This window comes from Trachypithecus francoisi, unplaced genomic scaffold, assembly GCF_009764315.1.
Source record: "Trachypithecus francoisi isolate TF-2019V2 unplaced genomic scaffold, Tfra_2.0 Lachesis_group9, whole genome shotgun sequence".
NCBI classification, from domain to species: domain Eukaryota; kingdom Metazoa; phylum Chordata; class Mammalia; order Primates; family Cercopithecidae; genus Trachypithecus; species Trachypithecus francoisi.
In genome coordinates, this window is record NW_022681474.1 from 17,448,500 (window position 1) to 17,736,857 (window position 288,358).

A 288,358-nucleotide genomic window follows, 5' to 3' on the forward strand; every position below is an offset into this window, starting at 1 on the left:
CAGGAAACTGGCCAGCAGCAAGCTTATCAATCAGATCAGCCACTCTAACCTGCCAGAGGGGTTCTCTAAAAGAGTTTTTAAAACTTAAGGCAAAGGAAACTCAGCAAACATATTTATTTGAATTTTCAAGAAATTTTGACTAAGAACTTCTCTAAAAAAGAATAAGAAAACAAATAATCCTGGAGAAATAAAATGAGGGCATCAAAAACCAACGAAACACTAGAAAACAATGAGAAACAGGGAACATCTGTTCCCCAGAACGGAAAGAAGTTGGTCCAGACGTCGGTACAGTACTGGATTGAAGTATTATTTAATACAAATGTTTTACAGCATTAATCTTTGGAAGGAGGGAAAAGACTACAGATGACCCTGGACCTTCCTAAATCCTACTGTCCTGTATAGAAACACTATGTTTCTAAACATTTTTACTTCTTTCCCTGGCTTAATTCCAGAGTTTGAAGAACTGGAACCAAGTGGCATCTTCCAGCGTCTTATATCTAAAGTTTATTTGGTGGATGGAAGCACTGTAGAATGACTTCCAGTGTATTATTTTTTCAAGTTTCAGTTATTTATTAATCAGTGTAATCTCCAATAGGTTACATCAACATGATTTCATTCATTTAGAGGAGAAATATTTCCTAGTGAAGTGGAAAATTGTGCGGATGGATTCTGGAAGACCTTCGGTCTAAAGCAGCTTTATAGTGAAACATTTCATTTAGAAATCTGGACCTTCTTTCTTCAGTTTGCTGTGATCCACATTCATTGAGTAGAACTTGTATTGATCATCGGGACCCAGTTTGTTCCAGGGATCTGGGTGATTCTTTCTGTCCCAACTAACATCTGGATTGAACAATGCCAGATGCAAGAGATACAGTCCTGCTCCAGTACCTCCAGCTCCAATAAATACTAAGAGGGGGATCAAGCTTGGATGCTTCTTAGCCTGACTGATGATCTGGTGGAGCATGTTAGCGGCAGAGACCTCCAACTGGAAAGGAGAGAACCAGCCTAGCCACCAGGCCCTGGCTAAGTAGTATCTCGCCAGTGTATTTTAAAAGGCCTTTGGGAATTTTCTGTTCTGCTTGGCCCACTCCTACTATAGATGTAAGACTGCAGTTGTATAATTGGTCTTGTTTTATTTAAACTATTTTGACTTCTTTTTTAATTTTGGTAAAATACATACAACATAAAATGTACTATTCTAACCATGTTTTTTGTTTTTTGTTTTTGTTTTTGTTTGAGACAGAGTTTCACTCTTGTTGCCCAGGCTGGAGTGCCATGGCACGATCTTGGCTCACTGCAACCTCTGCTTCCCAGGTTCAAGCGATTCTCCTGCCTCAGCCCCCAGAGTAGCTGGGATTACAGGTGCCCACCACCACACCGGCTAATTTTTGTATTTTTAGTAGAGATGGGGTTTCGCTGTATTGGCCAGCCTGGTCTTGAACTCCTGACCTCAAGTGATCCACCCTCCTCGGCCTCCCAAAGTGCTGGGATTACAGGCATGAGCCACCGCGCCCAGCCTAGAGTGTTTTATTATGCAGTAATAACTAATCAACATACAGAAAAACAAAGACCAAAAGAAATCCTTAGGCCCAGCATAGTGGCTCACGCCTGTAATCCCAGCACTTTGGGAGGCTGAGGCAGGTGGATCACAAGGTCAGGAGATCGAGACCATCCTGGCTAACATGGTGACAACCTGTCTCTACCAAAGATACAAAAAATTAGCCGGGAGTGGTGGTGGCCACCTGTAGTCCCAGCTACTCGGGAGGCTGAGGTAGGAGAATGGCGTGAACCCAGGAGGTGGAGCTTACAGTGAGCCGAGATGGCACTACTGCACTCCAGCCTGGGTGACAGAGAAAGACTGTCTCAAAAAAAAAAAAAAGGAAATAAATCCTTAAAGACCCTCATTTTATTACTATCACGATTACTATCTGTATACCTGGGTATGTCTGAAAAAGACTCATGCCAAACCATTAGTTTGTACTTTCTATTCTGGGTTCACAAAAGCAAAGCTCCTTGCTTTTGGGATACATTGGCTATTCTTGCTAGCTAGTTTGCTTTAGAGTTGTGTTTGGCTGGATTTTATTTTTTAAGTGACTCCATTTCTTTTTAATTTTTGAGGAACCCTATAACTACCCTGCACCTTTTGCAACTGTGCATTGGAGAAGCTTTCCTCGTGGTCACTGTGAGGGTAATTTTCACCTCCTGTTGCTTGGTATTCTGCTAAAAGGTTTTCATACTTGTTCAAACCAGCAGGTTGGTGCCACAGTGAGTATTGCAGATCAGCTGCCTTTCAGAATTTCACAGTTAGTGAGTCTGTGTCTTGTCCCCATAGGACAAGTTGGGGCTTGCGGGTGATGCCAAGGAAAATTCTAGAGGAACCGGAATGATACCACAGCAGATTGGAAGTATGTGTTCATTTAGGAGCTGCAAGGTGCCTCCATTCTATGAATAGGGTCACCTTGGAACTGCACTGCTCGCCACACTCCTTAAATATGTTCAGGCTTTCCCCACAAGTATATCACTGGACAGTTTATTGCCAAAGTTCATTAGTTCTTTGATTGATAAGGATAATATATTCCGGAAGTACACTGTCTCACTGGACATTTTTACTCGAAGTAGAAATACTAAAGGAGGCAAAAGGATCTGTTCTAGTCTGTCCACGATCAGAGCTTCTGTCCCTTTCTGGAAGAAAGGATGGAGGAGAAAGTAACTGGTGAAGAAAGTGAGGGCAGTAGGTAAAGAAGAGGAAGGAGATAGAGGAAAATCAGGAAAGGTAGGAGGAAACAAAGGCGGGGCAGAGGTGAGCGCCAGCCGTATACACGCCAAGGGCTGCAGCAGCCTCCAGATGCTGTGTCTCCCTGCATCCAAGCTCTACCGCTCTTTTCAATAGCGCTGCTTGGAAAATTCTTCCATAGCAATCAGAGCATGTTCATCCCCTGACTTAGAAACGACGTGGCTCCCAATTGCCTTCTACATGAAGTCAAATCCCCCTACGTTGGTGTTCAAGGCCTTCCACACCATAGCCTCACCGTACCTCTGGTCTTAGCTCTGACCTGAGCCTCTCCAGGACCTCCATATGCCCCAGTCTCCCTTCCTTGTCTCTGGAGGCACCAGGCCCTTGAATGCCCTTTCCTTACTCCCTGCCATCACTCACTAAGGACACAGCTCCCGCGTTGTCTCCCCTGCTGAGGTTTTATATGTTTGCCATCATCCCGGCACTAGCCCAGCAGCTCCTGAAGAATCATACGTCATATGCTTCTCTCTGTATCTCCATCACCCAAACAGTGCCTGAAACAAAGAGGACCCTTCATAAGAGCTAAAGAATGAATGAATGAATCTATGACACCCCTTCTTTCCCTGCTTGCCAGCCCAATATCTTTTTAAAGCTGTTTTTAAATTTAATTTTTATTATTTGAGATGGGGTCTCACCCTGTCACCCAAGCTGGAGTGCAGTGACTCAGTCTCAGCTCACTGCAATCTCTGGTCCCAGGTTCAAGCGGTTTTCCCACTTTACCCTCCTGAGTAAGTGGGACTACAGGCATGTGCCACCACACCTGGCTAATTTTTGTAATTGTTGGTAGAGGCAGGGCTTTACCATGTTGGCCAGGCTGGTCTCAAACTCTTGACCTCAAGTGATCTGCCCACCTCAGCCTCCCAAAGTGCTGGTTACAGGCATGAGCCACGGCACCCAGCCTTAGCTGTTTTTTTAAATTAAAAACGTGTTTTTTTGAGACAGGGTCTCTAGCCTATTGCCCAGGCTAGAGTTTAGTGGCAGAATCCCAGCTTACTGCAGCCTCAAACTCCTGGGCTCAAGAGATCTTTCCGCCTCAACCTAAAGTTGTTTTTAATGAGCACCTAATAATATAGCCCATAGAATTTATAGGCTGTGGTGTGATATTTCGATACATACATACAATGTGTAATGATCAAATCAGAGTAATTAGCCAAAAAAATCACTGCAAACATTTATCCTTTCTTTGCGTTGGAAACATTCAAAACCCTCTCTTCTAGCTATTTCAAAATATACAATAAATTGTTAACTATTATGCCCCTATAGTGCTATAGAACACTAGAATTTATTCCTCCTATCCAGCTGTAATTTTGTATCCATTAACCAACCTCTCTAGTCACCCTCCCCACTTTCCTTCCTAGCCACTAGTAACCACTGCTCTACTCTTGACCTTCACGAGATCAATTTTTTTAGCTTCCACACGAGTAAGAACATGAAGAATTTATCCTCCTGTGCCTGCTTTATTTCACTTAACATAATGTCCTCTGGGACATTTTTTTTTTTTTTTTTGAGACAGGACTCGCTCTGTCACCCAGGCTGGCATGCAGTGGCGTGATCATGGCTCAATGTAGTCTCTACCTCCTGTGCTCAAGCGATCCTTCTGCCTCAGCCTCCAGAGCAGCTGGAACTACAGGCACGCACCACCACATCCAGCTAATTTTAAAAATTATTAATACTTTATAGAGACAGGGTCTCTCTATGTTGCTCAGGCTGGTCTTGAACTCCTGGGTTCAAGCAGTCCTCCCACCTTGGCCTCCCAAAGTGCTAGAATGATAGGTGTGAGCCACTGCACATGGCTCAGGACCTTTTATTAGTCTAGTTGCAGAAGTATTCAGACAGCATTTCTCCTTACCATGGATTTTCATAAAAACTCAAAGTACAGTGATAGGAAGGAGAGATACAGTTTTAGTTGTTTCTTCTAAAAACAGAGATTTCTTCCAGGAATTATATGTGAGCACACGGTTATTCACACTCCTTCAAAAACAAAATATGTGACAGTTAGAGAGAAGAAAACCTGACTATAAAGCAAAAAAAAGCCAGGTGCAGTGGTTCACACCTGTCATCCCAGCACACTGGGAGGCTGAGGCAGGAGGATTGCTTGAGCCCAGGCATTTGAGGCCAGCTTGGGCAATGTAGTAAGACCTCACCTGTACAAAAAATAAAAATAAAAAATTTGCTGGGTGTGGTGGTGTATGCCTGTAGTCCCAGCTACTAGGGAGGCTATGGCAGGAGAATCACTTGAACTCAGGAGGTGCAGGTTGCAGTGAGCCGAGATCGCACCACTACACTCCAGCCTGGGCGACAGAGCGAGACGATGTCCCCCCCTCACCCCCCCCAAAAAAAGGCTTTTATCCAAAAGTCAGGCAATAACAAATGCTAGTGAGGATGTGGAAAAAAGGGAACGCTTGTACACTGTTGGTGGAAATGTAAATTAGTATAGCCACTATGGAGAATAGTTTGGAAATTCCTCAAAATACTAAAAATAGACCCACTATATGATCCAGCAATCCCACTGCTGAGTATATACCCCAAAGAAAGGAAATCAGTATATCAAAGAGATAGCTGCACTCCCATGTTTACTGCAACACAATAGCCAAGATTTCAAAGCAACCTCAGTGCCCATCAACCGACGAATGGATAAAGAAAATGTGGTGTATATACACAATGGAGTACTATTCAGCCGTAAAAAAGAATGAGATCCAGTCATTTGCAATAACATGGATGGAACTATGGTCATTATGTTAAGTGAAACATGCCAGGCACAGAGAGACAAACTTCGCGTGTTCTCATCTATTTGTGGGATCTAAAAATCAAAACAATTAAACTCATGGAGACAGAGAGTAGAAGGATGGTTACCAGAGACTGGGAAGGGTGGGGGGAGTTGAGGGAAAGAAGGGATGGTTAATGGATATAAAATATAGTCAGAAGGAATTAATAAGGTCTAGTATTTACTAGCACAACAGGGTGACTACAGTCAATAATTGTACATTTAAAAAAACCTAAAAGAGTATAATTTGATTGTAGCATAAAGGATAAATGCTTGAGGAGACGGACGCCCCTTTTAGGCTGACGTGATTATTACACGTTGTGTGTCTGCATCAAAATATCTCATGTAACCCATAAATATATGTACCTACTATATGCTCACAGAAATTAAAAATTAAAGGAAATAAAGAAAATTTTCCTCATGAAATACTAAGGGAAAAAATCCAAAAAAATGTAAAAAATCAACCACGCAAACCCTAAACTCACTAAGGAAAAAAATAAACTACTCCTTTATCTGAACTTGACCAATTCAGGTTAACAAATGTTCAGGAGTGCTGAGCTGCAAATCCACACTTCACCAGGTTCAGCTTCCTAAAGGGCCAAGTTCCAGGAGGAAGCTCTCCCTAGAAGCCAGGAGAAGGGAAACTGTATTTTGGGAAGGGTAGTTCCATCTGATCTACAGCCAAACCGACCACTTGCAAAATCTGGAACAAGCGGCAGTTCTCTGGTCTCAGGTCACAGCAAAAAATCCTTGCAAAATCGGAATTATTTGCTAAACTTGGCATTGCTCTCATTGAAAGATAAGTGAAACAAACAAACAAAAAGTGATATTTATACCCAGTTTTTCCATTTTTAACAATAACTACTGTTTAATAAAGTCCCCTGGTGTATTAGACATCTGTTTTACACATATTATTTAAAAATTTTACCCTCTTAATATATAGTATTTAATTATTATTATTATTATTGTTGTTGTTATTATTATTATTATTATTATTATTTTTGAGACAGAATCTTACTCTGTAGCTCAGGCTGCAGTGCAGTGGCAGGATCTCGACTCATTGCAACCTCTGCCTCCCAGCTTCAAGCGATTCTGCTGCCTCAGCCTCCCAAGTAGCTGAATCACAGGCGCATACCACTAAGCCCAGCTAATTTTTGTGTTTTTAGTGGAGACGGGGTTTTGCCATGTTGGTCTTGAATTCCTAACCTCAAATGATCTGCCCACTTCAGCCTCCCAAAATATTGGGATTACACATGTGAGCCACTGTGCCTGGCCTTATTTATTATTTTAAATAATTAATTTTATTTATTTATTTGAGACAGAGTCTAGCTCTGTGGCCCAGGCTGGAGTGCAGTGGCACAATCTTGGCTCACTGCAACCTCCACCTTCTGGGTTCACACCATTCTCCTGCCTCAGCCTCCCGAGTAGCTGGGACTATAGGTGCTCGCCGCTACGCCTGGCTAATTTTTTGTATTCTTTAGTAGAGACGGGGGTTTCACTGTGTTAGCCAGGATGGTCTCGATCTCCTGACCTCGTAATCTGCCCGCCTCGGCCTCCTAAAGTGCTGGGATTACAGGTGTGAGCCACTGCGCCGGGCAATTAATTTATTTTTTAAGACAGTGTCTCACTTGCTGCCCAGTCTGGAGCACAGTGGTGTGATTATGGCCCACTGGAGCCTTGACCTCCCAGGCTCAAGTGATCCTCCCACCTCAACCTCCCCAGTAGCTGGGACTACAGGCACACACCAGCATGCCTGGCTAATTTTTTTATTTTTAAATTTTTGTAAATGGGGGTCTCACTATGTTGCCCAGGCTGGTCTCAAACTCCTGGGCTCAAGCAATCCTCCCATCTCGGTCTCCCAGAGTGTTGGGATTACAGGCGTAAGCCACCACACCTGGCTTCTTACTAGATTTTAAAGTGCATACACATTACAGTATTATTAACTATAAGCACAATCTTGTACAGCAGATCTTTAGCACTTATTCATCTTGCATAACAGAAACCTTAAACCTGTTGATTTTTAATCCCTACAACGGTCTGAAAAGATTACTCTACTCTTCTCATTTTTCAAGGCAAAAACAGCCCGAGAGAAGTTAAATAATTTATCCAAACTCACTAAACAAATACCTTAAACAAAATACAAGCCCAGGTCTGTGTATCCCTAAAGCCTACAGGCTTCTCTTATTTTGCTAAGCCATCCTCCCACCTCAGCCTTCCCAGTAGCTAGGACTACAGGTAAGCAGCTAATTAAACAAAAACATTTCTTTGTAGGCATGGGGTCTTGCTATATTGCCCAGGCTGGTCACAGACTCCTGGCCTCAAGCAATCCTCCAGCCTTGGTCTCCCAAAGTGCTGGGGTTATAGGCATGTGCCACTGTATTCAGCCTTGCTCAGTACTGTCTAAAGTGTCCTAAGAAAATGTTCTTTTTGAGGCCGGGTGCAGTGGCTCACACCTATAATCCCAGCACTTTGGGAGGCTGAGGCCGGTGGATCACAAGGTGAGGAGTTCAAGACCAGCCTGGCCAAGATGGTAAAACCCCATCTCTACCAAAAATACAAAAATTAGCCAGGTGTGGTGGTGCACGCCTATAATCCCAGCTACTCGGAGGCTAAGGGAGAAGAATTGCTTGAACCCAGGAGGCGGAGGTTGCAGTGAGCCGAGATGGCACCACTGGACTCCAGACTGGGCGACAGAGCGAGACTCTGTCTCAAAAAAAAAAAAGGAAAGGAAGTGTTCTTTTTGATGTTATTAAGAACTCCTTGCCAATAAGATTATTATTTTGTACACTATATATAATTATTATATTATGGCCAGGTGCAGTAGCTCACACCTGTAATCCCAGCCCTTTGGGAGGCTGAGGCAGGTAGATCACCTGAGCTTAGGAGTTTACGACTAGCCTGGCCAACATGGTAAAATCCCATCTCTACTAAAAATATAAAAAGTAGCTGGGCATGGTGGTACACATCCATAATCCCAGCTACTTTGGAGGCTGAGGCAGGAGAATTGCTTGAAACCGGGAGACAGAGGTTACAGTGAGCTAAGATCATGCCATTGCACTCCAGCCTGGGTGACAAGAGCAAAACTCCATCCCCCCCAAAAAATTATATTATAAATTATATATTACATTATTGTATATTATATATATTCTGTAACAATACAATAAATACTTTCATATTACTTTAGTAATTAAATTGCATATACTTACGCTGTTCAGCTTGTGGGGAGTTATGCCCCTTTTCTAAGATAAAAACAGACACATCTTTGGGGAGTCAGATCCAGACCCTGGGATCCTGACTGCCAGCACCTCGCTGTCTCCACCAGCCCCATGTCCTATCTGCAGCCCCTACGTTTGTTATCTGGGGAGTTGTTATCTACGGGAGCGACCTTCCCTGACCTTGTCAACTCTCGTTCCAGCGATTGCTAACAAAGGCAGTGACCAAAACATGTGTCCCCCAAGTCTAATGGCTCTTAATTTTGAATACACAGTGAATTTCATGGCGTTTAGTCTGACTTTCTAGAGAAGTCCAAATACATTGAGTTGTAACAGTCCCTTTAAGGGACTTGAGTTTTACAAGGGGGAAAAGAAAGAGAGAAAGAAAAATCATAGACACAAATTTCCCTTACAGATACTGCTGCTGCTGGTTTGGAGAGGAAGGACTTCTGGAGAACTGGAACCTGGTCAGTGGATGAGGACATACAACACTGTGAATGAGCAATTATGGAGTGAGGGTGGTGCCCGGGGGCTTGGAGGATGTCAGAGATCCCATGTTGACTAATTTGAGGCACCTATTATGTTCAAAGAGGGCCTTTCAGCTGGGCACGGTGGCTCACGCCTGTAATCCCAGCACTTTGGGAGGTCAAGGCGGGCAGATCACCTGAGGTCAGGAGTTCGAGACCGGCCTGGCCAACATGGTGAAACCCCGTCTCTACTAAAAATACAAAAATTAGCCAGGTGTGGTGGTAGGTGCCTGCAATCTCAGCTACTTGGGAGGCTGAGGCAGGAGAATCTCTTGAACCCAGGAGGCAGAGGTTGCAGTGAGCCACTGTCATGCCACTGTACTCCAGCCTGGGTGACAGAGACTCTGTCGAAAGAAAGGAAGGAAGGAAGGAAGGAAGGAAGGAAGGAAGGAAGGAAGGAAGGAAGGAAAGAGAGGGCCTTTCTCCAGGTGGACGAGAGTGTTGGCTAGAGAAAACGTTCTGCTGCTTGCTGGTGTGTCAGCAATACTTCTGCAGCTAAGTAGCATCACTGGAGGTAAGATTAAGAGGCTCAGTTTCACCACAGTCAGCAGCACGGCACAAGCTGACTTCTAGGAGCCCAATTGCACAAACCTTCACCTCCTGCCTCCCTCATCCTGGCCGTGAGGCAATTCAAAGCAATTTTCTTTTTTCTTTTTTTTTCTTTGAGATGGAGTCTCGCTCTGTCCCCCAGGCTAGAGGGCAGTGGCGTGATCTTGGATCACTACAGCCTCTGCCTTCCAGGTTCAAGTGATTCTTCTGCCTCAGCCTCCCCAGCAGCTGGGACTACAGGAGCCCGCCACCATGTCCAGTTGACTTTTGTATTTTTAATAGAGATGGGGCTTCACCATATTGGCCAGGCCGTTCTCAAACTCCTGACCTCAAGTGATCCGCCTACCTCAGCCTCCCAAAGTGCTGGGATTACAGGTGTGAGCCACTGGGCCTGGCCCCCATGAGGCAATTGAGATAAAGCACAATAGCTGGCAATAGATCCTGAAAATAATTATTCTCTTCCCTTTGCCTTTCCTTCTCTTTTCTCTTCCATTCCCCCTCCTTCCTCCACCCTGTCTCCATTTGACACTTTTAAATGTCTAGAATGGTGCATTCATCTGGCCTTTTGACTGAGTGAGTTGGTCTTTCCAACCAGAGCTCTGTCCCATGTTTCAGGTTGAGGAATGTCTAGCTGGGCTTGGGGAGAATGTCAGGAAATGGATGTACTCCTGCAGTGTTTTGGAAGAGCAAACTGGTGCAACCTTTCTGGAAAACAATTTAGCAACATCTATGAGTAATTCACCCTTTGGCCATACTCTCAAAGGCTCACAAAGATAGACGTGCAAGGACACGCATTACAACATTGTTTAACTGAATGTCAGTGGGACATTTCATGTTGTCTCTAAAATGAGGCTACAGCCCTAAAGCTGAGAATAAGAGGTGCTAAATCCCCATATTTGAAGGACCACCTATGAGCTGGCAGGACCAGTTCATTGACCAATAACCCCCTTTCGTTCTCCCCATCTTATAATAATAGAAGTCCAGGCATTAGAAAATCACTCAAGTTCAAGGTGAGAGCTACTCCTTTCCTTTCCCTGAAACCACATGTGTGGAGCTTCAAGAGAACCTTAGAGACTGAGGATGCTGGTGAGAAGGGAAAGGACTGACATCTTAGTCCTGATCTAGACACTTGCTAAGATGTAGAAACTCATGGGTCCACACGGGCTCTCATGTTGTTGCAGAACTCAGTGAAAGAGTTCTTGAGAAAGCCAGATCTATTACTTCAGAAGCCTGGGAATAGATGAGCAAATAGAGACTGGTCCTTGCTTCTTGCCTGGGTAATTTTGGAATGAAAGGCTTGCTGGAGCAATCAGAGTTGTGTGAGTGTCCCAAGGGGCAAGCAGAGACCAGGAAAGGTGGCTGGGTTTGAGTTGTCTTGCTGGTATCCTGCCCAAGAAGGCAGGAGGAAGTCCAGTAAGAAGAAGTATAGAGTCTATGACCAGGTGCAGGGACTTGCAGAAAAGATTAGAAATCAGAGCACAACATTCAGCCAGGTAACTTTCGGGCCATCCAAAGACTTGTGCGAAAGCTCCATGAGAGAACCAATATTTGGATGCCTGCCATACAGCAAGGCATGGATAACAGAGAAGATTACATCTGCACTGACTCAGTAAAACAAGTTATACTGGTCAGGTGCAGTGGCTCATGCCTATAATCCTAGCACTCTGGGAGGCCAGGAGTTCAAATAGCCAGGGCAACATAGTGAGACATTGTCTCTATAAAAAAAAAATAAAAATAAAAAAAATAATAAAAATTAGTGGGCATGGTGGCACGTGCCTGTAGTTCCAGCTACTTGGGAGACTAAGGCAGGAGGATCTCTTGAGGCCAGGAGTTGAAGGCTGCAGTGAATCATCATTCCACTGCACTCCAGCCTGGGGGATGGGGGTGACAGAGCAAGGCTCTGTCTCTAAATTTTAAAGAAGTGGCTGGGTATGGAGGCTCATGCCTGTAATTCCAGCACTTTGGGAGGCTGAGGTAGGTGGATCGTTTCCACCCAGGAGTTCAAGACCAGTCTGGGCAACATGGTGAAACCCTGGCTCTACAAAAAAAAATTAAAATATTAGTTGGGCATGGTGGCATCCAGCAATAGTTCCAGCTACTCAGGAGGCTGAGGCAGGAGGATTGCTTGAGCCCAGGAGGCTAAGGCTGCCGTGAGCCATGCATCACTACACTCCAGCCTAGATGAAAGAGACCTTTTCTCAAAAAAAAAGAGGAAAAAACAAGTATACCATTTCCATGAATCCCTCTTGCCCAACCATCTTGACTCTGGAGGAACCAGAAGTCCTCGAGTATGGGGAGGCCCCATAAGCCATTGGAAACTCCAGAACTGAAGGTGGGTGTGGGCTTGGCACTGGGTGGCAGATTGAAGATTTATGACTGGAGTGAATTTTTAGTACCCGCTGTGGTGGATGTGTAAAATTACTACACTCAGGCATCACACCAAGCATGGAAGAGTTTACATTCCAGAGAAAAAGGTTTATCGCTGTCTCTTGGTTTTTCAGACTGTTGAAGGCCAAGAATTCAGATGGTCTTGTTTTGTGGGACAGACAGGACTTCACACCGTGGCTGGTGCGAGTTTTCTGGAGGAAGTGGGCTCTGAGATGAATTCTGAATTAAAGGAAGAATTATTGGATCTTGGATAGAGTCGCAGGCGCCTCTGATGACAAGTTGTAGGAGAAAGAAGGAAACCAAATGTCTTTTTGCATAATTGGCAGGGAAAGGATCCCTAAATGGAACGGGGAGGTGATATAATCAGGGCTAATTTGATAAAGAGTCTCGAAATCAAATGTGACTACATTGACTCTACCGCAGAAGCATCTGCTGACTGTGTTGTCAAAGATGCAGGTGAGAGCGATGGATTTTAATGACAGTGTTTTGAACCATTCGTAAGGAAGGGAGTATGAAGGGGATACTGCCAGTTAATGTGTTTTATTTCAGATGAGAAATAAATCCAGATTATCCTGGGGACTTTCCAGTGGAGGAAAAAAACCAAATCAAAACCAAGCCGAAAATCAAGAGTGTAGCTGAGCCAGTTGCAGGAAGAAATGGCAAATTATTCCAAGGTTTCTACCCGAGGGAGGGAAACAATGGGTAATCAGTTGATGGGGGGAAAATGTGTTGGAGGCTTCAATATAGTTACTTAGCTTTCTTTGAAATACAATGAAGTATGATTGCATTTTAAATTAATTCCTAGCCTGCCAGCCTTTGAATTTTTCATGTTTACTTTTACTTTGCATGTAGACTTGATTTTCTTTCTTTTTACAAATGGCCAACAAAATTCAAGAGGATAATGTTCCAGATAAGCAATGTTTATTTGGTTAGCAAGTATTTATTGTGCATTCACCCGGTAGGTGATGGGGAGGAAGGAGCCAAGGTGTGTTCATTATCTAGTAAGTACTGAAATGGAGACTTTCTTATACTTTGTTTCATATTAATCTGTACAACACCTCTGTGATGTAAGTACTATCATTTTCATTTTTCATTTTAGGAATCTGAGCCCCGAAGAGGTTATGTGACTTATCCCAAGGAGTGTCTGTATCAGCCTGTTCTCACGCTGCTAATAAAGACATACCCGAGACTGCATAATTTACAAAGGAAAAAGGTTTAATGGACTCACATCCACATGGCCGGGGAGGCCTCATGATCATAGCTGAAGGCAAATGAGGAGCAAAGTCATGTCTTATGTGACGGCAGGCAAGAGAGGGTGTGCAGGGGAACTCCCCTTTATAAAAGCATCAGATCTCGTGAGACTTATTCATTACCACGAGAACAGTATGGGGAAACCACCCCCCCATGATTCAATTATCTCCACGTGGCTCCACCCTTGACATGTGGGGATTATTACACTTCAAGGTGAGATTTGGATAGGGAATAGCAAACCATATCAGTGTCTTAGCAAATTATTATAGTGCTTGCAGTACTACGCTACAGTTAACTGTTTACTTCGTAAGGGCAGACATTTGCCTACACAATGTTCCATCATCTCCCTTGTCATTAGAATCCTCTTCCCCCTGTCGACATTGTATATACCAGCTTCTCACTCCACCAGCTTCTCTTGCAGCTAGAGGTGGGACCATGGTTCTCTTTTGTCAAAGAGACATCAATACATCTCCTGAGGGTGGGGGTAGGGGAGCGTCAAGGAAATCTTTGGATTTGATGTATTCATTGAACTGCTGCAACTACCGTTCAGCCACTTGGCAGATGGAAAAATGTCCTCTGTGGGGTCACAGAGCCACTGAGTTCTAGGACCAACCACCTGCAGGCTTCTTGCTATGGAAAATGAGCTCGCAGCTTCTATGGAAAATAGAGACGCGTTGTATGTGGCTATTCTGTTGCAAGCAGCTGAGTACATTCTGCCCAACACAGGCAGGGCAGGCTTGACTCAGTGTCCCTTGGGACCCCTTGCAGGAAAAGGGTCCTGCCCACAGGTCACTATCAGGGAGCCAGGGCAGACAGCTCACAGGCTGGCAGGACCATCCAATGGCCCTGTATGAAAGCAGCCCTTCAAAGAGGGTCTGAAGACCAAATCAGATTCTCACTTTGGGGAATTTGAACTGGAGATACAGGGAGATGGTTCTCATGTAGCAGAGGAGGAAGAAATAGTAAACAAACAAAAAATATAAAACCACAGAGGCTTAGAGGAAAGCTGAGTTATCGCTTGGCAGAGCAGGTGCTCCAGTGAATATCCATCCATAAATTCCCAATGCCCAGGGAGGATGGGACAACCAGAGGTGGCCACAGTGTGTGCCAGTTGTCCTTGTTCAAAGCCTCAGCTCCTCCCTCAGCTAGATTTTGCTGTTTAATGCTCCTCTGTTGTCAATTTTATTTTTAGTTTCTGGGGCAAACTGGCTGAGGAGGGAGCAGGCTAAGCGGGTCCATGCTGAGAGCACTGCTGGATGGGTCAGGTCTGCCGTTGGCTCCTTGAGCTTTGAAGCACTTAGGAAAGCGAGCCTTGCTTTCAGGGGCTCCCTGAGGGCCTTGAATCCTAGAAACACCCTGAGATCTGATTGATGGTGGGGCTGGTGAACCCTCAGGCCAAGGTCTCAGGGACCACAGAGCAGCCCAGGCTGGCTTCTCCACGGCTGGGACTACATCGTCTCCCTGTCAGATCCCTTCAGTAGACCCACACAGGCTTCAGCAGTTTCAGACTTCCCGGTCACTTGTCACCCCAGTCTCCCATCGACTTGTTCACTAGTTGCTACCCATGTTCTGGACACAGAGCGGCCATCCTGTCCCTCAACTCCCCCTGTGAGGCCTGGCAGTGAGGCCAGACTCCTGAGGGCCTGCTTGCTTCATGGTCACAACAGCTGCAAAGGAAGACCTACCAACCCGATGTGAGCTGAGACATGTCCTGCAAACAAAACAGCCTGCCCCACCCAACTCGCCTGTTCCTACTTCTAAGCTCTGATCTTCATGTGTCTTAGTCAGCTTGGACTGCCATGAGAAGGTACCACAGATAGGAAGCATCAACAATAGACATTTGTGTCTCACATTCTGGAGGCAGGGATTCAGTTTCTGGTGAGGGCTCCCTTCCTGACTTGCAGACTGCCACCTTCTCGCTATGACCTCACAAGACCTTTCCTTTGTATGTGTTCTTGGAGAGAAATAATTAGCTTTGGTGTCTTTTGTTTTCTTTCTTTCTCTCTCTCTCTTTCTTGCTTTCTTTTTTTTTTTTTTTTGACAGAGTCTCACTCTGTCACCTAGGCTGGAGTGCAGTGGCACCATCTCAGCTCACTGCAAGTTCCGCCTCCCAAGTTTACACTGTTCTCTCACCTCAGCCTCCTGAGTAGCTGGGACTACAGGCACGCATCACACACCCAGCTAATTTTGTTTTTGTATTTTTAGTAGAGAGGGGGTTTCACCGTTTTAGCCAGGATGGTCTCGATCTCCTGACCTCGTGATCTGCCCACCTTAGCCTCCCAAAGTGCTGGGATTACAGGCATGAGCCACTTGCACCCGGCTGTTTTCTTTCTTAAAAAGTTTTTGTAGAGATGGGGTCTTACTATATTGTCCAGGCTGGTCCCAAACTCCTGGGTTTGAGCAATCCTCCTGCCTCAGTTTCTCAAAGTGCTGGGATTATAGATGAGAGCCACTGCACCTGGACTGTCTTTTCTTTTTCTTTTTGTTTTCTTTCTGGTATCTCTTCTTATAAGAACACTAATCCTATTGGTTCAGGACCCCACCCTGATGACACATGTAACCTCCACTACCCCTTTAGAGGCCCTATCTGCCAATGCAGCCACACTGGAGGTTATAGCTTAAACATATGAACTTGGGGGAACACAACAAAGTCTGCAGCATCTTGAAAGCAGTAGCCACACCTGATTCAGCTTTTCATTCCCTCATCAGAGCACAGTTTCGACATATCATAGTGTCCAATAAATGTGAATTCAGGGGAATCTTGAATAAAATGGCAGAGCTGGTATTTTAACCCAGGTCTTCAAATCACCAAATGAAGTGCTGGACGTCATAGCTGGGCACCTATGGGCAATTAAAGAAAGAATACACCATGGTTTGCCCACTGGGAGGATAACCTTGTTCTGGTGGCAGGACGTACAGTTGATACAAATTATATCACACCATGCGGAGTGGGCTAGTGAGGAGGTGAGGAAGAGGGGACCAGAAAGGATGGGAAGTGAGCTGACCCTAAGAGACTGGTTTGCTTTGGGGTTTCGGGAGTAGCAAGAGAGGCAGGAAGGGCAACTCCAGCCAGAAAACCTGGGATCTAAGATTGAGGTCTGAGTTTCAGCATGGTGGTCCAGGATGGGATGAAAGTTCAAGAAAAATTGGGGCTTTGGAAGAACTTTGGAAGGTCTGAACCAAAAGATGGCATTGAAAATAACCTTGCCAACCTATAACATATAACATCAATCAAACAAAAGTTCTGATCTTTTAACCAACCATTTAAAAGTTAATAGAGGCTGGGCATGGTGGTTCATGCCTATCATTCCAGTGCTTTGGGAGGCTGAAGTGGGAGGGTCGCTTGAGCCCAGGGTTTGAGACCAGCCTGGGCAGCATAGTAAGACCTTGTCTCTACAAAAATAAAATTTAAAAAAATTAGTCAGGACCTGGAGCTTTGGCTCACACCTGTAACCCCAACACTTTGGGAATCCCAGGCAAGTGGATCAGTTGAGGTCAGGAGTTCCAAACCAGACTGGCCAACATGATGAAACCCCATCTCTACTAAAAATACAAAAAAATTAGCCTGGCATGGTGGCTCATGCCTCTAATTTTAGCTACTCAGGAGTTTGAGGCAGGAGACTCGCTTGAACTTGGGAGGTTAAGGTTGCAGTGAGCCAAGATCACGCCACTGCACTCCAGCCTGGGCAACAAAGCGAGACTCTCTCTCTCAAAAAAAAAAAAAAAAAAAAAAAAAAAATTAGCCGGGCTTGGTGGCACTTGCCTGTAGTCTCAGCTACTGGGAAGGCTGAGGCAGGAGGATTACTTGAGCCCAGGAGTTAGAGGTTCCAGTGAGCTATGATCATATCACTATACTCCAGCCTGGGTGACAGAGTGAGACTCTGTCTCTAAAAAAGAAAGAAAAAGCATTAATAAAAAATGTAATCCTTCCTCAGTAAAAAGAATTGCTTTATGGCTATGATAATTAATGAACAGCTTAGAAAAGATTTTTGTTTTTTTAACCATACGGATTATGGATGCGGTTGTGCAGAAACACTGCCATTTTAAAATTAAAATTGCATCCAATATTCATGATGAAATTGTAAGTGAGTTCTTTACACAACTAAGTATATCTTTTCCTATTTTCTCAATGAGTATATTGGATTGTTTAACATCTACAATTATGCTTCATGTTTCAACTTGCACTTAGTTTTTCCAGAATTATTTATTGTTTGGAACAAGCAAACTCGGGGAAGTTTAAAGTTTGTCTTTTAAAGATGAAGCGCGACTCCAGGATTTTCACATATATTTCAGGAGAAAACTCTTAGACCACTGTATTTTTCAAAAACAAGTAAAATGAAAGATAGCGTGTTTGGCTATGTGCAACTCCTTAGCAAAACTATGGGAAACCACTCCCGCTCTTGAGAAAGTATTCATAGAGTGTGCAGAAATGAACTGCTCTTTAAATGTTAAGAAATGCAAAACTTAAAGGCCACTATCCTCCCGTCCTCCACTGTCTACAATGTGTCACCATATCCGCCCCTCCAGCATCCCGGCCATGGGTCTGCCCATGAAGATGGTGGTGTTGGAAAACTACCCCTGAGACATTTAGGGTTTGTAATGGAAGTTTCCGTAAGCCAGTAGCTCAGGGAGCATGGGCATTTTAGACAGCCATTCTCCAGCTGCTCCTCCTCAGTGTGTGGGTAGTCTCTGACTTCCTGAAATGATATGACAGGAGACCACTTTTTAGCTTGTACCTTAAGATAATCCTTTTGATGATGTTACACAACTTTCCAAATTTTGTTAATTGGTTGGTACCTCCATTCTTTTATTTATTCTTTCAATGTTGGAGTGCATATCATCACCCCAACTTTGGCTTTTTAAATTTTAATTTGTATTGTTTTTAATTCATTTTGAGGCAATGTCTCACTATGTTGCCCAGGCTGGAGTACAGGGACGCGATCATAGCTCACTGCAGCCTCAGCCTCCCGGGCTGAAGCAATCCTCCCACGTCAGCCTCCCAAGTAACTGGGACCACAGGTGCACACCACCACACCTGGCTAATTTTTGTTTTTAGTTTTTTGGAGACGGGGTCTCACTATGTTGCCCAGGCTTGTCTTGAACTCCTGGGCTCAAGCAATCCTCCCGCTCCGGGGCTCACTTCAACCCCTCCCGAAGTACTGGGCGAGGGAGCCACTGGGCTCAGTCATCACCCCAACTTTTGACATATTTAGGGGATAGGACAGCAGCTACTAGGACTCTAAGAGTCAAACTAAAACTCCCCTCAGACTTGAGTTTAGCAGGTGTTTTGGATGAGGGGGCTGGAAAATATTTCAGTATCTCCCAGGAGTTGGTTACTTCAGAACAGGCCTCTCTGCTCCCAGGGCAGGGACCTAGCATTGCAGCTGCCATGGGGACTTCTGTTCTTCACCACTGTTGTTGACTGGCAGTGGCTGCACTTAGGATTCTCGCAGGCAGACAGCTCCTGCCCCAGGACGAGGTTCGCTCCTGCCCCAGGACGAGGTTCTGCCACTACATGGACAGGACGACTCCTGCCTATGTCTCCCCTTCTGACTCACAGCAGTGGCCTCCTCACCCGTCTCATTTCTCTCAATGCTATGGTCACTTTGCTTTATGGATTTGTAGCCCTTTATTGCTATGTAGTTGCTTTGTTTTGTGGGTTTTTTTTTTTTTCATAGCTAACAAGCCCCATCCATAGGTTTCACTCACTTTATTTTTATTTATTTATTTTGAGACAAGGTCTTGCTCTGTTACTCAGGCTGGAGTGCAGTGGTGCCATCAAAGTTCACTGCAGCCTTGAACTCCTGAGCTTAAGTGATCCTCCTGCTTCAGCCTCCTGAGTAGCTAGGACTACAGGTGCATGCCACCATGCCCAGCTAAATTAAAAAAAAGATATACCATTTCCCCTAGGCTGGTCTCAAACTCCTGAACTGAAGCCATCCTTCTGTCTAAGCCCCCTAGTGTGCTGGGATTACATGCATGAGCCACTGCACCCAGCCTGTTTCCCTAACTTTAAATACTGCAGAGAAAGACTGGCATGTAGGTCTCTATTCTTTCAATGGGCCGGAACCTTAAGTAGATTACACTATTCCCTGGGAAGACAATTTTGCCAAACCAAAGATAATAGGTCATAGTAGACCTTTCTCTTAGGACAGTAGATGCTAAATACCTTACATTTTTGCAACTTAAATGATTCTTCCAAGAATTAAAAAGGTCTAGGTCTAAATTAGATCTCTACCTGTAGTCATTACAGTAAGTAGGAAATTTACATAAGTTTTGGTTCTGCTCCATCAATCACATCTATACACCCATGGAATGCTTTTCCCTCTACTGATTACTAGAGAGAGAGAGAGATCTGAGTCTCATCTCCAGCATTTGTGAGCTCTGTATTCCTAAGCCTTATTTTCAAATCCTCAGTCTCTCTCTTTTATCTTTTTTGAGATAGCCTCTCACTCTGTTGCCCAGGCTGGAATACAGTGGTGCAATCATGGCTCACTGCAGCCCTAACCTCCTGGGCTCAAGCCATCCTCCCACCTCAGCGTCCCAGTAACTCAGACCACAGAGGCACGCCACCATGTCCAGTTAATTAAAAAAATTTTTTTGTAGATATGGGGGTCTCACTATGTTGCCCAGAGCTGGTCTTGAACTCCTGGGCTCAAGTGATTCTGTGATTCTCCTGCTTTGGTCTCTCATAGTGCTGGGATTACAGGTGTGAGCCACTGTGCCCAGGCCCTCTCTCTTTTACAAGGAAGAGAGTGCTCTTTGTGTCTGGCTGTGAAAAGAATAATTCCTTTGAGCTGTGGGTAATTAGAGATGAGGAGAGAAGGCTTATTTCATCAACACTTTCTCAATTACCTGTTGTACTGATAACTCAAATCACACCTCACTTTCTTTTTAAATAACCAGGGCAGGGTGAGCTGTCTCGGAGCACTTTCTGTACACCTCCATTATGGCATTCCTGAGTTGCCACACATTCGGGTGGCTCCTGGGGGCTCACGTGAATAATTTCCACTCAGTTTCAGTTCTCCCTCATACAGCCGAGTGGCTGAATCAAACGAAGCATTCTTTAATCCCAGGCTTAAAGAAAAAAAAAAAAAAGAAAAAAAGAAAAAAAGAAAACATCTATTGATGGAGTACATGAACAAAAAGAAAAGAGAAAAACTGCAGATTAGAACGTTCGTCAATACTCACTTCATACCCCTGGTCCCACCGTAGAAGATTCTCAAAGGCCAGGCATTTCTCCATAGGAAAGATTTGGAGGGAGAAGGATGCAATAGTGCTGATAACTTTCTTAAGCCGGGACTTGGCTGGCCTGGTGGCTGCACTCTCAGTAACTCTTTTGTTCTTATGAAAAGGCCCAGAAGGGTCAAGGTCAATTTCAAGGTATCTGAATAAGGTGTGAGCTGCAGCAGCTGAGTTGGTGCTCAGCTCTCTCATAGACCTCCTTTCCCTGCCCAAGTCCTTCAGAGGATCTGAAATGGCTTGGCTGTGTCCCCACCTAAATTTCATCTTGAATTGTAGCTCCCATAATTCCTCAGGTGGAAGATAATGAAATCATGGGGGCAGTTTCCTCCATACTATTCTCATGGTGAATAAGTCTCAAGAAATGTGAAGAATTTTTTTTTTTTTTTTTTTTTTGAGACAGACAGAGTCTCGCTCTGTCATGCAGGCTGGACTGCAGTGGCATGATCTTGGCTCACTGCAACCTCTGCCTCCCAGGTTTAAGCAATTCTCCTGCCTCAGTCACTCAATAGCTGGGATTACAGGTGCCTCCCAGCACGCCCCGCTAATTTTTTGTATTTTTGGTAGAGATGGGTTTCGCCATGTTGCCCAGGCTGGTTTTGAACTCCTGACCTCAGGTGATCCACCTGCCTCGACATCTGAAAGTGCTGGGATTACAGGCGTGAGCCACCCCATGCTGGGCCAGATCTGATGATTTTGTAAGGGGTTTCCCCTTTCGCTTGATTCTGATTCTCTCTTATCTGCCGCCATGTAAGATGTGGCTTTTGCCTTCCGCCATGATTGTGAGGCCTCCCTGGCCACGTGGAACTGTGAGTCCGTTAAACCCCTTTTTCTGTATAAATTACCCAGTCTTGGGGATGTCTTTATCAGCAGTGTGAAAATGGACCAGTACAGGATCCCACTGGGCTTTTTTCCCTAGGGCTGTTACAGCAGATGGGGAAAGATGGCTTATCTTTTATGGCCCCATACATTTTTCCATAGGCATACAATCTTTATTTATCCATGCCAGGCCTCAGTGCATCTCTGTGTATCTTACGCTGACCAGCACATCCTTGGAATGGCTTGAACTTTTCTATCTGCACCCTGACCATCGGCATGACCATAACAACTTAAAATCTGAAATTGTTTCACCTTTTATGGTTCGAACAAGGTGAGATAATCCCAAACCAAACTTGAAAATTATCCACCACATTTATTGCTGGGACTCCTTGCACGAGTGAGCTGTGAGGACAGAACCCTGTTGCACTTCTCTCTCTATCTCCAGGACTTTGTTTTGTGCTTGTGTTCAGCCGTTCTCGTGTTGCTATAAGGACATACCTAAGACTGAGTGATTTATACAGAAAAGAGGCTTAATTGGCTCATGGTTCTGCAGGCTGTATAGACATGGCACTGGCATCCGCTTGGCTTCTGAGGAAGCCTCAGGGAGCTTTTATTCTCAGTGGAAGGTGACGTGGGAGCAGTCACATCACATAGCGAGAGTGGAAGCAAGAGGGGCATGTGCCACACTTATTGATTGATTGAGACAGAGTCTTGCTCTGTCACCTGGGCTGGAGTGCAGTGGTGCAATCATGGGCTCACTGCAGTCTTGATCTTCCAGGTTGAAGCAATCCTCCTGCCTCAGCCTCCTCAGTAACTGGGACTATGGGGACATGCCACTATGCCCAGCTAATTATTTTTACTTTTTTTTTTTGAGATGGAGTCTAGCTCTGTTGCCCAGGCTGGAGTGCAGCGGTGTGATCTCAACTCACTGCAACCTCCGCCTCCCAGGTTCAAGCAATTTTCCTGCCTCAGCCTCCCAAGTACCTGGGATTACAGGTGCCCACCTCCACGCCTAGCTAATTTTTGTATTTTTAGTGGAGATGAGGGTTCACTGTGATGGCCAGGCTGGTCTCGAACTCCTGACCTCGTGATCCTCCCACCTTAGCCTCCCAAAGTGCTGGGATTACAAGCATGAGCCACCGCGTCCGGCCGATTTTTTCAAATTTTTAGTAGAGATGAGGTCTTGCTATGTTGCCCAGGCTGGTCTCAAACTCCTGAGCTCAAGTGAACCACCTGCCTTGGTCTCCCAAAGTGTTGGGATTACAGGCATGAGCCGCTGTGCCTGGTTCGTGTATTTTCAAACAAGCAGATTTCACATGAAAGAACTCAGTATTGCGAGGATGGCACCAAGCCACAAGGAATCTGCCGCCATGACCCAAACACCTCCCACCAGGCTCCACCTCCAACACTGGGATGACATTGCAACATGAGAACTGAGTGGGACAAACATCCAGACTAGATCAGTGCTTATTACGTAGTACTTGAGACATAACTGCTAAATAGGGCATGCATGACATTGAATAAACTAAAACAGCACACAATATGGTTAGAGACTTGATCCTCTCTGACAGCAGCCTTTAAAGACCTGAATATGAGCAACAGGAGTCAATGGAAACACCGGCGAGAGAACAATGGACTAAACCTAACTCTTAATCAACAGGAAATTATTGCTTAACAGAATTTGCCCATGTTCTCCAATAAAGAAGGGAAGGGGAAATCGTTAAGGCAGATTCAGACTAAAAATAGCAACATGTAATTCATGCATAGATATTTTTCAGCCATCACACCCCCACATATCTTTGGTGTGGAATGCTTTGGATAGATGGTGCCAGGAAATCCATATGTAGGGCAAAAAGCATGGGAAAAGATTCCCCAGTTAGATACTGCTCCTGATGTATTATCTCTGAAGGTCCTCAAAATAATTCTTTTTTTAGAGTAGAAAATCCATTTTGAAAGGGCTCCACTTGGGCTGGGCTGGACGCTACTGCATATCACCAATGTAGGTCACCTCTGTGTGGACAATGAAACCAACCTCAGTTTTAACCTTGCATTAAATCTGCAAAGGAGGAGATTGGACCAGGTGACCTCTGAGGGTCTTCTGGCTCCACCTTCTGTGAGGACATCAAACCGTCAGACGTAGATCTGGAAGTGGTGACCCTCTCTCTTTGCATGAGTTTCTCTTTTTCCTCTGAGTTGCAGTGTTGAAGGCAGCTGTTCATTTTTTTAATCCCTCAGATAACTCAATTTTAGGAACATTCGCTCTCCCTAAGCCTTACCTTGAAAGCCAGCGTAGGATTTTGCTGCCACCCCAGAAGATGCTGAGTGGATCCAGGTTCCTATCCGTTTTCTCCCTCTGGTGTGAGCCCACACTCCTGATGCTGGGAAATGGCTCTGTTCCAGGAGTGCGGCTATCATCCTCTTCCTCTGCCCAGTGCTCTCTGTTACATCTTTTTTTTTTCTAAAGCACAATCACACAACTAGCTGTGAATAAACCCCTATTGCCACTGCCTAGGAAAATGGTTTCCAAACATTATGGTTTTCTTTTTTAAAAAAACTCTTTTCTTTTTCCTTCTTTCTTCTTTTTCTTTCTTTTCCTCCTTCCTTCTTTCCTCTCTTCCTTTTCCCTTCCCTCATCTCCCTCCCTCCTTCCCTGCCCCCTCCCTCGCTCCCCCCTCCCTCCCTCGCTCCTCCCTCCCTCCCTCCTTCCCCCCTCCCTCCCTCCCTCCTTCCTTCCTTCCTTCCTCCCTCCCTCCCTCCCTCCATCTCAGTATGTCACCCAGGCTGGAGTGCACTGGTGTGATCATGGTTTCACCTCCCAGGCTCAAGTGATGCTCCTGCCTCAGTCTCCTGAGTAGCTGGGACTACAGGCGCACACTACCACATGTGACTGTTTTTTTTTTTTAGTGGCGCGGTCTCACTATGTTGCCCAAGCTGGTCTCCAGCTCCTGGGCTCAGGTGATTCTCTTGCCTCCACTTCCCAAAGTGCTGGGGTTACAGCTGTGAGCCACCATGCCCAGCCAACATGATTTTTTTCTAAAAAAAGGTGGAATCATTTTTGAAACAGTAATTGCCTAAGACCTGAACACATGACTCAATAAAGATCGGAAGATGTCACCTGCCTGGGTTATCTTCCCACCCCCAGAACCCTGATGCACTTCAGAATAATTTTAAAATCAATTGCTCTGGATACTGAAGAAATGAAGAGTATGAGAAAAAGAAGCATCAGTAGAAACCATCTGCCTGCACCCTTAGATATCACAAATGTGTGGTGAAAAAAAATAAGACCAACTTGGGCCTGCTTTGAAGAGAGCTCTCTTTGGTTCTTCCATTTTCCCTTTTATATTTATGGATATGTTGTGACCTGGGTCAACCAAAAAAGAGAAAAATAAAGTGGAGCAGGAAGCCAAAGATTGAGTCATACAGAATTATATCTTTACCAGAACTAGACCCACCTAAAAGAATGATGAACAGGATGTGTCAAACACCACAGTATGAGGCTGAAGTTAAAGAAACAAGCTCTACTTAAGGGTACCAAGAATAGCGTCATCTTCATCTGGGCTGTAACCAAAGCCAGATAGCATGCTTAGCACAGTCTTTTAATCTGGAACTATCTTTTTGCTAGCTGGACTTTATCCATCCCAGCCCTTCATTTAATGGCCAGGCTTCCATCTCAGCTTCTGCCTCAGGGAGATTAAAAATGGTAATTTAGGGGGCTGGGCGCTCACACCTGTAATCCCAGCACTTTGGGAGGTCAAGGCGGGTGGATCACGAGGTCAGGAGATCGAGACCATCCTGGCCAACATGGTGAAAACCCGTCTCTACTAAAAGTACAAAAAATTAGTTGGGCATGGTGGCATGTGCCTGTAATCCCAGCTACTAGGGAGGCTGAGGCAGGAGAATCGCTTGAACCCAGGAGTCGGAGGTTGCAGTGAGCTGAGATCGTGCCACTGCACTCCAGCCTGGACACACAGCGAGACTCCATTTAAAAAAAAAAAAAAAAGTGACTTAGGATGGGGAGGCACAGGCACGCTGTCCTGGGCTGCAGCCCAGCATCTGTGCAGCTGGAGCCACTGTCTCTATGTTTAGCAGGCAGGATCATGCCTCGCTCGAACTCTTTTCACTCTGCAGGATGGAAAAGGAAAGAGTGAAGGAAAGAGTATGGCCTTTTCAACCACATCAGACTCCAGGTTTTTTTTTGTTTTGTTTTTGAGACAGAGTCTTGCTGTGTGCCCCAGGCTGGAGTGCAGTGGTGTGATCTCAGCTCACTGCAACCTCTGCCTCCCGGGCTCAAGCCATCCTCTTACCTCAGCCTCCTGAGTAGTTAGGACGACAGGCGTGCACCACCACACCTGACTAATTTTAGTACTTTTGGTAGAGACGGGGTTTCGCCATAATGCCCAGGCTGGTCTCACACTCCTGGGCTGGAGTCATCCGCCCACCTCAGCCTTCCAAAGTGCTAGGGTTAGAGGCATGAGCCTCCGCTCCTGGCTTTCATGTGTACCTGAGTCAGGATCTTGCAGAATGTCTGCTGTGACTTGGAAGGTGCCTTGGGAAGCCGTGCTCCTGAGCTGCAGTTGTGGTGCTGAGGACTGCACATTTGAATTCATGTATTGAATTAACTTGCTTTGGCATTCAGTCTTTTCTTTGCTTGGGTGGGAGGGGATGGCTATAATGGAGAACGTGTGGTCAGAGGGGAGGGCTGTGGTCAGCACTTCTCTCTCCCTCCTGTAGCTTCAGCCTGTTTGCTCGCAGAAGTGTCTGTCCCCTTCCCTAACCCTGGGCTTGGGAGTAAAGCAGTGATAGGGTCAGAGGGTGGGAGGGTGGCTGGAGTTCTCAGCACTGCTTTGTCCAAAGAAATCCTCCAAAATGCTCTCACTGTCTCTCATGACCCTTTTTAAAGTGGACTAAATATTGTGGGGCCGGTTCCCCGGCATTTTCTTTGTGAATTCCACACACTGGCACCCTGTTACACCAGTATCCAATTTTGGAGAAGGCCTCTCCCTTTCTGATCCATTCAAAGGATTCTTAAGACTGACATTCTGAGACAGGGTCTCACTGTCATCCAGGCTGGAGTGCAGTGGTGCAATCTTGGCTCACTGCAGCCTCCATCTCCCAGGCTGAAGTGATCCTCCCACCTTAGCCTTCTGAGTTGCTGGGACTACAGGTGCGGGTCACCACACCGGAATCATTTTTGCATTTTTTTTGGAGATAGGGTTTCCTTGTATTGCCCGGGCTGGTCTCAAACTCGTGAACTCAAGTGATCTGCCCACCTTGGCCTCCCAAAGTGCTGGGATTATAGGCATGAGCCACCATGCAAGTGGTTTTGTTTTTGAGACAGAGTCTTAGTCTGTCACTTTAGGCAGGAGTGTAGTGGCATGGACTCAACTCACTATAGGCTAGACCAGGCTCAAGTGATCCTCCCACCTCAGCCTCCTGAGTAACTGGGACTACAGGTGTGTGCCACCGTGCCCAGCTATTTCTTTTTTTGGTAGAGATAGAGTCTCCCCATATTGCTCAGGCTGGTTTCAAACCCCTGGGCTCAAGCAATCCACCCGTCTAGGCCTCCCAAAGTGCTGGGATTACAGGCGAGAGTCACCACACCCGTCCAAGGCTAACTTTTTTTTTTTTTTTTTTTTTGAGACGGAGTCTCATTCCATGGCACATGCTGGAGTGCAGTGGTGGGATGTTGGCTCATTGCAAACTCCATCTCCCAGGTTCAAGTGATTCTCCTGCCTCAGCCTCCCAAGTAGCTGGGATTACAGGAATGCGCCACCATGCCCGGCTAATTTTTGTATTTTTAGTAGAGACAGGGTTTCACCATGTTGGCCAGGCTGGTCTCGAACTCCTGACCTCAGGTGATTCATTCACCTTGGCCTCCCTAAATGCTGGGATTACAGGAGTGAGCCACTGTGCCCGGCCCAGGCTAACTTATTCTTAAGAGAGTGAAGGCTGAAGTTTATAGTTCAGTCTGCACTTGACCTCCCTCAGGTCTCTCAACTCTTTGCCACATGTGGCTGCAACATTATTTAGCAAGAGGCATCCCCCTTCGGTGTTGTGTGGCCTCTTCAGCAAAGAGGTGCCTGACAGTACCCTCTGAATAATGACATATTTTCTCTAACAACCAAAATTTGTTGTTCAAAGATGCTTATGCTAATCTCAGCTGTAAGATCTCAGACAGTCCTAAGAGAAAGGCACGTTGAATCCACCCATTACCTATCCCCACAATCTTCTAGGGTTCCAGGGCTTTCACCCTGAGTGAAACCTACACTGCTTGTTCCCTTTTTTCATTATTTAGTGTGAGTGAAGCCAAAACTCAGTCATTCTCCGAGGTGGAGAAGTTTCATACAGATTTTGATGTCTGATATTCTATCTGCTTGCACTGTTAAATTTCTCAAATATGTATATTTGTTTTCTCAGCAAAATAGTAAGTTTTTTGGGGAAACGAGGAATCACAGTTCATCTTTCCATGGGAAGGAACCAGCGCCCTGGGATCTCAGCAGCTTCACTGGTGAAGAGGATGGGAACACTTTCCCCCTAAGCAGAGGCTGTGGCTGCAGGGCTTGTTGGTGACAAGGACAAAGATAAGTCAAGACTTCCATAACTTGAACCAAGGAGGTGAATAGGAAGCTCCCGGTGTTAGAATTTCCTATTCACATCTTCAAAACTTTTATTGGCCAAGCGCAGTGGCTCACAGCTGTAATCCCAGCACTTTGGGAGGCTGAGGCAGGAGGATCATTTGAGGCCAGAAGTTCTACAGCAGCCTAGGCAACCATGTGAAGCTCCATCTCTACAAAAAGTAAAAATAAAATAAAAATTAGCCGACTGAGGTGGCATGCACCTGTGGTCTCAGATACTTGAGGGGCTGAGGCAGGAAAATTACCCAAGCCCGGGTGCTTGAGGGTGCAGTGAGCTGTGATCACTCCCCTGCCCTCCAGCCTGGGTGATAGAGCCAGACCCTGTCTCAGAAAAGAAAAACCAAACTTTTTATTGGGGCTTGATATTACTTGGAATAAAGAAGCCACAACAATATAATCACTCTGTTACTATCTAGACTATCAGCATACTAGCGATATGAGTCATAACAAAAGTATAATATGATTGTATCTATAGAGTCACACATTGAAACAATTGGGAGTAAACTTATCAAAGGAAACAGATAACCGATTATCACACTTATGAATAATTTCACAAAGAATGCGGTGACTTCATTCACCAAGGATTTCTGGAATCCTGAATTCCAGGTCAATGGTAACGCCTCAGAGGACAGAGGGAGGAAAAGGATTGAATCATACCAAGGCATTTTTTAATGATTCCAAAGGTTATTCTCAAGTGAAAAAAACAGACATCATTGTTATTATGATGGTATTTCTGAAAATCAAGAGATTCTAATTCACACAAGAGATTCCATCCTTTGACAGCTGTCACGAAGGATACAATATTTTTTAAAAATTATTCAGTTGAAATAATTAAAGTTTGGTTGAAAAAGTCAAGATGTTACATGGGGGTCAGTTCAGCTCTATATTTTGTAGGTACATCAATCTGGAGTCTTAGGCACAAAGAATAGACATCCAAAGAAATCCAACTTGCAGCCAGCTGTGGTGACTCACGCCTATCATTCCAGCAATTCGGGAGGCTGAGGTGGGAGGGTTGCCTGAGGCCAGGAGTTTGAGACCAGCCTGGGCAACATATCCACTGATGTTGTCTCATCCCAGTGATGATCTGAGGAGAGCTAGCTGCAGTATTATAGGAAAATGACATCTTTAAAAGATGAGTCTTTCATATGAGACCCTGAAAATGCTCTATGGCCAAGAATTCTCTCTGTTCTCTATTGCTACTTGTCTGAAGATGTGCCTCTTCAGCTTTTACCCTTTAATCCAAAGAAAAGGCAAACCTCGTCCCTGAGAAAGGCCTTATATTCCTCTTCTCTTACTCAAGAAAAAGATGAAATTTTTTGTCCTCTGTCCAGGAAAAATGTAACTGATCTTCAACGCAATTTGAGCTTTTCTCTGTTTCCAAGTAGATATTTTGTATTTGCTGTCATTATGCCCCATTTACGGGTCTCATGATCTCAAATGTGAAATTTCCCACTACTGGGCATTTGATATCATTTTAACCTTCTCTCTTACCTTCTCTGGCCTTTGAAGAGTGACTAATGTCATAAGACTCCAAAATAACCGACCTCGGAGAGTAGCTATCCAGTTATTTTTCTGAGGCTCGCAGGATCATTTAACATCACTATTACTGTGTTTCTGGAAGACATTTATAATTATGTTATACTATTTATAAAATGGTTAGCATTCTGGGAAACAAAACTTTTAGCTTTCCGTAATGAAAGCAGCTCTATTGAATAAGCGTTGCAAAGTGGCAGAAAGCACAGTTCATAAATGAAGTTACTCTGTTTCTTTATTTGTCTGTGAAATGACAGAAGAAATAACCTCACCAGTTGACTGTAAGGACCACAGGACACGCTTATAGCCCCCTTCTGGAAATGCAGGAGGTGCTAAGTGTTAGCCGTGGTTCCCAGCCCTGGAATTCGTCTCTCTGAGGCAGCTGTGTGGGGTAGAGAGAATACTACACTTCTGAACACAGCACGTGAGTTTCTGTGCAAATTCTGCATCTTTGCCACTGTTTTGGTAAGAGTTCATTTCAGTGCCTTTGAATGCAAGAGTGGCTTAACATCACCTGCCTTAGCTATAAAGCAGGGTAGCTATGAGAATCATAACACAATAATGTAATATGAGGCTGGCACGGTGGCTCACGCCTACAATCCCAGTACTTTGGGAGCCTGAGGCTGGCAGATCACCTGAGGCCAGGAGATGGAGACCAGCCTGGCCAACTTGATGAAACCTTGTCTCTACTAAAAATACAAAAATTAGCCAGGCCTGGTGGCGCACACCTGTAGTCCCAGCTACTTGGGAGGCTGAGGCAGGAGAATCACTTGAACATGGGAGGCTGCAGTGAGTCGAGATTGTCCCACTGCCCACCAGCCTGGGTGACAGAGCGAGACTCTGTCTCAACAAAAAAGGAATGTATTATATGAAAGTAGTGTGTAAATATGAAACTCTTTAGGGAGTGATTATTATACTTTGTCTTGTACAGTTGGTTCCCTGGTTTTGAAACGGCCTTTGCAAAAACTGTAACAGAAAATGATGACAGTGAAAGAGATCTAATCCAACCAATCCCCATTTTGCCTTTAACTTCCAAGCTGCCCATAGTTATTCTTGAGCTTGGGCCAAGCTAACTTTGGGAGAAACTTAGTTTATAGTTTCGATGATAATAGCCCTTTCTCCAAACTAAAGCACCTTTGTAAAGCTAATGAAAGACAATTGGGTTAGGAGGATGACAGGAAGCTGAGTTCTGCTAGGGTGTAGACAGAAACAGTTAGCAGCCATTGTTCCGGAGGCCACAAGATGTGCAACTTCCCCAATCACTCCTGTAAATAGCATCATAGCATAGAATTTAAGATTGCCCTTTTAAGATGTCTTTTTCAGGTTTTTGCATTTCTGACAACTGACCAATGGCTTCACCTAAACCCACCAACCAGTCCTGGAGCCACACCCAGAAGCAGACTCAGTGCTCACAATGACCATTCCCCACACCCCTATGATTGCACCCCCAACCAATCAGCGGCACCCATTCCCTTGATTACCAAACTATCCTTGAAAAACCCTAGCCTCCGAATTTTCAGGGAGGCTGATCTGAATAATGATAAAACCCTGGTTTCCCATTCAGCCGGCTCTATGTGGGTAAAGCTGTTTCTCCATTGCAATTCCCCTGTCTTGATAAATCAGCTGCATCTGGGCAGCGGGCAAGAAGAACCTGCTGAGAGGTTACAGTTTCATTCCTCAGGTCTATTAACCAGGTTTTCCAGAGAAACAGAACCAGTCGGTGTGTATATTAAAGAAGATCAGGAGGAATGGGCTTACGAGATGATGGTGTTTGAGAAGTCCCACATTCTGCCATCTGCAAACTGAGACCCAAGAAAGCTGGTGGTGTAACTCAGGCTGAAGACCTGAGAACCAGGGGGCCGGGGGGTAAGTCCCAGTCTAAGGGCAAAAAAATATGAGATGAGATCACCCAGCTCAACAGTGAGGCAGAAAAACAAAAGGAGGCGAACTCCTTGTGTCTGTTTTTTGTTCCATTTGGGCCCTCAATGGATTGGATTTACAAGACAGAAACCCCCAAATTATGAATTTCAGAGATTATATAGGAACTACATCATAGCTGCCACCATCCCTTCTAGAGACTTCAACAGAAATCCTAAACACTGTTTTTTTTTTTTTTGTTGTTGTTGTTTTTTTTTTTTTGAGATGGAGTCTTGCTCTGTCACCCAGGCTGGAGTGCAATGGCGTGATCTCGGCTCACTGAAACCTCTGCCTCCCGGGTCCAAGTGATTCTCCTGCCTCAGCCTCCCAAGTAGATGGGATTACAGGCACGTGTCACAACGTCGGCTAATCTTTTTGTATTTTTAGTAGAGATGGGGTTTCACCATGTTGGCCAGGCTGGTCTCGAACTCCTGACCTCAGGTGATCCACCCGCCCTGGCCTCTGAAAGTGCTGGGATTACAGGCGTGAGCCACTGCGCCCAGCCAGAAATGCTACCTTTCTAATGGAAACAACCATTGGGAAGAGAATGGGAAGGCCCTATGTGTTACAGTGAATGCCAGTGCAGATCAATGAATGCAAAGGCGCAGCTCCAGGGGAGATAAACCTGCAAATCTCTCCAGAGTAATTCACGATCTCTGTTTTCCAAAATGATTACTATTCCTTCATCCTTTAATCCAGTGTTAAATTAAGTGTAGCCTAAAGTGGCCTCCTTGTAAATTTGGCCTAAAGGTTTCTCCCACAGAGGGAACTATATGACAGGATGTACAAACAGACCAGAAACTACTCTTACCAATCACCGAGTTCCGGCCAAAGGGGCCAACTGTTTAAACTGTGTTCAAATGAGAGAAATGGCAAGTGGTAGCCAATCTGGCTGTCTTTGGACCTCACGTCACTTTCCTTTGCCTCTGACACGGTGGCAGTGCTGCAGCCTCTCTCAACCTATTCTGGTTCAGGGCGTAGGGTAGGCGCACCTGGCACTGATAACTTGAGTGTACCCTGAGAATGACCCTGTAGGGCAGGCACACCTGAATGTATGTTCAGAGTTCCATGCTAGGGAATCTGGGAGTAGCCCACCCAGAGATCCATTCGTTTTCTATGAAAAACATTTGATCCCCGACCCTGGCCCATGGAACACAGGTTGTACCGGGGATTGAGACTGTTTGTTTTGGGTTAAAGGAAGGTTGCCAGGTGGAATTTGTTAGAGGGAGGGTGTAAAGTGAAAATGCTATCGAAATTGCATGCATTTTGCAAGCGTTTGCAGTTTTCCTGCTTGGCCCACCACCACTGGACTCTCTCCCTTGTATGTAAGACCCCAGTAAAACCCACGTCTCCTTCACTGGTGTGGGATCCCGTCTTTGGCCTCTTGTACCTGATGCCCTCCCTACAGACCTACTGAGGGGTCTGGCATGACAATGGCGCTGCCCGATTTGAGAACTGTTCTTTGCTTAATTAAACTGTTAAATTTGTCTAGAGTTTTTAGTACTAGGTTGCCAGTAACTTTTGCCCAGGAAACTCTGGCTATGCAGAAACATGAAAACATTTATGTTGTTTCCTGACAGCAAGTGGAGTCGTAGAACTTGCTTGGATTTGGGGGTGAGGTTGACAGATGTTTGTAGGGTGACCCTGAGGTTTCTGGCCAAGGAAAATGTATGGTGAGGCCATTTACTGGGATAGTACACAGGCAAAAACTAGAACTGTTTTTTCTGATTTGTGGGGGAGTAGGGAATTCACAGGACAACATGAAGACAATAAATAGAGTTTTAGGTGCTTGAGGATGCTCAGTCTGCAGTTTGAACTCAGTGGCAGTCCTGGGATGCAGATACGGACGTGGGAGTCCCAAACAGGCAGTGATGTGAAATTGCTCAGGCGAGATGGCAGGAATAACCCGGACCTTGGGAAGAGGATGGAGGGTAGAGCCAAGACATGGCGACACAGTGTGTCCACCTTCAGTTTTTCAACAGACCATTGTGAACAGGACAAAAGAGAGAAATCTGTTAGGTACTGCTGCCCAACTTGACATGCTATTTCACATAAATGTCTCCCCAGCTGCAAATCTGCGGCATAGCTGTTAATCGACCCCAGAAACAAAGAGAAAAATGAATCATTCCCTGAGGTACCCAATGGAAGGTGCTACCAGGCTGTAAAGTAGCTTCAACATTTCTAAAGCAGTGGTCTACAAGCCCATGTATGAGAATCAGCTAGGCAGTGTTTTGGTTTGTTTTGTTTTTAAACTAGTTTCGCCTACAGAGACCCTAATTCAATCAGTCTGGGGTGGGGCCCAAATGCTTTAGTTTTTTTTTTCCAGCTCAGAGGGGATGCTAACATGTATCCATGGTTTGGATCCGTGTCCCCATGTCCCCGCCAAATCTCATGTTGAAATGTGATCCCTAGTGTTGGAGGTGGGCCTGGTGGGAGGGGCTTGGATCACAGGGGTGCCTCTCATGAATGACTTGGTGCTGTTCCCTTGCTGATGAGTGAGTCCATGTGAGACATGGTTTAAAACTGAATGTCGCCTCGCACTCTCTCTCTCGCTCCCACTCTGGCCATGTGTGATGCCTGCTCCTGCTCTGCCTTCTGCCATGATTGTAAACTCCTTGAGGCCTCACCAAGTAGATGCTGGTGCCATGCTTCCTGTACAGCCTGCAGAACCATAGCCAGTTAAACCTGTTTTCTTTATAAATCACCCAGCCTCAGGTCTTCCTTTACGGCAACACAAGAATGGCCTAACACTCCAGGTTTGAGCAATACTCTTCTATAGTTACGTGTACATTATCTTTTTTACCACAGAGCAACTCAATTCAAGAATTCAAGAACAGCTGCCATGTTTTACAAAGGTATTTCTTTGAGTAGCAAATTATGGTGATTGGGGACTTACCCTAACATTATTGCTTCATAGACAGTGTCCTAATACATGTTTCTAGACAAATCTTTAAGAAAGTTGCACCTTCACAGAGGTCACTGGTTATCTTCAAACACCTGGAAAAACATCCCCTTTGAGCAAAGGAGAGATTACCCAGCTGAAGCTTGCAGAAAGCAGTACAATGGGGCTGGGCACCACGGCTCACGCCTGTAATCCCAGCACTTTGGGAGGCTGAGGCGGGTGGATCACTTGAGGCCAGGAGTTCGAGACTAGCCTGGCCAACATGGTTGTATTAGGGTTCTATAGAGGGATATAATGGAATATATACATACACACACACACACATATATAGATATATATATATATAAAGGGGAGTTTGTTAAGTATTAACTCATATGATCATAAGGTCCCACAATAGGCCGTCTGCAGGCTGAGGAGCAAGGAGAGCCAGTCCGAGTTCCAAAACTGAAGAACTTGGAGCCTGATGTTCGAGGGCAGGAAGCATCCAGCACGGGGGAAAGATGAAGACTGGAAGACTCAGCCAGTCTAGACCTTCTACATTCCTCTGCCTGCTTGTATCCTAGCTGCGCTGGCAGCTGATTAGATGGTGCCCATCCGGATTGAGGGTGGGTCTACCTTCCCCAGCCCACTGACTCAAATGTTAACCTCCTTTGGTAACACCCTCACAGACACACCCAGGATCAATACTTTGCATCCTTCAGTCCAATCAAGTTGACACTCAGTAGTAACTATCACAATGGTGAAACCCCATCTCTACTAAACACACAAAACTTAGCGATGGTAGTACATGCCTGTAGTCTCAGCTACGAGGGAGGCAGAGGCAGGAGAATTACTTGAACCCAGGAGGCAGAGGTTTCAGTGAGCCAAGGTAGCGCCACTGTACTCCAGCCTGGGCGACAGAGTTAAGAGTCTGTCTCAAAACAAACAAACAAAAAGTAATAGAATGGGGAAAAAGAGATGCCACTGTTTTGTCTACCATTTTCCCTAAAAAGTAGCTGAGAAGCAGCTTGTATAACCCCAAAATGACCATTGTCACACTAGAGCAACAGGATTAGGGAACTGTAAGATACTAGTAATAGTTCAGAGAAATAAGTTGTATTTGTAATTTACAACTTACAAAAACTTTGATGTGCCTTGTCTCACTTGAATTCAACTCACCCAGAGGTGAGGAGAGAAAATATCCCCCCTCTTCCTAAAGCATCAGAAGTGAGTCCCCTGTCTGTTGGTCAGAGCCAGGCCTGACACCCAGAGCTTCTTCTCCAAGTCCTAGATTTTAATAATTAGCATGATGGCTGGCCGCGGTGGCTCAAGCCTGTAATCCCAGCACTTTGGGAGGCCGAGACGGGCGGATCACGAGGTCAGGAGATTGAGACCATCCTGGCTAACACGGTGAAACCCCATCTCTACTAAAAAATACAAAAAACTAGCCAGGCGAGGTGGCGGATGCCTGTAGTCCCAGCTACTCGGGAGGCTGAGGCAGGAGAATGGCGTAAACCCGGGAGGTGGAGCTTGCAGTGAGCTGAGATCCGGCCACTGCACTCCAGCCTGGGTGACAGAGCGAGACTGTGTCTCAAAAAAAAAAAAAAAAAAAAGAAAATAATTAGCATGGCTTACCATGCCTTAGACCCTCATTATGGAGTGCTGAATGCATACTGTAGACAGATGGCAGAGGATGCCAATGAGGTGACGGGGCAGCAGCCTATAGAGGTGGCTGCACACTGGGCCGGGGGTCAGGAGATAGGGCCCCACCTCCGTCTGATCACCCACTGCATGTGTGGAAAGGCCATCACAACACCTGTGGCTTCAGCCTTCAATTTCCTCTGCTGTGAGACCACCAAGGCTCTTTCAGGTTCTTCTATTCCTGTTCATCCTGTTAAGCTGCAAAAGCCTAACAATGCGAGAATTATTAGCCACTTAGAAGGTACCAGAATACCAACAGGAAACAAGTCACAGTGGCTGCGAAGAGTGGAAAAAACATTTGCCAGGTATTTTAGAGTGTATTTACATTTACAGCTTTGAAAATAATGTTTTTTTTTGGTGGGGAGAAGACTTGCAATTTCTATTTCGCCTGGAGTTTAGCTGGCTTTCTCCCTGATCTATGAGAGCAACTGCCTTTCTCCTTGTCACTGCCTTCTCCTGTTTTAAGGACCATGACAACCATCATGCCCTCTTCAAGTTCTCTGTGATGTCATAAAAGTCCCCAAGACATAATTGTAACTTGCTTTAACTATGGTGTCAATGCAGCAAACAAGAAATCGTGCAGTTTCAATATGGTTGAAAAATCACCCCCCATTTCTAACTTTACTCATTTTTATGAGGTCCTCTAGGTCTAGACACCTGCATAAGTGACGTCTACGAGAGGGTGAACATAAGAAATTACACTGAGTTTCTCATGCTTGTGGCCTACGTACCATTCTGTGGCTTTCTGGTTTCCTTCCGTTATGGTTCTGGTTTGATTTTCTTGGGTGTGATGCCTCTTTGTTTTTGCATTTGTCGGTGCTAGTTTATCCTAAATAAAGTTCCAAATACACAGGGTCAGTATCACTTAAATGATGTTGTGTATACCCTGGCAGAGCTTAAGGCACACACTTTCTTTTTTTTTTTTTGAGATAGAGCTTCGCTGTTACTTCAATGGAGTGGGAGGAGGGGGTTAAAGTCTACAAAAATTGGAAAAATAACTGACAATTAGATACTGGCTTACTTGTTCAGAGAAATAAATTTTTTTTTTTGAGATGGAATCTTTGCTCTTTTTTTTTTGAGATGGAGTCATTTGCTCAGGCTAGAGTGCAGTGGTGCGAACTCAGCTCACTGCAACCTCTGCCTCCTGGGTTCAAGTGATTCTCCTGCCTCAGCCTCCCAAGTAGCTAGGATTACAGGCATGTACCACCATCCCAGCTAATTTTGTATTTTTAATGGAGATGGGGTTTCTCCATGTTGGTCAGGCTGGTCTTGAACTCCCGATCTCAGGTTATCCACCCGCCTCGGCCTCCTAAAGTGCTGGGATTACAGGTGTGAGCCACCATGCCCGGCTAAACACTTTCATAAATTCCTCCCAAGTCCTGCAGCCAAACCTGCACCAAGAGAAGCTCTCTGATTTTTCTCCCCAACGAAGATTGCCCATCTCGCACCCTGAGTCACCACCACAGCCTGGTGAGCAATTTCACCTGGACTTTTCTGTCCTAATTAGGGGTTTCCATCTGAAGCCTCCAAAAGTTAAAAAAACTTAATGAAATAAAAGTTATGATTTGGAATTATCATTGCTAACATGGAAGGCCATTTAGAATACAGTATCTAGTGAGAGAAGGAGACTGAGTGTGGAGTGGGCATCCTTGTGTAGAAGTATTTATATGGGTAAAGCACAAAATGTCAGCTATAGTTGTGTCTAGATGGTAGTTTTTTGTGACTGTGATTTTTAAATTCTTTTCATATTTCTACTTTCTAATTTTTCAAAGAATGATGAATGTATTGTATAAAATATGCACTTTTTTGGACATTAGTGGAAAAATTGGTGAAGTGGAATATAGTTTGTTATTTAGTTCATAGTATTGTGCCAATGTTGATTTCTTACTTTTGACAAATGTCTCATGGTTCTGTAAGATGGTAACCCCAGGGAAGCTGGATGAAGGATAAAGGAACTCTCTGTACTATTTTTGCAACTTAAAATAATTTCAGAATAAAAAGGCTTAAAAAGGTCAGGCGCGGTGGCTCATGACTATAATCTCAGCACTTTGGGAGGCCGAGGCGGGTGGATCATCTGAGGTCAGGAGTTCGAGTTCGAGACCAGGCTGGCCAACATGGCTAATATAAAAAATTAGCTAAGCGTGCTGGCGTGTGCCTGTAGCCCCAGCTACTCAGGAGGCTGAGGCAGGATAATCGCTTGAACCCAGGAGGTGGAAGTTCCAGTGAGCCGAGATCGCACCATTGCACTACAACCTGGGCAACAGAGCGAGACTCTGTCTCAAAAGGCTTAAATAAATAAGAATAAAAAATAAAAAATAAAAAGCAAGAGACTAGGTTTTGGAGTCAGGTAGACCTTGGTTCATGCATGGTTTGTTCCCTTCTAGTGGGTGGCATGCTGGAGTGGACTTAGGAGTGATGTTCTACAATTTCGGGGATTTTGCAGGTCAGTTACTAGACATAGTCATTTTTAACAATTAAATATTACAAGTTTACAATATACCAAAACAAAGGTAATTACTTAAAACTCATTTCTTATTTATTGAGCCTATTAATGATTATCCGCAGTAGTTATGTTCTATAAAGTTGCTGGGAACACTGAACTAGTGAGTGCAATACTAGAACCCTTGCTTCTGCAGGAACTACAGAAGAAGGCATTTCCTGTGAAGGTTTAGTCCAGGCCTGCAGTTCTCCAGGGCTACGCGGGAAAGGTGGGGGCCTCCTGAAATCCTCTGGACACAATATTTCCATCAACTGCTCAACATATAACCTTGTTTCATACCCTTCCATTTAAAGATATCTCATTTGATATCTATAGTCGGTTGATGAACATTGCACTCACGGCCAACAGCACTACAACTCACGCTCAATAACACACGATTTCTCCATAAGGCACATCCTGGCTTTCCCACGTTTAGGAACGCTAGCCAGCACTTAAGTACTGTACTTGGAGGCCATTTTAAACAGTGAGATCACCAAGCAAAAGCATAAAAATGTAGAAAATGAAGCACAACATAGACTGTGCAAGGGACACCTGTGTACAGCACGACAGGTGAACAAGAAGGCGAAGTGTTGCTACGTTTGACCGCAGCTGAAAACGTGCATGTTGGGCAATGCATCTTTCATCCCTCTACACATCCCCACAAATGACCATGAAAACACAGTGAATATTGATTTTGGTGCTGCAAAATACACAGTTGATCCTCGCTATGCATGGATTCCGTCTTTGCGAATTTCCCTACTTGCTAGTTTTAGTTTAGTTTTTACTTGCTAAAACTAGCAAGTAGAAATTCGCAAAGACGGAATCCATGCATACCGAGGATCAGCTGTGTATTTTATTATCTGAGGTTATTTCCCTGCCTTGTATCTGTTTAGTGGAAATAGAACTGTGCTACCATGGATCTCTTCCCAACTCTTGTGTGCAGTGACTCAGGTCACCCTCGTTACTTGTAACTGACCACAGTAGGAAGATTTACACTACGGAAACTGGCAAATGCTACACATCGGGGCTTGATTTGTTGATTTTCTCCATCACTTTCTTAAACCTAGACAATGTTAATAATGCAGATTCATCTTAAAACTGTATCATACCTGGAACCATTATATTGCAAATAATACAAAAAGTTGAGGAAATGTTCCAGTATTCAAAAACTACTGAATACTGATTCAGCAAAGTTGTCACTCTATGATTGATGAACAAATGACATTCTGAGGGCTTCAATTTCACCTTAATCATTAATACAATAAAATGACAAAATGAGGCCAGGTGTGGTGGCTCATGCCTGTAATCCCAGCACTTTGGGAGGCCAAGGCGGGTGGATCACTTGATGTCAGGAGTTCGAGACCAGCCTGGCCAACATGGCGAAGCCCCATCTCTACTAAAAGAATACAAAAATTATCTGGACGTGGTGGTGTGCACATGTAGTACCAGCTACTCAGGAGGCTGAGGCAGGAGAACCGCTTGAACCTGGGAGGTGGAGGTTGCAGTGAGCGGAGATCGTGCCACTGCACTCCAACCTGGCTGACAGAGTGAGATTCTGTCTCAAAAAGAAAAAAAAAAAAAAAAAAAAAAGACAAAATCATGTTTGAGCTATACTCTTGTCAATTGTAACAAGACAGGCTACGATAAAAATCTATGAAAGCATTGTGAGAACCAATCATCAAAGGGAATTTACCAAGGAATATTATTATTATTATTATTATTTTTTGAGATAGAGTCTCACTCTGTCGCCCACGCTGGAGTGCAGTGGTGTGATCTCGGCTCACTGCAACCTCTGCCTCCCAGGTTCAAGAGATTCTCCTGCCTCAGCCTCACGAGTAGCTGGGATTACAGGCACCTGCCACCACACCCAGCTGAATTTTGTAGTTTTAGTGGAGAAGGGGTTTCATTGTGTTGCCCAGGCTGATCTTGAACTCCTGACCTTAAGATATCCACTCACCTCAGCCTCCCAGAAGTGCTGGGATTACAGGCCTAAGCTACCATGCCCAGCTTTATATATTTCATTATACAGATTATTATGTATTCCATTTGTAAGTTGTGTCCTATACATCCTTTATCAGGGACAATATAATTTAAGTGCATTCATTTCCAGAGAGCTGGCTGTTTAAGCCACGCACCACTGTTTCTAGCTGAGTGACCTCAATTACTTAACCGCTAAGCCTCAACTTAAGTGTAAAACAAAGAAGAATAAACAGTCCTTCCTTGAAAGATTTTGAGGATTGAATGCAATGATTTTTTCCAATACATTGTTTCCAGGTAGAGACTCCAGGAACCTCAGTCCCCTTTTCCCCACCCACCTCACCTGGAGGACAGACCCAGTGACAGATTCACCCCTGTGCATGCCCACCCCTACTTTCCCAGAGCGGCCCTGTGTCTGGACTAAACCGTCACAGGTGGGGAAAACTCACCACTAGGGGGCGGGAGCAAGATGCCTTTGATGGTTGTGGTCCTTCAGATCATGTAACTGATTTGAAATACTGGGACATACTCGCTCTCCCACCCTCCGTGGGGAGAGAGGATAAATGTGTAAAGTCTGGTGGGGAGAGAGGATAAATGTGTAAAGTCTGCAGCCATGGTGCTGCATTCAGAGAATCCCACTCTAGTGACCAGCATTGGCACTCGGAGAAAATGAGAACCCTTGAGCCCCAGTTTGGACAACTGTTAAAATGTGATTAAAATCTTCGGCCGACCCAGTTGCCCTTCCGCAAACTCACCTGCTTGTCGTCCTAGGCACACAGCATGCTGTGACTGCTGCTGGCTGTTTAATACATCGGGGCCCATCCAGGTGAGTCTCACCTAATGAGGAAGAGTCCGCAAAGCAGCCTTCTCCACCCCCATCTTCCTGCCAGATCTCTCAGGATCAGCGTTTCCAGTTAATGTGCTACCTGACTTTCCCAGGTAACATGCATTCAATGAGGCTCTTCTAGAAACTGATGTTTTAAGGAGGTGATTCCATTGGCAGCAACCTTAGAGCTGCAAAGGACTGGGGTCAATGACAGCAGAGAGGTCTTCTGGCACTTCCTTCCTCGCCCCTCCTCATCTAGGTCTGGCCCTGGATTTTCCTGGAGGAGCAACTTCCTTATTCTTTTCAGGGGAGTTGACTGATGCCTTCTCCCTGGAGTCTTACCCAGGTCTGCAAGGATGACCCTGCCACCTACTGGTAAGATGTTCACTCCCGCGCAAAGGGCGTCTCACTCCTTAGCTCCCCGGGCTCCCATCTGGCTAGCTGTCCCACTGTCAAGGACTTGCTCAACTATTTTCCCCCTTAAAAGCCAAATAGGCAACATCACCACTTGAGAATGAAAATCATTAAAACCACCATGGTAGTTCTCTGCCTGCATGGAATTTACGAATACTGATTTTGTTGACTGTAAACATAGCTGGCTTAATTTATTTCTGCCAGTTATGTCCCGACACCTCCATTAATTATTTTATTTTGATGAATAGTTTTACACATCTGGGAGGATTCTGGTCATTCTAATGATATCTTTTTGAAGCTCTTCCAAGATGGATCAATACTGACCATGAAACAGCAGATTCTTCTAAAGTGCAGACATCCCTCTTTACCTGAAACACAGCAAAATATTATCTGGTGTTCTTGAACAAAACTAAAGACAAAGGCAGACTTTTTATAGATTTTAACCCTGGAGGAAATTCCTAGGTGTCTAGGTGGTGGCTCTCCAAATACAAGTCTGACAACTGCATTGCAGACTGCCGCCAAGGAAACAATGACGAAGACCTTTTTTTTTTTGAGACAGGATCTGCTCTCTTCCCCAGGTTGGAGTGCAGTAGTACCATCATGGCTCACTGAAGCCTGGTGACTTAAGTGACTGCAACCAGGTAATTAAAACATTTTTTTTTTGTAGAGATGGGCTCAAGTGATCCTGAGCTCAAGTGATCCTCTCGCTTCGGCCTCCCAGAGTGCTAGGATTACAGGTGTGAGTCACCATGCTTGGCCTGACAAAGTCTTAATAACAACTTTGAAACAGACAACGGCTCAGAATGAATGCAAATGACCACAAAGACAGTTTTCCTTTTCTTCAGAGTTTATTTTGAATTTTCATTTTTGGATAACCAAGCAGCTCTTTAAGAAGAATGCACAGAAGAGTCATTCTGGCACTTTTGGATAGTACATAAGATTTTTTTTTTTAAACTTTTTTAATAGTCACATTCAGCCCACTTGCTCAATCCAGACTCCCACGTTGGGTGAGCAAGATGAGTCCATAGGATTCCAGAGTTAATACGTAACCGTATATACAAACAGCCAAAAAACCATAACGGTGCCACAGGGATGGAACAGGGAAGGGCATCTCTAACGTGTCCTCTAGTCTATCTTCGCTAAACAGAACCCACGTTACACATGATAACTAGAGAGCACACTGTGTTGAAATGAGGATGCTGACCCCAAATGGCACTTGGCAGCATGCAGTTTAAAGCAAAAGGGACATCCTTTAATAACTGTATAAAATCCAGGCAGTTTCATTAAACGGATTAAAAAAACCAACAACAACAAAAAGCGAGGGACTGTCTGTTGTCACTGTAAAAAAGGCACTTGGAGTTAATGGGACCAGGATTGGCGGACTCTTAGCTGATACAGATTTCAGTACGATTTCATTAAAAGGCTTGGATGTTACAAGAGGACACTCGGCGGTTCCTGAAGGGAGACACTGAGATGGACTGCTGAGAAGCAGAACAGATGAACACAAAGGAATCAACTCTTTACAACCAAATTGCATTGAAGCGACAACAAAAAAAGGCAAACCCCAAAACGCAACCTAACCAAAGCAAAATCTAAGCAAAATCAGACAACGAAGCAGCGATGCATAGCTTTCCTTCGAGAGAACGCATACCTTGAGACGCTACGTGCCAACCTAAGTTCTCAATGACAGCTTCACAGTAGGATTATTGTGATAAAAATGACTCAAGCGATGCAAAAAGAGTTTCATCTGTTCCCAGAATCAGAGGGAGAACTGAGGTGATCGTTAGAGCGTAGCGACATCACGTGCGGTTTCTTAATGTCCCTGGTGGCGGATACATCAAGTCCCCGGAAGGACATCTGGACACCACTTTCAGCCATCTCCTTGCAGGGGCGACATCCGCCAAAGTCATCCTTTATTCTGAGTAATAACTTTAATTCCCTTCTAACATTTACACGGCAAACAGGAATGCAGTAAACGTCCACGTCCGTCCCACGGCCGGGCTGCCGTTCTGTTTCCTCCACGAACGGGTACGTGCTTCCATGAGAAAGGATATTTGGCAATTTTATATTCCACAGTCAGGTGGCCCTGCGATAGCTCATTTAATGTTAAACGCCATCAGGGGCCTCTCCTCCCGTTTCTGCCAGGGGCTTTTCTTGTCTTCTCCTTGGTCATCATCATCGTCGTCTTCCTCTTCCTCGTGGGCAGATCTTCTCTGGTGGGCGCTGACTGCTGGCTCCGGGGGGGCGTCCGCAGTCCGTCTGCTCGTCTCCTCCTGCAGGCTGGGCAGCTGGCCACCACTTCTCCGACTCGACCCCTCCAACAAGCATCGCAGGGCACTGTCCTCGGGGGTGCAGACCGTGGTCCCACACTCGCTGCCACTCTGTTCCACGTCATCCAGGTACACCAGCTGCGTGTAGGCCGTGCTGTCTGGGGCTCGAGGCTCTTTCTGCTGGTGCTCTTGGACGGGCGGGTAGTTCTGCTGCAGAGACAAAGCGTCTCCCCTTCCCTTCCGGGCAGATTTTGGTTCATTCATATCCACACCAGAGTCCAAACTGGCATCATTACTTCCGTTCCTTCCAGCTCTTTGGAGATCAATGTATGAATGTCTAACGTGAGCGTTGGACCTGCCATCCAAGGAGACGAACCACGCCCGGGGGTGTGGAAGTGGCTTCCCACCCCCAAGCTCCATCAGCGCCTTTTCAGTCAGGAGCTGCACCTCACTATTCATCTGAGCCAAAGCCGCGTCGTTCAGGGAAGCTGGGATGGAGAGAGACTCCGACATGGATGCATTCTGAGGGCTCCACTCCCGGGTGCCTGCGTCCTGCAGGTGCTGCTGAGAGATGGCCTGGGAAGCCAGGGGCTGGGGCTGGATCTGCGAGGACGGGTGTGGGAAGATCCCGGCATGGGGACTGGACAGCTCAGCCTGTAGTCTTTCTAGTTCAAGCTGTTGATCAGCCGGGACGACCAGAGGCTGGCTGACATAGGAGTGGTCCCCGGGGAGTTTCATATAATGAGCCGGGATGACCAAGGCGGGCAGCACCTTCCTGTAAACGCTGTCATTGACCTGGTCGACAGAACTGCAGCAGATCAACTGGCCGGGCCGCGGGAAGGACGTAGGTCTCTCGAGGTGATCGACCGATCGCGACATCATACATTCAGCTGGTCTGCGGTCCAGCAGCTGTTCTTTCTCAGGCGATGAAGGTGCGGGGTACAGATGTTCCTGAATGGTGAGTTTGCTTCCTGCGGAGGCTGGACCTTCTCTGTCCTGCTTTTCAAATAAAGGCTGTGAGAGCACGGTGTTATAACTACCCCTGTAGTCGTCATTACCGGAGGACTCGTAGCCTTCTCTTTCCATAGATTTTCTTGCCTTTAAGGGAAAAACTTCCACTGACTTATGGTAGTCTTTCCCCAGCGTCCCGCTTGGCGTGAGGTTATCAAAGGAGATCTGGCTTTTATCCTCTTCCTTGCAAGAGAGGAGCTCCTCCCGGGAGCTAAATTCCTGGGAGGTGCTGTAGGAGAGCTTGAGCATGGGAGTGTGCAGGTCCCCTTCGCCACCAGGAGACATCATTTCCAAATGGACTCCACTCATCAGCTCCTTCGTGCCTGGGGCCTCGGGGCGGCCATGGCTGGTGACGGACAGCGGGCCAGGGAATTCTGATGTTCGGCGTGAAAACAGCAAGTTGATGTGTGACATGGACGTGGACTGGTCTCTTTTGGAACTCTCCAGTCCTGCAGGGAGCTGCAGTTTTCTGTGGTGCTGACGAGGTTTCAAGCACTTCCTCCTGTGACCAAAGACACAATCCAAACCCAAAGATTAGTGATTCTCTCAATGGAAAAGTTTCAAGTTTCAGGTAAAATCCTAATTCTCAATTTCCACAGGGAGAAACAAGACAAAAGTCATCAGCAGCCAGAAGCCTTCTCACCCCGCATCCTGTTCTTTTTTTTTTTTTTTTTTGAGACAGCATCTTGCTCTGTCGCCCAGGTTGGAGTGCAGTGGTACAATCATAGCTCACTGCAGCCTCGACCTCGTGGGCTCAAGTGATCTTCCCATCTCATTCTCCCAAGCAGCTGGGACCACAGGCACACGCCACCATGCCCAGCTAATTTTTGATTTTTAGTTTTTTGTAGAGATGGGGTCTCCCTGTGTTGCCCAGGCTGGTCTTAAACTCCTGGCCTCAAGCAGTCCTCCCCCTTCAGCCTTCCAAAGTGCTAGGCCACCATGCCTGGCCCTTATCCTTATTTTAACCCAGAGTAGGATAATCCAGAGATTTCATCTTTTACAATCTGGAGAATCCTTTGCCTAAATGAATTAAATGTATGACATACATTTTTCTATGACTTAAAAAAGTTAACAACTTTATTAAAGAGTGTCAAATATGACTAAAAATGCTTTGCATTTTTAAAAATAAAAATTTCCTCTATAATGCCTTTTTAAAATAGCTAAACTTAAAGGCTTTTATAAGCCAAATTACTTATTTCAAAGGGGTTAGTCAAGAGTTGACAATAAATATTCTTGCAAACTGATCAGACATAGCATCCAAATAAGAATTTTTTTATTTTTTATTTTTGACTGAGTCTTGCTCTGTCACCCAGGCTGGAGTACAGTGGTGCGATCTTGGCTCACTACAACCTCTGCCTTCCGGGTCCACGCGATTCTCCTGCCTCAGCCTCTCGAGTAGCTGGGATTATAGGTGTGTGCCACCATGCCCCGCTAATTTTTATATTTTTGGTAGAAATGGAGTTTTGCCATGTTGGCCAGGCTGGTCTCGAGCTTCTGACCTCAAGTGATCCGCCCACCTTGGCCTCCTAAAGTGCTGGGATTACAGTTGTGAGCCACTGTGCCCGGCCCAAATAAGAAGAGTTCTGCTTTGCCCTTGAGAGTATCATCTCTTAACCAGCGTTTAGGGATACTCTGAATAAATCATACGACCATTGTTAAACTCTTTTTCATAATTCCCCTTCTAGGCAACGTTATCCACGCAGCATGCTTTACACATACTATTTGTTAAGTTGCAACTTAGATCACAAATGTGAGTTCTTACTTTTTCATGGGAAGAAAAAGTACTTCAATTGAGAAAAATTAAAAAAAAACCCACCTCCATATCAATGCTTCTAAGTATCAATTGCCCAAGAAATTGTGAATTAAAAAAGATATTGCCAAAATGGTAAAACTTTACCTGCAATAATACAAAAGGAGACACAGCAAAACCAAAAGTATGAAAGCCATTCCTCCTAAAATGGCCAAAAGAAACACCGTGTGATACGTGGTAATGTCCTGTGTTACAACGGGACCTAGAAGGTCAGAAAATGGCATTTAGAGTTTTGAACACCTTTAACTCGAAAGAGGGATCATTCATTGAGAACACAGTGTCTTGTGCTTACTCTTCTTGGCTGGGGCATAGAGCAGTGGCCAGAGGAAAACACCCTTGGATCACGCACTTGGGGTACCACCAGCATTGCATTAGTGATTAGCACGACTATTATGGAAGCTCCCATGGCCAGGAGAACTTTGAATACTCAAAGACAAGATGTGGTTACGTCAAGGGCCCCCTCCTAAGCGGAGAAGTGTGCCTCACTTGGTAGCATGTGCCTTATTTGAAATACATGACCTTTTTATTTTAATTTTTTTTTTTTGAGACAGGGTCTCATTCTGTCACCCAGGCTGGAGCACAGTGATGTAATCACGGCTCACTGTAGCCTTTACCTCCTGGGTTCCATCAATCCTCCTGCCTCAGCCTCCAGAATAGCTGGGACTCCAGGCGTGCACCACCACATCTGGCTAGTTTTTGCATATTTTTTAGAGACAGTGCTCTCACTATGTCGCCCAGGTGGGTCTTGAACTCCTGAGTTCAAGCAATCCACCTACCTCGGCCTACCAAAGTGCTGGGATTATAGGCATGAGCCACTGTGCCCAGTCATGTGATCTTTTAATGCAAGAAAAGGAACGCATGATGATATAATGATTGGGACTCTCACCTTCAGAAAGATGGCCTGACTATCTGGGAATTTTATATTGCAGGGGAGAAAAAAAAAAAACCCACAAAGTTTTATTCTCGCTTTTCCCGGGCAGTCAATCATTACTGTCTGGAGAGCCCTTAGTCTAAATGAATCAGTTTAAATGTATGACATAAATTTCCTGTGACTTAAAAAAGTCAACAACTTTTAAAACTTAATACAGGTATCAAATATGACTAAAATGATATCCATCTTTAAAAACAAGATCTTTTTTATGCCTTTTCAAAATAGCTAACCTTACATGGCCACAGATCTCTTTAGAACTTATACATAAGGTTACCAAAGATAAAAATATTTTAAGTTTACGTTGTAAAAAATCCCAAGAGGTAGCTTAACTTACATTTTATGTTCTGTAGTAGTACAAATCTATCTTAATGTTACTAACAACAGATCAACGACAACAAAAACCTCCCCACATTCCAATATTTAGGTATTTATTAGTGTCTGAGTTTCCTGGCAGTGTATGAATACATGGGTCAAAATGAACTGGTTTCATATTATTTCAGAGTAGCATGGTTTTGATTACTAAACACCACAGACATCCATTTGCTTATTTTTGATTTTTGATATTCTAAGACATAGATTTCCTTAAAAATCTTCTTAAGGGGACAAATCTCCTAATTTAAGACCTAGATAAACCCAAGATTTACCAGTTTTTGAAAATAGTGATGTTACTTAAACTCACGAGAAACGTCATTCTCTTCCAGATATAATTACTTCAGTGGAGTGGGAGGAGGGGGTTAAAGTTTACAAAAATTGGAAAAATAACTGACAATTAGATACTGGCTTACTTGTTCAGAGAAATATATATATATATTTTTTGAGATGGAGTCTTTGCTCTGTCACCCAGGCTAGAGTGCAGTGGTGTGAACTCAGCTCACTGCAACCTCCGCCTCCTGGGTTCAAGTGATTCTCCTGCCTCAGCCTCCTGAGTAGCTGGGATTATAGGCGCCCACCACCATGCCCGGCTAATTTTTGTATTTTTAGTAGAGATGGGGTTTCACCATCTTGGCCAGGCTGGTCTTGAACTCCTGCCCTCGTGATCCACCTGCTTTAGCCTCCCAACATGCTGGGATTACAGGCGTGAGCCACTGCGCCCGCCTGAGAGAAACAATTTTTTTTATGCAAAGACAATTTCCATGGATGTACCAAAGCTTTGTCAGGAGTCACCAAGACACTTAGGGTACACGTAAAAATATTTCCAAATACTGATGCTTTGTCCTTTAAGTACTTGAAGCATTATTTTTTTGTTTTGTTTTGTTTTGAGACGGAGTCTCACTCTGTCACCCAGGCTGGAGTGCAGTGGCATGATCTCGACGAGTAGCTGGGACTACAGGTGTGCACCACCACGTCTGGCTAATTTTTTGTATTTTTAGCAAAGATGAGGTTTCAACGTGTTAGCCAGGATGGTCTTGATCTCCTGATCTCGTGATTCGCGCACCTTGGCCTCCCAAAGTGCTGGGATTACAGGCATGAGCCACAGCGCCCGGCCAGCATTATTGTTTTAACCTCTGCCAGTGCAATTCTTTGTAAAATTCACAGCTATATTTCACTTCCTTCTTAAACAAGGAGTTAAGGAACACAATCCACATTATTTTGTTGTTGCTTTTGAGTTCATAAAAGTCCAATATTAGTGTAATTTGTTGTAATAAAGGTGGGTTGTGAGATGACTGATGTATGTATCCCCACATTAAATACCATCAGAGGCTGTAGTGGGTACGCTTTGTGTTATTTTTGAGATGGGGTCTCACTCTGTCATCCAGGCTGGAGTACAGTGACATGATCATAGCTCACTGCAGCCTTGAACTCCTGAGCTCATGGGATCCTCCTGCCTCAGCCTCTCAAGTAGCTGGGACTACTGGTGAATGCTACCATCCCTGGCTAATTAAAAAAAAAAAAAAAATTTAGAGATGGGGTCTTGCTGTATTGCCCAGGCTGGTCTTGAACTCCTGGGCTCAAGAGATCCTCCTGCCTTGACTCCCAAAGTGCTGGGATTACAGGTGTGAGTTACCATGCCCTGGCCTGTGTATGCTTTTTATAGCCTTGAGTCTCTTCCTTCACTGCTAGGAAGCTCTCAAGGGGACCTACGTCTGGCAGTTCCTTCATCCTGCCTTACAAAAGCATATAATGACAGGGCGCGGAGGGTCACGCCTGTAATTTCAGCATTTGGGAGGCTAAGGCGGGTGGATCACCTGAGGTCAGAAGTTCAAGACCAGCCTGACTAACATGGTAAAACTCCATCTCTACTAAAATACAAAAATTAGCCAGTTGTGGTGGTGGACACCTGTAATCTCAGCTACTCCGGAGGCTGAGGCAGGAGAATCGCTTGAACCCAGGAGGCGGAGGTGGCAATGAGCTGAGATCATGCCATTGCACTCCAGCCTGGGCAACAGGAGCGAAACTCCATCTGAAAAAGCAAACAAACAAAAACAACAACAAAACCAAAACATACACAAAAGCATATACTAATCTGCATGATGGGAAAACTGACAGCTGAGACTGAAATACATCTAAAATTAAAGTTCACTTTAATGCATGGGCTTTATGGCATTTATTTTGGTACTTAAGACGTTTCTTTTCCTTCCTTTGTTCCTCTTCAGTCATAATCTAGGTATTTCAGATTCAGAGCGTGGGGCATTTCTGTGTGTGGTTCATGCTTATATCACGACAAAAACAATACCATCAAGGGAAACACATTACTCTTTTTTTTTTTTTTTTTTTTTTAGATGGAGTCTCACTCTGTCACCCAGGCTGCAGTGCAAGTGGTACAATCTTGGCTCACTGCAACCTCTGCCTCCTGGGTTCAAGCGATTCTCCTGCCTTAGCCTCCCAAGTACCTGGGACTACAGGTGTGCACCACCATACCCAGTTAATTTGTGTATTTTGAGTAGAGACGGGGTTTCACCATGTTGGCTAGGATGGTCTCGAAATCCTGACCTCGTGGTCCACACTCCTCAGCCTCCCAAAGTGCTGGGATTACAGGCATGAGCCACTGTGCCCAGCTAAGGGAAACATATTACTCTTAAAACAGATGTGAAGTGTAAATTTTCTTAGCATGGTGATATAAAGTCATTGCGACACATTTTTCAACATCTGTTCAGGAAAGACCTCCGTCAAATCAGTTACTTTGTGAGTCTAAGTGCTAATTCCAGTGATAATTCCATTGCTAAAATATTTGAACTTTCATTTCAGAACTGCCTTCATGGTTCATTTACAAGAGACACCTTTTAATCACAGCACATTTCGACCTAGCTCAGTCACCTGCTTTATTCACCAGTCTTGAATGTGCATGACTTTTAGATGTGTTTAAAAAGAAAAATCATAAAGATTTGCCATTTGAGCATAAAGATTTGCCACCAAGAAAGAGATTCACTAATGAAAGCTAAAGGCAGTGCAAGTAATATGGATTCTAAAGGCAGCTTGAGCAACAGAAGCCATTGCTGGAAATAATTCTCCTGAGATGACCATTTTGAAAAAAAAAAAAAAAAAATTCTAGAATATTTATGGGTGTAACATAGGTTAAAAAAATAAACTGTTAGTCACATTCTGAAAGATATGCATTAATGGACATATCCTAAATGGAGGGGAAGATTCTCTTAGACACAAAGCAACTGGTTTGAGTTTAAGCCTTTTTGGAAATGCCCTACCAGGCTTTCTGCCCTCAATGGTGACTTCCCACTAGCATCTCTGTGGAGTGCTTTTCCCTACATGTGTGCCTACACCAGGCCACAGCTGTTTCAGGAATTAGGGAGGAGATCTTGCTGGTCTCTGTGGGCTTTTGATGAAGAATTCTCTATGGCAGCTGTCTGAACAAAACAGGCACTCAAGACTATTTTCTATGCATTATTCTTACCCTAGATGGAATATTTCCAACCAGAAGTCCCCCACCCCCACGAAATACCTTCTTTACATCATTTCATTTTCAGACTTTTAACCATTTTTGAATAAGATGTGATCTCCCTGTTGAAGTTATTTCCAAAAGCATACTTAGCCTGAACCCTTAAAGACCAAAGCAACTGAGCCGCATCATCGCAAGTGTTGGCTCCGTGTTACCTGGGATGGGAGGGGACATGGCGGCCACCCAGTACCCCAACTGGGGGGCAATGTACGTCCACGTCAGCTGGCTGCCTTCCTGGTGCACAAGACCCAGACCACTCTTCAGCCACGTTCCTGTGGAATTGAGAAAGAGATGTTAGTTACAAGCACACCAAGCTCCTTTGTAAGGCTTAAGCATATTGTAAAAGTCATCTTAAATATCTTAAATGTCACGTTTATGACCGATAAGATAACTGAGATGGCCAAAGTGTCATCTAGGGACCCCAGGCAGCTTTCTGGAGAAATTCTTTTCAATTTCCTTTCAGGGAAAGATGAGCAACTTTAGTGTTCCTTTGCCTTCTCAATTAAATTACTTTCAGCCACTTTATCAAACACCCCTCCTTCCAAACACAGATGATTTTAGCAGAAGCCTTTGGACCTCAGGAGCAGAATAAAGGCAGCATGATGGGGGCTGGTGGGAGTGAAAAGAGAGGGGGAAATCAGGCTCCATTCAAGCTCTTTGTCCTTGAGCAAATCTTCTATTCAGAACTGCAGACTGGCTATATCAGAATTACCTAGGGGTGTTTTGAAAAAATAGATCCCTTCATCCCATCTTTGCAAATTCTCACCCAGTAACCCTGGCTTCGGTGAGCAGTTTTAAAAGCTTCCAGTTTGTTCCAATGCTGGGAAACGCCAAATACGTCAAGGTCTCTGCTGTATCTCCCAGTTATTACATTAGCTAGCATCTGAGAGTAATGCGCACCTGCTATGCACTAGCTATTTGCAGCATACGTGTCTTATAATACACCATCTATAATTCTCACCACAACACTGAAGACTGGTGAGTTACAGAACTTTTCCAAGGCCTCTCAGTGGCCAAGAGCGGAAAAGAACCTGGGGCTGCCTGACCTCGAGGCTGTGCTATTTCTTCTGCTCTACCAGGCTGCATTTCCTAGAAACCTTCCCAGCATCTGATTGCATTTTTACTTTGTGAAGTTTCTAGGAGCAGACTCATTGAAGCGGATGAACTTGTCCAAGGTTGTTGGGCTATTTCCCAGCCAAAAATGGATGCCTTTTCCTGGGCTCACCTGCAGAGAGCCTTGCTCTGAGGCCTGCGATGGCAGCTGTGGGGCAGAAGGCCAGGGAGAGGCTGGGCGAACCTCTAGACGGCCCGCGCACCCACCCTGATCTATCAGCATGGAGATGTCGCGGCATACACAGGGCTCCTGCGCAGCTCACCTCCCTCCTATAGTCATCCCCACCTGAAATGGCCACGTGGGTGACCCTGTGGCTGTAAGGCCTAAATAGACCAGCTGTGCACCAAAGGCAGGCATGTGTCATTTAACAGGGACACATTCTGAAAATGCATCGTTCATCGCTGTGTGAACATCACAGAGCATCCTTATGCAAACCTAGATGGTACTGCCTCCTATACACCTGGGCTACACGGTCTAACCCATTGCTCCTAGGTTACAAACCCGTACACCATGTGACTGCGCTGAATACCATAGGCCACTGTCACACACGGGGAAGTATCTGTGTATCCAAACATAGAAAAGGTACAGTAAAAATACAGAATTACAGTCTTAGGGGATCACCATCGTATATGTAGTTCATTGTTGACCCAATCATCATCCCTGTGACTCATGCCTGTATTCTACCCAAATGCTTGCCTTGCTTAGCTACATGCCTCATGCAGAGGTGGCGGTAGTGGACTTTTTTCCCCCTGAAGAAAGAAACAATACTTGGGCTGCTTCGAGGCCTTATCAGTTACCATAGCAACATTCAAATGCAGTGGGTGGAAGATGCCCTTGGTGATGCCTCCTCTGCAGCCGCTCCTCTGCTCACACGGCAGCTGCACCCAGTGGGCAGGTGGGAGAGGTCGGGTATCAGCAAGGGCTTGGCATCACCCCCTTCCCATGCCACAGGCTGGATCACTGTGGCAGCGGGTTCGGGCTCCAGAAAGGGCAGAATGTAAGCAAGGTTTTGCAAATGGGTATGAGGGAAGGGATGCCCGGTTCTGGTCCATTTCCCGAAGCGCACCCTCCTAGAGATCACCCTGTTCTACAGGGCTACTGTACTAGGGGAGCGACAACGTGAGATGTTTGACACATTGAGGAAAAGGGGCCAGGCATGGTGGCTCACGCCTATAATCCCAACACTTTGGGAGGCCAAGGCAGGAGGATCACTTGAAGCCAGGAGTTCGAGACCAGCCTGGGCAACGGTATACACACACCTCTTCAGTTCCTGCTAGGCAGTCTTCACAATGCACACCTCTATCCATTCTGTGACTCTGCCTGCAAATGCAGCTCCAACCTCATGTAGTTTTTCTCTCTTCCAAAAATCTACCCAGTCTTTCAAGATTCAAATCAAGCCCAGTGTTTTTCCAGAGGCTCTTCTAGGACACATGGGTCTTCCATGTCTCAGCACATCCTGGGCAAGTATTACTGCATCATCCATTTGCCAAAAACACATGTTGCCTTCGGTGGCCAGCCTGCAGCCCTCAGTCTTTTCTCCTTTCTTAGACTGTAAACTCCATGGGTGTGGCCTGTATCTTGTGTTACTTTTGTCTTCTTCTCAGTGCCTAGAGATACGCATAGAGTAGCAACTCCAGAGAACTTCAGAATGAGTGGAAGCTACAGGTGCCATCAAAAAATAATATCTGGTAACCTGTGAAAGGCTGGGTGTGGTAGGCAGGGAAGGATATCCCCATGGCAGTGTGACCACGCCTGGGATGCTGCCCTTTCAAACTAAAGGGAACAGAACCAGCTGGGAAAGAGCCTACCACGGCTGAAGTGCGACACTGTTTGGGGTTTCAACAATCGTGCTGTTACTGGCAAAAGTATTTCATGCTTTCCGTGTTTTGTGGGAGGAAATAAGCCCCAGGGAGTACGGGAATTAACACATTGTGTACTAGAAACACATGCTTCTCATGGCAGAATCCTGATGCCACTGTGGGATGCAGACAGTTTGACCACCGGAGCAGTACACACCAGGGCCAGGATTCTTTTTTTTTTTTTTTTGAGACGGAGTCTCACTCTGCTGCCCAGGGTGGAGTGCAGTGGCCGGATCTCGGCTCACTGCAAGCTCTGCCTCCCGGGTTTACACCACTCTCCTGCCTCAGCCTCCTGAGTAGCTGGGACTACAGGCGCCCACCACCTCGCCCGGCTAGTTTTTTGTATTTTTTAGTAAAGACGGGGTTTCACCGTGTTAGCCAGGATGGTCTCGATCTCCTGACCTCGTGATCCGCCCACCTTGGCCTCCCAAAGTGCTGGGATTATAGGTGTGAGCCACCGTGCCCGGCCATATATATATATATATTTTTAAGACAGAGTCTTACTCTGTTGCCTAGGCTGGAGTGCAGTGGTGCAATCTCACCTCACTGCAACCTCTGCCTCCTGGGTTCAAGTGATTCTCCTGCCTCAGCCTCCTGAGTATCTGGGATTACAGGCACCTGCCACCACAACTGGCTACTTTTTTGTACTTTTTTTTGTTTTTATTTTTGTCTTTTGAGACGGAGTCTCACTCTGTCACCCAGGCTGGAGTGCAGTGGCGAGATCTCGGCTCACTGCAAGCTCCGCCTCCCGGGTTCATGCCATTTTCCTGCCTCAGCCTCCCGAGTAGCTGGGACTGCAGGCGCCCACCATCACACCTGGCTAAGTTTTTTTTTGTATTTTTTAGTAGAGATGGGGTTTCACCATGTTAGTCAGGATGGCCTCAATCTCCAGACCTCATGATCCGCCCACCTCAGCCTCCCAAAGTGCCTGGGATTACAGGTGTGAGCCACCGGGCCCGGCCCTAATTTTTTGTATTTTTAGTAGAAATGGGGTTTCACCATGTTCGCCAGGCTGGTCTCGAACTCCTTACCTCAAGTGATCCACCCCCGTTGGCCTCCCAAAGTGTAGGGATTACAGTCATGGGCCACTGCACCTGGCCGGAACAGTGATATTTGAAATCCAAGTTCAGTACTGTTTTCTTCCACACCACACTCTCAGATCAGTTTTTGTCTGAATTGTCATTTTTGTTGTTGTTCTTTTGAGACAGGGTCTTGTTCTGTCACGCAGCTGGAGTGCAGTGCTGCAATAATGGCTCACTGCAGCCTCAATCCCCTGTGCTCAAGGGATCCTTCCATCTCAGCCTCCCAAGTAGCTGGGACTACAGGCACATGCTACCATGCCCAACTAATTTTGGTATTTTTTGTAGAGACAGAGTCTCAATATGTTGCCCAGGATGGTCTTGAACTTCTGTACCCAAGTGATCCTCCTTCCTCTGCCTCCCAAAGCGCTGGGATTATAGACATCAGTCACCATGCCCAGAGTTACACCTTACACAATGGAAAGACTCAAGAGATATTTTCAAGAATAAATAATTTGTTGAAATATCTTCCTAATTTTTTGAAAATGAGTAATGCATCTAGCTGGAAAGGTTCATTGGGTATAACGAATCATGCATTCTTAATTTGGAAGCTACATTTCACTACAATGATTATTACACATAACAACTGACAGGCAAGGAAAGATATGTCCTGCAAGATCTGATGGTATCTCCCAGCAATCACCAAGTGTGCTGCTTTCCTGCTTGGTTACCAACCAGTAATGAAATCAACTTTTATTTGCAAAGTATAAAGAAAAGTGAGTTCAAAAATTTAACAAATGGCCATCAAAAGAGAAAAGAACTCTAAAATATGAAAAAGAGCTCAAAACAATGTCTAATTTGAATATAGTCTAAGGAGTTCAGAGTTACCTGGCTTTTCCTGTCCAGCACATTTATTCTGCCTGGAAACTCCCCCATAGCAGCTAATTACCTTCTCACCATTGGGTAAGAAGCAAACAGACCTGATATTATAAGCACTATTGATTTTGAAAAGAAAATCATACCTGAAACTCACATGTTAAGAGATGCTTAAAATCTCTTTTTAAGAAAGAGATTAGCCAAACTACAAGAACAAAGTAGGAGTATTTATTTTTTTATTTTTTAAAGAGTCTTGATCGGTCATTCAGGCTGGAGTGCAGTGTTGCTATCTTGGCTCACTGCAACCTCTGGTTCCTGCGCTTAAGCGATCCTCCCACTTCAGCCTCCTGAGTAGCTGGGACCACAGGTATGCACCACCACATCTGGCTAATTTTTGTATTTTTAGTAGAGATGGGGTTTCACCATGCTGCTCAGGCTGGTAGCAAACTCCTGGGCTCAAGTGATCCTCTTGCCTCTTCCTCCCAAGGTGCTGGGGTTGCAGGCATGTGCCCCACGCCAGCCCAAGTGACTGTTCTTATGCTGAGATCTGTTAGCATGTCAGACCTCAGAACGCTGGGCAGATAAACACCCAGCCGTATAAAGGGTCAATGGACCATACAGATGACTTCCTTGGATTGACATGATTCTAAATGTGATTTCCAAGTCTGCCACTTCCTAGTCATGTGCGCTGAGGACATGCTGAGGATGACACAGAAGAGGAGCTGAATGTCCCTGTGACATCGCTGAACCACTGCTGCAATCCTAGAGCCACCTGCCTCATGTTTCTTTGTCATGTAAACACTAAATGGCCTCGTCATTTAAACGCTTGTAGCTGGGTACTCTACTTCTTGCAGCTAATGTATTCTAATGGATATATTTTTCCAGAAAGAGGCTGGAGTGAATTCTACTAGGTCTACATGCTGGGACTCAGAAAGAAATTCCACAGCCACTCAGAAATCCTATTGCCAAAAGTTCTATCAATGAAGATGTGACCGTTCGCACTATGAAATATAGCCATTTCTACTCCTACAGCTACATTCATTCGGTGAAAGATTTGGGAACATTTAGGATGGGGGGCAAGGTCACTTGTGCTGGTGCAGGCATGGGCTCGGATGGGGAAACCTGCTGTTGTTTCATTTTTCAGCTGTGGGTTCTGCCTAATCACTAGCTTTCGTGGGCTGTCATGGCTCTGGCTGAATAATTAGCATGGAGTGAGCACTAGCTCCTTTGAGGAATAATCTTCTTAAGAGGTATGCACCTCTCAGATCCATGGCAAACACTCATCATCATCATCATCATCATCACCACCACCACCATCATCACCATCGTCATGACCATCATCACCATCATTGTCACCCCATCACCATCATCACCATCACCTTATCACCATCACCATCACCATCATCACCATTGTCACCCTCATCACCATCATCACCATCACCATCATCACCACTGTCACCCCCATCACTATCATTATCACCACCATCATCACCATCACCATTATCACCACTGTCACTCCCATCACTATTATCAACATCACCATCATCACCACTATCACCCTCATCACCACCATCACCATCATCATCATCACCACTGTCACCCCCATCACCATTATCATCACCACCATCATCACCATCACCATTATCACCACTGTCACTCCCATCACCATTATCAACATCACCATCATCACCATCACCATTATCACCACTGTCACCCCATCACCATCATCATCACCACCATCACCATTATCATCACTGTCACCCTCATCACCATCACCATCATCACCACTGTCACCCCCATCACCATCATCATCACCATCATCACCATCACCATTATCACCACTGTCACCCTCATCACCATCATCACCATCACCATCATCATCACCACCATCATCACCATCACCATTATCCCACTGTCACTCCCATCACCATCATCACCATCAGGCCTTTCTAGATCCCTGAACATGCTAGATTTCTCTAGAAAACAGATGACTTGCTTCCTAGGGCTTTCATCTGCATTAAGCAATAATCTCCATAAGTTTCTACCAACTGTATATATAGAATTATCAATACCTAAGTCTATGTTATTGTGTGCTTTAACAAAATCAGCACAGAATCACATTAAAATCAAATAAAAAGCCATCAGCCCTTAACCCACATTCTTCACTATGGCAGAAACAGTGACAATTTCTACATTTATGACACTGTGGGGTAGTCCTCTTTTTTTTTCCAAATTAAAGTCTATGGCTTTGAGTAGCTAGGTTTACTTCTTTGGAATTATTTTTCCATGAAATATGTCAGGAGTAAACATTCCTTGTTAATTATATAGCAAAGTATTTGCCCAGTGGTCAATTATCTAATCATTCTTGTTGAAAGCAATCAAACTGAAGAGCAAAAGTTATGTGCAGATGGTTGGATTCTCATAGCTGTGGGCAAATACATTTCAGGGCTGGTTTAAACAAGAATAAAATTAAGGGCAACTCATTGTAACCAATGACCTTCTGTTTGAAGCATGAAATCATGAATGTGTTGAATATTAGAAATTAACACGATGACTGTATTCAGCTGCAACACATTCCCTGGGTATTTTTAGGTAGTTTTTGAGAAAGATTCTTAAATTTAAGCAACTGATTTTTTTTCCTTTAAGCTTTAGCTGAGCTGTCATAAGACTTACTGAAACAAGTTTTAGGAAAGAAGCATTTATGGGAAACCATAAAATACTGGCAGACTTATAGAAAGCTTATTCCTTAAATAGACAGCTAGAGGCATTAGGATACATAAGAGCATTAATAAAATTTAACGAGAGACTTCTGAATTTACAATAGATATAGATACATTTCCTGAAAGTAGGTCAGAATACAAGCTAATTAGCCCCATCTGGAGAGAAATTTTGTTAATTACCCACCAAGGCCAATACCCATCTTGCAATTACATGTCAGAAGGGACTGGGTGGGGAGCACACAAGGATTGCGGGTGGCACAGGCATTAGTCCCCTGCATTGGAAAAATCCTCAAAATAAAAGACAGCATAACAGATAATTTACAGAGAATAACTGGGTGTTCTCATAACAGAGAAATTACAAATCTGGAGACATGTGGTAGGACGCTTGCTAAAGAGCTTGTTGACATAGAGATCTTGCTAAGTGCAGGTTCTGATCCAGAGGTCTGGAGGAAAGCCTGAGAAGGCAGTTTTTTATCTTATCTTATTTTATTTTATTTTATTTTATTTGAGGCAGGTTCTCTCTCTGTCACCCAGGCTGGAGTGTAGTGGTGCAATCACAGCTCACTGCAGCTTCGAACTCCTGGCTCAAGTGATCTTCCCACCTCAGCCTCCTGAGTAGCTAGGACCACAGACACATGCCACCATGCCTGGCTAAATTTTTGTTTTTTATAGAGATGGGGTCTTCCTATGTTACCTGAGCAGGTCTCAAACTCCTGAGTTCTAGCGATCTTCTCACCTTGGCTTCTCAGAACGCTGGGACTACAGGTGTGAGCCACTGTGCACAGCCCTGAGAACGCAGTTCTAACGAGCTCTGGTGATGCAGGTGGCGTTCATCAGCAGATCTCACTCCGAGTTGCAACGCCTCCCTAAATTATTTGCCCTTTTGTGGGTGTGGCAACTCTGTCAGACAGAATTGTCACACCCACAAAATGCCCTAATGCCATTTCCCACCACGTGGCTGTAGTGCGTTCACTAGGTGGCTAGTGCTTGAAGCAACTTCAGAAATATTTCTGATATACTCAAGAAGGAATCTGGTCACTTGTCAGACTATAGGCCAGGGGTCAGTGCACTCAAATGCCTACAGATGGCTGGACGTGGTGGCTCATGCCGGCAATCTCAGCACTTTGGGAAGCCTAGGTGGAAGAGTCTCTTGTGCCTAGGAGTTTAAGACGAGTCCTGGCAACACAGCAAGACCACATCTCTACAAAAAATAAAAAATTAAAAAATTAGCTGGGCCGTGGTCGCAGGTGCCTGTAGTCCCAGCTACTTAGGAGGTTGAGGCAGGAGGATCGCTTGAGCCCGGGGACTCCAGGCTGCAGTGAGCCATGGTCATGCCACTACACTCTAGCCTGGGTGACAAAATGAGACCATATCAAAACAACAACAACAACAACAACAACAACAATTTCAAATGACTACAGACGCCATTGTGTCCTTGCCTAGAGGGACGTGTTGCTTAGTGACCTAGTTGATGCCAAGCTTGAGACCTCTGCACTGACCATTGTTCCTGCCAGGGATGTCCTGTCCCCAAGATAAGCCCACGTTAGGATTCTGGGTGTTGTTAGGATCTCAGCTCAAATGTCACTTCTCCAAAGGTTCTGACCAGCTAATGACTCTCTCCGCCATCACTCTGCTTAATTGTTTCTCTGCCATCTGAAATAAACTAGCTAATTGTCGGTCTCCTTCTTCTAGAATAACAGCTTTGTAATTATAGGGCCCTTCCCCGGCTTGTTTTGCCATTGTTTTATCCCAAGAGCCTAAAACAGAGTAATGTCTGGCACAGAGAAGATGTTCAATAAATATTTGCTGACCGAAGGAACTGTTTGATTTTTTTTTTTCCTAAGTGAAGCCAGGAATAGAATTTCATGGGAAATCTTCCCATTTTTTAATGTTGGCAGTAAATTCAAACACAACAAACAAATATCCTCAAACCAACCGTATGGACCAAACAAAACACATCTGGGAACGGGTGGTTGTTCTGCATTCTCAGATCAGCCCATTATTCTGTTCAACCACATTAAGTCTTGGCATTGAAGCGGGAATCCACAAAAATCTGATAAACTGGGAAAGCAAGGGGATTTGGAGTCTGAAGAAATCGTGTTTTGTGTCTCCCCCTTCCCTAGGACGTCCCATGAGTGTGGGAAACAGACAATTCTACTGAGCTAAAGTTCCTTTCTGATAAAGACGGGAGCCCCCCACCTCCAGGGCTGCTTTGGGAATAATGGTGTGAAATGTTGGTTTGTAGGAATACCTGTTTTTCTAATGGGTAAGCTCAGCTAAGAACGAATAGATAAAAACCTTTTTTTTGGGGGGGGGGCCGGGAGCGGGGGCTCACGCCTGTAATCCCAGCACTTTGGGAAGCTGAGGCAGGCGGATCATGAAGTCAGGAGATCGAGACCATCCTGGCTAACACAGTGAAACCCTGTCTCTACTAAAAATACAAAAAATTATATTGTACATAATATACAATAAGAAATATACAAAAAATTGTACATGATATACAATAAGAAAATAAGCCAATTAAAAATTGGACAAGGCCAGGCACAGTGGCTCATGCCTGTGATCCCAGCACTTTGGGAGGCCGAGGTGGGCAGATCATGAGGTCAGGAGTTTGAGTCCAGCCTGGCCAATATGGTGAAACTCCCATCTCTACTAAAAATACAAAAAGTAGCTAGGCATGGTGGTGCGTGCCTGTAGTCCCAGCTACTCAGGAGGCTGAGGCAGGAGAATGGTGTGAACCCAGGAGGTAGAGCTTGCAGTGAGCCGAGATCGCGCCACTGCACTCCAGCCTGGGCGATGGAGACTCCGTCTCAAAAAGAAAAAAACAAAACAAAAAATTTTTTTTTTTCATAAAGGATCTAAGTTGTGATCCTATGTGTCTTCCCCTTCAATTTAGGAAAACTTCAAACTGCATACTGGAAATGATTGGGCTGCAAGATACAACTGCATGTACACGGCATACTGCAGGGGCAAGCCAGACGCTTCTGTGGAAGCTTCTAGTAAAGTACATTCTGCATATGCTGGGTGTATTCAGGGTGGGTATGTATGTGTGTGTGTAAAAATAATTTTAAAGGGGTGATTCAAAGGTAGTGGCAAAAAGAACCACGATGGCCTGGCGTGTGGCTCATGCCTGTAATCCCAGCAATTTGGGAGGCCGAGGTGGGTGGATTACGAGGTCAGGAGATCGAGACCATCATGGTCAACATGGTGAAAAACCATCTCTACTAAAAATACAAAAAGCAGCTGGGCATGGTGGCATGTGCCTATAATCCCAGCTATTCGGGAGGCTGAGGCAGGAGAATGGCTTGAACCAGGGAGTCAGAGGTTGCAGCGAGCTGAGTTCATGCCACTGCACTCCAGCCTGGTGACAGAGCAAGACTGTGTCTCAAAAAAAAAAAAGAAAAAAAAAGGAACCATGACACTAAAAATGTGATACATGGCTGGCAGTGTACTAGGTGTTTTATGTAAATGATCACACTTAGGTCTTATACAACCTTGGAAGGGAGATTTTACAGATCTCATATTTGAGGCCAGAAGCATTAGGTCCACCGACATGAGTAATTTCCCAAGGACAGGCCCTCTCCTAACATTTACAGAACTTAAGAAGTTTCAGGCATGATGAATGCACAAAACTACATTAGAAAGGAAAAAAAAAACAAAGTGTTGATCTTCTTTTAAAAAATCATGTGTTAAGTGAGTGCTAATATAAAAGAGATTATAGCTCATACAAAAGTATAAAACCAAAACAAACTTACAAAAGAAACAAGAAACAAAGCTACAGTTTCAAAATAAATTTCAAATTAAAAACATCAACTGAACGGTGTACCTGATGACAAATGGTTACCCGTTGAGGGTAGCTGCCCAGGTTCTTGGCGTTTAGAACAAAGAATTGGACAAAACACACAAGCAAGGCAGCCAAAGCAGAGACTTATTTTAAATGACAGTACACGCCACAGAGTGGGAGCAGGCTACAGCAAGAGGCTCAGAAGCGTTGGTTACAGAACATTCTGAGGTGTAAATATCCTACAGCAGTTTCATATTGGTTCACTCTAGTAGCCCATAAGCAGTCTATTTGGTTACGGGAGGGGAAAAGTAGGCTAGCAACCAGTCTGATTGACTGCGGGAGGTTTTTTTTTTTTTTTTTTGAGACGGAGTCTTGCTCTGTCACCTAGGCTGGAGTGCAGTGGTGAGATCGCGGCTCACTGCAAGCTCCACCTCCTGGGTTCATGCCATTCTCCTGCCTCAGCCTCCTGAGTAGCTGGGACTACAGGTGCCTGCCACCACACCCAGCTAATTTTCTTTCTTTCTTTCTTTTTTCGTATTTTTAGTAGAGACGGGTTTTCACCATGTTAGGATGGTCTGGATCTCCTGACCTTGTGATCTGCCTGCCTTGGCCTCCCAAAAGTGCTGGGATCACAGGCGTGAGCCACTGTGCCCGGCTGATCAGAGGGACTTTTCGTTTTCGAACTGCCAGGCAGCAAATGCCATGCACAAAAAGGAGGGGTTAAAAAGTAGCCCCTGAGCCGGGCATGGTGGCCTGTAATCTCAGCACTTTGGGAGGCCGAGGTGGACCAGTTACCTGAGGACAGGAGTTTGAGATCAGCCTGGCCAACATGGCCAAATCCCGTCTCTACTAAAAATACAAAAATTAGTTGGGTAGGTGCCTATAATACCAGCTACTTGAGAGGCTGAGACAGGAGAATGGCTTGAACCTGGGAGGCAGAGGTTGCAGTGAGCCAAGATCGCAACACTGCACTCCACTGCACTCCAGCCTGGGCGACAGAGTGAGACTCCATCTCAAAAAAAAAAAAAAAAAATTCACACACTGCATATGGGCTCAATAATAGCAGCGATGATGATGATAAGAGTGGCAAACACATATGGAGCCTTTTCCAAGGGCCAGGCTCTGTGGTAGGCACTCTCCATTTACAACAATTCTATGAGGGAGGGGCTGGGGCTATTATGATCCCCATTTTATAGAGGAGGAAACTGAAGCCCAGAGAGGAAAAAGGACTTGCTCAAGACCACACACCGAGTCACCGGAGGAGGAACCAGCATTCAAGACCAAGCTGTCTCAGTGGCTGGGCTGCACGTGGCCTCTATTCTGTTCACGAATGCTATGAGCTGTGTCTCATTCAGTGCAATATTCACATCTATCAAAAATATTCTACCTTTTAGTTACCCACTCAAGTGGAGGCAACTGAAACCAGGTGAGACTTAAAAGTACTGAATTCTGAAATAAAAGTGGCTTTACTTTCCTAGTCCTTTTTCATCCAGGTTAATATTAGAATGAGTGTGTTAGATGCTGTCCTTAAAATCCAGGCCAGGCTGGGTGTGATGGCTCACTACCTGTAATCCCAGCACTTCGGGAGGCTGAGGCAGGAGGATCACTTGAGGCCAGAAGTTCGAGACCACGCTGGCCAACATGGTGATACCCCCATCTCCACAAAAAATACAAAAATATGCTGGGTGTGGTGGCACATGCCTGTAGTCCCAGCTACTTGGGAGGCTGAGGCAGGAGAACTCCTTGAACCTGCGAGGCGGAGTGAGACTCTGACTTAAAAAAAAAAAATCCAGGCCAAATAGCGGCAAACTAAGAGGGCCTTGAGGCTCCTGGGTGATAGGGAAAGCCCGCAGGAAGACACGAATTTGACACGGATAATCCACAAAGTGAATACTCCGTAAGTGGTGACTAAGAATGAAGTGTAAAATAAAACCTCTACAACTCCAAGACCACAAAAGAGGCTATACTAAGCATGGGAAACTGTACTTCTACATAAAATGATACGTTAAGAGACCTGAGTCCCTAAGAATAGGGTTTTTAAACAAAAGTGCTCCCTGAACCCCATTATACTAGAACTAATGTGATGCTATTATTTTCTGAAAGTTATCATTTTTGGGGGAGACAAACACAAAAGGCTTCATGATTCCTAAGAATGGATTGATAATACAAGATTATTTTTTGAGTTGCTAGGCAACGCTGAAAAACAAATGTCGATGTTCTGAGATCACGGCTTGGTTCTTCTCCCAGGGGCAGGACCAGCGCTACCCGGCCTTCCTGCTCTCTGTCGGAGAACAGGAGCGGTACGGAGACACTGCCATGCTGAGTCCACAGTGGCACCAGATACCAACTGGCATCTCCAAGGACACACTACCACTGACGGCCTGGCTGCCAAGATCTTTGGCGAGACAAAGTTTTCACTGAACTGCCATCGCACCCAAACAAGTCCCAGGCTCTCCGTGTTCTTTGCTATCTGTGATCACTTCAATCGCTTTTTTTTTTTTTGCAAGTACATTGCCCCCTTTTCCCCCTACCAGTCTCATTAAAGTCCCATTCACCCCTAAGTGATTTAGACATGTGGGAAAGTACAGACACTTTTCCTGAGAGTTATTTCTTTATTTCTAAGCAATAGCCTTAACTCTGAATATTTCCACTGTAAAGAGGCCTATTTCCAATAACAGCTTTCTTAGGGATATGTTGATATTACCTTAGGTAAGTTGAATTCCTCCTTTGCTGAATGCCCTGAACTACTGCATCTATTCTTTTTCAAAAAATAAAAGATGATGCCTAAAGCTCTAAAATCACGTCAAACATCTACTCACAGACTTGGTAGAGAAATGAACTCCCTTCTTTCATTCTAACGTTTGGGAGCACAGTGCAGTAATGTTTATTCCTATAATCCAATCACCCATCTCAGTATTCCAATCTGGGTTACTTCACCTAGACATGTGGCTTGTGATATATAGAGACAAAGATAAGCTAATATAATAATGATTTCATTGAAGACTATTTTTTAAAGAGCAGATTTAGGTTCACGGCAAAACTGAACGGAAGGTGCAGATATCCCACATACAGCCCAGACTCAATATCCCCTACCAGAGAGGTGCCTTCGCTACAATTGATGAGCATTCACACGGCATTATCACCCAAAGCCCATCATTTACATGTTCAATAATATTTTCATTTTCTTCACGTTGCAAACATAATCTTGTGCTGTAAGAACTCCCACTCTTTGCTGCCCTTCCCCCTCAACTCAGTTAAAAACCCAATGAAATGGAAAAACAATCTTAGATCTGTATTTACATCACGCTCCACCTTCAAAGGTAAGTTGTCCGTGACTTAGGTAAAAGGACTAGTTAAATGAGCTCATCATAGCCGTAACATTCACTGTCTGAAGTGGAGACAAATCTACTACAGGCCAATTATGAGTGGGTATTCCTGAGAGCCTGACACAAATGCATCGTACATGGTAAGAGGCTGGTTCCCTAACCACCATTTCTATAGCAACCCACACACACTCTCATGCTGTGTTTTGGAGAGGCAGTTAAAACTGGATTCTACGATGTAGCTTCCGTCTTAGAATATGCTTTTATTTCTATCATCTCATCAGAACGAGAGTATCCAAATCCTATAATCAGGTTGCCATTAAACAGCAGAAACTTATCAAATACAGGATCCATAAATCTTTATTTATTTATTTATTTTGCCACTTGATGTCCATCACTTTAAATTCAAACCACTGACCTGGTTTGCTTGTGACCATTCCCCAGGGCAACAAGTCAGATGTCAGTCTGACAACCTGTACATCAGACAGCCATCTGCTGCCCCAGTTACAGGATAAAGAAAGGGGAGATGTCTGTAAAATAGAGCTAACATGATCATCTCTTACTGTCCAGAAAGGCTCAGCTAAGAGGTATTTACCATGTCTAACAAAACTTCCTTTGCCAGACATGGGAAGGAAAATTGCTTCTTTCAAAGGTCAAATCGGTCACTGCACAATACATATTCACTTTATTTAATTATTTATTTATTTTTTCTTTGAGACAGAGTCTCACTCTGTCGCCCAAGCTGGAGTGTAATGGTGCAATGCTGGCTCACTGCAACCTCCACCTCTCAGGTTCAAGGGATCTCAGCCTCCAGAGAAGCTGGGATTACAGGCACCCACCACCACACCCGGCTCCAGCTAATTTTTGTATTTTTAGTAGAGATGGGGTTTCACTGTGTTGGCCAGGCTGGTCTCAAACTCTTGACCTCAAGTGATCTGCCCACCTTGGCCTCCCAAAGTGCTGGGATTACAGGTGTGAGCCACTGTGCCTGGCTACAAATTCATTTTATTTCCTTCCTCTCACATACATCTTGACACTAGGGACACAGAGAGCACAATTAGATCATTACATATTCTGCTGATTCTTTAAGGAAAAGAGATCCACTAAATAGACTGCTTCTTTGCTCTACAAATCACAGTATTTTAACAAAATAGCTTTAACAAAACATGCCAATGTGACAAGTCTCGATTCCAGTATGAGTGGAATATCCTTTATCCAAGATGCTTGGGACCAGAAGTGTTTTGGATTTTGGAATATTTGCATGATACTTACCCACTGAACATACTTAATCTGAAAATCCAAAATCTGAAATCCAAAATGCTCCAGTGAGCATTTCCTTTGGGCATGACCTTTGAGTATCATGATGGTCCTTAAAAAGTTTTGGATTTTGGGACATTTCAAACCTTGGATTTTCGGATTTGAGATGCTCAACTTATATATGCAAGTCGTGCTTCTTAAAAAATTTATTTTAGGCTGGGTGTGGCAGCTCATGCCTGTAATCCCAGCACTTTGGGAGGCCGAGGCAGGCAGATCACTTGAGGCCAGGAGTTCAAGGCCAGCCTGGTCAACATGGTGAAACCCCATCTCTACTAAAAATACAAAAATTAGCCTGGTGTGGTGGCACGCGCCTGTAGTCCCAGCTAGTTGGGAGGCTGAGGCAAGAGAATCACTTGAACCCAGGAGGCAGAGATTGCGGTGATCTGAGATCATGCTATTGTACTCCAGCCTGGGTGACAGAGCGAGACTCCATCACACACACACACATATACACAAAATCATTTTTATTGAGGGTCCATATAGCAATTAGACAACTCATGCTGTTGTAACATACTAAACAAATTCAATGTTATTTGTATTCTAAGATGGTGTTAATCTAGTTGATCACCTTCTAATGAATATATAGGTTGAAATATGAAGATGCCAGTTTCAAGAATGGGAAATTATTTGTCTGTTCCAAAAGAAAAAAATTAAAAGACAACTGTGATAAATGGCAGCATCGAAAATTGATCCCACTCTCATGGGGTTTGAAAGGGAGCATCTCTAGGTCTCTCTCCTAACAGTAAACTTTCAATTTCCTGGCGGTCAAGGATTAAAGAGTGTGAGTTAGAGTTAAAACATGGATATACTGATTTAGTGTTAAAACATGATTTTGAGGCAGGGTGGTGGCTCATAGTCATTGTAATCCCAGTGACTTGGGAGGCTGAGTTGGGAGGATCACTTGAGGGCAGGAGTCTGAGACCAGTCTGGGCAACACTGCAAGACCCTGTCTCCACAAAAAAAGAAATTTACGAATTAGCTAGGCATGGTGGTGCACACCTGTCATCCCAGCTATTCAGGAAGCTGAGGTAGGAGGATCTCCTGAACCCAGGAGTTCCAGCTCCGATTGTACCACTGCACTGCAGCCTGGGTGACAGAGCAGGACCCCTTCTTTAAACAAACAAACACACACACACACACACACACAAACAAAAGCCACCATGTGATTGTACCATTTGAACAGAAGTCCCACTGAACCATAAAATAATTTCATTTCTTTACAGAGTTTGAGGTCTGGCCCTACAATGAAGGTGCTGTCACTCTGAGCATCAATTGTCAACCCTGGCAAAATACAGGGGGGCTGTCACCTAACAGGAAATATGGAAGTTATGGCAGTCTGGGCACCCAGTTTGCTCCTGTAGAGTGTGGAATACACTGGCGCTGTAATATCAGAATGGAAAGAACTTTCTTTTGGAAGGCATTTAGACAAGAGGTCACAATTTTTTTTTTTTTTTTCTGTAAGAGGCCAGATAGTAAATATTTTTGGTTTGTGGGGATATAAGTTTCTGTTGCAATGATTCAACCCTGTGTTGTAGTGCAAAAGCACGCACAGACAATATGCCAGCAGACGGGCCTGGCAGGGTTCCAGTGAAACTTTATTTAGGGATGCTTACATATGAATTTCATATAATTTTCATGTGGCATGAGATATTCCTCTTCTTTTGATTCTTTATTTCCCCCATATTTATTGACGTACAGTTGAAACACAAAAATTTTATATACTTAAGCTGTCTGACCTGATGTTTTGATACATACATCAAGCTAATTAATATATCCATCACTTTACAGTTACCATTGTTTTTTCATCTTCTTTCCCTCAGTGGTGAGAACACTTTGAATCTACCCTCTTAGTAAATTTTAAGTATACAATACAGTCCTATTAACAACAGTTAGCAGGCTTTGCCTTAAGTCTCTGGAGCTTAATCATCCTGCAGAACTAAAACTTTGCACCCCTTGATCAACATTCCCCCATTTGATTTTTTTCTTCAATCATTTAAAAATGTAAAAATGATTCTTTGCTTTCAGGCCACAGTTGGCCAAACCCAACTTAGATGAAATATTATTAATAGATTCACAAGTTGCTATCTGTGCTATTTCTGGCTGTTAAACAGTTTGGAATTGGCAATTATTTTGATTTACCTCAACAATAGACAATTTGAAGTATTAAACAATTTGAGGTGATTGATTATCGTAATAATAAATAACAACTAATTATTAAATTGTTTTATGTGCTTAAGATGTGTTGGTACATTCCCCATTTTTTTCCTGATCTAATATCGTCTTTAGAATTTTTTATTTAACTAAAATATTTTAATTTCTACTTAATATTATAATTAAATGTAATAGCAACAAAAGTCTTAGGAAATATGCAGGCTTCTATTGAGTTTAATAAGTGAAAAAACATATGGTTTCTTTGAAATGTCCATCTTATCTTAAAGTTTTCAGAAAACATATTTTAATTCATTTGGTTATTTTTGAATGACTATCCACAAATGTTGGCTTTTTTCTGCATACATGCAATCTGTTACAACCAAGAATTTGGCAGTTACATTTTTCACATAAATGCTAAGTTAAAAAGACCATTTAGGCCGGGCACGTTGGCTCACGCCTACAATCCCAGCCCTTTGGGAGGCTGAAATGGATCACTTGAGGCCAGGAATTTGAGACCAGCCTGGGCAACATGGTGAGAACTTGTCTTTACAGAAAATAAATAATAAAAAAATTAGCCAGGTGTGGTGGTGTGTGCCTGCAGTCCCAGGTACTCAGGGGGCTGGGGTCGGAGGATTGCTTTAGCCTGAGAGGTCGAGGCTGCAGTGATCTGTGACTGCACCACTGCACTCCAGTCTGGCTGACAGTGTAAGACTCCGTCTCAAAAAAAAAAAGGGGGGGGGGAATAGTCGACTACACAATGAAGATTCCCAATGTACCATCATGGGTAGTTTTTCGAGAGAGGAAACAGAGAATGGGCTAACTTCTACTTCAGAGGCTTCCTAACAATGCAATACCTCTGTCTTCACCAATTTCTGTATTGTATTCATTTCCTATTGCTGCTATAAAAAATTACCACAAGTATAGCGTCTTAAAACAGCACAGAATGACTTTCTTATATTCCTGGAGGTCAGAGGTCCAAAACCAGTTTCTCTGGTCTCAAGTCAAGGAGTCCGCAGAGCCGGTTCCTCCTGGAGGCTCAGAAGGGAGAATCCCTTCCTTGCTGATTTTGGCTTCCAGTGGCTGCCTGTATTCCTTGGCTTGGGTCCCCTTCCCGCATTTCCAAAGTTCATGGCTCCGGCCTGCGCTCCCATCATCACTCTGCTGTCTCCTTCTCTGATTCTGGCTCCCCTTGCATCCTACTCATAAGAGCCCTTGTGATGGCCGTGGGCCCAACCAGAAAGTCAATGAGAATCCCCCCATCTCCAGATTCTTCGTCACTTCCACCAAGTCCCTTGACCATATAAGGTAATATCCACAGGGCCCAGAGATGAGGATGCAGAGATCTGTCCATCTGCCATGGACATCAAAAACTTCTTTAAGTAAGTTTGTTATTTGTGAACTGTATATAAAGTCCACCAAGGAAAGCAAGGATGCTGCTTTTATACACCTGTGCCATATCGTTACAGTGCACATGACCCACACAGGAATCCCTAGGGACGGCTTCCTTATATTAGGAGCCCTAACCTCCACATTCAAATACACTCATTAAAAAAGAGAAGGCAAAAATGAGGAGAAAATAAACAGCAGGGATGGAGGCTCCAAGATTAAAAAAAAAATCCAATAGAATGGTCCTCCCTCTAAACAAGAGCTTAAAGCATCATCCTTCTATAACGTGTACGTATACTTATATACATAAAGGTAACTTCTATGTATACAGTCAACTTAAGTACAGATGCTATATCAGAGTATCTTAAATTGCCTTTTAAAGATATCTAAATTGGTTAGACATGGCAGCTCATGCCTGTCATCCCAGGACTGAGGGAAGCAGAGGCGAGTGGATCACTTGAGCCCAGGAGTTCGAGACCAGCCTAGGCAACATAGTGAAACCCCATCTCTACTAAAAAAATACAAAAATTAGCCCAGTGTGGTGGTGGGAGCCTGTAATCCCAACTACTTGGGAGGCTGAAGCACTAGAATCGCTTGAACCTGGGAGGTGGAGGTTGTAGTGAGCTGAGATCTTGCCCACTCATGCCAGCTTGGACGACACAGTGAGACTCCATCTCAAAAAACCCCCCAAAATTAGCTGGGCATGGTGACCACCCTTGTAGTCCCAGCTATTCAGTGGGCTGAGGTGGGAGTATTGCTTCAGCTCTTGAGATCGAGACTGTAGTGAGCTATGATCACACCACTGCACTCTAGCCTGGGTGACAGAGGGAGACCTTGTCTCTGAAAAACAAAAGAAAGCAAAAAAACCCTAAAATTATCCTCATGTGATTCAACCATTCAACAGACATTTTAGTTGGGTATCTACCATTATGCCAGAAACTGTTCTTGATCACAAGCATTCAAAGATAAATAGACTTGGCGAGGGCACAAGGAGTAACTGGTACCCATGTAGACTTGGTGAGGGCACAAGGAGTAACTGGTACCGTGTAGACTTGGTGAGGGCGCAGGGAGTAACTGGTACCCGTGTAGACTTGGTGAGGGCACAGGGAGTAACTGATACCCATGTAGACTTGGCGAGGGCACAAGGAGTAACTGGTACCGTGTAGACTTGGCGAGGGCGCAGGGAGTAACTGGTACCGGCACAGACTCGGTGAGGGTGCAGGGAGTAACTGCCACCCACATACCATGCCGTTCAAGCTGCTAGGACCACTGCAACCTGCACAACGTGCTCAGGATGAGGCCGGGGAGGGGACTGGAAAGGATCGGCTGTGCTTGTGAAAGTGACAAGCTGTCATTTACTTTTGTGATGACTAATTTTGTCTGACAACATGGCTAGGCCACAGTCCCCAGAAATGTGGCCAAATATGTCCGGATGTTACTAGGGAGATACTTGGTTTAGAAGAGATAAACTTTTCAACCAGTTGACTTTTCTTTTTTTTTTCTTTTCTTTTCTTTTTTTGAGATGGTATCTCACTCTGTTGTCCAAGCTGGAGTGCGGGGACGCGATCTCGGCCCACCTCAACCTCCGCATCCCGGCTTTAAGTGATTCTTCTGCCTCAGCCTCTGGAGTAGCTGGGATTATAGGCATGCACCAGCACACCCAGCTAATTTTTTGTATTTTTAGTAGAGATGGGGTTTTACCATATTGGCTAGGCTGGTCTCAAACTCTTGACCTCACGTGATCTGCCTGCCTTGGCCTCCCAAAGTGCTGGTATTACAGGCATGAGCCACAGTGCCCAGCCCAATCAGTTGACTTTGAGTGAAGCAGATGATGCTCCACAGTGAGGGAGGGCCTCATCTCAGCGTACCTGCCAGCCTACCTTGCAATTTTGGACTTGCCAGCCTTCCCAATTGTGAGCCAATTCCTTAAAATCAATCTCTCTCTCCAAATATATATATATATATCTCCTATTGGCTCTGTTTCTTTAGAGAATCCTAATACACTCATTGTAACAACAGTGGGTACTATTATAATTGCCATTTCACAGTGGAAGAAACTAGACCAGAAAGGTTAAGGAACTTGGCCAGGGCCACAGAGCCAGTGGGTGGCAGAGCTGGCATTCCACACCACTGTGCCCCCCAGATTCCCTGCTCTCACCCACACTCTCCACTGCTTCTCAGTGCATTGACCTGGGTGTGCTTGAGCGCCCCCTGGGAGGGCTAATGGGGACAGGCAGAATATACAAGGGGGTGTATATTCCTATCTCTTACAAATGCAAATAGAGGTAAGTAATTTGCCCAACGTGGGACTCAGTTTTATAAGCAGCAGAACCCAGGTTTTCAGGAAACAAAACACAAGCTCTTTCCATTCTCTTGCCCACTTTCTCTGTGTTTTTCTTTATCCATTTTCTTCCTCCCTTTAGAATTCTGACATTCTTCAGAGACTCTTGGTCACACATTCCTCAGGCTACTCCCTCCTGGGGGCCCAGTGTACCTCAGGTCCCCACCATGACCTTGATGCCCCCCAAATTATCAGGCTCGCAGAGAATACACACCATCAATAAAGGGCCCATCTCATTTGGTGCAGGATGTGTGAACAGACAGCATCACAATCCACTTAACAATGTCAAGCTTACTATGGCTGATAAAATCAATGCATTCCACATAAATAATTACAGAGTCTCTATTAATTATTTGGAAAGTAAAAATAAGACCAAACAAAAATTCCCTCCAAAAGCCCAAAAGACGTTTCTTTTCAAATATAATTCCTAGAACTCTGTTTTAACTGATTGAAGGAATTAGGTATCTTTGAAAATATACTGACATCAAAAATCTCCCAATTATCTTCATGCATGGTCTAACAGTTTTAAATTCTGAACTGGGTTATTTGAAAACTGATATTTTCTTTTTTTGAGATAGAGTCTTGCTCTGTCACCCAGGCTGGAGTGCAGTGATGCGATCTCGGCTCATTGCAACCTCTGCCTCCCAGGTTCAAGGGATCCTCTACCTCAGCCTCCCAAGTAGCTGGGACTATGGGCACGCACCACCACACCTGGCTAATTTTTTTGTATTTTTAGTAGAGATGGGGTCTCACCATGTTGGCCAGGATGGTCTCAAACTCCTGACCTCAAGTGATCTGTCTGCCTTGCCTCCCAAAGTGCTGGGATTACAGGTGTGAGCCACCATGCCCGGCAGAAAATTGATATTTTCAAGCTTGACTTTCAGGGCACTAGGAAGCAAAGGAGGATAAGAGCCCCCATGCTGCCAAGACCCTCGGCCCAAGCACATGCTCCTGGGCTGGTATCATGAGTGGAAACCAATACAACTGTCTGGAGGGAAATTTGGAAATACGTTATAAAAGTTTTAGAATTTTGTACATTTTGTAACTCAGCAATTCTTCTAAAAAGTCATCCTAAGGAAATAATGAAAGCTGTGCATGAAGATTTAGCTACAAAGATATTTTCTACAACACTGGTTAGAATAATAACTTTTTTTTTCTTTTTTTCTTTTAGATGGAGTTTTGGTCTTGTTGCCCACGCTGGAGCGCAATGGCACAATCTTCGCACACCGCAACCTCCGCCTCCTGGGTTCAAGTGATTTTCCTGCCTCAGCCTCCCAAGTAGCTGGGACTACAGGCGTGAGCCACCACGCCCAGCCAATTTTTGTATTTTCAGTAGAGATGGGGTTTCACCATCTTGGTCAGGCTGGTCTCGAACTCCTGACCTCATGATCCACCCACATCAGCCTCCCAAAGTGCTGGGATTACAGGTGTGAGTCACCGTGCCCGGCCAATAACATTTTTTCTAATTGCAGGGGATTGATGAACCAAAGTGAAGTATGATATATCCATAGGATGGAATACTATGGACTTACGAAAATTGATATGGCAGAATAATGATGCTATGGAAAGATGTTCATGCTGTACAATTGTATTTTTATATATGTATTATTGAGCGAGTGAGTGAGTGAGTGGTCTCGCTCTGTTGCCGAGGAGGTGCAGCGGCCTGATCATAGCATCACGACTCACTGTGACTTTGAATTCCTGGGCTCAGGCAATCCTCCTGCCTCAGCCTCCCAAAGTGTTGGAATTTCAGGTGGGAGCCACTGCATCCAAACAGTACCCAGCACATGATCTCATTTCTGCTAAATATGCTTTGTAGAAGGCAACCTCTCAGACAGCCAGCCCCAAGTGACCCCTACTTCCTAGTATTCATCCCCCTGTATAGTCTACTCTCAGTGCTGGTCTATACCACTGTGGGTCTGTGTGACCAACAGCCTATGGAAAGAAATGATGGTATGCTGCTTTTGAGATTAGGTTACAAAAGACTATGACCTCATTCTGGGCACTTGGCCTTTTAAATGACTATATCTGTATGTATGTATGTATGTATGTATGTATGTATTTTTGAGACAGAGTCTTGCTCTGTAACCCAGGCTGGAGTGAAGTGGTGTGATCTTGGCTCACTGCAGCCTCTGCCTCCTGGGTTCAATTGATTCTTCTGCCTCAGCCTCCCTCCTGAGAAGCTGGGATTACAGGTACCCGCTGCCATACCTGGCTCTGCAGCATTTTGTATTTTTAGTAGAGATGGGGTTTTGCCATGTTGGCCAGGCTGGTCTTAGACTCCTGGCCTCAAGTGATCCACCCGCCTCAGTCTCCCAAAGTGCTGGGATTACAGGTGTGATCCACTACACCCGGCCTACTATGTCATTTTTATTTACTCTTGGATCATTTGCTCAGGGGAAAGCAACTGCCGTGTAGTCAGCAGCTCTATGGAGGGGCTCGCGTGGTAAGGAGGTAAGGCCTCTGGTCAACAGCCGGCAAGGAAGTGAGGCCTGCCTTCAGCCGTGTGAGTCACACTCACTAGTCCCAGCTGAACCTCGCTGGAGATGACCACAGCCTTGAGTCACAGCTTGACAGCGGCCTTGTAAGAGACTCTGAGCCCTACCACCCAGCTCAGCAGTACCTGGATTCCTGACCCCCAGGAACTCTGAGGTACTGGAGCTCACTGTTGTTTTAAGTGGCGAACTTTTAGGGTGGTATGTGACACAGCAGTTGATAACTAATACCTACGTGCACTGTGAAAGCCCTAGAAGGACAGAATTCAAGGTATATTAGTGGTTTTCTCTAGGTGGTAAGACTTATGGGTACTTTTTATTTTCTTTGTTTTGTACAGTTTTGGCAAATGTTTGTCCTTTTTCAGAAACCAGGAAAAAAAAATACCATATATGACCAAGAGCAACCATATGACCTTCTGATGAATAAAAGGATGAAGATTAGGAGAGCCAGTTTTAGCTCTAATAACGTTTACAGATTCTTTATGAGTAAATTAGGTTAAATGTACAAAACAAAAACAAATAAGAAAACAAACAAAAAATTAGTTCCCGAGAGAGGGCCTGAATGGCAAGGGAAGGGTGCCATCCCCATGAGAACACACAATGCAATGTGAGCAGCAGCATTCACTGACTTCAAGGAAAGGAGACTTCCATGAGCTTCTTAGAAGGAAAACCAAACAGTAACGAAGCCATCTGGTAGCCGATCGTCGGCACAGAACTCTTGCTTACCCAGCTTCTGGTCAAACCGCCACGCCGCGACATAGGCATTGTGCCTCAGGTTGCTCTGAGTGGCCAGGGGCACAGTGACATAGATGGGACCATCCACCAGCACCGGCGTTCCATTACTGCTCAGCAAGTGGACACTGACGGCTGTGACTGGGGTCAGGTCATGCCTGGTGCTGTTTCCTAGAAGGAAGAAACATTTTCCATCATTTGCATGCAAAGTACCCACGTGGGCTGTGGAAACCTTTGCAAAAAAATAGTCGCAGCTACCACTGACCGAGTACAGCACCACCTATGTGCCAGGGACCGCATTAAGCACTTTACATACATAATCCTCACCACAACCCAGTTAGGCAGGTAAAATCATCACTTTACACATAAAGAAACAGGCTCAGAGAGAGTAGTAATGGTAGGTGACCTAAGGGCATACACTCAGTAGGGGCTGAGCTGGAAACTAGGCTCAGGTTTGTTTGTTTGTTTGTTTGTTTTTGAGATGAAGTCTCGTTCTGTCGCCCAGGCTGGAGTGTAATGGCACAATCTCAACTCACTGTAACCTCCACCTCCTGGGTTCAAGCAATCCTCCTGCCTCAGCCTCCCAAGTAGCTGGGATTACAGGCGTCTGCCACCCTGATGGATAATTTTTGTATTTTTAGTAAAGATGGGGTTTTGCCATATTGACCAGGCTGGTCTTGAACTCCTGACCTCAGGTGATCCGCCCGCCTTGGCAATCACAGGCCTGTGCTGGGATTACAGACGTGACCCACTGTGCCTGGCCAGGTTTGCTATTTTTCATTACTGTGTTTTGCTTTCAAAAATGATCTCAAAAGACAAGGTTTTTTCTATAACGTGAGACAAAGGTGTAGGTGGAAATCGCCGGAAGTAACTTTTACACAAAGCGAGCCCCAGGCACATGTTAATTACTTGGCAGATAACTTCAATAAAACCAAATGTTTTAGAGTAGAGGCTGCTTTTTTTTAATATAGCAAATTTCTTCAAAGATTCCTTCAAAAATACTAACTTCTGCTAAAAAGTATGCTACTGAGGACTGGACTTGAAATATTTATGAGTTATTTTAGTTGCCATTGTTATTTTGGTCTGTTTAAAAAGACCTCAATACACCAATTATTCTCCATTAAAGGCCTTTGGTCCAGGCCAAAGCATTAATGACTGCCTACAGATAAATGAGAGAATGCTTATGAGACTGATATATTTATGCACTCAAGCAATCCATTTTACATTTTCCTCTAGTGAAATACAATATCCCACAAAATATGTTCTGTCATAATTTTACATCTTTCTTTGAGCAGAATAACAAAAGACACAGTGATAAAAAATTTAAGCTGCATTAGAATATAATCTATAGGACTTTTTATTCAGTTACTTATATACTTACCTATCTACCAACCTGAGCTAATGTAAACCTCCAATCTGGTCTACATTTAAACATTTAAAGCAAACCTAGTGAATTTTAGAGTCTCAGCAACAAATTACAGCTAAATCCTTCATACAGCAATTTCTTTTTTTTTTTTTTTTTTTTTTTTTTTTTTTGTTGAGACGGAGTCTCGCTCTGTCACCCAGGCTGTAGTGCAGTGGCCCGATCTCAGCTCACTGCAAGCTCCGCCTCCCGGGTTTACGCCATTCTCCTGCCTCAGCCTCCCAAGTAGCTGGGACTACAGGCGCCCGCCACCTCGCCCGGCTAGTTTTTTTTTTTTTTTAGTAGAGACGGGGTTTCACCGTGTTAGCCAGGATGGTCTCGATCTCCTGACCTCGTGATCCGCCCGTCTCGGCCTCCCAAAGTGCTGGGATTACAGGCTTGAGCCACCGCGCCCGGCCCATACAGCAATTTCTACACAGCTAATGCCACTCTACCTTTTATCATTCATACCCATCTCTGTTTTTTAATGAAGGCAAAGGTGTGGGAATGGAGATTTCATGGAAAGATCCAAGTTGGAATCAGAGATCCAAGTTTTGAAATCTTTTAGTCTGGTTATGTCATTTTACGGTAAAAAAACCACCAACAAAACTCAGAATTTACCATGTTTGTGGTCCAAAGATTTTGTGTCTTGAAACATAAATGTGCCAGAGGATCAAAGTTGATACAGAAGCAAAGCCAGGTCTACAGTTCATCACTCTAGGTTCTGTTAGGCCCTCTTGAGAAGATGGAACTTACAACTACAGAAACGCTGGCCAGGCGCGGTGGCGCATGACTGTAATCCTGGCACTTTGGGAGGCCGAGGCGGGTTGCTTGAGCCCAGGATTTCAAGAACAGCTTGGGCAACATAGTGAAACCCCGTTTCTACAAAAAATACAAAAAATTAGCTGGGCATGGTGGTGCATGCCTACAGTTCCAGCTACTGAGGGAGCTGAGGCTGAAGTGGGAAGATCACTTAAGCCTGGGAAGTGAAGGCTGCAGTGAGCTATGATCACACCACTGCAATCCAGCCTCGGTGACAGAGTGAGACCCTGTCTCAAAACAAAACAAAACCACACACAAAAAAAGAGAAACTACAGAGACATTAAATAACTTACTAGACAGTATAAACAACTGAGAGAAAATGTTTTCCATCAGGGAGTGCTGTTTTCTTTCATTAAACTCTAGGCAGGATGTCCAAGTAGGCAGGTAGCAGGTAGCAGGTAGCAGGTAGCAGGTAGCAGGTAGGTGGAGGAGAAAAGCCCTAGAAATGGTGTCACCATTCTCCTCCCTCGTCACCTTTCAACTATCCCTTCCTGCACATTCCCAGTTCAGGAAGAAGGAGTCCCAGTACCAGATCTGCCACTCACTGCCTATGTCACCTCCAAAAGTGACTTTGTTCCTCTGGGGTCTGTTTTTCTTACCTTCAAAACTAAGGAGGGTAGACTAGATGCCTTCCTGCATCTATGGAAGTAAGTATACTCAGCCTGAAACATTCAGAAGTAATATAGCACTGCAGAAATGAGCATATTAATGGACAGCAATGTGCATTAGGTTCATGGAATTTCATGTCCCTTTAATGTCCTCTAGCTGTCTTAAGATATTGTGGGGAATTAGATCTGCTTTCTTGAGGCCTCCTTCCTTCCTCAGGGCTCCATTAAATGCCTGCTTCTCTGTGCCTTCCGAATGACTCTCCCTCTATGCACCCATGTTGTTTATTCTGCAACTTTTTTTTTTTTTTTTTTGAGACAAAGTCTCGCTCTGTCACCCAGGGTGGAGTGCGGTGGTGCAATCTTGGCTCATTGCAGCCTCCGCCTTTTCAGTTCAAGCAATTTTCCTGCTTCAGCCTCCTGAGTAGCTGGGACTATAGGCACACGCCACCATGCCTGGCTAATTTTTTTTTTTTCTTTTTTTGTATTTTTAGTAGAGATGAGGTTGGTTAGGCTGGTCTTGAACCCCTGACCTCAAGTGATCCACCCACCTCGGCCTCCCAAAATGCTGGGATTACAGGCGTGAGCCATCGCGCCCAGCTGATTCTGCAACAATTCACATTTGGAAGGGCTGAACTATTTTCCTTCTCTTTGTTACGAACCTCCAATTTTACACAGAATACTGAGTTCTATATAGAAAGTGGCTTTCCTTCCTGTTCCATCTGGATGTTGCCTGGCTCCCTTTAAGTCTGCATAAAGACAAGCAGGTGTCAGGCAAATGCAGCAGAATCGTGTTGCGGGGCGGAATACCACTGGCCCAAGCGAGCAGAGGAGCTGTATCACCTTGGGTCATCCACCTGGTCACTTGTCACGTGACAGGTTCTGTTCAGCTGACAGTTAAGGTTCTGTTGGGCTCTGTATGCTACCAACGTTGTGGAATTGCAGGAAAAGTCTGCACTTGTCATTTTATTGACTCCTCTCTGTCTTCCTGGAGTTATTAGTGAAAGCAATTTTTGTAAAACCCCTTGGGAACACCACGGAACATTCTGTGCTTTCTCAGCAGCCGGGGGAAGAGTGCGATGCTCTCTGGTGAGAGGAGGGGGCCCCCAGGAGCTACAAAGAGAAGATGCTTTTCCACTTACAACTCTCGATCCACCCTCTAAACTAAACACCACACCCTTCATGGTACCCCCAGAAAACAGCCTTTCGGAGCCTTTTCCAGTCTCTTCCGCAGCCTCTCTGTTTCTATCCACCTTCACTGAACTCTGGTTATGACTCTAGTCATTTCCTGGATCTTCAGGAGATGAACTCGTGTCATCTCCCAAAGACACATCTGGTCCAGGCGCGCTCTCTTTAGGCTGTGAGCTCTTAGATGCCTTTAGTAAAACAGGAGGTAAATGACTGTGGGCAAAAGACAAGCTGTGGGCAAACTGACCCCGGGGGCCGGCATGGAGCTGGTGAGTTACTGAGGTGCCTGTGCTCAAGGGAGCCCACGTTCCAAGTCCTCGAGGGTGCGCGTGAATTCACTATGGGTGGATGCCTTCACTGCTAGGTCTCCGAGAAAGCCTAGTCATTTCTGGGTCAAGTCATTCATTCCTTCCATGGAAGAGAAGTTTCTTTTTTTTTTTTTTTTTTGAGACGGAGTCTCGCTCTGTCACCCAGGCTGGAGTGCAGTGGCCGGATCTCAGCTCACTGCAAGCTCCGCCTGCCGGGTTTACGCCATTCTCCTGCCTCAGCCTCCCGAGTAGCTGGGACTACAGGTGACCGCCACCTCGCCCGGCTAATTTTTTTTATTTTTTTAGTAGAGACGGGGTTTCACCGGGTTAGCCAGGATGGTCTCGATCTCCTGACCTCGTGATCCGCCCGTCTCGGCCTCCCAAAGTGCTGGGATTACAGGCTTGAGCCACCGCGCCTGGCCATGAAGTTTCATGTCACCTTGCAAAGCCCTCTCTCTTCCCTCTGAAATCACGGAATGATTTTAAAGTAAAACAAACTCCTCTAAAATCAATAGTTCTGTCTTTGTGTTCTTTTTCCTCCATTTTCTCAGATTCAAGAGCTACTGGAAGTGGGACACAGAAAAAAATTAATGAGTCCCGAGCACAGAGGCTGTCCCTCCAAGTTAGTGTTTTGTGGATCGTGCACCATTTTGTCCAGGAGGCTGGTAGCTGGTTATGATATTTTAAACCTTTGTTTTTGTTTTTTTTTTTTGAGACAGAGTCTAGATCTGTTGCCCAGGCTGGAGTGCAGTGGCACGATCTCAGCTCACTGCAACCTCTACCTCCCAGGTTCAAGCAATTCTCCTGCCTCAGCTTTCCGAGTAGCTGGGACTACAGGCACCTGCCACCACGCCCAGCTAATTTTTGTATTTTTAGCAGACGCAGCATTTCATCATGTTGGCCAGGCTGGTCTCAAACTCCTGATCTCAAATGACCCATCCACCTTGGCCTCCCAAAATGCTGGGATTACAGGCATGAGCCACCGCACCCAGCCTTAAACCACTTCTTCATACTCCCCAAAACAAGACTTTTCTCCCAGACTGGCACATTTCAAGTCATAGTCAACATTTTTTTCCTAATAATGTTTACTTAAGATGACAGCTATGCCATCTTTCTGATGACAAAGTACTGACATATTTGCTGACATGTTAATCACATCCTCATCAGCACACAAAAATTAAAGGAGAAACATTCTGGAAAACAGAGGGAAGAAAAATGAGTAACAAATCACCAGGTTGCCTTTACGTCTAACCAGAAACTTATTAACATGCTACAAAATGGATCAAATATTTCAGGTTTAAAAGCTTTTTCAGAATAATCAGTTTATGTAAAGTACTGGAAAATTAAGTGAAATTCAATCCAAGTATCCCTGGGAAATGCAGTAAGTTACTTACCTGGCAGAATGGAACTCAGAACAGCCTTTGATTTAAAATTTTAATGCTGTGATTAGTCTCAAGTGTCATGGAAAGGAAAGCAGGGTAGACAAGAAAATAATTCAGGACTCCAGAATCCTGACACCTCTTCCATCAGGAGGACTGGGGACCATTCCAGTGCGAAGGGGTCCAGAGAATGGTGCAGTTGGACATAATCAGAGGTGGAAGGTACCTGTCAAGGGTCTTTCTTCGATAAGGAATTATCACCTATTTTCTGGTGGACAGCTTTTAGTTTCTCTGATCTTTTAGCTGTGGCACACCAGAAGAGTGATACTGACCCAGCTGACTTACAGACCTGCCAGGAGAGGGTGGATTCCAAAGCAAATTCAAAGCCTGGCCACTCTATGCCCAGTTGAGGGCAGAGAGAGCAAGTGCAGAGAAAGAAGCGACGTGGGAAAGAGCTGGGTGGGCATAGACGGCAGAGGGCGGAGGCTCCCATCCTAAGTGGTCCCCATGCTGGTGGGGCACGGAGCCAAGGTATGCCTGTCTCTGAGTTGGACCAAGCGCCCCCTCTTCCCCTCCTGGCTGCAGCTTGGGTGGGTGGGGTGGTGTGTCTCTACCAGCCCCACCCACCCACAGGCTACCCTCTCAAATGGGGGCTTGTGGGATGAGGCAGAGGGCAGCTAGGCCAAAACCCTTAACTCTGATCTTATACTTAAAAAAAAAAATTGCAATTTCAATGACAAGAATTTCTCTGAATTGAATATACTTAGTCCACCAAAGGAGAGCTCAGAAAAGGTGCTTAAGGCAATTGGTAACAGCAGAAAAGCTCAAGGAGACCAACGCGCTAACATGTAATTCTGCAGGGCTTGCACCGATGGAACACAGTTTCAATGCACTTGAACTTGTACCAAGAATTCCCCTTCCGCAACTTTAGTGCCTTACTCCCACGTAGTGCTGAAACTTCCAATCATACCTAAAATCCACATGTAAAGACGGAAACACAGAAACTCCCACTGAAAAGAGAAAAGACTCCAATTACCTGTTCCATTTCCGTCTAATCCTCGCAAATAAGGAAAACTGTCCACCTCCGAGGCGGAGCTGGCGGCTGTGAGAAACGCGGTCAGGTCACTGTAGCTGGTGTTCTCAGGCAACCTCAGAGCCCTTCTCTGGAAATGAACGCGAGGCTGTGGCCGGGCACCTGCAGAGATTAACCTCTGAGTTACCTCCCCCAGGAGCAGTTTCTGTTTTTAGAAAATGCAAAACCAGGAAGTGCCTCTCTAAGGTTTCAGCACGCCTCCCCCACCCTGCTCCCTCTCACAAGGCCTCCCTTCCCCCATTCATGCAGGACGCAGAGATGTGACAACATGCTATTATGGGGAGAGAAATAATAGCCCATTGTCACATTTGTTTTGACACAGGATGTTATTTAGGTTTTTAACAAAAAGCTTTTTCCAAGTTCTATGTGCAAGCAGTCTTGTCACTGCTCAGCATTTGCCTGTGGATCTGGGTAGCATTTGGGGAAAGTCCATGTAAATGAAACAAGTGGATGACAATTAATCTCTTTACGCAAACACTGTAAGAGATACTCTTTGATACTGCTGCAAACCCATCTTTAATCTCCCTGGAAAAATCTGGTTTAACGCCATGAACCAAATTGAAGGAGGGCAAGGGAATGCACTGTGCAACCTTGAAAAGAACTGCACACAATACCCCAGCAGCGATTAATCTTCTCTTTCTGTGGGAGCTACCATTCGTCATCACTCGGTCTATTCTGGAGGCGTGCTTCCTACTTGTGATGGATTATGTCACAGAATTTATGATGAGACTTTTGAAATGATGCAAAATGATGCTTCTTCACCAAACTCAACTCTTTCGTGTAGGAGGACGGGTTGGGCCGACAGGCCCTAGACTGTTGTGTTGTGCCATCATCTGCAGCTTAACTTTGCTCCAAATTTTCTTTCTGAGACGGAGTTTTGCTCTTGTCGCCCAGGCTGGAGTGCAGTGGTGTGATTTCAACTCACTGCAACGTCTGCCTCCCGTTCAAGCGACTCCCCTGCCTTAGCCTCCCAAGTAGCTGGGATACAGGCACCCGCCACCACACCCAGCTAATTTTTATATTTTTAGTAGAGGCGGGGTTTCACCATGTTGGCCAGGCTGGTCTCGAACTCCTGACCTCATGTGATCCACCCACCTCAGCCTCCCAAAGTGTTGGGATTACAGGCGTGAGCCACCGCGGCCAGCCCAGATGTTGTTTTGATCATAAAACCTGAACTTGTTTTTACCTAATGCTGCGGTAATATTCGCAAGACGTAAAGGTGCTAGGTAATTTTGTGCAAACCTGCCAAAGCATTGTTAAGAGAAAAACTGTAGATCCAACCCCAGGCTTGAGGCAGACCACATTCCACCTGTGCTCTGCTGGGGGTTCCTCTTCCTGGCCCCCTGCTATCCTGCTTCAACAGCCCTATCCAGAGCCGGTGGGCTTTATCCCCACTCCAGGGTTCCTTTTAACTCTGGATCAAAGAACTTGTAAGGAGTAAATAAGCCTATCTAGACGTGTTCTAGAATAAGGGAGTTTTAGAGCTCCAAGAATCCACTAGTCCAAGTCTCTCTTAAAGGTGAGGCCACTGAGACCCAAAGGAATTCCACAGACTTACGTCTGGGGCAGCCTGTCTTGGCTACATACTGCCTAACTGGAAGGGAGTCACAATGCTCCCTCTTCCTTCTAAAAACTACCAGCTAGACTTCTCCAGGGGCTGGTTCTCCACTCTGTGAAGTCCAGGCCCAGGTTTAGAGCCCAGCGAGCAGGTGCCCAAAATCATGGGCGTCCTATCTAACTCCTGTCATCTCTGCTGAAACTAAACAGACACAGACATTGGTTTAGCTCCAGACCATCAATTCCCTTTCTTTATCCCTAAAACAAACCCACAGCGACACACCAGCCTCTGGGGATCTGTGTATTTTAACATTATTCTATTCTTCTTAGTCTGGTCTTACTTTCCCTCGATGTTATAGAATACTCATGTCTTACTCCTGCCACCTCCTTGGTCTGCGGAGAGTTCAAACTCCTCAGGCACCCCACAAGTGCTGTGTGTCCTGACAGGGGCAGTCTGTTTCTGGTCCATTCTCCCCCTTGCCCACACACGGCACACAGCTTGCTTTTCTTCTCCCTTTCCACGCTGCCCTCCGGGATGGAAGGTCAAAGCCAGCATTCTTTCTCAACTCCTCATTCCGGATGATATAACAACATTCATTGCTTTGGCATTTTTTTCAGTGATCAGGAAATATACATTCTCTACTGGTTTTGAGGCTAAACAATGCTGCTGACAGCATTCAGTGAACAAGCCCCTGTTAGAGGCCTGGGTCTCCCACCGTGGAAAAGTAAAGCACTCTGCTAATAGGAAGAGAAGAAGAACGGTGAGTCTACATGCAATGGAGCAAAGAGAGGGTCCTGGCAGAGGCAGAAGCTGGGCTGGTGCCCCCAGAACAGGGAGGGAGAAGTGCACCCCTCCAGGCCTTAGGAGGAGCCCCTGTGAGATGGGCTGGCAGAGACCCGTGTGAGGGTAATGGGGCACAGAAACCTCCTCCGACTGGACTGAGGGTTGCTGAAAGACAAGGGGAGCCTGGGAATGGGCCCAGGATACACATCCTAGCCAGGACTTACGCAGACTGACCCGGGACCCAGAGAACCAGAAACCCAGGCTGCTCTCCCCAGCTCTCAGGGCCCTGGTGTCTCACCCCGATCCTCTCCTTTTCGTGTCTTCTTGAGCAGATCAAGTGTTACATGCATTTGGGTGGGAAACACATCTCTCTCCCTTCCTGGCCTCTGCTCCGCCTCTCTCCCGACTTGTGCAGGAGAATTTGGTCCCTGGCCAGACATCCAGGGTCTATCTGCTGGGGCTGGGGGCTGGGGTATGTAGCAGGCTATGCTGGGGCAGATCCTCACGGAAAGGATACGGCCGGCACAGCCTGGGACTGGCACAACATGGGTGCCATCCACGAGGGGCCAAATATCCCACCACAAAGCACAGGCGACACCTATGGTGACGAAAATGACAGAAGCAGCAGGTGAGGAATTTAAGGGTGCAAGCTATGCTAAGCCACGGCACAAATAAAATCGAAGAGGGTATGCATGGGGTTGGGGGAGCAGTTACATGCTTAAGCCTGCCTTCGTGTACTAAAGCTGCTAAATAGTTCTATACTTCAGAAAGGAATATGATTGGGTGGGCGTGGCAGGGCAGGCAGTGGATAAGCCTGTAGGGCTCCATCCCCATCCCCAATATACTCAGACTCTGGTTTCCCGAAAATACAGGGGTCCCTGCTTCCTCCCGCTGCATTTCTTTCTTTTTTCTTTTCTTTTTTTTTTTGAGATGTTGTCTCGCTCTGTTGCCCAGGCTGTAGTGCAGTGGCACAATCTCAACTCACTGCAACCTCTGCCTCCTGGGTTCAAACAATTCTCCTGCCTCAGCCTCCTGAGTAGCTGGGATTACAGGTGCCCACCACCATACCTGGCTAATTTTTGTATTTTTAGTAGAGACGGGGTTTCACCATGTTGACCAGGCTGGTCTTGAACTCCTGACCTCAGGTGATCTGCCCGCCTCAGCCTTCCAACTCTCTGGATTTCAAAATCTGTTCTTTCCTCTTCTCTTCTGCCCCTAACCACCTCCAAGGTCAATCCAAGCCTCTAATTTAACTTTTGCTTATTCATTGCAAGACTTGGCTCAACCAACTGTTTTTGCCTTTGTCAGCAATCTCTTTCTCTATAGGCTTTTCCTCCTCAACCAACAAAAATACTCCAGTCTAGAACAATAACAAGCAAACATCACTTTAACTCTGTTATCCCCATAAGCGAATGCCTTCTGTCCTTCCATCAAGCTCCATTGATGTGGCTTCTACCCACAATGCATGCTGCCCTTGGAGACATCGACTGTATGATCTGCAAACCCCATGACCACAGCTCAGCCTCCATCCTCGTCGACCTCTTCACAATGGTTGACACTGTTTGACACTCCTGCCCACAATCCCCTTCCTCCTTGGGATTCATGGTGCTGCACTCTGGTTCTCTCCAGTGTCTGCCTGCTGTTTCCTTTACAAGTCCTTCCTTTCTCATCCTACCTCTGGATGAAACAGCTCCCAGAGGGATACCACCCATTGCCTCTGCCATTTCTGTGCTTTGCTCACTCCCTGTGGGTTCCCTTTCACTGCTACTGCCTTGGCTGGTACCACTCCCTCTAGTCTTGAATTCTTTTCTAAGCTCCATGCCTGGATTTTCCTCTGCCTTCTAGACACTTCTACCCAGATGCCCATCTGACACTCTAAAATTATCATCTACCTTCTCTCTCACCTAATAATATTCCAGTCTCCCCATCACCCAGTTTTGAGTCTAGGTCACTAACATCATTCTCCCTATCTATCATCCTGCACATTCACTCAAGTGCCAAGACTGGTCAGTCTTCCGTTATCAACATTCCCTGCATCAGATTTCTCTCTCTTTTTGCATTTAACAGCATATGTTACCTTATACTGCCTCTCACCTCAACTATTGCAAAAGCCTCCTATCCAGGCCATCTGCTTCAGCCTAACTGCCTTTTCATCTACTGACACTGTGACTGTTCAAAGATACTACTCTAATCATGTCCTTTCCCTGCCCAGAAACCACCAACAGATCTCTCCCACTTACCAAATTAACAATGATGACAAAAACAACAACAAACACGAATAGACCAATATAGACCCAGACTACAATTACACCTCTTCTCTAAGTGAGAGGCATAGATCAGTGCTTTAGAATTTACAAAGTGCATAAATAAAAATATGTTATTTAATATTTACAATAACCCTGTGAAGAAGGAACCCTCTGCTCTCTTTATGGATAACGAACTACAGCTCAAAGAAGTAAATGACTTGCCCAAACATTCTGCTTATAAGAGGTAGAAAGGAATTATTTTAATTCTAACTCTGTATCCCTTCCTAGCACACCATGCCTACCTCAAAATAGATGCTCTACTGACTGCCAACCAGTTCTCATCCTCTGGTCAAACAGGACTGCATGACTAAGTCTGATTCTTTCTTTCCTTTTTTTTTTTTTTTTTTGAGACAAGGTCTTGCTCTGTCACCCAGACTGGAGTACAACGATGCCATCACAGTTCACTACAGACTTGACCTCCTGGGCTCAAATGATCTTCCTACCTCAGCCTACCGGGTAGCTGGGACTATAGGCACACGCCACCACACCTGGCTAATTTTTATATTTTTTTGTAGAGATGAGGTTTTGTCATGTTGCCCAGTCTGGTCTCAAACTCCTGGGCTCAAGTCATCTGCCTGCCACAGCCTTCCAAAGTGCTGGGATTACAGGTGTGAACTACCACACCTGGGCTCTCTGTATATATACATTCATGCATCTTCATGTCTGAAACTTCTTCCCCTCATCCTACAGCTCATCCAAAATGCATGTCAAAAACCACCTCTTCTATGCAGCCTTTGTTAATCCCACCCTAAGCTCTACTTGAATCTCTCTTGTAGCACTGCTCTTACTATGTCTTGTATTATAATTATTTGTATATTTGTTCACCTGCCTAATGAAGAGCATCATGAGAACATGGGTGGTGGAATCACTTAGCTCCAGGTTTAAATCTTTCCTCTACCACCTTCTAGTTGTGTGATTTGGGCTTCAGGTTCTTTATCTTTAAAATGGGTATGAATCATGCCTGTCTCATAATATGGCTGTTGTGATGTTGGTTCAGAATACATATGGCTGGTGTCTAACAGTGTCTCCTGGATAAGCACCACTTTCCCATCTCCTCTTCCCATTATAGACTGAAGCTCCTTAAACCAGGTGTTCTGTGAAATGCATGGCACTATGTTCTGCATACAGTTGGTGCTCAATGATACTTATGTGAAGATGAGTTACACCTGGCAACTCACTGTGTTCCAGTAATGCTCTGTCTCCATTCCAACTAGATCAGGGGTCCTCCATCTCAGCACCATTCATATTTTGGGTGAGGTGGTTCTTTGTTTGGGGGGTATCCCATGCATTGCAGCATGTTTAATTGCATCCCTGACCTCTACCCACTAGATGTCTGTAGCAGCCCCCAAAATATCTCCAGACCTCACAAAATGTCTCTGCGGTGGGGGTGGGGGGGGGAATCACTCCCAATTCTGAACCACTGCACTATATATCCTGAGCACCTTCACAAAATCCAAACAACTGGCTGCTGAGAATCTCCCTGCAACGGGTCTACAACTGCAAAGAGGAGCGGGGAAAGTCTTTGTATTCATGGAACTCAACAGAGGAGAAGGCATTTCTCTCTTTGTCTCTTTCTGTGTCTTACACTGTTTCTCTATCTGAATCTCTGTTCCTCTCCCAACCTATCATAAGAACAAAGAAGTTTAAAAACAATGCTAATACTAAGTTTTTGGAGGGCGGGGATGAAGATTTCTGAGTCAATCTCAGAAGATGAAGTTTAAGGAAAACCAAGGGTTGCCACCTGAGAGGAAGGAAAACTGAAGCCTGAGGGTTGCAGAGGTTTTCTGTTTTCTGCCCTGGAGCTCTTTTCTAAGATGCCATTTAGCCTCCTTCAATGGATCCGTGAAGACTTGAGCCAGTGATCTTGGGGATAATGGTACTTTCTCTTCTTCCCTGAATCAGAGTCAAAGAAATCTCTTCTGAGAGCTTTCATCACCTCTTGATGAGTTTATCACATCATCCTTCTCTTCTAACATGTTTAACTCCCTAAAACATCAATAACATTCATTGCCCTAAAAAAGAAAAGGGTCGAGAAGGCAGTCATGGAAATGGCTTGATTATCATAGTGTTTTAAGTGCTAGAATAAGAGGGTAATGATGAAACTACAAGATAAATTTCAAGAGAGAGAGTGGCCAGCTGCCCAGGAGAAAAGAAGTTCCCAGGCTGGTATTTGTGAACTGTGTCTTGAAGGTTGAGAGGCAGAGAAGAAGTGACAGCATCTACAAAGGGGCACAGATAGAGAAAGTCTAGCACGTCTGGGGAAGTGAAGGAACTCTCTGTGAGCTACGTGGGTTCCAGGGGCAGATGGAGAGACTTAGGAAGGACTTGGTAAGTCCCGATCAAGAGTTTGAGGCCAGGTGTGGTAGCTCATCCTTGTAACCCCAGTGCTTTAGGAGGCTGAGGCAGGAGGAATGCTGGAGGCCAGGAGTTTCAGAATAGCCTGGGCAACATAGTCAGACCCCATCTCTACAAAAAATTTCAAAAATTAGCTGGGTGTGGTGGCACATGCCTGAAGTCCAAGCTACTCTGGAGGCACAGGCAAGAGAATCATTTGAGCCTGGGAGTTGAGGATACAGTGAGTTATGATTACACTACTGCACTCCAGCCCGTGCAACAGAGTAAGATCCTGTCAATGAATCAATCAATCAATGAGTTTGGACTTGTGTGGGCCCGCAGGGGAGAATGAATGGGAGTTACTGGTATGGAAGTGAAAGATTCCGATTTGTTTTTGCCCAATTCTGACAGCAGGTGGAGTATGGAAGTGGGTGCAGAGAGTCTGATGTCAGAGTGATTAGGCAGGAGGTTGCTATGAAATTATTTAAGTGAGAAATGCTCCAGATAAAGACAGCAGCTCTGGGGGTCCTCACAGAAAAGGCAGCTGGAGTGGAAAGCTATTTTTGAAATAAGAGATAGGGAGGGCAGGAAGAACCCATGAAGGAGATTGAGAAGCAATGAATGGAGAGACGGCCAGAGAAAGGATGAAGACATCCAGGAAGGTGGGACTGGATAGGGTGGTGAAGCCGCAGGGAAGTCAGGAAGGAGAAGTGGCCACTAGGTCATGTAACTCTAGCTCTGCTGAGCTCAGCAAGAGGGATTTCTAAAGATCATGTGAGGCAGTGTAAAAGGGAGTTTAAAGACATGTGCATGGTGAGGGGAGGTATCTCCAAGGTTCGGGAGAAGATTGTGACTTGAAGGAGAAATAGGGCTTAAGAAGCGTTTTGATTTGAATAGCAAAGCCTTCAATGATTTTGAGAGCTGAGAAAGAACTAGAAGAGATGAAAGACTCAGCATAAATGCGGGGAGGTTTGAGAGGAGGCAATAAGGAATGGGCTCCAATGAGAATGTGAAGGGGTTCACGGTGGGGCAGAGAAACTGCAGGAGGACACCATCATGTCCTCTTAAGAAAGGGGGCAGGAGGCATCAGAGAAATGCAGATCAAAACCACAATGAGATACCATCTCACACCAGTTAGAATGGCGATCATTAAAAAGTCAGGAAACAACAGGTGCTGGAGACGATGTGGAGAAATAGGAACACTTTTACACTGTTGGTGGGACTGTCAACTAGTTCAACCATGGTGGAAGACAGTGTGGCAATTCCTCAAGGATCTAGAACTAGACATACCATTTGACCCAGCCATCCCATTACTGGGTATATACCCAAAGGATTATAAATCATGCTGCTATAAGACACATGCACACGTATGTTTATTGTGGCACTATTCACAATAGCAAATACTTGGAACCAACCCAAATGTCCATCAGTGACAGACTGGATTAAGAAAATGTGGCACATATACAGCATGGAATACTACGCAGCCATAAAAAGGATGAGTTCATGTCCTTTGTAGGGACATGGATGTAGCTGGAAACCATCATTCTCAGCAAACTATCGCAAGAACAGAAAACCAAACACCGCATGTTCTCACTCATAGGTGGAAACTGCATAATGAGAATACTTAGACACAGGAAGGGGAACATCACACACCGGGGCCTGTTGTGGGGTCGGGGAAGTGGGGAGGGATTGCATTAGGAGATATACCTAATGTAAATGACAAGTTAATGGGTGCAGCACACCAACATGGCACATGTATACAGATGTAACAAACCTGCATGTTGCGTACATGTACCCTAGAACTTAAAGTATAATTAAAAATAAATAAATAAATAAATAAGTGGATTCCATATAAGAATTTTTTTTTTTTTTTTTTTTTTGAGATGAAGTCTCACTCTGTCACCCAGGCTGGAGTGCAGTGGCGCGATCTTGGATTACTGCAACCTCCACCTCCAAGGTTTAAGCGATTCTCCTGCCTCAGCCTCCAAAGTAGCTGGGAATACAGGCATGTGCCAGCATGCCTGGCTAAGTTTGTTTTTGTTTTTGTTTTTTTTGTATTTTTAGTAGAGATGGTGTTCCATCATGTTGGCCAGGTTGGTCTCCAATGCCTGACCTCAAATGATCCACCCACCTCGGCTTCCCAAAGTGCTGGGATGACAGGCATGAGCTGTAAGATTTTAGTAGGTGGCCCAAAACTGACTGTTGTTTCTCTTTTTAATTATTAAACATACCAAAAATAATGAAAAGAGTAAATTTCAAACGTCTCACTATAAAAAATGTTAGGTAAGTGAGGTGATAGATGGGTTAATGTGCTTGATTTAATCAATCCACCTTGTATACAGACATCACATCACACTGTACACCATAAACATATACAATAATGCATCCGTCAAAAATAACAATAAAAACTGAAAAAATATTAAACATACCTTGGAATCCTGATACTATTTGGACGACATCTTCATATACCATTAGAGTGGCAGAGCGTTCTGGAAGCAGGCCAAGGCTCAGAGAAGAAAATACTGCAGGAAAAAGAAATGGATAGAAAGGGATTTTATATTTACTTTTAAGTGCCCGCTCTAATTTTTGGGATACTCTGCAGTTTTTGTATTTTCTGATTTCAAATCAATTAATAAGATTAATTTTTAGTTAATTAGCAAAAGATCTTCAAAATGCTACAAGTGTATTGCAATATCTCATATAACAATTACTTGCCCTACAATGGTCAACTTTTTTCATTTGTTAGAAGTTTTCTTTTTTTTTTTTTCCTTTTTTCCAAGACAGAGTCTTGCTCTGTCGCCCAGTCTGGAATGCAGTGGTACGATCTCAGCTCACTTTAACCTCTGCCTCCCAGGTTCAAGCGATTCTCCTGCCTCAGCCTTCCGAGTAGCTGAGATTATAGGCACCTGCCACCATGCCCTGCTAATTTTTGTATTTTTGGTAGAGAAAGGGTTTCACTGTGTTGCGAGGCTGGTCTCGAACTCCTGACCTCGTGATCCACCGGCCTCGGCCTCCCAAAGTGTTGGGATTATAGACGTGAGCCACTGCACCCAGTCAGAAGTTTTCAGTAAAGTAACTGAGCCTCTTCACATTAGGAGTATATGAATGTTATCATGTATACACTACATGAATTTAGAATATATAATGTTAGATGTTAACATTAAGTATGGCTTTAAAAATATGTGTCTAGGTTAATGTGTACCGCATGGTAAAAGAATATTCCCCCAACCCTGGGAACTAATAACATGATAGAAACTGTGCTTTTCATTTTTATTTTTTTGAGACAGGGTCTCACTCTGTCACTTAGGCTGGAGTGCAGTAGCACGGTTAGAGCTCACTGCAGCCTCGACCTCCCAGGCTCAAGTATCCCTGTTGCCTTAGTCTCTCAAATAGCTGGGACCATGGGCGTGCACCACGGCACCCAGCTAATTTTTAAAATTTTTTGTAGAGATGGGGTCTCTCTATGTTGCCCAGGTTACTCTCAAACTCCTGGGCTCAAGCAATCCTTCCACCTTTGCCCTCCAAAGTCCGGGGATTATAGGCGTGAGCCACTGCACCTAGCCAAGTTATGCTATTTTAAAACTCTTGCTTAAGTAACTGGATTTCTAAAAAATTTTAGAAACCCCACAAATTTCTGGGTAAAACATATGAATTTAAGAGAAAAACAAATAAATGCATTATAGAATAATAATCATCACTCACATTAGTGAACCTTTACTAATAGGCCAAACATTATCCTAAGTGCTTTAATTTCAGTAATTTATTTAAGCCTCAAAACAGCTCTATGAAGTAGGCATTATTATTATTATTTTTGAGACAGAGTTTCATTCTTGTTGCCCAGGCTGGAGAGCAATGGCGTGATCTCGGCTCATTGCAACCTCCGCCTCCCAGGTTCAAGTGATTCTCTGGCCTCAGCCTCCTGAGTAGCTGGGATTAGAGGCACCTGCCACCATGCCCAGCTAATTTTTTAAAAAAATATTTTTAGTAGAGACAAGGCTTCACCATGTTGGCCAGGCTGGTTTCAAACTCCTGACCTCAAGTGATCCATCTGCCTTGGCTTCCCCAAGTGCTAGGATTACAGGCATCAGCCAACGTGCCCGGCACCTGAAGTAGGTATTATTAACACACCCATTTCACAGGTAAGGAAACAGGTTTATAGATGAGGAAGTAACTCGTCCAATATCCCACAGCTAATAAATGCCAGGGCTAGGATTTAAACTCTGGAGTTCTCAACCACTCTGAGACATGGAAAAGTTGGCCTAGTGAGGTAAATGACGTTCTAGGAAAACATCAGGATCTAGAAGGTAAGTGCTAAGAAGATCAGTCACTTCACAGCGCTGGCTCTTTTTTTTTTTTTGAGATGGAGTTTCGCTCTTGTTACCCAGGCTGGAGTGCAGTGGTGCAATCTTGGCTCACTGCAGCCTCTGCCTCCCACGTTCAAGCGATTCTCCTGTCTCAGCCTCCTGAGTAGCTGCAATTACAGGCGTGCATCACCATGCCTGGCTAATTGTGTATTTTTAGTAGTGATGGAGTTTCGCCATGTTGGCCAGGCTGGTCTTGAACTCCTGGCCTCAAGTGATCTGCCCACCTTGGCCTCCCAAAGTGCTGGGATTACAGGCATGGGCCACCGTGGCCGGTCAAGCAGTGCTGGCTCTTAATAGTGCCATAGGGCACCAGTGAGTTGGCTGTGGATGTGACCTCTTTTCACTCATCCTCCACACAGTCAATTTATTTAGCTGTCATCATATACAAGGCTCAGATCTACATCCTGGGTGGAACAGAGCAGTGTTAGAAGCAGCCTGTGCCTTTAAGAGTTATGCATTGCAAGGGGACTAGACTTGAAACAAATAGCTGTATGACAAGCAGAATGGGATAGGTACCAGGAAAAAGACAAGAATAGCACCTAGGTGATGCAGAAACAGCCTGGGAGTTCCTCAAATATTAAACACAGAGTGACCCCATGACCCAGCAATTCCACTCCTAGGTATAAACCCAAGAGAACTGAAAACCTACGTTTATACAGCAACTCACACATCAATGTTTGCAGCAGCATTATCCATAACAGCCGAGAAGTGGAGACAACACACATAAATGTCTATTGGCTGATGAATGGATAAAGTGTGGTGTTGTCTGTTTTGACGAACGGAGGCAAGATGGTGCATTTCCGGGTTTTTCATTACCAACTTTTCCCCGTGTGCGCGAGGATGCAGCTGGCGCCCGGGAAGGTGCAGACCAACCAGGCATGCGCCAGGTGATGTCAATCCGAAGAGATCAAGATTTACCTGGTGGCACCTGCGGCGCCTTCCCCCCCCCCCTCCCCCGACGCGTCCGTGCCCCGCCTATTGCCCTTCCACTCCTAGAAAAGCCACTCCCGGCAGACGCACGGGGCGGGCTTCCTCAGCCCCTACCTTTGTCGGGACTGCATTAGGAACTCTGCCCGAGAGCTCTACCGGGTGACTCTCTCGGCCTAAAGGAGGCCAACAGACTTCACCCCCATACCTTTTTCTCTGGAGCTAGATGATCAAAGAATAAATTTGCAGTTTTGCTTTTAGCCTTGCCTACTCGCTGGTTCTTTTGTGCTCGCTCTGGTGGTCTTAGAAAAACAAATCAGTCTATATAAGGGAATATTATTCACCCATGAAAGGGAAGGTGGTACTGCCACGTGCTACAACGTGGATGAATCTTGAAAACATCAGGCTAAGTGAAAGACGCCAGACACAAAAGGCCACGTATTCCAAGATTACAGTTATATGGATGTGCAGAATAAGCAAATCTAGAGAGAGAGAGGGGAGATTAGCGGTTGCCAGGGGCTGGGATGTGTGAGAAACAGTGAGTCGGTGCTAATGGGTACGGGGTTTTAGGGATGAGGAAATATTCCGCAATTAGTCATTGCTGCATGAGCACGTCGTAGGTAAACTATTACCAGCGATCCTTTCATCTAAGGGCACAGGGTACCTCCTGGTGAAGAGGAAAGGGCAGGATTGTCCTAGCAGATGCTGCTGGTAGGAAGTAGCACACCTCAAAAGCCAGGCTAGGGTTACACTCCACGCCCACCTAAGTCAGGATGCCTGGGCCTTCCTGCTCCATTCCAGAGCTCCCGTGGCGACTGCAGACATTTACAAGGCCCTGACCACCTCTGAGCTGACCGGTGTGGGGGGCTCGGAGCTCCAAAATCACCTGTGATCATCCCCTGAGAGGTGCGTGACCATTGCAGTGTGTTTTGAAAATATTTCTCACCTAAAATATTTGGTACTTTCATATATAAGGCAGCTGCTCTGGCAAATTGTTTCTCAGACCTTATTTCCTAAAGGAGAAAAAGATGATTTCTCATTTTACTTTTTTAGACTGTTTCTTTGAATTCTAAAACACATGATTTCTTGTAACAAGCCTGGTACCAGCAGGGACTTCCTGGGGCAGAGGACAGGGACTAGGGATGCAATCAACGCAGTGCCCAGGTGGGTGGAGGCAGCAGAGAGATGGAGATCCATGGGTAATGCTGCTTCTTTCCCATCATAGAGAGGAGGCTGATTGATGTCTGGAGGTGCTCTTCATACCAAGTAGATTTTTTTTTTTTTTTTGATACCTAGAGGGAAAGGAACATCTCATTCTACTCAGGACTGGCAGGAAGATTTCTTGAGGCAGAAAATAGTCTGGCTGGGCTTTATGAGATAAAAGAAAAGTTTGCCGGCCGAATGTGGTGGCTTACGCCTGTAATCTCAGCACTTTAGGAGGCCGAGGCGGGCGGATCACGAGGTCAAGAGATTGAGACCATCCTGGCCAACATGGTGAAACCCGGTCTCTGCTAAAAATACAAAAATTAGCTGAGCGTGGTGGCGGGCGCCTGTAGTCCTAGCTACTCGGCAGGCTGAGGCAGGAGAATCGCTTGAACCCGGGAGGCGGAAGTTGCAGTGAGCCGAGATTGCGCCACTGTATTCCAGCCTGGCGGCAGAGTGAGACTCTGTCTCAAAACAAAAACAAAACTTAGCCGGGTGTAGTGGCCTGCACCTGTAATCCCAGCTACTTGGGATGGTGAGGCAGGAGAATCACTTGAACCCAGGAAGCAGAGGTTGTAGTGAGCTGAGATTGCGCCACTGCACTCCAGCCTGGGTGGCAGAATGAGACTTCATCTCAAAAAAAAAAAAAAAAAGGAAGACAAATTTGCCAAGAGAACAATGCAGACAAACACAGAGAGGGTAGAGATGCCAGACTCCTTCCCAGAATGACACATTGCCCAGGGTGGCTGACCATGACATACGGAAGGGGGAGGTGGCCAGGGGAGGAGGTTCTGTGTCATGTTTACTTCACCCTGAGGCCATCGAAGGATTTTAGGCAGGTACATATTTTAATACACTAACTGGACATATATATTTTAATACATGAATGCTCAGTCATACTGTGGGTGGTCTGAGGGGTAGAACAACCTGGCTGGAGGCCATTGCCATAGTCCTATACCATCGCTAAGGACCTGGGCCAGGGCGATGGCTGCAGAGACAACAATAATTAAGATGTAGAATGACAGCCTTTAGTGGATGGATTGCATCTCCTATGGCTTATTCTTACCTGCCTGCCACAGATGGAGGGTGTTTTCCTTACGCTGGGTTCCTCCCTCTCCTCCCTTCCTTGAAAGCGGAAAAAAACCTCAAAACATCCTCCAGGAACTATTGTTAAGGATGAAAAAGGAAATGCATTTCCGGGTTTCATAAGAATGCTCATGTACACACAAGCGGTGTGCTGCATACATGTGGGAAAGAAGGCATTTTTTAGTTTCAAATTTTCAACATATTTTAGAAGAGGCTCTCAGCTCTTCTTGCTTCCTTGTCCAGCTATCTGAAATACCAGAAGTGTCAGTCTTCACCTCCAAAAATACGCACAAAAGCAAATTGACTCTGCTTTTCACAATAGGCTAAATATTATTGTCTAAATTTTGGAGATGTTTCCTGTTAAGTTCTAATTAAGAGTATAACATGGTTTGGATCTGTGTCCCTGCCCAAATCTCATGTCGAATTGTAACTCCCAGTGTTGGAGGTGGGGCCTGATGGGAGGTGATTGGATCATGGGGGCAGTTTCTCACGAATGGTTTAGCACCATCTTCTGGTGCTATTCTTGTGATTGTGAGTGAGTTCTCACGAGATCTGGTTGTTTAAAGGTGTGTAGCACCTTTACCCTCTCTCTCTTCCTCCTGCTCTGGCCATGTGAAACGTCTCACTCCCCCTTTGCCTTCTGCAATGATTGGAAGCTTCCTGAGGCATCCCCAGAAGCAGAAGATGCCATTCCTCCTGCATGTCCTACAGAACCGTGGGCCAGTTACACCTCTTTTCCTTATAAATTACCCAGTCTCAGGTATTTCTTTATAGTGGACTAATACAGAGTATCTTTATTATATTGAAAAGGCAAGCACAGAAAAATAATCAAAGACACGGGAAGATTCTTAGAAATTATTTAGAGTAATTAACTTGATTTCAGAAACAAACACAAACTCAGAAAGTGCTGATGGGCCGATGTGTGTGGGGCCAGCCAGGGGTGGGCAGGCCTGGGACCCAGGTGTCTTCATGTCTTGTCCAAAATTCAATGAAACTTCATTATTCCTGTGACTTGACTCATTTGTAATAGTACAGATATCAGCCGGGCACAGTGGCTCACGCCTGTAATCCCAGCACTTTGGGAGGCTGAGGTAGGTGGATCACCTGAGGTCAGGAGTTCAAGACCAGCCTCGCCAATATGGCAAAACTCCATCTCCACTAAAAATACAAAATTAGCAGGACGTGGTGGTGCATTCCTATAATCCCAGCTACTCGGGAGGCTGAGGCAGGAGAATTGCTTGAACCTGGGAGGTGGAGATTGCAGTGAGCCAAGATCACACCACTGCACTCCAGCCTGGGCGACAGAATGAGACTCTGTCTCAAAAAATAAAAAAATAAAAAAACAGGTATGATGGGAATGGTTTTTCTCAAATGACCATGTTAACAGAGTAAAAACGAATTTGGTCAAAATGGAGTAGCTGCTCATTATTCACCAGTTCTGTATTTGTAAACCTCCCTATTTGCTAAAGCATATTTGTAACTCCCAGATGTATTCAGGGTCCAGCTTTTCGCATTTTTAAGCATTCTGTTGGTGATTTTGCTATTTACTTATTTATTTTTAGGGACAGTCTCGCTGTGTCACCCTGGTTGGAGTGCAGTGGCTCCATCCCAGCTCACTGCAGCCTCCACATCCTGGGTTCCAGCTCCGAGATCTCGCCTCAGCCTCCAGAGTCGCTGGGATTATAGGCATGATTCCACCGTTTCAAATGACCCCCAGCGTAGTGCTCTCTAATATTCCTAAGCAGGAGGAGGTTGTGATTGTGCCTTATGGAGAAAACGTGTGTTCGATCAGCTTTGTTGGGGCATGAGTTATGGTGCTATGGGCTATGAGTTCAATGCTAATGAATCAACAATCTATGTATCAAATAAGATTTCTTTAAACAAAGACAACATAAAACAAAGGCATGTACTATTGATCGGCTCATGAAAATGTTGTGACCAGAGGCTCGCAGGAACCCAGCCCTGCATTTCCCTTGTAGCAGTGGTTCACAAGTATTTGCTCACTCCATGTTTGAGGTGGCTATGGACCATAACTACTGCAAACAATGAGAATTGACTGATGGCCTTTGTGCAGCTGTTCTCCTGAAACAGGCAGAGACGGCCTAAATGTCCCTCAGTGATTTCCAGTGACTTCTCAGCATGGATGATGGGAGTGTCAAATGCTTCCTTTATTTTAATTTATTTTATTATTTTTTGAGACAGGGTCTTGTTCTGTCACCCAGGCTGGAGTGCAGTGGCACCATCTCAGTTCACTGCAGCCTCGACTCCAATGTTCCCTTGGATGTAACCTAGTAAAGGCCACCCGTCCTGTTGTGCAGGCCCTCCCGGGGTCCTGTCTCAGGCCCACTGTCCTCCACTCTCTGCTGGAGCTCATAGTTAACACTGATGATGAGCCAAACTAAACCTCTAGCCCAGATCTCTCTCTTGAACCCCAAGTTCATTTCAAACTAAAGGCTGAAAATGCTCACTTGGTGTCTCAGCGGCAATTTCAACTAAATATACCCTAAACTTAGCTTACAATCAATGACCCTGACACCCATTCCTCTCCTCCCATTTCCCCAGGCTCCATGCATCTTTGCCTAAGCCTGAAGCTTGGGAAGAGGGAGTCACAGAGGGAGGGAGGAAGGGAGGAGACTTCTTTAATCCACGACATCAGCGCAGCCAACTTTGGGAAAATGTGGTGTAGCCAGTTCCCCAACTCCACAGCTTGCCCCTGCCAGGACCATCTGCTCTACCACCAGCCAAAACCTGAGGTCTAACTCACATTCCTTCTGTTTCATCCTTTTCCTTCCCTCTCTCCTGTCCATTCTCCACGACCTGCTTAATATCTCTCAGGTTTGTCCCCGTTCCTTAAGAACTTTCCTAGATGATCTCCATTGTATCTATATCAAATCCACTTTCCATAGCTCACAAAGCAGTGGCCTCGCACTTTGCTAAATATTTTTATTCACAGTATCTGGTGGAGGGGGAGAGGGCTTTGCTCGTTAAAATGCAAATTCCCCTCCCCTCCTCCATTGAATGGTGGAGTTCTGGGATCCGTATGTTTTTATTTTATTTCATTTTATTCTTGAAGCAGGGTCTTGTTCTGTTGCCCAGGCTGGAGTGCAGTGGTGTGATCATGGCTCACTACAGTCTCGAACTCCCAGACTCAAGCAATCCTCCCACCTCAGCCTCTTGAGTAGCTGGGACTAAAGGTGCATACCACGATGCCTGGCTAATTATAAAATTTTTTGTAGAGATGCAGCCTCACCATGTTGCCCAGGCTGGTTTCAGACTCCTGGCCTTATGCAATCCTCCCACCAGCCAATGCCCTCTGTGTTAGAGAAAGATGAGGAACGCCTTACCAGGTAACCGGATTGGCTTCCACGGGGCAGAGTTTGGCACATAGGCATGCTTCGAGGCGGTGACGATCAACTGACTGCCCAGCTTATATTGGAACTTGATAAAGGCGACGCCATCGGTCCCCGAGGTGCCAGAAGCGATGGAGGCCTGGTTGGTGAAGATCTCGATGAGCGCGTCCGCTACGGGCTGGTGGGTGCTGGCGTCGCTGACGTGCACCTTTAGCGTCACCTCTGGAGGTAGAGAAAGCACAAAGAACAGCTGCTGTCAATGGGAAACATCCACAGCAACTCTGGTATGACTGTGATGGGAGGTGGAAGGAGGGCTCTGTAAGGACATCTAGGTCGACACTCAAAATATGCAGTTTTTACCAGGGACATTTCTTCCTTAGAGGTCTGCTTTTTACTTCACACGATTTCCCATTTTCTTCAAAACCACAGCCTGTCCCAAACTGCTGTCTTCTTTACTCCTTCCTGCTCACATGATCAAGAGAAAAATTCTATACCTTAAGACATTGGGCAACCAACGCAACACTTCGTGTGTGTGTGTGTGTGTGCACGCGTGTGTGCATGTGTGTGTGTGTTTTGAAACAGTTTCACTCTGTTGCACAGGCTGGAGTATAGGGGGGTGATCATGGCTCACTGCAGCCTCAACCTCCTGGGCTCAACTGATCCTCCCACCTCAGCCTCTTGAGTAGCTGGGACTACAAGTGTGTGCCACCACACTGGGCTAATTTTTGCAGAGATGGGGTTTTGCCATGTTGCACAGGCTGGTTTCAAACTCCTCAGGCTCAAGCGATCTGCCTACCTCAGCCTCCCAGAGTGTTGAGGTTACGGGTGTGCCCCACTGTGCTTGGACAACAATATTCTTTCAATGTGGTTTGGGCTACCATAATAAGGGCACAGTGGGCTGTGGTATTTATAGGCGTATCCTTCTCTAGTCCTGGGAAATGTGGCAGAAGTAACCCAGGATTGTGCACTGGTAATCACAAAGACTAGACTGAAAGGAAGTGAAAACTACTGTTAAAAGGGAGGACCCAAAGAGTAGAACAAGAGAAGGTTAGAAAAGAATTAAAAAAAAAAAAAAAAAAAAAAAGCAAACATTTGAAAAGACAGATGAAGTCAAGTTAGGAATATTGGCAAAAACAGATCATGAATGTGGGAAACAAACAGAATGCTACAAATTGCTAAAAAATTAAAATAGAATGGCTAACTTACATTTACTCAGGCAAGGGATAGTTATTGAACGTTTACTCTGTGCCTAGAATTGTAACTACACAGCTACAGTGAAGGAGAGGACACCTGAGTAAACAGGGAAGTACCACGGCTGAGGGGGAACAGCATGCGTGGAGGCTCAGAGGCAGGAAGATGCCATGTTTCCTGGAGAAACAATGGCGGGTTCTGAAATCTGGATGGAGAGCGTGAGAGGCGTACGAGGCTGCAGAGGCAATTAAGGCCAGATCACGCATGGCTTTACCAGCTTCCTAAAAGGATTATTATTTATTCTAAAGGCAATGCAAAGTCACAAAAGTTTTAAGGGGGGAGTGGAGATCAAATTTATGTTATAGAAACATGTGGCTCTGGGTGAGGAAGAGGCAAGGCTGGAGAACAAGCATTCAATTAAGAGGACTCTGTGATAACCCAGGACTGAGATGGTGGTAGACCAGACTCCGTCCGGTAGAATGATCACATCAAGGGTGCTGATTCCAGAACTATGTGGGGGAGCAACTCCGAAGTTCATCCTGCTCTCATAAACCCTATTTGCTTATGTAGGAAGAGAACAGCTGGTGCCCGGTGATGTATGTCCACCTGGCCACTTGCAGGCACCACGTGCCATGCTTTTTGAGCTGCCTCTGATCTGAAAGACTTGGGATAGGAAGGTGGGGCAAGGACTAGCAAAGAGGAGGTGGCCAAGGAGGCTCGTGTTCATAGCACTTTCCAGAGTGAGGCTCAGTGGAGTGCTCATCAATGAGCTGGCTGCAGGCTGGCTGGGTACAGAGCAGCCTGAGAGCGAGGATGAGGAAGGATGGCTGGGTCAGCCTTGCAGGTATTGCCCAGCGGCACACACTCTGGAGTTCTGCAATTCTCACTGGAGGTTTGAATCTCAGCTCCACCGTGTGTCAGCCATGTAGCCTTAGGTAGTTTATTTATTGTCTCTAGGCCTCAGTTTCCCCATTTGCAAACTGGGAATGATAAACACACATAGCTCAACATATAGGTAGAAACATCTAGTGTAATGCCTGGCCAAGTAAGCACCGACACAAGCTACTGCAATTGCGTCATTCCAATCATGATGATTGTAAACTTTCCAACATGGTGTTTGTGGATACCAGATTTGGGGTTCAGAGAGGAGAGTTAGAAAGAAGAAATATAAAAAACAAAAGGGACAGGTGAAACAACCCTCTCAGAGAGTATTCATACCTTTTTTTGTTTGTTTGTTTAGATGGCATTTTACTCGTCACCAAGGCTGGAGTGCAATGGTGTGATCTCAGTTCACTGTAACCTCCGCCTCCTGGGTTCAAGCAATTCTCCTGCCTCAGCCTCCCAAGTAGCTGGGATTACAGGCACCCACCACCATGCCCCACTAATTTTTTGTACTTTTAGTAGAGACAGGGTTTCACCATATTGGCGAGGCTGCTCTTGAACTCCTGACATCAGGTGATCCACCCGCCTCGGGCTCCCAAAGTGCTGGGATTACAGGCGTGAGCCACCACACCTGGCCTGAGTATTGATACCTTTACATCCAGAGTTCTGTCCTACACTGGGGCAACCACATTAAGAAGAACTTCTTTTGGTTTTAGAATCTCCACCTTGGTAACTTGCCAACTAGCTGTCTTATGATACTAAAGCAAATTCGTACTTCAATACTGCAAATTTCAGTCAGTCATTTTTCACCCATTTTTTCCACATACTGATTTAATACATTTCTTGTGTAGATAACCATAGACAAGAGCTAAAGAATCCCAGACCTAGCTAAAGCATTCTCCTGCCTTTGAGGAGCTTTGAGCTATGGGTGTGTACTAAATAAATCTCTTAAAATGTTTTAGAAAGAACAAATAAATGCTACAGATACCAACCTTGGCTACTTCATACTATAGGAGAAAACTAGTACCCAAAAAGGCACAAGTCAGCATCATGAAAATCAAGGATATGATATTACAGAATACATTTAGTCAATTCTCCCCAATCCAATTGGGATGTGCACGACACACACACACATTTTCTTCTTTCTTTTCTTTTTTTTTGAGACATAGTTTCGCCCTGTCCCTAGGCTGGAGTGCAGTGGCGCAATCTTGGCTCACTGCAACCTTTGCCTCCCAGGTTCAAGCTATTCTCCTGCCTCAGCCACCTGAGTAGCTGGGACCACAAGTGTCCGCCACCACACCCACCTAATTTTTGTATTTTTAGTAGAGATGGAGTTTCACCATGTTGGCCAGGATGGTCTCAATCTCTTGATCTTGTGATCCGCCCACCTTGGCCTCCCAAAGTGCTAGGATTACAGGTGTGAGCCAGTGCGCCCTGTTCCCCCCCCGCCACATTTTCTTATTTAACTTGGTCCTCTGTGTCCCCAAGTAGTATACTATTCCTTTTTTAAATTTTAAATTTTTATTTATTTCCATAGGTTTTAGGGGAACAGGTGGTGTTTGGTTACATGAGTAGTAAGTTCTTTAGTGGTGATTTCTGAGATTTTGGTGCACTCATCACCCAAGTAGTGTACACTGTACCCAGTGTGTAGTCTTTTATCCTTCACCCCACTCCCACCCTTTTCCCTGAGTCCTCAAAGTCCACTGTATCATTCTTATGCCTTTGCATCCTTATAACTTAGCTCCCACTCATGAGTGAGAACATACAATGTTTGGTTTTCCATTCCTGAGTTACTTCACTTAGAATAATGGTCTCTGATTCCATCCAGGTTGCTGCAAATGTAATTATTTCACTCCTTTTATGGCTGATTAGTATTCTGCAGTATATATATATACCACATTTTCTTTATCCACTCATTGACTGATGGGCATTTGGGCTGGTTCCATATTTTTTGCAATTGCAAACTGTGCTGCTATAAACATGCATGTGCAAGCATCTTTTTCACATAATAACTTTTTTTGTTCTGGGTAGATACCACTAGTGGGACTGCTGGATAAAATGGTAGTCCCTTTTTTTTTCATAGGTGTTTGGGGAGCAGGTGGTCTTTGGTTACATGAGCAAGTTCTTTAGTGGTGATTTGTGAGATTTTGGTGCACCTATCACCCGAGCAGTATACACTGAACCCAGTGTGTAGTCTGTACCTAAGTAGTATACTAAATTATAACATAAATTAACTCATGGTGCATTAATAACCACATAGCAGAAATCCTGCATTGATAATTTATGCAATTTTATGGAAATGCAACATTTACTAACAATTGGGATTACAAGGTCTTCACTGTTTGCTGAGAAGGCAAAAACTGCTGAGATTTGAGGGAAAAAAATATGAATAAACAGAGAAGGGGGAGTTCCACTCTAATCAACGCTCTAGATTCTACCACTTGAATTTTTTCTAATATGGGAAGCATAGTTTAAGTTCTACAATTATATACTTTAAAAGAGATTGTTTAGTTCTTTGCTTGGTATGATCAGAGAGGACCAAATGTCAGTATGATTCAGTAATTCTTACAGCCCACAGGGGCATCATTGTTATAGAATAACACTGAAAATGGGACTCTCCGTTCAACAGCAAACAAAACTACCCCTAACTAAATGACAACCAGGGCAGCTGTCATCTGACTGGGCGGGGCATTAGTTGCTACAGGACTCTCATTTATAGGAAGACCCCATAAATGGTCCCAGACCTAAATATGCCCTAGGATGCACTCTTTGCTGCTCAGTGAGTGCTGAGGACCCTGCTGCGTTGGTCACCTGAAGACTGCACTAAACCCAGACTGGGACATCCTTTTCTCACTCTATACCCTGCACATCCATCACCAAAGTCTGCTCATTTTGACTGCAAACTCTGCATCTCAAAGCAGGCCTTTCTTTTGTACCCTTGTGAACACTGCCCTATTTCCAGACCTTCACCATCCATCACCCACACTGCTGCTCAGCCACTTTACAAAAACGGTCACCCTCTTCAGACCTGAGCCCTGAGATCCCTCTGAGGCCAGAGGGAGCTATCCAATACACTCAGCTGACCTCTCCTTGTCTCCCTCAAACCCTTTGATGCGACCCCACTGTCACCTGTACCAGGGGTAGCAAATTCAGCCCGGCCCTCAGGCCAAATGTGGCCTGCTGCCTGCTTTTGCATATAGTCCATGAAAATTTTTTTTTTTTTTTTTTTTTTTTTTTTTGAGACGGAGTCTCGCTCTGTCACCCAAGCTGGAGTGCAGTGGCTGGATCTCAGCTCACTGCAAGCTCCGCCTCCCGGGTTCACGCCATTCTCCTGCCTCAGCCTCCCGAGTAGCTGGGACTACAGGCGCCCGCCACCTCGCCCGGCTAGTTTTTTGTATTTTTTAGTAGAGACGGGGTTTCACCGTGTTAGCCAGGATGGTCTCGATCTCCTGACCTTGTGATCTGCCCGCCTCGGCCTCCCAAAGTGCTGGGATTACAGGCTTGAGCCACCGCGCCCGGCCCGGTTAGTCCATGAAAATTATATGGAATTTAAATTTCAGTGTTCATAAAGTTTTATTGGAACACAGCCACGCCCCATCATTTGCATCTAGTCTATGGGCTGGTTTTGCATTACAACAGCCGACTTTAGAGGTTGCCGCGGAGACCATAAGGGCCACAAAGCCTGAACTTGGTACTTTTGGCCCTTTAGAGAAAAAGGAAGGCCACGTGGCTCATGCCTGTAATCCCAGCACTTTGGGAGGCAGAGGCGGGCGGGTCACAAGGTCAGGAGTTTCGGACCAGTGTGGCCAACATAGTGAAACCCCGTCTCCACTAAAAATACAAAAATTAGCTGGGTGTGGTAGCACATGCCTGTAGTCCCAGCTACTCGGGAGGCTGAGGTGGGAGAATTGCTTGAACCCAGGAGGCAGAAGTTGCAGTGAGCCGAGACCGCGCCATTGCACTCCAGCCTGGGTGACAGAGTGAAAAAACAAACAAACAAACAAAAAAAGTCATCATACTCAAGGGACAGGATCTATCCCAGAAGCCTCCTGTCCTGCACCAGCCGCCCCACCTGAACCCACGCCCTGCCCTCGGCTCCTCCTTCCTGTGCCTTCCTGCCACAGCTCCTCACCTTTGAAGGCAATGTCTTTCTACACTTCCCTTCCATGTTGCTGATTCCTCCTTTTCCTTTAAAAGGTTGTAGTAAGGTGGATTCAAGAAAGTGCTCTGGCGGGACTCAGCAACCCTGTATTCCCCTGAAGCTCTCCAGACACATGGTCTCTGTTTCTTGCCCATTTCCGTTTCCATTTCTGTCTGTTTCACCTTGGGCCAACTGTGGGGGTGTACAACGGAGACCAGACCCCTGACCTTCACGAGCTTTAGCTTTAGAGATTAAATACACACCGAAGTGTCATTCTGAACTTGAAGAAGTGCCTCAGGGAAAGCTGGGTGACACAAGGCAGAACAGGGTACCTATTTTCAACTCGGCGGTCAGGGGAGGCCTTCTTGAGGACGCATCATTTTAGCTTAGGCCTGGAAGAGGTACAGGGACCAGCCAGGCAAAGGGGCGTCCTGAGATGAGAACCAGGTTGTTTACCACTGAATTAAAACCCCCATGGAGAGAGCTTAGTGCAGGAGCCCTCATGCCTGAAGATGAGGGGTCTGGGCCACCCATGTACTGCTGTTTTGTTTGTTTAGAGTCATAGGTCACTACAGGCTTGACCTCCCAGGCTCAAGTGATCCTCCCACCTCAGCATCCCAAGTAGCTGGGACCACAGGCACGCACCACCACATCCAGCTAATTTTTGTATTTTTGTAGAGACGGGGTTTTGCCCTGTTGCCCAGGCTGGTCTCAGACTCCTGGGCTCAAGCAATCCTCCTGCCTCAACCTCCCAAAGTGATGGGATTATAGGCATGAGCCACCACGTCCAGCCATACCACTATTTTACAGTGTCTGGGGTGGCCCATGAACCCCTCAAGAACAGGGGCTTATTTTTTAAAAATTCAATTTATAACCGTAAGTCCTAGCTCGTACCTAGAGCCAGCAGGTGGTCAATAAAGGTTTGCAAAATGAATGCTGGGGTGAAACTAACCATCTCTTAACACAACACTACCTGAGATAGGGGTCATTAGCCACATGTGAGCATATACACTTGTTTAAATTAATTAAAATGAAATTAATTTAAAAATTGAGCTCCTACATAACACTAGGCTCATTGTAAGCGCTCAACAGCCACAACTGGCTAGCGGTTCCTGCATCGGAGAGTGCAGACTGGATATTTCTATCATTGCAGAAAGTTCCTTTGGACAATTCTGATTTCCGAATCTGAGTCAAGAAATCCGTGGTATCCAAATGGTTCAAGGAACTCCCAAGGAAAATCTATCTGAGCGTGACTCTGAAGTGGTGTCTTCGCAGCCCTTGTGGATCAGACCTTCACTCAAGTCCTTCAGTGGCTTAAAAGGCCCTGTGTGACCTCTTCCCATCCCTCCTCTCCAGCTATATCACCTCCCGCCCTCACTTGCTACACTTTCCCCTTTCAGGGACTTGCAGGGAGGCCAGGTACGGTGAACATGCTCTGCTCCGATTGTGCCCTGGCCTGGTGCAGTCTCCCCCAGACACCCATCCATGCAGCTGAGACCCACGCCTCCCTGTCTTTGCTTCAGTACCACCTCCTCGATGAGGCCATCCTATCACTGATTACTCTTTTGTAAACATTTTCAACATGGAAATTCTAGAATGCATATATTTTAGTCTGTTAAGCCTGCTGTAACAAAATCCCATAAACTGGGAAGCTGATCAACAACCGGAATGTATTTCTCAAGTTCAGGTAGCTGGTTAGTCCAACGTTAGGGCAGATGAGGTATCTGGTGACGGCTCACCTTTTCACTGCATTCTCACGTGGTGGAAGGGATGAGGGGCTCTCTGGGGTCTCTTAAGCACACTAATCCCATGCACAAGGGCTCCCCCCTCATGACCTGATCTCCTCCCAAAAGACCCCCACTTCCTAATACCTTCACCTTGGGGGTTAAGATTTCCATATATGAACTTGAGGGGAAAACAAACATCCAGAACACAGAAACATACAAGTAGAAAGAACAGTACAAGGACCCTCCTCCCAAACCTGTCCTGATAAGAAGTTTCAAATAGTGTCATCTTTCTACCATTCTTTCCTTCATGCATTGCTCCCTCCATCCCCACTTTTTTGCTGGAACATTCTGAAGCAAATTCCAGATGTTATATTAGGTTGTATTATTTCCCTGTACATTTTTGTTGTTGTTTCTTGAGACAGGATCTGGCTCTGTGCCACTGGAGTGCAGTGGCACGATCTTGGCTCACTGTAACTTCCCCAACCCGGGCTCAAGTGATCCTCCCACCTCAGCCTCCCAAGTAGGTGGGATTATAGGGACACGCCACCACCAAGCCAGGCTAAGTTTTTGTATTTTTAGTAGAGACGCGGGTTTTGCCACATTGCCCAGGCTGGTCTTGAACTTCTGGACTCAAGTAATCCGCCTGTCTCGTTCTCCCAACATGCTGGGATTACAGGGGTGAGCCACTGCATCCAACCACCATAAATATTCCCACTTAAAACAGAAAAGGATTTTTTTAAAAACTACCACCAAAGCACAATTATCATGCCTAATTAAATAATAATCTCCTTATATCATCTAATACCCAGCATATATTCAATTTTTTTGATTGCCTAAAAACATTTTTTAAATAATTCTTACTATTCTGTCTAAAATGTCAACCCCAACCCCACCGCAAACTTCTGATATTCTCCTGCTCTGCTTTTGCTTTTTATGCATGACATTGATCGATTATAACATGCTCATAACTTACATGTTTATTAAACATTAAACACTACCAGATGGAAACTCTGAGACAGTTATGTTGTGTTTCTGTTTTCTTCTTCATTCATGCATCCTAAGCATATAGAATAGTGTCTGGCACACAGTAGGCACCTAATGTAGATGCTGAATTAATCTCTAAAACGAGTAGGCATTTCTGGGTATCTTCTGATCCATGGCCTAAGTATTCCTGGTGTTTTGTTGTTGTTCCATTTATTTCTTATAACTACTTTAAAAATAGATACTATAGAGATCCATTTGAAAAGTATTAATCAATCCAGATAACTAACTGTAAATAATCAGAAAATATTTATTGACCAGCTACTATATGCTTAGCATGATACCAGGTACTGCAGGGAGATTAAAAAAGAAGATGAAAAAAAGACATGGCTCCTGTTTTTAAGTAGTTTACGGTTTTGTTGGGGAGGAAAGACCAACACATGTGCCAGAAAGCAACAAGAATGAAACTGGCTAGGAATCTGTTAAAAAAAAAAAAATTATATATATATATATAGCAAAGATGAGGTTAATCTGATCTGGAGTTTCCATGCAAAAACAGAATCAAAGACACAAACAAAATCTGAACACATTTACAGAGGTGGGGGGATCATCAAAAGATTTAAGGAAGGGTATGGTGTGAACACTGATACTATGAAAGGGTTGTGGCTATCTGGGTACGCACCGCATGCAAACTGGCCCTGATTGTGGTTTACGGAGGTCAGGGAGGAATGCTTCTTGGAAGAGATGAAATTGAAGCTGGTGCTGGAAGGGTGGGTACCACAGGCAGATGAGTTTTTGTGGCATCTTCTGAAATAGTCTTCCTCCCTTTGAGGAATTCCAGATGCTCATTTTCCCAGCCTCCCCTGTAGCTAAGAAGGAGGAAAAATGGGCTGTGGTTCTGCTAAGCTGTGGCTCTGCTCATTCTGGTTGGCAGAATTTGATGTGGAAGTCAGCAGCATGAAGAAGCAGGGCTTTTTTCTGGCTAAAGGGACCACAGAGGAGGCATCTGGTTGGGGGCAGCAGGGGTGCTCCCGGAAGAGTCACACCACACAGCTCAGACACCGTTCTGGCTGTGAGCCTCCTCCTCCCACAAGTTCTGTGCACTACCCAAAAGCTGTAATAAATGTCTTTTCTCATTAAACCAGCTAGATGGGCAGTGCTGCTTGCCCTGCTCGGGTTCTGTGCTATCCCGGCATGATTCTATCTAGCTGGGGACCATCTCTTTGAAACCGCACCTCACGGCTCTCCTTCCACCCTGCACCTTCCTTCTCCGTACCCACCATGGGCTCCAGTTCTGCCTGCCTGCCCAAGGTGGTGGACCCTGGGAGTTTGTGCTCAGGCCTCTTCTCGATATACACTCTCATCTACGAATTTATTTCGCCATCAGGAATTCAGCCGTCGCCTCTAGCATATTCTTCAATTTTTATCAGCCAAGTGCAGAGCCAAGAAGGAAGAAATGAGCGCTCAGGAATTCTTCCCCTACCACGATTCAGAGCTCCTCTGCTCTTGGCAAACATGAAGACTGTGGTTCTGTGGGCACAAACTGGTCCATTTTAAGTAGTACAAAGAGCATCTGCTTTGTGGGTAGAAAACTAAACATCATCTTTTAGTCCAGCATTATCTTTTAGTCATTTCCTTTCTAACTGCCACAGATTTAGAACTAAATGCAACAAGGCTGTTTCCAATTGTTGGCTTGGGAGGAGGCGCCTCTAAGTAGCGAGTTAAGAGCGAACAAGAGGAAGGAATTAGGGTGCATAATTTACTGGCACATGGAAGAATCGCCCTGTCAGTATTTGACAAAACTGCCAGCAAACACTGAGAGACCATGGGAAGGCATGCCTTGTTTTTTTTGTTTTGTTTTGTTTTTTGAGATGGAGTTCTGCTCTTGTTGCCCAGGCTGGAGTGCAGTGGTGCAATCTCGGCTCACTGCAACCTCCACCTCCTGGGTTCAAGCGATTCTCTTGCCTCAGCCTCCTAAGTAACTGGATTATAGGCACCTGCCACCATGCCCAGCTGATTTTTTTTTTTGTAAGGTAGAGACAGGGTTTCACTATGTTGGCCAGTCTGGTCTTGAACTCCCGACCTCAGGTGATCCACCTATCTCGGCCTCCCAAAGTGCTAGGATTATAGGCGTGAGCCACCACGCCCGGCCAGCATGCCTTGCTTTTAATCCCCACTTCATCAAATAATAATGCATACTTTTCGTTATTTTTCTATAAATGATAGGATGCATTTATTTTACAACTTTGCCTCCAAACTCCACAACATGTACTATTCCAAAACATAAAATCCTTTGTGGTTTTTCTGGGACCAGAGCTGGGAGTACAACTTCCACCTGCTTTCTGCACAGTCTGCCCCCTTCTCATTTCTCATATCTATTCTAACTCTGGCTCTGTCTTAAAAGGGAAAGTAAAGTTTGTGGGCTCCATTTTTAAAATGCGTTTGTTTCGCTTGTTTGTTTCTGTGAAGTTTTTGGCTTCCTCTAACCGCTTTTCATTCCCTTTTCTATTTCCTCAAATTGGCCTTTGTTCTGGGATTTTCATTTTTTCTTTCCTTTTGGTGTTTAGAGCTGTCGGTTTCCACAGCAACCCATCCTAGTAGTGGGGAACCAGCATTTTATGGGTTGGCCACTGGGTCTGGGTAGAAGAAAGGTCCATTCCCACGGAGCAGGCCACGCAAATGCTCTCACCCCAAGTGGCCCAGCACTCCTGTGGCTGCCTGGGCCAGGGAGGCCAGCTGAAAAGGAGTCACTCTCCTTAGCACCATGATTAGCTATATTTAACCCCAATTTAGGGAGTTACAATGGCTCTTCATCTCAATAAAACACCAGAAAACTGCTTGATCACTTAAAAACGTTTTCCAAATAAGAGGCTATTGTAAAAATGTTACCTGACCTTTACTCTAGTAGGTTTTGCCCCATGTTACTTGGTGCTAGAATTTTACAATATTAGCATGTGCATTGAATTTCCATGTCTTTATAAAGCATGTTCCAGGATATCTAATGCGTGAAGGGGTGGCTTTCTATTTCTATTTCTTTTATAAACGTAAGAGGTTTTACTCTGTAATCTGATGAAATTAGGATGCACTCTGTTACACTAGAGTTTTCGTGTAATTTTTTTTCAGACTTACATAGGGCACATGCGGCTTGTATTGTTCTATTTTATTTTCTACCCCAAATTTAGCCAATCATGTCCTCCAAGCAAATTATATTTATATATTTTAAAGACTAGTATAATCTATATGTTATGTAACACGTAACAGATTATTTAATATGTATCTCATAATATATACTTTATTAATCTATAATACATCTCAATAAGAATCTGTTACAACTTGTACATCCCAGGACTCCCTTATAAGCAATTTCTAGCTGCACTAAAGCATTTGGCAATCCTTGTGTTTAATTCTGAAAACAACATTCAGTTTGATGTCCTGCAAAGATCAAAACTTCTGTCACCCAGAAGAGAAAGGCCCATGCTGGCATACTTCAGAGGGACGAATACGCTGGGCACTAGAAACCCCCAGCTCCCCAGGTCTCCTCTCCACATGGGTACCTTTCACTCTTGATTGTACCAAGAGATCCCCTGAACCTTTCTATGGATCTGTGGCCCCAGTGTCTGATACAGAATTCCCACCTATGTGGGGTTCTTTTTTTGAAACATGTTCCTTAAACTTCAGTGGAGGATTACAGTCTCTAGACATCCATTTGAATGACCTCATTGGAGATGCATGGAAGAGATAAATGTGCTGGAACTTTGAGTACCACTGTGTGCCTTTCTGTGTTCTATCATCTTGGGCAACTGATGCTTAGGCTAAACCTCATGAAAAGGCAGCCATGTGGTAGACTCGACAGCTACAGCCTCAGTTTGAAATAGGAAGAGAAGAGACCACAGTAGAGTGCTATTTACACTGGTGGCTCCTACCGGCTGCCCATCCTCTGAAGGGCGTCTATTTAGACCGACCTCCCTCCCTCCCTCCCTCCTTTCTTTCTCTCTCTCTCTCTCTCTCTCTTTTCTTTCTTTCTTTCTTTCTTTCTTTCTTTCTTTCTCTTTCTTTCTTTCTTTCTTTCTTTCTCTCTCTCTTTCTTTCTCTTCTTTCTTTCTCTTTCTTTTCTTTCTTCTTTCTTTCTCTCTCTGTCCCTCCCTCCCCCCTCCCTCCCTCCCTCCCTCCCTCAATATCATCTAAAAAAGTTATCTCATGAGATATACATCTGACAGCAAACTCTTCACCAGTCTTCTTCTTTCTTTTTCTTTTTCGAGACAGAGTTTCACTCTTGTCACCCAGGGTGGAGTTCAATGGCACAATCTTGTCTCTCTGCAACCTGCAACCTTCACCTCCTAGGTTCAAGCAATTCTCCTGTCTCAGCCTCCCCAGTAGCTGGGATTCCAGGTGCCTGCCACCACACCTGGCTAATTTTGTATTTTTGTAGAGATGGGGTTTCCCCATGTTGGCCAGTCTGGTCTCAAACTCCTGACCTCAGGTGATCTGCCTGCCTCGGCCTCCCAAAGTGCTGGGATTACAGACATGAGCCGCCATGCCCGGCCATGAATTAACCAATCTTCTTGATGTAGTGTCAGAAATACTTAGATGTAGCTTTAAAGGAGTATATGAAAATAGCATTATTGTACTTATCTCGGGAAACTTCTCCAAAATACTCAAACCAATTTAAAATAAAAGAATGTAACTGTTCAAAAGAAATAAGAATCAAAGCACCAAAACGATGCTACATATGGCTCCAAAAAACAAAAGCAAAAGTCATAGTTCCAACTTTTAAGAACTTTTCCATAAAAAGCAATGCATATCCATAAGGCTAATATCCTTACTTTTTTCAGATACAGTGAAGTATCTAGTGACTATATCATGGAAATGTAAATATGGTAAATGTGTTTACTGAGCTTCAAACAATACCCTGCTCTACTGAACAGGAAAATGATGGTGATGCAACACTGTGGAGATCAGAGGACCCACAAGGATTTCTAAAGAAATCACCACAATAAGCCACCCCAACATGCTTCTGTTTTGTTGGTATTTTATTTACTTATTTGTTTTGGGACACAGTCTCACTGTGTCACCCAGGTTGGAGTGCAGTGGCATGATCTCGGCTCACTGCAACCTCCACCTCCCAGGTTCAAGCGATGCTCCTGCCTCAGCCTCCTGGGTAGCTGGGACTACAGGCACGCACCACCACGCCTGGTGAATTTTTGTGTTTTTAGTGGAGACGGGGTTTCGCCATGTTGGTCAGGCTGGTCTCAAACTCCTAACCTAAGGTGATCCACTTGCTTCAGCCTTCCAAAGTGCTGGGATTACAGGTGTGAGCCACTGCACCAGGCCAGTTTTGTTGATGTTTTAAATTTTTCATGAAGGCACAAAGTCCCCTTGTGAGACTCTGGAAGAATCTGGGAACTGCTAAGGTAATGAGCAGTATTAAGCATGTCTATGAAATTAATGTACACACCTTAGCCAAGCTTCAAAGATCTGTTGGAAGGCACCAGTGGAACGGTTGCCAAGGCAACCTAACCTGGTTGGGGAAAGATTCTCTGTTGTGCCTTGGGTGTTTCCAGATCTGTCTTTATCCACAGATATGCATTTACAGTTTTATTTTTAATTTTTAATTTTTATTTATTTATTTTTTTGTTTAGGGCTGTCACAAGAGTAAAATTACATACTTGTTTTGAAAAAGCAGCTTTAAGATGATGATGATGATGATGATGATGATTTTTAGCAAGTCATTTCTCTCTCTGGGAAGAGACCAGTTAGAAAGTGCTATGTGGGAGCCAGTAGTGAAGAAATTGACTCACTAATTATTTCAGAATTAAAAAAGAAATGGGCCAGGCGCGGTGGCTCACGCCTGTAATCCCAGCACTTTGGGAGGCCGAGGTGGGCGGATCACGAGGTCAGGAAATAGAGACCGTCCTGGCTAACACGATGAAACCCTGTCTCTACTAAAAACAAAAAAATTAGCCGGGCATGGTGGCAGACGCTTGTAGTCCCAGCTGCTCGGGAGGCTGAGGCGGGAGAATGGCGTGAACCTGGGAGGCGGAGCTTGTAGTGAGCCGAGATGCCGCCACTGGACTCCAGCCTGGGCGACAGAGCGAGACTCCGTCTCAAAAAACAAAAAGGGCAAAAAAGGCAAGCTGAAGGGCCTTGCTGAAAAACTATGAATGGCCTAAGTGTTGATGCTCTCTAACACTTGAAGTATTACAAAACAAGATAAAGGTCCCTGGAGCAGCTGAAGTCAGCGCAGTGCTTAAATCATACACATATGGGCTTATCTTTTCCAAGAAAGATATTAAACAGGCTACAGTGAAGCTATTATTGAAGTTTTCTTTTCTGTTTCAGATGAAGCTGAAATATTTCAAGGCACTTTAGCATTTACATTACAAATATTCCTCCTGGGGACTGTGCACAGAATGCACATTTCACCACTGCATGGTCTGGGGCTGGTTTCTAAGCTCCTCACTTAACCAGTCATGTGGTCTTGGCCAAGTTCACAGCCTCCTTGGCCTGTCATTTCTGTGTCCAGAAAATATGGATACCAACTGTCTTGAAAACACCGTAAGATTGCTGGGTGGACTGCCTGGTGGTGACTTTGTAAGGTGTCTGCTGGCAACAAAAGTATTCCTGATCTTTCCCCACTTGCAAGCATTCCACTAACTTTATTTGGTGAAACAAAATCTCCAAAGCACCCTTTCCCCCTAAAAGCTTCTCAATTAAGAAAGCCCCCTCCGCAAAAAACAAAAAACAAAAAACAAACAAACAAAAAAACCAGAAAAATATAGTGTGCTATTCAGAGTTCAGGGCGTTGGACTGACAACCTAGAGTTGATGGTCATCTCTGCCCCTTCTGGCTTACTGCTCTTAAGCAGAGTTTTCTCATCTGTAAGAAATGGGGTAATGGCCCTGCCATAATAATCTCAGAGCTGTAGTGAGATCACAAGGGTACAGCGCTTCCCACACACTGCAGCTGTGCACAGTGAGAGCTTAATCACTGCTAGCCATTTTTATAATTAGCTGATTGTTTCCCAACATTTGACTCTTAAATGAGGATCACCAACGGTCTACAGAAAGTTTACAAAAGACCTCCTGAGAAAGTTCATGGAAGGAGCTGACCATGCCTGGCTATGGTTCTTGGAAGATTCTTTTTTCTCTCTCTCATACCTGCTGTGGACAATTCCCAAGGACATGGAGAGCTGGAGGAACAGCAGAAGCCATTGGCAAGACAATTCTCCATGGGTCTCTTAAGTAGTTCTTTACATATTGTGGGCAAGATACTGACTGTGCTCTCTGTTCTGAGCTGTCTCTTCAAGGATGTTTCTGTTTTTGAGACGGAGTCTGGCTCTGTCGCCCAGGCTGGAGGGCAGTGATGCGATCTCGGCTCACTACAACCTCTGTCTTCTTGGTTCAAGCAATTTTCCTGCCTTAGCCTCTCGAGTAGCTGGGATTACAGGCAGCCCCCACGCCCAGCTATTTTTTTTTTTTTTTTGTATTTTTAGTAGAGACAGGATTTTGCCATGTTGGCCAGGCTGGTCTTGAGCTCCTGACCTCAGGTAATCCACCCGGCCTCCCAAAGTGCTGGGATTACAGGAATGAACCACCGTACCTAGCCCTCTTCAAGGATGTTTCTTTAGTGAACAGCTATGCAAGATCGAGAGGTGTCTCCCTCTAGAGCAAACAGTAGGTATGCTTGGTGCCTCTCGGAAAAGATATGGGCCCCTGAAGCTCAGGATTTCTCTCCTATAAAGTAAGCCATTGCATGTGCAGGTATCCTCTGGCCCTCTTTGCATTGCTCCTGTGGGAAATGGGGTTCAGGGAACTGGAGCCAGAATGCTGACACTCTGGCTACTACTGCTGCTGTGAGTAATAAACATCCCTTATCTCTGACCAGGAAGTATCATGTCTCCACCAACTTCTATCAAACCGTGCTAGGCTGGCTCATTAGCTTCCAAGCTTGGCAGAATCTCAGACTTTTCCTAATTCTTGGGTCACTAAGGAACCCATGGAACAGTATGAAGACATTTAGGCAGGAGAGGAGTGGACTAGGGTCCTAGAGAAGAAATAAGGGAGTCAGAGAAAAGAAAAGAGATAAGACAGTCCCAATTTTTGGGTAATGTCTTTTTGTTTAAAGAAGTGGGTTTTCGAATTCTTAAATCATCCTCTGCTGGGGATGGCCAAGATTGCCCATTTCCCTTAGTAAATTCTACCTATTCCTGCTCTTTACACCACACTTAGACCCCCGCCTGCCAGCCACTTAGCTCCATTAGTTTAACATGTTGTTCTTGGCCAGGTGTGGTGGCTTACACCTGTAATCCCTGCATTTTGGGAGGCCAAGGTGGGTGGATCACCTGAGGTCAGGGGTTCAAGACCAGCCTGGTCAACATGGTGAAACCCCGTCTCTACTAAAAATACAAAAAATTAGCTGGGCGTGGTGGCAGGCACCTGCAATTCCACCTACTAGGGAGGCTGAAACAGCAGAATTGCTTGAACACAGGAGGGGAAGGTTGCCGTGAGCCGAAAGTGTGCCACTGTACTGCAGCCTGGGCAAGAAGAGTAAAACTCCATCTCAAAAAAAAAAAAAAAAAACCCAAAAAACGAAAAACCCATGTCATTCTAAAATGTGCCACATGAGTCCATCCTTACAAGAAGCAGAATCTGAAGGTTTTCCACTCCAAGCATTAGTGGGTATTTTATTTGTTTTTATAGCACTGATCATTTTAGTTCCCTTTTAAACGTGAAGGGTTGCACAGCCACATTTAGGTCATCACAAGCAGTAACTCCAGGAGCAGAATTAAAGTGATATGCTAATTAGGTTTCCAGTTGCCACTCATTTAACATTCAAAAATGTGCATGTGTTTAGTGAAATACAATTTCTGCTTTCTACATCTGATTGAACAAATTCTGTATTAATGGTAAAGCATGGTAAACTCTGCTGACGCCTACAAGACATGAAACCTTACAATGTCCTGATTAAGGTCAGGCATGGTGGCTCACACCTATAATCCCAGCACTTTGGGAGGCCAAGGCAGGTGGATCACCTGAGGTCAGGAGTTTGAGACCAGCCTGGCCAATATGGTGAAACCCCGTCTCTACTAAAAAACAAAAATTAGCCAGGCATGGTGGCAGGTACCTGTAATCCCAGCTACTTTGGAGGCTGAGGCAAGAGAATCGCTTGAACCCAGGAGGCGGAGGTTGCAGTGAGCCAAGATCGTGCCACTGCACTCCAGCCTGGGTGACAAGAGCAAAGCTCCATCTCAAAATAAATAAATAAATAAATAAATAAATAAAGTCCTGATTTACCTCAATATTTATGAACTTTATGAAATATTTTTATAATTTATAGGAGTTTTTATAATTATTTTTATAATTTATAGGAGTTTTCTAAGAACTTTAAAACCACACACAATTGAAATTTCCTGCTTTATCTATGGGGGATAAAATTTAACTATTCTGAACAGCACAGCACTGTTCTTGGTGATTTTTTTCCATAGCGAATATCAGCATACAGTATTTTCCACACAGTTTAAGTTTCTAGAATGGCTCTTAGTTCGTGTCAAATGGAGCAACCTTTTGTCTTTTAACCTTTATAGATCATGTCCAGGCAGCAACATCAATACAAGGGACTGGATTTCCCTCTCTTGCCTGGAGAAATAAGAGTTCCAGCCACCCCTTCACTGCCATCTCAATTCATAATGCTGTAACAGACAATGGAAAGTTGTTTTTCCAAGTGGCAGCCCAGAGGCTCTACCATATTTTGTCTTACACTTGCAAGTTGATGCTATTTTCAATTATCCTTCACACTGGTGTTCTTAAATGTCACCTGCCAAATGGGTCACAGACGTATATATTGTACCAAATAATCACTTGGCTCAGACCAAGAACTGAAGTTAGGAGAGGTGCAGGGTCAATGATGACATGCCCAAGAGCGCCCATCAGTCAAAGGAGTTAGGAGTACAAGCGGCGGCAGAAAAGTCTACGTATGAAAGAGATTAAGTCAAGTCCTAGGATGGTCCGTTGCCGACCTGCCCTCCTTGTGCGGGAGCCACATCGAGAAAGTGTCGTTCATGCCACAGGCATGCAGGGACAGGACGATTCCCCCGGGGTGATGGTGCATCTTCCCAAGGGAACAAACCCAAAGAGACTGGCAATGGAGAAAAAGTTACAGAAAGTGTCAGAGGCTTTCTCCCCAAAGGATGAAACAACGGGCTTTCGGATGAGCTATAATCCTCAACCCTTCATTCTGCAAGATGAGGAACTTGAGGTTTTCCTTCAAGGTTATGTAGCTACTCATAACTGAGATGGGACTGTCAGGGGGAGTAGGTGTATTCACTGTGTCTTTGTGTTCTCTAATTTTGATGCTTTGACATCTCAGAGCTTTGCTGGGCATACAGGGACTAACCCTCCCATCACTAATTCCTGGAGATCATAAATTACTGCTCCGTGAGCATGACTTTCAGCTGCAGCCTGTCAATCCAGAGCCCACACCCCAGCCACATCCCCTAGGGGCTGTTATATTCCAGTCCACCCTTCCCTGCCCTGATCACCCCAGGGCCAGGTACCAGGCAACTGGAGTGAGCTCCTGTGCCCCAGAAGCCATCACAATTAGTCAAATTAGCCAACCCTGAACCTGCCGCGGCCGCATACCCTGCCTTGTCCATTCCTTCCTGAGAAAACCTCAACAAAGGGCCCTGCCCACATTTCTCCTGCTCCCTTGGCCACCTGGTTGGCCCTGGTGGTTCTCTGTGTGGCCCTGCCTGGTATGGTGTAGCCCTCCTCTTGGGAACTGTGGGTAACTTTTCTTTTCTTTTAACTTCTCTCTCTCTCTCTTTCTTTTTCTCTCTTCAGCATCTCGCTCTGTTGCCCAGGCTGGACTGCAGTGGTGCAATCTCGGCTCACTGTAACCTCTGCCTTCCAGGTTCCAGTGGTTCTCCTGCCTCAGCCTCCCAAGTAGCTGGGACTACAGGCGTGAGTCACCACACCTGGCTAAGTTTTGTATTTAGCAGAGATGGGGTTTCCCATGTTGGCCAGGCTGGTCTCAAACTCCTGACCTCTAGTGATCCACCTGCCTCAGCCTCCCAAAGTGCTGGGATTACAGGTGTGAGCAATAGTGTCCGGCCAAGTAACTATCTTCTCCATAGCTGCCCATCCTCTACTGGTCTGTTGGCCTCACCACACCTGAATAATAATAAAACTTGTAATTTAAAATAGTAGATGACTGGAGGTTTTCTTGGTGAAGATACGCCATGAACAAAGTACTGGTGCAAAACTAGTTTTATTTATACTTGCTGCAAGGAAGAGCTTTGTAAAAGTTTAGGTTGCATGAATAAACAGTATATTCTAGATCACAGAAAATATTTGTCCAGAGAGAGAAAATGTCTGGTTAGGTAAGCACAATAAAAGACTCAGTATCAGACGTGATGAACCTCTCAAGTCACCTTCCCGACTCTATAATGTCTATAAAAGAAACGAATGGAGGGCTGGGTGCTGTGGCTCACGCCTATAATCCCAGTAACTCAGGAGACTGAGCGGGAGGATCGATCGCTTGATGCCAGGAGTTCAAGACTAACCTGGGTGAGACCTTGTCTTTACATAAAATTAAAAGTTTAGCCTGGTATGGTATGCATGCCTATAGTCCCAGTTACTCAGGAGGCTGAGGTGGGAAAATGGCTTGAGGCCAGAAGTTTGAGGCTGCAGTGAGAAGTGATCGCATCACTGTACTCCAGCCTGGGTGACAGAGCGAGATCTGTCTAATAAAAAGGATAGGAAGAGTGAATGAAAAATTTCAGATTTTGGACAGCAAAAATTCACTGAAGATTTTTGAGCAGGGAAGTGATCAATTGTACATCCAATACGCAAATTGGACTGCCACAGAAGGACACTATGGGGTGAACTATGGTGGAAGTCCAGCCCTAAAATCAGAGAAAGGCTTGCTGGTGCCTATGCGCCTGTGCGTGGACACGGGGACAGACATAGGAGGAAGACTAACTTCAAACTTCAGATCCTCTCTCAACACAGGCGAGGAGAGTGTCCTGGGCAGAGATCTTAGTGTAACTGTTCCCAAAATATCATCAGAACGGGGTCTGACGGCATGGACATGACCATGCAAAGTAATTGTACAAATAGAGCACGATCCATGGATACCGTGATAAATGTATCACGGGCATGGGGCTCGTGTGCAACTTGACTGTATGTTTCTTGCTGGGGCAGGCCTCCATCTTCACATTCAGATGTGCATTTATCTGACTAACGTGATTGAGAAGATTTTAAATTTCAGATTTCAATTCAGGTGTTTCACTGAGGCTATGACAGGTAAAGTATTTGGGGTTCTTCTTTGAAAAAGTCAAATTAAAATATTTAAATTGTGCAGAGGAAAAATTCTTATATCATTGTCATCAGTATCAATGTAATTTATTTAACCCTTTTAGGATTAGCCATTCTTTTTTTTTTTTTTTTTGAGAGTCTTGCTCTGTCACCCAGGCCGTAGCACAGTGGCACAATCTCGGCTCACTGTCACCTCTGCCTCCTGGGTACAAGCGATTCTCCTGCCTCAGTCTCCAAAGTAGCTGGGACTACAGGCATGCCCCACCACACCTGGCTAATTTTTTGTATTTTTAGTAGAGACGAGGTTTCACCATATTGGCCAGGCTGGTCTCAAACTCCTGACCTCAGGTGATCCACCCGCCTCAGCCTCTTTGGGAGTGCTGGGATTACAGGTGTGAGCCACTGTGCCTGGCATAGCCATTCTTTTTCAATGGACAGTCACTACCATCAGATTTAAGGTGAAGAATCTCAAGGATCATGACCATCAGATTTAAGGTGAAGAGTCTCAAGGATGACCCCCCAAAAATATAAATGAGGGCAGTGGCTGAAAGCCACATCTTAAGCACAACTATATGCACCCGGAGAAGCAGCAGTTCCATCCAGGTTCTTTTTCTTCTGCTCGATTAGGTCCTATCCACCTTCTCACCAGAACTAAGTCCAGCTGACACCTATCATGACTAACGCTCCCGCCAGACCAAGCTTCCTAGAGCATGGCTTTCCATCATGCCACATGCCTTTCAAAAACACTCAGTGATTCTGGAGACAAGGAACCCTCTCCAGGGCTTTCGGTCACTGCAGTTCACAGGTGCGGATATCCACTTAGATCCAGGGTACTGTCGAAAGGCTCTCTGTTGGGTGACCTTATTTCCTGCTTCCATGTGCTGACCCAGGAACATGAGGATGACACCATCGGCCCACCAGCAAGAGGGCAAATACCTTGACTTGTTTTTCAGAAAGTTGGAATCCACACAAACGCTGCAAATTCCCATTTGCTTGCAGGGTGCAACTGCATGTCATATACAAAGGCCATATGGAGGCTGAACCTGCAACCCTGACATGACACAGATGAGATTCTAACAGGCTGCGCTAACAGGCCATTTACAGGATTAAATAGTGAAGATTTCATCTTAAAGTAGAAAGTGACTTGAGGCCGGGCACGGTGGCTCACGCCTGTAATCCCTGCACTTTAGGAGGTTGAGGCGGGTGGATCACCTGAGGGCAGGAGTTCGAGACCAGCCTGGCCAACATGGTGAAACACCATCTCTACTAAAAATAGAAAAAATTAGCCAGGCGTGGTGAAAGGCTTCTGTAATCCCAGCTACTTGGGAGGTTGAGGCAGTAGAATCGAGCGAGCCAAGATTACACCACTGCACTCCAGCCTGGGCAACAAGAGCGAAACTCCGTCTCCCAACAAACAAATAAACAAAGCGACTTGAAGAAGACCTCAAAACAATTCTACCATCACAAAACCGTGAGTATATTCTTCCAATACTGTGATGTTTCCTTTCTAATCAACCAACCAATAAGTCTTATTTAGGAGCACAGAGGCAATGTGGGGAATTAAAACCTTTTTTATTTTTTTGAGACAGGGTTTTGTTCTGTTTTCCAGGCTGCAGTACAGTGGCTATAGCTCACTGCAGCCTCGAATTCTTGGGCTCAAGCGATCCTCCTACCTCAGCCTCCCAAGTAACTGAGACCAAAGGCACATGCCACCATACTGGGCTCATTTTTTAGTTTTTAATTTTTTTGTAGAGATGAGGTCCAGCCATGTTGCCCATGCTGGTCTTAACCTCCTGGCCTCAAGTAATCCACCTCGGCTCTCAAAGTGTTGGGATTACAGGCATCAGCCACCGGGCTCAGAAAAATTTTACTTTCATTAGGAAATGTTAAACAACATTGTCACTCTCATGCTGTCCAGATTAACATCTGTCTTTCAAAATCAGTGGTTGTCAGGCACACAATCCAACTACAATACATTATACCCCACTTGCAAGTATACAATCAGAGTACATAGGATTTACTTAGGAAGGGCATATACTCTAATGCCAGAAAGCAAAAGCAAAATTGCTACCTCATTGTGAAAATTAATAAATGCTAGGGGGAGGTTACAAAAAGAAATCTTGTAAATAGACAAACATCTGCTAACATTGAGTTTTCAAAAGCAGAAAGTTTTTAAAGATACTGAACAGCTCGGATATCTTATCTTGACAAACTCTATTTTATTTTATTTCTATTATTTTTTGAATGGAGTCTTGCTCCATTGCCTAGGCTGGAGTACAGTGGCATTGATTTTGGCTCACTGAAACCTCAACCTCCCGGGTTCAAGCAATTCTCCTGTCTCAGCCTCCCAAGTGCACATTGCGCCACTGCACTCCAGTCTGGGCAACAAGAGTGACACTCTGTCTCAAAAAAAAAAAAACAAACCCCCAAAACCAAAAAAAATCCATGTCATTCTAGCGTATGCCACATGGGTCCAGCCTTCCAAGAAGCAGAATCTGAGGGTTTTCCACTCCAAGCATTAGTGGGTATTAGGGTTTGTTTTTACAGCACTGATCATTTTACTTCCTTTTTAAACCTGAAGGGTTGCAAAGCTACATTTAGGTCATCACAAGCAGTAATCGAGGAGCAGACACCACACCCAACAAATTTTTGCATTTTCAGTAAAGATGGGGCTTTCACCATGTTGGCCAGGCTGGTCTCGAACTCCTGACCTCATGTGATCCACCTGCCTCAGCCTGTCAATGTGCTGGGATTATAGATGTGAGACACTGCACCCAGTTGACTAAGCCTATTTTAATCAGTATTTCCATAAATTGTTATTTCTACAACTTAAAAAACCTAATATAATCTTAGCACAAACAACTATTCCTTATTGCAAACCTAGTCCTACTTTGTGTTTTCAATATTCAGCTTTCTTGCTCATTTATTATGTAATCTGTAAGCAATAAATTAATGGATGTATATAATATAAATACGAACTTAAACATAATACAAATTAGGAACAAGCAGAAACCAAATTTAACTCATTATTATTTCTGAGAGAGGGCATTATTCTGTTGCCCAGGCTGGAGTGCAGGGGCATGACCATGGCTCACTGAGGCCTCGGCCTCCCAGGCTCAAGCGATTCTCCCACCTCAGCCTCCTGAGTTGCTGGGACTATACGCACACACTACCATGTCTGGTTGTTATTTTTATTTTTTATAGAGATGGGGTCTCTCTATGTTGCCCAGGCTGGTCTTGAACGCCTGGTCTCATGCAATCCTCCTGCCTTGGCGTCCCAGTGTTAGGATTCAGGCGTAAACCACTGTGCCTGGGCAAGTTTATATTATTTTTTTAATGCACATATTTACTGAAATAACCAATGAGCTGAACATTGGCTCACAACTCATGATTTAAAAGCTATGTAAAGCAAACCACAGCATTCAAAGTCTTGGCTGACAACTGCCCACATTTAAAATGAAATGCTCAATAGCATGTGAACTTGAATCTACAAAGAAAACAAAGTATTTGGAGGGGAAGAATCTAATCCCACCTAACTTCTAAAGACTTTCCTGAGGACTTGCAGGAAATCTGCATTTTTTATGCCTTCTTTTCTCCAATGTGAAAAACAAATGAATTAAAATCACAGGTAATATTTATCTGTGCTGCTAATATTTAAACACAGCAAACTTTCAGTGATCGTTAAATTATTTTTGCTTAGTGATTGGGTAAATGTTCAATTAGGAGGAAAGAACACAAAAGGTATGTTTAATTTCTAACCTCTAATCTCTTAACGTTTGTAGGTCTCTGGTATTTGTTGTTGAGTAACAAATACAAGTCGTCTTTGGGTGTAGGATGCACTAGCCTAAAAGTAAAAGAGTTGGCTTAACTAGCCAGTGATACTTGACGATTAAATTTTCTTTCTGGCCTTGAGAAACCCAATATATAAAAGAATGGCCAGTTTCCAGTTTCTGTTGCGATGCATGTGTGGGGGCGGGTGCAGACTGGGGGAAAGTGTTTGGTGAAGGAGGAATTTGGTGGGTAAGAGGAACGAAAAAAAATTTTTAAATCCCCAAACCACATCTTATATATGTACGAGATAATCTAGTTTCCAATAAATCATCACATGGTTTCTCTCATTTGATCTTAATGTCGTGACACAGGTTACAGCAGGTAATACCTGTGGGTTGTTGTAAAGGAAAGGGTGACCTAACAAGGTTAAACATGCCCTACAAATGGCAGAGCTGAGATGCAAACCGGTCTGGTCTTGTGACCCACTGCCTTGAATGCAGAGTACTGTGACCAGCCTGGCCCCTTTCCCACAGCCTAACCTGTTCTGCAACCCAACACCAAATGTTCTCTCCAACTGACCTGTCTTTAAAAAGAAAACTCCTTCTAGTATAAAGACCCACTGGGGCTGGGCGCAGTGGCTCACGCCTGTAATCTCAGCACTCTGCAAGGCCGAGGCAGGAGGAACACTTGAGGTCAGGAGTTTGAGACCAGACTGGCCAACATAGTGAAACCCCATCTCTACTACAAATACTAAAAAATGAGCCAGGCGTGGTGGCGCGTGCCTGTAGTCCCAGCTACTCGGGGGGCTGAGGCAGGAGAACTGTTTGAACCTGGGAAGCGGAGGATGCAGTGAGCGACAGAGTGAGACTATGTCTGAAAAAAAAAAAAAAAAGACCCATTGGGTTTAAGCCTGAAGCCTCCAGAGGGTCTCCTCCTTCCCTTTCCATCTCTCTGTAGCTGGAAAGCAGCTCTGTGGCAGGATGGACCCCAAGCAGGTGGTTCTTGGAGCAATACTGGGAAGACAAAGCCCTCCAGGAGGGGCTGAGTCCAGGCCAGTAAGAGATACGGGGAACCTAGGACTGCTGGAACGATGGGCTGCTGGGGCGTACCTCTGTTCCGAGCCTTATCCCTGCTCTTAATGCAGTTACAGCCTGACAGGCCCACCCACAGGCTGCTGCTCCCATGCCTCAAACAATACACATTTACAGTTGTTGCCTTTAAAAAGAAAAAACAGGCCACTTATTTTACACTCAGGGTCTAAGCATTTCTGTTTGCAGAGACTGGGCAGGATTCTGTATCTTTACAAGCACATGCTTTCTGCAGCATGGGTATATTCTCGAAGTATTTGTTGCAAGATTGTCTACTTTTGCATTTGACATTTCAATGAATTAGAGGGGAGGAAGAAGATAGGAGAAAAAAATTAAGCCTATATTCCCTTGTAGTTATTTTTGACCCACTTGCTGCAAAGGTAGGGAATGGCATTGGAAGGCTCTACTCTGCAGGAAGTAACCTTCGCCTTCCCTGGGTAAATGCTTTTGTTTCCTTCAAACAGATCGGATTGCTCTCCCGGCATTAAAAATGAGAAATAAATTTAGCTTCATCTCCATATATCCTGGGATTTCCCCCTAAACAAGCTCTACAGCATTCTTCTGAGTGGCTTAGTAAGAAATGCAGTCCCTGGTTTCTTCCTGCCCCACAGTCCCCTAGTAAGCCGCCCCACCCCACCTGGGAGGCATAGAGTGGGAGGTGGTTGCTCTCAAGATAAAGAAGGCGGCGTCATGTTTTCCCCCTGGAAGAACAGAAGCCCCCGAGGCCCGGGAGAGAAAGGAGAATTCTCCTCTGCCTAGCCTTTTCTGTGCATGTGACAGGGTATTTTCTCTCATTCACAGTCAGTATGGCTTTGCCAACAGCTCTAAGGAAAATGATGCTTAGACGGTGCTAGTCCAAGGTGCCCGTGAATCTGAAGGCCTCATCCTACATGTGAATGTTGCTCACGTATATTATGTGATTATTTACTGTTACAGTGAGGTATGTGAGATTAGCCCCATTTTTAAAGACAAGGAAACCGGCTCGGAGAAGGTGAGTGACCTGCCCATGGCACCCAGCTGGCACCCAGCAGAGCTGAGATTCAAGCGTGCATCTTCTAAAGCTTATGCACTTCCTGTTATACCATGGCTGCCTCCCATTCACGTTCCAGGCACTGCCTTTTGAATCTGACCAGATCGGCTCATCGAAAGAGAGGATCAAAAGCCCCCTGCCTATAAAAGTTAGTTTGAAAGAAGAATAGGAAAGAAAACATGCTTCAAGTTCTAAACAAAGCGGCAAGGTTGGAAATGGAGGGGATGCTGCTCCCTCCGACTGTCATTCTGAGTCTAAAGCCCTGTTGCTCGCTCGCCGCTGAACTCCAAAACGAGTCTGCTGCTCTGGTGGGGAGCTTTCCAATATTTTTTAAGCCTCTGAACCCTTTAAAGATAAAATGTTATGCTGACACTAAGTAAAAGTAGAGCTTGCTCTGGTTAGAGCCAGTGGGGCAACATTGGGGGTATGCACGAGCCTCGGAGGGCTCCACATTCTCAGGGACCTCTCCCGTCCCTCCATACTCCCAGGGCTGTGCAGCTCGGGCTGTGGTTCACAGAGATGCCTGGCTGCAAACTGAACTGTTCATTACTCTTTTTAAAACTTTAGCACCGGAATGTAAATCAACTACTGAGTTCAGCAATTTTTTTTTTTTGAGACGATATTTTGCTCTTGTTGCCCAGGCTGGAGTGCAGTGGTGCAATCTTGGCTCACTGCAAACTCCACCTCCCAGGTTTCAGCGATTCTCCTGCCTCAGCCTCCCGAGTAGCTGGGATTACAGGTGCCCACCACCACACCTGGTTAATTTTTTATTTTTAGTAGAGATGGGGTTTCACCATGTTGGCCAGGCTGGTCTCGAACTCCTGACCTCAGGTGATCCACCCACCTCGGCCTCTTCAAGTTCCAAACAAAGCAGCAAGGGTATGCTCACTCGGACTGCCACTCTGAGTCTAAAGCCCTGTTGCTCACTCGCTGCTGAACTCCAAACGAGCCTGCTGCTCTGGTGGGGAGCTTTCCAATATTTTTTAAGCCTCTGAACCCTTTAAAGATAAAATGCTACGCTGACACTAAGTAAAAGTAGAGCTTGCTCTACTTCCAAAGTGCTGGGATTACAGGGTTGAGCCACTGCGCCTGGTCTTGCACTTTTTTTTTTTTTTTTTTTGAGACGGAGTCTCGCTCTGTCGCCCAGGCTGGAGTGCAGTGGCCGGATCTCAGCTCACTGCAAGCTCCGCTTCCCGGGTTTACGCCATTCTCCTGCCTCAGCCTCCCGAGTAGCTGGGACCATAGGCGCCCGCCACCTCGCCCGGCTAGTTTTTTTTGTATTTTTTTAGTAGAGACGGGGTTTCACCATGTTAGCCAGGATGGTCTGGATCTCCTGACCTCGTGATCCGCCCGTCTCGGCCTCCCAAAGTGCTGGGATTACAGGCTTGAGCCACCGCGCCCGGCTGCACTTTTTTATACTCTACTTTTGAGCGAGATGTTCTTGATGAAGCAAGCAGACCCCTGATTTCCATTCTGGCCTTGGCTCTGCATCTCCCTGTGTGCCAGGAACAAAGCACTGGCCCAGAAACCAGCTCCAGAGACATGTAGAGTCCCATGGCACCGGATGGGAGCACGATTCCACCTCCGTGGAAACACACCGGGAATTCCCACTCCAACCCGCAGGAATACCCCTCCATGCTGCTTTGCAGCAGTAAACCTCCTGTCCCAGGGCCCAGCAGCCTCAGGAGGAAAAACTCCAGCACTGGTGGCTGAAATGCTTTCAGAGTTTGCCACTCACTTCCCAGCCCTGGGCAGCCAGCCCATTCCATGCGTGTATGGCTCTGGATATTAGAAAATCCTTTCTTTCCTTGACCTAAAATTTTCCCTCTTGGAACCTCTCTGTCCTTGTTGTCTTAACTCTGGTACCAAGGGTCCAAGATTAACACTTAATCTTCCTCCTAAAGAACCAGCCTAGAAAGAACCTGAAGATGAAAACATATAAACCATGGACTGCCTTTAAATCAGTTAGAGATACTGTAACAAGCCAACTTTCTTACAATAAAGCAACTGACCACTTTTTAAAATGCAGGAGAGATCAGAGCACTGGTAGGTTTCTAACTCGTGAGTTTTTGCAGATTTCCAAGTCTTTCATAAGAAATCACATCCAAACGCCGAAGAAAATGGAGGGGCATACATAAACATCCCGAGGGTGAAGGAAAACAGCTCCCCACGGTGAATAATGCCATTCACCGTTCACATTGTCATCCTTAATTTGGAAGAAATAAAATATGTTTATGGAAACTGCTTTAAGATTTGCAAGAGAGTGTGATCAGAGAAAAGCAAGCCTCCACCTTCCCTAGGCGAAGGTTGATCTGTTTCCTGCCAGGACAGAAGAGAACTTCGTGGGAATCCACATGCACTCCCCACTTCCTCGGTCTGCACAGTGCAAGGCAACGACGGGATCTGGCCTCTCCTCCTGTTATCTTTCCTGAAGCCTTTTCTGTGTTGCTGGCAGATATTTCCTGTTGACACTGTGCCTCCCCAGTCAGTTTCCACTGCCAGAACCTCATAATGTGAAGTGTGGCACGCCAAGCGTCTGGTCATGCAGTATCTGGTAGGATAAGCCGTCACCCTACAACTGGGAAAGGATTTCAAAACAGGAGGCCACGTCGTGTGTTATTATAACAAAGGGCTGAATGCACGTCACCATCGCCACTGAGATCTTAACATTCCTAGCAAAAAAAGAAATCTCCATGTGGCATGTTTTAGAGCTCTTATTAAATAATCGGACTGACCAAATATCCAATTCTCAAACACAGTAGACCCTAGGCACTTGCAGATCTTAACTTTGGCGGTTTTATCTATTTCTATGTCTTTTTGAGGCTGGCCATACAGGGAAGACTGTCATTTGCCTAGGGTGTGAATTAAGCCCTTTGTATAAGGAACACGGATTACTGAGTCCATCTGGCCAACTGTCCAATACCCCTGGCCTGACCTAAAATTGGGACCGAGGTGTTCTCGATGAAGCAAGCTGACTCCTAGTTTCCATTTTGGCCTGGGCTCTGCATTTCCTTGCATGACAGGAACAAATAATGGGATGCTGCAGTTTTCTGCATCCCATTGTTTCGGGGGAAAGAGTTCCAGGACTCCAGCACTCTTCTTCTTTGCTGGGGCAGATCAAGGCATTTCATCCCAACTCCAAAGATGCCAACCCCGAAATGGCACACATTCCTGGCATGCCCAGGTGGGGGGGGTCAGGGAGTATCTGCTGCCACATTCCTGTCACTTCTCATGAGCCCAGGAGCAACTCCCAAGCCAGCACCCCTGCCACCCCAGCCTGGCCTGTGGCTGCAGAGAGGGGGCTGGTCGGTGCTGTCTGGGCGCCCTGTCTCTCCGGTTCCTCCAGGATGGGTGACTGAGTTTTAGCTGGGCCTTGCCTTTCCTCACATCAGAATGGTACAATCTCAGACTCCAGTTCGGAATTTGGGAAAAGGTCACCCTCAGGCCTTTTTATTATTTTTTAAAACCAACCTCATTGAGGTATGATTTAGACATACTAAAGTCCATCCATTTTAATGAAGTATACAGTTTAATGAAGTTGGACACACATATACACCTGTGTAATCCCTACCACAATGAAGACAGACATTTCCGCCTGTCCTTGGATCCATCTAACATGGAAAGGCAGAGTGGTTCCACTCTGGAGCCAAGCTGTTCTGTCATGTCCTGGCTGTGATGGGCGCAAGTTATCTCCTCTTCCTTTGTCTTGGTTTCTCCCATCTGCAAAACGGGTCGAGTATTAATATCGAGAACACTGTACTTTGAGTGTTAGTCGTGCGGTTTGATATGTGTGGAACATTCACATCTGTGCAGGCCCGTGGCTAGCCTTTCACGGTGTGGGCTGTTGTTGTCATCATCGTTATGATGAGAAATGGCTGAGCTTCCTTCTCAATGACAATTTCTCTGCTGTAGAGGGTGCTTGTGACAGCAGCCTGGAGAATCACCTTTTAATACCACATTAACCCCTTCTTCTAACAGACTTAGCACTTGCATCTGGGTAAATACTTACTCAAAAAGGTCTCAGCAAATTTCTTCAACCCAAAGAATTTACTATATTCTCACTAATCAAGATCACAGAAACCTTGATCATGCTAGCAAGCCATCGTCTTACCTCCCTGGGACTCACCTGGTGTCCCCCCAACTCCCTAGTCCCAAGCTCAGACCTTAAGAAGCTCTAATGTCCTCTTTGTTGGAGACAAGGAGGGGCTGGAGAGGTGTGTGATTTTTACCTCTTTCCCCTTGCCCTTGTCCCCTGACTATCAATATAAGGTAGAAAATACAGAAAAAATATAAAGAAACAGAAAGAAAAATGTAATCCCAAATACACAACCCTAGCTCCCAGAAGCCACTAAACCTAACATCTTAGTATATTTCCCCCAGGTATGTTTTTGTGCAAATTTTTCTTTACCTAGCAGGGAGGTTATGTTACATATATATTTTTACAGTTTTAACTTCACTTTAGCATGTAATTATTTTCCCTGGTCACTAAACCTCACGTTACAGATAACTTACCCTTTCATCTTACAGATAGGTCATATAATTATTCCCTATTTTGAACTCACAAGTTGTTTCCAGGTTTTCATTACTCTTAAGTTTACAACAAGGACCCTTGTGCACGATGGTTTATCTTATTTGAACGACTGGGATTTCTGAGTTTGCTGAGCCGTTATATTTTCTGTTTAGAGTGTCAGACTGCCTCTGGAATGCTTGAGATGCACCAGGGGTGGTGCCCTAGGAGGGCAGCGGGTGGCCTTCATCTCTCACCGGGCCATTCACGCTGCGTGTTTGTTCTGTGGCATCCCGCATAGTAAAGTCAACAACTGTCAGGTGACAGGCTTTGTGGGACCCTGCTCGTAGAAGAGCAATCCTGGGGTGAGTCCATGTGTCTGGCTACCCTGGTTCTAAGAAACCATTCCAGTCTGCAGGCTCCAGACCTTCCAAGATGCTGACATAGTGAGGATAGAATGCACAGGCCACCTCCATCCAATAATGGATTATTTTTGTGCTTGCCTTTCAATAAGCAGGAAATTTTGTGCTTGCCTTTCAATAAGCAGGAAAGCCCAGGTGGAATCCCAGAAATCCCAGTTTCTGATCTCTAAGGTGAGATGCCAGGTTCTTACCTGACTGGCAGAAATCCAAACGTTGGATAATATACCGTGTTGGCATAACTGTGGCAAAACAGGCATTCGACGTTCACTCCCGGTAGGAATACAAATGTGAATGGCCCCTCTGCGGGGAAATCTGGCAACAGCCATCACCAAAGTCACCAACGCACATGTGCTTTGATAAGCGGTTTTACTTTAAAAGATGTATTCCACAGACAGACTTATGCACCCTCCAGCACAATGTAAAAAGAGAAGACAGTTCTCCCCATCTGCAGCCCCACAGTGGGTCCGGGTGATGCAAGGATTGAAGAGTTGACCAGCGCTGGAGCTGCCCCGCTCTGTCTAGTAGGAGAGCTTCCCAGATAGAGCTCCTCTGGGAGAAGAAAAAAAAAAATGACAAGGTGGCAACAGTTGTGCAGGAAAAAAATATAGGCCTTTCCCAGTCACGGAAACAGGATGCAGGGAGGGGCCGTCAGACAAAGAAAAGAGATGCAGAAAGGCGTATGTTGGAAGCAAGATGTGCAGACACTGAGGAAAGGCAGGGCCAGGATGTCATGACCGGAGAGAGGCAGGGGTCGCATTCAGCTTTAGAGACTTGAATGCCACAGATAAGGGCTGGTTTTATCCTACAGGCCTGGGGTCACTAACATGAAGCATAAAACTACTTATAAACATTGCTATCTAAAAATGAGGTCTGGTTGTGCTGTTTTTATTTTATTTTATTTTATTTTATTTTATTTTATTTTATTTATTTTATTTTATTCAAGATGGAGACTTGCTCTGTCACCCAGACTGGAGTGCAGTGGCATGATCTTGGCTCCTGTGACCTCCACCTACCAGGTTCAAGTGATTTTCCTGCCTCATCCTCCCTACTAGCTGGGATTACAGGCATGCACCACCACACCCAGCTAATTTTTGTATTTTTAGTAGAGACGGGGTTTCACCATATTGTCCAGGCTGGTTTCAAACTTCTGACCTTGTGATCCATCCACCTCAGCCTCCCAAAATGCTGGGATTACAGGCGTGAGCCACTGTACCCAGCCTGCACTGATATTTTATACAGACACATCTGGCATCATGTAATTCATAAATATATACCCACTAGGGTCCATGCTCAATTTTATTTATTATTTATTCATGCATTCATTTATTTTTTGAGACAGGGTCCTGCTCTGTTGCCCAGGCTGGAGTGCAGTGGCACAATCATGGCTTACTGCAGCCTCCATCTCCTGGGCTCAACCAATTCTCCTGCCTCAGCCTCCTGAGTAGCTGGGACTACAAGCATGTGCTATCACACCTGGCTAATTTTTAAAACATTCTTTTGCAGAGATGGGGGGGTCTCACTATGTTGCCCAGGTTGGTCTTGAACTCTTGGGCTCAAGATCCTCCCGCCTGCCTTCCCAAAATGCTAGCATTATAGGGGTGAGCCCCCGCACCTGGCCTCACACTCAATATTATCACTAGAGGTATGCAATCACAAAATTCTGGAGCCACATGGCCTTTGCAATAAAGAGAGCTGAAATGTGACCAGCAGGAGAGGGGCGTGATGAGCTGTGGTGTTAGGAAGAAGAGCAGGAGCCAGAGATTCTTCAGGAGCCAGAGATTCAGGAATCCTCCTGGGTGGAGCTGAAGTTCTGCTTGGTCCTTCCCGGAAGGGAACAGCTACTGAGCTCAGTGATCAGTCCCACTGCTGCACTGGGAATGGGTCACCAAGCTGGTTACTTATCTGCGTGCGGTAAGTCTAAAGCGAAAAAGGCAATCAACTTCGGCCTCTTGCAGAGAAATGCATTTGCCTTCCTCCAAGTAGGCTGTGTCCTCTAAGATGCTCCCTTTTGGACCCCGGGTGACAGGAATCTTGGGCCAAATGCCCTACCAAATGCTGGAGCTGGTTCCCATCAGTACGTAGGTCAGTTATTTTTAAGAGCTGGAGGTGGGCCGGGTGCGGTGGCTCAAGCCTGTAATCCTAGCACTTTGGGAGGCTGAGATGGGCGGATCACGAGGTCAGGAGATCGAGACCATCCTGGCTAACACGGTGAAACCTCATCTCTACTAAAAATACAAAAAAAAACAACTAGCCGGGCGAGGTGGCGGGCGCCTGTAGTCCCAGCTACTCCGGAGGCTGAGGCAGGAGAATGGCCTAAACCCGGGAGGCGGAGCTTGCAGTGAGCTGAGATCGGGCCACTGCACTCCAGCCCGGGCGACAGAGCAAGACTCCGTCTCAAAAAAAAAAAAAAAAAAAAGAGCTGGAGGTGTGTGCAGTCTCATGCTTCCTCTGTTAGAGTGTGTTTAATTCTATTTCCTCCCTTTCAAGTGCGTTTAATATTTTAATTCTCATCCCCTCCCTTTAAGACCTTATAGGTCTCTAGACACGGGGCTGTCAACGGAGCACAGCACCCTAGCCTAGATACTAGAGATGTGGAGACCCTCACTATTTTGGGATCATACCTGTGCCTCTCTCACTACAGCAGAAGATGAGGCAGTTCCATGCTGTTACTGGCAAAGTTGTGACATCCTGATCCTTAGAGTCACAAGAGGGAAACTCAGGCCTGCTCATAGTTCCAAGAGGGTTTATAAACACTTTATAAACCAAAGGACCAAAGGAGTAGAAGAACGTCAAGAAGACCACAAAGTCACCAGTGTGACATCCACTGCCTTCCATACTTCGCTCTACAGGAGGCCATCAGTGTGCTCAGAGAATAACCAGGAATGTTGAGTTGCAGGTGACATGTCTGGAGGGATACAGGCTGACTCCACAGGGTAGAAAGGAGACACGGCATATATGTCCGTTTCTACAGCATGCCTGTGGAGGTGACGATCTTTCAACTGAGTCATGGGATGTCCACCTCTTTTTCCATCGGTTGTTCATTCTGGCAGAAAAGTCCACACTCACCAGAGAAGAAAAATGATACGTCTCCTCCTTCCCCAAGCAGGAAGTATCCAGGTGGGAGCCAAGCTATGAGGACACAAAGGCATAAGAAAGATACAATGGACTTTGGGGACTCAGAGGGAAGGATGGGATGGGGGTGAGGGATAAAAGAAAGAAAAAGTGTCCAGGGATTTTTTTTAATTTTTATTTTTTAACATGGAGTCTCACCCTATTGTCCAGGCTGGAGTGTAGTGGCATGATCTTGGCTCACTGCAACCTCCACGTCCAGGTTCAAGAGATTCTCATGTCTCAGCCTGCTGAGTAGCTAGAATTACAGCCATGTGCAAACACAGCCAGCTAATTTTTGTCTATTTTGTAGAGATGGGGTTTCACCATGTTGGCTGGGCTGGTCTCGAACTCCTGACCTCAGGTGGTCTGCCCACCTTGGCCTCCCAAAGTGCTGGGATTACAGGCATGAGCCATCGTGCCTGGTCTGTCCAGGGATTTTGAACCCAGATCTTCTCAAAAATCAGGTGGAGGTGGAGGAACCAACAAAAACAGACACAATCCCTTCATCCAAGAACTCAAGGAAGGGACAGAACACGTATAAAAGATTTTGTAAAACTCTTCTCCATCTGTAACTCTTTTAATAAGAACATCAGGTAAAAACACTTATCTATAATATAAAATATTCAAAAATTAGATTGACTTTTTAAATTTTTATTTCTTTCCAATTGTTATTTTAGCTTCAGGGGTTTGTGACTGAGTAAATTGCATGTTACATGAGTAAATTGCATGTCCTGGGCATTTAGTGTACAGTTATTTCGTCACCCAGGTAATGAGCATCGTCCCTAAGGGGTAGTATTTCTATCCTCACCCTCCTCCCACCCTGTACTCTCAAGTCGGTCCTGGAGTCTGTTCCCTTCTTTGTGTTCATGTGTACTCTGTTTAGCTCCCACTTATAAGTGAGAACATGTGGTATTTGGCTTCCTGGTCCTGCATTAATGCACTTAGGATAATGGCTTCCAGTTGATCCATGTTGCTGCAAAGCACATGATTTCATTCTTTTTTATGGCTGCATAGTATTCCATGGCATACATGTACCACATTGTCTTCTTCCGGTCCACTGTTTGATGGGCATCTAAGATGATTTCACATTTTTGCTATTGTGAATAGTGCTGCGATGAACATAGGCATACATGTGTCTTTATGGCAGAATGATTTATATTCCTTTAGGTATAAATGGAATGGGATTGCCAGGTCGAATGGCAGTTCTAAGTTCTTTGAGAAATCTCCAAACTGAAATTTCCAAATTGCTTTCCAATAGTGGCTGAATTCATTTACATTTCCACCAGCAGTGTATAAGTGTTCCTTTTTCTCCACAACCTCGCCAGCATGTTATTTTTTGACTTCTTAATAATAGCTGTTCTGACTGGTATGAGATGGTATCTTATTGTGGTTTTGATCTGCATTTCTCTAATGATAAGCATTTTTTTCATGTTTGTTGGCCAGGTGTATGTCTTCTTTTGAGAAGTGAGATTGGCCATTTTAGACCACACAATAAGTTTGCTCATAATAACTTTCATCCAATTTTCACTTAACAATTGTACTAACATTATGCAGCAGAAAGACTTTCACTCTGTCTAACACAAATTCTGCCTGGGTACTGTAACTGAAAAGAGTTTTTTTTTTTTTTTTTTTTTTTTTTTTTGAGGCAGAGTCTCGCTCTGTCGCCCGGACTGGAGTGCAGTGGCCAGATCTCAGCTCACTGCAAGCTCCGCCTCCCGGGTTTACGCCATTCTCCTGCCTCAGCCTCCCGAGTAGCTGGGACTACAGGCGCCGGCCACCTCGCCCGGCTAGTTTTTGTATTTTTAGTAGAGACGGGGTTTCACCGTGTTAGCCGGGATCGTCTACGATCTCCTGACCTCGTGATCCGCCCGTCTCGGCCTCCCAAAGTGCTGGGATTACAGGCTTGAGCCACCGCGCCCGGCCTTGAAAAGAGTTTAATGGGGATGTAACATGGGTAAATTCTGTGTTGACCTTGGCATTCAAAGCCAGGATCACTGTCACATTTACATTGGCTTATTGGACATCTGGTCATTTGGGGCCTGATTGAAGAGAGCCACTTAGCAGAATATCCTTATATGTTTAAGTTTGCTACTTGGGAAAGACAGTCGAGATAATACAGCACATGTTTTTTGCAATATTCAAAGCACAAATACTAGATGCTTTAAATAAGAGAGAAGACGGTGCATATGAATTCCCTGCAGGAGAATTTCTGCTTAGGGAAGTGCAGGTTAACTGGAAACTCCAGTAGACCTTGGGCCTTGATTTCTTGAAAGTGAACGCACATTTGTGTTCAAGGGTCTTGAGAAACAAGCTGTGTTCTCGCATGGGCTGTCTGCCCTCTCCCATTCCTAGGACACCTCTCTGAAATACTTACAAACACTTAACAATGAGAAGCCCACAGTATCAAAACACTTCATGTCTCAGAAGCCACCAAACAGATTTTTTGAAAGCTTTTTTTTTTACAACTGAAACTATGCCCTGGTTTCACAGTCACATAGTGGGTTTCCAATTTTCTAACACTTTCGCTAAAATAAAAACTTTTTTGGCAAACATCAACCACAAAGAAAAACCAAAAGACAAACATTTTGAGTTTTTCTAAGCCTAAAATTGTGATATATGCAAATACTGGCGTTCCTGGTCAGAAGCCTAAACCCTTTAATGAAAACAGAAAAGAAAGCTGAGGTTTCCAAACTAAAATGGTCTGAGCATTAAGTCAAAAAGAAAGACTGTGTTGCCTGTATTTCACATCATTACAAGCTCATAAAACTACCCAGTCTCAGCTGCTCTGTAAGATAAAATGCTTAAGATAGAAATTCACCTGATAGTGGTTTTCAACTCTTTAGTTATGCAAGGAACACACACAGCACTGGTTTTTATCTTATATTATTTGTCATGTAGTTGAGAAACAAATAGTAGATACTGTTGCTGACTTTGAGCCAAGACAGCCACATATGATTATGTGCCATGGTGCTAAATTCTGCAGGAAATAAAATTCTAATGGTTCTAATTCCTTTCACATGAACTTGTTCACTGTGTCTCCATGCTCTGGTGGTAACCTCAGGCCTGATACAAGCATGGGTTATTATATCTTTTAAACCCTTTGCAGAGATTAGAAGACTGCAGAAAAACACCACTGGGGTTAAAAACAGCTTTCTGAAATTGTTCTAAACGGACAAATAATGCGTTGCTTTCTTTGACAGCTGTTCAATAACTGAATACAGCTGGAGGGGCCGTCGGCTGCCAAGGGATTTCTACTTGGTTCATGACCAAGTTTTCTTTTCCAGAATGCTTTCCAACACTCGAACTAGTCTTATTTATGTTAAGTGTATTTTTAAAAGAGGAATTTATTTTAATTATTTTCCATCCTGCTCCATCCATGTCACATAAAATAGTCTGCAGAGTTAAAGAAATTGTCTTAAGGGTTTGCATTCCCCTCACCTGAACTGTAGCTGGAGCTAGGTGGAGTTAGGGCCAATTATCTCTAAGGTACCCCCAAAAGGACACTGTATTCATTCAGCTGCACTGATCTCCAGCTGGTACTATCAGTCACTGTTCCCAAACCCAGGAGCTTGCAGTGAGCTGAGATCCAGCCACTGCAGTCCAGCCTGGGCCACAGAGCAAGACTCCATCTCAAAAAAAAAAAAAAAAAAAAAATAGTAACTATTCATGTTTCAAGCCGACAGCCTGAAGGACGACAGGGTTCTTCCAGACGTAGTAAGGAAGCTGTTCACCAAGTAGCCCTCCAGAGTAGGGTCATTTTGGTAAATTCACCTCAGTGTCTGGGGTCCGGTCCTTAGTCCTGAGAGAGATCTAGCCCCCAGAATGGACTTATCTTCATCAGCCATCAGAGACCGATTGATGCAAACAAATAACCAAAGTTTTCATTTGCAATAAAAAGTACACCTGTTTTTTTTGGCTGGGGGCAGTGACTCACGCCTGTAATCCCAGCACTTTGGGAGACCGAGGTGGGTAGATCACTTGAGGCCAGGAGTTCGAGATCAGCCTGGCCAACATGGTGAAACCCTGTCTCTACTAAATATACAAAAATTAGGTGGGTGTGGTGGTGCACGCCTGTAATCCCAGCTACTAGGGAGGCTGAGGCATGAGAATCGCTTGAACTTGGGAAGGGGAGATTGTAGTGTGCCGAAATCATGCCACTGCACTCCAGCCTGGGCAACTCGGCAAGACTCTGTCTCCAAAAATAAAATAAAATAAAATTAAATTAAATTAAATTAAAACTTAAATTACAAGGCTGGTGCAGAGGCTCATGCCTATAATCCCAGCACTTTGGGAGGCTGAGGCAGGCAGATCACTAGGTCAGGAATTCAAGACCAGCCTGGTCAACATGGTGAAACCCCCCTGCCTCTACTAAAAATACAAAAATTAGCTTGGCGTGGTGGCGCACGTCTGTAATCCCAGCTACTAGGGAGGCTGAGGCAGGGGAATTGCTTGAACCTGGGAGGCGGAGGTTGCAGTGAGCCGAGATCATGCCATTGCACTCCAGCCTGGGTGACAAGAGCAAGATTCTGTCTCAAAAAGATAATAATGATAAAATAAAATAAAATAAAATTACACAATAATGTACACCTCTTTTTAAGATGGCAATGGTATCATCATACGATCCGTACATTCTCTCCCCTGCAGGCAGATCTATTCAAGAAGCCATTTTATAATCAGAAATGGACTTGGTGGGCATATAGAATTAGAAAAAGGAGAGCTAATTATAGGATTCAAAACATTTTAATGGCATCAGGCTAAAATAGCCCAATGCATACACTTCCACAATCAGAACAGTTTTGTGAAAAGGAACTGGTATTTTACACCCTCTGTGTTAGGATTTTCCTTAAAGTAAGTGAGAAGCAATGAGAGTTGGAAGGAAGGAACACAGTATTAGGATTGCGATGCCATACAGTGCCTAGTCTACTTTCAACAATTAAAAAAACAATCCGTAAACATAGTGCAGTCTAAAAGCCATAGCATCTACTTGCCAGGAAAGACTTCTACTTTCAGTGCTACTAAAAATATAACAGTGAAAAAGTCCACATAGAGCATAAACCATTTCAAAATGGAGCATCAAAAATGGAAAGGATGCTGGTTAGCCCATTTGCCAGCCCTGCAATCACAACTTTTAGCTCTAATTCCTGAAATTCATAAATAGATGGCAAGCAAAGTGGCTCTTAGCAAGATAAATCTGAGCCTTAACCTCCACCCCAGCATGAGTAAAATTTAGGATGGAAATTAACATTCATAATGCCTGGTTCTGATTAACGGAGAATTTAACACCGAGGCATCTACGTGCCACGTACACCACTGAGACCCAACTTCCTTCCCTTCTCCATCTTTTCCTAAAGGAAGATGAGGTGATTCAAGCAGAGAAGTCCACACTCAGCAGGGCTTGCTTGGGGTAGACCCTCCAGGCAATGCAGGTCCTTTCCCCATCCTCAAATGACACATTCTTGAGGGGCAGCTCCCTCCCACTCTCTCTGTGGAGGAAACATTCTTTATGTTTTGTAACCAAATATATTCTATCCCCGTAAAAACGTATTGTGAATATCCCAAATGTTTATCTTCTGCCAGCAATCAGCTACCTCCAGACTACACTGAAGTATTTTTTGTGGCATCAGCTCCAGCCAACCTGCAGCCTCGTGCACTAGCCGGCCATCCTGCACAGTCGGCTGAGATTTACTATGGGTTTTCAGTGGTGGCTTTACTCACACTGCACACGTCTAACCAAGGAATGTTTAGAGGTTTCCTACTGACAATCTTAAAATCTTCTTAACCACCAGCGTGGATTAAAAAGCCTTAGATTCAAGAGTGAGGGGGAAAAAAGAGTCCACAAGAAAAGGACAAAAAACCAAACCAGCCCCACCATCTATATCTTTGTTGTCATGATAGGAACCACAACTTAGTCATGGATTTAGTAGCAAATCGCAGACAGACCAACTTGTACTAAATAAGGGCTTTTACACTTCCAATCACTGAGTAGAAATATCTGCAGTGACTCATTACAGCCAGCACTTGCCCTCCGCATCCGATTCCCAACAAAATGGAAAAAGCAAGGTGAGCGATAAGACTTGCGAAAAGCTAGAGGCACATCACGTGTGTCTAATGATAAATATCTAATGGGAACAAACTGGCTAATAATGAGATGAGCTCCCCACTCCTTTCCTCCTTCCCTGGCAGCCGGGAGAGTTCTATGTCCTCTTTGGTGCAAAATGTATGCACAGAAAACACTCTACCATTTCCAGCTGTTCTTTCTGAAGCAGACAGAACTTTTAAGGACACTTGAAGGCCAGGGCCGGGGCTCACAACTGTAATTCCAGCACTTTGGGAGGCCGAGGTGGGCAGACCAATTGAGCCCAGGAGTTCGAGATTAGCCTGGGCTACAAGGCAAAACCTTGTCTCCACAAAAAATACTAAAATTAAAATTAGGCAGGTGCGCTAGCCCTAGTCTGCAGTCCCAGCTACTTGGGAGGCTGAGGTGGGAGGATCACTTGAGCCCCGGCAGCTGAGTCTATAGTGAGCTATGATGGAGCCACCGTACTCCAGCTTGAGTGACAGAGCGATACTCCATCTCTAAAAAACAAAACAAAAAAAACTCCATCTTTTCTTTGCTTCTTTTCCAGGCCATTCTGTGGACCCCAAATACTTCTAGCTTATGTCAGGGGCTTCCCATTATGCTGAAACTCACTTCCTGAGAGCTTACTGCGTTCCATGGGCCCCATGGAGTAGAATGAAGCTTTGATATTGGCTAAATCCTGGCATGCACCTCCCATTTGTCTTATCTCCATGTTACACGCTTATCTTAGCCCACAGGCGTGCTTGGTTTTCACATCCAGTCAGGCCAGGAAGTGAATGACGGGCCACACTGGGTGTGAATGCGGTAGGGACGTGCTGTTTCACTCCGACCCGGGTGAAGATGAGTCATACGAAGTAAAAAGAAAGGGCTCTGCCAAGTCCATCATTCTATCCTCTCGCATTGATTTGGAACAATTCAGACTCTTACGCGTAAACCACATTTCTGACTCTGACTTCAACCCAGTACAGATTAAACATCACTACATCAAATTGCATTATAAATACCCCAAGGAGGTTCAAGACTAGGAAATCCGTCATGAACTCTTCAGCAAAAGAAATATAAGCATTTTCCTCTGCAGCTAATTACTCCCTAATTTATCTGTTGGGAAAGTTTAGATTCTTCTATTTTGTGTTCCATTAATAACTCAAGAGTCACCAGAGGGCTTAGGTTCTCTGCCTCCCCTGTAACCCATCATTTCACTCAGTCATTTCACTCATAGATCGTTTGGTGAAGTAGGCTCAGGAAGTAATTAAAAATTAGTCTCAAACGGCTGCCTTTGGTGAGAGGAAGAGTTTCCTACAAATCTTTTTTTTGTTTATTTTGAGATGGCGTCTCACTCTGTCATCCAGGCTGGAGTGCAGAGACATGCTCCTGACTCACTTCAACCTCCAACTCCTGGGTTCAAGCGATTCTCCTGTCTCAGCCTCCCAGGTAGCTGGGATTACAGGTGCCTGCCATCATACCCAGCTAATTTTTGTATTTTTAGTAGAGACGGGGTTTTGGCATGTTAGCCAGGCTGGTTTTGAACTCCTGACCTCACGTGATCGACCCACCTTGGCCTCCCAAAGTGCTGGGATTACAGGCATGGGCCACCATGCCCAGGCTAGTTCTTGTTTTTGTTGGTCAGGAGGACACACCACATGTTGTGGTTTGTCACCACCAAAATGTGGCAACAAATATACACAAATGGCCAACCATCTCTCTCCTCCCTCAAGTACTGATTAAAAATTAATGTGAGCTGTAAGTTTCAGATCAAGCATTCCCTTAAAAAAATTAACCAAGATCAAATCCCTAGCAAGTAGGATAGTGTGGTGGCCAACGGCTCTGGAGTCAAATTACCTGGGTTTAAATCCAATCCCAGCTCTACCCATTATTAGCTGTGTAAGCTTGAGCAAGAGCCAGTTACCTACCCCTCTAGGCCACACACCTCATCGATTATTAGGGGAACAAACAAGTCAATGCTGAAAACTGTGCCTGGCATGTGCTAAGTGCTCACTAGATGCTAGTGACTATTATTATTTCTATAAGAATGTCACAAATATGACTCGGCATGGTGGCTCACCTCTGTTATCTCAGCACTTTGGAAGGCCAAGGCAGGCAGATTGCTTGAGCCCAGTAGTTCAAGACCAGTGTGGGCAACAGGGTGAAACCCCATCTCTACAAAAAAACCACAGAAATTAGCTGGGCATACTAGCACATGCCTATAATCCCAGCTACTCAGGAGGCTGAGGCAGGAGGATCACCTGAGCCTAGGAGGTTAAGGCTGCAGTGAGCCATGACTGCGCCACTGCAGTCTAGCCTGGGAGACAAAACAAGACCCTGTCTCTAAATAAATAAATAAGGAATATGACAAATGCCACATGTTCTCACTCATAAATGTAAGCTAAACATTGAGAACACATGGACGTAAGGAAGGAAACAGCAGACACAGGGGCCTACTTGAGGGTGCAGATTGACAGGAAGGAGAGAACGGAAAAACTATTTATTGGGAACTATGCCTATTACCTGGGTGACAAAATCATCTGCACACTAAACCCTCCCACCCCTGTGACACACAATTTACCCATGTCACAAACCTGTACCTGTATCCCCTGCACCTAAAATAAAAGCTAAAAAAAAAAAAAAAAAAAAAATCAGAGATTGCCTAATTGGTAATCTCAGTCTGAAACTCTCAGTCCAAAAACTTGCCTCAGAACACTGTAGACAGAAATAATGTTACCAGTGCTTAAATCCACCAGGTACTTTTGCAGCTTTCAAAAAACCCAAAAAACAAACCAAAAAAAACCTTTCTAAAAATAAATATTAAATGACTGTTTATTTATTTTTTTTCCCTGAGATGGAGTTTTGCTCTTGTCGCCCAGGCTGGAGTGCAATGGTGCGATCTTGGCTCACCGCCTTCTGGGTTCAAGAGATTCTCCTGCCTCAGCCTCCCGAGTAGCTGGGATCAGAGGCGCCCGCCACCAAGCCCAGCTAATTTTTTGTATTTTTAGTAGAGATGGGGTTCCACCATGTTGGACAGGCTGGTCTCAAACTCCTGACATCAGGTGATCCACCCGCCTCGGCCTCCCAAAGTGCTGGGATTACAGGCGTGAGCCATGACGCCTGGCTTGTTGTTGTTTTAAATCAGGAACTGAGCTATTCTGAACAAGATGCCTTGTAGTTTAACCCTTGATATAGAGCGACACAGATGCCTGGATAACTATGGGGGCAACATGCTGTTTCTGTAACTTGCTCTGTTCATGCAACAGCATTAGCCCAAGCTCGGGTTTTCCTGAGCTGCAGTAGGGCAGGCATCTGGCTGCTTCTACCTGGTTGACGTCACTACTCTTCTTTTATCAGCCTCCTTGATTTCCTCACCTATGTTTGGCTCCAATTGTCTAGCCTCGGGGATCTGGCAACCTCATGTTCACACAGCGCAGGCCCTGGCAACCATCCTCACCTCAAGTTTTAGGCCCTAGCAAACACAGGTATCCCCAGGGCACCACCAGACTGGGCCAGCCTTCATCCTGCCTCTGACTATCAGGATGGACACCAGAAATCTCAGATCCATCATTGGGCTTCTTTTGACAGATATGTCATCCTGGCAAACATGCAAAACAACTCTGTGACGAGGGTAAGTTACACCAAGAACCTGTGGCTCAGCGGTTAAGTAATCCACTCTCAGTCACGCCACACATAAACAGCACTGCTGAAGCCACCGGGCAGCGGGTCACTGCTGCTGACACGGTGACAGGTGGGAGGACACCCTCAGATGTGGTGATGTCGGGAAGAAGGTTGAGAATCAAAATGTTAAAGAACTCTGTGAACAGCCAAGTACTGCATATTTTTAGTAGATATTCATGTGTATGTTTAAAGGAGGTAAACTAACCCGAACTACAAACTGAAAACTTATAAATAAAGTGCTGACCAACCAGCCGGACTCAACAGATGTAGACTGCAGGGAAACCTCTGTTGACCTAGTCACCAATTTCCACTTGCGGTTCTGTTTGGCTCCAGAGGTGAAATTCAATTCAGAATTAGCTGGGCCACGCCAGGCTTGGTGGCGCACACTTGTAATCCCAGCACTTTGTGAGGCCAAGGAGGGAGGACTGCTTGAGTGCCTAGGAGTTCGAGACCAGCCTGGGCAACATGGTGAAAATTAGCCAGGCACACCTGTGCACATCTGGAGTCTCAGCTACTCAGGAGAATGAGGTGGGAGGATGCCACGAGCCCAGGAAGTTGAAGCTGCAGTGAAACGTGATCATGCCACTGCTCTGCAGCAAGGGCAGCAGGGCGATACTGTCTCATTAAAAAATAATAATAATAATAAAAAAGAATGAGCTGATCCAATAAGAATAACACAGCTTTTTCAGGGAATGCTGGGGACAGGGATACATACGACCCTAGGAACCTATGGGAAGCCATTTTCAGATCACAAGGGGAGTCCGCCTTAGAATAAAATTGATACCATTTGAGAACTAAGTAGACAGAAAGAAACCAGAACCCTCAGTCACACTGCTAAGCCCTGCCAAGCTTCGTCTCAGGCCTGCACACTACCTTTGGCTTTTTAGTCTCATAAATCAATGCTCCCTTTATTGTTTAAGCCACTCCTAAGTTGCTTCTGACAAACTTAAAGAGGAGTTTTGTGGAATACATTTAAGATAAGCACTTTCTTGCATAGTATGGCACTGCAAATCACTGAACACTGTGAGTTTAATTCTCCTGGTAAACACTTTCCCTGTCAGGGCTGGACGTGGTGGCTCACACCTGTAATCCCAGCACTTTGGGAGGCTGAGGCAGGTGGATCACTTGAAATCAGGAGTTTGAGATCAGCCTGACCAACATAGTGAAACCCCATCTCTACTAAAAATACAAAAATTAGACTGGCATGGTGGTGCACGCCTATAATCCCAGCTACTAGGGATGAAGCAGGAGAATCGCCTGAACCTGGGAGGTGGAGGTTGCAGTGAGCCAAGATCGCACCACTGCACTCCAGCCTGGGCAACAGACCAAGACTTTGTCTCAAAAAAAAAAAAAAAAAAAAAATTCCTGTCAGAAATGGTGGGTATAAATGGTAAGTTTCAGACTATTCCAGATTGAATTATTTACCCCAGTGTCAAAATCACGATCCTCTCATATTTTTAAAGGTAAACACATGCATTTCTTCGGGAGTGATGGAATAGGTAAATGCAAGTAAAAGAGAAAAAGCAGACGTGACGGTCAAGGGCAGAGAGATGACAGATACTCAGATTTCATCGATTAGCACAGAACTTCTTTCGGTCCTTATTAATAACATTGCCCTAAAAATAAGTGGTGTGCAACCAATTGAAAGCGTTCAGTTTATTTCTGACACAAACGTAAATGTTACCCACAGGCAGCCTCTTATTCACCCTTTCCACTATGGCCTAAAAAGCACTCCTGAACACCCGGGAAGTTTTGAAGCCTCTGAAGCATATTTTCTTCTTCTTCTTCTTCTTTTTTTTTTTGAGATGGAGCCTCACTCTGTCATCCAGGCTGGAGTGCAGTGGCGCAATCTTGGCTCACTGCAACCTCCGCCTCCCGGGTTTGAGTGATTCTCCTGCCTCAGCCTCCTGAGTAGCTGGGGATTAAAGGCGTGTGCCACCACACCACAGCTGGCTAATTTTTATTTTCTATTTTTTATTTTTGAGATGGAGTCCTCACTGCATTGCCCAGGCTGGAATGTAGTGGCGCAATCTCGGCTCACTGCAACCTCTGTCTCCTGGGTTCAAGAAATTCTCCTGCCTCAGTCTCCCGAGTAGCTGGGATTACAGGCGCACGCTACCATGCCCGGCTAATTTTTGTATTTTTAGTAGAAACAGGGTTTCACTATGTTGGCCAGGCTGGTCTCAAACTCCTGACCTCAAGTGATCCGCCCTCCTTGGCCTCCCAATGTGCTGGGATTACAGGAGTGAGCCCCCGCCCCCGGCTGAAGCATGTTTTCACACACACGCATGCATACATGATTTCCCTGAAACCCAACAACATCCCTGTGGAGGGGAGGCGTCACCAGGCAACTGCAAATGAAGAAACTGAGGCCTAGAAAAGTTGAATACTTTCCTCAAAGTCACAGGACTCAAAAGTTAGAGGAGCCAGAAGTTGGAAGACCCCGGTCTTCTAACTGAAGTTCAAAGGACCTTGTACCATACCACCTGGCCTCTCCTGGACAGTTCTGGAAGTATCTGCCACCTATGAACACAGATGTGCACAGCAGGCCTGTGCTGGACACCAAAGGCATGTTTCTGAGACCTTATACAAGGGCAGAAGATTAAGAAACAGGCAATCTGGACAATCTAAAAAATGCAACCACCAATATCAGAACATTAAAACTTAGCTCTAGAAATAATACTCTTTTATCATACTCCTGGTTCCAGCAGCCACTCCTTATCCCCGAGGGCCCAAAGTTTTAGGAAGTGCCTGGAATACTCCACACCCAAAAGACAAACACAGGCTGATTACAGGACCAATGTTAGATAGATAGATAGATAGATGACATAGATAGATAGATAGATAGATAGATAGATAGATAGATAGATAGATAGATAACAATTAAGATTCAAGACCTCCGGTATTATCTAGAGCACCTAAAATTTAGGCCTTACATTTTGTTTTTTGTTTTTGAGACAGCGTCTTGCTCTGTTACTCAGGTTGGAGTGCAATGGTGCAATCTTGGCTCACTGCAACCTCTGACTCCCAGGTTCAGCCAATTCTTGTGCCTCAGCCTCCCAGGTAGTAGCTGGGATTACAGGTGTGCACCACCATGCCCAGATAATTTTTTGTATTTTTAGTAGAGACGGGGTTTCACAACATGTTGCCCGGGTTGGTCTTGAACTCCTGAACTCAGGCAATCTGACTGCCTCTGCCTCCCAGAGTGCTAGGGTTACAGGAGTGAGCCACCACGCCAGGCCAGGACTTGCATTTTGAAGCACTTGTATTTTATGTTCACCTTTTAAGAAACATTAACCAAGCAGCAATCCAGTATTTTCCTTTCTAGGACATGAGACGGAACATTTGGCTTACTTGGAATTTGTTTGAGAAATGCCCAATGGTTCTCTTTTATTTTTTTAAGCCAGTGAGTTTCTATACTTCTCAATGCTGCATGGGCACCAACAGTAAGGGGGCTACATTCTTCCATAAAGGGACAGGTTCTGGGGGGCTGCCTGGCAACACTTTCTCTTGTCAAATCCATCAATGGTTTTCCAATCAACACATGGAAGCAATGATAGAAATATAAGGTCTTCATACGGTAGAGTTTGCCAACCTGTAATGATGAGTGTCATGAATTAACACCTACATGTAGCATTTCTCGTAGAAAGCAGGTTGCAGAGAGTCATTGCACTGACTACAGTGGGTCTCAGGCAATGCAACTGCTCTGTTCCGTTATCTGCAGTGATCTCCCTTTTTTCTCTCCTCCAGACCCTCTTCCAGAATTGAACTGAGAAATGGGTATATTGTGAGCAAAGTATTTCAGTGAATCTGTCTGGGAATGGGGAGGAAGAGCTTGGAACCCCTGGGCAATCTAATGGTATTTATGATAATGAAGAGTGAACATAATCTATTAAAGCGTGTTCCAAGCAAAGCGATGTCATTCCCTCTGACATCCTCAACACAGAGCCCACTACAGAGCCTGCACACCAAATACCCCCTGTGGCGCAACTCTTCCCTTTACCATCACCAACCCCATCCACTCCATGAGACAGGAAGAATGGCTTGCCCTTTAAACCTACTCCTGGAAGTCCACAGCTACTCTCCTTACAGTCCTGAGGCCCCATTCTCAGCTCCTTTCAGAGTCCACTCAACATTTTCCTTCCTGGGTTTCTAGCACTTGGGTCCTGGGAACTGGGGCTGCTCATGCTTTAAAAACTCTTTCTGGGCCAGGAGCAGTGGCTCACGCCTATAATCCCAGCACTTTGGGAGGCCGAGGCGGGTGGATCACCTGAGGTCAGGAGTTCGAGACCAGCCTGACCAATATGCTGATGGTGAAACCCTATCTCTACTAAAAATACAAAAATTAGCTGGGCGTGGTGGCATGCACCTGTAGTCCCAGCTACCTGAGAGGCTCGGACAGGAGAACTGCCTGAACCCAGGAGGCGGAGGTTGCAGTGAGCTGAGGTCATGCCACTGCACTCCAGCCTGGGCGACAGAATGAGTCTCCATCTTAAAAAACAACCAACCAACCAAAACAACTCTTTTTGGCTGGAAATGGTAGCTCACACCTGTAATCCCAGCACTTTGGGAGGCTGAGTCGGGAGGATTGTCTGAGGCCAGGAGTTCAAGACCAGCCTGGCCAACATAATGAGACCCCCACTTTTACAAAAAAAATCTAAAAAATATAGCTGGGTGTGGTGGCATAGGCCTGTCATCAGTCCCAGCTACTCAGGGGACTGAGCTGGGAAGATGGCTTGAGCCTTGGAGGCAGAGGTTGCAGTGGAGTGATTGTGCCACTCCACTCTAGCCTGGGTGACAGAGTGAGACCTTGTCTCAAAAAAGAAAAAAATAAAACAAACAAACAAAAAAACCCAACTATTTGCATTCGCTCCTCCATCTATATTGGCCATCTTTTCCCTGCTCCTTGTGGGGTCATCTCAGAGCTCAAGGTCTCGACCTCAGCCTTCCTTCCAGAATCACTAGCCCAGGCTTTCACTGTTGCCTCCTGAATCTCCAAAGCCCCTTCCCTTGGGGAGTGCCTCCTCCCAGATCCACAGCGCCTGACCCTCCAGTATATTCCCAGCCCTAAACATGGACATGCAAATGAACTCACCCAGATGTCACGCCTCCATTATTCTGGCCTAAGACTAGGACTTCTCTTTACATATCCCCTTGAGGAGTGATTTAACTGCCATAACCCTTTTCTCTACCCGCTATTCCCCTTTTTAATGAGAAATAGGAAAATAGAAAACATCCTCTAACCTTGGGCTTTTGACCTTGGCTCTGAGATGAAAGAGGAGATACCATCATCTCCCTGCATGCCATTTACTGGCTTGGAAATACTCCAGCATCACCGCTGCTCTGGCAATCAGGAGATCTGAGGGTAACTGATTTACAAAAACTCCAATGAATGAAACATTTGGTGGTTAACCGCTAAAGTTATTAACCTTACTCTGGTTTATAATCTTCAGGAATGGTTAACTAAAATTAACCCACCTCAACAGTGTGCTTGCAGAACATTCACACTATATTGAAAGAAGCCAAACAAAAGAAAGATTTCCAATCCTCAACATGGGTTTCCCAAACTGCCTTCATAGGACATCAGCAGCTCCTAGAGCAGGGGGAAAGGGTGTACAAACACATCTGCGGGACCCTGGATTAAACACAGATACTTTTCTTGGAGGCAGCACATCTCAGAGATTTCAACACACTGATGGGAGCCGTGAAACCCCAGATCTTCTAAGGCAGGTTCAAAGCTGTTACTATACCATCTTGAGTCTCCAAAATGGTTTGGAATGTACTGCCTGCCACTGGAGAGTGGCTGAATACACTTCATACTACAGAACTGTTTCTTGAAGGTTGTATGAGTTCAGAACTTGCAGTTCATGAGCATGGCTTCCCAAAGTGCTTTCCAAGTTGCAGCAGAAATTCTACAAAATCCCGATGCAAGATACACATAAAGGCCCAGTGCAGTGGCTCACACCTGCAATCCTAGCACTTTGGGAGGCCGAAGTGGGCAGATTACTTGGGTCCAGGAGTTTGAGAGCAGCCTGGGCAACAGGGTAAAACCCCATCTCTACAAAATATACAAAAATCAGCCACGTGTGATGGCGCTTACCTATGCAGTCTCAGCTATTTGGAAGGCTGAGGCAGGAGGATTGCCTGAGCCCAGGAGGTGGAATTTGCAGTGAGCAGAGATCATGCCACTGCATTCCAGCCTGGGCGACAGAGTGAGACCCTGTTTCAAACAAAACAAAACAAACAAACAAAAAAATGCACAAAAACAGATTTAAACACTGTGATAAGAAATCAACACACACACTCAAACACGTTACCTCATTTTAACAGTATTTTCATTACTTTGTAAGAAGAAATATAATTGAATACACATACATGAACAAATGCTGCTTTCAAAAATCTGTTTAATAAGTGTGCACAAAAGAAAAGGTTTTCTGGTATTAAATAACCGCAATCCGAAACTGCCTTATCAGGATTTTCAAATAGAAGGAAAACAAAACATGGCCAAGGGAGATTATTAAATTTTAAAGAGGAATGAAACATTTTACAAATAGCAGGCCTCTATTTAGCAATAAGGTCAGGATTTGACAAATAAAAATGCTGAACTTGTTTGATTCACAGCCTGAAAGTGACAGAGGACTTTCAGCCCTCTTCAATTTCAGGCTAGACTCCAGAACACATTCTTTATGCGTTAGGTTCACTTTTCAGCAGAGGCAAACAGTGTGTACAACCACACTTTATCTTTGTTTCCAGGAAAATGGAGTAAAAGTGTGTGTGTGTACTGATACTCTGCTTTTTTATTAAATACAGATTAAAAAGGGAAGGAGGAGTAGGAATACATCGTTAAGACTGATAATAAAGATGAAGCTCATTTTTATCTTCTACCTAGAGTCAAGTTTCTGACTTGTCTAAGCTTTCATTATTTACCTTGCGAAGAAATCTTTTAATCCCTGCAACTGCCCTCAGATTTTTTTCTACCCAATAATCAGGAACTTAATACAGCTTCTGGTGTCAGAGGTCCTTATGAGTGACAACTGTGAAATGTTTGATTTATACACAAGACAACAATGTCGTATTCTGAGAGGGAAGAGAATAATAATGAAAAAGATGTTCCTCAGAGCATGGTACCCTCAGAAAAAGAGTTAAGGGACAGAGAAACCTAGAGCTATGCCAGGATGAAAAGCCACCATCTGTGTGGCATCTGCCACCCCCAGGTTGATGGGGCTTGTGGTATTATGCACACGTTCCTCCTGAGGCATAGCTGGGCTGAAAAAGACCCAGACTTTTTTTTTTTTTAAAAAAGGACCAAATAGGGCAGTTTTATCATACAATATATTTGCCCTCTACATGTGAAATGGAAAAGGCTCTGATCTTATACTCTAAAATCAGTGGTTGTCAACATACGGGGTTGTGGTGTTTGTAAGAGCACAAAACCACACACAAACATTTTCTGGGGGCTGCAAAAATCTGTGTTCCACGTACTTCTTGAATTTTAAAATGTAGCTTTTCTATTTCATATTAATATTTCTGAAAAGGGGATATGTTTTATAATCCACACGGACATATGATGTGGTTGTGTCTGGCCGGCAATGCTTCCTTAGAACCAAGGAAATACTGTACATGCCACTTATTATTTTCAGCTCCATGGAAATATGATTATAGTTAATAAAATGTCAATGAAATGTAAAGTATTAGTACGCTGACAGAACTAACATGTTTTCTCACAGAACTAACATAAGAGACTTCCCTCCCCAAGGATACGATGATTGCAATGACTAAATGACTATGGGGCCACCTACAAACTGTTTTGATAATAGGTTCTTAAACTCAAGGACTCAGGATCACTGTCCACCATGAATTTTCTTTTTCTTTTTTCTTTTTTTTGAGACAGGCTCTTGCTCTGCTGCCCGGCTGAGTACAGTGGTGTGATCACAACTTACTGCAGCCTTGATCTCTTGGGCTCAAGTGTTCCTCCCACCTCAGCTTCCCAAGTAGCTGGGACTACAGTTGGCTAATTTTTTTTTTTTTTTTTAGAGGTGGGGTCTCATTATGTTGCCCAGACTGGCCTTGAACTCCTGGACACAAGCAATCCTCCTGCCATAGCCTCCCAAAGTGTCAGGATTATATGTGTGAGCCACTGAACCTGGTTGTTATCACCTATATACAAAATAATTCAGGTCTGTGTTTCAAGGAGCCAAAATTGGAACAATTAGAGGATAAATTCCTAAGAAAGAAATATAAGCAAGCGGTATTTGATCTATAGTTTAATATTAGAACCTTAAATTGTCCTGGTATTCCTAAATTATAGTTCATTTCATCTTTTTGGTGGCTTAAACTGAAAAGATAGTAAGAGTATCTTTAGTTTCAATATATCAGAGGCCATTGGAAATAGGGGGCAAAACCAGCACTTTAATAAGTAGTAGGGGCCAGGCGCGGTGGCTCACACCTGTAATCCCAGCACTTTGGGAGGCCGAGAAGAGCAGATCACTTGAGGTCAGGAATTTGAGAACAGCCTGGCCAATGTGGTGAAACCCCGACTCTACTAAAAAAAATAACAAAAGTTAGCTGGGCATGGTGGTGGGTGCCTGTAGTCCCAGATACTAGGGAGGTTGAGGCAGAAGAATCACTTGAACCTGGGAGGCAGAGGCTGCAGTGAGCCAAGATCGTGCCACTGTACTCCAGCCTGGGTGACAGAGCAAGACTCCATTTTAAAACAAAAACAAAAACAAAAAATTCTTTATCAAGACTGTTATGGCTCACTAATCACAGTGCCAAATAAATTCCTACTTAAAAAACAAAGCATTCAGCCGGGCGCGGTGGCTCAAGCCTGTAATCCCAGCACTTTGGGAGGCTGAGACGGGCGGATCACGAGGTCAGGAGATCGAGACCATCCTGGCTAACACGGTAAAACTCCGTCTCTACTAAAAATACAAAAAAAACTAGCCGGGCAGGTGAGGTGGCGGGCGCCTGTAGTCCCAGCTACTCGGGAGGCTGAGGCAGGAGAATGGCGTAAACCCGGGAGGCGGAGCTTGCAGTGAGCTGAGATCCGGCCACTGCACTCCAGTCCGGGCGACAGAGCGAGACTCCGCCTCAAAAAAAAAAAAAAAAAACAAAAAACAAAGCATTCTTCTTAGCAAGTATACTACAAATGGCCCAATTAAACACCTTTCACTTCGGAAACCTGAGGTATGATCCAGACAAGGATGATCTGATCAAAGTTTTAGAGCTACAGAAACAAAGTCTTCACCAGGATTTTACATATTCAAACATAAATTTAGTACAGGAGAAATTTAATAGTTCTATAATCTTAACACTGGTGTCTCTCAAAACACTAGCAGAATTTAATCTTGTTCTAATTCAAACCTGGAAGAGTTGAGAAAAGTCACTTATTTGCACGTTCTTTCCAACAGTATAAAAATAAACAATATACATTATGTGCCTATCAAACTAAAAAATGAATACCAATTAATAATGGAAATGGCAATTAGCAAAGTCATTAGTTTACATTCCTTCTTTTGCGTCTGCAGTTGGGGCTAATGATCTATTTTGACAACTTTTACCTGTATTATACTTAATGCTGATAGATAAATTCACGATACAGACCTAGTATTTTCTATCAATTTTTACCTGAAATAAAAGGAGACCCAGGACATTTGTGAGGAATGTAGTCTCATAGTATTAAGAGACCCAAAATTCAAATACAGCATGTATTTTCTCCTATTTAACTTGTACTTTTAGCTAACAAGCAACACATCTAAAACCTCTTCATTTCCACCCTGTACCAACAGTTAGCTTTCTTCTCAGGACTTTTCTGTTTGTAGTGATGTCTCTGCAATGGGATATTTTATTTTTTTGAGACAGTCTGTCACTCAGGCTGGAATGCAGTAGAGTGATCTTGGTGCCGTGCAACCTCTACCTCCCAGGTTCAAGTGATTCTCCTGCCTCAGCCTCCCAAGTAGCTGGGATCATAGGTGTGCGCCACCACGCCTAGCTAATTTTTTATGTTTTTAGTAGAAATGGGGTTTTGCCGTGTTGGCCAGGCTGGTCTTGAACTCCTGACCTCAAGTGATCCACCCGCCTTGGCCTCCCAAAGTATTGGGATTACAGGCGTAGAGCCATCACGCCCAGCCCTGGATTACAGTTTTGAGGGCAGCTGTTAAGGTTAAGTATTTTAAGCCCGTAAATGACTCAATTGTAAAATATCCACATCTGGTGGATATTTTATTGTTTAATAAACTTTCAAATTTAGAATAGCTTTTGATTAACAAAAAAACCTGCAGAGACAATACTGAGAATTCCTATGTACCTCTCACCCAGTTTCTGGTTATTAATACTTTACATTAGCATATGTTGCAATTACTGAACCAATATGAATGTATTATTATTAACTAGAGCTATACTTCATTCAGATTTCCTTAGCCTTTTCCTCCCAATTTTCCTTTTCTGTTCCAGGGTCCTTTCTGAGTACTGCATCACATTTAGTCATCACAGCACCTTAGCTCCTCTTGGCTATGACAGTTTCTCGGACTGTCCTTGTTTTTGATGACCATGACAGTCCTGAAGAGCGCTGCTCAGGTAATTTGTAGGATGTCCCTCAATGTGGGCATTTTTCTGACGTTTTGTTTATGATTTGATATCATGACGGAATGGAAGACCATGGCAGTGAAGTACCATTCTCATGACATTGTATCTAGGGTCCTGCTATCCACAGTAACACAGCAGAGTATGCTGTTCTGTTGACCTTGATCATCTGGCTGGGGTAGTGTTTATCAGACTTAGTTACTCCTCCTACGCCCCACCCCTTTCCCTTCCCCTTCCCACCTTTGTCAGGAAGGCCACACTTAGTGGGGGAAGACTTATGCTCCCTGTATTAGTCCGCCTTCATGCTGCTGATAAAGACATACCCGAGACTGGGTGATTTATAAAGAAAAAGAGGCTTAATGGACTCACAGTTCCACGTGGCTGGGGAGGCCTCATAATCATAGCAGAAGGTGAAAAGCACGTCTTACATGGTGGCAGATGAGAGAGAATGAGAGCTGAGCAAAAGGGGTTTCCCCTTATAAAACCATCAGATCTCGTGAGACTTATGTACTATCACGAGAACAGCATGGGGGAAAAGACCCCATGATTCAATTACCACCCACCAGGTCCCTCCCACAACATGTGGGAATTATGGGAGCTGCAATTCAAGATGAGAATTGGGTAGGTGGGGACACAGCCAAACCATAACACTCCCTTTCCTGAGGGCAGAGTACAGACATGCATTACTTGGAATTCTTCTGTGTAGGAGACTGTCTCTGCTCCCCATCAGTAAATGGGAGGTGAGTAATTTATTTTTATGTGTATAGACTCCTGGATACCCACAGTTAATTTTTAGGAAGAGGGATGAAGGGATTTTGTTGTTGCTTGGACATGTGTGTGGCAGATACTCCAAGGCTGGGGATGACAGGGGCCTGTTGATGGGATGCAGGAGAGTCACAGGCCTCCCTCTGCCTACAAGGCTTTGCTCATACACTGGTCTCATGTCCCACTACGTTGAAATTTCTGCCTCAATAAACTTATAAAGTACTGTGCATTGTGGAACTTTGGGTTCAAACTGCAAACACTGAAACCACTATGTCAAAGGCCCAACTGTCTGTATTAGTGCCCCTCGCTCATCCTAAATCCCCACCTCCATGCAGCCATGGATCCCATGCGTGACATCTTCACGCACCGTGAGCTGGCATCCGGTTAGGAGAATGGTGGCGATTCGCAGCCCACTCCACAACCTCTCTCCTGGAGTTGTGCATACTTGGATGCATGTGATAAATGGGCTTTCAGTCTGAGGAGTGGTTTGGAGTAAACAATTCTGCAGGTCTTGATAGTGAGTTTATTTGGATACTGACAGCACAGCGACAAAGAGCACCTCCCTATAACATGAGCGAAGTGACATGCAGAAGCTATCCGGGGTGCTCCATGAGCCCAGAGGAAAGAATGTCACTCAGGAGTTGACCACTGAGATGATGGGCTACACCAACAAGGGTGTGAGATGGAGGGTGGGGAGGGCATGGGCTTTCATGCAAGATGACATCAACATTTCATGGTCAATAAGGCCCTCCCAGAATAAAGTCTAATGATTTCAAATTTGCAATCTTGTCTATGCCAGTAGGTCTCAAGCTTTTTAAGTGGCAGAACACCTACAAGTGATAGTGAGACATGCACTGACATCAAACATAAAGACGTTTACAGTTTGGGGTTGGATAGAATTTATTTGGACAGTCTAGTAGTGACGTGCACCATGGACTAGAAACCTGTATAGGAGACAAAAGCTTTAAACTGTAATGTTTCCCAGGAAAAATTGGGACAGCTCCCCCTAAATTCCATTTTTAGTATGAAAACACCTCTGCTTAGCTTACAAAAAGTCCTATTTGAGAAGTACTGGTTTATACTAATTTGTATAACATATTTTGTTTTCAATGGACTGAAGGGTACGCTTTAGAAGCCACTCTCTGTCTAAATGACTACAAAATCCAAATGAGCAAAGTATAAAATAGAGGTTTCATAACATAGACCTTTAAAACTTTATTCGAGAGTTTTTTCCTCCCCGCAATTGCTGGCAATAGCCACTGTTGTATGTTTAGCTCTACTATTTTGCATTAATGAAGATTTCTGATCAGATCCATGGAATTATTTAAGAGTTTAATGTGGAAGACTTTGCTCATGGTAAAAACAAATTAATTAATTCAATCTGTCTTAAAAGTAACAGGAAGAAAGTATCAGAGAGGAAAAAGTGATACCATCCCAGCACAGGAACAAGACCAGCTGTGCCAAAGTTAACAGCGAGTAAGCAGAGCTGGAGATAAGCCTGCAGGGAAACCTGGGACTTCTGAGGATGCTCTTAATATACCCTGGCACACCACGAGGGGAAAGAGAGCCTTCTGAAAAGACAAAGAGGTGGGACACCACTGCCCAGATGGAGGGAGGCTCACAGGTTGCATGTTCATTTGCTCATGAAAGTCGGCTTCCTTCCCTATCTGACCCCGGGCAAACACAGGGCCACCACGGCAGTCTGCCATGGCCAGAATGCGGCTCAGATAACCCTTGATCCCAGCATCAGAATCCCAGGGGTTATTACTGGATTCCAGAGCTCCTGATCCACTAGCTCTGCAGCAGGACCCAGGAATCCACATCTTTAACTAGCAACCCAGGACCTGGATGCAGAAGGTCTTTATGCTACTTTGATTCACATCATGAAATTGGGGCTACATAACCCTAAGCAATCTATGGGCCAAGCCAAGCCATTCTGAGAGTCGTTTCTCAACTTTTATCAACAGGACAGATTTGTTAACCTAACTGGGTGGCACACCCTGACTGGCAGAGGGTCTCATTGGGAGCCTAGTGCTACCAGTTGTTGTGTAACTGTTAACAGGTGTTGCTGGCTGGGTGTGGTGGCTCACACCCGTAATCCCAGCACTTTGGGAAGCCAAGGCAGGCAGATCGCCTGCAGTCAGGAGTTCGAGACCAGCCTGGCCAATATGGCGAAACCTTGTCCCTACTAAAAATACAAAAATTAGCTGGTTGTGGTAGCGCACCTGTAGTCTCAGCTTCTTGGGAGGTTGAGGAGGGAGGACTGCTTGAACCTGGGAAGCAGAGGTTGCAATGAGCCAAGATTGCACCACTGCACTCCAGCCTGGGCGACAGAGCGAGCCTCTGTCTCAAACAAACAAACAAACAAACAAAACACAAAACAGGTGTTGCTGCAACAGGCTTCTGTCAGCTAGTACTTACACCTAATTTGATTCAGTTTCACATGCATCATTTTCACCAGCCCAGGTTACCACCACCAAAGTTACATCGACAAACTGCACAGCACAAAAGATTAGTGACAAACAGAAAATAGACATGAATTTTAATTCAGATTCCAGGCACTCTAGATGACAAGTCAGACCCTCTCCAGGCACATTTATCAATGATTTTTAAATGCAGTCAGTGCCTACATGGATTTTTGATCATTTGGGACGCTACCGAATGTACCTGAAAGACCGACCTCGGAGTCACAGCCCAGAGTGAAACCTGCCATGTGTTTAACCTGTGAGCAAAGGTTCTGTCCTCACCATGCACACCCCACATTGGCACTGGGAGAACATTTCAAGACAGCACAAGGGGCTGCAGCTGAGTGGGTCCCCAGCCAGACTGAATTCTACAATCACTGGCGGAGACCTGTGGACAGGCCCCACCAGGCCAAGTGCTCAGAATCTTGGGTGAGTCCTGGGCATCATTTTGCTTTAAAATGCTCCCCAGAGTCTGGGCAACATAGCAAAACCCCATCATTTAAAAAAAATAAAAATTTTCTTCTAGGGTTTTTATGGTATTAGGTCTAACATTTAAGTCTCTAATCCATCTTGAATTAATTTTCGTATAAGGGGTAAGGAAAGGATCCAGTTTCAGCTTTCTACTTATGGCTAGCCAATTTTCCCAGCACCATTTATTAAATAGGGAATCCTTTCCTCATTTCTTGTTTCTGTCAGGTTTGTCAAAGATCAGATGGCTGTAGATGTGTGGTATTATTTCTGAGGACTCTGTTCTGTTCCATTGGTCTATTTCTCTCATCATTCTTAGCAAACTATCACAAGAAGAGAAAACCAAACACCGCATGTTCTCACTCATAGGTGGGAACTGAACAATGAGATCACTTGGACTCGGGAAGGGGAACATCACACACTGGGGCCTATCAGGGGGAGGGGGGAGGAGTGAGGGATTGCATTGGGGAGTTATACATGATATAAACGTTATGCACATGTACCCTAGAACTTAAAGTATAATAAAAAAATAAATAAAAAATAAAAAAATAAAAAAATAAAAAATAATAAAAAATAAAAAAAAATAAAAATTTAAAAACTAGCTGAGTGACGTAGCATTTGCCTGTAGTCTCAGTTACACAGGAGGCTGAGATGGGAGGATCGCTTGAGACCACGAGTTCGAGGCTATAGTGAGCTATGATTGCACCACTGCACTCCAGCCTGGACGACAGAGCAAGATCCATCTCTAAAAATAAAACAAAATGCTCCCCAGGTAATGATAATGTCCCAGACTTGGGCCCCAAAAGGAATGTTTTGTTCCTAAGACAGTCTCAGAAGTGAGCACTGTTTCCCCTGCTCTGCCTAACAAATGGAATGTTTAAGAAATTCTTGCTGAACTACACTGAACACATTTAAAGATCAGACAAGCCGGGTGCCGTGGCTCACGCCTGTCATCCCAGCACTTTGGGAGGCTGAGGTGGGCGGATCACGAGGTCAGGAGATCGAGACCATCCTGGCCAACACGGTGAAACCCCGTCTCTACTAAAAAATGCAAAAAATTAGCTGGACGAGGTGGCGGGCACCTGTAGTCCCAGCTACTCGGAGGCTGAGGCAGGAGAATAGTGGGAACCCGGGAGGCAGAGCTTGCAGTGAGCCGAGATCGCGCCACTGCACTCCAGCCTGGGCGACAGAGCGAGACTCCGTCTCAAAAAAAAAAAAAAAAAAAAAAAAATCAGACAACTTCCATTTCTGTAACAGGCAAAAAACCTCAGAGATGGAACACTGAGTTGTCATTTGCAATCTCATCTCTGCAACTGTATGACTTTGTAACAATTAGTGTCAGACCTTCATCTTTAAAGAGGTGCCATGAAAAAGCACGGCCTTCTCACTGATCCTACTAAAAAGTTTAGGGTTGAGAAGTTTGCTAAAAGTGCAGCTGAGATTTAAATTGGCAAAAACAGGAGCTTCCACCAAAGAGTAGGCTCTCTGAAACATCACCAGGACTGAAAATTGAGATCGAAAAACTGTTAATCCCAGCAAGTGTCTTCTGCCAGTTAAAAGGGTGGCTATATTTGAGCCCAGGAGTTTGAGACCAGGCTGGGCAACATAGCAAGACCTAGTCTCAAAAAAAATAAACAAAATGATCCAGGCATAGTGGCGTACTCCTGTAGTCCCAATCCCAGCTACTTGGGAGGATGAGGTGGGAGGATCGCTTGAGCCCAGGTCAAGGCTGCAGTGACCAAAATTGCACCATTGCACTCCAGCCTAGGTGACAGAGCAACACTGTTTCCAACAACAAAAAAAAGGATGCCCAGGTACATTCAAATTTCAGATGATGAACAAATAATTTTGTGTAAATATGTCTCATGCAAAATTTGGAATATCTTTACATTAAAATTTTATTTGTTGCTTATCTGAAATGCAAATACAATTGGTGTCCTGTATTATAACTGGCAACTCTAGGGATAACAGCCCCAAAATAAATTGTCTAGCTATGTTGTCCTGTGTTTCAGACTTTGTTACTTTGTCTCAGTGGAAAAAGATGACAGTATTACAGGATAAAAACATTTGCAAATCTCATGTTTGTTTCCCAACAAAATGCTTTAATATTCATAGGCAGAGGGGCCACCTAAGAATAAGCAGAATATTCGTCTCACAATTACTTTTCAAAGAGCGGAGTTCTTCAGCCCTGAACAAAGGACACAGCAGAAAGGAAACACAGCTGGGCAAATTGATGGAACAAAGGAAGCATTCAACTCACACCTTGCGTCACATACGCACAAAACTTCAGCTATCTGTAGAAGCGAGAAATGATGATGAAATTTGATCTGTTTAATCTTGTAACTATGAAGTTCCACTTCCTATTTTTTGCTCCTGTGGGAGGTGAGGGGAAGACACACAGTAGAACTTAGGGAGAGAAGAGAAGGAAGGAAATTGGTACGATCACATTGACTTTTTCAGAAAACACTGCACAGGACCAGATGAGTGAGTGGCAGTTCTGGCCCTAAGGAGAGACAGACATGAAGACGTGCACCGGCAATTGCAGTCCGGGCGGGAAGTGTCTGGACCCTCAGCACCTAGAACAGTGCTTGGATCACTGTGCTGTTCCATAAATATTTTCTGATTAAATAGCAAAGCTAAGCACAAAGACCTGGGATGGGAGAACCAGAAGGGACAACACCCAAAGGGGACAACACCTGATGCTTTAGGAAGAGTGAAAATGACTCCATCCAGCAAAAGCACCCTACAGGAGGGAATTGTATAAAGGCAGGGTGGCAGGGGAGTGAGGATAGATGTCATCAGTGAGGACATCCAGACAACAGCCACTGCACAGGCCGGTGGTCAGAAGAGAGGTCTGCACGGGGGACTGCCTTGGGCATCCATCCAGGAGTAGGCTGGGAATTGAAGCCCTGGTGCAGAGAGGATGCTCTAGAGAGGTCAGGCCTGGGATCCTAGGCCACGTCTTCCTCAAACAAAGGACAGGGTGCCCATCAGAAAATATACTGGTTCCTGGGCTCTAGAAAGCCGAGGCGAGCAAGGGTACAAAGGAGACTACGAAAGGACAGACCAGCTGCATGAGGAAAGCCTAGAGAGGCCCCTGCCTCGGACTGCAGGAGACTCCTGGGATGACGGAGGCTCCGGTGTATGAGGGGAGCAGACCCAGAAACGTCCACTGGATTTGGGGAAACAGGTTACTGTGATGTGACACGGAAGGGAAAGACAGCAGAGGGCTAAGGCATGAGTTCCCCTTAAGCAAGGGAAACACTGTATAGACAGCAGCTTTTCTGGCAATGGAATGAAGGAAATTAACGGGTGGAGGGGCTCTCACATCAAGGAGGGGCTGTTTCACAGGTATTTTTTATGTTTGTTTAGAGACAGGGTTGTCTTGTCACCCAGGCTAGAGGGCAGTGATCTCAGCTCACTGCAGCCTCCAACTCCTAGGCTCAAGTGATTCTCCTGCCTCAGCTTCCCAAGGAGCTGGGACTACTGGTGTGTATCGCCATGCCTGGTTAATTTATTTTTAATTTTTGTAGACACTGAGTCTTCCTCCTGTGTTGCCCAGGCTGGTCTTGAACTCCTGGCTTTAAGCAATCCTCCCACCTGGCCTCCTGAAGCATTGGGATTACAAGTGTGAGCCACTACGCTCAGCCCACAGGCATGTTCTTAGGGTGGGAGAGGCCTCAAGATCTGTATAAAATGAAGAAGAGATGGAGCCACAGGCAGGAAAATGATTACACAGCTCCCAAATGAAAGCTCAAACGCTCTGAGCAAGAACTCACAGATCCTTTTTCTCAACTTCCTTTCCCTGGTATTCCATCCAGGAGATCCAGACGCCCTGTAGCACAAACAAGCCGTGGTCCATCTGGACTACAGTCCACTCCTGATGTCCAGGCTCTTATCTGGCTGAATGACTCTTCTAATACAGAAGGAGTGGAAATGAGCCTTTCAAGAGGTACGGGTCCAGGACATCCAACTCCACTTAATTCATTTAAAGACACAGAATAAAAATCAAAGCCCTGTGAACTAGGAAGACAGGTGCTCACAAGGATGGCCATTTAAGTGATCCTCCAGAGTCTTCTGACATTCTGCAAGCAGCCGAGAATCTCCAGGGAGATCCATTACTAAAAAGTCACTGGAGAATTCCATCACTTCAGCAGTGCCTGAGACACCTTCTACAGAGGGACAAAAGACACAGAGAGAGGGGTAGCTGGCAGAGCCGGCCGCTGTGCTATCTGGGCGTGGTGCAAAAAACACGGCTTTTTGCTACGTCAGCTGTAGTAAAAGGGATCTCAGGAAGACCTAGCCATTCGTTAAAATTAAACAATTTTTTTGAAAGAATGGGGAAATCAGGCATTCTGCATCTCTGAGCAACAAGAGTCAACTATTATTTCTTTCAATGAGCCCCAAAGAGCACTCATAAAAGACTTATTCAAGATGGCATTTGCACAATACTAAAAGATCACACGAACAGAAACTCATAAAAATGTGCAAGCTTTATAGTTGATAACAGTCGAACTCCATTTAAAAAGAAAAAGCATAAAAGAGTGGTTTAACATGAAGCACCAACTGGACCTCAGACAACAGCAGTATTTCTGTTGCTCCCTGAAGCAGTTTTCATGGGGTTGGAAATCGATGCAGCCTGACTGGAGGTGACCTAGAAACAGATGAGAGATAGCCAGGCCCAAAGTCCATAGACAGCATCATTAAGACCTACTGAGAGTTTCTTAGGCATATAATAAGTATGCAATAAAATATTTTCATTGTTATGAATGGAGTCACCAAGTATTTACCTAGAAAAAGCTGCAGAATTTGGCTGGGCACAGTGGCTCACGCCTGTAATGCCAGCACTTTGGGAGGCCGAGGGGGGCAGATGACAAGGTCAAGAGATGGAGACCATCCTGGCCAACATGGTGAATCCCTGTCTCTACTAAAAATACAAAAATTAGCTGGGCGCGGTGGTGCGTACCTGTAGCCCCAGCTACCTGGAGGCTAAGGCAGGAAAATCACTTGAACCTGGGAGGCAGATGTTGCAGTGAGCCGAGATTGCACCACTGCACTCCAGCCTGGGCAACAGAGAGAGACTCCATCTCAAAAAAAAAAAAAAGAGAAGAAAAGAAAAGAAAAAGCTGCAGAATTCCTTCCACATGATTTGCATTCTACCCCAATGCTTGACATACTAAATCCACCACCTCTCTTGAATCTAGCTTTTGAATAAAATGAGAATGACATTTTCTTTCTTTTCTTTTTTTTTGAGACAGAGTCTCACTCTGTCACTCAGGCTGGAGTGCAATGGCACAAACTTGGCTCACTGCAATATCCACTTGCCAGGTTCAAGTGATTCTCCTGGTTTAGCCTCCCAAGTAGCCAGGATTACAAGAGCCTGCCACCATGCCCGGCTAATTTTTTGTATTTTTAGTAGAGATGGGGTTTCACCATGTTGGCCAGGCTGGTCTTGAACTCGTGACCTGAGGTGATCCACCTGCCTCAGTTTCCCAAAGTGCTGGGATTACAGGCGTGAGCCACTGTGCCCAGCAGAGAATGACATTTTCTAGGTAGTCTTTTTTTTTGGTTTAATGTAGAGACAGGGTGTCACCATGCTGCTCATGCTGGTCTTGAACTCCTGGGTTCAAGTGATCCTCCCGCCTCAGCCTCCCAAAGTGCTGGGATTACAGGCGTGAGCCCCCATGCTCGGCCTCTAGGTAGCTTTCTTAAATTGAGATGTTAAAAGTCTAAGGAAAGAGGAGTGGCTTGTTTACCTGTGGGCAGGACTGACTGCAGTGTTAACGAGGGCCCCTTGCAGTCACCAGGGTCTATGATGGCATCCTGGCTCTGCCCCTCTCTGTTGCTAACCATCAAGCCCTGATGTGCAGCCCTGCTCCTTCGAGTGTGGTCCACTAACCAGCAGCAATCAGCCTTATGGGGGAGCTTGTTAAGAGTACAGCCTCTCAGGGGCCACATCGGGCTCTGAATTTGAATCTGCATTTAACAAGATCCCCAGCTGATTCCCATCCATGCTTCGTGAAGCAGTAGTTACAGCAGCGAGAGAAGCTGGCTGAGTGAATTGCTGCCGCATCGGGAGGACGGGTTGCAGCTGCAGGAAGTGACTTTCACTGTACTCCATTTCATTTGATCACACTTTCATTTTATTGACCTTTTCTCTAAAGCAACAGAGCTGTTTTCCTTGGTTTTATTCATAACTCTTAATTTTTAAAAGTAGTCTGGCTTCATGCTACCATCTCAAATTGTATCAACTTTAAATTATTTACATGAATCGGGTGGGAGGAAATGGAAAACATTTTTCACATTTGATTTATATCCGATTATAGAGGTTTTTGTTTTTTTCCACAACAGTTGTTAACTTGTTAGCAAATCTGTGTTTTCACAGCAAGCTAGGAAGTCCCTTAGATCATTATCCAGAAAAATGACACGTAATTAGAACTTCACAGAAAGGTGCCCTAGAAAATACAGAACAGGGCTAAAGGTACACACCTGCAGACAGGTGTTCTACAACAAGGCTAAGTGCACATCTGTTCACCTGGAACAGCAATCTTCCTTACTAATTAACTGCATGCAATAAACTGTGAACTCAGGAACGGTGAGGGCCATGCACGTAACTAATACTACCTGACAAAGAGTAGGAGGGGTTCAATAAATACCCATGAATGAGCGAATCGATGAATATCACTTAAAACAGGCTCTTCTCACAACACTCTGCTCCTTCCCTTTCAATTCCTGTAAAGGCCAGAATATTAAAGGAACCTCCAAGACATTCTTGATTGCTAAGAGGCCACTCGCCACACCAAAGATGGCTCCTCCAGGGTAGCCCTCATGAGGACCACTAAAGGGCTTTTCCCACCAGGAAGTAAATCACTCCTACGCCATCATAAAGATGTTCAGCATCAGCTTCCCTATTCTGAACACGTTTAGCACTTGGAAAGGGCAATGTGGCACCGATCTGGGTATAAATGGCTTCACTCAACAATGTTCATAATCTCTTTCTGCCCCTGCTGAAATTCTGTTGAAAGAGGTGGAACTTTCTGTACCCTTTTGGTTGCTGTGATGTGGACACTCTTTCGTTAACTGAAAAGGCAACAACAAGAACGAGCAAAGAAAGTAAAAGAGATCAGCCACAAACACAACTAAGGGTGTTCTAAACAAATCACACGAGATTAGCAGAGGAGGCGGGCTGGAGGGAAATTCATGCTGGAAAAGCCAGGCGCTTTGATGTTTGAATATCTGGTTGAAGATGAACCAGTCAAGCAGAATAAATGGGTGAAGAAGAATGATAATAATCTGTGAGAGGGAGATAGATCAGCCATGGTACCCGGTTCGCAGAATTAGAATAACACCCCTACGCATGATGCCCCTGTGGTATGATGCCTGAGTTTACTAGCAAAAGCTCAGCAACCCACTGATAATTTTGAAAACAAACAAACAAACAAACAAAAAAAGAAGATGCTCTTTTTCAAATACTTCATAAACTTTGAATTCGTGGTTGTGGCTGATGTCTTTACTCCCTTGTCCCATCCAAAAGCTACAACCCACATGGATGGCCATGTGGTCTTGAAAGCACTTCATCTCCTTCTCTACGTGATTAATTTTTTTTTTTGAGACGGAATCTCACTCTTGCCCAGGCTGGAGTGCAGTGGTGTGATCTCAGCTCCCTGCAACCTCCGCCTGCCTCCTGGGTTCATGTGATTCTCCTTCCTCAGCCTCACCAGTAGCTGGGACTACAGGCAGGTGCTATCACACCCAGCTAATTTTTTGTGTTTTTAGCAGAGGGGGGGGTTTCACTGTGTTAGCCAGGATGGTCTCGATCTCCTGATCTCGTGATCCACCTGCCTCAGCCTCCCAAAGCGCTGGGATTACAGGTGTGAGCCACTGCACCCGGCCAATTCTCTCTCTTTTTTTTTTGAGACAGAGTCTCTGTCACCCAGGTTGGAGTGCAGTGGTGCCATCTCAGCTCACTGCAACCTCTGCCTCCCAGGTTTGAGCGATACTCCCGCCTCAGCCTCCCCAGTAGCTGGAATTACAGGTGTGCACCACCATGTCTGGCTGATTTTTGTATTTTTAATAGGGACAAGGTTTCACCATGTTATGCAGGCTGGTCTCAAACTCCTGACCTCAAGCGATCTGCCTGCTTCACCCTCCTACAGTGCTCAGATTACAGGTGTGAGCCACCACGCCTGTCCTTCCTTCTCTACATGATTAATTCTTAGCCCTCAGACTCCAGGTCAAAAGTCACTTCCCTGGGAAGCCCCCCTTGACTGCCCCTTTCTCATTGCCTCCTCTGTCCCCTGACATGCTTTTCTCACACCTAGACTGCTTCACACGTTCTCTTTTTCTTTACCTTTGCTTCCTCCATAGAAACTCGAGCCTCTGAAAAGCAAGGACTGGGTCTTAATTCTTTATATCTTTGCTCAGATCAGAAAAATGACTCTGTGCTCACTTCATTATGAGTATGTGAACTATGCTTTGTGAGACCAGGAACTGGGTGGCCCCGGATTGAAGAGTCCTTGCACAGGAATCATGACTGAACCCGAGTGTGGGTGCATAAACCCCCAAGAGAGATGAGCTGAGAGGAGAGAGGAAGAGGTCGTGTGTGGGATGAACACCTCCACGCTGCACCAGCCAAATGACTTTGAACACCTTTTCTTGGTCTAAAAAAGGAGTCATATCTCTCCTGAATACCTCTCAGGATGATGAGGAGCAAAACAGAGAATGGATCTGAAAGCACTTGAAAATCTATAAAGGACCATGCAAATCTATAATAATGACAGCATTTTGGTGGTGAAAGGTAAGGAAAGTAGGGACGATGGACGGATGGATGGATGGATGGATGGACAGATGGGAGGGATGCATGGATGGATGGATGGATGGATGGATGGATGGGTGGATGGATAGATGGAGAGTGGCTCATCAGCCACAAAACAGCTATGTTCCCACAAAAACTAAAACTAAATTTAAGGCCAGGTGCGGTGGCTCATGCTTGTAATCTCAACACTTTGGGAGGCCAAGGCAAGAGGATCCCTTGAGCCTGGGAGTTCAAGACCAGCCTGAATAACATGGCAAAACTTCATCTCCACAAAAAACACAAAAATTGGCCAGGTGTGGTGGCTCACGTCTGTAATCCCAGCACTTTGGGGAGGCCAAGGTGAGTGGATCACCTGAGCTTAGGAGTTCGAAACCATATCGGGCAACATGGTGAAACCCTATCTCTACTAAAAATACAAAAAAAAAATTAGCTGGGCATGGTGGCACACACCTGTAGTCCCATCTACTCGGAAGGCTGAGGCAGGAGAATTGTTTGAACCCGGGAGGTGGAAGTTGCAATGAGCCGAAATCATGCCACTGCACTCCAGCCTAGGCAATAGAACAGGGCTCCGTATCAAAATAAATAAATAAATTAAATTAAATTAAAATTTAAAAAAACAGAAGGAAAGGGTTGACAAGTATCTAACTTCGAGTGTTGCTAGTCCATTCTCTCATGGACTTTCAGAAGTCTGAGTTCAGAAATAAGAACATGAAACAGGAATGGGCCTCATCCAATTAATAAAATGTCTTATGAGTGCACATAAATAATACCTAGGGTCCAAAAGCTAGTAGCTCCTCCCTCATGTTTACTTGGCATTTATGAAGCACTTTAACATGTATTGATTTAGAATGCCCAAGTTTAATATTTAATGTGGCATCTAATAGATTTCCATCAAGACACAGAAAGAAACATTCTAACAGTACAGGCAGTGATTTGAAGTTTTAAACAAAGGCAAATGAGGTTCAAGTAGGTGAAGAAAATTGTTTCAAAAAGTCGTGGGGAAAGTACACAATGAAAGTCTTTTGTCGATTTCAAATCCAACTAAAAACACAAGTTACAGCACAAGAATCAATTCTAAAGAGAATACAAAGTGTGTGTTAAAAGCCATTTGAATGGTTTGCTCTGCCAGGAGGTGAATGGGCTAAAAGGCTCACTCTCAGAGTTTAATTTCACCAAGTAATCTTTAGGTTTAGAGTAAAGGGAAGCAAATGTATCCCTAAAACTATGCACTGAGCATATGTGCTGTGTGCAAATGAAGTCACTGAGGAAGGATAGACTTAATTTTGCTACCAGCAACATTTGGACAATCCGTGGATGCAGGGCCTGGAGAGCAAAGCCACATTTTAAAAGGGTGCTCTGTGCTCCGGCAGATGGGCTATAAACTTGACCAGACTGCAGCCACTGTATCTTCCACTTACACCAGTTGCATGCATTAACTTTTCTATTCCTTAACCATATGCCTTATCACACATTCAGAAACACGTCCAGCAGATGGTAGATAACAAAGAGAAGAGGGCGAGAAGTGAAAAACCTTGTTCCAAAGGAGGCATCTAAAAACCAATCACCTCCAACCTCTGATGAGAAGGGAATATTGTGAATCATCAAATGCCATTAAACACCAATAGTTTGACGCCGTCCTTAAGAAGCAGATATTGACTTTTTGTATCACAATACTTGGAATAACACGCATACATTTTTCTAATACTGGTGTGTTTTCCTAACTCAGAATAATCACATATTTTCATAATACCATAAATATTGACATAATACATAGGCAATTCCCAGAATATTACTTCCTGTCACATGAAACCCTAAATAGACGTATGGCTGTACACTGAGGAATCAGACTGAATGAACATTATCTCATGAGCACTGAAGCAGGAAAAATGTCCTGAGTTCAGAAAACATCATCTCTTTTTATAAAATCTCTATTTGAAGATAAACAACAGAAGGGCTATTTACACCATTAATTCTGTCTCCATGCAGAGTCCAAAGAAGCTGGACAAAGGGCATGGAAAAATACCTCCAGGAAAAAGGCAGCAGTGTAGACAGCAGGGGAAGAGTACCAGGTGCCACTGTTCTCTGCACAGTACAACTCCTACAATGCAGGCAGCTCAGAAACACAATAAAAGTTAGGAAAGGCCACAGGAGAGAGGAAACAAGAGGGAAGAAAGGGAGGAACCTGAAGTAAAGGGAGGGACCTGACTCCAACACTCCGTTCTGCCCTGATCCCAAACATGGACCCTGAAAACAGCTCAGCTCCATTGCATCAGCCCATGGGCATGCACACCCATCTGAAATGCCAAATGAAAAATGAGCTTTAACACCATCACATGGCAACTCAGAATGAATGTCATCAACACCAGGCATTGTCCTTCCAAAGTCCCGTCTGGGACATGGACAGCCCAGGTGTGTGCCTGCTGAGCCAGTGAATAAAGTGCAACCAAGTCACACCTGGTGGCCCAAAACTCTTGCCATGCTTGCACTCCAGGTCCCTCCCTACCTCTGAAGTGGCTCCTGGAGCTCTGCATAAAAAGTGGTGGGCAGGCCGGGCATGGTGGCTCACACCTGTAATCCCAGCACTTTGGGAGGCTGAGGTGGGCGGATCACCTGAGGTCGGGAGTTTGAGACCAGCCTGGCCAACATGATGAAACCCCATCTCCACTAAAAATATAAAAATTAGCCAAGCGTGGTGGCGCGTGCCTGAGGTCTCAGCTACTCGGGAGGCTGAGCCAAGAGAATTGCTTGAACCCAGGAAGCAGATGTTGCAGTGCACTGAGATCACACCACTACATTCCAGCCTGGGTGACAGAGAAAGACCCTGTCTCAAAAAAAAGTGGTGGACAGTAGAACTTTCAAGGCAATGAACTTGGCAACTGTCTCCCTTCAAGTCTCAGGAAGAGGCCTGGGAAGCCAGGCCCAGGGAAGCACCGAGTCTGATCTGTAAGTCCCTTCTCCAGAGGCACTTCACATAAAGAGAAGAAACAGGCTGGGCTGCAGCTCCCGCTGACCCAGCACTGTGGGCCTCAGAATTGCTTTGACATCTTGAACTTCCGTTCTACCACAGGTACTGCTCCTGGAATAACGATACTTTCACTAAGACTTGTCAACAGACAATAGGTGAATGGCACGAGCAGAGGAAATAAGGAAATAATCCTATCCTGTCTAACTTTATAAATGAGAGACCTGTAGGAGCGGTTTGTTCAATCCGGAGGCATTTCAGTTTTTCCAGTAGACCAGCTCCTGATATGCTCAATGCTGATTCAAATTTTCTGACTTTTGGAATAGATATGCTTAGAACTTAACTTTTTAAAGTTATGAGAATACTTTGAAGAAATGACTCAATATATTAATGACTCAAAAGAGTTAATGAAGTATCCTAAGTAACATCTAGATACTGCTTAGGGATTAACAGGTGCTAGTTTTGTTTGTCTGTTTGAGACAGGGTCTTGCTCTGACACCCAGGCTGGAGCGCAGTGGCACAATCATGGCCCACTGCAGCCTAGACCTTCCAGGCTCAAGCAATTCTCCTGCCTCAGCCTCCTGAGTACAGGTGCATGCCGCCACGCCCAGCTGATTTTTGTATTTTTTGTACAGATGGGGTCTCACTATGTTTCCCAGGTTGGTCTTGAACTCCTGGGCTCAAGTGATTCACCCACTTCAGCCTCCCAAGGTGTTGGGACTACAGGTATTAGCCACCAAGGCCAGCCCTGGCTTTTGTTTGTGTATCAACAGTTGCACCTTCCAAATGGCAAATGTACCTGGGTTTCCTTTAAAGAGGGGAACAGAGCCAGGCGTGGTGGTTCATGCCTGTAATCCCAGCACTTTGGGAGTCTGAGGCATGTGGATCACCTGAGGTCAAGAGTTTGAAACCAGCCTGGCCAACTTGGTGAAACCCTCTCTCTACTAAAACTACAAAATTAGCCAAGCGTGGTGCTGCACACCTGTAGTCCCAGCTACTCGAGAGGCTGAGGTAGGAGAATTGCTTGAACTCAGGAGGTGCAGGTTGCAGTGAGCCGAGATCACACCACTGTACTTCAGCCTGGGCCATAGAGCGAGACTCCATCTCAAAAAATAAATTAATTAATTAAATAAATAAATAAAGAGGGAATAGGCATTAAAACAGTCCCATATCACCTCCAGCTCTATATATGTGGCATGCAAATATTAAACTCTAGAAGGGTTTCTACTTCCTCTCTCTCCCATTCCTTCTTTACCCTGACACACACACACACATACACACACACACACATGCACGCATGAATATACATGAATTCATACATAAATACACATGCACACACACCTACCCACACCATAGCTTATCTGGTAGGTGTGTGATAAAGTGGTTCTACATAATCAAATAGGATATTCATTGAGATAATTTGATCATTTTGTGGGCTAATAGAATAAAGAAAAATACAAGTTTGGATTAAGACATTATTAAAAATAAACATAAACATCATAGTGAAACCTCAACTTTGGTTTCTTTTTTATTTATTTATTTATTTATTTTATTTTTATTATACTTTAAGTTCTAGGGTACATGTGCATAACGTGCAGGTTTGTTACATATGTATACTTGTGCCATGTTGGTGTGCTGCACCGATCAACTCGTCAGCACCCATCAATTCGTCATTTATATCAGGTATAACTCCCAATGTAATCCCTCCCCCCTCCCCCCTCCCCATGATAGGCCCCGATGTGTGATGTTCCCCTTCCCGAGTCCAAGTGATCTCATTGTTCAGTTCCCACCTATGAGTGAGAACATGCGGTGTTTGGTTTTCTCTTCTTGTGATAGTTTGCTAAGAATGATGGTTTCCAGCTGCATCCATGTCCCTACAAAGGACGCAAATTCATCCTTTTTCATGGCTGCATAATATTCCATGGAGTGTATGTGCCACATTTTCTTAATCCAGTCTGTCACAGATGGACATTTGGGTTGATTCCAAGTCTTTGCTATTGTGAATAGTGCCGCAATAAACATACGCGTGCATGTGTCTTTATAGCAGCATGATTTATAATCCTTTGGGTATATACCCAGTAGTAGGATGGCTGGGTCATATGGTACATCTAGTTCTAGATCCTTGAGGAATCGCCAAACTGTTTTCCATAATGGTTGAACTAGTTTACAATCCCACCAACAGTGTAAAAGTGTTCCTATTTCTCCACATCCTCTCCAGCACCTGTTGTTTCCTGACTTTTTAATGATTGCCATTCTAACTGGTGTGAGATGGTATCTCATTGTGGTTTTGATTTGCATTTCTCTGATGGCCAGTGATGATGCACATTTTTTCATGTGTCTGTTGGCTGTATGCATGTCTTCTTTTGAGAAATGTCTGTTCATATCCTTTGTCCACTTTTTGATGGGGTTGTTTGTTTTTTTCTTGTAAATTTGTTTGAGTTCTTTGTAGGTTCTGGATAAACTTTGGTTTCTAACAATGCTTCCACATTCAAAAACTCAAGCCATTTATAGCTGGAAAGTAAAATGAATGTGCTGTATTTTAAAAATCAGTTCATATATATAAATACATATATACATACATGCCCTCAAAATGGCTAAAATTTAAAGAACTAACAATACCTTATGTTTATGAGAAAGAGAAGAAAGAGAAAATTTCTCATATATTTTCAAGGGGAGTATAGAAAGATACAACCAATTTGGGAAAAAGTCTAGAATTTTCTTTCTTTTTTTTTTTTTTTTTTTGAGACGGAGTCTCGCTCTGTCGCCCGGGCTGGAGTGCAGTGGCCGGATCTCAGCTCACTGCAAGCTCCGCCTCCCGGGTTTACGCCATTCTCCTGCCTCAGCCTCCCGAGTAGCTGGGACTACAGGCGCCGCCACCTCGCCCGGCTAGTTTTTTTTGTATTTTTTTAGTAGAGACGGGGTTTCACTGTGTTACCCAGGATGGTCTCGATCTCCTGACCTCGCGATCCGCCCGTCTCGGCCTCCCAACGTGCTGGGATGACAGGCGTGAGCCGCCGCGCCCGGCCTGAGAACTTTCTTATGAACGGAAATAGGCACCTACCCTGTGATCTAGCAAGGGCGCTCCTAGGTGTGTTCTGGAGAGAAATGAAAAACATGTCAACGGAAGAACTGTCTACACTGTTCACACAATTACAGATAGAACAGCCAAACACTAGAAATAACTTGAGTGCCCAGCAATGGAAGAATGGGTAAACTGGAATATTCCTACAGAAGAATGTTATTCAGCAACAAAAAGAAACAAACTACTACTGATACAGTACTATCAGTACCGGAGGATATGGGATAAATGGATGGATCTGGGCCTGGCGCGGTGGCTCACATCTGTAATCCCAGCACTTTGGGAGGCCGAGGCAGGTGGATCACCTGAGGTCAAGAGTTCGAGACCAGCCTGGCCAACATGGTGAAATCCCATCTCTACTGAAAATACAAAAATTGGCCAGGTGTGGTGGTGGGTACTTGTAATCCCAACTACTCAGGAGGCTGAGGCAGGAGAATTGCTTGAACCTGGGAGGCAGAGGTTGCAGTGAGCAGAGATCACGCCACTACCCTCCAGCCTGGGCAATAAGTGAGACTCTGTCTCAAAAAAAAAAAAAAAAAAAAAAGGCCAGGCACAGTGGCTCACGCCTGTAATCCCAGCACTTTGGGAAATCGAGGCAGGTAGATCACCTGAGGTCAGGAGTTCGCGACCAGCCTGGCCAACATGGCAAAACCCCATCTCTACTAAAAAATACAAAAAATATTAGCCGAGCATTGTGGCGGACACCTGTAATCCCAGCTACTCGGGAGGCTAAGGCAGGAGAATGGTGTGAATCCGGGAGGCGTAGCTTGCAGTGAGCCGAGATCGCGCCATTGCACTCCAGCCTGAGCAACAGAGTGAGACTCCATCTCAAAATAAATAAATAAATAAACCAAAAACAAATGGATGGATCTCAAAAAACCCATGGTGAATAAAAGAAACCAGAGTACATGGTGTCAATGTATATGAAGTTCTAAAACAGACAGAAAACTAATCTGCGGTAGAAAATAATCAGAACTGTGATTGCCCTGAAGAGTAGAGGCAGGGATTTACTAGGAAGGGAATGAAGGACTGTTTTGGAATGATGGAAATATTTAGTACCTTGATACGGTTTTGAGCTGCACATGTGTATACCTAGGTTAGCACTTAATATTTGTCAATTTCCTGGTATGTAAATTTCCCTAAGAGGAAAAAAAAAGCATAAGTAACTATGGAACACTAATTAATGAGATACATGCTGAAGTATTTGTTTAGGGGAAAGAGTACTGATACCTAGACATACTTTAAAATGCATAGAATATGATTAATGGATGGACAGAAGGATGAATAAATGAGTAGGTAACAAGGCAAGTATAATAAAATGTTAATTATAGAGCCTAAGTGATGTGTATGGGTATTCACTGCAAAATGTTTCCATTTCTTTGTATGACTGATATTTTCATGAGATAAACTGGAAAAAAAAAAAACTGATTACAGTCCCATAATACTATCACTTTAAAATTAGTTTTCTGAGTCTTTGTATAAGCAAAGAAGAAGTAGAAGGATTTTTACTTTTTGAGACAAGGTCTCGCTCTGTCACCCAGGCTGGAGTACACTGACATGATCCTGGCTCACTACAATCTCCAACGCCTGGGCTTCAGCGATATTCTCGCCTCAGCCTCTCAAGAAGCTGGGACCACAGGTGTCTGCCACCATGCCCAGCTAATTTTTAAATTTTGTGTAGAGACAAGGTCTCCCTATGTTTTCCAGGCTGGTCTTGAACTCCTGGGCTCAAGCGATCCTCCTGCCTTAGCCTCCCAAACTGTTGGGATTATAGCCATGAGCCACTGTGCCTGTCTAGAAGATTTTTTTAAAAGAAAGAAAAATATTAAACTCTTACAAGTTCAAATACCAAATAAATACTGGTATTTCACACTTATTTCAGAGCAAAGAAAGTCCTCACTCTATGCCAAAAGGAGAAAAAAGGCATCTCATTATGCTTTATGAATTCAATCATACCTGAATGTTTTACATGTAACCTCATCCTTCCCTTCCCCAACCCACCAATCGCTGGGTTCAAACACGTTTCTCTTCTTATATAAACAGTTTGCCAAATATTAATGGGCTCTAAATACACAAGCCAGAAGATTCCCCCACTCCCAGCTGGGTTTAAACCCAAATCCCACTCTGTTCTATCGGACCTCCCTAAGAGTTCATGAGAGTTATTTGTGGGAGCTTTTTATCTCTTCTGCACCTCTTCTTATCTTATCTGCATGGATCACATGCAATATCAAGTACCAAGCTTTGCTCATAAAAGATGCTCAAGGTTGCCTTTTCATGGTTCAAGGGCAAACAGGAACCACACATAGGGTGTTTTCATCCTTGTTCATGAAAATTACGAGGCCCATGAAAAAAGCCCCTTATTTACATAGGTAAAATGCTATGAGGACCAACATTGTGTGAAATTATAATGTAATCCTCTAAGTCAGAGAGCAGCACAGCTGGGGTGGAAGTCCAGGCTGTGTCCTACATAACAGTAGACTCTTCCAATCAATGTGCAACTTTGGGCAAGTCGTTTAACTTCTTTGCACCTCACAGTCCTCTTCTATAAAGGGAGACTGATATTTACGCTGCATGCGATTGATGTGAAGATTAAATAAGATGATCTGTCAAGCTCCTTTGCATACTGTCTGGCATGTAAGAAGCACCCAGCACATGTTTGTTGTTCGTCATTGTTAGTTTTACGTGTCCGGGTGAATGAAGCTGACAGTGCCTATCTCTATTGTATCAATTTAACATTAAGTACAGCAGACAAATCAATATTGACAATTCCAAGAATTTAATAAATCACAGTTATCTAAACAAACTCCACTTCCAGGGCCTCAAAGTCAACATACAAAAACTCAGCACCACTTTAAATACAGATTTCAGGATTGCAGAAGCTGCCTGTTTTCCTTGCAATGTGTGTCCGTGGTGGGTTCTAAAGTCTCAGGGAGGCAAGGGACAGGGAAGTCACTTGTCCAGAATCCGAGAGGACACCCTCAGCGGTCTTTTTCCTCCTTCTCAACATCCTCAAAGGTAGAGAAATGGGCCTCCCGGTACCCTCTGGCCATCTGACAGAGGGTCATGATCCATCCTCGACATTTTAGCTGGGCAGGCAGAATGAGTCCTCCAAAGACATCCACACCCTCATCCCTGGAACCTGTCAATATGTTGTGTTAAAAAGTGACTGCAGAGATCATTAGGGCTATGGATATCAAGATAAAGAGATTATCCTGAATGAACCCCTAAAAGCAGGGAACTTTCTCCAGCTGTAGCCAGAGAGATATGGCAGAAGGGTAAGTCAGAGTGACTGGACATGCAGGAGGCCTGGGTGCACGCTTGCTGGTTTGGCAATGGAAGAGGCAAGGTGACAAGGAATGCGGGTGGCCTTATGGAATTCAGGAAGGCTTCTGGCCAAGACAACAAAACAACAGGGACTCAGTCCTGAATTGGCAAGGAACTGAATTCTAACAACAACTTGGTTGAGTTTAGAAATGAATTCTTCTCTAGACCTCCAAAAAGGAACATGGCCCAGCTGATGTTTTGTTGTTGTTGTTGTTTGTTTGTTTGTTTTGAGATAGGGTCTTGTTCTGTTGCTCAGGTTGGAGGGCAGTTATGTGATCATGGCTCACTGCAGCTTCAACCTCCCAGGCTCAAGCAATCCTCTCACCTCAGCCTCTTGAGTAGCTGGGACCACAGGTGTGTACCACCATGCCTGGTTAATTTTTTTTATTATTTGTAGCGATGAAGTCCTGCTATGTTGCACAGGGTGGTCTTAAATGACTGAGTTCAAGCAATCTTTCCACCTTGGCTTCCCAAAGTCTTGAAACTGCAGGTGTGAGCCACCACACCCGGCCCCGATGCTTTGATTTTGACCTTGTGAGACCCCAACCAGAGACTTGGTTGAACCCTACTGTCTATACCCAAGTTTCTGACCCATGTAAATGGCGAGACGATAATGGGTGGCTAAATTGCTCCATTTGTGGCAGTTTGTTAAGTCAGCAATGGAAAACTAATGCAATGAAAATATCGGAAGTTCCCTAACATGTTTCCCTTTTTTCCCTCTAGATCAAATACTCTCTGGAATTGAACCATCTTTTACAAACAAGACTTCGAAGCTACCCCTTTAGCAGCTACCCTTAAAAAAAAAATCCTGGATTTCCTCCTTCTGATTAGCTCAGTTTAGCTATTCCAGGGCTGAGCCTGTCGTGACCAGAGACAATCTGCTTTCTGTCACAGGGGTGGGTGGGTACAGAGGAGTGCCAGTCCAGCCCAACGCCAGCAAACATCATGAATGGGTTAAAAGTATCACATGGACAAGCAGACCATACGACACCAGGAAACCTGATTTCAAGCTCTCCTTTGAATGTGTCTGGCATCTAGGGCCAACCACAAACACCTAAGTATGGTCAGATCAGCTCATGATACAGTAAGATTATGCCCCAATCTGCTTTCTAGAAACCACGCCTTCATCAAGGCAGCCCAACATCAGCCTGGCGGTTCTGGTAGCCACGCCACACTTTCTACTTTTTACCTGATTAGTGTTACAGTCACCTGAAAGATCTAAGTCTTTTTCCCATGGAGTAAAATAAAATTAACCCATTCTATGCTGCAACTTTGTTACTGCCATAGTTACTGCCCACAAGAGGGTTATTATTTTTTTAATCTAAATTTGGATCTAACTTTTGCAAGCCCTCTTCTTACCTTCATGTTATAAGAAATTATAATCAATGCCCTCATCCAAATCATTAATAAAATATGATTAATTATAAAGGATAAATTGTTAATAATTAAACAACTAAGATAATAGCAAATGTTACCTATAATAAAATGTTAAGATACAAGGTACACGTGCTTTAATTCTCTCTGTTAATATACATTTCCCTTAGAAATCACTTCTTATTGACTCCTCTGTGAGAAGAGATTTAAGCCATAATTGTGGTGCAAGGAAACCACACCACAACCACACTCAAACAATGTCAGAATAAAGAGGAATAGAGTGAACATCATTCACTGAGACTGGGCTACTAATGGCTGTTCTTGAAATCAGAAGTCTTGCCAGGCGTAGCAGCTCATGTTTGTAATCCCAGCACTTTGGGAGGCCGAGGTGGGTGGATCACCTGAGGTCAGAAGTTCGAGACCAGCCTGGCCAACATGGTGAAACCCTGTCTCTACAAAAAATAAAAAAACTAGCCAGGTGAGGTGGTGTGCACCTGTAGTCCCAGCTACTTGGGAGGGTGAGGCAAGAAAATCGCTTGAACTCAGGAGGCAGAGGTTGCAGTGAGCCAAGATCATGCCACTGCACTCCAGCCTGGGTTACAGAGCAAGACTCTGTCTCAAAAAAAAAAAAAAAAAAATCATAAATCTTACTGATAGGACTCACTTTACAGATTGGGGACAACTTTAATAAAAGTGTTCAGTGCTCTTCATTCAGCTCTGCCAAAATGACATTAAAACTCTTTCCCCCAATACAAATTCAATCATTTTCCTATTCAAATTCTGAGCTCAAGATAGTACATCTAAGAAAATAAAAATGTTCATCTGATGTGGAACTCGCTGAGCCTTTTCTCATTAAATGTATGCCTCTCTATCCTTGCAGGAGTATAGATTAAAACATGACAAACAAAATGATAAAACAATCTCTGGTAAACTCAATTCTCACTTCCAAGGTATCTTTTCCTAAGCTAATTGCTACTTCCCAAAATTCCAAAAGATCTTACTAGTTCTCACATTTGAATGTCCTTATATATTTCATATAAGAGCTCAAAATGTGGATGAACATATGAAATCCACATTTGATCATCTTATCTTCCCATCCAGTTTAAGGAATATAAGCCAGGTTGACCTAATTCGTCCATCATTACTATTCAGAGATTCCCAATGATGATGAAAATCACTAAAGCACCAGTATTGTCCAGTCTGTGCTGTAGCTACTTTAAATATTTGATCAACGAGGGCCTCTTCTACTTAATTTGCAGCTCTTAGGAACACTGAGTGATGGACTACACGCTTATGCTCCTTGAAATAAGACTTCTGCGTCCTACTGTGTGTAACTCCTTGAAATATCTAGAAATCAACGTTACTGGCCACCGTGGTGGCTCACACCTATAATCCCAGCACTTTGGGAGGCTGAGGTGGGTGGATCACCTGAGGTCAGGAGTTTGAGACCAGGCTGGCCCGTCTCTACTAAACCCAAGATAGGGTGAAACCCCGTTTCTACTAAAAATACAAAAATTAGTCAGGCGTGGTGGCAGGCGCCTGTAATCCCAGCTACTGGTGAGACTGAGGCAGGAGAATCTCTTGAACCCAGAAGGCAGAGGTTGTAGTGAGCTGAGAGGGTGCCACTGTACTCCAGCCTGGGCGACAGAGTGAGACTCCATCTCAAAAACAAAAAGAAAAACATTACCGACAACCAGTAACTGAACATTTTTTGAGTCATACAAGAGTTAGTGGGTTTCATCTAAATCAAGAGACTCATGCCTAATTACATAAAAACTACCATCTTGCTGTCCTTCTCACTTTAGGCATTCATTTTTCCACTCATTTTCCAATAGGACTGTAAACGTTCCGAGGTGAGAATTGCGAAATAATCAAGCTTATGCAAAAAATACAATGCCCCCTCCCTGACAGACCACCTTGTTTTGTCTAATAAGTATTTTGTACACTGTCTTCATACAGCGGATGCTAAGATTTAGGAACTTGATTTCAAGAGCAGAAAAGAGGACAGCTACAAATGAAGGAAGCGAGATTGTAGAGCAACCATGGAAAGGAGAATAAAGGAAATGTTCTAGAGGAGATGATTTGAACTGGGAAGAGAAGGAGACAATGGGAAAGGCACTGGAGGACAGGCACGGAGGTCCTAAAGGTCAGGTTTAGTCATCCAGGCTTCACACTTCAGGCAAAAGGGACGTTCTTCGCATTATTCTGCAGGACAGGAATGTGAATTAAATGGTGCTTGAAGACAGACAACATGGAAGAGAGTTTTGAGTTGAAAGAACAAATTAAAACTGAGAGAGATGAAGAACATGCTGTCTTTAGCAAGGACCTGAGGAGGGCTACGGCAGACATGGAGTGGAAAGGAGGAGAAATGAATGGATACTATGTCTAAGCTATGAGAGAGAGACAAGGATGCTACCCTAACCTCTGGCAAAGTCATCGGCCTTAAAATAACTGAGTGATTCACTCCCTTCCTCCATTATTTATCTACCTTTTGGCCAAAGCCCAGAAATCGAGAAGGTTCAAGCTTCTCTGCAGCTTTAAGTTCAGTTCCCTGGCAGGAGGCTGATGGCAGGACACTTCATCATCCTTCTCCTTCCCCTAGACATGAAGTTGGATGGAGTCCCACACGACTCCACCAAGCCATCAGTGACCCCTTCAGCTTCTGTTCCAGACCCTGCCTGAATGTCACCTGTCTCTCCTCTCTGGGACCCACTGAAATGGATTCTTTTGCTCCCAAACGAGATGGAAATTGCAGGAGAGCAAGCAACTCCTCCCTTCCTCTATTCCCCAACAGATGCAGTGCCAAGGCCTGCCCAGGTGGTTCCACAGTGCTCCTCCCTCATCAGCATGGGGGCTTCTCGGATTGTTCAAATGGCCTTGGGCCCTGGAGCTGGTAGGGTGCATTTGCTTGAGAGAGGTGGAGAAATCTTGGAGGGGCCATGCTGAGTCTTGGGAAGGAAAACTGGGAGGCCATTCAAGTCGGGTGGGTGGAGGGTGGGGGGGCAGTCCCTAACATTTCATTACATAAAGGCAGAAGGGACTATGGCAACATCCCATCCCAGTTTTCTTTTACTTCATTTGGTTACTAATCCATATGTTTCAACGAAAATTAGAGCACAGCCAAAAAGCCAGCAAGACTTCTGAAAGTGGCTTTTGGCAGGGGTTTCAGAGGCTACATGTTCTCCCTGCAGGTGTGAATCCCAGCTCTGGAACACAGCACATTCAATTTACCCAAACATAAGAAAAGTCATAGCCCACTTTTCCTTCCTCATCTGGAAGGAAAACAGTTATTCTGGTGATGGTGGGTGTCCTTGAGGTGGTTCACAATGATCCTTGTCATGGCTCCAGTTTGGTGGAATTCTGTTAAACCGATGCGAGAACTCCATGCATTTTTCTAAATGTAACTTCTGTAGCGTGGTTCCAAAAAGCAGTTCATGCTGCATCACCGTCCTGTGTGGGCGAATCTCAATTCACAGTTCTTAGGGGTTAGGGTCTGTGTTAGTTTCCTGTTGCTGCCATAACAAATGATCAAACAACTCAGTGGCTAGAAGCAACACACTTATCATCTTACAGTTCTGGAGGTCGGAAGTCCAAACTCAGTTTCACTGGGCTAAAGCCAAGATGTCAGATTGGTTTCCTTGACTTTTCTGGTTTCTAGAAGCTGCCTGCATTACTTGGCTCCTGGCCTCCTCCTCCATTTGCAAAGCTATCCATGTAGCATCTTCAGTCTCTCTCTGACTTGGACCCCTTGCTTCTATTAATACATCTCCTCTGACTTTGACCTTCCTGCTTCCCTCTTGTGATTGATTACAATGGGCCCAGCTGGATGATAATTGGGACTAATCTTCCCATCTCAAGATCCTTAATGGAATCACCTGGCCAAAGTCTCTTTAGCCACGTAAAGTCACATACGTGTTCCAGGGATTAGGACATGGACATTCTGGGGGCCATTATTCTACTACCACGACATCTGTGTGGCCAGAGAGCACACTTACCTTAGGTCACCTGGCCTGGGTTTCCTTATCTCCAGAACAAAGAAAATCAACTCGATCCTCAAGATCCTTCTGACACTAACATTTGCTACATAAATTTATCTATGAGATTCCTACTGTACGGATTTTAAGGAAGAGAAGGGACGTAAGCAGACACTCAGATTTTGAGTTTGGTTAACAGAGAAGCAGGAATGCTGGGCTGCAGAAGGAAGGACAAGGAGTTTGAGGTAATCCTGGAATACTGAAGTGGAGGTGTCTACCAGCTTGCTGGACATAAAGAGATGGAGCTATGACATCAACTAAAGATGTGAAAGCCAGTCATCCATCCAGAGGGGGCTTAATTCCCAAAATTTCCAAAGATTAATAGATTCTGAAAAGGGTAAATGAAAGAAAGAAAAGGACTGGGCGTAGTGGCTCACATCTGTAATCCCAGCACTTTGGGAGGCCTAGGTGGGTGGACTGTCTGAGGTCAGGAGTTCAAGACCAGCTTGGCCAACATGGTGAAATCCCATCTGTACTAAAAATACAAAAATTAGTCAGGTGCGGTAGCATGCACCTGTAATCCCAGCTACTAGGGAGGCCTAGGCAGGAGGATCATTTCAACCTGGGAGGCGGAGGGTGCAGTGATGCAGTGAGCTGAGATTGCACCACTGCACTCAGCCTGGGGGACAGAGTGAGACTCTGTCATAAAAAAAAAAAAAAAAAAGAGAGAGAGAGAGACAGAGAGAGAAAGGCAGAAAGAAAGATGAGCAAATGTTTGCAGACAAACTTGAATCTAGGAGTAAGAGGAGCTGGCAAATGAAACAGAGGCTTGATCAGAGAAGGTGGAGTCATCTGACATATGCTGACTCAGCTGTTTAGGGGAACTAATCCTGAAGCTCTTTCTAAAGTGGTTAGCTGCCTCAAATTTTGCCTGTTTACAAGTTAGATTTATTTTTTTAATAATGGTTTTCTTAATTCAGGGTATGCTATTGGGTTACACCGTAGAATTTCTTTTTAAAAAACAGTTATTTCATACAATTCATTGGTTGGGTATTGAAATGTAATTTCATTTATTTATTTATTTATTTTTGAGACGGAGTCTCGCTCTGTCGCCCAGGCTGGAGTGCAGTGGCCGGATCTCAGCTCACTGCAAGCTCCACCTCCCGGGTTTACGCCATTCTCCTGCCTCAGCCTCCCGAGTGGCTGGGACTACAGGCGCCCGCCACCTCGCCCGGCTAGTTTTTTGTATTTTTTTAGTAGAGACGGGGTTTCACCGTGTTCGCCAGGATGGTCTCGATCTCCTGACCTTGTGATCCGCCCGTCTCGGCCTCCCAAAGTGCTGGGATTACAGGCTTGAGCCACCGCGCCCGGCCATTTATTTATTTGAGATGGAGTTTCACTCTGTTGCCCAGGCTAGAGTGCAGTGGCACGATCTCTATTCACTACAACCTCTGCCTCCCAAGTTCAAGCAATTCTCCTGCCTCAGCCTCCTGAGTAGCTGGGATTACAGGCGCTCGCCATCACGCTCTGCTACGTTTTGTATTTTTAGTAGAGATGAGGTTTTACCATGTTGGCCAGGCTGGTCTTGAACTCCTGACCTCAAGCGATCCACCCACCTCAACTTCCCAAAGTGCTGGGATTACATGCAGAAGCCACTGTGCCCAGCCTGAAACTTAATTTCTAAAATACATTTAAAATATATTCAGTTCTGTGTTTCCTGGAGTTGAATAATTTAGCTAGAACTGTTGTCTTTATGAGTCCTAAAGTCAAACTTGGTGATGTTAAGTGAAAATGACTTGTGAAAAAAACTTCTCTATAATTTGATCAAACTATAACAGCATTACTGATGTGTATAATTTCCACTAAACATGTTTCACAAAAAGTACACAAGGTATTTATCGTCACAGGACAAACTCCTCTAAATCTCTGCAATATGCTTTATTCAACTTTTTCTTCATGATACAGCTTTATACATACCTGCTGTCTATCCAGTTTATTTCCGTATGTTTTCTTGGTAAGCAGTGTTTACTAAAAGTAGGAAATTAATATTTACTAAAAATTCCAAATTAGTATTTGCCAGCAATAATAAAGATGCACAGTTAGATTTACTGAGATGTCAGTAATTTGGTTAAAATAAAGAATTGATTAAAACTGAGAAAGTATTAATACTTGAAAGCTATTTGTTTAGAAATGCATGCACTATTTTCCTTCTTTTGGTTTGGATGTTAAGGTAACAACCTATAAGTTACAAAGTATTATAGACAAGTACAAATAAGATACAAAAATAATTCATGAAGTCATTTCAAAGACTTTTCCAGAAATTCCCTAGAGTTACTGTTGCTCCTGCATAAAGCCCTCACACCTGGCTTGTGAGGAAGCCCAGCGGTCTCTGTGAGTCCAGCTCCTGTGGTTTCCCAGGATGTGAGCCCGAGTTTTATTTAGAAGTCATGCTCTTAATACAATGTCCCCATACGTTAGGCTTGTTGGACGAACCTCCTGATACCTTACACGGCTTCGTGGTCTTTCAATAGATCCCAGTGTTCTAATAACTGAAGTTTGAGTTTGGCAAAGAATAAACCTCTTAGAGAAGAGAGAGAGCCAATCATTCACCTCAAATGTTATAACTGATTGCAGCTTTTCTGAGATGAGCAAAAAGCTAGCACGTCATTGCAAAACACCTTGCACATTCAGCACCGGGTTTGCCTCAAACACCTGCTAGATATCTAGCAACAAAACAAACATCATCCAATACGATGTCTGAGCATGAAGTTCTCAGCCTAGCTCTGACCTTCCTTTTGGCACATAAATTAAGAGCGCTGGGCTTCAAAAACACATCCCTAAAGAGTACATCTGCACAGCTTACTGCTCTTCTAGGACAGCCCTCTCTATCGAACCCAGCCTCATCACAGTTTCTTAAAAGAGGTGAAGAAAATCAAAATGGGTCAATATTTTTGAACCACAGCTTTTGAAAAATTCCCAGAGAATAGATTCAATACTATAAATGCTCCAGAGCAACTGAGAGGAAACACTTAATAAAAACAGTCATAGTCTAGAGCTAGTTCAAATTCATGATGAACAAAGCCAGCCCTCACTGTGACAACTGATGGTGGCACTGGAAATCACTTTGCCGATTTGAAGCAGCTACGGGAAGAGGGTCTGAAGTCAAACCTCCAATTTTATCTTGAATATATAAAAAGCAAAGTAATGCCAAGAAATTTTGCAGATGCTAGTTTCCTCAGATGACATAAAGACTCATTTAGCAAAAAAGGTATCATTTAGTTCCAGCAATCTAGTTGCAATACTACAGTATATGATTTCTGTCTGTTTGAGGTCTCTAAGCAGTTTTACCAAAGTAATTTCCAAATCCTGTTGGTGCACAATATGTATGTGCAATGCTTGTTCAAAGAACGATTCAAACAAGAGATTCTACATAAAAGCAAAATTCTTACAAATTAGTTTTTGGGAAAGGTAAACACTGAACTTTTCTCTTAAAATGCAAGCCAATGATGATGACCAAAGGTTGCGTTATGGTGTAGGTATTAGCTATGGTTGATGCTTACCTACTCAGCACCATCTGAGCACCAACTGTATGCATAACAACCTAAAATTTACTGTGGAAAATGCAAAGTGAAATCAGATGCAGCATTTGTCTTCCTCGTGTACATGATCCAGGAGAGCAGAGAACACATGAATTTTAAAACTACGTCATACTATAGCAAGTGAACGTTAAGATGCTTCGAAGAACTCAGTGAGTTGGGACTGAGGTTCTAAGGTTAAAGGAGAAATTGTCCATTCCCTTAAAAATGCTGCTAGCTCAAAATCTGGATGCCAGGTAGTGAGACCTGATGTCTAATAGAGCTCCTGGGCTCAAGGCTTTAAAAAGCCATCCTTACAGTAGATAACAACAAAGAAGTAATGCAAGTGGAAAACTATGCCAAGATACTTGATCTCCCACTCCAACCATAACCTAAACTAAGCCACTGCTAGCCATGGCAGAAACCGCTTCTCATGTTGACCATTTCTCTCCCATTACACATAATATTCCATTCCTGAGAGGCAGATTTTTAGAAGCAAGAGCTGGGTAAAACGTGGTCTTAGACCTAAACCTGTTACATATACATTGAATATACATGTATACATTGAAGACATGCCTTCCTTTCTCTATTTCAGAAGTGCATGAATTTAATATTTCCATATATTGGTATTTCAAGTGCAAAACGAAAAATTCAACTTGCTCTTTAAAATTAATGGTCTTGTTAAAGTGCAAATATCATTCTCTAAAATAGCTGATTCAAAACGCAGTAGGGTATTAATAAAATAAGCTACAATGCAACACTGATGATCTAATGTCCTAAACATTTGTTTCCTACACGAAGAGACATATAGGTCTTTTTGTATTTTGCGGCTGTCCGCTCTTCCATGATATGCATTACTAAAATTATACACAGTTCATAACGGTCATATTCTACCATGGCCATAGAAGCAGCAATGCATTTAAGATATACCAGGAAATGATACTGCAAGTGCCAGATATGAAAACCTTCAACTCAACATGTAGGCAACAAACTCAACCCAACAGACTGTTGGCAGAGCCTTTCCTCCCCGTGACAACATCGTGGTGGAAGCCCGGGCGTCTCTGCTCTCAGGCACCCTGAGCAGGTTAGCCGAGGAAAGGGGGTCCCAGCAAGGAGACCCTCGGAGGCAGCACTCCTCGTTTCTTCGGCCTGCAGGGCCAACTTTGCAGGACACACACCCTTCTGCGGGGACAGGCCTCAGGCTTGGAAACCGGGGGTTCTACAGGGCTGCAGGGAGCTCCCTCGCGGAGACCTGAGCCCCGGGCAAGAGCCCAGGCAGCGGTGCGCTGGGTGAATGCAGAGGCTCATCTGCGGGCCTCAGTGGCCCTTTTGAAAATGCCAGCAACAGAGGAGCCCTCGACGCTGTCCCTACAAAAATGTGCCAAGGAAGCTTTAGGGTGGGGCGGGGGGACCCCTCAAAAAACGCTGATTTTAAAAACAAAAGACAGGCTCGTGGCCATTCTCAGAGGCGACCACGTTACCCCCGGGGCTGGAAAGCAGATTTGTGGAGGCCAAAGACGAGACAAAAGGCACGAGCTGGCGACAAACAGACCTGGAAAGGATTTTTTGTTTTTTGTTTTTTTTTTTGGTGAGCGATGAGGGCCTCCCAGTTCAATTCTTTCTCCCCTTCCAGAGAAGATTCCTGGGCCGCTGAGCAAATCCCTTATGGTCTGGAAGAGACGTCAGATAGCCAGGGGGAGAGAACCCCCTAAACTTTCCCAAACTGCGGCAGGCTGGTGGCTGATGGCGGGCAGCGGCCGCGGACCTCGGGGTCCCGGGACACAGGGGGCACCCCGGGGCGGCGGCCGTCCCCTCCCTCCACAACAAAAGGGCCCAGCGCAGCCCAGGAGCTGCGGCTTCCCAGACCCAAGCCCGGCGCGGGGAGCCGGGAGCGCGATCCGGCGGCGCGCCCTGGGCGGCCCCTCTGTCCGCGGCGGCATCGGAGACAGAGTCGCGTGTCCCAGGCGCGGCATAAAGGGGACCCCCGAGCGCATCCAGAAGAGCCCCTGCCGCAGCGGCGACAGCAGCTGGAGCTGCGCGTGCCCCCGCCCGACCCAGCCCCGACCCCTGGCCCCAGAAGCCTCTGCCCGGGTCACCCCGCGTCCCCGGCCCGCGCCGCCCCCTCGGGAGCGGGTTGCAGGGGGGCTGCAGGCCCGGAGGCTCCCGCTGCGGCTCGGGCTGCGCCGCCACCACGCGGCCCGGGACCCTCCCGCCGCCGCCGCCGCCGCCTCCGCGCCAGGCCCGGCGCGACACAAAGCCCCCGGCCCCGCCGCCGCCCACAGACCTTGCGCTCCGGCGCCGGGCTCCCGCAGCGTCTTGGTCACCGCCTTCCAGACGTGGCAGCCCAGCAGGCACAGCAGCAGCGCCGCGGACCTGCTCATCTCCGCCGCGGGGCCGGCGGCGGCTCGGGCTCGCCGAGAGCGGGCCGGGCGGCGGCGCGTCACGGGCGGCCGAGCGCCGCGCCCCCCTCCATGTCGCTGGCTCCGCGCGCCGGGCCCGCCGCCCGATTGGCCCGGCCCCGCCGCCCCGGCCGCTCCCTCCCGCGCACCGCGCCGGGTTTCCCCGAAGAGCCGCGGCGGCGGCGGCTGCTGCTCCGCCAGTTCCTTAACCCCTTCCTGCCCCGCCCGCCGCCGCTGCCGCCGCTGCCCCTGGCTGCGTCCAGGCCCCGGGCCCGTGGTGCCACCTGGCGGCCGCCGCGCCGAGGGAGCCCCCGCCCGGCGCCGCTGCCTCGCACCCCTCGCCCGACCCCCGGCGACATGGCGCGCCCCGTCCCCGCAGCCCCGCAGAAGAGCCAGACCTGCCTTTCAAGGCGGAGCCCTTTTCATCACACCAGGCCACCCGAGGGGCCGCAGGAGACATGGTATCTGGCTGTAACCCCCCCGCCCCCATGCCATCCTAATATAGTTGTGTCCCCCAACGTAGATTTCACACCCAGTGTTAAAGATCCGCAAGAACACTCCCTAAGCTAGTATAGACTGCAGTAGGCCTGCAGTACCTACGTGTTGGCGGGTGGACAGCTTCAGGTGGAATGGTACTTGGATAGTTCTAGGGGTTAGGGTGGGGAGGAAATCCACATCTTTTGAGGCCCTAGGTGCTTTAAAAATTTCTGTCCTATTAAAGAAAAAAGATTATTCCATGACACGTGTGAAAGCACAGCAAAGAAGACCCTCTTTGGAACCAAGGCAATAGGTATAGGCGCTACCATGGGATTCTGCAGTGGGGGAGAAAGGTTGGGTTCAACTCTGAATACAGCAGGAACAAGTGGGGATTTATAACCGAGGACCAGGGTGGGAGGCAGGGAATGGAAAATTACTAAGAGGAAACATCGGGGGAAGGGGGATTCTAACAGGATTCTTGAAGATCAGACAGACCCTGGCAGGGCTGGGGCGGGACGGGGCGGACGGGGAAGCTGGTCAGATATCCAGGGTGGGGGATTCTTGGTAAACTGAATCCAGCAGGGTTCTTCCTGAAAGTAGATTTTACGAAGAAGGGCACAACTGGGCCTAGAAGGAGGTTCTGGAGCCTGACTGTAATTCGGTCAAGCAGACTCTTTGTCCATCTTCACAATACATGATCTAAGAGGTAGTTAGCATTATCCCCATTCACAAATGAGAAAAGAGGCTAAGGAGGGTTAAGGAATTTGTTCAGCAGTGCACACCTGGTCAGTGGCAGAGCCGAGATTCTAATAAAAACGTCAGTCTGACCCTAAAATTGAAACTCTTCACAAAAACCTCCAGACTTGGCTGGGTGTGATGGTTCATGTCTGTAGTCCCAACACTTTGGGAGGCTGAGGCAGGTGGATGGCCTGAGTTCAGGAGTTAAGAGACCAGCTGGGACAACATGGTGAAACCTGTCTCTACCAAAAATACAAAAAATTAGCCAGGCACGGTGGCGCACACCTGTGGTCCCAGCTACTCAGGAGGCTGAGGTGGGAGGATCGCTTGAACCTGGGAGGGGGGAGGTTGCAGTGAGTCAAGATGGTGCCACTGCACTCCAGCCTGGATGACAGAATGAGACCCTGTCTCAAAAACAAACAAAAAAACAAAACAACAAAACAAAACAAGAACACCAAAAAAACTACACACAAAACAAAAAAAACCTCTAGAGTTTCCTTGAGCCTAGGGACCCCCTCCATCCCAACCTCAACTTTTCTTTCTCTCAACCCACTCCTGTCTGTATGCCTTCCACACAACCTTCATGTCCCTCTCCACCTTCTCTTCCAACTAGTGCTGTGGTGACCTTCTGATTTCCACTGGGGACCTAGGAAGATCCACTCCAGACCCATCATCCACCCCACACTGCTTCCAGAACACCAGGCCAGAAGGAGGGTTATTACTGTAATTTCATTAATTGAGCATTAAGACATGGCAGGCACTGTACCAAAAAAAGAATGAAGGATGGCACTTGCCCAGTTGGCTTATAAAAGACAAATGACTGTAAGACATGAGAAAAACTAGGATGTACAGAAGCCTATATGGGTTTTATAGTCACCCTTAGGACCAGTGCTGCAATTTGCACAAATCGCATACCTGCACAGGGTGACAGCACTCAGGAAGGCAGAAAGAAATAAGGACTACTGGATTCCCTCCTTCTTCTGACTCCTGCATCAAAGCCTTGACGTGGTTCCAGGGGCCACCTGAGAGTCAGAGAAAAGAAATGAACGGTATGACAGTCTAGCTCAACTCTCAACTCCAGCTTGAATGCCAGCCTGCAGGGACACAGAGAGTCCAGGGCAGAAAGATGGCTTCATGGAGTGTGGTGGTCTTGAGGTTTTTAAGTCATTTTTTGAGAGTAGGGGGCTGCTTCTAAGAGAAGCGGTACGAAGGTCAAACAGAGTCGACACTTCTGACTTCACGTCCATGAGGAAGCGCCTTTGACAGGGATGTAGGTTATAAGAGACAGGACCAGTCTGAGCAAAATAATAATTGTAATATGTAGTAGTCATAATCAAGAACCAGATTGAGGTCAGGTATGGCCACTTCATGCTTTTGGGGGACAGCAAATTCATTTTAATCCTAGCACTTTGGGAGGCTGAGGCAGGAGGATCACTTGAGCCCAGGAGTTTGAGACCAGCCTGAGCAACAAAGTAAAGCTCTTGCTCTGCAAAAAAAAAAAATATATATATATATAAAATATATAATATATATAAAATAATATATATATAATAATAATAATTAGCTGGGTGCAATGGCATGCACTTGTAGTCCCAGCTTCTCAGGAGGCTGAGGCAGGAGGATTGCTTGAGCCCAGGAAGTCGAGGTTGCTGTGAGCTATGATTTTGCCTGTGAATAGCCATTGCACTTTTGCCTAGGTGTGAGACTTTGTCTCAAAAAAAAAAAAAAAGAAAGAAAAGAAACAGGTTGATTATTAGGAAAGCACCTAGGTCTCCTGTAAAACTCTGAGATATAAAGTGTGGTCTTCTGTGAACCCCTGCTTCAAGATCTCTCTCCTTTTTGGACCAAATCATTGTATACTTTCCATGCATTATTGATTTATATATTTGCCTGTAACTCTTGCTTTCCTAAAATGTATAAAACCAAACTGTAGTTTTTAACTACCTCGGGTGCACTTTCTCAGGACCCATTGAGACTGTTTTTCCTGGGGCTATGGTCAATCATACTGGCTATTTTGAATAAACCTTTATAAAATACAAAATAATAATAAAGTGTGATCTTAACAAGGGATGAAGAAAACTAGTATTTAGGGGTTCCTAATATATGGCACTCACTGAACTGGAGCTATTTCCTCATAACAACTTATTTAGTAGGTATCATTATTTCCATTTCACAGATGAACAAACCGAGGCTGGGTGCCATTAAACAACTTGCCCAAAATACAAAGATCTGATAAGTGCAAATTCCCTATACTATGTTACTTCTGAGAATAAATTTTATGCAAATGATTCAAATTACCTCTAGGAGTGTCCAAATTGTTTGAACAACCTGCTCTAATCCCAGTGAGGTTCGAATCTAGTGAATACTATGGTGCCAGTGTTCATTTCCTGGCTTTGACAGTGTACTACAGTTTTATAAGATGTTACAATTGGGGGAAGCTGGGGGAAGGGTATATGTGACCTCTCTGTACTATTTTTGTAATTTTTTATAAGTCTATAATTATTTCTGATAGAAATATTTAAAATAAAAAAAATCCCATTCTATGCCATTTTTCTAAGTCTTATTGTTTACTCAAAACACTGGTGTTTGTGATCTTAATAGAGAGTTCCAGAACGTTTCAGGGTGGAAGAAATCTTAATAAACTGAATCAAGTGGGGTTCACAATCTTAACTGTATCAAGCTTGTCCAACCTGCCTTATTTTGTTGTTGTTGTTGCTGTTTCTGTTGTTCTGTTTTGTTTTAGACTTTTAGCAGCCTAAAGCCATCGTTTTTAATTCCATCTCTAGTGATAAGTGGAAAAGACGGATGAGGAAGGGGCTTTACTGGCTCAACCAAAAATAGAAACGAAGAACCCATGACTGTATTCTCTCCCTTGGACACCCCTGCGAGATGCTCAGGTCTGATGGGCGTGGTTGTTATTATCATGTATAACAATACTTCCCAGGACGAATTGGAACTTTAGAAGTTTATGTACCCTCATAGCAACACTGAGTCTTATCTAAATAGTTTCAGAAACACCGCTCCCATCCCATTTTGCAGATGCCCTTATGAAACAGAAAGAGATTAAACAATTTGCACAGTACATTCTGCAGGCCAGTCTCAAAGCCAAAAACAGGGCTGGGGCCCCAGGGAGCATTATCTCATCACCCGGGTATTTTCCAGTTACCTGGGTGGGAGGCTGTAAGGAACACAGATTCTGCTATATCACTCAAACAAACATACTTGCATATCATGTAGCCAGAATTATGTAAGAATTAAATAATCACACTTATCCTTTACAGGAATAAAAAAATATGGTTTACCTTTTCTCATGTTCCGATCATGATCATCAGACACCCACTCAGTAACTAAGGGAAAAAAAATGACTTGCGGAGGAGTATTTGCAGAACAATGGAAGTTAGCAGTGTTCTTTCCCTCTATAACTTTTCCTGTTGCTCTTACTAAAATCTCACATTGTTTGACTAGAGATGAATTATGACTGTACTCTGGCTTTGAAATTTGAAATTGCTTAGAAGTTGCTTAACTGTGCAGCATTTGATTTCAATTTTCTAGGCCTGTGCCAAAAAAAAGAAAAAAGAAAAAGAAGGAAAAAAAGTCATGCCATATACAGAAATTTTCCTGTCTGAATTTTCCAGAGACCTTGATTTCAGGGGCCCTGTGTCAAGGTTTCTTAGCCCAAGATTATTTATTCTATTGAAATCTTTCCTGATGTTGGTCCCATGTGGTAGTTTTTTTTTTTTTTTGAGACGGAGTTTCACTCTTGTTGCCCAGGCTGGAGCGTAATGGCGCAATCTCAGCTCACTGCAACCTCCGGCCTCCTGGGTTCAAGAGATTCTCCTGCATCAGCCTCCTGAGTAGCTGGGATTACAGGCATGCGCCAGCACGCCCACTATTTTTAGTAGAGACAAGGTTTCTTCATGTTGGTCAGGCTGGTCTTGAACTCCTGACCTCAGGCGATCCACCCGCCTCGCCTCCCAAAGTGCTGGGATTACAGACATGAGCCACTGCGTCGACCCCGTGGTGGAATTTTAATTGTCTGGGTTTGCTTGGAGAGGTATTGTTCTTCCTTCTTCCCTTTCTGCCCCCAGCCTCTGCCCCCCAGTCTGCCCCTGAGTGAGAAGCTTCCAGTAAACAACAGAATTTTGTGAGGATTGTACAGATAAGGAATTATGTCATGGTCATTGCTACTTCTGTTTGCTGGCACTTTTTTTTTTTTTTTTTTTTGAGACGGAGTCTCGCTCTGTCGCCCGGGCTGGAGTGCAGTGGCCGGATCTCAGCTCACTGCAAGCTCCGCCTCCCGGGTTTACGCCATTCTCCTGCCTCAGCCTCCCGAGTAGCTGGGACTACAGGCGCCCACCACCTCGCCCTGCTAGTTTTTTTTGTATTTTTTTAGTAGAGACGGGGTTTCACCATGTTAGCCAGGATGGTCTCGATCTCCTGACCTCGTGATCCGCCCGTCTCGGCCTCCCAAAGTGCTGGGATTACAGACTTGAGCCACCGCGCCCGGCCTGCTGGCACTTTTATTTAAGTTAGAATGTACCCACAGATAGAAATTGTTACAGTCCGGCTTTTTTTTTTTTTTTTTTTTTTTTTTGAGGCGGAGTCTCGCTCTGTCGCCCGGACTGGAGTGCAGTGGCCGGATCTCAGCTCACTGCAAGCTCCGCCTCCGGGTTCACACATTCTCCTGCCTCAGCCTCCCGAGTAGCTGGGACTACAGGCGCCTGCCACCTCGCCCGGCTAGATTTTGTATTTTTAGTAGAGACGGGGTTTCACCGTGTTAGCCAGGATGGTCTCGATCTCCTGACCTCGTGATCCGCCCGTCTCGGCCTCCCAAAGTGCTGGGATTACAGGCTTGAGCCACCGCGCCCTTGGAAGGTATTTGCATCTATATAAAAAAGAAAAAAACAAACCAAAAAATAAGGTAACAAAATTATTGTCAAGGGACTGATGTGTTTAAGTGATCCCTAACCCTCCCCTTTTTCCTCTGTGTGATTCAGCCCTCATATTTTAATCTCTGTGGCTTTCCAACAAGCTCTTTCTTTCAAAAGCATCTTTCGTTTTTTCCTACAACCTCCCTTCTTTCGTACAAGTTTTCAGCCAGGAGAGGCTTTTCTTTTCTTTTCTTTTCTTTTCTTTTTTCTTTTCTTTTTTCTTTTCTTTTCTTTTCTTTTCTTTTCTTTTCTTTTCTTTTCAGATGGAGTCTCACTCTGTCACCCAGGCTGAAGTGCAGTGCCGTGATCTCAGCTCACTGCAACCTCCACCTTCCAGGTTCAAGAGATTCTCCTGCCTCAGCCTCCCTAGTAGCTGGCATTACAGGCGTGCGCCACCACACCCAGCTATTTTTTTTGTATTTTTAGTAGAGATGGGGTTTCCGCATGTTGGCCAGGCGGGTCTCCAGCTCCTGACTTCAAGTGATCCACCCACCTCAGCCTCCCAAAGTTCTGGGATTACAGGTGTGAGCCACTGCGCCTGTCCCAGGAGAGGCATCTTATTCAGGAAATAATTCTGAATTATTTGGGAGATGCTGAGAGTGTACATCAGCCTGCAGGATTGAATTTCAGATTATGCCATTTGGTCCTGTGATTTCAGATCCCCTGTCTTAGAGTTCTACTTTGTGCATCCTCTAATAACTCAAAGAATCTGGGACACATCCCAGGCGCTTGATCAATAGGTTTGGCTTTTGGAAAGAGTATTCAGAGGCTAGTGGCTAATGGAGAATTAAGTTGCTCAGCAATTCATTTTAAGTCAATATGGTCTTTTGGCAAGCCCGTTCCATTAGAGCAAGTAGAAGTTTCCAGCTCTATTCTTTGCTGACCCATTGCATTTTTAAAATTTATTTTTTATTTTATTTTTTGAGACGGTGTCTTGTTCTGTCACCCAGGCTGGAGTGCAGTGGCACAATCTCAGCTCATTGCAACCTCCATTTCCCGGGCTCAAACTATTCTCCTGCCTCTGTCTCCTGAGTAATTGGGATTACAGGCACGTTCCACCACGCCCGGCTAATTTTTTGTATTTTTTGTAGAGATAGGGTTTCACCACGTTGGTCAGGCTGGTCTCGAACTCCTAACCTCAAATGATCCACCCGCTGTGGCCTCCCAAAGTGGTGGGATTACAGATGTGAGCCACCATGCCCAGCCAGTTAACCCATTGAATTTACTGTCCTATAGACAAAAAGTGCAAGGCAAGACAGTAAGCTTCCATGTTCTTGCTGGAAAATGTCTATCTGTGACTACTGCGTCTACCTTCAGAAATGCAGAAAGGGACATGAAGCAAGGCAGAGAATAGAAATGTGGTTTTTTGTTTGTTTGTTTGTTTGTTTGTTTTTTAATAGAAAACTTAAAAGAGTTAAGGAAAAGAGAGGAAGACAATGGAGAAAATGGAAAAGGTAATTAGCATCAGTTGAACTTTTGTGTGGCTGACTGTACCTGTACCGGGGGGAAGTTGCAGAAATTCCGCTAATCTCCCATTAATTTTCAAGTTCAATCTTTGAATGGTACTTTCTTATTCTTTTATTTTGCTTTCTCTTCATTTCTTCTCAATTATAATGCTTTTGAATCAAAGCTGCCTACTGTCAGAACGTTTCTCTTAATATCCTAGTCCTGTTTAATCACTAAACAAAGAGAATCCTTCATTAGTGTTCCCATAAAAATGGAAATGAGGGTGAAGAGATGACTTTTCTGGGCAAATTATACAATACGTTTAGATGCATTTGCTTTGAATACATATGGCCCTAGGAGAGCCATTTGTGTATAAAATGAGTCTTAACCAGGAGTGCTTTGGCTGCTGGTGTCACTTTCTACTAGCTTCTCCCCCACCCCTTTTTTGAGACAGGTCTCACTCTGTCACCCAGGCTGGAGTGCAGTGGTATAATCATAACTCACTATAACCTCAAACTCTTGGGCTCAAGTGATCCTCCTACTTCAACCTCCTAAGTAACTGGGAGTATAGGTGTGTGCCACCACACCCAGCTAATTAAAAAAAAAATTGTGGAGATGAGAGTGCTCCTATTTTGCCCAGGCTGGACTTGAACTTGTGGCCTCAAGCAATCCTCCTTCCTTGGCCTCCCAAAACTCTGGGATTAGAGGTGTGAACCGCCAGACCTGGCCTACTATCTTTTCTTTAGCCTGAGACTTCAGTGGATAAGAGGAACTTCATCAGTATATTTTAAAGTTTCATAAAAATGTCAGTTAATATTTTATGGTTGTATTCTTCTATTAATAAAATCTTCAGAAAGTAAGCCAAAAAGGAGACAAAACAACAACAACAAAATAATAAAAATCGGCCCAGACTTCCTACTTTCCTGTTGGGAAGCACGAGGTGAAAACCAATGGTTTTCCTCAAAAAAGAAAGAGGAGAGAAAAATAATCAGTCCCTCATAATCCTTGAAAGGTCTGGTTTTATGTACAAATGTGAGTCCTTGGTTTTACAAATGGATTTTCTGTCACGAATGTTTATTTGTAAGTCAATGGCATTTCTCATTTAATGTGATAAATGCTGGTTGTTAACCCCTCTGCCCAGTAATGTGTTTGAATGTAGGGCAAATAGTACCAATCTAAATATACCTGAAGCCCATTTATACTTTTGCTGAAGGACAATTGTATTCCTGAGAGTCTTGGGGTAAGCAGAGGTCCTTCATGTAAGGAGCTCCAGTTCCTGGGAACTGTGAGTCTTCTACTGATTTGGAAATAAAGTTGTAAGTAGTAACTTTTTTTTTTTTTTTTTTTTTGAGATGGGGTCTTGCTTTGTTGCCCAGGTTGGGGTACAGTGGTGCAATCATAGCTGACTGCAGCCTTGAACTTCTGGGCTCAAGCAATCCTCCCACCTTAGCCTCTGCAGTTGCTGGGACTACTCCACCATGCCTGGCTAAATTTTTAAAATTTTTTTGTAGGGCGGTGTCTTACTATGTTGCTTGTGCTGGTCTCAAACTTCTGGGCTCAAGTGATCCTCCTGCATCAGCCTTCCAAAGTTCTCGGATTACAGATGTGAGCCACTACACCTGGCTAGTACATTTAAAACTTAAATCACCACAGTCTGAAAGAGATTTTGCTTTTTCTGAACATAGGGTAGCACCTCCATCAGTAAGGGCTCACGTGATGGAAAGAGAAACCTCTCTAGCTTCTTACACATTCTACAGGGAATTAGGTGCTTACAAAAATCTGCGAAGGGGACAGAGGAGGAGCTCTAGGAAAATCTTCCAGAACAGCTCCCTCTCCTGGGATCCTGGGGTGCTGCTCCTGTGCCCCAGTCAGGAAGGCTGGGAAGCTGGGTTGAGCTTCAGAAGGTTCGCCTCTCCTCTCCTCCCCTCTCCTCTCCTCCCCTCCCCTCCCCTCCCCTCCCCTCCCCTCTCCTCTTTTTCTTGATGGAGTCTCACTCTGTTACCCAGGCTAGAGTTCAGTGGTGTGATCTTGGCTCACTGCAGCCTCTGCCTCCTGGATTCAAGTGGTTCTCCTGCTTCAGCTTCCTGAGTAGCTGTGACTACAGGCGCACGCCACCATTGCTGGCTAATTTTTTGGCATTTTTAGTAGAGATGGGGTTTCACCGTGTTTCTCAAGCTGGTCTTGAACTCCTGGCCTCAAGGGATCCACCCACCTTGGCCTCCCAAAGTGCTGGGATTACAGGTGTGAGCCAAGGCGCCGGGCCTGCAGAGGTTTCATTTAGGAGCCTGCACTCTTGCTGTGGCCAGGGATCAGGAAGCCAGGCTCCTGCAACCCTCCCTGCCAGTAACTAGACACAGGGAAGCTAACCCTGCGGAAAAACCCAGCACATCCTGCAGCAGGGAGACAATCTTGTCTCTCTTTGCTTTCCAAATCTCTACCAAGAGCATCCACTTGGCAGAACCCAACTCCTACCCAGAAGCCTAGCTGTGAGGAAGTCTGGAAATGTCATTAAAAAGGGGGAAAAAATCCAGTGTCTGGAGCACAAGATGGCACAGGGAAGAAGCAGGCACTGATTCTGAATGCCAGCTCCTATCTTCCCAGAGCCTCCGAGTCTAGTGGTTGCATATTGCATCTTGTCTATGCAACCACTAGAACCCCAGTTCTAGGTACCAAGACAACTACATATACCCCGTGGGCCCTTTATGATGACTCTAGTATCTTTCTTGCCTGCCTGCCTTTCTTTCTCTTTCTTTCTCTCTTTCTTTCTTTCTTTCTTTCTTTCTTTCTTTCTTTCTTTCTTTCTTTCTTTCTTTCTTTCTTCTTTCCCTCTTTCTCTCTCTCTTTCTCCTCTCTTTCTCTTTTTCTTCTTTCTTTCTTTCTTTCTCTTCCCTCCCTCCCTCCCTCCTTTCTTTCTCTTTCTTTCTCTCTCTCTTTCTTTCTTTCTTTCTCTCTTTCTTTCTTTCTTTTCTTCCTTTCTTCCTTTCTTTTGAAACAGTCTTACGCTTGTCACCCAGACTGGAGTGCAATGGCACGATCACGGCTCACTGAAACCTCCGCCTCCTGGGTTCAAGCAATTTTCCTGCCTCAGCCTCCTGAGCAGCTGGAATTACAGACATGCGCCACCATGCCCAGCTACTTTTTGTATTTTTAGTAGAGACAGGGTTTCACCATGTTGGCCAGGCTTGTCCCAAACTTCTGACCTCAGGTGATCTGCCCACCTCAGCCTCTCAAAGTACTGGGATTACAGGTGTGAGCCACTGAGCCCAGCCTTTCCTGCATTCCTGAAAACGAAAAGCAATGATAGGAATCATGGAATCCCAGAATGCTAGAACTCAAAAGAATTTGAAGGAACTGGCCCATTCCCACCATTTCTCAAGTAAGAAAGTAGAAAATTAGAGCAGGATGATGGAGCAGCCAAAGATCGCCCAGCTAGTCTGGGTGATACTGGCTACCTATGCAGAAGGGAGGAACAGGCTCTTTTAGCATCTGCCCTAGAGGAGGTACCTCCAGACCCGACAATAAAGGTGTGCTCTGGCACTAAAGGACCTCTTGAGCCCTTGTGTGTAGTAGTAGGGGTACTTATGAGTCCAATATTCCTTCAGACCTTTAGTTTGATTATGTCACTTTTGTAAAATTTGGGAGGCCTGGGGAAGGAGGATCACTTGAGCCCACGAGTTTGAGAACAGCCTGGGAAACAAAGCAAGATCTCCTCTCTACAAAAAAAAAAAAAAGAAAAGAAAAGAAAAATAGGGTTTTAATTAGCCAGACACAGTAGCTTGCACCTGTGGTCCCAGTTACTTGGGAGGCTAAGGTGGGAGGATCCCTTGAGCCCAGGAGTTTGAGGCTGCAGTAAGTTATGATCGCACCACTGCACTCCAGCATGGGTGACAGAGTGTGACTCTGTCTCAAAAAAAAAAAAAAAAGAAAAAGAAAATCCTCCTGGCCACCCTATCTAAAGTAACCCTCCTCCTCCTGATTATATGATATCATTCTATGGTCTTCCTAACAATCTCACTGTCTAAGATGCTCTTCATTTATTCAGCTTCTTGCAGTCTGCTTCCCCGACTTGTACTAAAATATCAGCTCCATGAGGGCAGGGCTTTTGTCTCACTCTCTGCCATATTCCCAGCACCTAGAAAAAATGTTTGGCACAGAGTAGATGCTCAATAGCTTCAGCCGAAGGGGAAGATCATGTCTGACCTTGAAGGAATACTTCGTTTCAGTTTATCTACACCTACTTCTGAGCTCAAGACCACCCTGGGCAACACAGATGGACCCCATCTTTACGAAAATTACCTGGGCATAGTAGTGCATGTCTGTGGTCCCAGCCACTCAGGAGGCCGAGGCAGGAGGATCACTTGAGCCTGGGAGATTGAGGTTTCACTGAGTGGAGATTGTGCCACTGCACTCCAGCCTGGATGAAAGAGCAAGACTTCTAAAAAAAAAAATACCACTGCTACATTGGATTAACAACCGAGCAAGTATTTCTTGAGTCCTCATTATGGGCCCAAAGTTTAAAAAGGTAATCCAAGACCCTCTTTAGTCTGAGCTTATCCCAGAGAGGCCACTTCAGATAAGCAGGCAACACATCTTGAGCCCTGAATTGACCTTGAGATTTTCCACTTAGGATCTTCGCCAATGTCCCCCTTCTTCCTGGTCTGCCTTCCCCATTCCTTCTCGTCCTTCAAGTCACACCTGTGCTGTGACCTCCATAGCTCTCCGTGATTTCTGGCAGATAAGATTCATTCCATGCATTAACTGCTTTGTACAGTTAGTATCATTACAGGTTGCCACTTGCTGGAAATAACTGCTTTATACATGCAGGTTAGACCACATATAGAAAAGATATCTAGCCAGATTCTAAACCGAGGTGGGGTCTACATTGGCATTCTGTCTCTGATGCTCAAAAACCATAACATCCAGCACTGCTATCTGGGAATGTTTGCATAAACTTTTGACCTCTGAAAGTACACTATTCTTGGGTTCTGACATCAGTATTTAGCATAAAGTTTTGTGTATGCAATAGCTCTCTAGACTCTTCGCCTTAAAAGCGGGCATCCCTCAGTCATTTAAAATAAACTCAAAAGAACCAGATGCTCATTCCTGTAATCCCAGCACTTTGGGAGGCCAAGGCAGGAGGATTCCTTGAGGTCAGGAGTTTGAGACCAGCCTAGGCAACATAACGAGACGTGTCTCTATGAAAAAGTTTAAAAATTAGCCAGATGTGGTGGCACGTGCCTGTATTCCCAGCAACCCAGGAGGCTGGGGCAGGAGGATCACTGGAGCCCAGGAGTTCAAGGCTGTAGTAAGCTATGATCGTACCACTGCACTCCAGCCTGGGTGAGAGAGTGAAACCCCAATTTTAAATAATAATAATAAACTCAAAACAGTATATCTGAAAATATGACTTTGGTATCTTTTACACATCAAGGTCTTTTCTTCCCTACTGCCAACCTCATAAAGGGATCATCTTTTTCTCCATCTCTATGGCTTCCTCAAGATCTCAACAATGCCCTGCCCAAAGTTTATTGTCTTTTTCATTTTCTTTCTTTTTTTTTTTTTGAGACGGAGTCTTGCTCTGTCTCCCAGACTGGAGTGCACTAGTGCAATCTTGGCTCACTGCAACCTCCGCCTCCCGGGTTCCAGCGATTCTCCCACCTTGGCCTCCTAAGTAGCTGGGATTATAGGCATGGGCCACCAGGGGCCTGGCTAATTTTTTGTATTTTTAGTAGAGACAGGGTTTCACCCTGTTGGCCAGGCTGATCTCAAACTCCGGAACTCAAGTCACCCGCCCAGCTCGGCCTCCCGAAATACTGGGATTACAGGCATAAGCCACTGTGCCCGGCCCACAGTTGACCTTCAGTAATGCCACTGACATACCTATTGGCTGTTATAAATAGACTTCATTGATAAGAAACAATTCAGACCAAACATAAATTGTCACGTGGAAAACTAACTGTTGGTGCATGTATCACCTTATTCAGGAATAATTCTTTCTACTCTATTTTTTAAAAAGTGTTATATAACAGCAACATTTTGTCCAACTAAAAGTATTTTCTTTCAAATAAATATTTTTGATTCACCACTCTTTAAGACATAGGCAATGCCTCCTTCAACCCATCTGCCCAGACCCTCCTCCCGAGAGTCTGACCTTCCCTTGGGTGAGGGTGTTGGCAGATCTATGGGAAGTGGTCTAGGGTATATTTCCCTGAAGACAATCGTTTGTCCTGGCAAGAAGGATGATGGGAGAGAGGGACCTAGGGGAATGTAGTCTGAAGGCAGAGGTCCCTGAAAAAGAAGGGAATGGGGTATAAGTCAGATGGAAGAGCCTGGGTTCCCACTTTGTACCAACCAACAGCTGACTCCCAGGACCTCGATGGGAGAGCATCAAACAGGAGCATAAAAATGTATGGTTCCTGGCTGGGCATGGTGGCTCATGCCTGTAATCCCAGCACTTTGGGAGGCTGAGGTGGGCAGATTGAGGTCAGGAGTTTGAGACCAGCCTGATCAAAATGATGAAACCCATCTCTACTAAAAATACAAAAAATTTAGCCAGACGTGGTGGCTCTCACCTGTAGTCGCAGCTACTCTGGAGGCTGAGGCAGGAGAATTGCTTGAACCCAGGAGGTGGAGGTTGCAGTGAGCTGAGATCACGCCATTGCACTCCAGCCTGGGTGACACACGAGATTCTGTCTCAAAAAAAAAAAAAAAGGATTCTTTCTTTCTTTTTTTTTTTTTGAGACAGAGTCTCGCTCTGTCCCCCAGGCTGGAGTGCAGTGGCCGGATCTCAGCTCACCGCAAGCTCCACCTCCCGAGTTTACGCCATTCTCCTGCCTCGGCCTCCCGAGTAGCTGGGACTACAGGCACCTGCCACCTCGCCCGGCTAGTTTTTTATATTTTTTAGTAGAGACGGGGTTTCACTGGGTTAGCCAGGATGGTCTCGATCTCCTGACCTCGTGATCTGCCCGTCTCAGCCTCCCAAAGTGCTGGGATTACAGGCTTGAGCCACCGTGCCCGGCCAAAAAGGATTCTTTCTAAGCTATTATTCCTGAAACTCCTGGGTGCCAGGAATGAAGGAAATTGATGCCTCCTTGATTGCAGGAGGGTGGAAATCAGTAGTCTCGGAGCTCCTCTCCTAGGTCTGTGAAGGGGGAGCCCCAGGTAAGACCAGGGCTGAGAGAATAGCCAGGCTTTACTTTTCTTTTCTTTTTTTTTTTTTTTAACTTGTATTTTTTATTTTTTTTGAAACAGAGTCTCGCTCTGTTGCCCAGGCTGAAGTGCAGTGGTGCAATCTCAGCTCACTTCAACCTCCACCTCCTGGGTTCAAGTAGTTCTCCTGCCTCAGCCTCCCAAGTAGCTGGAAGGAATTACAAGCTCCCGCCACCACGCCCAGCTAATTTTTGTATTTTTAGTAGTGATGAGGTTTCACCAAGTTGGCCAGGCTGGTCTCGAACTCCTGATCTCAGACTTTCGGCCCACCTCAGCCTCCCAAAGTGCTGGGATTACAGGTGTGAACTACCGTGCCCAGCCTATTTTTTATTTGTTAGTAAAGTGCAGGCTGAGGGCTGGCACGAAAGTCAAGAGGGACAAAGACATTAGCACCACAATCTAGAGTCTTCAATGTTAACATATGTACAAATCCACGTTTTCCAAAACAGCTAAGTTGTCAAAACATGAGAATGATTGCCCCCTTAGCAAGGCCACAAAGAGTGAAATGTAATCTGGAATTGGTTCTTTTATAAATATCATTATCCAAAATGTGTTACAAATTGAAGCGGGAATATAGGGGGAAAAAATAAAGCTTTTAATTTTCTTACTGTCCTTGAAACTTTATGTAAAGCCTTGGCTAAGACCTGAAGTCTAGAGCAGGTACTTGGGAAGGACAGAATCTTCAATGTGATTGCTAGAGTGTCTTTTTTTTTTTTTTTTTTTTGAGATGGAGTCTCACTCTGTCACCCAGGCTGGAGTGCAGTGGCGTCATCTCGGCTCACTGCAAACTCTGCCTCCTGGGTTCATGCCATTCTCTTGCCTCAGCCTCCCGAGTAGCTGGGACTACAGGCACCCACCACCACACCCGGCTAATTTTTTGTATTTTTAGTAGAGACGGGGTTTCACCGTGTTAGCCAAGATGGTCTTGATCTCCTGACCTCGTGTTCCACCCGCGTTGGCCTCCCAAAATGCTAGGAATACAGGCGTGAGCCATCACACCTGGCCCAACTACAGTGTGTCTTAACTATGAACATCCAAATCATTACCATTAACATTTGCCCCCCAAACATTCACACCCACGCCACAAATACATTTATGGCCTAGCTTTTTTCCCCTAAAGTTTGCATAAGTATAAAATATTTTAAAATCTGGGAGAGATGGAAATAGTACTTAGAGAGGAGAAGTTATACATGAGTCACAAACAGGCAGAAATGGGGCTAGCCACCCAGGAGGGAGGATGGGAGAGACTTTAGCTGGGTGAATTGAATTTCAAATCTGTCTCAAAAGTTCTGAAACAAATCTGCATACGTCAGAACAAACTGTTCAACTGCTACTCCATAGGGCGGCTGCAGTTGTGGTTTGGGTATGGTGTACATCTATTGTTTTGCTTGCATAGCATCCAATTCCTTTTGATTTGGTAATAGAACCCATATTTCCCTAAAGGATCCACCTTCGCTTTCCTCCCAGCCCAGGTGGCTTAGGGCTGGCTCTAAGGGTGGGCATGTGATCCAGGTCTGGCCAATTAGCGTGCACACCTCCCTCTGTCTTCAGGCACATTTCAGGCGTGGGAGTATGATTCAGTCAAAATCAGACTCAATTCCAGAGTCTTTTTTTTTTGGAAATCTTAAGAGAGAGGCAGGCTTTTCCAACTGGAATTGATGAGAGGAGAGGATAAAAGCTGGCCAGGTGCTGGCAGCCCTCTTGCCACCATGAGGTAAGAATATAAGCAATGAACTGCAAATAGAGGAAAGCAGAAGGAGGAGACGGAGAGAGGGAGATGAGCCCCTGAATCCAGCCAGGATCTGAAGCTAGTTCCCCCTTGGATTTTCATGTCGTGAATCAATAAACTCCTTTTGGTTTTCCTTAAGCAATTTGGAATTGGGCTTTTCCTATTTACAACAGAAAGAATGTGACTATGCAGTTGGAGAACAGAGGTTGGGGGTGAGGTGGCATCTACTGAACTTCCCATTGCCCACTGACTGTGGCTGTTATCATTGCCACAGGCAAGGAGCAGCTGCATTCATGCATAAAAGTGAAGATGCAGATAGATATTGAGTTATGATAAGAGAACAGCCAGGCGCCGTGGCTCATCCCTGTACTCCCAGCACTCTGGGAGGCTGAGGCAGGAGGCTCGCTTGAACCCGGGGGTTTGAGACCAGCCTGGGCAACATAATGAGATCTAATTTCTACAAAAAATAAACAAAATTAGCTGTGCATGATGGCACATGCCCGTAGACTCAGCTACTCAGGGGGCTGAGGTGGGAAGATCCCTTGAGTCCAGGAAGTTGAGGCTGTAGTTAGCTGAGATCATCAAGAAGAACTTTCCAGAAGACTAGACTTTCTGTGAGGCACTTTGAGCATATTTCCCATGTAAATAAGCACAAGAAAGATATGCAGCAGGAAAACCAGCAACTCAGAATGTGGTGGCCACTCACTTCTTTCATTCTTACTTCCCACCAGCTGAAGACAGTCCCAAAAGCATAAAGATTCTTGTGTATTAGACTCTACTTTTTTTTTTTTTTTGAGTCAGGGTCTCAGTCTGTCACCCAGGCTGGAGTGCAGTGCCACGATCACTGCTCACTGTCAAGTGATCCTCCTGCCTCAGCCTCCCGAGTAGCTGGGACTACATGCATGCACCACCATGTCCAACTAATTTTTGTATTTTTTAAAAAATAGAGATGGGCTTTCACCATGTTGCCCAGGCTGGTCTTGAACTCCTGGGCTCAAGTAATCCTCTAGCCTAGACTTCCCAAATTGCTAGGATTACAGGCGTGAACCACCATGCCCAGCCTGCAGTCTACATTTTTACATGGTGTAAAACTTAACCTGCCTAGCATAGTTTTCTCTTTTTGCTTCTCACACACACACACATCCGTCACAGACCTCATCAGTGACCGATCTGCCCTTTCCCTCCCATAGTGGGAACCTTAGTGTTTTTTGCACCCGACTTCACAATACACTGCCACTTATGAGCTGCCTTCTGAGTCACAGAAATGAGTCTTTATTTTGTGGGGTAAATCACAAAAGCCAGACCTAATATGGTAAACATTCTAGAATCCAACCTTCGCTGAAAACTAAGTTTTCAACTATGAACGTTAATCCTAGCCAATAAAAATAGAGATCGCCATAGAGGAGTTAATTAAACATAATAAACAGGCAGAACAGGAAGCTGCTATTTTTCCTGTCTCCAAAGCTTCTATTACAGAGGAAGGAAGGGCTAATCTATAAAGAACCAGGAACTCGAGAAGAATAGGAGGCTCGATAGCAAGAACTGAGTGTTTGGCAGAGAAGAAAAAGCAGAGTCACAGATTTAATCCTCAGTGAGGGGGTGGTTTCAGCCCCCCACCTGGTGGAACGGGAAGGGGATAGAAAACCATGTTTGTGCAGATCAGTTAGTTACAGACTTTATGATACGAAACAGCAAAGTTTATGGTTACAATGTGACACCAGGATTTGTGGGTAGGTGTCCCCAAATAGCTTTTGGTGACTAGATAACACATTTCAAAGAGCTTTGAAGACTGAAAAAAATAAATGCAGGGAAGGATATTATACGGAGAAAGAGGATGAATGGAGGGAGGAGAGGGGACTATGGATGAAGGATTAGAAAGTGAAGTCTTCTTAGTGTTGAAGTTGAGTTAAAGACAACTCATTAAGCAACCAAAAAGAAAATGTGCTCCACTCCAATGATTTAAATAGTCATGGGATTTGGAGTTGCTTAAAAAGACTCAGTATAAGAGTGGACAGAAGCTGCAGTGGCTCAGGCCTGTAATCCCAGCACTTTGGGAGGCTGAGGCAGGTGGATCGCTTGAGCCCAGGAGTTCAAAACCAACCTGGGCAACATAGTGAGATCCCGTCTCTACAAAAAATACTAAAATTAGCTGGAAATGGTGGCGCATGCCTGTGGTCCCAGCTACTCGGGAGGCTGAGGTGGGAGGATTTCTTGAGCCTGGGAGGTTGAGGCTGCAGCGAGGTGAGCTGTGATTGTGCCACTGCACTCCAGCCTGGGTGACCAGAGCAAGACTGTCACAAAAACGAAAAAGTGGACAGATGATTTCGACATGATTTTACAAAGATCCAATGCCCTTCTCCCAAATACAGAGTCCCATGAAGGTCAACACAGGCAAGACAAGCGTGAAACAAGAAGGGAATCATCTTTCCACAAGTCTGGAAAATTCCACACATGGAATGGCATTTGAAGAGTGGTTGTAGGAAGACCAAGACTGCCCTTTGCTAAAAGTGAAGCTGCTGGGAGGCAGGAGCAGGACACATCGTGCCTTCCCTGGGGACAGGCCTTGTGCTGCTCCCCCACAACCTGAAGATAGCTGCTCACATCTGCTCCATTCCTCCCCCACTGAGCGCGCCATCTGTCCCTTTGACAGGAGAAGAGAAGCCAGAGAGGAAGGCAGAGAGGAACAGCCACAGACAGAACCCCACAGGGACTGCAGGGATAAGCCCGCTTCTGAGGAATAAACCCTGGGAAAATGCCTCATCCTAAGTTGGTCGATGTTAAGCGAGGGAGAGGGATAAAAACAAAATCTTTCCTGTAATTCTGAAGCTTGTCTCTAAAGCAACCCCTTGCACTGAGGTCCTGAGAGCTGGGAGGCAGGTAATTATAAAGACAGGGAGGCTTAAGGAAAATCTGAAGAGAGAGAAGGGCAGAATGAGATTTTACCACCATAATACATGGTGCATTTATCTATTGCTGCATCAGAAATTTGGAAAGAGACAAGACACAGTGGCTCATGCCTGTAATCCCAGCACTTTGGGAGGTTCAAGGGGAGGATCCCTTGAGCCCAAGAGTTTGAGGCTGCAGCGAGCTATGATTGTACCACTATACTCCAGCCTGGACAACAGAATGAGATCCTGTCTCTAAAAAAAAAAAGTAGAAAGATGCAGGTTAGCTGATGAGAATCTGACAGGAACTGCAGCCATTTAGGAGGAAAAAGAAATCTAGTGTTCTGTGATTGACCAAGAAGCAGCTACATTTATTCATAAAAGTAAAGATGCAAATAGATATTGAGTTATGGTAAGAGAACGGCCAGGTGCAGTGGCTCATTCCTGTAATCCCAGTATTTTGGGAAGCTGAGGCGGGAGGATCACTTGAACCCAGGGGTTTGAGGCCAGCCTAAGCAACATAATGAGACCTCATCTCTACAATAAATAAATAAATAAATAAATAAATAAATAACATTGGCTGGGCATGGTGGCGTGTGCCTGTAGTCTCAGCTACTCAGGAGGCTGAGGTGAGAGGATCACTTGAGTCCAGGAGGTTGAGGTTGCAGCAAGCTGAGATGGCACCACTGCACTTCAGCCTGGGCAACAGAGCAGGACCCAGTATCAGAGAGAGAGAGAGAGAGAGAGAGAGAGAAATAAAACAATAAAAGAAAAAAAACAAGAATATTTAAGCAAGTTTTAGGGTTGCAGTAATTCAAACAACCGTGTAAATAAAATTGAAATGAGTTGGGTTTAAACCTTTCCTATCCAAAGCTGCATAGTAGCCAAAATGGAACCGCTCGGCATGTGAATTCTTCTTCTTCTTATTTATTTATTTCTGAGATGGAGTTTCTCTCTCATCGCTCAGGTTGGGGTGCAGTGGCACGATCTCAAATCTTACTGCAACCTCTGCCTCCCGGGTTCAAGCAATTCTCCTGCCTCAGCCTCCCAAGTAGCTGAGATTACAGGTGCCCACTTCCAAGCCCGGCTAATTTTTTTTTTATTTTTAGTAATAGAGACGGGGTTTCACCGTGTTGGCCAGGCTGGTCTCAAACTCCTGACCGCAAGTGATCCACCCGTCTTAGCTTCCCAAAGTGCTGGGATTACAGGCGTGAGCCACTGCGCCCGGCCTGTGGAGAAAAGATGACAACACTGAATTGGGTTCTTTTACTACTTCAAGAGGTTCTCTCTTCCCAGCTTCTTTGGGAGAACTGGAGTCAGAGGACCTGCCTCCTTTGTATGACTTTTGCAAGGTTCCTTTCTCCTTCAGACTCAGTTTCCTCATTTCTGGAAAATGGGAAGCCAGGTGCCATAGCACACAGCCATAGTCCTAGCAACCAGGAGGCTGAGACAGGAGGATCACTGGAGCCTACGAATTTGGGGCTACTGTGCACCATGATTGCACCTGTGAATAGCCACTGCACTCCAGCTTGGGCAACAGAGTAAGACCCCATTTCTTTAAAAATTTATTTATTTTTTGAAGCAGAGTTTTGCTCTATTGTTCAGGCTGGAGTGCAGTGGTACCACCTCAGCTCACTGTAACCTCTGCATCCTGGGTTCAAACGATTCTCATGCCTCAGCCTCTGGAGTAGCTGGGATTATAGGCATGCACCACCATGCCTGGCTAATTTTTTGTATTTTTAGTAGAGGCGGAGTTTCACCATGTTGCTCAGGCTGGTCTCGAACTCCTGACCTGAGGTGAACCACCCGCCTCTGTCTCCCAAAGTGCTGGGATTATAGGCTTGAGCCGCCGTGCCTGGCCTCATAGATGTACTGCATATCTGCTTATGTACTATGTGTACATCTGCTTTATGTATAAAAACAGTAAGATTTTTTGCTCCTCAGGAACCACTTTCCGCCTCTTGGAGGTAATACTGTCCCCAAGAATTATGTTCTAAAGGGAGAATAGGAGTCTGTGTACAGAAACGTAGTCATCCTAAATCATCTCAAACTCACTTAGGTGTCCTATTTCATTTCTTCTTTTGCCTGATTTATTGGATTCTTTGCATGTACCTACTTGCCAGGACCTCAAAGTAAATTCTCGGCAACAGGGCCAGGTGTGGCTTATGCCTGTAATCCCAGCACTTTGGGAGGCCTAGGTGAGAGGATTGCTTAAGCCCAAGAGCTCAAGACCAGCCTGGAAAACATGGTTAGATCTCATTTCTATAATCCAAAAAAAAAAAAAAAAAAATAGCCAGGTGTGGTGATGCATGCCTGTAGTTCCAGCTACTTGGGAGGCTGGGGTGGGAGGATTTCTTGAGCCTGGGAGGTTGAGGCTGTAGTGAACCAAGATCAATCGTGTCACTGCACTCCAGCCTGGGCGACACAGCAAAACCCTGTCTCAATAGAAAGAAAGATGGATAGATAGATAGATTCTCTTCAACAACTCACTTCTTTTGAGAGGCTAAGGGGTATAATAAGAGTCTGGTAGATTCACACTTCTTGCCCAGTCTTGCCCTCCATCCTTCTGAGCAGCTGTTAAGTCCTGTGACACTCCCCAGTGCAATGTCTGTATGCTCATCTCCACCTGAGCCTGCCTTCCAGGGAGCGCTGAATCCACAATGCAGGCCACCATGTGGAGCTGCCTGTCCAGAGGCAGACTTTTTTTTTCTTTAGGGAAACCTCAGTTCTGCTCTTATGGCCTTTTAACCAAGTGAATCAGGCCCCCCAAATTATCAAGGATAATATCCCTAAGTTAGAGTTAACTGATTGTGGACTTACAATCCCGTCTGCAAAATACCTTCACAGCAATACCTAGCTCAGTGATTGACTGAGTAAAGGGACTGTAACCTGGCCAAACGGATCCCTGAAACTCACTATCCACCCTTTGTCAGCTTGACACCCGTAAACATTTCCTTAAGCCATACTTAATCTCTAAACAAAAACAATGACAAGCTCATACTTCTGCCTCACATGATACAATCATCCTGCGTAGAACCAAAAACATATGAACCCTTTCCCCAGAAGACGATGCCAAGTTCTTGAGTGATGTTCACTCTTTCGCTTTGATGTCTTGTATCTTAAACACTATTATATAAAATTAACTATTATTAACTATTATTACATCTTATGTTAGATGGTAAGAGAAGAGAGAAGGAAGAACATGAAATATTTGAATACAAATATATGTGGCTGGGCACGGTGGCTCATGCCTATAATCCCAGCACATTGTGAGGCTGACACGGGTGGATCACCTGAGGTCAAGAGTTTGAGACCAGCCTGGCCAATGTGGTAAAACCCTGTCTCTACTAAAACTACAAAATTAGTCGGGCATGGTGGTGCATGCCTGTAATCCCAGCTACTCGGGAGGCTGAGGCAGGAGAATCGCTTGAACCCAGAAGGCGGAGGTTGCAGTGAGCTGAGGCCATGCCATTGTATTGCAGCCCAGGCGACAAGAGTGAAACTGTCTCAAAAAACAAAACCAAAAACAAAACAAACAAAACAAAAAAAAACATACACGCCAAAATAAGGAAGAAATGCTCATAACAATTACAGACATCATTTCTGCAACTGGTCATAGCTGGTATTGACAGCTACCTTCTCCCACTACCCATTCCATATTCCCTTTACCCTCAGTAAACACCTCAGCCGGTCATGGTTCTTTGCCTGATAGAATGACCCAAGCCTTCATTTCTGAAAGGTCTGACCCCTTAGCAGTCCTACCTGAATTGAGTCGTTAAAATTTTCAATGGACTTTGATCACAGGATGTGTTGGCACTGAGAAACACCCTAAGGGATCGCCTGTGTTCCAGACAATCCCTTCCTTCCCTCTACTGTGTAACAGCAACCCAATTATCCTTGGAAATCAGAATGGATCACCCTAGCCAGAACAGTAACCCCGTTCTTTTCTGGATGATTCAGAGACACGAGAAATCCAACGTGACCTGGTGGCAGTCTCAAATTCTAGTTGAGTGGAATCGTTGTTGTGTCACCTAGTGGAAGGATGAAACCCTGAAGTATAGGATATGAGCATCTGGATTGATGTCCCCGAAAATCTTGGGTCCCCATATGTCCCCGAACCCTCTGACTTTGCAGAAGTGGCCTGCTCCTCTAGCAAAGGCTGGTGTTTCTTCATGGAAACTGCACCAGAGAACTATGTTGCACAAGACAGCCTGAAGGACACTCTATTCAACAAAACAGCAAGGAACGTAGTGCTGAGGGTGGTCTCGGCATCTCTGTGGAGCTCAGTGGTTGGCTGTCTTCTTAAAGATCACACTGATAGGAGACGCTGGTGGAGAATGGGGTTCTCCAGTAGAGATGATAGAGGTCAAGTAGCAGCAGGTAGCCATTGGGACACAGGTAAGCACCTCATCTTATTTTTTTTTTTTTTCTTTTTGAGATGGAGTCTCGCTCTGTTGCCCAGGCTGGAGTGCAGTGGCATGATCTTGGTTCACTGAAACCTCTCCTCCTAGGTTCAAGTGATTCTCCCGCCTCAGCTTCCTGAGTAGCTGGGATTACGGGTACACCCCACCATGCCCTGCTAATCTTTGTATTTTTAGTAGAGACAGGGTTTTGCCATGTTGGACAGGCTGGTCTTGAACTCCTGACCTCAAGCAATCTGCCTGCCTCGGCATCCCAAACTGTTGGGATTTCAGGCATGAGCCACCGCGCCTGGCCAGCACCTCATCTTAATGAGTGGTACTAACAGAGTAGCAGCCAGGGTGGCCTGGTGCCATGCTTGTCCTGCTGTGAAAAACCAAGGTCCCAGAATTTGCCATGTGTCCTCCACTATGGCCCCTGCCTGTGAACAGGCTCAAACTCCTAAGTGCATTCTACCTCTGACATACGAAATAGAGGTCTGTTTGCCACCAGTTAGTCTCCAGTATTAGAAGCAAGGGCACACTTAATTTCTGCTTTCTTCTTTTTCTTCAACTTCTTCTCCTTCTTCTTTCTTCTTTCTTCTTCTTTTTCTTCTTTTTCTTCTTTTTCTTCTTTTTCTTCTTCCTCTTCCTCTTCCTCTTCCTCTTCCTCTTCCTCTTCCTCTTCCTCTTCTTCTTCTTCTTCTTCTCTTCTTCTTCTTCTTCTTCTTCTTCTTCTTCTTCTTCTTCTTCCTCTTCTTCTTCTTCTTCTTTTGGTTCTTAACGTTTTTATTAACAGACTCAAAGCATCAAAGCATAGAATTTTGTTCCAATTTGCTGAGAATAATGACTTCCAGCTTCATCCATGTCCCTGCAAAGAACATGAACTCATTCTTTTTTATGGCTGCATAGTATTCCATGGCATATACATACTATTCTTCTAATAGCAATATTGATAGTAAAAATAAAACAAACTGCTTTATCTTGATTATGAGATAAACTGTAATTATTTCAAGAACTAAAACACTTTTGCAGCAGGTCAGTAATGGCCAGAGCAATTTGGTTAAATTTTATTCATTTTTAAAAAATTATAATATATAAATACATTGGGAAAGCTGACATTTGTTCTCCCAGGGAGAAATGATCAAGGCAGAATTTTGAGAAGTTCTCTGTGCATCTAGGGGAGGAGGAGAGAAGGGGAAAGGGACAGAATTGCCATGAAGCAATTTCTTTTTGCCGTGTCTGGGAAAGCCAGAAGAATTTGCCAAAAGACAATCTTGCTGAAGGACTAACTCACTGGCTCTCCTCCCCCACGCTCTGCCTTTTCTTCTGCTCATAGTACAGTCTGTTGCTCTCTGGTGCTTATAGTTGTGAGTTATTTCCGTGAATGAGGTTGAATAACTCAACTAAATCATACCATTCTCTCCATTCTCTCCTCTGGGTTCTGAAATTAAGAATACACACAGGAATCAAATGGGATAAATTTGTAAGCTTTTCGTCTGTGCTTGGGCCTGTGGTCTGAGTGGGCTTCTTACTGTTTACTTCCTACATTGAGCAAACTCCCAGGCAGGGTGTGGGATGACTGCAGGCTGCTCCCACAGGGCAGGTCTATGGGATGTGTATTCTGCATGGATGATGTGGGGGAAGAAGCTGGATTCATGCACTAGCTCTCCACCCCCACACTCTGCCTTTTCTTCTGTTCATAGTACAGTCTGTAGCTTTCTGGCGCTTACAGTTGTGAGTTATTTCATGCAGCTTGAAGGGCAGCAGTGCCCAAGACAGAGCCAAACAGATGTGCTGCTGATGAGCATAACTTTTACTGAATTTACCAGTCCTGAAGAGAAACATGGAACAATGCTTTAGACTATTGCTACCTCACCAAACATGTTTGCATGTTTGCAAATAACATCAAACATAGAGAAGAGCTAGTGGGTAGACTTTCTCTTTTAAAAAAAAATTTTTTGAGACAGTCTGGCTCTATCACCCAGGCTGGAGTGCAGTGGCATGATCTCGGTTCACTGCAAGCTCTACCTCCTGGGCTCAAACGATCCTCCTACCTCAGCCTCCCAAGGATCTGGGACTACAGGCACGTGCCACCACGCCAGGCTGGTCTCAAACTCCTGAGCTCAAGCAATCTTCATGTTTAATGCTCCAAACAAATCAACCAACTTGAAATAAAATGAATGCCAACAAAATGGAAATGACCAAAAGAATCATGCACATCCATACCATGGATTATTTTGTGCCTATTAAAACAATCTTTCTTAGGAACTTTTAATAACTTGAGAAAATGCTCGTGTTATAATTTTAATGTGATGAAAATAGGGCCCCTTTACAATCTCGTACTGTGACAGCTGGTTTCTGTTCATTTGTCACCTCCAAGTCCCAGACATTTTGACTATGTAACATGTTGACTATGTAAAAATGCTTAAAAAAGAATAGAAGGAACTATGAATATAAGTTCACGTGGCTACCTCTTGATGGTGAGGATAAGTAATTTTTGGTTAGTTTATATTTACCCTCTCTTCAGCAAAATTTCTGAAATGTTTGCATTAATGGCAAAATAAAATTTCCAGTTTCTAGATAAGTTTGGTTGACATATGTTTAAAAACAAAGTGGGCCAGACATGGTGGCCCGCGCTTATGATCCCAGCACTTTGGGAGGCTGAGGCAAGAGGACTGCTTGAGGCCAGGAGTTCAAGACCAGCCTGGGCAACATGGTGAGACCCCATCTCCACAAAACATAGGAAAAATTAGCCAAGTATGGTGGCACATGCCTGTGGTCCCAGCAACTTGGGAAGCTGAGGCAGGCGTATCACTTGATACAACCCAGGAGGTTGAGGCTAAAGTGAGTTGTGATCGTGCCACTGTACTCCAGCCTGGAAGACAGAGATAGAGTCTGTTGGGAAAAAAATCCTATTAAAAATAAATAAATAAATAAATAAATAAATAAATAAACCAAAGTGTTTCCACAGCTAATTCCTTTCACAAACTTGATGGTGACTTGGGATTCCATAATTAGGCCAATTATTTCTGATTGTTGACATTAAAATGCTGAGCTGACCTCAGATGTTCATGAAAATTTATTCAAACAAACCAACCCAATCTTAAATGTAATTGGAGGGTCTATAAACACCTCACTAAAACTGATAATGATACCATAAAAAAAAAAACACCTGACAGCTTTTTCTTTATAATTCCTGTTGTTTAGGAGAAATTAAAGTTGCTTGGGAACAATTTTTACTTAACAGGTAATCAAAGTAATGCAGATTAAAAAACAATGATTGCCTTTGTTTGCTTATCAACTTGCCATAGATTTAAAATAAAGATATCCCTTTATAGGTGGGACCTCAGCAAACAGACCCTTTCATCCCATGACCTCAGGCATAAAAGTTAGGTCAACTTTTTGGGAGAGCAATTTGACATGATATATCAGTATTTACAAAATAGAATCCTGACTGTATAAAAAATAAATATAGCAAAGTCTTAAAAAAATACCTTCCAAAACGCTAGTAGAAACCATCTCTGAGAGGTAGGAGTTAAGATATTTTAATATTCTTTTTAATTAAAAAATTATTTTCATAGCAAAAAACTGGAATCAACCCAAGTGCCCGACAACAGGAGAATGGATGAACATCCACACAGCGGAATATCACAAAGCAGTCCAAATGAACTGCTATAATGACATGGAACACTATGGCTACATTTTACTAATATATTAAGTGAAAAACTAAGTTTAAAAAGGTTGTGTTTCATATGAATTCGTTTTTCACATTGAACATTAAAAAACACAAGTAGATGTTTGTGTTAGAGTTCTCTAGAGAAACAGAACTAATAAAATGTGTGTATAAATATAATACTATAAAATGATTTATATTTTATAAAAATATAAAAAGATATTTATTACAAGGAATTAGCTCACATGATCATGGAGACTGGCAAGTCCAACATCTACAAGGTTGGAGACCCAGGACTGCCAATGCTGTAGTTCAAGTTCAATGGCAGGCTGCTGTAGAGCCAGGAAGAGCTCATGCTGTAGAGGAAGTCCAAAGGCTGCCTGCTGGAGAATTCCCTCTAGCTCAGAGGAGGCCCATCTTTTTGTTCTATTCAGGCCTTCAGCCAACTGGATGAGGTCCACCCACATTATGGAGGCAATCTGCTTTACTCAAAGTCCATCAATTTAAATGTTAATCTCATCCAAAAACACCGTCACAAAAGCACCTGGAAGAACATTTGATCAAATATTTGGGCGCCCTGTGGCCCAGCCAAGTTGATGTGTAAAATTAACCACCACAACGTGTGCCTATAAATACATATATATGTACAGATGTATATATACACACATATGTGTGTGTGCATGTATAGACAAATATATACATAAAGGCAAAAAATACAAAGAAAAACAAAGTAATGATAGTTCCTGAATTAAGGATGATAGTCATCTCAGCCGAGAGGAGGCAGAAAAATGAGATGGGACAGGACCACGTAGGCTATGGTTGGGGTCCTGGCTCTTGCTTTGGGTAGTGTGCTCCCAAGTGATTATTACATTATTAAAAATTATAAAATAAGGCCAGGCACGGTGGCTCATGCCTGTAATCCCAGCACTTTGGGAGGCTGAGGCGGGCGGATCACGAGGTCAGGAGATAGAAACCATCCTGGCTAACACGGTGAAACCCCGTCTCTACTAAAAAATTAGCCAGGCGTGGTGGCAAGGACCTGTAATCCCAGCTACTTGGGAGGCTAAGGCAGGAGAATCGCTTGAACCTGGGAGGGGGAGGTTGCAGTGAGCCAAGATCGTGCCACTGCACTCTAGCATGGGTGACAGAATGAGACTCTATCTCAAAATAATAATAATAATAATAATAAAATAAATATAAGCAGGCCATGCTAGACCAATGATGAGCGTGTCTGTCAGGAAGCAAGGATTAATCAAACCCATTCTATGCAACTGAAGTCACTGAGTTTTTCCTTTATGTTTTTTCTACATTTCCTAAAATTTCTACAGTGACTGTGTATCTCTTGTAGTCAGAAGACACAGTAATATGTTGTTCTTTTTAAAATCCTGTGCTGTATAGGGCATGTTGATGAGCTAATTGTCTATAATTTGGTATTCGAGATTATACGCTTTGTTTTCTTGTTCATGAAAATACAGTTGACACTTGATACTGGATCAGTTGAAACTTGACCCAATGTGGAGTGAGCAGTTGAACTCAGTCTCTCTTGTCCATTTCACTAAGATAATGCCCCTCCCCAACCCACAAGCATCAGCAAATGGGCTGTCACCGAGTACCCATCATTGTCATCAACTCACATGGAGCCCAATAAACTCATCATAAGTGTCCCTGTCAGGGCCTTTTGTGGGGACATATGCCACTGAATTCCAAATCTCTATCCTAGATCTGCTTATAACAGTTTACAGAGTGAGAGGAGAAAAAGATAGAAAGAGGCCAGGCGTGGTGACTTACACCTGTGATCCCAGCACTTCGGGAAGTCAAGGTGGGTGGATCACGGGGTCAAGAGTTTCAGACCATCCTGGCTAACACGGTGAAACCCCATCTCTACTAAAAATACAAAAAAATTAGCTGGGTGTAGTAGCATACACCTCTAGTCCCAGTTACTCAGGAGGCTGAGGCAGGAGAATAGCTTGAACCTGGGAGGCAGAGGTTGCAGTGAGGCAAGATCCTGCCACTGCATGCCAGCCTGGGCGACAGAGGAAGACTCCAACTCAAAAAAAAAAAAAAAGATAGAAAGAAAAATTTAAAATCACTAGTCACTAGTCTAAAATAACAAAATCATAACCATGTAGTAAAAAATAAATTTTTTTTCCCACTTCAGGTTTCCAGGAAAAACATAAAAGAAATAGGGACAGAGTATGCCACCTGTTTTCCTTGGCTTCTCTCTTTTTAGCAAAAGTGAGTCTCTCTCTCTTTCTCTCTCTCTCTCTCTCTCACACACACACACACATGCACACACACACACGCATAGGAGTACACATTTAAAATGAGAGACATACTGAGGGGAGGATCAAGATGGCGGATTAGAAGCTTACACTGTCCATCCCTACAGCCCAACCACACTCGAACACCAAATTTTAACAATTATTTGCACACAGAAAAGCACTGTCTGAAGAACAAAAAATCAGGTGAGCAACCACAGTACCTAGTTTTAACTTCATATTTCTAAAAGAGGCATTGAGGAAGGAAGGGGAGACAGTCTTGAATCACCAATGCCCCCACTCCCTCATCCCCTGGCAATGGCCACACAGAACAGAGAATCTGTGTAGTTTGGGGAGGGAGAGTGAAGGAACTGGAGGACTTTACATTGAACTCATTGCTGTCCTGACAGAGTGGAGAATAAAGCCATGCTAGGCTCAGCCAACACCTGTGCACAGAAGGAGCATTTGGACCAGCCCTAGCCAGAAGGGAATTGCCCATCCCAGTGGTTGGAACGTGAGTTTCTCTGCAAGCTTTGCTGCCCTGGGCTGAAGAGTTCTGGGGTCCTAGGTAAAATTGAATGGCAGTCTACGATGCAAGGACTGCAATTCTTAGGCAACTCCTAGTGCTAGGCTGGGCCTAGAGCCAGTGAACTGGGGTGTTACATGTCCTAGGGAGACACCAGCTCGCACAGCTAAGGGAGTGCTTGTGCTATCCCTCCTCCATCCCCAGGCAGTACAGCTCACAGCAACTAAAGTGACCCCTTTCTTCTGCTTAAGGAGAGGAGAGTGAAGAGTGAAGAGGACTTTGTCTTGCAGTTTGGATACCAGCTCAGCCACAGCAGGATAGGGCACTGGCCAGAGTTGTAAGGCCCCCATTCTAGGCCCTAGCTCCCAGGCAACATTTCCAGACACACCCTAAGCCAAAAGGGAACCAGTTGCCTTGAAGGGAAGGACTCAGTCCTGGCAGCATTCATTATCTGCTGATGAATGAGACCTTGGGCCCTTAATAACCAGCAGTGATAACCAGGCATTGCATCGAGGGCCTTGGTGAGCCTCTGAGACTTGCTGGCTTCAGGTGAGACCCAGCATATCACTAGCCATGGTGGCTATGGTGAAAAACTCCTTGTGTTTGAGAAAAGCAGAGGCAAAAGTAAAGGGGACTTTGTCTTGCATCCTAGGTACCAGCGCAGCCACAGGGGTATAGAGCAGCAGGCAGGTTCTTGAAGGTCCCCCAGACCAAGCCTAGGCTCTTGGACAGCATTTCTGCACATACCCTGGGCCAGAAGGAAGCCCCCTTCCCTGAAGCATGAGTCCCAGGCCTGGCAGCATTCACCACAAGCCGGTAGAAGAGCCCCCAGGCTTTCAGTGAGCATTAACAGTGGCCTGGAAGGACCCCTTGCAGACTGGTGGTGGTGGTGGCTGCAGGAGACATTCCTCTGCCTGTGGAAAGGAGAGGAAAGTACAGGAAGGACTTTGTTCTGTGGCTTGAGTGCCAGCTTAGCCACAGTAGAATAGAACATCAGGTAAATTGCTAAGGTCTCTGACTGCAATCCCTGGCTCCCAGACAGAATCTCTGGACATGCCTGAGGCCTGGGGGAACCTCATACCTGAGGTTCCTGGGGGAACCCTGAAGGGAAGGGGCTTGGTCCAGGCCCAATGCTGTTCTGGCTTCGGGTGTGACCCAGCACAGACCCAGGGGTGGTGGTTATTGGGGTGTTTGCATCGCCACCTTCCCATTTCCAAGTGTTTCAGCACAGAGAGAGACTCTGTTAGTTTGGGTGAAAATAAGAGAAAATAATAAGAGTCCCTACTTGGCAATCCAGAGAACTCTTCCAGATCTTATCCAAGACCACTAAGGCAGTACCTCTATGAGTCTGCAAAATCCCCAGTGTTCCTGGGCTTGGGGCCCAAGTCCCTTCAAATATCTGGAAAAGAAGGACAGGCACAAACAAGCTTAGACTGTGAAGACTACAATAAATACTTAAGTCTTCAATGCCCATACACTGATGAACATCTGAAAGTATCAACACCATCAAAGAAAACATGACCTCACCGAATGAACTAAACAAGTCACCCAGGGGCCAAACCTGGAGAAGCAGAGATATATGACCTTTCAGACACAGAATTCAAACTTGCTGTTTTGAGAAAACTCAAAGAAAGACAAGATAACAAAGAGAAGGAATTCAGAATTCTATCAGATAAACCTAAGAGAGATTGAAATAGAGAATCAAGTAGTCATTCTAGAGTTGAAAAATGTTATCAGAGTCTCTTAATAGCAGAATTGAGCAAGCAGATGAAAGAATTAGTGAGCTTGAAGATGGGCTATTTGAAAATACACAGTCAGGGGAGATAAAAAGAATCAAAAGTAACAAGGCAAACCTACAGGATCTAGAAAATAGCCTCAAAAGGGCAAATCTGAGTCATTGGCCTTAAAGAGGAGATACAGAAAGAGATAGGGGTAGAAATTTTATTCAAAGGGACAATAACAGAGAATTTCCCAAACCTAAATAAAGATATCAACATTTAAGTACAAGAAGGTTATAGAACACTAAACAGATTTAAACCAAAGAAGACTCCCTTAAGGCATTTAATAATCAAACTCCCAAAGGTCAAGGATAAAGAAAGGATCCTAAAAGCAGCACCAGAAAAGAAAGAAAGAACATACAATGGAGCTCCAATATGTCTGGCAGCAGACTTCTTTTTAGTGAAAACCTCACAGGTCAGGAGACAGTGGCATGACATATTTAAAGTGCTGAAGGAATAAACCTTTACCCTAGAATAGTATATAAGGTGAAAATATCCTTTAAGTCTGAAGGAGAAATAAAGACCTTCCCAGACAAACAAAAGCTGAAGGATTTCATCAACACCAGACCTGTCCTACCAGAAGTGCTAAAGGGATTTCTTCAATCTGAAAGAAAATGATGTTGGACTGGATAAAGAAAAAAGTACATAGACATACATAGACAGCACAGAATACTACGCAGCCATGCTTGCACGAAATAATATCCTGCAAGATCATGTCTTTTGCAGGAACATGGATGAAGCTGGAGGCCCTCATCTTTAGCAAACTAATGCAGGAATAGAAAACCAAATACCACATGTTCTCACTTATAAATAGGAGCTAAATGATGAGGACACATGGACACAAAGAGGGGAACAACAGATACTGGGGCCCACTTGAGGATGAAGGATGGGAGGAGAAAGAGGATCAGAAAAAGTAACTATTGGGTACTACACTTAGTACCTGGGTGATGAAATAATCTGTACAAAAATCCCCCATGACACCAGTCTACCTACACAACAAATCTGCACATGTACCTGTGAACCTAAAATACAAGGTAAAAAGAAAAAAAGAAAATGATGTTAATGAGCAAGAATAAATCACCTGAAGCTATAAAACTCACTGGTAATAGTAAGCACACAGAAAAACACAGAACAGTATAATACTGTAATTGTGGTGTGTAAACTACTTTTAACTTAAATAGAAAGACTAAATGATGAACTAATAAAAAATAATACTGCATAAACTTTTCAAGACACAGACAGTAAAGTAAGACATGATGAGAAACAACAAAAAGTTAAAAGTAAAGAGATAAAGTATAGAGTTTTTTTAGATTTCTTTTTGCATGTTTATGCAATCAGTGTTAAGTTGTTATCAGTTCAAAATAATGGGATATAAGATACTACTTGCAAGCCTCATGGTGAACTTAAATTGAAAAACATACAATGGATACACACAAACTAAACAGGAAGACAATGAAGCATACTGCCAGAGAAAATCACCTTCACTAAAAGGAAGACATGAAGACAGGAAACAAGGAAAAAGAGACTGTAAAACAAGCAGAAAACAACAAAAAAAGGCAGGAATAAGTTCCTGCTTATCAATAATAATGGTGAATGTAAATGGACTAACCTCTCCAATCAAAAGACACAGAGTGGCTGAATGGATGAAAAAATAAGATCCAATGATCTGTTGCCTATGAGAAATACACTTCACCTTTAAAGATACACAAAGACTGAAAATAATGGGACGGAAAAAGATATTCCATGCCAATGGAAACCAGAAAAGAGCAGGAGTGGCTATGCTTACATAGACAAAATAGATTTCAAGACAAAAACTGTAAGAAGAGACAAAGAAGGTCATTATGTAATGATAAAGGAATAAATTCAGTAAGAGTATACAACAATTGTAAATACATATATACCTAATACTGGAGTACCCAGGTATATAAAGCAAATCTTATTAGAGCTAAGGAGAGAGATAGGCCCTGATACATTAGTAACTGGAGACTTCAACACCCCACTTTCAACATTTGACAGATCTCTCAAACAGAAAATCAACAAAGAAACATTGGGCTTAATCTGCATTATAGAATGAATGGACCTAATAGATATTTATAGAACATTTTATCCAATGGCTGCAGATTACAAATTTTTCTCCTTAGCACATAGATCATTCTCAAGGATAGGCCATATGTTAGGTTACCAAACAAGTCTTAAAACATTCAAAAGAATCGAAATAATATCAAGCATCTACTCTGACCACAGTGGGATAAAACTAGAAATCAATAACAAGAGGAGTTTTTGGAAACTATACAAATGCACGGAAATTAAACAATATGCCCCTGAATGACTAGTGGGCCAATACAGAAGTTAAGAAGAAAATTGAAAAATTTCTTGAAATAAATGATAATGGAAACACAACATACCAAAACCTATGGGATATAGCAAAAGCACTACTAAGAGGGAAATTTGTAACTAGAAGTGCCTACATCAAAAAAGAAGAAAAACTTCAAATAAGTAACATGCTGCATCTTAAAGAACTAGAAAAGCAAGAGGAAACCAAACTCAAAACTAGTAGAAGAAAAGAAATAGTAAAGATCAGAGCAGAAACAAACAAATTTGAAATGAAGAAAACAATGCAAAACATCAATTAAATGAGTTGGTTTTTTAAAAATATAAATAAAATTGACAAACCTTTAGCCAGACTAAGAAAAAAAAGACAAGACTCAAATAAATAAAATCAAAGATGAAAAAGGATATGCTACAACTGACACCACAGAAATTCAAGGGATCATTAGTGGTTAATATTAACAACTATATGCCAATAAATTCAAAAATCTAGAAGAAATGGATAAATTCCTAGACACATACAACCTATCAAGATTGAACCAACATTGAAGCCATAATAAAAAGTATCCCAGTAAAGAAAAGCCCAGAACCTGATGGCTTCACTGCTGAATTTTACCAAACATTTAAAGAACTAATACCAATCCTACTCAAGCTGTCACAAAAAATACAGAAAGAGGGAAATTTCCAAACTCATTATATAAGGCCTGTATGACCCTAATACCAAAACCATACAAAGACACATCAAAAAAGAAAAATACAGGCCAATATCTCTGATGAATATTAATGCAAAAATCCTTCACAAAATACTAGCAAACTGAATTCAACAATACATTGAAAAGATCATTCATCGAGACCAAGTGGGATTTATCCCAGGGATGTAAGAATGGTTCAACATATGCAAATCAATCACTGTGATACACCATATCAGCAGAAGGCCAAAACTATATGACCATTTCAACTGATGCCAAAAAAAACCATTCAATAAAGTTCAACATCTCTTGATAAAAACCCTCAAAACACTGGGTAGAGAAGGAACATACCTTAACATAATCAAAGCCATATACAAAGACCCTCAGCTAGTATCATACTGAATGGGGGAAAACTGAAAGCCTTTCCTCTAAGATCTAGAACAAGATAAGGATGCCCACATTCACCACTGTTACTCAACAGAGTTCTGGAAGTCCTAGCTAGAGCAATCAGACAAGAAAAAATAAGTAAAGATGATCCAAACTGGAAAAGAAGAAGTCAAATTATCCTTGTTTGTAGATGACATGATTACATACTTGGGAAAAAAACTAAAGACTGTACCAAAAAGCTATTAGAACGGAAAAACACATTCAGTAAAGTTGCAATATACAAAATCAACATTGAAAAACAAGTAGCATTTCTATATGCCAACAGTGAACAATGTGAAAAAGAAATTTAAAAAGTAATCCCATTTACAATAGCCACAATACAATTAAATATCTAGGAATTAACTTAACCAATAAAGTGAAAGATCTCTACAATGAAAACTGTAAAACACTGATGAAAAAATTGAAAAGGACACAAAAAGTGGAAAGACATTTCATGTACATGAATTGGAAGAATGAATATTGCTAAAATGTGCAAACTACCTGAAGCAATCTACAGATTCAATGTGATTCCTCTCAAAATACCAATGATATTCTTCATAGAAATAGGAAAAACGAACCTAAAATTTATTTGCAGTCATAAAAAACCCAGAATAGCCAAAGCTATCCTGAGCAAAAAGAACAAAACTGAAAGAATCACATTACCTGACTTTGAATTATGCTACAGAGCTACACTAAGCAAAACAGCATGGTATTGACATAAAAACAGACACACAGACCAATGGAACAGAATAGAGAACCCAGAAACAAATCCATACACCTACAGTGAATTCATTTTTGACAAAGGTGCCAAGAACATACATTGGCGAAAAGACAGTCTTTTCAATAAAGGGTGCTGGTAAAACTGAATATCCACATGCAGAAGAATGAAACTAGACCCCTACCTCTCACTGTACACAAAACTGTACACAAAAATAAAAACAAAATGGATCAAAGACTTAACTCTAAGACCTAAATCTATGAAACACTTACAAGAAAATGTTGGAGAAACCCTCTAGGCCATTGGCTTGGGCAAAAATTTCTTGGGTAATACCTGACAAGTACAGGCAACCAAAGTAAAAAATGGACAAATGGGATTATACCAAGTTAAAAAGATTCTACACAGTGAAGGAAGTAATCAAAAAAGTGAAGACACAACCCACAAAATGGGAGAAAATATTTGCAGACTACCTCTCTGACAAAGGATTAATAACCAGAATACATGGAGAGGTCAAACAATGGTATGGAAAAAAAATCTAATAATTCCATTAAAAATGGGCAAAAGATCTTAATAGATATTTCTCAAAAGAAGACATACAAATGTCAAACAGGCATATGAAAAGGTGCTCAACATCATTGATCATCAGAGAAATGCAAATCAAAACCACAATGAGCTATCATCTCAACCCAGTTAAAATGGCTTTTATCCAAAAGTCAGGTAATAACAAATGCTGGCAAAGATGTGGAGTAAAAGGAACTCTCATACACTATTGGTAGGAGTATAAATTAGTACAACCATTATGGAGAATAGTTTGGAGGTTCCTCAAAAAACTGAAAATAGAGATACCATATGATCTAGCCATCCCACTGCCTGTTGGCAGTGAAAAAAAAGTAAATCATTGTAGCAAAGAGATAACTGCACTCCCATATTTGTTCCAGTACTGCTCACAATAGCCAAGATTTGGAAGCAATCTAAGTGTCCATCAACAGATGAATGGATAAAGAAAACGTGGTGCATATACACAATGAAATACTATTCAGCCATAAAAATGACTGAGTTTCTGTCATCTGCAACAACATAGGTGGAGCTGGAGGTGATCATGTTAAGTCAAATAAACCAGGTACAGAAACATAAACATCACATGTTCCCACTTATTTGTGGGATTCAAAAGCAAAACAGTTGAACTTATGGAGATAGAGAACAGAGGGATGGTTACCGGAGGCTGGGAATGAGGTGGGGATGGTTAATGGGTACAAAAAATATACAGTTAGAAAGAATGAATAAGATCTTGTATTTGATAGCACAACGGGGGAACTATAGTCAATGATAATTGTACATTTAAAAATAATTAAGAGTACTGGGTTGTTTGTAACACAAAGCATAAATGCTTGAGGGGTTAGATAACCCGTTTTCCATGGTGTGATTACTACACTTACATGCTTGTACCAAAATATCTTATGTACCCCATCAATACATACACCTACTATGTACCCACAAATGTTAAAAAAGAGAGATGTACTAATGATGTAATGTGACTTTTAAAATGCTGATTGTAAGTGGGTCACTTTGTGGATGTCACAGTTGTGGGGTCTCCAATAGACAGCCACTTATATGTAAAATGACAGTTGCCACTGGCAAGTCTAGAAATCAAGGAATTCAGAAAATTCACTCCAGTTCAAGTTCAGAGTCTAGTTGTCTCTGGTTTCTGTGTTTTCCCAGGATATTTAGGGTGGTCAGTTATGGCCAAAGGAGGCCTACCACGGTTCAGGCCACGTGGAAGACCCAATCCATTCCAGTGAGGTAATCTGTTTTTAAAATAAAATCTGAGGTTGTGGTTTCCTGAGTGTCAAAGTGGGTTGAGGGTTCAGTCCTCCAGAGAACAATGATGCCTGCTTCTGCTGATGTTTTTTTAGGAGAAAATTCCTGGCTGTGGTTTTCCAGAGTGAATCTGCGTCCCTGGGCTTCCTGGGGACGCAGTGATGATGGGTGCCACTCACTGCTTGTAGTCATAGTCACACTTCCCTGCTATTTCTCCCACTAGGACAAGGACTTTTCTCTCCTTGATGCTTTCTCTGAAGCTGTAGCATCATGTGCCTTGTGATCTGACTTCTGCCCTCTGAAGCTCCTGGTTTTGCTGCTCATCTTCTCTGCTCTGGGTCACCTGGCATCAGTCGGTGCCCCAAGGTAACAACTGGCTTCTGTGTTCCACTTAGCCTAGTTGAACTTGTGTTCTGGCCTCAGAAAACTTACAACCTCACTATTTTGTAAGTTCATGTATGCATGCATGTAAAAAAGGGTGATTTTTATATTTTATCTAGGACATTTAGTGTGAAGGTTTTGGGCTATCTTATCTACACTGTATTTCCGGAAACTAAAGTCCTATTTCTTGGATTTTTTTTTTTAAAGTTCTGATGTTTGGTTGATTATGGGCACCACGGGCTTTTTAGCATACTGCCCTAAGAAGTGGGGAAATAAATGAGGGAGGAAGCTGGTTTAGAAAGTGTCAGGCAGAGGGGGAAGTGAGGAAGAGCCAGTGGACTCACCCAGAGTCCCCAGGTGATGGCGATGGCCAGGTGGAAGCCATGGACAGAGTGGCTGTGTGCATGTGTGTGTCTGCACGTGTGCGACATAGGTAGAGTGGATGCTGGATGGCAGGTTGTGCTAGACAGCCTGGCAATTGTTGCTGTCCTATACAAACAGCAATGAGGCTTGTTGAAATTGCTTGAGTGAAATGGCATCAATACTTAGGAGGCAGAAAGGTAGGATCTGCTATGACGTCGGATGATGACAAGGGCCCAGATGAAGCCACCTTAGAAGGAGATGTAGGAGAATGCTTGGGAAGGAACAAGGTGGCAGGCTAGGAACAAGAGGCCAAGGAAACGTCCTGATATGGACATTAGAACTCATGGCTCCAAGTCTTGGATCTGGGGCCGGTGAGCTCTCTGGGAAGCTGCTTGATCTGTTGGGATGACAACTTCCGCATCTGTCCAGTGAAGGTTTAACCAAATACCTGTTGGGTCCCTTTCAGCTTCAGTTTTACCACTCCATGATTAGATACAAAAAGGACAAAGAGGAGGTGGAGGTAGTTGTTCTTCAGCACGTGAGATGATGCCATTTTCACCTTATACTATTTACACATGTAGGCTTTAGGGGTATATGTGGGAAATGACATAGAATATGACAAAAAAACTTTTTTAGGTTCAAAAATCAAATTTCTTTTTCTTTTGAGACGGAGTCTTGCTCTATCGCCAGGCTGGAGTGCAGTGGCGTGACCTCGGCTCACTGCAACCTCCGTCTCCCGGGTTCAAGCGATTCCCCTGCCTCAGCCTACCAAGTAGCTAGGGCTCCAGGTACCTGCCACCACACCTGGCTAACTGTTTCGTATTTTTAGTAGAGATGGGGTTTCACCATCTTGGCCAGGCTGGTCTTGAACTCCTGACCTCGTGATCCACCCACCTGGGCCTCCCAAAGTGCTGGGATTACAGGCGTGAGACACCATGTCCAGTCAAAAATCAATTTTTAAGAGTATTGTGCTCCCCAAGTGTATTAACTCAAGTCTGAGCTGACTAATTTATTATTATTATTATTATTATTATTATTATTTTGAGACAGGGTCTTGCTCTGTTGCCCAGGTGGGAGTGCAGTGGTGCTATCACGGCTCACCATAGCCTTGACCTCCTGGGCTCAGGTGATTCTCCTGCCTCAGTCTCCAGAGTAGCTGGGACTACAAGGGTGCACCACCATGTCTGGCTAATTTTGTTTTTCAGTAGAGATAGAATCCACTATGATACCCAGGCTGGTCTCAAACTCCTGCCCTCAGACAATCCTCCTACCTTCGCCTCTTGAAGTGAGCCTCTACGTCTGGTCTTTATTATTATTATTTGCTCAATAAATATGTACAGAGGTTTGATTATGTGCCTCATCCCATTCTAGCTGCTGAGTGTGAACCGTGAACAAGCCCTGGTTTCTAGTGGAGGGCACAGCCTTCACAGGCCATGTCAAATTGTTTAGCAATTATTCACATGATGTCTTCTCTCTCTGGCCTCCATAGTTAGACTGAAAGCGTCTTCAAATTAGGAGCCATGGTTTATACTTCTGACCATCATGTTCTGTGGACCATGGTGATAAGATACTGGTATCTATAAAAAATCAGGCTGGTGGAAATATATACATGATTTCATTTTTATCTCACAACTACTTGGTGAAGGACAACCGTCAGCATCCCTGTCTACTTCCAGTCATGAGGCAGAGATAAGGGGCAGGTTAGCATGAGATGAAGGACCCCTGTCTTAACTCTTTGGACAGTGTTAGTTTTATGAGATTGGCCACCTTCAACTTGAGATGTCAACAAGCAACCTAGGCTATGGGGCCGTCTAGGATGGTGATTAAGAGCACAAGTTTTGGAGTCAGACAGATCTGGATTCAAGTTAATTCCTGAGCTGTCCTCCTCGTCTACAAAGTGTGGTTAATGGTGTCCTCCTCTGAGGGTATTGTGAGGATTTGCAACACAACTGCCAAATGGGTAACAATTCAACAAGGGCTTACTATTATTTTTCCTATCTTGATGGAAATTCAAGAGTCAATGATGAGAGTGAGAAGCACTGGGGGTAGAGTAGCAGCTGGATTCGAGATGATCATCGCTTTCATTAGAAGTCCCCTTTGTCATTCCGCATTCTTGCCCTTTGCTCTGCATTCAGAAGTTAAACTGCTTTCTCTAATCTGGTCTATGATTTCTCTGCAATGCTAAAACTTGCAATGCTTGGATCCTATGTTGATGCATATATAGGCACATAGAACAATGGAATAGAATAGAGAACCCAGAAATAAACCCAAATACTTACAGCCAACTGATTTTTGACAAAGCAAACTAAAACATAAAGTCGGGGAAAGGGTGCTCTTCTCAACAAATGGTGCTGGCATAATTGGCTAGCCACATGTAGGAGAATGAAACTGGATCCTCATTTCTCACCTTATAAAAAATCAACTCAAGATGGATTAAAAGCTTAAACCTAAGACCTGCAACTATAAAAACTCTGGAAGATAACAACAGAAAAACCCTTTTAGACATTGGCTTAGGCAAGGACTTCATGACCAAAAACGCAAAAACAAATGCAATAAAAACAAAGATAAATCGCTGGGGCCTAATTAAACTAAAGAGCTTTTGCACAGCAAAAGGAACAGTTAGCAGAGTAAACAGACAACCCATGGAGTGGGAGAAAATCTTCAGAATCTATACATGTGACAAAGGACTAATATCCAGAATCTACAACGAACTCAAACAAATCAGCATGGTTCTTGATATTCTTCTATTTGTCCTTTACATTTTTGTTGATCGCAGAATATCTGTTTTAAAGTTTCTTTTGGGCAGAGACATGGCACATATACTTAGTTTACTTTGTGTGCTTATTGTTATTCCATCACTGGTATTGGGTTTTATTTATTTATTTTAGATTCAGGGTGTACATGTGTATGTTTGTCATATAGATATATTGCATAATGCTGAGGTTTGGGCTTCTAGCGTACCTATCACCCAAAAAGTGAAACTTGTACCCAACTGGTAATTTTTGTAACACTCATCTTCTTCCTGACTTCTCCCATGTTGGAGTCCCCAGTGTCTATTTATTTATTTATTTAATTTAATTTAATTTTTTTTTTTTAAAGCTCTATCAGGCACGGTGGCTCATGCCTGTAATCCCAGCACTTTGGGATGCCGAGGTGGGCGGATCACCTGAGGTCAGAAGTTTGAGACCAGCCTGGCCAACATGGTGAAACCTCATCTCTACGAAAAATAAAAAAATCAGCTGGGTATGGTGGTGGGCACCTGTAATCCCAGCAACTCAGGAGGCTGAGGCAGAATTGCTTGAACCTGGGAGGTGGAGGTTGCAGTAAGCTGAGATCATGCCACTGCACTCCAGCTTGGCTGACAGAGCAAGACTCCATCTCAAAAACAACAACAAAAAAAAACTTCTGTCTTTTTCTATACGAAATATTAGCCTTGGTACATACCGTTGGATTTATTGTAATTTAATTAAACAAATACAATTTGAAGACCTACTAGGGTAAATCTTTGAGGACAAATAACATGAGGTCCCTGTTCTTAAGTAGGCTGGAGGACTGGTGATGGTGGATTTAGATTTCCCTCTATGCCCACCCAAGCCCCTACTTCATTGGTAATTGGCAGGATTCTTGCTTAAACAAAGTTTAAAGAGTTTAGAATGCTATACACAGGATCACTAAGCTCTCCAGGTTTTGCTTTGTCTTTTATATGTGCAACATCTTCCTCTTTCTTTCATCCCCTATTATTCTTGTGATGGCGTAAAACACATGAACAGCTAAAACCAGGTATTACCTGTCTCTTGGCTAGGTTTCTAACTGGAATTCCCCTCGTGTGATCCTCCATAAAACAGAATATTTAACAGTTGCCTGGCTTCATGTTTTGATGACTAATCACTGAGATATATATATATATATACATTTTTCTCCGAGATGGAAAGTATCATTTATACTTTCTACTGGAATTGGCTGGTAGTTTCCACAGCTGCTCACATTCTTGCTGATTACTCTTGAATAGATCCTTTTGTTTTGCTGGCTCTCCTTATGTAAACCGTCTTTATTTTCATTGGAGAGTCTATTACAAGTACAATTACCTATGACTATTAGAATAATTTCTTATTCCAGTTGGCAGAGAACTAACTGCTGATTCTCTTGTTTTTGGCATCTAGGTGCTAAGAAAGTGTACACAGCCTGACTTAGAATTGTGGACTTTGTGTTTGGAAATCTGTAAAGCATTTAACATCTCTAGTGACTCGTGAGAATGCCTCATGCTCCTCAAAACACCATTTTCATTACAGGAATCTCCTGTTATTCCCTAAATTGGTTTTCTTCTTAAGCCAATAATTTATTGGTTTTCTTCTTGAACCAATAAACTTACTTATTTCATTGAATCATTTAATTACAAAACATAATGTTGCCTCAGTTTTGCTGTTGAATGATTCAATATTTTTAACTTGAAACTCTTTCTATGCGAAATTAAAAAAAGCTATTTTGATTCACTCAAACAAATGGTAATTTGTGAATTTAAAAAAAGCAGATTAAATAACACAAGCAAAAATACAAAATTGTTGTTTTGGCAATTTACACAGCCATCCCTCCAAACCTGGTTTCTTACATTTTTCACTTTCCAAACAATATTGAGTTGTTCTAAATGACACAATTAAAGCTAAGATAATAGCTTTGATTTTGTCAAAATGTTTTGAAAATTCTCCACTCTTTCTTGGCTTTTAAGGAGAAAGAACTTAAGGGCTACTTGGATTTACTAGTGATTAGTGGGTTTTTGTAGTACTGATGGAAGATGGGCATAGAGGATTGGAAGATGTCTAGAGAATTTTGAATTTAGATGCATAAGAAAGTGCATAGAGTCCAGGTGTGGTGGCTCACGCCTGAAATCCCAGCACTTTGGGAAACCAAGGTGGGTGAATAGCTTGAGGTCAGGAGTTCAAGACCACCCTGACCAACATGGCGAAACCCCGTCTCTACTAAAAATACAGAAAAAGTAGTTGGGTGTGGTGGCACGTGCCTGTAGTCCCAGCTACTCTGGAGGCTGAGGCACGAGAATCACTCAAGCCAAGGTCGTGCCACTGCACTTCAGTCTTGGTGACAAAGCAAGACTCCATCTCGAACAAAAACAAACAACCAAACAAACAAAAAAAGTGCATAGACATTCAGCAGGGATAAAAAAATCTCTTAGAAGAAGAAGAGTTTCAAGGGGCTTTTCATTTTGTATTTTAAGGGAATAAGGAAAAGACAAGGAGACATGGTAAGCAGGTGCCATGAGAAGTGGGACTTTAGGGTGACAAATGAATTAAGAGAGGAAGCCTTTGTGTGGTATAATGCAATTTCTCCTTTGCTGCCTCCTACTGGGATGTTTAGTAAACACTCATCTTACTTTTCTAATCTCTTTGAAGTTGTATATGTTCCTTTTCTTTGTGCCACTCTGCTAAGACCAGCATCAAGGTGGCCTGGTTTAATTAGGTTTAATTTCAGATTTCTCATCGTATTAGTTTGCTGGCGTTATGTAAACAAAATGTGGCAGACTGGGTGACTTAAACCACAGAAATTGATTTTCTCACATTTCCGGAGGCTGGAAGTCCAAGATCAAGGTGCCTACAGGGTTGGGGTCCTTTGAGGCCCCTCTCTCTGGCGTGTCAAATGACAGCCTTCTTTCTGCTTCTTCACAAGGTTACGCATGTACCCCTGGTGTCTCTGAGTCCTTATTTCCTTTTCTTATAAGGACACCAGTCAGATTAGCCTAGGGCTCAGCCTAATAGCCTCACTTTAACTCACTTATCTCTTTCAAGGCCCTATCCCCAACTATAGTCATGTTTTGAGGTTCTGGGGATTAAGGCTCCAACATATGAATTGTGGGGGAACATAATTCAGCCCCTAACATGGTCCTCAGGCTGGGCATGGTGGCTCAAGCCTGTAATCCCAGCACTTTGGGAGGCCGAGGGAGGCAGATCACCTGAGGTCAGGAGTTTGAGACCAGCCTGGCCAACATGGTGAAACCCCCCCTACTAAAAATACAAAAATTAGCCGGGCGTGGTGGCAAATGCCTATAATCCCAGTTACTTGGGAGGCTGAGGCAGGAGAATCACTTGAACCCGGGAGACGGAGGTTGCAGTGAGCTGAGATTGCACCATTGTACTCCAGTTTGGGTGACAGAGCAAGGGTCCGTCCCCCACCCCCACCAAAAAAGAAACATATAGTTCATAGAAATCTAGGGCATTTACTAACCAATTCAGGAGCATGGATAGAGTTAGAAGAAATCTTGGAGAACATCTAATCCACTCTCACTGTATCGCTAAGAAGTATAAAGCAGTAAAAAGTCATGAATTGCCCAAGTTTACCGGCTACCACTCTGTTTCCTCCAGTGGGATTGTGAATACTTATTTTATTCTTCATAATTCAGCTCAGCCATTATTACTTTCTATAATTCCTTTTCTGACCAATTTGCTTAGTTTTTGTTTGTGCTATCTCTCCAAACATGTTTTTTTTTTTTTTTTTTTTTAAATCAACATTTGAATGTCTTTGCTTTTATGTAGGTTTTTCACAACCTGAAGAATTTTGGATAAAGTCATCAGGAATTCCTAGACAATCTAAGGCATGCACTAAAAAACTTCACTGAGCTTTCCACTTGGGGATCAGATGGAAAAAAATGCTCCTTCGTGTCTATATTACTTATTTAGGGAGAATGCTTATCTCATGCTATTTATTTCCACGGAGTAGGGGGGAATTTTAATTCTCCAGGAGGAAAAAATACAGGAGGAACTACTGTCTGCTCTTTTATCTGAGGGAGGAAGTGACTTATTTAATCAGTGAGACTGGAAAAAGGAACTGAGTATGAATAACTTAACTCTTTCCCTTTTCCTCTGGCTTACTTGCCCAAAAGCGTATTGGTTTCTGCCTCAGTTTTCCATGAGGCAAGCACAGTCTACCTTGTAAATTATGGAATTGTTTCCCTTTTTCCTCACTCTTACGGTCAAATATGTGTTAGGCAGCACTTTGGAGGAACAGTGCCTGCTCTGCAGATGAAAATTCTCCCTTGGGAAAGTTGTCCCAAGGTTTAGACTTCAGATGGAATATTAGAGAGCTCCTTTTAACCCTTTTTCCCATTTAGAAAAAAGTGCAGCTCACTGCTAGCACTCATTTTATTTTATTTATTTTATATATATATATATATATATTTTTTTTTTTTTAAGACAGGGTCTCACTCTATTGCCCAAGCTGGAGTGCAATGACACAATGTTGGCTCATTGCAACCTCTGTCTCCTGGATTCAAGCGATTCTCCTGTCTCAGCCTCCTGAGTAACTGGGACTACAGATGCCCGCCACCACACCTGGCTAATTTTGTATTTTTAGTAGAGACAGGGTTTCACCATATTGGCCAGGCTGGTCTCGAACTCCTGACCTCAAGTGATCTGTCTGCCTCATCCTCCCAAAATGTGGGATTACAGGCACGAGTCACTGCACCCAGCCTCATTTGATTTTATATAAACACATTCTTGGAGGCTGAAGCCAATCTGACTGATTTTCAATGTGAAAATAAAATATGAAAACTGTTGTTGGGCCGGGCACGGTGGCTCATGCCTGTAATCCCAGCACTTTGGGAGGCCAAGGCAGGCAGATCACGAGGTCAGGAGTTCGAGGCCAGCCTGACCAACATGGTGAAACCCTGTCTCTACTAAAAATACAAAAATTATCTGGGCGTGGTGGTGGGCACCTATAATTCCAGCTACTCAGGAGGCTGAGGCAGGAGAATCGCTTGAACCCGGCAGGAGGAGGTTGCAGTGAGACAAGATTGCACCACTGCAATCCAGTCTGGGCAACAAGAGCGAAACTCTGTCTCAAAAAAAAACCCAAAAAACAAAAAACTATTCTTGGAGTTATTTCTAAACAGAACTAACATAAAAATTGTCTGAATAATCAGAATTGTCTATTTTAGAAAAATGGGATTCATTAAATGAAAACAACTGTTCTAGAACAATGTTAACATCATGCATAGGAATGCTGTACTTCCTAGGATTTGACATTTTCAGCGATCGAGAATTACTATGTTTGGTAAATGGAAATACCACTATTAAAGCCAGAATGCTATAAATAGAATGATGTCTTTTGTTTCCAAGGTTGATATACTAGAGCTATGTGAGAATAATAATACAGGTGATATTTCATGGCAGAGTTATCTCGGGATAAACGAGAGCTGCCGGAGAGTATTTTCAGGGCAAATGGGAAATGGGTTAATCTGAGATTAGATATTTTTCTCAAACTCAGCCATATCAGAAATGAAGTTATTATATTTTTTCTGTTCATTTTATTTTTACACAGACAGTTTTGTTTAAAACCTACTTTCAGGCCGGGCGCGGTGGCTCAAGCCTGTAATCCCAGCATTTTGGGAGGCCGAGATGGGCTGATCATGAGATCAGGAGATCGAGACCATCCTGGCTAACACGGTGAAACCCCGTCTCTACTAAAAAAAAATACAAAAAACTAGCCGGGCGAGGTGGCGGGCGCCTGTAGTCCCAGCAACTCGGGAGGCTGAGGCAGGACAATGGCATAAACCGGGGAGGCGGAGCTTGCAGTGAGCTGAGATCCGGCCACTGCACTCCGGCCTGGGCGACAGAGCGAGACTCCGTCTCAAAAACAACAACAACAACAAAAAAACCCCCTACTTTCTCAGGAATTTCTATAGATATTTAGCTTTCCTCATGTTCTCTCAGAGGAAAAGAACCTATTTCAAGGCATCTATAAAATCTATGAATACAATGGAACAGAACCTTATTGCGCAGAAATTATCCTCCCTCCCTCCCTCCTCCCTCCCTCCCTCTCCCTCTCCCTCTCCTCTCCCTCTCTCTCCCTCTCTCTCTCCCTCTCTCTCTCCCTCTCTCTCTCCCTCTCTCTCTTTCTCTCTTTCTTTCTTTCTTTCTCTTTGAGATGGAGTCTCGCTCTGTTGCCCAGGCTGGAGTGCAGTGGCCTGATCTCGGCTCACTGTAAGCTCCGCCTCCTCGGTTCACATTATCCTCCTGCCTCAGCCTCTCGAGTAGCTTGTACTACAGGTGCCCGCCACCATGCCTGGCTATTTTTTTTTTTTTTTGTATTTTTAGTACAGATGGGGTTTCACCATCTCCTGACCTCGTGATCCTCCTGCCTCGGCCTCCCAAGACATCTGGCTCAAGAGGCATTATAATCCCCTGTTAGGGTCAGCACAAAGGAAACCATACCTAGGCACAACATAATAAAAGTGCTAAAGAAAATAGAAAGCCGATAAGACAGCCCTAAAAGCAGCCAGAGGATAATAAAACATATGACCCCCAAAAGAAGCAACAATAAGACTGACAGCTGACCTCAAAACAGAAATAATGAAAGCCAGAATTCAATTCAAAGTTATTTTCCTAGTGATGAAAAAAAAAAACTGGAAACCTAGAATTCCATAGCCAGTAAAAATATCCTTTAAAAATTATTATAAAATAAATATATTTTTAGAGAGAATGTATTACCAGCATATATGTACTAAAAGAAAAAAGACTAATAAAATGAATTCACCACTGGCAAGACAGACAGATCAAGGAAAAATATGGAAGGAAGGAAGAGAGAAAAAGAGATAAGGAGAAGGTACAACTAGAATCAAGAATAAAAAGGGAACGTCACCGTAGATCTTATGGTTATTAAAAAATATGTTGACAGACCTTATGAAGAGCTTTTTAGTAATAAATTGGAAAAGTATGTAAATACCTCAAAAAAGATAGCTTACCCAAACTGACAGAATAAGCAGTAGAAAAACAAAATAGTATTATGTATATCAACTACTTAGAATCTATCATTTAAAACTTCCCAACAGGCCGGGCGCGGTGGCTCACGCCTGTAATCCCAGCACTTTGGGAGGCCGAGATGGGCGGGTCATGAGATCAGGAGATCGAGACCATCCTGGCTAACATGGTGAAATCCTGTCTCTACTAAAAATACAAAAAAATTAGCCAGGCGTGGTGGCAGGCACCTGTGGTCCCAGCTACTTGGGAGGCTGATGCAGGAGAATGGCATGAACCCGGGAGGTGGAGCTTGTAGTGAGCCACCATCATGCCACTGCACTCGAGCATGGGCAACAGAGCGAGACTCCATCTCAAATAATAATAATAATAATAATTAAAAAATAAAATAAAATCATATGATTTTACTAATAAATAATTCCAAACATTTAAGAAAAAGGCAATATCAATCTTAAGCAAACTCTACCAGTGGATAAAAAAGGGAATGTTTTTCAAGTTTTTAAATGAGTCTGGCATAACTTTAATACAAAATCTGACAAGTACATTAGAAGAAAAACAACTGTAGGCCAATACTTTTCATGAACATAGAAGCAAAATCCAAAACAAAATTATTGCAAATTTAGTCCAGTTATATAAAGAAGGATAATAAATCTTGACCAAGTGAGGTTTATTCCTAGAATGCAAAATTATCTCAAAATTTTAAAAGCAGCCTATGTAATCCACTAAATTAACTAATAAAGAAAGAAAACATATGATTATCTTAATACATACAGAAAAATCAATTGATAAAATTTCTGATTAAAGAAAATCTCAGTAAAACAGGAGTAGAATGGGACTTTCTTAATCTGGTAATAGGCAACTACAAAAAAACCCTACAGGTAACATTAGACTTAGTGGTGAAATCACGACTGCTTTCTCCCTATATTTCTCCACTAACATTATTTCTATCCACCATTGTACTGGAGGTCATAGTAAATGCAATAAGGTATGTATAAGGCATAAAACAAGAAATGAAAAGTATAAAGATCATAAAGAAAGAAGTAAATTGTCATTTTCCCATATTACATGGTTATATGTAGAAAACAATCTAAAAGAATGTCACTGAGCACTCTTCATGCTATTCATCTAAGAGCATGAATGAATTTTTGATGAATTGCTCTTTGATGAATAGAGCAATTCATAAAAAATTCATTTTGTATAACAAAATTCATTTGTTATCAAATTATTGGACATAACATGTGAATTTAACAATTTTTTTTTTGAGATGGGATTTCATTGTCACCCAGGCTGGAGTCTAGTGGTAATATGGTTTGGCTGTGTCCCCACCCAAATCTCATCTTGAATTGTAGCTCCCATAATTCCTGCATGTTGTGGGAGGGACCCAGTGGGAGATAACTGAATGATGGGGGAAGTTTCCCCCATACTGTTCTCGTTGTGGTAAATAAGTCTCACGAGATCTCATGGTTCTATAAGGGGAAATCCCTTTTGCTTGACTCTCATTCTCTCTTGTCTGCTACTGTTTAAGATGTACCTTTTGCCATGGTTGTGAGGCCTCCCCAGCCATGTGGAACTGTGAGTCTATTAAACCTCTTTTTCTTTACAAATTACCCAGTCTCAGGTATGTCTTTATCCACACCATGAAAATGAACAAATACAAGTGGTGTGATCACAGCTCACTGAAGCCTTGACCTCCCCGAGCTCAAGTGATCCTCCCACCTCAGCCTGTTGAGTAGCTGGGACTACAGGCATCCGATGCCATGCCCAGCGAATTTTTTTGTATTTTTGCAGAGACAGGGTTCCGCTATGCTGCTCAAGCTGGTTTTGAACTCCTGGGCTCAAGTTGTCCTCCCACCTCAGCCTCCCAAAGTGTTAGGATTACAGGCCTGAGCCACAGCACCTGACTCTAACAATTATTTAACATATGAATTTAACATGTCATTTACAGCTCATAAGTAATGAGTGACTTATTTATTAAATATAGAAAAAACTCCTACAAATCATTTACAAAAATATGCATATATACACACAACCCGATAGAAAAAATGGGCTTGAGTAGGCACCTCAAACAAGAGCACATCTACTAGGTCAGTGAAAATATCCATATGTGCTCATCTCATTGTTAACCGGGTTAAAAAAATAAAACCACAGTGTGGTTTGACTGCATAGCTACCAGAATGGTCAAAATTAAAATGACAAATTTGATATCATTTATCAAATGTTGGCAAAAGAATAAAGCAATTGTATCCCTTGTATGCTGTTGGTGGGAATGGAAACTCCAGCGATCCCTTTGGCAAACCGTCAGTGTTCTCTAAAGCTGAACATGTGCATTCTCTGTGACGAGGTGACTGTGACCTGGTTTTTCCTGGACAGTTTTGATTTATGCATACTTTCTCAAAATGTTGTTCAGTTCAGTATTTGTCCCGGACTTCTTCATTTTTAAATAAAATTTTGTCATTAATGGTTGCATTAAAATAATCCAGGATAGGTTTGGTGGACTTCTACTTGATTCTTCTAACTTTAACCATGATCTTGTGTAGTAGCAAGGAACACACATGCAGTTTACGTAGAGTTGGTACTTAATACATTTGTTTCTCTTAAAGGCAATCAGGGATAACATGCCTTTCTTTCCCTATCTCTCTGCTGATGCCGCATAACTAAAATTTCTCTTTGATGAACAGCATGAAGAGTGCTCACTAACAAAAAAACCCAAAAAACCAAAAAAACAAAAAAAACGAAAAAAAAATTCTAGGGCACAGAAGTGTAGGAATAATTTTCTTCTTCCAGTCTTGAATTATAGTGAAAGAAGTTCTCGAAATGCTGCCCCTGCTGGCCATTTCATATAACAACAGCCAACTGTGCCATAGCCCTTAGGTGTTAGCCTGAAAGAAGCTGGAAGTCATTAAACTGCCAGTTGGCATAGACAGTAGGAAAGTTGAGAAACTAGAGGTTAGATGTACTTGAAATAGCAGAAAGTAGACGCTGAGCCGTCTTGTTAAAGAATAAATGAATAGTAGTCAGAATGATTTTGCTACGGTGACTGTTATGTATTACATGATGTAAATCTACAACTGTGCATTTATTTGTTATTATTTGGTAATACTTTTTTATTCCACAATAAATTCTCTTGGGAACAATGAGCTCAAATGAGTGGAAATTCATATTTAATAAAAAATAAAGTACTATGTTTCAGTTTCTGAAGGAAGTTGATGACGAATGTAATTACAGTGAGTCCTGAAATAAGGTCATTTTTTTCAACATCATTGTAACATTGATGAGGAAAAAAAAAAAAAATGGACTCCCAGCTGGGGCCATTGTCTGTGTAGAATTTGCATGTTATCCCCATGTTTGTGTGGGTTTTCTCTAGATATTCTGATTTCCTCCCACATCCCAAAGATGTGCACATTGGGGTCATTGATTTGTTTATACGGTCCCAGTCTGAGTGAGTGTAGGTAGGTGTTTGAGTGTGCCCTGAGTGTAGGTAGGTGTTTGAGTGTGCCCTGAGACACAAGAAGTATGCCATCTTGCTCAGCAATAGTTTCCACTTTGCATCCTGAAATGCTGGGATCAGCTCTTACCATCTGTGACCCTAACCTGGAATACTGGAGTAAATAATCATCCTGCTTGGTTTTATTAATCTTTCTCAAATGTATGTATAGCTCACACTTATTTCAATGTTTAATATTAGCATTTTGGGGTCTTTATTTAGAAGTTTGTTGATGTTTCTGTAACCAGAAATATGTCATAGGAAGTTAACTCTTGTTCATATCAATTAGCCTATGGTCAAGCTGGTTTCATTCTATGTTGTTTTGATTAAAGTTGCTATGTCCAAGAACTTATTGATGATGTTAAGTGATGATTTACTGTGTTTTCAGAAAATATTTGTTGACTTCAACTATCCATCACAGGGCATCACTGATCACAGTGGTATCACTGATCACACAACAACCTGAAGAAACAAATGGTCTGAAGAACTATTCTTTTTTTTATTTGAGATGGAGTCTCCCTCTGTCGCCCAGGCTGGAGTGCAGTGGCCGGATCTCAGCTCACTGCAAGCTCCGCCTCCCGGGTTTACGCCATTCTCCTGCCTTAGCCTCCCGAGTAGCTGGGACTACAGGCACCCGCCACCTCGCCTGGCTAGTTTTTTGTATTTTTTTAGTAGAGACGGGGTTTCACCGTGTTAGCCAGGATGGTCTCGATCTCCTGACCTCGTGATCCGCCCGTCTCGGCCTCCCAAAGTGCTGGGATTACAGGCTTGAGCCACCGTGCCCGGCCTGAAACTATTAATACATTGAAGTGGTAGCTATCTTAGGAAGGACAGACACAAGAAGTCACAAAAGGGCAGTTTACATGGCACTCACAAAGCATGACTTTTCATGAAGATCCAATGTAAATATGTGTGGTCCATTGCAAAGTAGTTTTACTCCTTTTGTCCTGGTTGGAGTGCAGTGGCACTGTCATGGTTCACTGCAGCCTCAACCTCCCCAACTCCTGGGGCTCAGGTGATCCTCCCACCTCAGCCTCCCCAGTAGCTGAGACTACAGGCATGAGTTACTACTATTTCCGACTAATTTTTCTATTTTTTTGTAGAGACAGGGTCTCACTGTGTTGTCCAGGCTGGTCTCAAACTCCTGGTCTCAAGTCATCTGCTCACTTTTTAGCCTCCCCAAACGCTGAGATTCCAGGCGTGAGCTGCCGTACCTAGGCTTTACTCATTTTCAAATTTCAAATGTTCTTGTGCAAACACATAAAGGGAAGTGATAGCTGTCAGTGAGTTGGCTTCATTAGCAGAACAGGAACTTTGCAAACAGTTAAATGATGCTTTTTTTTATAGCAATGTCATCAATATCTCAAATAGAGAATGATTTTAATAAGGGCTGAATTTTATCTCTAATTCACAGAATCGAAGTAAAGCTTTTAAAATTCATTCTATCAAAGGGAGATGATATGATATGATGATTAATGCTATTATAAATTCCTTTAAAACATTCAACATCAAAGATAATATTTTCATAGTGATAACAGATACAAATTTTGATTGCATTGGGGCGAAAACAATATTCTTTTTAAGAAACCTATAGAGTAAAAATGTAGCTGGAATTGTTTGCAGTGCACACGTGGTTTGTTAATGTGTCAGAAATGTGCTATTCTTTTGTACATGAAAGGAAAGTATTAGGAGAGTGAAAAGACAAGCATCAGAATGGAAGAAAATATTTGTAAGTCATACATCTGATAAAGGATTAATATCCAGAATATATAAATAACTTCTACAACTCAAGAACAACAACAACAACAACAACAAAATAACCCAATTAAAAAACGTGCAAAGGACTTGAATAGGCATTTCTTCAACGAAGATATCCAAATGACCATCAAGCACATGAAACATCAGTAGTTATCAGGGAAATCTAAATAACAGCCACAGTGAAGTGCCATTTAACACTCATTAGTATGGCTATTTTAAAATTATTATTATACTTTAAGTTCTGGGGTATATGTGCAGAACGTGCAGTTTTGTTACATAGGTATACATGTGCCATGGTGGTTTGCTGCATCCATCAACCTGTCATCTACGTTAGCATTTCTCCTAATGCTATCCCTCCCTTTGCCCCCTACCCCTGACAGGCCCTGGTGTGTGATGTTCCCCTCCCTGTGTCTATGTGTTCTTATTGTTCAACTCCCACTTATGAGTGAGGACATGCGGTGTTTTGTTTTCCATTCTTGTGTTAGTTTGCTGAGAATGATGATTTCCAGCTTCATCCATGTCCCTGCAAAGAACATGAACTCATCGTTTTTTATGACTCTGCAGTATTCCATGGTATATATATGCCACATTTTCTTTATCCAGTCTATCATTGATGGGTATTTGGGTTGGTTCCAAGTCTTTGCTATTGTGAATAGTAGTATGGTTAATATTTTTAAAATGGAAAAGAATAAGTGTTGGCAAGGATGTGGAGAGATTAAAACCCTCATACACTGCTGGTGGGACTGTAAAATGGTGCAGCCACTGTGAAAAACAGTATGTGGGTTCCTCAAAAAGTGAAACAAAGAATTACCCTATGATCCAGCCATTCTACTTGTAGGTATATACCCCCCAAAACTGAAAGCAGGAACTTAAACAGATACTTGTGTACAAATGGTCATAGTTGCATATCTACAACTGCCAAAACATGGAAACAATATGCTGTCCATCGACAGATGAATCAATAAACACAATGTGGTCTATCCATATGATGGAATATTATTATCTTCAAAAGCAGTGAAATTCGGATATATGCTACAACATGGATGAATCTTGAAAACAGTATGTTAAGTGAAAAAGCCAGATACCAAAACAAAAACAAAAACAAAAAACCCCAAATCTTGTTTGACCACGTTTATGAGGTATCTACAACAGGCAAATTTATAACCAATAGAATAGAGGTTACCAGCCACTGGTTGCAGGGGGAAAATAGAGAGTTTTAATGGGCACAGAATTTCTGTTTGGGAGGGTCACAAGTTCTGGAAGTAGATAGTAGTGATGGTTGAACAACACTATGAATGTACTTAACCCCACTGAATTGGTATGGTTAAAATGGTAATGTTTTTGCTGTGTATATTTCACTACAATAAAGAAGTGGTTTTCTACCAATCTAAATGGAAGATATACTTGTCAAAATTTTATAGACATATACATGATCTTTCTCTATTGCTGTTCATCATGATAAAGTTTTAGAAATGTTTGTCCATTTGAATAATTACTTTGTTAATCAACCTAACTGTCCTGCAATACTATTAGACATTCTGGAAGAGAATCTCTGAATTTTTGTTGCATTCTGTTCAGAATCTGTCAGAAATCTTAATGAAAAGTTTCAAAAATTGATCACCAAAACCTGGAGATTTTAAAAGCTTAGCAAATTGCAGTTATTGAAAATAAGGCTCATTCCTGTAGCCCCAGCTACTTGGAAGGCTGAGGTGAGAAGGTGAGAGGATGGCTTGAGCCCAGGAGTTTGAGTCCAGCCTGGGAAACATAGCGAGACCCTGCTATTAAAAAAAGAAAAAGAAAAAAATCAAGCTTGTACTCAGAAAGGCACTGAAACTCATCCCTGTAAAAGCAGTGGGATGGAGGGGAATTGAACAAATTCAATGACAAGAACTGAAATGCTGAATAAGATTTAATTTTGAAATTCTAAAATATTACTTTGGGCATACTGACATGTTTGATAGAATTTTCAATTTTAACTGGATATGTTTATATTTTATATCAGAAATAAATGTAATTGACCAGGCATGTTGGCTCATGCCTGTAATCCCAGCACTGTGGGAGGCCAAGGTGGGTTGATCGCTTGAGTCTGGGAGTTTGAGATCAGCCTGAGTAACATGGCGAAACCCCATCTCTACTAAATGTACAAAAATTAGTTGGGTGTGGTGGCACACGCCTGTGGTTCCAACTACTCGGGAGGGTGAGGTGGAAAGATCGCTTGAGTCTAGGAGGCAGAGGTTGCAGTAAGCTGAGATCACCACTGCACACTCCAGCCTGGATTACAGAATAAGACCCTCTTAAAAAAAAAAAAGAAAAGAAAAGGAAGGAAGGAAGGGAGGGAGGGAGGGAGGAAGGAAGGAAGGAAGGAAGGAAGGATAAACAAGGAAGGAAGGAAGGATAAACAAGGAAGGAAGGAAGGGGAATTGAGAAGGCCTATAATTTTGTTGCAAATATATGTGGCAAAATAATCAAAATAATTATAAATAGAGACAACTTATTTTCTGAGTTTTGCTTATAAAAGTATTTGTTGAGAAAAGTATTCTGAATAGAGACAAAAGACAGAATCTGTGGGAAATACCGGGCATAAATATTTGTACATTTCAATATGACAAAGACTAAAACTGAGATTATCCATCATTTCATAGATGTTGTTGTGAGTTTACAAGATACTGCAGCATCCACAGAGAGAGCATTTTCTGAATTAAAAATACATTCTATGGAGAAGAGTCCATTGAAGGCATCAATAGCCAAATTAGTAAAAGCATAAGATGCAACTTCGATAAAATTTTGCAAGCAATTTTACAAAAAATATTAATAACACCATATTAAAATATATATCTATTCTTCAGAAAAAATACTAGATGTGGCCAAAACTAATTTATATATGTGAATGTGTATTAAGAAAAGTCATGGAGGTTGCAGTGAGCTGAGATCACGCCACTGCACTCCAGAATGGGCGACAGAGCAAGACTGTCTCCAAAAAAAAAAAAAAAAGAGTCATTCTGTTTTTTCAAAAAAAATTCAGATTTTCAATATAGTTTTTAAAAGTTTAATCTACACAGATTTAGGCTCTTTTAGTACTTTAGAAGGAATTTTAATTTTGAAAACTAGTTTTGAGTCAAAATCTTTTTATAGGTCTACCAATGTATTAAATCAATTTGATGGTAAAAAATAAATGTTAATTATTTTATAAATCACTTCTTTCTTTCTTCTTCTTTCTTTCTTTCTTTCTTTCTTTCTTTCTTTCTTTCTTTCTTTCTTTCTTTCCTTTCTCTCTCTCTCTCTCTTTCTCTTTCTTTTCTTTCTTCTTCTTCTTTCTTTCCTTTTTTTTTTTTTTGACAAAGTTTTGCTCTGTTGCCCAGGCTGGAGTGCAGTGGTGTGATCTCGGCTCACTGCAACCTTCACCTCCCAGGTTAAAGTGATTCTCCTGCCTCAGCCTCCCGAGTAGCTGGGACTACAGGTGCCCACCACCCCCCACCCCCAGGATAATTTTTGTAGTTTTAGTAGAGATGGGCTTTCGCCATATTGGCCAGGCTGGTCTCGAACTCCTGACCTTGTGATCTGCCCGCCTTGGCCTCCCAAAGCACCCTTTACTTTCTTTTTTTTTTTTCTTTCTTTCTTTTGTTTTTCTTTTTTATTTACAGGGGAAAGCGCGAACGCAGTCCCCCACTACCACAAATTATGCAGTCGAGTTTCCCACATTTGGGGAAATCGCAGGGGTCAGCACCTCCAGAGTGCAATGGATAAGCCTCGCCCTGGGAAAACCACCTTCGTGATCATGGTATCTCTCCTGCCAGGTAAGTATAGCACCCTTTACTTTCAAGAGTGTCCCAGTTTGGCTGACTTAAATACATGCTCACTTTATCCATGACCCAGCAATTCTAGTTCCATGACCCGGTAATTCTATTTTAGCTGAGTATAGGCCCAGCTAAAATGACCACATGCAAGCAACAACAGACGTGCCTAAGAATGTTCATAGGAGATTATTTCTAACAGCTGTAAACTGAAAACAAGCAAATAATCATCAAAAAAGACAATGGGTAAGGAGATCATGGTCTCACCTGTGGCTGCATATCAGAGTCAGCTGACAGGCTTTCGGACCGCATTTCCAAGGCTTCCTCCCTCAGCCTTAGAGACACACTGCTAACACCATCCTCCGGAAGTTACTTGAACCCTGGAGGGTTACTTGTTACTTGAACGCCTCGCCTCCTCAGTATCCTCGTCATCAAAACCGCGCAGAGTGAAGCCAGACACAGACTTGCCTTGTCAATCACTTCTGTGGCTTCCCTTCTCTTCGCGGGTCCTTTTCGGATCCTGCTACAATGAGACACACGGGCCAGGCCAGATTCCACCTCAGCTCTTTAAGGGCTGGGACTAAGCTTTTATCATTCTCAGGTCCTTATTCTTTAGGAAAGATTAGGGCAGACTTGCAAGGAAGAACTTAAATTTTCCTCAAATGAGTGCAATTAATTCTCTTTGCAACTTTGAAGCCGGCCGGCTCCTTCCCTCACAGACATTAGTAACAAAATCAGCAGCACCGCGTCCTTCTGTACCCTCCCCGAACAGAGAGGAGGAAGTATTTCCAATCCCGGTTTAGGCCCAGCAAGGGAGGGGCTGCTGGGATTTTTTGTTTGTTTAAACAAACTGCTAATCTTTTGCCAACTGCCATACTACTATAATTTCCCTCACGGAAAGATACTTTTAAAATATCCTTTGTCCTTCAACACAGACAGACCTTAACAAGGTCTGGTGCTGCTCTCCCAGTCTTCATTTACCAAGGAAATTTTTTGTTTATGTAATTCGAATGATATAATTCGAAAATATTTTACTGATTATTAGGCTGGTGCAGAAGTAATTGAGGTTTTTGCCACTGGAAAAAAAAAAAAATGACAAAAACCGCAATCACTTCTGCACCAATCGTATCATCCTTTTCGCAGATGGAAAAATTAACATTTGGAAATGCAAAGTGATTTGCCGTTTTCAGTATCTACTCCACCGTTAAGTTGGAACCAAGCAGTGTGCCCAAGCACTTGCAAAAATATTCTGGAGCCAATCAGTGCCATGGTCGGTGACGCCATGAGGAAATTGACATCTGTGGGAGACAGATGTCATTCCTGCATCTGTGGGAGTAGTGATGCCATGTTGAAACCGACAATGGTTAGGCTCTTCACACCACAGAAATAGACAAATGCTACAAACTCGGGTTCTCTCTCCCTGAAAGCGGCTTGCTAAGCATCCACACCATTTTGAAGTAAAGATATTTTAAGAGTGCCTCTGTGAGTCAAATTATAATAGCGTGGCAGTTTGTAAAAGTTTAGTGGTTTGTTTTAAAAAAAAAAAAACATGAATTGAAACACAGATTTTACATTATTGCTATGCTACACTTTCCACTTTAATATTTTAATTAGTGTTAAGGAATAAAGTGAATAAGTTAGTTATAAAAGCTATTCTGAGGCTTATATTGTGCTTATATTTTATACTTCGGCCTACTTTTTCCAGACTTTAGGACATTTCCACTTTTCTGTGTAGAATTAGTTGAGGTTCAGTAGATGGCGCTGCTACACTGTTTTTAGTCATTTCAGAACTGTTGCTTTCTGGGATAGTAATGGGAAACTTAACAAATACAGAACAGGAGTGGGGAGGCTGGTTACAACTAGGACTCCAATCTCATTTTTTCTTTCAAATTCTAACATTCTGTGCCTGGAGTGTAGAGATATATTGTGAAAGCATCTGTCGATGGGCATTTACGTTTGACATCTGTCATCTGAGCATCTGAAGGTGTTCTGCCAGTAATATATTCTCTCCAAGTTTTGTGGTTTAGACGGGTAGATGAATCCTCCTACAAATCCTCTACTGCTCTTTTTACACAGAAAGTAATAAAGTCCAGAGAGGTCCTGTTTCTCTGCAAATTGAATTTTTACACCTGGAAAGCTGCCTTTCGATAAACAACAACAACAATTGATGTTATAAGAAAGATAAACTCTTTTTGATGAGCGAGCATGTGACGAGCTGACTGGCTGCCATCTCTTTCTTGCTACTCCTTGGCCCACCACTGAAGCTGGCTGGTAGTCATCATCTTGTTCATTTTTTTCCTCTTATTTTGTTTTGTCATGAAATATTTGAGGAGTACAAAATAGGGTAGAAAAAACATAACAAATATATATCACTTACCATTGAGATTAAGAAAGAAAAAATGGCGCACATATTGTAACACCCCGTGGATTAGTATCATGTACGTTCCCTGTCTTTCCTCCCTAGTAGAGTTTACTTTTTTCCATTTGTGTCTTTGTTATCTGTCATACTTAATTTGTCTTTTTTGCACTGACTTTTCTTCATTCAACGTTATGTTTTGGAAAATTATCCATGTTAATACTTATTTTATTCACGTTTATATTTGCACAGTATTCCACTGAGTGTTTCGCACTTCATTTAAGTCATTCTTCCATTGATATATGTTTATATTGCATCAAATTTTCCATTATTACATACAACACTCATTCTTATGTAAGATATTCCTGTAAACCTATACATTTTACGTACCTTAAATATTTCATAACAAAACATAAAAATAATATTTACAGTTCTTGTAGACAGTTTATCTTCACATTGCCTCATTAAATGCAGTTTGTGTTATTTTTGTTGTTGTTGTTATTTTTCGTGTGTTTGTTTGCTTTTGAGATAGAGTGTCCCTCTGTCACCCAGGCTGGAGTACAGTGGTACAATGCTGGCTCACTGCAACCTCCGCCTCCCGGGTTCAAGTGATTCTCCCACCTCAGCCTCCTGAGTAGCTAGGATTACAGGTGCGTGCTACTGCAGCCCACGGCCTGGCTAATTTTTGTATTTTTAGTAGAGTTTCTTGTATTTTACACCATATTGGCCAGGCTGGTCTTGAACTCCCGACCTCAGGTGATCTGTCTGCCTCAGCCTCCCAAAGTGCTGGGATTACAGGTGTGAACCACCGCCCCGGCCTGTAGGTTGTTATTTCTTGTAAGAGTCAATAATTTCAAAATATTAGAAGATAATAGACTGGAAGCTTAAAAAGCCATTTGAGGGTAATTCAGCCTCTTAGAGCTTCAGTCTTCTAAAACCCGAGAAGTGGGGGCCAGGCGCGGTGCCTCACGCCTGTAATTCCACACTTTGGGAGGTCCAGGCAGGTGGAGCACTTGAGGTCAGGAGTTTGAGATCAGCCTGGCCAACATGGTAAAACACCTTCTCTGCTAAAAATACAAAATTAGCCAAACATGGTGGTGCACAACTGTAATCCCAGCTACTCAGGAGGCTGAAGCAGGAGAATTGCTTGAACTCAGGAGGTGGAGTTGCAGTGAGTCAAGATCGTGCCACTGCACTCCAGTCTGGGTGACACAGCGAGAGTCTATTTCAAGAAATAAATAAATGAGACCTAGAAGTGGAATGGTAGCATTACATATTCACATATTCTACTTCAAAATGCCAAATAGCTCTTCGAAGTAGTGGCAACAACCTCTACTTCTACTTGTGTTTGAGAGCTCCAGGTGTTCATCATCCTCCCCAAGCCCCTGCTTTTAAACTTCTTGATATTGAAAAGTTTGAATATATACAAAAATAGAGAGATTAATGAACTTTTATGGTCCTGTCATTTGATTATAACAGTTCCTAATTCACAGCCAGTCTTGAATCATATATACCCATCACACTCCTGCAGGTTATTTGAAGCAAATCTCAATTCCAGGATAACACTCTGAAAGATAAGAACTCTTTATTTTTTATTTTTTTATTATTTATTTATTTATTTATTTATTTATTTACTTGAGACGGAGTTTCGCTCTGTTGCCCAGGCTGGAGTGCAGTGGCGCGATCTCGGCTCCCTGCAATGTCCACCTCCCAGGTTCACAGCATTCTCCTGCCTCAGCCTCCTGAGTAGCTGGGACTACAGGCACCCGCCGCCACGCCCTGCTAATTTTTTGTATTTTTAGTAGAGATGGGGTTTCACCGTGTTAGCCAGGATGGTCTCGATCTCCTGACCTTGTGATCCGCCTGCCTTGGCTTCCTAAAGTGTTGGGATTACAGGTGTGAGCCACTGCGCCCGGCCTTATTTTTATTTTTTGAGACAAGGTTTCACTCTGTCACCCAGGCTGCCGTGCAGTGGTGTGATCACACCTCACTGCAACCTCAACCTCTCAGGCTCCAGTGATCCTCCCATTTCAGCCTCCTGAGTAGATGGGGCTATAGGCACATGCCACCATGCCCAGCTAATTTTTAAATTTTTTGTAGAGATAGGGTATCACCATGTTGTTCAGGTTGGTCTGAAACTCCTGAGCTCAAGTGATCCTCCCTCAGGTTCCCAAAAGTGGTGGCTCACGCCTATAAAGGCATGAGCTGCTGCACCCAGCCAGGACTCTTTATTTTAAACATAATCAAAACACCATGACTACACTGAAAAAAATAATCATCAGTCTTTCCTTGTTGAAATAAAATAAACAGCCATGGTTCAAATTTCACAATTGTCTCATAACTTTTTTTTTTTTTTGAGACGGAGTCGCGCTCTGTCGCCCAGGCTGGAGTGCAGTGGTGCGATCTCGACTCACTGCAAGCTCCACCTCCTGGGTTCACGCCATTCTCCTGCCTCAGCCTCCCGAGTAGCTGGGACTACAGGCGCTCGCCACCATGCCCAGCTAATTTTTTGTATTTTTAGTAGAGATAGGGTTTCACCGTGTTAGCCAGGATAGTATCGATCTCTGACCTTGTGATCCGCCCTCCTCGGCCTCCCAAAATGCTGGGATTACAGGCGTGAGCCGCCGTGCCCAGTCGTCTCATAACATTTTTGTGGTTGGCTTGACTCACATCCAAAATAAGATCCATAAATCGCAATTGTTGATGTCTTTCTTCAATATATTTTAATTGGTGGGTTCCCTCCCCATCTCTCTTTTTTTCAGTTGGTATTTATTTATTGGAAAACAAAAACAGGATTGTTTGTTCTATAGAGCAGAGGTCCTAAACCCCAGGTCACAGAGTGGTGCTAGTCCCTGGCCTGTTAAGAATTGGGCTGACACAGCAGGAGGTGAGTGGTGGGGGAGTGAGTGAAGCTTCATCTGTATTTACAGCCGCTCCCCATTGCTCACATTACTGCCTGAGCTCTGCCTCCTGTCAGATCAGTGTGGCATTAGATTCTCATAGGAGCAGGAACCTTATTGTGAGCTGCGCATGTCATGGATCTAGGTTGCACACTCCTTATGAGAATCGAATGCGTAATGGTCTGTCACTGTCTCCTATCACCGCAAAATGGGATCATCTAGTTGTAGGAAAACAAGCTCAGGGCTCCCACCGATTCTACATTATGGTGAGTTTTATAATTATTTCCCTATTACCTGAGGTCAAGAGTTCAAGACTAGCCTGGCCAATATGGTGAAAGCCCATCTCTACTAAAAATAGAAAAATTAGCCCGGCGCGGTGGTGCGCACCTGTAATCCCAGCTGCTTAGGAGGCTGAGGCAGGAGAATTGCTTGAACCCAGAAGGTGGAGGTTGCAGTGAGCTGACATCATGCCACTGCCCTCCAGCCTGGGCGACAGAGCAAGACTCTGACTCAAAAAACAAAAAAAAATTTTTATTATATATTACAATGTAATAATAGAAATGAAGTGCACAATAAATGTAAAGCACTTGACTCGTCCCAAAACCAGCTGGGAGCAGGCCCACTCCAACCGCCCAGCCACTCCGACCGCTTCAGCGGTCTGTGGAAAAATTGTCTTCCATGAAGCTGGTCCCTGGTGCCAAAAAGGTTGCAGACCGCTGCTGCAGAGTTTCTCATAGCATGGATCTCAGTAAGTACATGGTGTGGAACATGCTCCTCTCTCTCTGTGTGTTCTGAAAACTGGTGTCAGACTTTGATCAGATTTGTGTTCAATTTTGTTTTGATCCCATAGTTTGCAAAGTGCCCTTGTACCTCCTTTCAGAATGTCTTCCCAGGCAAGGAATTTGGAATTCCCTGCAAGGACAAAGGTCATGTTTCAAACAATGAGAGGCAACATTTATACACATACACGTTTTATGTGATTTTTCACTTCTTTCTTTTCCTACATTTGATGACAGTGTTGGCGAGTGGGGGAGTTATCAGATCGAAACATTTACTGCATCAAAATAATAATTTCTGAGCCAAAGCCTACTCCCCGTGTGCTCTGGATCCTGCTCCTTCTCCAATGGTAATCTAATTTTACCTTTGATTCCATCCAGTACATACAGGACTGGAGTCCAGGAAACTGAAAAATTATCTTTTATATTATCTTTTATTGTTCTCTTTAATTAATAAAAAATAAACCAGACATCTTTCCAAGTTTCCAGGCTATTTGGCTGGGTTAGGAGAAGGCAGAATAAACACAGTGAAAGTTAATTGCTCAAAACAAACAAACAAACAAAAAAAACCAAAACCTCAAATCCAGAAAATACAGTATTTTCTCACTCCATTCTTGGTTAAAATTCAGTCTCAGTGAACAATTTGTTACCCCAAAAAATTAAATTCTGTAATATTGTTGAAGTTTAATTCATCTCATTTTTTTCTTTAAATTTATCTATATCCTTTTTTTCTTTAAATTCCTCCCTTAAATTCTGGATTGAGAATTGACAATTGATTTGAGAAATGGAAGAAACATAAAGGAGAAAAGGGAGCCTTCTGGTTTAATTGGATGTAAAGTTCATAAAACTGGAATGAAACTGTGCTTTTCATGCTTGGTTTAGGTGCCTAAGACATTTCAAATGGTCACTGCAAATATAAATAGAATAGGGGGAATCTCTCTATTCTTTTCTAAGCCTTGAGTTAGTTTCTGGGGGAATATTAACACACACAGACTAGAGACTCTTTTTACAAAGCTGGGCATTTTCACACATGCAAATACAGTTTTGGGGGCTGGTGAGCATTATTTGAGTGGTTGCTTGCTATCGTTTTTTAAAAAAATCATCATTTTCAATTATCTTTATTCATCTATTTTATTTTTTTAGAGACAGGGCCTTCCTCTGTCTCCCAGGCCAGAGTGCAGTGGTGCAATCATAGTTCACAGCAGCCTCCAACTCCTGGGCTCAAGCGATCCTCCTGCCTCAGCCTCCCGAGTAGCTGGGACTACAGGCATGGACCACGCCAGGCTCTTCTTGTTTAAATTCACTTCAGTTAAATATTTTTTAAAAAACAGAATCTAAATATTTAATAGTAAATAATGGGATAACATTGATTAAAATTGTTCTTAACTTCGAGGCCGATAACTGTATACACAAACATATAAAGTATTTTGCAGGATGGATGGTAATATTAACTTTCTTTGTGACTCAGTGTTCAGCTTTGCAAAGTCATGTTAGCTAAATTACTGAAGAGTTTCATTGATAGAAATTATGAAACCATCCTTGAATACAGAGAGTTCCCTAGCAGGCAAGCAATCCACATTTCACACAGCAGGAAGATGTGAGGAGATAAGGAGTAAAGGCTGTGCTGTGTTTACGACCGCTGATCAGCACACAGACTTCAGATATGAGAATGTGTTAAAACAATTTTTCTTCCAAGTTTTTGTTGCATACTTTAAAATGGACATTATCAGCGGAATCACCTTTTAGAATGGAGATGAGCAACTTAACATGTACAATACTATCAGTAATTCTTCAGTTTTGTGGGTCAGCCACCAGAGGGCAATATTTTCTCTCTCTCTCTCTCTCTTTCTCCCTCTCCCTGCCCATCTGTCTTTCTCTCCCTCTCTCTTCTCTCTCTCCATTTCCCTCCCTCTCTCTGCCTTTCTCTTCTTTCTTTTCCTCCATTTCCATTTCTCTCTCTCGCTCTCTCTCTCTCGCTGTTTCTCTCTTTCCCTGTCTTTCTCGCCCCCATTCCTCTCTCCTCCATCCATCTCTTTCTCTCCTTATCTCACTCTCTCTTTCTCTCTCTCTGTCACACACAGGCACACACACACACACACACACACACACACAACACACACACACACACACTGCATACTTCATGGAGATAACTTATCCCATAGGAGGACTGACCTAGTTCTGCCTGTTCCCAGTGCCCCTCCCTCACTTTCTTGCTCCATGTGCTTTGGTCTGGGCTGTCCTCAGAGCATTCTCTCTGGTCCTGGATTCTAATCTTTTAGGGTGCTGCCAGGAGAGGTATTTTGACCACATGTCTTTCCTGTTTAAGATCCTTCAAGGACAGAGTCTCTCTGGGATTCAGGGACATTTGGGCAGGTCTCTGTCTTAGCCACTTACCCCATGGAACTGTCATGATTGATTTATGTGCCCATCTTCCACACTGGCATAGGAACTCCTCTAGGATGGAGACCTGGCAGCAAATACTGTTTCTGGTAGCCTCAATTCCTAGCAGAATGCCAGACACATAGCACACTGTGGCCTCAGTGATTAACCAGTCATAGTTGAGGAACTCTATGTCTTGAACCTGTAGCATTTTGTCAAACACGTATGTGTTGAGTCGCCCTCTCTGCCAGCCTCTGATTCACACAAAAGGAGGCTAAGGAGGGGCTTGAATCCCTGCATCAACCAGGGCTTCCCCTTGTTATATTCACTTAAAGAGGGCTCGCGGGTTAACCATTGCTTTAAACATACATTTATAGATTTTAAAAATTAGGCCAAATGCGGTGATTCACACCTGTAATGCCAGCACCTTGGGAGGCCAAGGTGGGAGGATCACTTGGTGCCAGGAGTTTGAGACCAGCCTGAGCAAAATAGTGAGACCTCCATCTCTACTAAAAACTTAAAAATTAGCTGAGTGTCGTGGTGCATACCTGTAGTCCCAACTATTCAGAAGGCTGAAGCGGGAGGATCACTTGAGCCCAGGAGATCAAGGCTGCAGTGAGCTATGATCATGCCACTGCACCCCAGTCTGAGCAACAGAGCAAGACCTTCTCTTGAAAAAAAAGAATAGCCGGGCGCGGTGGCTCAAGCCTGTAATCCCAGCACTTTGGGAGGCCGAGACAGGCGGATCACGAGGTCAGGAGATTGAGACCATCCTAGGTAACACGGTGAAACCCCGTCTCTACTAAAAATACAAAAACTAGCCGGGCGAGGTGGCGGGCGCCTGTAGTCCCAGCTACTCGGGAGGCTGAGGCAGGAGAATGGCGTAAACCCGGGAGGCGGAGCTTGCAGTGAGCTGAGATCCGGCCACTGCACTCCAGCCCCGGTGACAGAGCGAGACTCCGCCTCAAAAAAAAAAAAAAAAAGAAAGAAAAAGAAAAAAGAAAAAAAAGAATAAAAAATAAAAATATACAATTAATAAAATATAAACATAAATAAAAATGGACCACCTTAGTAGGGATTAGTTGACAGCTGAGAGCAGGAGGATCTGGGCTAGAGACTGGGAAGGTTGGGGTGTGCCTGGGAGAGGCTGGGGTTGGGGGCAGGGGACAAAGTATCCCAAACAAGCTTTCCAGTGAAATCTTTTTTTTTTTGAGACGGAGTCTCGCTCTCTCGCCCAGGCTGGAGTGCAGTGGCGCCATCTCGGCTCACTGCAAGCTCCGCCTCCTGGGTTCATGCCATTCTCCTGCCTCAGCCCCCCGACGGGACTACAGGCGCCCGCCACAGCACCTGGCTAATTTTTTGTATTTTTAGTAGAGACGGGGTCTCGATCTCCTGAGCTTATGATCCGCCCGCCTCGGCCTCCCAAAGTCCTGGGATTACAGGCGTGAGCCACCGCGCCGGCCCCAGTGAAATCTTTAACGTTCACCACCAAGGCAGTGCTGGCTGAACTTGGTTTCACCACTAGCAGCCTCTCCTTGACCATTTTTGACACATGTGCCCTGTTTTACTTTGAGCAAGACAATTAAGATATATGGTTTCGTTTTAAAAGGCATAGTGCTTTTTTACCTGGCAACACACACATATGGTAAATGGAAGTCCAAACAGTACAAAGCGGGTAGAATAAAATCTTTAAAAATGTCAAGCAAGGCTGGGTGCAGTGGCTCATGCCTGTAATCCCAATACTTTGGGAGGCCAAGGTAGGTGGATCACCTGAGGTCAGGAGTTCAAGACCAGTCTGGCCAACATGGCGAAACCTTGTCTCTACTAAAAATACAAAAATTATCTGGGCATTGTGGCGTGCACCTATACGCCCAGCTACTTGGAAGGTTGAGGCAGGAGGATCACTTAAACCTGGTGGGTGGAGGTTGCAGTGAGCCGAGATCTCGCCACTACACTCCAGCCTGGGCAACAGAGTAGGACTCCATCTCAAATTAAAAAAAGAAAAAGGCAGGCAAAATATCTCTTGCTTTAATTTGTCTATTTCATCTTGCTTAGTTTTTCTTTTTCTTTATTTTAAATGCCTCCCCAAAGCTTGAAACAATTTTGTTTTCAAAAAGATTGGTCTACAGCCTTAAGAGTTTCTAAAACATTACTGATGAGCGTTTTAAGGATGTGCTATCTAAAATGTGGTTATGCAGTCATTTGTATTTATACATCTCCTTCTCAAGCCTGGGTAAACAAAGTTCATCAGAGCACTTACCAAAGTCAGTGGAGAGCAGCTGGTATAGGGTGCGTGTCAGGAATTAGTGTGGCAGGTGAATCAGATGTTTACCATTTATTTGCACCAATTGCTGCAAAATCAAAGATAGATCAAAGCCCTCAGAATGGCTGGTCTGAGCTTGCAAACTTTTCCTTTTCACATCTTGCTGGCAAGTGCTATTCAGGGTGAAAAAGATCTAGGAGAGAACAAAAATGATTATTCTGTTTTGTCTAGATGTGGAAACTCTGCCCTAGACTCCTTTGAGTTTAGAAGAAAAGGTGAAAGTTATTGCTAGATCTAAAGAAGTCCTGGTTGGGAAAGATCTCAAGACAAAAAATTTTCATGGCATGTTGATATTTCAAAGATGTAATATGAGGAGGCTTTTATATTTTGGATTTGAATGAGTACGGCCACTACATATTTACTCCATTTTAAGGATATAAATTCTTAAAGGGTGTTGACAATTTAAACATTTCTTAATGTGGTCTCAATTGCATTATTTAAAAAGCTGTTGAAATGGAATAAGGAGTTCAGACTGGAGACACATCGAAGATCTAGAGAAAAATCCAGTGTTCAAAGGCATGTGACAAAATGAATGGGAAGGAAATATTTGGAGATAAAAACCAAAGAACCCAATATAGAAGAGGATTTTTATGGCCATCTGAAGCTCCTACAGCATGTCAATCTGAACAGTTATGGTCCAAGATGAAAGTGTTTAGTACACTGCTCAGTAAATATCATTGTTGATGATGAAAAGTTTCTTATGGAGAAAAAGGGAATTTTGTAGATGAAGACAATGAAAATTGTGAGGCAACATGTCCAAAGATCTTGAAGGGCTGTGAAAATTTTTTGAAATATAGATAAAAAGTAAACTATTTTCTCTAAGTATGCAATAAGAATTTGGAGTGACATAATATAATTTATATTATATAGTATATATAAGTATATACTATATATTTATATTATATAGTATATATAAGTATATACTATATATTTATATTATATAGTATATAATCATACTTATAATATAATTATAAATATTATAATTTATACTATAAATTATATATATTAAATAAATATATATAAAAATATATAAATTATGGATAGTAAAAATATTATAATTATATAACTATATAATATAAATTATATTTACTATATAATTATATACTATATAATTATAATTATATAATAGCAAAAAATTAATTAACTTTTGCCTAAAACACTCCAAACAGAAATAACAATTTATACTAATTAAAAATTTACTGGCATAAACTGTTCAGTGATTCACATAAACCTGGTAAAGACATGTGTGATTAATAATTATTTAGACTTGGGCTGAGGTGGGAGGATCACTTGAGCCCAGGACTTTGAGACCTGCCTGGGCAACACAGAGACCCCTGTCTCTATGACATAAAAATAATGAAGTTATCTAGGCATGGTGGTGTGCACCTGTAGTTCTAGCTACTCTGGAGGCTGAGGCAGGAGGATCACCTGAGCCCAGGAGTTTGAGGCTGCAGTTAGCTATGATTCTGACTGCGCTGAAGCCTGGGTAACAGAGCAAAACCCCGTCTCTAAAATTGTTAAATTTGAGGTGTTAAAATAATTATTATTATTATTATTCAGACTTGGTACTGAATATTTACCATGTCTTCTGAATGCTCACATGTTGAGTATTCTTGAAGAATACTTCAGCTGGGCATGGTGGCTCATACCTGTAATCCCAGCACTTTGGGAGGCCACAGCAGAAGGATCACGTGACGCCAGGAATTCAAGACCAGCCTGGGCAACTTAGCAAGACTCCATCTCTACGAAGGAAATTTAAAAGTTAGACAGGCATGGTGGTGTGCACCTGCAGTCCCAGATACTCAGGAGGCTGAGGCAGGAGGATCACTTGAGCCCAGGAATTTGAGACCAACCTGGGCAAAATAGCGAGACCTGGTCTCTATAAAAAGAATTTAAAAATTAGCCAGGCATGGTAGTGTGTGCCTGTCAGCTAAGCAGGAGGCTGAGATGGGAGGATTGCTTGAACTCAGGAGTTTGGGAATGCAGTAAGCTATGATTGCACCATTGCACTCCAGCCTGAGTGACATAGCAAGACTCTGTCTCCCCCACCCCCCAAAAAAGAAGCCTCTCAAAGTTGGTTTCTTCCATTGGTATTCTTTTTTTTCTAGGGAGCATCCCTTGTGTTCCAGTATTTACATGAAGGTAATGTCTTGCTGTTTTTCCATTTTAAGTGGGCAAAATTTGTGGTAGGGGATTCCAGAATGAAAAAAACGATGACAATTTCAAAAGCAGACCTTTTGTTTTAGAACTTTGCCCTCGATTTCATTTTATGGCCAAAGTCCAACTGGCCAACCTCTCTTACCCTGCACTGCCTTCTGTGATTTTGTTTGGGATGAAGGATCAGAGACGGTTGACAGAGAGCTGACTTTGAGGCCAGCAGTGGGGCAAGCTGGGAGATAGAGCCCCCCTTCCCTTCACCACGGGAAATGTAGGCAAATCCTACACCGTTTTGTTTTCGTTCTCACTGATGGCAGAAGAATTCCTATCCCTTGGGGTTTATACTCATTTTGTGTGTTCTCCAAATCTCCCCACTTATCTTCAGACAGACTCCCAACAACCCTCTGGACAGAACTCCAAAGGAAAGAGTTCGTGGACCCACGTTGTGCTGGGGAATGACGCAGCTCACTTTTTCACAGGAGGGAAATCTGGGAAGTGTTTAGTCAGTTTCACTGTGACAGGCAGGATATCAGCGGGAACCAGGTCATGACAGAATCCACACCCTGCTCTCCTCCCGTACACAGTAAGAAGCAAGCCTCAGCCAGCCAGCGCAGACTCAGAAACAGAGGGTGAGGAAGAGCTCCAAGCACTGTTTTGTTTCCTTTTTTGCACGGTTGAGCTTGTAGAAGTAGGGGTAGGAGAAAAAGAAAAAAAGAGAGAAAGAGGTGAGAAGGAAGAGGATCCAGGGCTAAAGCAATCGAGGCAGAGGTGAGGCTGAGAGCTAATCAACAACACTTTCACTCGCTCGTCAATGTTTTCAATGAATTAATTGAAAAAAATATTTCTTGAATGGCCCTTATTGGCAGACAACGTTCTAGGAGCTACGGTTACAGTAGCGAAAGGTCAAGGCCCTGCTATCATGGAATTTTGGTTATATTATATAGAATATCTGTCATATCCCGGGAAGGAAGGTAAACAATATCCAAGTAAACAGATGGTCCATGCAATCTTAGCTAGTGAAAAGTGCTTGAAGAAAAGCCAGGCAGGGTCAGGGAATAAGGCGTGTGTGTGTGTGTGTTTGTGTGTGTGTATTTCAGATAAGCAGTCAGGGAAGGCTTCTAGGAAGAGGTGACCTTTGAACAGAGGCTCTGGAATGAGGCAGGGAACAAGCCATGTAAACAATTTATCAGTACAACTGAGGAGTGCTTTCCTCTTCCTTAGCAGGGTGCACTTGTGTGCAATTTCTCCCCAGGGTGGGACCACAGCCCCACTTCTCGAATCACAGAGAGACCAGGGAGTTAGAGAGAGGCATCTTCCACCGCAGTGGAGTCGGGTGACCAATATCAAAGCTGTGGCTGGACTGGGAGGGTTGGATCTGAGATGCAGTGATGGTGGGTGGAGGGAATGGCATAGCCTCTGATTGTCACGGGGCTGCTGCCCAGGATACGGGCTTGGCTGGGGATGGAAGGGGTGTAGTTGGCTCTAGAAGTGCAGTTTGGACCCCAGCATGGCTACTCATCAGCTTGGTGCCCTGGGCACATTATTTAACCACTCTGGGTGTTAGTTTCTTTGGAGAATAGGGTTCATAAAGGTCCCTCTGCCACAGGGTCGTTGGATTAACTGAGCTGATATACATGTAGGATCCTCAGGAGACTGCCCGGCATAGAATCAATTCTACATAAGCTTTGGCTGTTATTAACACATGCCACAGTGTAGGGACCCTGAGCTCTCCCCACTCTCCCACACCCGTACACCTACTCCTCAATAGACTGATTAGTCTCCTAATAATACAGCCATTCTTGTCCCCTCTGGAAGCCACTTCTTCAGGGCCTCCACAGAGTCCTGCACAAAGGACTGTGGCTTTGAACCTTAACACAAAGGGCTGTAGCTTTCACCTCCCGGACCACACGGTATCCTAAGGGCAGATGCTGCGGGTGCCTCCCAGTAGCCTTTCCTGACTCTTGGGATGGTTTGTTTTCTAGGGTTGGATGCAACTTTGTGGCCTCTTTCTACCTAGAGCTAAATTTAAAAAAAAATCAAATTTAAATTTCCTTGGGAAATCTAGCAACGTGAAAAACCTGTGCCTTTAAATCCTTACGTGGAGAACTGCAGTCAAGAGCATGCAGGAAAATGCAAAAGAAATCAAGATACAGCTTGACCTAAGGGATAAGACCTAGTGTTTGATAGAAATAAGACCTAGTATTTAAAAGATCAGTAGGGTGACTGTAGTTTACAGCCTGACCTAAGGGATAAGACCTAGTGTTTGACAGAAATAAGACCTAGTGTTTGAAAGATCAGTAGGGTGACTGTAGTTTACAATAATCTATTTTATATTTTAAAACAGCTAAAAGAGAATAATTCAGGTGTTATAACATAAGAAAAAGATAATATTTAAGGTGATGGATATTCTAGTTATACCTATTTGATCTTTAAAAATTATACGAATGAATTAAATGATTACATGTACCCCCAAATATGTACATCTATTATGTATAAATAAAAAAAACTCATTTCAAAAATCAGAAATAAAAACCAAAGAAATGGAGAAAATAGTGATTATTCAAAAACATTGATCTGGTCATGACACTCCTCTGCATAAGGCATTTTACTATCACAAGTGGTCCATTGCCCACTATATCAAGTCCAAACTCTGGCTGGAGGCCAGGTGCAGTGGGTCCTGCCTATAATCCTAGCACTTTGGGAGCCCGAGGCGGGAGGATCACTTGAGCCCAGAAGTTCAAGACCAGCCTAGGAACTATAGTGAATCCCATCTCTACAAAAAATACAAACATTAGCCACGGGTGGTGGTACATGACTGTAGTCCCAGCTACTCAGGAGGCTGGGGTGGGAGGATCGCTTGAGCTGGGGAAGTCAAGGCTGCAGTGAGCCACGATCGTGCTGCTGCACTCCAGCCTGGGTGACAGAGCAAGATCCTGTCTCAAAAACAAAACGAAACAAAACAAAATTCTGGCTTGAGAACTTTCCAGCTCTGCCTCTACTTACCTTTCTAGCATCATGGCTCCACACTCTGTTTGCTCATCTGGGAATCCCAGCCTTACTGAACTTCTTTCAGCTTCTGCAGCCAGCCACGCTCTTTCTGGCCTCCAGCTTTGCTATGTGCTGTTCCAGCCTGGTGCTTTGGCCCGTCCCCAGCCCCTACAGTCCTTTACCTGATCTGCTCTGATTGATCCTCCAGTCCTTGACGACTGAGTCACTTCCCTCTGCAGGGAAGCCCTCGTGGGTTCTCCTCTGAGGTGCTGCCTCAGCAACCATCACCTTCTCCACTGCAGAGGGTGTCTCCCTATTCCTAGGGGAGGCCTGAGCATCCCATTGTATGTGTTCCTTCTTGCTCCACCCTCAGAAGCAACCAGAGTAGCAACCAACGAGTTTATTCATTATTTATTATTTACTTATTTTTTTGAGACAGAGTCTTGTTCTGTCGCCCCAGCTAGAGTGCAGTGGCGCGATCTCAGCTCACTGCAACCTCTGCCTCCCAGGTTCAAGCAATTCTTCTGCCTCAGCCTCCCAAGTAGCTGGGATTATAGGTGCCCAGCACCACGCTGGCTAATTTTTGTATTTTTAGTAGAGATGGGGTTTCACCATGTTGGCCAAGCTGGTCTTGAACTCCCAACCTCAGGTGATCCGCCCACCGTGGCCTCCCAAAGTGCTAGGATTACAGGCACGAGTCATCATGCTGCACCTGTTTTTAAAATATACGTAAATTTGGCGGTACAAGTGCAATTTTTTTTACATGCATAGTGGTTAAGTCAGGGCTTTTATGGTGTCCATTACCCAAATGATGTAGATTGTACTCAGTAGAGTAATGTCTCATCATTCACCCCTCCCACTCCCTCATCCTTCGAGTCTCCACTGTCTGTTATTCCATGCTCTATGTCCATGGGTACACGTTATTTTTTAAGCATCTTCTTATGAATGAGAACATGCAGTATTTGTTTTTCTGTGTCTAGCCTGTTTCAGTTAAAATAATGACCTCCAGTTCCATCCATGTTGTTGCAAAAGGGATAATTTCATTCTTTTTTATGGCTAAATAGTATTCTGTGGTGCATATGTATCACATTTCCTTTATCCAGTCATCTAGTGATGGACACTTAAGTGGATTCCCTATCTTTGCTAATGTGACTTGTGCTGCGATCAACAGACCAGTAAAGGTACATTTTTTATAATCCTCTGTTTTTGTTTTTGCTTGTTTGTTTGTTTGTTTGTTTGTTTTTTGAGTGGAAGTCTTGCTCTTGTCGCCCAGGCTGGAGTGTAATGGCACAATCTCAACTCACTGCAACCTCCGCCTCCTGGGTTCAAGAGATTCTCCTGCCTCAGACTCCCGAGTAGCTGGGATTACAGGTGCCTGCCACTAAGCATGGCTAATTTTGGGGTTTCACCATGTTGGCCAGGCTGGTCTTGGACTCATGACCTCAGGTGATCCACCCACCTCAGCCTCCCAAAATGCTGGGATTACAGGCGTGAGCCACCACGCCCCACCAGTGCAGGTATCTTTTTGATATATCCATTTCCTTTTCTTCGGGTAGATATCCAGTACTGGGATTGCTGGATTGAAGGGCAGCTCTATTTTTAGTTCTTTGAGAAATCTCCATACTCTTTTCCATAGAGATTGTACTGATTTTCATTCCCGCCAACAGCGTATCAGCATTCCCTTCTCTCTGCAGCTCGATGAATTTATTGACTGAAGGCATGTTCTTTGCTTTCTAGGAGCTTAGAATCTGTTTGATGCAAGAGCTGAAAATGACACAGAACAAATAGAACTGTAAAGCAGGCCGTTCAGTGAGTTCCTCCAGGGGCTGAACTTTTGTAAAGATCTTGCCCAAATTTAGCTAGAGCCTAGAAGACAGGGTAGACAGTGTTGCGAGATGAGAAGTAAGCAAGGATCCAGTTATGAGGCCTTGGTGAGCAACTTGAAAGAGTTTGATGTCACTGGAGAACAAGGAGAAGACAAGGAATAGCCGTCAGGAGGGGTAATTGGCCATCCTTAAAACTAACCAGGGCAAAACAATTACGCACACCCCATCTGTAGATTCCAATGCTAATTAGCCTCTTCGCAGTTTTCAGACTCATCTGGATTTGTCACAGCCCAGCTCTGCCCTTTATCCACTGGGTTGACCTTATGCAAGTCAGTTAGGATCCGCAAACATCAATATCCTGGTATGATTAACAGGAATAACAACACAACCAACTTTATAGGGAGTTGTAAGATTTAAAAGAGATAAGTACAGTACTTAACATGTGACTGGAACAGAATATAAAGGTAAATTATAATGGCAGCAGTCAGTAGTAGTACTACTACAGTAGTAGCAGCAGTAGCAGTAGTTTTAGTAATAAAAATAGTGGTACAGATACTCTTTTAAATAATAGCATATAGGAGCTGTCCCCAGGATTGTTACTCTGGCAGTGTGTATTTGCGCATACCATTTCCTGAGGGCAGACTGCTGTGAAGTCTCCTCTCCGTGCTTCCTCTGTCACTGGCCTGGGATTGACAGCTGTTCAGCAGGGAGATCACAGAGCTGAAGGACTCACGTGAAGAAGCGGGACCTGGAGGTGAGAAGGAAAGGGGAGGGTCAGAAGAGCCTGGAAGTCTAGGGAGAAAGAGGCTTTTCTTCCTGCATTTGGTGGTTAGCCATGTTTGACCCCAACATAGCTGGCATGCAGGCACACATGTTAGCATGCAAGATTACACCTGTGAACACACACGCACACACACATCCCTGATAAAATCTGGGGGAGCGACTTTTGTGACAGAGTCCAAAAGTTATTCCTAGATCTCCCCCATCCCCATGTGGACCATGTAATAGATTAAAATGCACTTTAAATGTAAGCTACAGGACCACATTTCATGCATTTTCCTGTGCACTATTTGAGGGTGTGCATTTGGGCTCATGCAACACAGTTCTCCTCTCTCCAGCACTGCAGGGAGGTAGAGTCAGACATGTTGTTATTACTGCCACTGTCCTTGATTCGATGTGAATGTAGGAGGACCCTCTACTGAAGTTATGAGAGTTCTGGATCTCCTTGGGTAATCAAAGTGGAGACACAAGGTGTGAAAAATGGAGGTCAACTTGGGGTCAATCCTCCCTGGAAATGTGTTTCTGTATTTGAAACCCACCTTATCTAAAGAACTATGAGAAAAGGCAGTCGTTGTTAGATGCTAGGCTGTACACCCTCAAGGCTCTATGACCTGTCTAGCCTCTCTCCCCATCCTTACACATCCCCACTCCCCAAGGTCATTAGACTCTTCCTTACCTCTGCTATTTAGCTGTGAATCTTTTCTTTTTTCTTTTCTTTTTTTTTTTTCGTTTTTTGAGACAGAGTTTCACTTTTGTTGCCCAGGCTGGAGTGCAAAGGCAGGATCTCGGCTCACTGCAACCTCCACCTCCAGGGTTCAAGCAATTCTCCTGCCTCAGCTTCCCGAGTAGCTGGGATTACAGGTGTGTGCCACCACGCCCAGCTAATTTTTTTTATTTTTAGTGGAGATGGGGTTACTCCATGTTGGTCAGGCTGGTCTCGAACCCCTGATCTCAGGTGATCTGCCCGCCTCCACCTCCCAAAGTGCTGGGATTAAGGTGTGAGCCACCGCACCCCACCTATGAATCTTTTTTTCTTAAGAGATTGGCACAGAGAAAGATTATTGGAAAGATTTTAGTTTTTTCCTCCTTAGGAAGAAAAGACCAATGTGCTTTTGTCTCATGGCCCATTTCAGCTCAACATTACTGTGCATACTCCTGGCCTGACACCATTCAGAACCTGTAGCAAAGGTGGAGTCACTTCCAGGCACAAGAGTAGCAACTGGCTCTGTGCTCAGCTTGCAGAAATAACTTTCCTTTCTTTCCAAATTCAGGGCCAGAGATTTCCAAGCTCTGGAGGTGAACTGCGGATGGCATGGCAAATTAAATGAGAAACAGGGTGAGCTGTAGCCATAACATGCATGACAGCAAGATGGGTAAAGAGTATAGAAGGCCTCGCACGAGAATTCTGCTGGGGCACCTGAGGCTTCAGTATGATTTGGGGACATGGGTGTCAAAGTTTTAAAAGATAAAGGGATTTTAATGTAAAATGAAATAAGAATATGTTGTTTTTTAAAATGAGTGCGAAACTCCATGAGTTCTTTTCCTTTTATCCAAATTGATTTAATTTTCAATATTGATTTCAAAGACTGCAGTGTTTGCATGTTTGGATGATGTTGTGATGAAAATGATGTTGTCATTTACCGAGAACCCTGTGATTGTTCTGCAAAATGAAGAGGAGCTGCAGAGGACTGTCCTAGGCAAGGCCAACTTGCCTGTAAGAGCTTTGGAAAACATTTGGTACTTTGAAGACAGAGGAAGTTAAGCTGTGGCTAAAGTACTTGCAGAAAGAGCATCTGAAAGTACAGGGGCAACCTAGAGATGCAGCAATCAGACTATTCTAGAATAAGAGCTGACTTCTGGTTTACTGCCTACTTAGTAAACCATGGGATGCACGCAAACAGTGATGTGGCCGGGCACAGTAGGTCACGCCTGTAATCCTAGCATTTTGGGAGACCGAGACGGGCGGATCGCTTGAGGCCAGGAGTTCGAGACCAGCCTCTCTAACAGGGTGAAACCCCGTCTCTACTAAAAATGCAACAACAACAAAATTAGCTGGGTGTGGTGGCGTGTGCCTGTACTTGGGTTACTGAGGCAAGAGAATTGCTTGAATCCGGGAGTTCGAGGTTTCAGTGACCTTAGACCATGTATCAAAAAAAAAAAAAAAAAAAAAAGAGAGAGAGAGAGACAGGGAGACAGAGACAGAGAGACAGAGAGATTCCTGATACTTTTCTTATTTATTTATTTAGAGACAAGGTCTTACTCTGTCGCCCAAGCTGGAGTGCAGTGGCATGACCTTGCCTCGCTGCAACCTGGAACACCTAGGCTCAAGCAATCCTCCTGCCTCAGCCTCCTGAGTAGCTGGGACCAAAAATGTGCATCACCACGCCTGGTTAATTTTTTTTTTTTGGTACCCAATGGGCAAAGGCATGACCTTCTCTTGCCCTCACTGTCTTTCCTGCAAGCTAGAGTACAGACATGGTGGGGCAGTCAACTTAAACCAGGGGACGGAAGCTGTGTTTTGAGGCTGGCAGAACACCAGAAAGAAAAATCTGGATTCTTGATGATTGTGCAGTCTCCATTCCAGCCCTGGAGTGCCTTCCTAGATTTTGATGTGATCGAGAAATAACCTATTTCTCGATCACATCACAGTGAGTCTGGATCTGTCACTTTCAGCAGCCAAACCATATCCTAACGCATACACGCACGTTAGATTTCTTATGGATGGAAACTGTGGCTAGTCCTTTTGCTCAAGAGAAGACAATGGCCTTTCTTGCTTTTCTTTTGCAACACACATCATAGACTATCCAACCCGAGGGACAATTTGGTTGGAAAAGCAATTGATTTAAAAACCAATTGGTTTAGCTGTTCCAATTTTAAACAAAAATGGTAGATTTTGATGTTTCGCTCCTTTGGTGTAATTAGATTTCTGTAGCATCCAGGCAGCCAGTCGTCAATAGTAAGAGATGTCTGTATTCCTCTGTGATGAATTAGCCCTGTGGATTCATCTTTGGAAGTTGATAAATCCATGTTCCAAACTAGACTGACTCTTGGATTTAATGAACATGACAAAACAAAATGTATCATGAGCAAAAAGCATACTATTGTGTGTGGGCAACTGCTTTAGTTTGTCGAAAGGGAATTTCTAGGAGGAAAAGATAGAGTTTTAAGCCAGACTTACAAAAATCACTTTCCAATTTTCTTAAATTTTGATTTTCTAACCCAGCTTTCTGTAGTATAGGCAAGGTAGAAAAATGTCATTTATCTGAAGGATATTCCACCCAGAATTTCAGCTGTATGTGAGCATTAGACAAATAGCTAAGATTCCCTGAATATTTATGTGTCCAGAGGGATGCTAGTGAAGCGCCATCATTGTCTGGGGTAAATAACCAGGGTTCGTCCTCTTGCGCCAAGAAGACTAAGGACATGGACACACACAAGGAGTGAGTTTTGGAGTGGAGGTTTAATAGGCTAAAGAAAGAGAAAGAAGAACAGCCTTCTCTCGTGTGAGACAGGGACTCCTGAACGGGAATTCCGGCCAGAATGGGAGTGCATCGGATTCTACAGACAGCCTTGAGGAGGCAGTGTCTGATTTACATAGTGCCCACAGGTGGGTTGGACCAGGAGTTCCATTTACAAAGCGCACGGAGAAGGCTGGCAACCCCACCCTAATCTTATTATGCAAATGGGCTTCCCACTTGGCTGGTGCCATGCTGCCTGCTCTTCGCTGTACACGCAACTGACAAAGAGAAGGAAGATGGAGCCACCATTTTGACCATGCCTAGTCCCAGGTGGCCTTTTCCTATTGGCACAGCAGCCGGCATCCACCCGTGCAAGCTTCCAGCTTGCTTGTCTGTGTCTGCAGCTCGATTTTACAGGCTGCTCTTTCCTAGAAAAAAAAATGATTCTGGGGTTGCTTTTCATTAAAAGGAAAACCTTACCGAGGACTCCCTTACCCTCACTATCTGCCTAAGTAATTTCTTCTTCTTCTTCTTCTTCTTTTTTTTTTTTTTTTTGAGACGGAGTCTTGCTCAGTCGCCCAGGCTGGAGTGCAGTGGAGCGATATCGGCTCACTGCAAGCTCCGCCTCCCGGATTCACGGCATTCTCCTGCCTCAGCCTCCCGAGTAACTGGGACTACAGGCGCCCGCCACTACGCCCGATTAATTTTTTGTTTTGTATTTTTAGTAGATATGGGTCTTCACCATGTTAGCCAGGATGGTCTCGATTTCCTGACCTCGTGATTCAGCTGCCTCAGCCTCCCAAAGTGCGGGGAGGTAATTTCTTAACTCCTATATCGCTAGGGACTTCACATGGATTATGTCATGTAATCCTAACCGTACAAGAGAGGGAGTAGCGCTATTATCTACATTTTACAGTTGAGGAAATTGACATGATTGGCAAACTTTACACCTCTAGTAGTGGCACAGTCATGACTGGAATCTTAGCCTGACTTCTAAACTCTGAATCCAATGCTGTATTGCATATTGAGGCAAATGCTTAAAACCAATGAACTTTTTCTGCAGTGTTCCTAATAGCTTCTTTCTCTGGTCCAGTTATCATGACATTATTTTTACCTAGCACTTGCAAGTGTCTTGGTGTTAATGTAAAGACATTCACAGGCGAGAAGCTGGGAAAAAATGCAAAGAATACAAGGATTATGTCAATATTGTCAACACATAGAAATATTTGACTTTGGTTTGTTTGTGACAGTGGAGGGTAGTTGATAGTAGTGATAGGAATGTTTTAATAGCGATTAGCCTCTTAATAGAACTAAATGATATCATAATATAGCAATGATGTTATTTTTTTCTAAACAAATATATTCACAAATGAATGTTGTGTATTTATTCCTGTAGGCCTCCTATTGATCAGAACACCTTTAGGACTCATTTTTAAAGAGCCTCCAGACTGAGCATGGTGGCTCATGCTTGTCATCCTAGTCCTTTGGGACGCTGAGGCTGGATAATCGCTTGAGCTTGGAGTTGGAGGCTACAGGGAGCTGCGATCAAGCCGCTGCACTTCAGCCTAGACATTTGAGTGAGGCCCTGTCTCTAAAAAAATAAAAGAGTTTTCAAAGTCCATGCCAGGCTTGGCACAGTGGCTCACATCTGTAGTCCCAGCACTTTGGGAGGCTGAGGTGGGCAGATCCCTTGAGCCCAGGAGTTTGAGACCAGCCTGGGCAAGATGGCAAAACCCAATCTCTACCAAAAAAATACAAACATTAGTAGGGTGTGGTGGCGTAGGCAGTAGTCCCAGCTGCGTGGGAGCCTGAGGCAGAATAATCACCTGAGTCCAGGAGTTGGAGGCTGCAGCGAGCTGTGATTGTGATTGTGCTGCTATGCTCCAGCCTGGGCAACAGAGCAAGACCCTGACTCAAAAAAACAAAAGCAAGAGACAAAGTTTATGCCAATCACATTTTCTTTATGGATCAAATGCTGTATTGGCCCTTTGAAGGGACCTTTTTTGGCCAAATGTCATTTAGAAACAAGACTAGTGAATAAAGTGAGGGTACAAGCTACAGAATTCTATCTGATTCTTTAAATGAAACCTAGATGTAAAATAATGAGACTCATTTTCTTAGGTTGTGAGTGGCTCTGAGGATACAGTTCTGGAAATACTTTAAGCATGACAGTAATATTGAAATAATTGTAGTTTTCTGATAATAAATTTAAAAGAACATTGGGATAAATGGACCTTTGGGATGCTTATCTTAAAAAAGTAACAAAATGCAGAAAATGAATTTATAGACAATGTAATTGTAGAAACTGACAGCTTCCTCTCTGGCTAAAAGTCTTCCAGTAACCAAATTGCTTATCTACTTGCATCTCAATTGGCCCCTGAAGAGCCAGAAGAATTCCTCCTCCACTTCCTCTACTTCTATATTTTAGACTTAAAAAAATTCAGCATGTTTTACTTTGTGACTCCTAAAGAGTTACTGGTCTTCCTATTTAATTCTCCGATGTTCTGGGAAATATGTGAGATTTAAAATCTAGTGATAAAGAGACGTGACAGACATCAGAAGACATGTCACACTCAGTTTCCAAAGGGCAGAGTACAAGACTTACGCTATTTTCATTCCAAACGTGTGACATTGGTCCCGTACCGATGTTGATATCCAAGACCAACAGAAGGACAGCCGAAGAGAATGGTCCCTGATAAGAGTTCAGTTCTCTGCCTGCAGCCATCTGCAAACTGAAGTCTATGGATAAGCACCCCATAAATTGTAACATGAACAACCCATCCTCCAGTTTTAGAGGGAAGTCAGCTTACACCAGTTGCACAGATAACAGGTTTTCAAGAAGGAGAGAAATTGTTATGAACACACTCCCTTCTTTCTTCCTGAGCTCCCTGCTGTGCAGCAGGAACTGGCAAAAACAATGACAAATCATCTCCAGTTTCTGCAAATCACTCTCCCTAAGAGCTAAAATCAACTGTGCAAACCCCTTCCAAGCTACGTAGGAGTGTCATGTTTAGACCATTCATCACTGTCCCTTGCACTGGAGGGGTTTTTCGTGGATGGTGTTACTTCCTGAGCCAGCCTTTTCACTGTCACCAAGATTTATGCCTTATTATTCTCTTGGTTAAAGGGTTCCTCAAATTTCCTAAGGTCTTTTTCTTCCAACAGGATGAGTAGGAAGAGGATAACTCCTATTCGGAGCTGTGCTTTATTTTTTTCTTTGAATTGTGAGTGATCTATGCTCTTCCTCCTCTTCAGTTGTCACCATAATTGATGGGCTTCTAGATATATTGGTTCAATGAAGACTCTATCAACATGATACCAACTGGGGCATTTGGTTTAGTCCTTGAAAAAAGTAGTTAATTTAGTGGAGAAAACATTGATTCAACTGCTGATTGACTGAATAGAATTTGTCAGAGTAACCCCTGAACTGTGAGCACATAACCCAAGGAACATGCTACTTCAGTGTTATGGAAAGGAAATCTGGAAACTTTTCAAAATCTCTCCTTAACAGGGTACCTTCCTCCCATACACTCCTGTAGCATAGCAATTCTGGTCTTATTTCTGCCAAGTCAAATGTGGTTGTAACTATCCTCTATTTTTTTTTTTTTTGTGAACCAGCTTTCCGAATAAGTTAAATATGAGATCTGAGAGCTTAGTCCTAACAACCCCTTTTAATGAATACCTAGTAAACTGTGTTCACTGGGCCTTATATCATAGACTATTCAACCTGAGGATCCATAAGGTTGGAAGAGTAATTGACTTAAAATCCAACACAAATGCCATGGCAGACACTGTAGGTAGCCTATTAACTTATCATTTCTCTAGCCTCCTTTACAAACCAAGATGTTGTGCCATATGGTTGCATTGTGCTTCGTGGATCATCCACTATCCCAGGAGTGAATGCTGGCATGACAATTTTGCACCCCTTCTTACACCAGGTTGAGGCATGGGCTTGATGTATAACTGTAGTCAATGAGACACGAGAGGGACTCTGCTGGAAACATTTTGAGAACGTCTTTCTGCCCTAATAAAAATGGATACAAAAGCAGCCTGGGCAACATAGTGAGACCCCATCTCTAAAAAAAAGAAGTTTAAAAGTTGACTGAGTGTAGTGATGCACACTTGTGGTCCCAGCTACCAGGGAGGCTGAGGTGGGAGGATTGCTTGAGCCCAGGAGATGGAGGCTACCATGATCTATGATTGCACCACTGCACTCCAGCCTGAGCAGCACTGCAAGACTCTGTCTCTAAAATAAATAGATAAATAAAATAGATACAGGAGGAACAATGGTCCTTTTCTGCCTCTGGACAAGTCTGTGAGTTTGGAAGCTACTGTAGCCTTTTTGCCATCATTGGTGGAGGAGGAAGAATGGGGCCAGGAGTGGCATGATTGGGGGCGGGTTCCAGCAAGCCGAGGATGACAGAGGAGAAAGTGAAAAGAAACTTCTACCTTAGAAGGTATGACAGAAGTGGAGGTGTGATATAAAATGTTGTGTCTTAGATGTGGGGCAGAGGAAACTATTCTGATGCAAATTTGCCTGTAATGGGCTTGACCCTGCCAGCTCATAAAATTAAGGTGCTGTGATTTAGAAGAGAACTTGGGGTAAGATATTTTTATGGAGTCGTAGAACTGCTGTAGATCAACAAACACAAGACTGGGAATCTCAGTGGCTTTGGGAAATATTATTTTGGAATGACTTTATTTCTTCCTATTTGGGGACAGAGGTGTGACAAGGGGATTCTCTGTGGTTGAGTGTCTGAATTTTTGTGTATCCAAAGGGAACAGAGAAATCTCTGAGCTGGAGATTCACACCCAGTGTTTAGTCATTTTTCAGCAGGCAACATTAGATTCTGGTCACAAATCTCCGAAGAAAATAGTCACCTTCCCTCAGCCCCATTTACTTAGCCCATTAAGAGGTGGGAAGCATCTCCCAATTTTCTTTGCCCCCCTTCTCCTGAATTACTTTGTCTGGTAGGGCGAGAGAGTACAGCTGACAATCTGTGTTTTCTCTTGTGTGGGAGCAGCCTCCCTTTGATCACAGCCTTTGACTTGATGGCGGCTGGCCACATCCCAGAAGGAAGAAACAGGATAGGGCAGGTCATATTTATTTTAGAAGAAACGAAAAGGGTGGGGAGAACCTTTGGCAGATGAACACGTATGTCATGGGGCAGGATGAGGTAGAAGCCTGGAAAACGTAAAACAGAAAGACAGGATTGAAAGACTCGATCATCTCAAAGTGTCACCATTCATAAGGACCAGAAACACCACCAGGATGGATGCATAGGCTTTTGTGCGATTTTGTGACGGCCAGGGGAAGGGTGGCCAGAAATCAAAGGATTCACTTCCCTCACTAGCACAGTTTCCCAGTCTTGAATTCCCTGTGCATTATGATAACTGGATTCTTGTTTCATTCCTTGCAATGCCAACACTAACACACACTGCGCATTAGGGAAATACTGTAGATAGGCCTTCTTCCAAACAGCTGTCTCTTGTCTTGTTTTGGAAGCATAACCTTATGTAAATCAACAGGAAAATCCCTCTGCCTGTCTCCTGGAGCAAAGAGTAGCCCTGTAACCTCCTTTCCATGAAGTGGAACTGAAGTCATTGCAGGTGCACTGAAGGACCCTGCTGTGGGCCCTCAGGGAGCCATCTGTTTGTTAGAGAATGGGATTGCTTTGGGAGACACAGATGGGCGGGCATTTGGCTCTTAGGCCAGGTCAGGTCACTAAGCTTGTTTCCTCTGCAACTGTAATCAAATAACTCATGTCTGACTCTGGTTAAATAACTTTTTATTTAGAAAATATTTGCTATCATGGGAGGATGCTGTGTGGGCTGCATGCATCTCATCGCTCATCTCTGATTTAGAATTTAGAGAGCCTTCAGAGATTTTTGATTTGGTTGGGTGTTCCATTTTCTGTGTCTGGACAGGTTGACTTGCTGCAAATATAGGGGAAAAAATTTTCTCCCAAATGGCTCTCTTTTTTTTTTTTTTTTTTTTTGAGATGGAGTCTTGCTGTATCACCCAGGCTGGAGTGCAGTGGCACGATGTTGGCTCACTGCAAGCTCTGCCTCCCGGATTCACACCATTCTCCTGCCTCAGCCTCCCCAACAGCTGGGACTACAGGTGCCCACCACCACGCCCAGCTAATTTTTTGGTATTTTTAGTAGAGACAGGGTTTCACCATGTTAGTCAGGATGGTCTCGATCTCCTGACCTCATGATCCACCAGCCTCGGGGCCTCCCAAAGTGCTGGGATTACAGGCGTAAGCCACGGCACCCGGCCTGTCTTTTTTATTTTTATTTTTTGAAATAGGGTCTTGCTATGTTACCCAGGCTGGCCTTGAACTTCTGGCCTCAAGAGATCCTCCCTCCTCAGCCTTCCAGGTAGCTGAGATTATAGGTGTGAGCTCCTATGCCCACCTTGGTTCTCTGTCTCGAATGACAAAAATGTGAATTGCTGAACCTGGAGTAAACTGGGTTTGAGGAATGAAAAGGACCTTTTAATTATTAAATAAATAATTCCTACAAGTAAAATTCCTTCAGGAGATTCTGGAGGACTATTGATGAAATTCTGTCATTTTGTTAAATACTGAAAAAATATGTCCTATTATTTTAATCCTTCTAACATTGCCTTTTGGGCAACAGACGTATAGAAACATTTCTACATCAGTACATTTGAGTTTAATGAATGAATAACACTTGGGTGAAGTGTTTTGTTTAGGTGTTCCTCCTTCTTGCTTCTTGGTAATATAAACCAAAAATAAAACCTTAAGCCCCCCATCTGACTGAATAGACCCCTTCTCTTAGCCAAGGGGAATCTACAGAAAAGACTAGTTCTGGCCGTGATGGGAAGGGAGGGTCAGGCAGGCTTCATTCTACCCTCCTCTCTTTGGTATTCAGGCACAACTGACTAGCATTAACATTAAAACAGATTTTAAGACGGACAGAATAGACTTTTGTAGCAATAAGATACTAAATTCAAACCTGACTCTAGGTTGCATCACATGACAGACAGCAGACCCTGAAAGAAATCAAAGTATTTTTACTCCAAAATATATTTGACATATTTCGAAATGGTAAGTAAGGGAAACTTACATTCTGTAAAGAATTCCTTTCCCTTTCTAGGTCTTTTCCTGATCCTGAAGAAATTAGCTGAGAGTCTAGCATCTTTGAAAAGTCCAAATAGAAAACATTTGCCATCTATCGCCTCAAGAGTGGCCACCTATGAGACTTCATCTACAAAATAAGAACTCTGGTCTCCAGAACCCCTTATCTTAACCCACACATTCCTCCAAGTCTTTAGATAATAACTTAATTCTTTCAACGAATTGCCCATCAGAACATCTTTGAATCCACCTATCACATGTAATCTCCTCCCCTGCCCTGCTGCTTAGAGCTGTTCCACCTTTCCAGACTGAACCAGTGTATACTTTAGTATTGATTGATGTCTTATGTCTCCCTAAAATGTATAAAACCAAGTTTAACCCAGCCACCTTGGACACATGTTCTCAGGACCTCCTGAGGCTGTGCCATGGGTCAGGGTCCTTACCTTTGGCTCAGAATAAATCTTTTCAAATATTTCATGGAGTTTGACTTTTTTTTTTTTGGTCAGCAGTCACTATGAAGAAAAGATGTTACAAACCTAATACTCATTGTGTCTTCACTGTAGACAATTTCTGTGCTCTATGTAGAAGAATCTGGATATGATGTCAAAGTCTAAACTTGGTACACAAAAGCACTAGAAAGTTTGATATGCTTTGCAGAAAAGATTGTTTGCTTTATTAGTTTATTAATTGTGAGATTTAATTAAATAGTAAGAACTCACAATACTATTTTATTTTTTATAATGTTATTGGCATGTACTTATTGTAATGACATGTACTTACTGTAGAACATTTAAAAAATTCAGAAAACATAAAGAAAAGAAAAAATACTACCAGCAATCTGAATTTTCAAAAAATAAACACTACTAAAATTTTGGTATGCTTCCTTTCAGTGTTTTTATATACATATAAATAATTACAAAATTTATACCATATTTTATATATAATTTTGTGTTCTATTTTTTGCATAATAATCTTACAGTGTTTTTAAATTATTAAAATTTAATTTTTTTTTATTATACTTTGAGTTCTAGAGTACATGTGTACAACATGCAGGTTTGTCACATATGTATACATGTGCCATGTTGGTGTGCTGCACCCATTAACTCATCATTTACATTATATATATCTCCGAATGCTATCCCTCCTCCCTCCCCTCTCCCCACAATAGGCCTCGGTGTGTGATGTTCCCCTTCCTGTGTCCAAGTGATCTCATTGTTCAGTTCCCACCTATGAGTGAGAACGTGCTGTGTTTGGTTTTCTGTTCTTGTGATAGGTTGGTGAGAATGACGGTTTTAAAATTTAATTTTCAAGAAACCTTTTGGGAATTATCTGGAGTATATCAGGTCATTCAGTTTATATTTGTTAAAGTTAAGAAAGTTTATGATTCTGTGTTTTGTGAAGGAAGCTTCCTTTATTGTAATTTCCTTTTTTTCTTTTTCTTTTTCTTTTTTTTTTTTTTTTTTTTTTTTTTTTTTTTTTTTTGAGGCAGAGTCTTGCTCTGTCTCCCAGACTGGAGTGCAGTGGCGCAATCTCGGCTCACTGCAAGCTCCGCCTCCGGGTTCACGCCATTCTCCTGCCTCAGCCTCCCGAGTAGCTGGGACTACAGGCGCCTACCACCTCGCCCGGCTAGTTTTTTGTATTTTTAGTAGAGACAGGGTTTCACCATGTTAGCCAGGATGGTCTCGATCTCCTGACCTCGTGATCCGCCCGTCTCGGCCTCCCAAAGTGCTGGGATTACAGGCTTGAGCCACCGCGCCCGGCCTTCTTTTTCTTTTTCTTTTTTTTTTGAGATGGAGTCTCACTCTGTCACCAGGCTGGAGTGCAGTGGCACAATCTCAGCTCACTGCAACCTCTGCCTCCCAGGTTCAAGCGATTCTTCTGCCTCAGCCTCTCAAGTAGCTGGGACTACAGGTGCCCACCACCACGCCCAGCTAATTTTTTTGTATTTTTAGTAGAGATGGGGTTTCACCATGTTGGCCAGAATGGTCTCGACCTCTTGACCTTGTGATCCGCCCACCTTAGCCTCCCAAAGTGCTGGGATTACAGGCGTGAGTCACCGCGCCTGGTTACTGTAATTTCCCTAATCAAACAATAGTTATATGAAGATCCAATGTCTTCTCTGTGATTTTATTATATTTTTTTCCTAAAAGTCACTTAACATAACCTTTGAACTTGAAATTCTTAAGAGACATTCACTGAAGTCATATGAATTCATTGTTCCTATTCTGAAAAATATATTTTTCAAAATGAGGTTTAAGCAATAATTCATTGATGTCTGTAGTTCACACAAGATGGCTTGGCCAAACTCCTGCAAGCCAGATTGCCTCCTGGTTAAGGGAAGACCTCTACCAGGACTCCAAGATCCTGTTTAAGCTTTTTGCAGGAAGGGCCCTGCCTAATACCCGTATTATCATAGGAGCTCAAGGAATGTGTATGGCATGACTGAATAGCTTGTTTGGCTTACAGAAGGTGAGGGCATCTTCTGCCCTGGAGGAGGGGAAAAGAGGTAGAAATGAACAGAGAATCAAAGAGAGAAAGAAATCATAGAAAGGAGAAACTAAACAGAAGGAAGTTGTGGTAGTTATTAAATATGTGTATAAATTGTTTAACACTCCTCTCATTGGGTGGGGGGTGTCTTTGTCCCCTTCCCTTGAATCCAGGCAGATTCTGTGACTTGCTTGTAATCAACAGAATGCAGTGGAGGTGGCACTTTTAACTTCCGAGGTTTGGTCATAAGAGGAAGTGCAGCTTTCATTTTGTCTAATGAGACATTTGTTTTTGGAGCTCTGAGCTGCCATGTAGAAAATGTGACCACTCAGAGGCCTCCATGTTGTAAGGAAGCCCAAGCCACTGGGGGAGGCCTTGGCTGTTGGTCCGATCAACATCCCCAGCTGAGGCCCAGTGGACCACCAGCTTCAACCCTCTTGGGTGACCAAGACGGACACCCCACTTGATTCCAGCCTCCAGCCATCCAGTCGCTCCCTGTGCTTGAGTCTTCACAGTTGAGGCCACAGGCATCTCGGAACAGAAACCAGCCACTGTGTCCTTTTTGAATTCCTGACCCCTAGAATTTATGAGCATAATAAAATGGTGGCTTTGCTCCACTAGGTTTTTGAGTGGTTTGTTACACAACAATAAATAGAAGGGAAACAAACAAATGCATTGGGTCTGGGGAGGATGTGGAAAATCTTCCAGAGTATGTTTCTCTCTGAACTTGTTATGTAGTAAGCTGTCAAGGAAATCAAAAACAGTGAAACAATTTTATTATATAGAAGAATGAACAGCGCTTGATTTGATTGTGTTTCAAAGCACCTCAATCATCATTTTTTTCCATTTAAAATGATATTAAATGTATCTATTACATAGTAAATAAATTATTCATAATAATAATAAATAAAACAAATTTTCAAGGCTAATTGTTTTATTCTTGGTTAATACAAGAAAAGCAGACACCAGAAGTTATTATTTAAACACTAAAAGAGAGTGTTATAGGAGCACAGAAGGCTTAATGGAAAAATACATAAATAAAAGAGAGTGCTATTTGGGATGATAAAAATATTTAGTAATAAATTCTAAATTTTCTGAGTGAAAAAAGGAAAACTAAGACCTTAAAATCCTGCTCCTTACTTTTATACGTATCTTTTATTGAGTACCCACTATATGCCAGGTTTTCTGCCAGGTGTGGGGGCTATGGAGATGAATAGGAAATGAACCCTATTAATTGTAGCAGGCGTTGGCACTGTGGTTAGCATTCCCTTTAAAAATATCTGCTCTTTTTACTTTATGACTCAGATCAAATCTATAACTCATCCTTTTAAGAAATGATAAACGAAAGCATTGACTTTTACCTGTCACAGCCCCAGCATATCTGAGCCCATCAGGTAATTTGGGTAGAACATAAGGGCCTGTGAGCCTTCATTCAAAGTTCAAGGAAGAATTGCAAATCATGTTTTTTGAGTAACTGGACTGAATGTTTGCGTTTCTCCTTCAACCAAATTCATACATACGCTGAAATTCTAACTGCCAATGTGAGGCTATTTGGAGGTAGGAGCTTTGGGAAGTAATTAGTTTAGTTGAAGTTGTAAGGGTAGGGCTCCCATGATGGAATTAGTTCCTTATTATAAGAGGAATGGACACAAGGAGCTTGCACTCTCCACTGCAGGAGGATACAGTGAGAAGGCGGCCGTATGTAAGCCAGGAAGGGAGCCCTCCTCAGAACCTGGCCATGCTAGCCCCTGGTCTGTATATGTAAGTTCTGTAAGAACACGATCAGCACTTTTCTCCTATTTCCATCCTAGGAAGAGTTGGATAGAGTGCCTGGCACCCAAAAAGCTCTCATGAATGATTTCTTAAATGAAATTCTTCCTGCTATTTTTATACTTTATTAAAATAACAATATCCTTGGAAAGTCTTTCTTCCTTTCTATGTTGTTTCCTTTATTCTTATGATTTCTATAAAATATTTTATTTTTACAAGTAATTTAAATTTAACATTAAATCTATTGTTCATGGATGTAATACATGCACATAGTTTCAAAGCTGGAATAGTATTAAAAGACTTACAACAAAAACAGTGGACTGGTGATTCCACCTTCATTTTTCCCTCCCCACACTGCTTCACAGAAGCAATCACTTTCAACTTTTCAGTGCTTTCATGTGGTTTCTGAGAAGAGGTGCTATTGGACTTTAGTACCCTTTGATATTGCCTTCTGTATATAATCCTAAAATACTGTAACCCTAAGCAATGACTTAAAAGATAATTTTATATTTGATACTAAAAGCAGACCAATTGAAAGATGTAGAAAAGTAAAAACAAACGGTAATTCTATTAACCAGGAATAAATTTTTCTACATATAATGGTGTGTTTTCTTCTTTTTTAACAAAATTGAGATTATATATACTTGATATATACACAATTTGAGATATGTGCAATTTGAATCATGTCATTAAAATTTTTTTCCAGAATATTTTTTTGGTGATCATAATATGTCTTTAATTTAAGTAATAAACTCAATGTTGAGGATTTTTAGATTGTTTCTAAATGTTCCTGGTCCTAAAAATGTAATCATAAATATCACCATTATTATATGTAAGCCTTTTCTCAGTCTGATCTTTTCCCTGAGATGAGCTAGAGTCCTAGAAAGGAAGATTCAAGGGGATGTCATTGTTCCCTGCCCTGGTACAGGGGTGGTAGGCAACAGATTTTTTTTTTTTTTTTTTTTTTTTTTTTTGAGATGGAGTCTCGCTCTGTCGCCTGGGCTGGAGTGCAGTGGCCGGATCTCAGCTCACCGCAAGCTCCCCCTCCCGGGTTTATGCCATTCTCCTGCCTCAGCCTCCTGAGTAGCTGGGACTACAGGCGCCCGCCACCTCGCCTGGCTAGTTTTTCGTATTTTTTAGTAGAGATGGGGTTTCACCGTGTTAGCCAGGATGGTCTCGATCTCCTGACCTCGTGATCTGCCCGTCTCGGCCTCCCAAAGTGCTGGGATTACAGGCTTGAGCCACTGTATCCAGCCCAGATTCTTACTTGGTATTTCTAGATTGTTTTCCGGGGATTTTACACCAAATTACACCAAAGGAAATGGTGGGAATGTTTGGATCCTCAATAGAATGATGGGTTTGAGGTATTTATTAGAGAGTAGTGATCATTCTGAAATATTCTGAGACTTGTAACCACAGAGCTTCACATAAACCCCGGGGTAAGACTGGAGAAGTGGATTATTAAAAGAATGACTTGTGAGTTGTCAAAAAGAAAGCAGTGCTCACCAGCAGCTGTTCCCTAAGAACAAGTTGGTCATACTAACTTCTTTTGGTGACAGAGTTTGTAGGGAATGATATACTGTTTCTGGATTTAAACAAGGGATTTGACAAGATTACTCATGTTAAACTCATGGGTGAAATGGAGGAACATAGTGAAATATAACCCTAATACGAAAGATAAGAAGGATGTGGTTTTTACACCCTAGAACTTAAACTTGAGCAGAAGTCATAGGGAAACCTATTTTAGCTTAACATTAAGACTCTTAGTGCAAGGCCGGGTGTGGTGGCTCATGCCTGAAATCCCAGCAGTTTGGGAGGCTGAGGCAGGAGGATCATCTAAGGTCAGGAGCTAGAGACCAGCCTGGCCAACATGGTGAAACCCCATCTCTACTAAAAAATACAAAAATTAGACATGGTGGTGGGCAGCTGTAATCCCAGCTACTCGGGAGGCTGAGGCAGGAGAATCTCTTGAACCTGGGAGGCGGAGTTTGCAGTAAGCCAAGATTTTGCCACTGCACTCCAGCCTGAGTGACAGAGTGAGACTCTGTCTCAAAAACAACAACAACAGCAAAAACAAACAAGACTCTTCAGGCAGAAGCAACTGCTCCCAGAGGGAAATAAGAACGCCTCTATTGTTGGAGATAATTAAATGCAGGTTGACTAATACTTGTTCAGGGAGGCCTAGAGGGGATGTGAGTACTGGATACATGGTAGAATCCAATGACCTTTATTTTGGAGTCTTTAGGATCTGTGATTTTTTTTTTCTTTTGAGATGGGATCTTACTCTGTTGCCCAGGCTGGCTTCACTGCAGCCTCGAACTTCTGGGCTCAAGCAATTCTTCTGCCTCAGCCTCCTGAGCAGCCAGGACTACAGGTGCACACCACCACGTGTGGAAAATTTTTAAATTGTTTTGTAGAGACAGGGTCTTGCTATGTTGCTCAGACTTGTCTTGGACTCCTGGGCTAAAGTGATCCTCCTGCCTTGGCCTCCCAAAGTGCTGGGATTATAGGTGTGAGCCACTGCACCCAGCCAGGATCTGTGATTTTTGCTATAGCCAGAGGCATGGTTGGATGAGATATGCCCCAGTTCCCAGATATGGCTTGTGCCACATAATCAAGCCATGTTCTCATGGGCAGGTCACCATGGGTATTAAAAAAGAGTGCCAATGGATAAGGGTAAAGCTGTCTTAATCACAGGAACAGTCTAAAGAAATAATAAAGAAACATGTGTCCTACTCATAGTGACTCAATGTCTTATCACACTAAGTCCTGGACAGCTTGGGTATAGTTAAAAGCCATTTTCCTGGGTGGATCACCAGGCTGCTCAGCAGGGGGCAATACAGCACAGTTCAAGAAGGCTATAATGTCACCCTAACATCACAGACCAGTCAAGGTGATCTTAACCTGAGGGCAGAAGGATGCACTCAGAGATCATGTCAGGTTCCTATCTGTCTCGTAATTCCAAGACACAGTAACTCAGTGACCCAGAAAAAAACAAGGATTTCCCTTGAAACCAGGACTCTGAGCCAAAGCTGACCACCCACTGTCATCAAGTCCCTTGGGAAGGGAAGCAACGCTCTTTGTCTCCCAACCCTACAAGCAGCAGCTCTGGCCTCTTGGCCTCAGAGCTTCTGCATGTGCTTTCCGAATGCTCGGGGAGGAAATAGCCTGAACTTTGGATGTGGCTAATAGCATTCTCATGACTTTCTCACTCGAGGCTTGTCCCATCACCCGTACTGATCAGGGCTGGAAGTCTGGAGTCTGGATGGTTGACTTCCTGCAGACAGAGCTGAGAGGCTGAGCCACAGCCAGCAATTCATGGAGGTCACCAGGTTATTGTTCTCTTCTGTGTTTTTGTCCCCTGAAGCAGCATTTTGAGTAAACAGCTCTTTCCTCTCACAAACCAAGACATGAAAAATATTTCTGGGGTCCAGCTTGCTGCTTTCCTTGTCCTGTTTCCTGTGCTCTGGTCGTACATTCCCTCTGATTTCTGTCCTTTTAGGGTATATCATCATGACTAATAGGAATAGAGCAAATAGGTTACAACACTAATACTACTCCATTTTGGAAAGGGTCTAAGTTACAGGAATCTTTTGTGTTTGGAAAGATACTGTGTTTTCTTAAAGGTATTTTCCTTACGGCAATCAAGATTTTTAAGAATTCCACAAAGAAATATTTCCATTCTCGGTCATGCTTGAGATCATGCATCACTTAGAATTGGATGAACATAATTAAAACAAGCAGGAGATTCAAATGCATGCAGGAATATCAAGACTTCTGAATGCCAGTGCAGGAATATAAAGTTGGCATCTCTCATCAGCAATGCCTCTGTTCTGTTTTCCCAGCTTTGTTGACTCCATCAATGGCTACACACGTCTGCACAACCAACAGGCCGGCATGCAATTGCTAACTCTACACAGATCCCCAGATTTTTGATGATGATGATTTCTTTACGTAGGACAAACAAACATAAAATGCTTGGAGGAAAAAAATGTTCTTAGAATGTAAATAACATTTTGCATACCAGTCTGGCTGTTGCAATGATTAAAACTCATTCTGTTTCTTGTTTATTCCAAGTTCATTGCTTAGAAACCACTGAACACAGAGATGCAGAATAAGTTACCTACTCTTTTAGCCTTCTCTTTGTGAATCAGTTATGTGATTATTTTCCTTTTTTTTCTTTTTACTTAAAGTGTGTTTCCAGAGGTGGAAAAATTTGGTATTGTTCATCCTCTGTCTCCCAGTTCATTGATCTGAACTCAATGGCAATGATTTCATTATTTTGAGCCTAAATTCCTCGGGGGCATCTTGGCTTCATCAGACTATCATTATTTCTTACCCAAATGTGTAAGAGTTTTCATAACAGTTCACCTGAATATAAGTTGTTTTCCGCTTGATTTTTTTTTTAGCTTTATTATTATTATTTTTTGGGATGGAGTCTCGCTCTGTTGCCCAGGCTGGAGTGCAGTGGCCAGATCTCAGCTCACTGCAAGCTCTGCCTCCCAGGTTTGCACCATTCTCCTGCTTCAGCCTCCCGAGTAGCTGGGACTACAGGTGCCCGCCACCTCGCCCAGCTAGTTTTTTTTTTTTTTGTATTTTTTTAGTAGAGATGGGGTTTCACCATGTTAGCCAGGATGGTCTCGATCTCCTGACCTTGTGATCCACCCGTCTCGGCCTCCCAAAGTGCTGGAATTACATCCACTTGATATTTTTAAGACTCTCTCTCTCTTTGATTTTGTCTTTCAGTAATTTGGCTATGATAGGTATATATATGGATGTGTTTGTATTTATGCTACTTGGATTTGTTAAGCTTTTTGGATCTATAGATTAATGTTTTTCATCAAACTTATGAAGTTGGTTGGCCATCAGTTCTTCAAATATTTTTTCCTGCCTCCTCCCCTCCTTTTTTCTCCCTTTTTTCTTCTTGGACCCCCAATAAATGTATGCTGATACTTGATATTGTCACCCAAGTCCCTGAGTCTCTGAATATTTTTTTTCAAACTCATTTCTCTCTGTTCTTCAGATAGAATAATTTCTATTATTCTATTTTCAAGACCATTGCTTATTCTGACATTTGAAATGCTCTGCTGAAGCCCTTTATTAAAGTTTTCATTTCAGTTATACTTTTCAACTTCAAAATTTCCATTTGGTTCTGCCTTGTAATTGCTTAAATCTCTTCATTGAGATTTCCTAAGCCCTGAGTCATTGTCATCATACTTCCCTTTAATTATTTTAAACATGATTTTCTTTAGTTCTTTAAGTATATTTTTGACTGCTACTTTGAAATCTTTCCCTGCTAACTCCAACATCTTGGGGGTGCTCAGAGATCGTTTCTCTTGTCAGCCCTTTTTTTCCTGAGTGTGAGTCATGTCTTCTTGTTTCTTTGCAAGTCTCATTGAAGTTCTGACTTCTTTTCTGAGGGTTGTAGTTGTGGTGGTGTTTCTGGTTTTTCTTTAGTAACTTGCCTTGAAGGAATCTGTAAATTCTGTCCCCCCAGCATTGTGCAGACAGTGCTTTTCTTGCTTTTATTTTTAAGTCTTGTTTTTGAGTAGTTGCACCTTTGTTTGCACAGCTTATGGTCCAGCTGAAGATCCACCAGTGGTTGTGCTCCAACACCTCAAGCCTATAAGAAGCAAATTCAGGCTGGGCGCAGTGGCTCACACCTATGGTCGTAGCACTTTGGGCGACTGAGGCTGGTGGATCACTTGAGGTCAGGAGTTTGAGACCAACCTGGCCAACACGGTGAAATGCCATCTCTACTAAAAATACAAAGATTAGCAGGGTGTGGTGGTGCACACCTGCAATCTCAGCTACTTGGAAGGCTGAAGCAGGAGAATCATTTGAATCTGGGAGGCAGAGGTTGCCGTGAGCCGAGATTATGCCACTGCACTCCAGCCTGAGTGGCAAAGCAAGAGTCTGTCTCAAAATAAATAAGTAATAAATAAATACAAATAACAAAGCAATTTCAAACTTCAAGCTATTACATCCGCCTGGGCTTTTATTCCTGCATGCTCTTTTATGTCTCCTCTGTGCATGGGAACAGGATCTGTACAATGGCTCGAGATGTGTGAATGGCTTGGGTTCTGGTCTCTGCTGTACGTTCAAATCGCTTCTTATCAACCTGGGATATATGGAATGCTTGCCAAGTTTCTTAGGGCTGTGTCATCGCTTGGAAATCTCTGTTAAATCTCCAAGTAATCTGCCTACCTGTGGTTGTTCCCAAGCCAGACATCAACCTCAGACTACTAGAGTCACTGGCTCTTCCTTTCACTTGTCAATGTGAACAAAGACTCCATTAACTGGCAATGCTTCAGGTAAAGGAAACTCACTCTGAAGGCAACTGCAAAGCTGCTAGTTTCCACGGCACCTGAAGAGTTTGGGGGGTGGGGAGAGATGGGAGCAGCCCTGGCTAGGAAAGCCACTGTTCTTATCCAAAAGTTAGTAGTATTCACAAATAAATGCTTTTCAATGTGCTGTACGACTTTGATTAAATTTCAGAATGCGGGGGTTGGTGGGTTTTGCCAGTTTTGTCCAGTTTTATAGTTGCTTTTGGGAGTAAGGATTTGTTGACCTGTCACTCTGTCATGCTGGAAGTCAGATGCCTCTCTCTGGCTTCATGTTTACCACTTTCCCTTCATTGACTGTGCTCTGGCCCCACTGACATTCTTGTATATGTTGAACATACTAAGTCAATTTCTTCTGCATGGCTCTGTGATGGTTAATTTTATGTGTCAGCTTGTCTGAGCTAAGAGCTGCCCAGAGAGCTTGTAAAACATGACTTTTAGATGTGTCTGTAAGAGTGTTTCCAGGAAAGATTAGCATTTGTATCTGTAGACTGAGTAAAGGTGATCCCCTCTCACCAACATGGGGGGTCTGGGGAGCTGGGAGGATCATCCAATTGGTTGAGGGCACCAAATAGAACAAAAAAGTAGAGAAAGGACACATTTTTGCCTCTCTTTTGTTAAGTTGGGCCATCCATCTTCTCCTGCCCTTGGGTATCAGAGCATCCAATCCTGAACCTTCAGATTCTGGGGCTTAGACAGGCACCCCTGCCTCCCTGCTTCTCCCCAGTTCTCAGGTCTTTGACCTCAGACTAAGAGTTACATCAGGGGCTCCCCTGGCTCTCAGATCTTTAGACTTGGACTGAACTAT

The 288,358-nt window shown here is 44.0% G+C and overlaps 2 protein-coding genes and 1 non-coding gene across 3 annotated transcripts; all 3 read right to left on the reverse strand.

The window, feature by feature from the left end:
- Positions 1 to 681: 681 nt before the first annotated feature.
- On the reverse strand, positions 682 to 1,026 carry LOC117082326 (cytochrome c oxidase subunit NDUFA4). Its single transcript, XM_033208967.1, has one exon. It carries the CDS (start codon positions 962 to 964, stop codon positions 716 to 718), a length of 249 nt encoding a protein of 82 aa, XP_033064858.1. The 5' UTR covers positions 965 to 1,026; the 3' UTR covers positions 682 to 715.
- A 41,712-nt stretch (positions 1,027 to 42,738) lies between these two features.
- Positions 42,739 to 190,538, reverse strand: FAM171A1 (family with sequence similarity 171 member A1). Its single transcript, XM_033208664.1, has 8 exons — positions 190,222 to 190,538; positions 101,643 to 101,870; positions 93,148 to 93,240; positions 83,681 to 83,839; positions 76,935 to 77,111; positions 51,979 to 52,095; positions 47,088 to 47,202; positions 42,739 to 45,692 (listed from the first exon to the last, which is right to left on the reverse strand). The coding sequence occupies exons 1-8, from the start codon at positions 190,316 to 190,318 to the stop codon at positions 44,006 to 44,008; spliced, it is 2,673 nt and encodes an 890-aa protein (XP_033064555.1). The 5' UTR covers positions 190,319 to 190,538; the 3' UTR covers positions 42,739 to 44,005.
- A 57,209-nt stretch (positions 190,539 to 247,747) lies between these two features.
- Positions 247,748 to 247,911, reverse strand: LOC117082930. Its single transcript, XR_004436851.1, has one exon. It is a non-coding gene; the product is annotated as a U1 spliceosomal RNA (small nuclear RNA).
- Positions 247,912 to 288,358: the final 40,447 nt, after the last annotated feature.

Excerpts from the sequence above, each read along its gene's own strand:
- LOC117082326 (XM_033208967.1), bottom strand. The coding sequence starts at position 964 with ATGCTCCACCAGATCATCAGTCAGGCTAAGAAGCATCCAAGCTTGATC.
- FAM171A1 (XM_033208664.1), bottom strand. The coding sequence starts at position 190,318 with ATGAGCAGGTCCGCGGCGCTGCTGCTGTGCCTGCTGGGCTGCCACGTC. Across the intron at positions 101,871-190,221 it reads GCCCGGCGCCGGAGCGCAAG|AGGTGACGCTAAAGGTGCAC; the intron begins GTCTGTGGGCGG and ends CTCTACCTCCAG. Across the intron at positions 47,203-51,978 it reads CATGTCCCCTCCCATCCCAG|GTCCCGTTGTAACACAGGAC; the intron begins GTAACACGGAGC and ends CTGACCTTCTAG.